We start from the raw sequence: 288358 nt of genomic DNA, 5'->3' as shown, positions 1-288358 counted from the left end.
ATTTGCAGTAACAACAGACTTCATGGGGACCCTGACGTGGCAATGCTGCAGGGGACCAAGTCACGTTACCAGCTTGTCCTTACAGTTGATAATTATTCATCTATAACTTACATTGGTTCTGTGGCTTAACTGATTTTTGAAATGTCTGTCAAGTGGGCTAGTTAGTGAAATTTTTTAAAAGTAAACTGCAATTCACTGTTTTGTTTGTTTGTTTGTTTTGTTTTGTTTTAAAGACGGGGTCTTGCCTCAAATGTATAATGGAATCCTCCTGCCTCTGTCTCTGCCTCCCCCCAGAGCTGGAATTACAGTTGTGACTATCATACCCATCTTTGTTTTCGTATTTCAGAGTCTAGGTTACATGTTTACCTTGTTAGATGAATTGTCGTTGTCTCGTTAATATTCAGATCTGGATCTGGCATAATTGTTTCATCTCTGCTGTCCCCTGGTCCTCAAAAGAACTGATAGTGATCATTGATATTTGTCTTAGGATAGCTTACCTGCTCCTTCCCCAGTGTGGTGTATAGCAAGCACACAACTGAGCAACTTGTTCATTTAGTTGATGCTGCTAACAGGGATCTTCATAGAGCAATGGGATTTACACAGTGTACTGGGCGGGGGGGGGGGGCTGGTTCAGGTCTCAGGAAGGACTGAATTAATCTAGCAGTTCTGCAGGGCCCACAAGTCAAAGTGTGCGCTATATCCTGTGAGACTCTGTGAATTAGTCATTCCACCCGAAGAATATAACAGCAGCAGGCCTAAGATCTACAAGTTACCATAACAAGATGAGACTTCAGGTGATGATTTAGCATTAGAATCAGAGAAATGCCATGCAAACCTGGCATTATGACAGATTTGGAACTTCATGAAAGTGCACTCACTGAGTCAGGATTAGTTGAAATTTTGTTTTGGAATTCTTTGAGTCCCTGAATTCCTTTTTCAGGACCAAAATGTGTATGATTATTACTGATGTTTTAAAATAACTTCTGGATTTACTATGGCTGAAAATTTTAAAGTATAAACTATATATTCTCAAATAGCACATACTACTTGCTCACTTACATCAACTCAAATATGGATGTAAATGAGAGGCATTTTATCACTGAGTAATCCAGGAGCATAAGGTCCTGTGAGAAACTAGAACAACATAGAAACCTGGTAGCTAGACAATGTCATCCATCTCTGTTAATGGGAGGCTCACAGGGAAATTACCATCAATACTCAAGAGAGCAAACAACATCCATCATGGCTGTCGCACTCAAGAAATATTCAAATATCACAATTGCCAGGATAAAATATTTGAACTGAATAAAGCAACAGTAAAATTGAAAACTAATATGCTACTTTGTTGGTGTGTGAGTAGCCACTGCCAATTCTTTCACTGTTGGACACCCAGAATCTAGCAGGATCCAAACATCTTTAATTTTAATCAAGATTTGTAGGAATGCAGAGCTTGATTCAATGAAAGAAGAGTTTCTTCTGACAGCGACCGTTTGAGGAATAGGGAGGCTGCTGATAAGGAAATGTGGGGCTTTCATCTGTGAGAGCTTATCATTTCCTCCAGGACTTGAGTATCTGATATTTAGGTTTCACCCCAAATGTAGATAGGAAAATGCTTTGTAAAAAAATCTCTGTGACTATATGAGGTAGTGAGCAATGGTGTTGTTTGTAGGAAAGCAATATATAGGGTCAACAATAGTCCTAGTTGATTCAACAACAGAAATAGTACCAAAAGCAGCAGTAGAAGTCATAAAATTAATAATAATGGCAAACAACACTTCCTGTGACCGCCACTTAGCTGCAAAGCTGAACAGGCTCCTTAGAGGTATGCTCAGCACCTCCTTCCAATTATACACAGAAGCTTGAAGGTAAGAGGGAACAAAGGGTTTCTAGAAGGTGCCAGAGAAACCAAAGAACATGAATCAAGAATACAAAGAGTATCATTTTCTGTCTTACAAAATGAAACTTAAATCTAGAAATCTGTATTTGCCAAAGCTGTTCACAAGCCAGTGACTCTGGAGTTCGTGGAAGGCTTTGCAGTATACTGAGACATGTTATCATAGTTCTGTTCTCATATAAATATATAAGAATAGTTCCAGAAGGGAAAAACAAAAGCAAAAACAATTATACACTTTGCCTGAACTGTATCTTTAATACGAGCAATGCACTTACTGAAAGAAAAGAGAGAGAGAGAAGTTGCTAAAGCCAGCCTAATTAACAGCTTCTGAATGCTTTTCACATTGTATTTGATTTTTAAATGTGCATTTTAGGGGTGTTTTACAGCAGCCTATAGAAGCAGCAGTTTGCAGAATATTAAAGCACAAGTCATTTCAATGCCAAAAGTAATGTCATATGTGCAGACAGTTACCCAAGAGGAGAATGATGTTTGGCATAGATCCACACTTAAAATTAATCTGTGCAATGAAGTTTTAAAGATTTGAATCTGGCAGTGGGAAGACACAGAGACGAATCTACAGTTCTTATTTTTTAAAAATGGGGCTCAGGCTTCCCCGAGGTGGCTAGATGGTGACTGAAGTCTGCAGGACATGGCAGCCAGAGACAAGACGTCCCCAGTGTCACTGAAAAGGAAGTTGCTGGTATCATTGTTTGTCTTTACTGTTTTTTGTCCTGATTCCTTGGGTCGAGATTGATCTCAAACTTTCAACTATCCCGCCTAAGTCTCTCCAGTTCTGAGATAAAAGATATGCACCACCATAGCCATCACAAGGGCATATTTTATTATAAATGAGCCATGAAACGGGTATTAACAATTAGAATGACAGGTAGAAGCCACCTGTTGCTGCACCGATTAGCTCAGGGAAGGATCCACTCAGCGTATGCAGAAGGGAATCCTCACAGAGAGACGGATTAGCAATTAGTAACAGGAACCCTCAGGATGCTGCCTGCAGAGGGCTGTACATAATTATGCTTCTATTAAGTATATTAAATAGTGCCTGGTTCTCATTCCCCTGTAGTTCAATTATTCTCAGATATCCCCAGTCTCCTTAAGTCTTGCACTAAAGGCTTCCTTCACGTATCACCATAGACAAGCAGGTGAGCAGAGTGGACCTCACCTGATCATGAATGCCAAGAACGCTAGTGCAACCTTGTCATTAAAACTCGGTGCTTAATAGTAGATAAATAGCTGCAGATGAAACATGAGAATGAAAACAAAGGAGCCAGTAAAAATAATCCATTCTTCTCTCTTGTAATTTTTCCCAGGGAAAAATTCTCTGTCACTCTGTATTAGCTTCTGCATTCAAGGACCATGGCCATTCATGACAGGACCATTGGAAGACAGTTTTCTGTTTTGAAAGCATCCCCACTTCCTGCTGTGACACTCACCATGTCCTATCTATCTTATCTTCCACTTGCCCAGAGCCCCATGACTTTACCCTGGCTTGCTTTCCCAAACATCGTGGCCTCCAGATGAACCCGACTCTGCTGGGACCAAATCCCTCTATGCTTCTGAAACTAGGACACCTATTACGTCTGTAGGTAACTCCTGTACAAACAGTTGAATGAGGAGAAGCTCTGAGGCCACGCTAGACGAGGAAGAGTCACTTTTTGCCTTGCTGTAATGAGAGGGGCATATGAAGAAGAGAAGATCAGGATCGTAAAGTGTGCTAAGGTTGACTACAAAGATCGTGTCAGTGACCTTTAATAGCTGACAATGATATCTGGAGCCAATTTTGGTACTATAATTTTGCCCCAGGCTCTGTAGGAAGCTTCCCTGGAAGCCTCATACCCCGAATGTCACTATCTGGCCTCAGGAAAAGTTTTCCCAGCCAAGTTGAAACCCCTGGAGACTAGGGGTGTATAATTTAAGCACTAATATAAGCTAAGAGGGAAAGTAACAATACTAGCACTCCTGTAATGGAAAGATCATTATTTTTAGTTTGTATAGAAAGCAGAGCTGGCAGCTGTGAAGAAAAATGTGCCCTTTGAAAAGAACCTACCATTGTTATCTTTAAGCTGTTGGGATACAGCCTTTGACTCTGAGGCAATTGTCATTTGCTCAAAATTACCCCTTGAACAGTCTCTGGCTTAATGATTTTGAAAGTAGCAAATACAAGTAAAGAAAGCAAGGGACTGGGACCGAGAAGTGTTTTATGACCTGTTATTTCCTTTGCCTGCTGAAGAATTTGTGACCATATTAGGGGATATTAGGAGGTTAATAATGACACCCTTTCTCTCTTTCTCTCTCTCTCTCCTTTCTTCCTTATGCCTTTGTTTTTTTTGGTAAATATGTACCCATATTCATTTAGGTAGGAAAACAAAGAAGTTAAGGACTTGATTGAATGGGTTTAATTCAAAAAGTTGTTTTTCTAGATAACTTGCAGACATGATTAAATTACTAGCTACTCTTGTTTTTAGTTATTTGCAAAATAGATAAAATTGAGGCGAGGGTAGCCTTGGTCTCAGAAGGACAATGTGCCATGTTTCAGCCATGTTTCATTCATTTTGCACGTATTTACTCTTCCAATTTCATGGGTAACTACCCTGGATCTGTTAATGTGTCGAGTTGCGGGAATACAACAGAGAATGAGCCACACAGAGATCACTGGCCTGTGGGAACTTGATGTCTCATATCACAGAAGATAAAGCAAATGTGCATCTTAGCACAAAAATAAGTAGAAAGCAGGCACTTTTTAAATATTTGCCTTTATTTGGTAGCAAACCCCTACTGCATAGGCAACTAGATTAAGGCGACAGGCTGATCAGATTTGATCCCACTTCTACAAAAGAGGATAATTTAGACAGGGTAGGTAATTTAACCTACTGAGTTTGTATCTTTGCCCATGAATGGAGATTTGTAACAGTATTTACTTCCTATGGTTGTGGTATGGGTGAGTGGCTGCTGGCATTTGGGGAGGGTTGTGAATCAGGAAACTTCTAGACAGGAATATTGACAAATTGGCATTGACAAATACTGACTCTAAAGCTGAATGAACCCGAAAGCCAGGGAAAACAGCTGGCTGATATATCTGGCCTTAGTTTGCCTTAATGGTCCCTTATTAGCATGAGACATATTCCAGGGACAATTCTGGAAACTGCAAGGGATGTAAAGGTGGAAAGTGCCTTTCTAAAGTCTTGGGGTTTGGTCATTTCATCAGAAAGACCAGGTTGGGACTAACTCTAGGAATGGGGGACTCAGTAGGAGGTCTGCAGGCATCAATGGGGGCCACTAGGAATCCGCCCTCACCAGACTTCATCTTTGCATCAGTCCTGTGAAGGAGATGCTATTGTGCTCCAATTTTAAGATGAGGAAGCTGGGCTGAGGAGGTCCAATTCATTGGAACAAGATCGCGTCATTAGTAAAAGGCAATGCTTTGTTTACTAATGTTTATGCTGCCCGTTCCCACAATGCCACATTATTTCCTGATAGTCACATACACATTCCAATTTTCCTAGAGGGGAACAAGTAAGTCAGGGAAAGCATAAACAATTCAATAAATCGATTCCAAGTGCCATCCAAGTGCAATGCACTATTATTGTCAAAGGTCAGGTAGAAACACTGCATTTATCCCGGCAGAGTAATTTACCAAGGAAAGCGAGGTCACCTTTAGGTCTAGTACTGAAGTCATTTTTGTCTGTTGATACTGCCAAGTCCCTTTAAAGGACATAATCGAGTGTGACCATTAAGCTAGATTTCAAAAGCCAGGAATACAAACCTCGGAGTATGTACCCAGGATGTAATCTTGATATCAATTTTGTATTTAATGAGCATAATGAAATGTTAATATCATCCAGACACGTCTGTGAATTGTAATATAATTGTGCCAGTTGGTAGATATTTAAGGACATGTGGATCTATTGCAATTTAAATTCAGGAATAAATGTGTGCAGATTTTCAGTCAAGGCTTGGCAGGAAGCAAAAGAATTCTGCAGGTTAGCCAATGACATCATTAAATCTTATGAATGACTATGTTAAGAAAATATAAAGATATGGGTGGAGAGTTCAGCATCCAAGGAGAATAAGGGAAGCACATTATTTCCATTGTTTTTGGCTAAGAGTTAGCTGCAGCACATGCTTTTTTCTGCTTGTCTCTGCTACCTAGAGAATAAGGTGTTTTGATACTGTTCCTTGCTCTTTAACCTATTTAATGCTCATATTGGAATAATTAAAAATTCAAATGTAGATTATTTGGAATTACATATATACAGAAGTGCACAATCATATGCATCTCTTGATAGCTAAAAGACATAACCTGTAATTATTTAATTATAAAATAATGTATTAGTCCTGGATTTTATTCACACTTTTAGCTCTTGTGATTTTGGTCACTGTGACTCAGTTCTAAGTGGTTGCTGACCACTGAAGGCCTGAGGGCCTGACATTTTTTTTCTGATCCCTTGACACCCAGGTGAGGTCCATCATCCTGAAGGTAGAAGTAAGACAGTAGTCTTGAGGTACCTAGACATCTGCCAGCATCTTCTGCTGATATACAGTTACAACAGTCATATATTTGGAACCACTTGTCTTGTAGAATTTTTTTTTTTTGGTTTTTTGAGACATGGTTTCTCTGTGAATTTGGAGCCTGTCCTGGAACTAGCTCTTGTAAACCAGGCTGGTCTCAAACTCACAAAGATCTGCGTGCCTCTGCCTCCCAAGTGCTGGGATTAAGGTGTGTGCCACCACCTCCTGGCTCGAAATTTTCCCAGAATATTTTCTCATAATCTGCTCAAGACTTTCTCCCCCTAGCTTAACTTATTTCATTAAGATAGATGCATGTAAAATATTGACTTTAGTGAATGTGTCAAGCTGTCAGGGGCTGGAATGGCTAAAACCATCAGGAGCTGGGAAGAGGCAAAGGTAAAAGACCTAAATAGTCCTGACTGCAGGAGGAATGTGCTGTTAGAGTGAACTGGGCATGGAGTGACTGAAGAGCACCAGAGAAGACTCAATTTACAAACATGGAACAGCTGAACCCGGAAGCCTAGAGAGGAGGAAGAGGCTAGTAGAGGAAACATGTGGAATGAGAGGGCTTTACAACTCTCTCTCTCTTTAAAAGCTACTTTCACTTGAGTTTATAATATACTTGCAACATTTCTTCCTAACTATCCTCCAAACCCTCTTATATGCCTCTAATAGTGGTCTGAATGGAATTGACCCCTATTATTTTTTAGTGAGTGGCACTATTAGGAGGTATGGTTTTGTTGGAGTAGGTATGGCCTTGTTGAAGGAGGTGTGCCACTGTGGGGATGGGGTTTTGTGGTTACCTATGCTCAGGATACTGCCCAGTGTCTCAGTAAATTTCCTGTTGCCTAAAAGATGTAGGACTATCTGCTACTGCTCCAGCACCACATCTGCCTGCTTGCTGCCATGATCAGTATCATGATGATAATGGACTGAACCTCTGGAACTGTAAGAGAGCCATCCCAATTAAAAGTTTCCTTTTATATAAAAATTGCCATTGTAATGGTGTCTCCTCACAACAACTGAAACTCTAACAATCCCCTTCTTGCTCTCTTTCAAATTCATTCCTACTTTTTACATTAATTTTGTTACATTCATATATATATATATATATATATATATTCCTAAATATAATTATATATATATAATTTCTAAATATAACCTGTTCAGTCTGTGCAATGTTACTTCTGCATGTTTGCAAAGATGACCATTTGATAGTGAATAACCAATTGTTATATTCTTCTCTAAAGACTGTTTCTCCTGCTCTCAGCATTTCTTTGTTGCCTATGTTTTTTGTGTGGAACTGAGGCCCTGTGGTCTTTCCTCTGTCCGTTTTGGTGTTTTGCATGTCTTTGCTGTTATTTTTGGTCAGTTCGCATTGAAGAAGTCATGTTGGTGAGACTATGAATGTAGCTTCTGCCATTGCTAAGAGACACCATCTTATAGCAAACGCTATAGTTCTCTGGGTTTTGAAGTCTTTCTGTCCCTGCTTTGGCAAGGTTCTCTGAGCTTTAGGTATAGAAGTGTTTCGTAGATATATCGATTCAGACTGGGCTCTACAACCCTGCATTTTGATTGGTTGTGATTATCTGTAATGGTTTCTCTTTGTTGTAAAGGGAAGTCTCTGTGATGGAAGTATATCAGCAGTCATAAGAACAAATATTTAGAATGAAGTTAGAGATTGCGCTGATTTAGTAAATAGGTACTCTTATAAAATCCGTAACTTTAGTAGCCTGGTTGGTTGGTTTGATTTTCAGTATCAGATGTGATTTTCCTCTTGTTGAGCTGGTTTTAAGTCCCCTTCGAGAGCTGTTAGTTACACCCAGGTGTTCATGATACTACTGAACCTTTAGAGCTGTCATGCCATACTGGCCTTTGTTAGGGTTCATAGATGTCATAACTGGTGAGGAGCATTGGTTACCTTTCTCTTTTGGAAGCTTGCATGGTACCATTTGGTACCATAAAAGCAAGCTCTCGAGAGGATGCATACTGATCAGTCCTAATTCAAGGACTTATGGATCATGTTTCTGAAACATACGGTGTTTTAGCAATAGAGATTTGCCTTTCACCTCTGAGGTGCAACCAAGGGCAATAGAAATAGTATATAATGTTTGGGGAGTCTCTTGGACAGACATAAGCAACAACTCAAAAGGAGGAGGGGTTTCTCATGTCTGGTATTAGGGATTTTTTTTTTTTTTTGCTTTTAAAAGACATGGTTTCTCTGTAGCTTTGGTACCTATCCTGGAACTGGCTCTTTTAGACCAGGCTGGTCTTGAACTCACAGAGATCTGCCTGCCTCTGCCTCCCAAGTGCTGAGATTAAAGGCATGTTCTACCACTGCCAGCGGTCTTTGAATTTTAGATAGGGCATTGCTAGCTCAGACAAGAAAGTTTCATTTAAACTATATATGCATATTTATACCCAGTCGTGGATAGTATTCCAATTGTTTGTGTTTTTAGGTAGATAGTTTATAGGATAATTACTTATGACTGCTTCAGAAGTCCTTACTGTCATTTTCCCTCCTCCCTGCTTCTTGAATTACCTCTCTCCCCACTCCCTAATTAGAAGCCCTCTTCTTCTCATTTCCCCAATCAGATCACATGGACCCTGCTATTCCCTCTATATTGCTTTCTACATTCCCTACCCCACGAATGATTCCTTTTTATTTTCTTGGTTTCTGCAGTTACTCTGGGGTATGTACTCACATCTGAAGATTTGGAATTAGGGGCCTCCGATTCAAGAGAACATTTGACATTTGTCTTCCTGGGTTTGTTATCTCACTTGGGCTATTGGGAGTTAGGCGGTAGCACCTTTAACGGAGAGGTTAGTGGCTGTATTGGGTCAAAGTGGATGGTAGGATTGTAGCTCCTTCCCAACTCCCTCTTTCCTTTCTCAGCTGTGAGCTGAGTAGTTTTCCTCTACCATGTTCTTCCTTCCCTGATGTCATCACAGACACAAAGCAACAGGGCCACCCAATAAATCATAGATTTAAGTCTCTGAAATTGTGAGGCAAAAGGAGTCTGTTATCTTCTTAAGTTGATTTATCGCAGGTACTTTGATATCATAGTCAAAAGCTGACATACACTAATATATATTTCTTTTACATTTAAAAGTGTAACATAATACATAGGGCAAAATATTTTAATTTAAGGTCAATCAAAATGTATAACTGATTCTAAGATTAGGAAGGGAGGAAGTAAGAAGAGGGATATAATAAAATTGAATAACAAGTACCCAAATATAGTTAGTTATAAATAGTAAGTTCTAGCACTCTGCAGTATATGTAACTACAATTCACAGAGATCTATTATGTATATGAATAAAGTGATGAGAAGAACTGGAGGGTCAGAATAAAGTAATTCATGACACCATGGAAACATTAATTACATTTGTTGTTCTTTCTGGTTCTTAGGAGAGTGTGGAAAAAATCTACAGGGATCCTGTAAACTGAGACTGCATCTTGTTTTCCCGGCTGCCTAGACCTGAATAATCACACAGAAACTATATTAATTACGACACTATTTGACCAATAGCTTAGGCATATTCCTAGCTAGCTCTTACCATCTTTAGTTAATCCATTTGTATTAATCTGTGAATCACCACACGACTGTGGCATACTGGTAAGTTTCCCATGTTCTTCTTTTTCAGGAGCTACATGGCATCTCTTTGTCTCCTCCTACTCTCTCTATGTGTCTCTGTTCAGATTTCCTGCCTGGTTATATCTGCCCTGTCATAGACCAAAAGAGCTTCTTTATTAACCAATGTTAATAAAAGATATTCATAGCACACACAGGGGAATCTCACATCAGGATCCTGTCAGGAGTGGCCACTGCAGGTTCTGAGTATTAGGTGTTTCTAGGTATTTGGAGATGACATTTTGAAACAGAAATATTGTTGGTGGGTTAAGTGGTTCACAGAAAGGAGAAAAGTAGGATGTTTCACCATAATCTGCTTAATTCTCTGAGAATGGAGGCAGAGAGTAAGGAGCAGTCACGACAAAATAGTCTGCTAGAGTGCTGGTGATGAGACTGGGGGATTGGTGTGGGATGAGAGGAGAAAACAGAGAAGATATTTGCAGCTACTCTAACTGCTTCCCTGCAGTAACACCACTCTTTACGACATATTCCTGCAGACTGTTTTTTCTTGCACACTGTTTATATAAGCAGAGCTCTCGCTCTCTCTCTCTTTCTGTCTCTCTGTCTCTGTCTCTGTCTCTCTCTCTCTCTCTCTCTCTCTCTCTCTCTCTCTCTCTCTCTCTCTCACACACACACACACACACACACACACACACACACACACACACACAGCTTATCCCTGGGTAATCCTTTCCCTCTCTCAACAGTCTTTAGCTGCCAGTAGTTCTTGATTTAGGGATGTTATTGCCTCATGACTCTCCCTTCTGCATAAGCATGTCTATTGGTGTTGTCCTTGCTTTTTCTTTTTTTGTTTATGCAACAGCAATGATGTTGAGGTAATATGGGTGTAGCTGGTAGAATATTTTTGAGGAGCTCCCCCTTTGTTTTCCACAGTGTCTATACAAGTTTATACTCCCTGCATTAGTGAATAGAGGTCCATTTTCCTCTGTATCAGCACTTATTGTCATGTGTATTCTTGATGATCACAATTGTTACTGGGGTCAGATGAAATCGCAATCAAAATTTAGTTCTCCATTACTCTGATGGCTAATGCTCTTGAGCTCTTTTAAAAAACATGTATTGCATGTATTGACTGTTTTATTATTATTATTAAGAGTGCCTGTTCATCGGATCATTTAGTGATTAGTAGTTTTGTTTAAGTAATCTATCTTTATTGAAAGGCATATACGCATTGAAAAGCCCACGTACAATATTTCTCTCAAAACTGGCAATAATCAATGTGTTATTAATAGACAAATGGATAAATTTGAGGCATCTGAATATCCTAATGCTATAATATTGTCAGCACTAATAGAGAGTTATGAGAGAGAAACTAAGACAGAGAGAAAATTTGTGAACAAAAACTAAGTTCACATTAAATTTAAAAATGCTAGTCTGAAGTATATACCTACTGTAAGAATCCAATATATAAAAATATCCTAAAAAATGCAAAACTACAGGCACATCAAAAAGGTGACTGGTATTTAGGTATGGTGCTGTAGCCAATTTTCTGGAAGAAGACGCAAGGACATCTCTGAGTTCAAGGTTCTTCTGGTCTACAAGAGCACATTTCAGGCTAGCCAGAATGATGAAGTGAAATATTTCCTCAGAACAAAAACAAAAGCTCTTCTGTATGACACCAAGGAAGTACATGTATGATACCACACATTTAGTATACTTTACAGAGCCAACTTTGACGTATTACATGTGAGTTTAAGAAATCTCTGAAGTGGGGTAGTGGTGGTGCACTCCTTTAATCCCAACATTTGTGAGGCTGATCTCTATGAGTTCAAGGCCAGCCTGGTCTATGAGCATTAATTCCAGGATATGCTTCAAAGCTTCAGAGAAACCCTGTCCTGAGAAACAAAAAGTAGAATAAAAATAAAATCTCTGAATGGAATAAAGATCAAGAGTTGGCAAACACGTGAAATGACCTCACTGAAGAGGTCAAGGATGAACACGATGAGAGACGTGAAAAGATGTCCCTAAGCACCGCAGCCTAGTCAACAGCATCTCCCATGGGGGTGGACCATGGATTCTGATGCCAATGTTCATGAGAATTGAATAATTAAGTAAATGGTTGCATGTGTGGCACTAGATTTACTCTCTATTGGGGTGCTGAGGTGGAAAAAAAATCACAGTGAGATAAACAGGAGAAGAGAATGTAGGCAGAGACAATAGTAAGAACAAATGTGTAACTTAGCAGAGATGAACATCACGATTTCTAAACCCGTGTGTCACAGTCATGCATGAGGCTACATAGTGGAGTGAAGAAGTCAGGAAAATCAGCAAAGTATACCTTCCTGAATTTGCAGCAACCAAAAAGTAATTCATAATTAGACACATGATAAATGTATGATGGTTCCAGAAGTTCCCACCTGTATTCTATTGTGTGACTTCATTGAAGCTTTGGTTTTAAATACACACCATGCCCAGTTTGTTCTGCACACTGCCTGATGTGCTTCAGCTCAAATGTAAGACAAAGCTATGACGCCGTGCTTTTATGATACGTACAGTTTTCTACTTTTGGGGAAACAAACTTTTATTCATTTATTTTTTATTTTCAATACATCCTGACCACAGTTTCCCCTCCCACCACTCCTCTCAGTCCTCTCCCCACACCTCCTCTCTCACCCAGATCCACTCTTCCTCTGTTCCCTTCAGAAAAAAAAAGAAAGAAAATAAAAACAAAATTCCAGGCTTATCTACTGAATACAGCATAACAAGATACAAAAAGACTAGGCACAAACCCTCATATTGAGTTTGGGAGAGACAACCCAGTAGGAGGAAAAGAGTCCCAAGAGCAGGAGAGAGAGTCAGAGACAACTCCTACTCCTACTGACTTTGAATGTTTTCTACCACCATTCATTAGCATGTATCAAATTATCTTTGGGTTGTATTGTATTGGAATAGGCTATTTTAAAAATTTCTACTTGAACTGACTTGTATTTAGATTTTTAAAAATAAGTCAAAAGATAGAGATGGCTCAGGAGATAAAGATGCTTGACACCAAACCTGAAGATCTGAGTTCACTTCCTGGAATCCAAATTGAGGAAGGATAAAACTGAGCCTGTAAATTCTCCTCTGATCTGAACACCACACAACAGTATGTGCATACATAAATGCACACGTGTGCAAAAACACACACACACACGTGCATACACACAGTATAAATAAAGGTTAAAATGTCATTAAATAATATTTGGCTTAGAATTCAAGCAAAAATTCTAACAATCTCTGAAATAGTCCTGAACATACTTTTGCCATTCTGTGCTACATTGTTGTATGAAACAACTTTCTCGGCGTTGACATTTATAAAATAAAAATATCAACAGTCCATATCAACTCTGAAAAATGTTGAAGATTCTCAAATCCTGCAGCATCAACTATTCAGCTTTAAAAAGGTTTAATTACTTTTTAAAAAATTCTTTCTCCTTTGTGGCATATGTATGTATATGTGTGGATGAATGCAGGAACAACATGGGTGTAGAAGTCAGAGGAGAACTTTAAGATCTATTTCTCTCCTATCTTGTAAGTCCAGGCACCTACAGCAAGACCTCAGGGTTGGTGTCCAATACCTTTACTTGCTGACCCATCTCCACAGCCTATGATTCAACCCTTTGAGTAAAATCAAATAAACATCTCTTTAATATGCAAGTTTACTTTTGTCTCTAAGAAATAGTAAAATTATATGCAGTCCAAAGAATTAAGGCTTTTTATGTTTTAAAAAAATAAAAATATAAAATGGATAACCCAGACACAGGAAGACAATTACCATATGTACTCACTCATAGGTGGTTTTTAAACCATAAAACAAAGAAAACCAGCCTACAAACCACAATCCCAGAGAACTTAGACAACAGTTAGGACACTAAGAGAGACTTACATTGGTCTAATCTACAGGGGAATTAGAAAAAGAAAAGATCTCCTGAGTAAATTGGGAACATGGGGACTGTGGGGGAGGGTTTAAGTTGAGAGGGGAATGGCAGGGAGGAGAGCAGAGAAAAATGTAGAGCTCAATGAAAATCAATTAAAAAAAGAAGAAAAAAGAAAACTTAAAAGTATAAAAAGGCAAAAAATAAATAATAAATAAAAGTGTGTATTTTTGTTGAGAATTTTAGACACTGTATTTTAATAATATTCACCTCCCTTATTCCTTCCATCTGTTACCAGATATCCTCCCTCCCCCTTTTATGTCCTCTCTCTCTCTCTCTCTCTCTCTCTCTCTCTCTCTCTCTCTCTCTCTCTAAAATAACCCATCAGGTTCCCATTTGTGCTGCATGTATATCACCATGAGAACAAGCACTTTTGCTATGATGTAAGGACCATGGTGCCTTGCCTCTATAGGCTTCCTTCCCAAATCTGAGACAAGGGAAACCCACTCAATAACAAGGGAATCTTGCCTGGTTCTGAAGCCTAGACAACTGTCTGTGGCTGGCGAGGTCGTAGACATCAGTGCAGAACCTGCTGCGGCCAGTTTCCTAAATCAGTATAATTTCTAACTACACAAATACTTAAAACCCCAGATAGTTATAATGCTCACATCTCATCAAAGAAGCTTCTTTTTGCAGCATGTGAAGACCATCACAGGGATCCACAACGGGTCAAAATGCAGAGACTAACTGATTGTGAGGTGCCCAGACCCAACTGACACATCTACGACAAAATCCCTATGCCTAGAGCTCAAAGAATATTGCAGAAGAGAGGGTAGAAAGATTGTAAGAGGCACAGGACAAGGATACCTGCTGTGAGGTTGTCGTGCAGTCTAAAAAGTATGGTCCCCTACATAAGAGCTACACAGTGATTAAAAACAGTTGGCATGCCGATTTGGAAGGAGGATGTATCACAAGACCCTCTCTCTACATGAAGAGGTACAGGCTATTAATGCCTCAGTAGATAATCCAACTTGAAGCAGTCAACTCTAAACACATAGACATTTGTGCAATACCAAGTGAACTCAGCAATATCTATGAAAGAGATGTGTGAGACAATAATTACAATAATTAAAGAAGAGAACAATTTTTCATACCTCTTTAACTCTTTGAACCCTTTTATTCACAATAAGTCTTGCTACTTTTATGTCTTCTTTCTTAATGGCGCACTGCTTTTGAGTTTAATTAAGGTTGCTTGAAAGAACACGAATGTGGGTTTGCTTACTAGCACATGGGAAACTTACCAGCGACTACACTACTGAACACTTCCCCAGCAGCCTTTGACTGCCAGTGCTTCCTTAGGTAGGTGTTGGGCCTCTGGTCCAATCTTGTCCATGATGAAATGCTGGTAGGCTTGGTCTTAAGCTTTCCTGCTGGTCACAATAGCTGTTTTAAGAATGGTCACTTCATGTCTTTTAAGTCTGAATATTTATTTACAAAATAATGTCTGAAGTTCTTTTATATTTCCTTCAAGCTTGCTTTCCAATTTTTATACAGGCATATAGTTCTCATTTTTTTGTTCTTATTTTTTTAAATTATTATTAAACATGAATTTCTTATTTAAAATGCCTGTTATTTTTAATTATTTTATAATATGCATTTTCTTATTTTAATTTTTTTTAGAAAATAAATATTTCTTGAATAATTATTATCTATAGAATAAGTAATATATAGAGAGATGGCATAATTTACTCAGTTTTTTTAAAAAAAAACTCTGTTCACAACATATCTTTTTAATAAAAGTGTTTCTTGGGGAAGGGATTGTTTTTAGATTTTTGTTTGTTTGTTTCTCATGTAAATTTCAAGTATACATACAGAGATGTGGCCGTGTGAAGGGCAGAAAATGAGAAACAGGAGTAGGAGCCAGAGGCAATGTTTTTCACAAATGAAACTTCAGTTCTTGTTAGTTAAAATGTAGATTCTCATTCAGTGGCTCTGGGGTGCTGCTTGAGACTTTGCATTTCTATCAGTTTCCAAATGCTGCTGCTGCTGCTGCTCTCATCACAGCTGCTGATGGACTGCTACCAGGTCCTGGGTATCCAGGCTGCGGAAACCACGATGCTTGAACACACGTGAGCTTGATTCACCTACTATGATCATTTCTGGCACTATGTGACGAACAAAGTCATATGCTGTCCAAGAAACATACACCCATTTGACTTTCCTTGGCTAATGTGAACTATGCCGTGAACATACATATTTTCTCTGAATAAGGATAACTATTGATATGTCTGTCTACCTATTCTGCTGTTCTGTCTCTCCTTTCCGGACAGTTCACAACAGCAAAGCCCCCAACACTGTGTCTTTCTCCTTTTGCAAACGTGTCTCAGTCACAGAAATGGCAACATTACCAAGACATGCGTGAGATGGCTACAGAACCATTAAGGTCCCTACAGTCCTCATTGCTAGGAGTCAGACTATTTAATTCTCCTTCGGACCAATACCATTAACAGGACGAGTTAGGAGACATTAGTGGCAATAAAAGCAGTACCTTGTTTTCAAGAAACTTGACATTCTTTTCAGAGCTGGGCAGGATATAGCTCATTTGGAATGGAGGAATCTTCCTTAAGCAAGAACTAGTCAATCAGAGGAAGATGGCAGACAAACCTGTGTTTTCTCAGAAAGTGATGCTCTCAGCAACATGCTTCCATGAGTCCCATGAAAATATTCTCCCCCGAACAATCAAGCATGTTAGGGTTCCATTGCCGCATCTGTCATCCAATCAGCAGTTGCAGTGTGACAGTGATCTCAGAGTTGTACTTTCTATCCAGACAGATCCAGCTAGCCTTGCCTGCCGGAAGGAATCCACAGAGTCATTTCATTTATGTAACTGACTTGAATTCAAACATATAAAGTGTATTCCATTATTACACAGCCTTTGTCAGCCCTGATAAATGAGGCTATATGGATAAATGGATGGATGAACGCATTAAAACGTGAACAAACAAGTGAATTAATGGAGTGTGAATGAACAATGATTTAGTAAGCCCTGTTCCTTGAGAGCCTATGAATTAATATGCCAGAAACGTCATCAAATCTGCCCTCTAACTAGTATATGAAGATTGCAGTGTCTAAAGGAAAGCATGCTGATCAAATTTACCTTCACATAAATTAAATTCTGAAATAGAGAAAATGAGGAAAAATGCTAAATGACTATCTAGCGACCCTACTGGAGCCCCGTCTAGCATGTCCATTACTAGGTATCTAGCAGCTAGCATGGTTTCTCCATGCAATAGAGGCACAATAAACATAATTGGAAGAATGAACATGCAGATGCTTTTGACAGCTGTACTAACAGTGCACAAGGTTTGAGAAACATAGATGGGGTGTGTACCAAAACTCAATATCCAAAGTGCCTGATTCCATCTAAAATCCACTTCTCATTTGGATATAGGTGGGACTTACCAAGTAACCTCAGCCAGTCTTTGACAAGGAGTTATATCAAGGTAGTCCCTAAAGAGGATACTTTTAAAAACATCCCCGTATGGTCAAAAACTCAATACTGAAACCAGATCTTTGCTTCTGCGTTCAGGACCTTGCCTCTGGAATGAGGAGCTAGGCAGCTGTTGTGTCTGTCAGTTGGTAATTCCGTTAAAAAGTCACAGCGCAAAACTACATTAGGTTTTCATGGATTGTTTTTTTTTTTTTTCATGTTCCACCTCTTTCTGAAATACCGGTTAGAATGCTTGTCCTCAACTCTCGTTCACCATCGATTTACAGGCTGAAAAAGAGGAGCCCTGAGGCACATGGTAAGGAAGCCACATACATCACGAATCGGGCGCTAGGACTGAGCGATCAATGTGTAGAGCAGCTGTCCTTAATGTGACCAGCTGAAGGGCCTGCCTCCTTCTCCACCTGCACTGCTGGTAAATTCCACACACACGTGCGTCTTTCTCCGCTACTTTCCAACCATTGGCTGGTTTATTTCCAAAAATCTGCTGGACTCCAAAAAAAAAAAATTATCCCATGAATTCTAGTGAAAAACTAGGAGAGCATTCTCCATGCACTAAAATGAACCAGTGCAGAAATAAACTGGGAAAGAATCCACATTTGAAAGCATCGCTTTATGTCATTTGCTGTTATTTAATATTTTAGTTGGACAAGGTTCGCAAGCCAGGGGGATGTTCCATTGTCATGGAGCATGGATTGAGGAGGTGGGAGAAAAAGGCCTGCAAATCTACTTTATTCCCCCAAAAAGCTCTCACCCCCTTACTAGTGTGATCTCTAAGGGGCCCGGTGCCTGGACTGCTTCAGATGAGAGAGGATGTTTTACAAATCGATGGCCTCCATCTATTAATTAATATGTGTGTGTGCTTTATATATCTTCCACCTTTTTCCAAACTAAATTTAAGGAAATTTAAAAACCCAATATGTAAAAGAAACCTATATTGGAAGTAGATACAGACACAAATAAAGCAAAGGGGAAACAAGGACACGACCAGAAAATGAAGCAAAATATGAGGCCATCCCCATCTGTTCTCTTCTCTATAGAACTCTCTGCAGATCTCAGAACCCCATGAATCTGCCCTCCCTCGCCCCCGCCAAATCACCCTCTCTCATTTCCTTGTGATGCTGATTTCATTCTGATGAATGTGCCTGGCCCCTGTTACTGACACAGAACCTCTAGTTCTCTGCCCTGGCTCTGATTCTATCACAGCTTCCCCATTCACCAGAATCACCAAGGAAACTTGTTATCACACAGGTTGATTGACATTCCCAGCTGATCTGGCCTGACTAAATTTGGTATGAGCACCGTGTGAGTGCTGCACGTCTGCCGCAGAGTACTCTCAAGAGGTCATTTATTTTATTGTTTTCTACTATAGCACACTCATTAGACAAAGCTACACTTTCTGTGAACTGGAATTTTGATGATCATCAGCAAACTCATCATAAAAACATCATAAAAAGCATCATAACTGTGCTTAACATTTTATTTGTCCAGTTAACTTAACCAATATATAACTTCCACAGGATTGCTGTTAACTTAAATAATGGCTCCCTTGTTTATACTCTCATAGTGCCACACCCTTTACTTTCATAACTTGCATCTTTATTGTAATTATAGAGAAGTGTGTCCGTGTGTGTGTGTGTGTGTGTGTATGTGTGAAAGAGAGAGAAAGAGAAAGAGAGAGAGAGAGAGAGAGGAGAGAGAGAGAGAGAGAGAGAGAGAGAGAGAGAGAGAGAGAGAGAGAGAGAGAGGTCCTTCTCCTCCCCTGAATTCAGCACCATGAGGATAGGGACTATTTTGACTATTATATGTCACTTTGCTTACGCTGCTCATATTGCTAGCAGCTAAAGGAAACTATTGCTGTTAATAAAATAAGGACAGATATATTTGCAAAGATAGGATCTCATATTAATGAAATCATAATTTTGAAAGGAACGAGGAAAGAAGAAATGATGAGAAGGAATGTGTGAGAAAGGGTTAAAAAACATGATGAAATTTAGTCTTTACGTTAACCTCAAGTTGTAATAAAATGAATTGTTCAGATTTGGATTCTGAGACAAAGTCTCACATGTATCCTTACACTGACCATAAATTTGTGACCACCTTGACTCACCGACGGAGTGCTAAGATTATAGGCACACACAATGATGTCTGAAGCCAATTGGTCAAGGGCTTTACGGCTTTCTCTGATTCTTGATTTGGGCTTAAAGTTGCGTGTGAATAAAGCACACTGATCAGGGACATTTCACAAAACCAACATCAATGTCACTTCAACTGGAAACCTGAAAAGCAGACTTCAGGATTGTACTCCATTCCCAACATAGGTCGAGAGAAGAGCTTAAGCGGAGAATTTGAGGGTGAGGACTGGAGAGCAGAATGCATTCATTGGTCTACAGGCACAGAGCTGATGGCTCGAGACCTGGCTTAATCCAGTGTCGATGTCGAGTCCTCATGGAAATAGATCGCCAGTACTCCAGGATATATTCCAAGAATATTGCCTCTCTTCGCCAAACTTTTAGGAGATACTGGATATTAACAATGGATTTAAACTTTTTCTCTCTGGCAAGGGACATAGTGCAGTTCCAGTGGGTTCCATTGAATAAAGAGACAATATTATTTTATCAGCTAGTTTAGAGGGACAAACCAAACCTCAGTCAAGCTATCCTGAGTTAGGAAGGTTTTTGTTTATGAATATTGTTATTTATCAATTTTGCAATGGTTAATATTGTCAGCTTAACAAAGTCTAGAACATCCTGAGTGACACTCTTCCAGCACAGCTATGGGGGGTTATTTAACATCCGGGCATGCCTCTGAGGATGATCTTGACTGGGTTAATTGTGGTGGAAATACTCACCAGGAGTGACACCATTCACCAGTTTGGAATTCTGGCGTAAATCAAGTTGAGAAAATGTGCTGAGGGCCAGTATTCATCATTCTCTGCTTCTCAACTAGGAATATATTGTGAGCAGCTAGCTCAAATTCTTGCCCTTGGACTTTCTGCCAGGATGGGCTCCACCCTAGTACTATGAAACAAACTGCACCTTTTCTCCTTTAAGTTGCTTTGGCCAGTTTTCTCCACAGCTATAGGGAAAATAATGAAGACATTATCATTTTGAGGATTGAACCCAGGACATTGTGTGCCTTATACCAGTGTTCTGGGGAGCTCTATCTCCAGCCCTATGACCATGTACAATGCTCATATTCTGACTTACCCAATTTTCAGGCCCAGAAGCATTGCAGGAAGCTCCCGTGGGGGAACAAAGATAAGAATAGTGGGGAAAGTAGGCTAAATGGGAAGCAGAGTAGTTTGGAGCCAAATTCTGCTTCTGTACCCTTGATTTATTATTTTTATTTTTTCTTATATTGTTACTATCTGTTGATACAGAATCTCCCATATTCCATTCTGGCCACAAACTTGCCATGCTGCCAGGGATTACCTCAAACTTCTGCTCCCTCTGTATCCACCTGTTGACTGCCAGGAATACAGGCAAACACTACATGCCCTGGCCCCTTGAGTACATTATATAACTGCTCCATCTGCACACCTGAGTAAATTATGTAACCCGTTCAACCACCTATTTCATCAACGGAAAATGTGAAAGATGTCTTTTTTTTTTCTTCAAAAGTCAGAGACAAAAACGTCACTGCATGCAAAGTACCCAGGATTGTCAAGTATAGTAAATACCGTTTTTGTGTCTTTCCTCACTAGTGGTTTTAATCAGATGTTATTTTAGGAAACCCAAACCTTGCCATAATAGCAAAAGTGATGTAACAAGGACTTTAATTTGTGAAGCAAAGCAGTTTTGAGGCCAAGCTAAGCCTGGCTGTTGGTCTTTGTTCTCGTTCCCCTGTATGCCTTGGGAAAGACCCAGTGGATGCTTTTTATGAGCAACTAAAATAGAAAAAAGTGATTCCCCAGGGTCTGGTGGATAGATGACAGGGTCTTACAGAATCAGGCAGCATACTGCTCTCAGTTGGGTGGTGGCAGGGCAGGCACCTGGGCCTGGCTCACAGGCTTTTGTTCAGAGTGGAGTCCTGCAGCTGAAGGTGTTCCTGAACATTCTGTAATTCAGGTATTAACCCGGCTGGCTGAGCTGCCAGATTCTCTCCCCAGTGGTTTCTGCAGAGTTTGAAGTTTGTCAGCTCATTTTTCACTTCAGCATCTAACTCTAGATATGGCAAACGGTCTTGGGCTGGCCCCAACACTGATGAGCACACTGAGCGTCTTTTAACAGAATCTTCTACTTTTAACATTGCCGGGCAAACTGCAAGCAAAAAGCAGCTCCTGGCATCAGGAGATAGAATTGGATCTGACTCTGCCCCGAAAGAGTATTTGAGGAGAGGGGATGGTGCATTCAGAAACACGGAGGAAAGCAGGAAACGTGAAGACATTCAGTGTACTTGAGGCTTTGAAACACACAGCAGTATGGGATGGGGAAAGTCATGTGAGGGGGTTTGGATGACACTGAAGAACCACTATTGCTCCAGGGCTCTTCTTCACGTCATAAGATAAAAATTAACACATGGAGGCACTGGTATGATGGGATTATAATAACAAAATGTCACGCTCACACTGGGAGACTTTGTAAACAATGAAGAGAAAAACGTGAATTGGCACAAAAACAAACAAACAAAATAACCACTATTTAGGAGAATCAGTTAAGTCCACCTATGTTTAAAATATTTTTTCACATATTTTTCCTTATGGGTACATCTTATTGGTTCCCCAGCATGCATGTACATACCTCAGCTGTCATATACATGTGCAAACACACTCATGTACTCCTACATACACAGTTTATACAGAATCAGTTGAGTGATTATGGATAATAGGCATGCATTCTGAGGAAATGCATCCTGTGGGAAAAAATCAGATGGCAAGAGAGAAAAAAGAACTCAGAGCACAGCGTATGGTCAGGTAGGTGAAGAATTTATCGGGAATTGATCATGAAGGAAGCTTTGCCCAATGCTTTTTCCTCTAGGGTTTTGGGCATTCCATTTGAAAGGTTGGAATAGTGATAGACAACTCTCTTAGAGTAGACGGGCTTGACCATTTGTACAATTGGTAAATAAGGGGATAGAGTCATGTTGTGGCCATGTTATAGCAATAAGCTCATTAAAGCAGTCTTCAAATCACCAGGCAGAAGCTATATTTAGGGAGAAATGGATGATTTTTAGACCCAGTGTTAGTGCTTCAAGGCACCGTGTATCTTAACTACAAAGGTAAGAATGTCCTCCTGAATAATCCCATAGTCCATGACGGATAATTTTGGCCTGCCACTGTTCTGGGGCTATTAAATGGAGGTTATCAGACACCATCTCACAAAACATGGAGATCTCTGATGCTGGCATGCACCCATGAGATTGTTTGAAGTCCTGAGGCAGTCCACCTAGATTATGCAGACTTCATGTCCTTAGACATAAAAATCATTATAGATCTCTTCAGAAGTCATGATCAAATGAGAGAAAGTAGATCACATGGTAATTAACCACAGAGTTTGAATATCTTAGGGTTCAATTACAATTCCCCCTCATTTTTTTTTAACTTGGAGTATGCAGTTCCCATAACAGGAAAGGAACAGCTAATGTTTTCAATTCCTACGAACCTGATGGCTCTGTTGTGAGCACGTATGCTTTCTGTCTCCATGAGCTGCCATCTTCTTGTCTGTAAAGTGGAGGTGGGAGTAACTCTGTACATAATATGTGGTGTGTAGGTGACGATCTGCTTCACTTGCCTTTGTTCACCTTGTGATCACAGTAAGTAGGGGAGTCATCTATTAAATGTATTTCAACCTGTAACCATGCATGGCTGTGAAAGATTTACTCAACAAAACATTGAAAAAGAAGACCTTTGAAAAAGCCCATATTTAGCTTAGCTGAACTAGGGAGGAATATCCAAGAAGGAATGGTAATCTAAGCCACAAAGAACAGGGGAAGACTACAATGCTTTCTTTTTGTATAATTATATGAATAATATATGTTATAGAAATTTAAATGATAGCCAAAATGCTTTAGCATTGATTGATTAACTACTTTGTTACATGCATAGTGCTAGCTTTTAGAAAGAAGAGAACACATTTTGTCACTCAAGCCTTTGTGGAATAAGAATCTCATAGCCCAATAAGAAGAGTAATAGGGGTAATAGTAATTTCCTAGGTAATGTGTGGTTCACACAGAATGCTCGTCTTTCGTTGCTTTCTCCATGCGGCTAATACTTGCCTTAACAAGGAGTTAGCTCCTCAATTCAGAAATACTAAACAGGAGTTAATTTCTGAAATCAGAATGTACCCAATCTTTTTGCTTACTTGGCAAGAGAAGGACTAAATGATAGAAGTAACACAATATGGTGTTTGTCAACAGAGGTTCAGAGAAGGCCACAGAGAGTACTGGAAAAATCTATGAACATAGGGTCCCCATTAAGGGCAGAAGAATGCAATTTCTATTTCTAAACAAACTTTAATATTTTTCATCTGGAGATACTTCTATAGTGTCAGCAGAAAAATAGTCTTTGCATGTGGCTGTGTATTTATGAGTGAATTTTATCTTTAAAACAGATTTGCAACTAAAAACAGAAATGTCTTTTTATGGGAGACAGCTGGTTGGGAGATTAAAGATACACATGGAGAGGAAGGGGTCTCAAATTAACAAACATTCCTAGACAGGGAATGTCTGCAAGTATTAGAAATCTTTCGACTTGTGACCTAAAAACCTGTAATCTTAATCAGTTTCCCAAGAAAGATTTCAGTCTATTGGGTATGAAGATGAAGAGGAAAATCTTGGAAAGTTTAGTACAATGAAAAACTCCACACTATCTCAAAGAATGGTAGATAACTATAAATACCATGTGAACCAGAAATTACAGTTACGATGTAATTCCATTTACGGAATTCAGACAAAGAAAAATTAAACAGCCAAAACAGGACAATTATGGGTTCACTTTTTCTTTCTCTGAGTACAAAGAGATGCATGCCTGGAATTTGGGGTTTGATTTCTACATTTCAAGCATCTGCCATATGTTTTGGTTGAGAGTTTGGAGAAGTTGAAATTAAATTAGTTGTGTTTATTTTTCTAAAACATGCTTTTAAGTGTGAGTTCATAAGATTCTTTGTTTAAACTGGGTTTAATCTTTCAACTGTTAAATTAACCCCAAACAGGATTTAGAATACCAATGGTCAAAACATCTTTAGTTATGTTCTTCCCGGTTCATGGGAAGGTTGTTTTTAGTTTGTTTGTTTGTTCATTTCAGTAAATTGTGATCACTGTCATGAGAACTTGGGTGGACACTATGTGAGGGTTATCACCTTAACACAGACACACACACCCATTATCCGAAAGTGAACCATACAGTCATTGAGCTGATTTGATTTCTAGAATCATCTGACGAGATCAAGGTGGAGTTGATGCCATCCACCAATCCTGCTAGAAAAAGCACGATTAAAAATCATTACTGTTGCATGATCCTGGGGGAAATTAATAATACTATTATCCGTACTTTCCCCTTCATCAACTTGAGTATTTTTCAGAATTAATAGTGTCGATTTAAATTTTAAAATATAGTATTAAGAAGATGTTTGTCTCTCTTATAAATGAATAATTTTTAATTTACACGAGTAGAAGTTATTTAAACATAACTACAATGAAAAAAATATAAAAATGGTTGCTTCATAAAGATGCTAAGCCAAATGCCTACTCTCTATAGAAAAGAAAAAGATGCTGTTTAAGAGCAAGTCAGAAAGCAATAGCCAAATAGAAAAGAGAAATTATTAACAAAATAATTGACTGGAATGAAAAAGTAATGCCTTTATATTTAACATTATTTAATGGCATGTGTACATACAAACCTAAACACCCATCCTTAAGGCCATTAGTGCTTTGTATTCTGTCAACAAGAAATCCCCATTTAATGAATCAGCTATCATATCGTACTGGAGTCATTTTAGTTAATGAAGCTGCTTTCTGGAGCAAGCAACTCATACCCAGGTGTAAAGAGTAAAGTTGAATTGGTCAGTGATTGCAAGAATATCCAGTGCCGATGCTTTCTTTTCTTTTCTGTGGGTGACCGTTGTTTGCTTTTACGTCCATTAACTTGGAAGTAGACACACCTTCCCTTCTTTCCTGCCCATTAACAGTCGCACCTCACCGTTCTCATTCTAGAGCTCAGATATAGTGAAGGCAAATACACTTTTATGTTTATTATTTCCTACCACCTGGAAGACTCTCCTCCTCCAGTTATGCTTTCCTCCCACAGTATACTCTGAACAACTCAGATGCCTCCCAATCACCCACAAAGAGCCAAAGGGCACTTGATGGTAGACACTGGGATCTTATATCCTTTGAAGAGTATACCATTGAAAATACATCCCTTGTGATAAGTACAAAACTGATTAATTTAGCATTCTTTGCCAAAGCAAAGTAATATATATGTATATATATACATACATATATATGTGTGTGTGTGTATATATATATAAAGAGAGAGAGAGAGAGAGAGAGAGAGAGAGAGAGAGAGAGAGAGAGAGAGAGAGAGAGAGGGATAAGTAAGGATAACTGCATGGTTGTGCTTCCTTTATAAAACACAATATTCTCAAGTGGCACACAGTCTGGAGAGATGGTTCAGTCACTGCAGCAATTTGATGCTTTTATAGTGGATGTGTATTTAGTCACCAGTAACCACATGATGACTCACAACAATCTGTAACTCCAATTGAAGGATATCTTACCACTTCTGACCTCCATGGGCACCATAGAGGCAAGTGGTGCATCTAAATACATGTGTAAAACACTTATATACATAAAATAAATAAATAATAAAAATGAATACAAATCCACAATAGTGTCATACTCTATGCATGGAAAGGTAACCACATTATTTATATGACTGAATGCCTCCTTGTTCTTTACTTTATTAATTAATCCCTGAAACCACCTTCACAAGGTCAGTGAATAGTGACAGTACTAGCCCATGTTACAGATGAAGGACTTACTACATATGAAAGTGGGCTAGTTAGCCAAAGCTCCCCTATTTGTGATAGAATTAATTGTGATTTCTTAGTTGTTTCTTTCAATTGTTCAAACAAGCATCAGATTCTTTTTTAATATTTTGATTTGATTTATTTATTTGAGACATATGCCATAGCTCATGTGTAGAATTCACAGGACAACTTGTGAGGGCTGATTCTCTCCTCCCATTAAGTGGTTTAGGGGACCTTGAACTTAGGCTTAGTGGCAAGTGCTTTTACCCATTGAGACATCTCGTTTACCCTACACCAAATTATTAACTCCATGAACCTTTAAAGGAAGTAGAAGCCTGACGAGGGGAAGGACTTTACAACTTTAAGAGGGGCCAAAGTATTTAATACACTGACAACTTCTATTAAGAATAACCCATTGATATCATAAGTCCTAAGAGGGAGTAAAGTCATTAAGACACATAGCTGTTATGATCTGGGTTCAGTGCCAGGTTCAGGTGAGACAGAGAGCCCTGATACCAAATGTAAAGACCTTTCTAAAGGAGGCTCTCCTACAGGACTGGGTTTTCACAGTCCTACTCCGCTGGTCTCTTTGTGGATCACTAACTGCAAGAGTTGACTGATTCCCATTTCCTGACCTCAACCTGCTGGTCTTTGTTCCAAGCTCACCTTTGTTCTGTCTGATTTTTAATTTCTCTAAAATTTAGGATTCTTCCAGAAACACCCAATATTGGGACTCAGATTATGTATCTTGCTTCAATGGTATGTCTATGCCTGTGTTTTTCCCCAAGTTGGACTGGGACGCCAAAGGTGACTATATACTCTGAGATCATTCTGACTCTCATCTGTGAATTCAATGGCAGAAAGCTACTGTAGGAAACTGTTGACGAAATGCCAAAGCAGGTAAACTGTTTGTTTATAATTGCATTATAATAATGATCACCAATGTGTTGCTATGACCTCTTCTCGAAAATGAAAACTTTGGTGGTGTGACAAATACATTGATACATCACTGTCATACTGACAACAGCATAATTATTATTATAGTTGTTATCATTCCACAGAGCTTTGTTTATAAACTTTAAATGAAAAATATTTTTAATTGGATTTTCTGCCAGATACCAGGTATCCCTTCTCTGTATTCATCAGCAGTGCCTCTAAGCACCATCAATAAATGTGTCTGATTTGTCCTAAACATCTATGTGCCACAAGGAAACAAAAGATGAATAAATGTGAAAGACCGAACTGCGTGAATATGATTGGTCTTACTTCTGCTAACAGTGTTCTTGATAGAGCTGATACGGAGCTAAATATTATTGATTTATTTATGTTTAGCATCTCATCTTCTTTAGAGACTATTAAGGTTAATACTATGCCCCCATCTTAGAGATTGTGCTATTGATGACCTATGAGATTATATGATGTGAAAAAGGTAAAGTTTTTAGATATGCACTTTAATGACTTCAATCCCCAATATATTATTTAATTAGGGCTTCTGTGGGCAAGCACACAATTTGAAGGTGTGGCTTTTAAACACTCAGTGTCAAGGATGCTAAGCAAATGTTCGGGAAAGTTTCCTCAGACTTCTGCCGTGCCAGGGCCATCATGGGGGCGGGTGAAAGGATAACATCTACTTTTCTCTCTCTGAACCACAGCTATGCATGTTGAGGAACATGCTGTGTCAACACACAGCTGTACCATGTTTTCCAAAGATGTTTATTTCTACTGACCCTTCCTCTCCAAGGATTTTGCTTTATTTTTTTTTTATTTATGGGTCTAAGTGTGAACAATCATCATTCACATGAAATCTTCCAGCTGCTTCCAGAGTCTTTGAAGGATAAGGCCTTAAAGCCATTGTCAACAATGGCCTGCTAAAAGGTCTTTGAGGGAAAGGCCTTGGGGACAAAGACAGAACTGGAAGGGAACAGAAGACAGGAGAAATTCAAGCCAAAGAATACTCTGAAACCTCATATTCTGAGGGATACAGGCTGTTGGGATACTTGGCAGACAAGGAAAAAAGTTTGCTTCCACCAGTGTTTATTTCTCAAGTAATCCTCTCTGTGGATTCTGGGATTTGCCTCCTAGAGACTGTCACTTATCCAAGCTTTATGGTAGAAGCCTCAACTTCTCACCTGAGGAGGAGGAGATGACTTTCATCAAATACATTCCTGGTCTGACATGCTATGCTCAACATTACCTTTAAAAAAATTAACAGTATAACTTTGAGGATTTTTCATTGCTATTTTACAGGCAAAATTCCCACAACATGAAATTCATCATAATAACCAATTAAAAATAAAATTGTGTGGACTTCAGAATGTTGCCAGTGTTGTACAACTCTCAACATTTTTTAATCTAAAAAATTTATCATTGCATTATCTCACTAAATACCATCAAGATTACTTTAAGTTCAAAATTCTCATCTGCACTGAGGAAAGGAATTACCAAAGAACTGAAGTGGAATATGTCACAGAGGTATGGATCAGTGGACTGGTGTTCAATGCCCATGCTCCATTATAAGACTCATCTGAGATTGCCCACAGCCCCTGTTTACAATAAGGCTTCCTGATAGGCAGACAGGGTGAGGTGCATTCAAACTGTGCTTTACTCCTCATGAGACAAAGCAGATAGAGCAGAAACAATTGGTAGGATCATGGATTAATATCTCCCAAGGAAAAATGAGAGGTCTAGCAGATTACACTCGTGGATTGGAGAGGCGGGGTTTAGCTTTGATGAAAATGAAGAAGCAATGGACATGAACTTAAAACTAAGCAAAACATAATATGAGTTCCCTCAGAAAGCATACACACGTGTTCATATTGTAGCAGCATCCTGCCATATCTGTTTTGTTTATTTCACTATAGAACTGTTAAGTGTTTATAAGATGGTGGAAGATAATTTGTGCCCTTATACAAGAATCAAAACTGGAGTCAACAAACCAATCATCTTGTTTAGGATAAGTTCAGGGTTCAAAGATATAGGGACTACTAGGATTAACTAGAAGCCTCCTCCGACAAATTGGCACTCATGTAGCCAACTAAAATCTATTTAAAATCTTGAGAGAGCTTAATTTTAGACACAAAAATACAGGGTTTAAGACTGGTTCTTGCTGTTTACTGGCAACATGCCTTTAAGAGTGATTTTCCTGACTCAGCAGCAGAAAAAAAGCCAAGCCCTTTTGAATTGCTGGCTTTCTGAGCCATACTGCTAGAACAAACTGCCTCTTTCTGGAGGTCCAGCTACAGAGCATTTTCTGTCTCTAGGATAAATTTCCTTCTAGCCACTGATCAGTTAGTTCCCTAGGGTTCTCTTTCTCCTTGTTATAATGGTTCTGTAGTTTTGACTTCATAGATGTGCTCTTTCATCTGAGCCTTCAGTTGTCAACTATTTGTTGGCTTATTTAATTTTTAATGGAACTACTTATAATCCCTCATTATTAAAAACTATTGAGATTTTCCTGTTAAAAAGAAATATTTGAATTTTTTTCTGACCACCCATCAAAATAACGATACCAATTTCCTATAAGTGGGTGCATGAATTGAAATAATTTCTATTCAACAACTTAGCAAGGGGTTTAATAGACACAGAAAATATAATTTTAAATCAAATATAGAGAGACAAAAGACTTAGAATATATAAAGCAATTTTGGAAAAAAAAGTGTAAGGAATTTGCTGTACCTGGTGCTAAAGCCTTGTGTAGTAGCAGCAGCTGGGAGGCCTGGTTTGACAGAAAGAGTCAGAGCAAAAATGTAGAATGCAAAACAGAGTTTTGAGCAAGGCATAGAAGTATAGCCCTAAAACATAATTATTATAGTATTTGAAAAAACACAGATCAAATTTCAATAGAAAACCATTGTATCTTGATCTGAACGCCATAACATTCAGAAAACACAAAATAGATGAAATATTGAAAAAACATATCTAAGATTATCAAACATTCCAGAAAGAAAAGAGAAAAATCATTAGATTTCATAAGACTAGACAAAGAGATTCTAGACTTCACCATAAGATACAAAATAAAAATTTAAATGGGCCCTCATCAAATATTTAAAATTCCTGCATGTAATACAAAAAGGAAGCTACATACTATAAGAAAATATGGTGGCGTCTGATAAAGGCTCAGTTTAATGGTTTCCCTTGGGTTCCAGGAGTTCTCTGTATATTTTACATACTAGTCATTGTCTTTCTGAAATAAAATTTTGTAGGGATAAGTCCCGCCCCTTAGGGGGCGTGTTCGCCTCGGGCTAATGCTCCTATGCCCCCCATGTCGCTTGCTTGTTATTTCATTTGATCTTACCATCTATCCATCTATCCCAGTTGAATTCTTGTGGTTGTTCACACTGCTCTGGTTTCTTCTCAGTTTTCCAGAGGGATTTAGGGTAAATACTCATGAGATGCTATCCTGAAGAACACTAATTTAATGAAAGGGAATTGGATAGGAAAACGAGCAGCAATTTCTAAAACAGTTTCCAGAATTGTGTTATGTGTCTTGCTATTCCTAAACTTCTGAGAGCCTTTGTTAAGGTGGTTACTCTATGAATCTCTCAGAATCTGTCAGAGCTTAAAGCAATGCCTAAAGTGTCTTTCTTTCCAGACAAGTTTTTCTCACAAGAGCTGATTCATGGTCAATTCATAGTTTACCAATAAGAGCAATTTCTTTGTGGCTGTATAGACCCCACACCCTCACACCAATATGTTCATACTTGTCATTCTGTTTTCACATTCTTCTCTGAAGCTAGTTTTTCGGGGTTCACATTTCTCTTCTACTGATACTTCCCGAAATGCTCACTAGCAAGCTCCAAACCCACTTCCCAGCTCTAATCCATATTGTTCCACAAAATACATTTTCAGAATTTACATCTTTTATTCTTTGTTTTTTCTCTTGGTATCCATTTTATTCAACTCTATAATACTTCTCCCAGGTTAATCATATTAGCCATTTATTACCTATTTGTTTCATAATCATACCCTGGATTAACTCCTAAATATCTCAAGTTATCTTTCTCAAAGTTGAACTCCAACTGCAAACAATTCTGGTCTTATTAGTTTTGTCATTTCCGTAAAACTAACTTCTGATGACATTTTCAGCTAAGCGACACAGTGGGGGACTCTTTGTGCTTTACCTCGTCCCTCTGCATAAGATAGCATTAGAACTAACATTTATAGAGGACCAATATCTTATGTGCAAATTAAACCTTAAACACTCATTTCATTAGGGAACAAAAGAGTCATGTATTCCCAGCATGGCACTATAATAGACCTACGTTTAGTAGATACCAAAGAGAAGACTCTTTAAATTTAATTTTCCTTTAAATTATATCTTTTATATCCATGTGAGAGTTCTTTCATTTCCAATTTCTCTACAAAGCCCCTTTACATTACTTCTATTCCAAACACTTGTAGTTGTCTATGAGATGATCTATCATTTCCAACTTTTGTCGCACACCGGCTCCTGTTCCACACCACTGGAAGATTTTTATGATCATTAGAAGCATTCATTGACCCCCAGTGGACAATAAATTAAGTTTACAAATTTCAGCTTGCTTTTAGAATTGAAATATGTCTTGGTTTCAATTTCCAGTGAAATATTTTAACTTGGCTATTTATTTATTTTAAGAATAATTATTTATATATGTATGTTTGGTTAAAATCTATTTGCTGAAATCAGTATTTTGCCTTGAAGGTGTTGGGTTTCCTTCCTTCCTTCCTTCCTTCCTTCCTTCCTTCCTTCCTTCCTTCCTTTCTTTCTTTCTTTCTTTCTTTCTTTCTTTCTTTCTTTCTTTCTTTCTTTCTTTCTTTCTTTCTTCTGTGTCGTTTACATTATGTGCTTGATCCCATTCATTTCCCTGTCCCTCTATATTTTCACACCATGAACTTTGTTACCAAATATTTTCACTTCCATGAGTTTGTTGCAAAGAGCTGTTGGTCTGGTTTGATGCCTCTGGTTTCTACTTCAGTATCAACACTGGGTCCTCACTAGAACTCTTTCTTGATATCTTGTTGTTGCTCTGTGCTGTGGAGATCCTGTAGATTTGGAGCCACATGCTCTAACAGGTCATAATGGGCAGATGTTGGGGTGGGTCAAGTCATAACCCTGGGTCTGGGCCTGGGCAGCTGTAGGATTTGTCCATCAGATGAGAAATGAGGACAGCTCTCCCAGGTTTACAATTTCAGGCTGTCTCACTCACACATGTGCTGATAAGTTTGACCCTTCTGCTCTTATAACCAGATGGCCAGCACTCCAACTGCCCCAGGTATTGATGTGTAGGAGGGGCAGAGCAACTCTCCCCTACCCTTGCCACCCCAAGATGGAGGGTAATGCATACAGCTCTCTCGTGCACACAACTTTGGGGCTGGCCCACCCACATCTGCACTAATAGGGTGACTCTATTGTACTGCCCTGGCAAGATGTAGGGCCTGCTCTTCCGAGTGTTTTAGCTGGTGGAAGTCTCCCGCTCTCATGACATTCTATTTCAAAGTAAAGTTGGGTAACTGGAAATCAGCCTGACAAGGAAATAAGAAACATTCTACTGGTAGAGGTGACTTGAGTAATGCTTCAGACTTTGCTGTTTTTTGTTTTGTTTTAGTGGTTTTTTTCCCCCTTGTGTGGAAAGTGATCAGCCACTGGTTAAAGCTCTCTGTGATTCCTTCCACGTGTTATCATCAATATTGGCAAAATCATTTACAGCTTGGATTTTTTACCTCTTTTTCCTTCACTTCTCAGTTCTTCTCATAGTGACCATAATGTTGTTCTCTTTTTCCTCAGCTGAATTGCTATTGTTCTTTTGCATGAGAAATTCTTGAATCAGATGAAGTCGACCTGGTGTATACTGGGTATGTCAAAATTGAAGACATCAGTAGATTTATGATGAGTATTCGATGAAAAGCAATACCAACTGGTCAGTTATGTTGAAATCCTTCTTCTAGTTCTTCTGTTGAAATGCTAAGCAGAAAACAATACTGAACCTAGAGCTTGGGTTGGGAAGAAAACAATAGATCATTTTAAAATCCATGTGTATCATACTCTGGTCCATTTCTCTTTTTCCTAATTTGATTTAGTTTCTTTTAGATCCCACCCATCTTCCATTACTTAGTGGACTACTCATGGGCTTTTGTTTCCATGTTAGTAAAACTTCTCCCCTGTTACTATTGCTTCTTTCCCTGCTCCTTTTCCTCTTCCACTCCTTTTGCCTCCACATTTGTTCCTTTTTAGTAATAAGGAACAAACCAAGAGCCTTGCATAATATTAGGCTCTACATGGATGTACAGCCCCAGCTTCCCATTCTTGATCCAAAAGGACTATCCTAGTAAGATTTGTTTTAAATAATCTGTCTGGATCTCTGAGCTAAATAAACACTCAGCGTCTGGATAATAGGTATCAGGGTAAGAAAAAAATGATCTGTAGCTACAAATATTCTCTGTCTGTGGGTCCCCCTGTACCAGGTTTTCTCCACCCACCTGTTCCCAAAGCTGTTTATAAAATAACCCCTTTCAGGCTTCGTATTAATTATGCACTCTTTGGCCTATTAGCTCACGATTCTCATTAATTAACTCTTACATCTTAAATTAACCCATTTTTATTACTTTTTATTTTACCACAAGGCTCATGGTTCGTTATCTCTTGCTTCTTGAGCAGCTACAAGGCATCTGCCAGACTCCACTTTCTATCCTCCTCTATCTCTGCTTGGATTTCCTGTCTTGCTATATTCTGCCATGCCATGGGCGAAAACAGGTCCTTTATTAATCAATGATAATAAAACATATTCACAGCATACAGGGGGGAATCCCACATCAATAATCATGTAGCTATATTACAGATCATAGAATATGTTACTGATTCAGAATTTAAAAAGAACTCACAAGAGACTCAAAATTAATGTCTTCCTTAAGGTGATTATCTTTATGTATTTCATAGTAGCATATTATGATTATCATTATTACAAAAGTAAAAGTGATACTAATGGAACTCATATAGTAAATATTTTATTTAGAACAATTCTTTTATTGATTCTTTGAGAATTTTGCATCACGCACCCCAATTCCACCCATTTCCTAGTCCCTTCATATCTGGCATTTATCTTGTACATCCCCCCACAAAAGGAAACTTCAAAAGAAATAATAGAAATAAAATAAAAATAAGAAGTAAGTAATACAAATAATAAGAATATTAATTTAAGAAGCAAAAAACAAAAATGAGGAAATAAAACCAAAGCATCAAACAGAAAATACCTCAGTCCTTGGTCTTTCCTGCCCCTCCGTCTCTTCTTCATTCATCTTAGTGACTGGCAATGGGAGCAGCTGGGTATCATGCATTATACCTCTCTGTCCAAACAGCTTTATCTGCAAATATTTATTGTGTAAGGTGTTGTTCATGAGGTTCAAAGCCTCTGGAGTCTGGTATATCATCAATACAGTAAATGTTTTTGACAAAATAAAAACATGAGTATTCATCAATGCAAACCTTTAGGTATGGAGGACTAAACCAATGATATTTGAAGACCAGCTGGTAAATGTGGCTTGACTGAAAATAGGAATCAGGAGTGGTAACGAGGAAATCAGAAGGAACTGGACAGTGAGAAAATCCATGTCCTTGACAGGAACGCACATACACATCCCCATTTTCAGTTTCTGCCATCAAAGCATGTTGAGTCATAGAGAACAGGCAAGGACAAGAGTTACACTGTGTCATGCCCAAAATAATGCATTCTTAAATTTAAGGGGAGTTTCTTCTTTTCATTTTCTTACCCTTTTCTATTTTAAGGCTTTCTCTTGAATCCTGACCCTACTCAATGTTTTTCTAGTTTACAGAAAATGCTCCTTTCATATGACTTAAATAATGAAGCATTTTGCTTGGGAATTCTGCATTTTCAAACCACCACACCATTGTTTTTCACAAACAGATTTGTATTAAGAAGTTTAAGAACAAATTTGTGTCAACTTTCAAACATTTCCAAAGTACTTTAGACACTCAGAAAACAAACATACATTGAAGCTGAATTTTAGCAATTTATCAGTGAAACCAAGCAGGATAAATTTGACTTGTCAGTTCTTTATGTTAGGAGCAGGCATGGAAAACGGAAGGTGCACAGCCTTCTCTTAAACTCCATGCTGCCATGTTAGACTCCTCACTGACTGCAAATTCACGTAATATATAAAGTTCTAAATAAGACAATTCTTACCACCTCCTGCTAGAAAAGTAGATTCCCATGAGGCTCAATCTATGAGATCTATGAAGCACAATTCGTTTTCCCACAAACATGCGGTTTCCTCTCTCTCTCTCTCTCTCTCTCTCTCTCTCTCTCTCTCTCTCTCTTATTTTGTTGTTGTTGTTGATGTGTTCTTTTGATGGTAAATGCTCTCTGTAACAACTTCTCTATAAGAATTAACCATTTTCTTCTCAGTATATCCTATGTCTTTTCAATGTGTCATCATTAAAGTTTAGCATGGGTATGTATAGTATAAACTATATCAAGTTAAATAGCTACATAGATTCAAGAAAAAACAAAAGACAAGGAAGGCAATGCTTTCCAAAAGCCTGATGGCCTGAAAGTTTGGAATTTTGCATTTCTATCTTCTGTGGAAACTGGACATAAATATTTGTGCACAAAATTTTGTATAAAAGGAAGCACTGTAAATTTTCAAAGCTGTGTATGCTGAAGCAGTGAGGGAGTGTATACAATCACCTACAGTTTACATTGGAACATTAAGAACAAAGAAAGAACAGATTGCTTGCTCGGGAGAGGGACAGATATGTGAATTTAAAATGAAAATAGTAAAATATTAATAATAGAAGGTAGGTGGGAGGCATGTGCTCGCTCACTGTAAAATGCTCAAAATGCTTTCAAGTTGGCAAGATGCTTAAAAATTTGTATAATGAAATGTTTGGTAGGAGTAAAACAGGTGAAAAGTAAAAGTGAACCACAGAGAAAATAGATGTAAACAAAGAAACAGTATGGTCTCTTTTAATTCACGTGTTAAGTACAAGCTCCATTCTTTTCATTCATTTATTTTTATGCATCTGCTATGGCTCAGCACTATGAGTTGAACATTGCTGACCCCATTTACACATATGGAAGTGAAATGCCATACAGTCTCAATGAAGTGCTGAGGAGGAGGCTAAAATACCTGTGCTTGCATCTACTTGTACCTGCGTTGTCATATTGGACTCTAAAAGCTCTTAAACGAGGGGGAAGCTGTCTTTGTGTTAGAAAGAATATAGAAAGGCCGAAAAGAATGTTGCTGAATATTTCTGTGGAAGAAGAAACTACTGAAGTTCTCTCTGTATTCTCATTATGACCTAAGTATCCCTGCATACATCAAAGATGAGAACAGAGTTCATGAGTAGGGAGTTTAATGTTGATCTTCGTGTATTTTTAAAAAGTGTGAGCAGGGACATTAAATGGAGACAACAACCCACGTGTTTTTATCATCCCTAAGCCATTACTTCATTCACATCTGAATTTTAAATTATTTAGATTGCAGCGAACTGACTTGAGAATATATTGAAGATTTAAGCATGATTCTGAGGAAGTCACAAACATTTTTCTTCAGATTTTGGAGATTAAGAAAGACATAAACATAGGTTGACTTTGTTTAAGGGCCTGGAATGATGACTCAATGGTTAAGAACATTTATTGCTCTTGCAGAAGACCTGGATTCTGTTCTCAGTACCACACGATAACTTGCTCCTAACCATCTGCAACTCCAGTTTCAGGGTATCAGACATCCTCTTCTAGATTCTATGAGCACCAGTATTCACTTGATGTACTTGCATATAGGCAGGAAAACACTCATACACATAAATTAATAAGAAATATATCTAAAAAGAAAATGCACTAAAGTATCACCATCTTGGGGTCCAGTCTCCCAGCAGCACAGGGCTTGAAATAAAAATTCATAGCATAAACGTGTACTGGACATTTTCATGTGAGGGGTTAGGGAAAAAGACACACACTCTCTTGATGGTTTCCTTCAGACCTGATCTTTATTCTTTTTCTGCATCCTCTATTTTTTATTTTCATGGTAGTTTGCTACTCTCATTTTTGATGGTTTCCTTCTAATTCTATCTTAATTTTTGTTGTTTACCTTCTAATTCTCTCATTCTTGATATTTTCCTTCTAACTCATTTTAACACCCTCATTTTCTATGTTTTCCTTCTAACTCTCATCCTTGATTTTTCCTTTAAGCCCACTTTAAATCTATCTAACTCTATCTCTATTTTTTCCCTTACAGCTTATATACCCCAGTAAAATTTTTGGGCCATATAAAAACTACAATGTGGTTATATTCTCTTTTTTAAGTGAATGATTACAATGAATACTGAACAGTAAAAAAAAACACATCATGTTTCCATATGCTTTACATAATTAAATATTTTATGTATTATGGGTGAAAAACAAATTATCCCAAGAACGCATGTACATCCATACTGAAGCAACCAGTTATAGATTAACGGTGTGGGCAAGCAGGGTATTCTTGTTGGGTTTTTGTACTGGCAGGCTCCATTTTGTAATTACAAAGAAAGGGCCAATTGTTTTATCACTTATCTTGAAAGATAATTTTATAAGGAATCTTAATGGAGTTATAAACCTACACTTTTATATATGAAAAACAATCAGTCAGCTCTGCTTTAAATATTTAGGGTATATACCTACTCGTCAATAGTTTCTTATATCAGGAGATTGGGTGCAGAAATGGGCATAAGGAACTAATCATCACCTTTGGTCATCAAATAATTCTAGCAAGTGGAGTGCACCAGTTAGTAATAATTGGGCTGCTTTGTTCTTGTTCCCTGACCTTAAAGAGTTGCACATTCTACTCTGTGCCTCTCTGAAACTTTCGATTGTCCTCCTGGGTCTTTCACCTCAAAATTATTAATCTAACATTAACTTACTTTCAAAGCTTTGTTTCAGCTGTGATGCACTCAAAAAACCTGTGAACACATCTCCCAACATTACAGTTAAAAGAATTTAAGCTAGCTGGGTAACTAGAACTCAGATGTTATTTTTAATCATTAACCTAAGCAGCAGTCTATATGGCTACTCAACAGAAACTCATGTGTTCTAGCTATATGACTCTTTCTTGTATTTATTTTTATTCATCAAAACTCTGTATAAACTAACATTATGATTATCAATTAGACAGTACGGCTTAGGAAGAAATCATGTTGATGACAATCCACAGATATAAATTTGCAGTAGAACCGGATGTCTCCATGAGATAAACATACTACATACAGGTAGTCAGGATCTCTGTACATCAGTAACAGCAGCAAGCATGTAAAGGCACAGTAGAAGCAAAAGACATCCAGGGTCTGAGGTCCTGTTGACTTACATAAAATGAGATCCACCCATCAGAGATTTTCCTTCTGGTCCGTTGACACCTTGAACTTCAATTGTTCCTCTGACATGGCCACCAGTACTATGGTAAAAAGGATTCAAGTTTACAAGCAGTAAAGAATATCAGTACTTAGGAAAAGCAGCTAATTCATCAGTCTACTAGTTCAAGACCATGAATACTGGTTTTCTATGTCATAGTTAATTTCTCTCATAACTTGTAAATTGTTACTAAAAATTAGTGATTGAGCATGTCTTTATCTCCAATCCACTTACAAATTCTCTAACACCACAGTTAAACACTGAAGGAACCAAATGTTTTAATACAAGGCAGTAGCAGAATGTAGGTAATAAATTCCTAAATGTGAGGAACAGTCAATGACTATCAACAGTTCCAAAACCTTACCAGTAATTGCAGAGGACAGATACATATGTGTTCCATATCAAGAGGTACATTGAGGGCCTAGTAGTAGAGACAGGAGAAAAATACAAATGTCAAATACAGGTGGGGTATACAAAAAGAAGATGAAATAACAAAGCAGTATGATGTGACTTTGCTGACAGAGAGCTAGTCTCTCGTCCAGAGGACCAGAGTTCAGTTCTCTGGTCTGGCAGATCACAAATGCCTCAACTCCAGCTCCAGAGAATCCTACATTAATTCTGGACTCTGCAGGCACCTGCATGCAAGCATGCACAAACATGCACACACACACACACACACATACACACCATGTACACAATTAAAAATGGCTATAACTCCCCCTTAAATCACTACTCACCATCAGTTATAATTTGAAGTAAAAAGAAGTGCTTTCTAATGTTGCAGGGTGAAGTGATGTCCAACCCAATTTTCTATTTCTATATAAACCAACAACTACATGTGACAGGGTGAGAAGATATTCTTAGGCACAGTCTGAAAATATTATCTGCAGGTCCCCTGTCTGAGGAACCTACTAGGAAATGTACAGAATAGAATAAGACAGTAAAGATGAAGACTGAAGATACAGGTGCCTTCCTCTTCAGACAGAGGCAAGGGTAGTGTCTGGTATAGTGTGACGATATATATCAAATACATTAGGAGACAGGAAAGAGAGCAGCAGATCTTTGACTAAAAGAGACAGGTAACTGCAGAGAGGTAGATGTGAGCTTAGTCATAGTTTTGGGAAATACATTATTAGTAAGGAGGCTAAAAACAATTAGACCAAAATTCTCTCAAAATTATATTAGGTGATGATTAATTCAGATATGTGATATTTTTTCAAGAAAGGAAACATAATTGTCAAACTTGTTTTAAGAAATTAAGGACAATTATCACAATGATCATTTACGTATAATAGCCTCTTACATGACTAAACATAATAAATCATATCAATTTACAAATATAAAGTATTACGTGCATTTTAGGAATATGGATAGACATAGAAGGAGACAGAGAAAGATGGAAGGAGAAACCAGATGAGGGAGAGAGAAAGAGAGACAGAGAAAAGCAGAATGATCCACAGAGAGAAAAGCATAAAAGAAAGAGAAGACAAGAGAAGAGAGGAAAAGCAGAGAAAAGTGATTGGCATGGGCTGTTAGATAGCAAATAAATAAATCATGTTTTAATAGTACCAAGTCAGTACAGGTTATATATAATGAAAAATAAGGAGTGCGTTATTTAAACAAATGAAGGCAAGTATTTTAAACACCTTGTGAAAAATCATCAACGGATTTAAAAGAAGGTTTCAGGGTTGAGAAGTGTGTATTGATTTCTGCTCTCCTAATTGAAGAATTATGTGATATTTGTCAAACTATTTGTTTTTCATCATGAAACACTACTCAATGTCAGTATACATTATGGCTTACCAGTTCAGAGACTGTAGATAGGATTAACTCTTTGGTTTCACGGCCACTGGCCCCACAAACTGCCCAAGCTCACACACATTCAGCCCTCCTAGTTCGGTCCAATGCAGGTTCCCTACCAGTCAGTCCAGAGTCAATGAGCATGCACTATTTCAGTTTAGCTATTTTTGTGGATATCTCCATCGCAGTCTTGATCCCTTTGCTCAAATTATCTCTATGACAGGACACCAATAGCTTCACCCAGTGCTGAGCTGTGGATCTCTGCATCTGCTTCCATCAGTTTCTGGCTGAAGGTTCTATGATGACAATTATGGTAGTCATCAATCTGCTTACAGGAGAAGGACAGTTAAGGCACCCTCTCTACTATTGCGTAGATTCTTAGCTGGGTCATCCTTGTGAGTTCCTGGGAATTTCCCTAGTGCCAGGGTTCTTGCTAACTCCATAATGGCTCCTTCTATCAACATATCTCTTTCTTTGTTCTCACTCTCTGTCCTTCTCCCAGTTCGAACTTCCCAGTCCCTCATGTTCTCCTCCCTCGCTTTCCCCTCCCCACTTCCCTTTCATCCACTCCCCTCCCCTCCGCACTCCCAATTTACTCACGAGAACTTATCTATTTTCTTTCCCCAGGGGGATCCATGTATGTCTCCCTCAGTGTCCTCTTTGTTTCCTGACTTCTATGGGGTTGTAAGCTGTAGGCTGGTTATTCTTTACTTTACAACTAATATCCACTTATGAGTGAGTGCATGCTGTGTTTGTCATTCTGTGTCTGGGTTATCTCACTCAGGATGTTTTGTTTCTAGTTTCATACACTTGAATGTAAATTTCAAGATGTCATTTTTTTTTCTTCTGAGTAGCACTCCATTGTTAAATGTATCACATTTTCTTTATCCATTCTTCAGTTGAGGGGCATCTAGGTTGTTGCCAGGTTCTGGCTATCACAAATAATACTGCTATAAACATACTTGGCCAAATGTCCTTGTGGTATGAGTGAGTGTCCACCCCTTGGGTATATGCCTAAGAGTGGTATTGTTAGGTCTTGAGGTAGGTTAATTCCCAGTTTTCTGAGAAACCACCATACTGACTTCCAAAGCTGCTGTACAAGTTTGCTCTCCCACCAGCAATGGAGGAGTGTTACACAGGGAATTTCTTTTTATCTTTGTTGATTTGATTATCTCATCTGTAAAATGAAGATAATTTCATAACAAGAATGACCCCATTCTGTAGGTTTGATTGCTTAGAATATCTTTCTGGCAAATTAGAGATGATGTGGATATTATCATTGTTGTATAGAGTCATTTTAAATCATGTGCATATATATATATATATATATATATATATATATATGCTATTTACTCTATGCCAATTAGCAAATTTTAGTTACTCTGCCATGTACATATACTTTAAAATGATAATTTGTACCTAATAAATAAATATTATTTTATTTTCAGAAAATAAAAAAAATTACTCACCAGATTTTAATTATTTATTTATTTTACATCTGGACCACAGTTCTTCCCTCCTCTTCTTCCAGTCACTTTCCTGACCTATTCTGTTTCCTGCAGATCCACTCCATCTCCATTTCTGTTCAGAAAACAGCACACCTCCAATGAATATCAATAAAAACATGACATATCAAAGAGTAGTAATTCTAAGCATTTTGTATTAATGCTGGATGAAGGAAACACAGTATGAGGAATAGGATCCCAAAAGCAAGTAAAGGAGTTGGAGACAACCCCTGCTCCCAATGTTAGGAGTTTCCTAAGAAGAGCAAGCTTCACAACTGTCACATACATGCAGAGGGCCTAGGTCAGCTCCATGAAAGCTCCCTGCTTGTCTTTTCAGTCTCTGTGAGCCCCTTGCAGTCCAGGTTAATTGAGTTTTGGTTTTTCTTGTGATGTCCTTGACACATATGTCTTCTAGAATCCTTTCTTTCTCTTCAGCAGGATTCCCTGAGCTTCACCTAATATTTGACTGTGTGTCTCTGCATCTGTTTCCATCAGCTACTGGATGAAGCCTCTCTAATCACAGTTGGGCTAGGCACCAATCTATGAGTATAGCAGAACATCATTGGCTATCATTACACTCATATTTTTCTTTCCAGTCCTGTTTGGTTCTATCCTAGGTCTTTGGGTGATCCATCCTCTGGGTCCTGGTGCTACAGTGTCAGAAGTGGGTTCATTCTTCTGGCTTAGCTCTTAGGCTGGATCAGTCATTGGTTGGCCACTCCCACAATTTCTATGCCACCCTTACCCCCAGCACATCCTATAGAGAGGGCAAACTGTATGTTGAAAATTATGTGACTGGGTTGGTGTCCCAATCCCTCTACTGAAATTTTTGCCGGGTCATAGGAGATGGTCGGTTCAGGCTACATATCCATAACTTCCAGGAGTATTAGCCGGAGTCATCCCTGTTCCTGGGAGTTTTCCTTGTACCAGATCTCTATCTGACCCTGAAATGACCCCTTTTCCAGTCATCTGTTATACTACTCCCCACCACACACACACACACACACACACACACACACACACACACACCTGATCCTTTACATTTCGGTTCCCACCTACCCCCAGTCCACCCATGAAATCTTTTCTATTTCTCCTTCCCAGGGAGATCCAAGTGTCCCCTTTAGATCTCCAAGTGTCCTCCTTGTCCCCTAGCCTCTCAGGTCTGTGGGCTGTAGCATGTTTATCCTTTACTTTACAGCTAATATCTACTTGAAAGTGAATACAAACCATGTTTGTCTTTCTAGGTCTGGGTTACCTCATTCAAGATGATTTTTTTTTCTAGTTCTGTCCCTCTGGTTTCAGTTTTCATGATATCATTATTTTTAACTGCTGAGTAATACTTCATTGTGTAAATATACCACATTTTCTTTATCCATTCTTCCCAACTAGATATTTATAGGACAAAATTAGAAACTGAAAGAATAATACTTATAGTATATGACTACAGTACATTAGCAAGTCTGTTATGTTTTTAAACACAAACCAAACCTGCTCAGACCTAGAAAGAGGAAAATACATTTTTTTCTTAGCTCTGAAATTTCTGTAATTTCTTATTTTCCATAATGGACATATCTTATTTTTATAATTGTAAATAAAACTTGGATTTTTAAATGCAAATGAGCTTTGGAAGATAAATCTGGCTGTCATAGAGAGAAATGATGTGAAGATTAAATGAGGAATAGAAACATCTGGCGTTGTCATACAAAACACTGATTTTTTTCCAAAGTTAGCTCTGGAAAGCAAGGTGACTTAACTAGCTTTTCCTAATCGGGACTCCTGTAATGGGCTAACATTGAGTTACTTGTTCTTGTCTACAATACTGGGAGAGACTGTTTTTTTCAAGATATACCCAACAACAGAAAATATATCCCCCAAAACATTGATCATAAATATCACTATAAGCCAATGTTGAAGATGTAGTAATTTTTAAATTTGATAATAAAATGAATGAAGATTATTGGAATAATAGCTCCATGCAGCTTACCATCTTTTTACTTCAGGCATCATATGTAAGACAACCCTAGGAAATCATGATTTTATTCCAGTTACAAACTTTCAACCCCATACTTACCTGGGAACTGTTGAAACCCGCTACCTAGCTCCACCGAGGGACACTATTATCTACAGGTGTTTTCTCTGGACCTCCATAGTATTCTGATTTGTTTCTTTTTGTTATTCCTAGTCTTTCCCACTCTGATCTTTCAGTAGGTCACTCTTTATTAGAGCCTTTCTTTTTTTTTTTTTTTTTTTTTTTTTACTCCATGCATGAAGTTTCCTCATGAGGATGCCTTGCCATTCGTCTGAATTATAAAGTGATACTGGTCCAGTGTCTCAGCCCTCAGCTAATAGCACGGCTTACTTCATTGAAGAAGTCCCAAGTTTAAGACAAATCAGGGCATTTCAATATAACTTTATCCCCTCCAATCACTCTAAGAAAAAACATTAAATTCAATGAACATGTACAAGCACATCTATCTTATTTAGTGTTTTTAATAGCTATGCTCCACTGTGTCTCATACAGTGGGTGTTTCATGAATATAAGTTAGATGACAAAGTTAAAGAATGGATGGTAGAAGACCCTCAGTGGATGGTTTTATTCGTTCATTATTCAAAACAGCATTAGATAATATGGCTGCTAAGTATGGATTTAGTTCACAAATGCTTTAGTTATATGGCACTTGCTTCGTTTTTCTTTTTGGTTTTTCAAGACTGCGTTTCTCTCTGTGTAGCTTTGACGTCTATCTTGGAACTAGCTCTTGTAGACCATGCTGGCCTCTAACTCACAAAGGAGCGAATGGGAGGAGGGAGTGGAAACTTGGGGAAAATGGGAGGAGGGGGGAAGGACTGGGAACTTGGACTGGTATGTATAATGAAAACAGATTGTTTTCTTTTTAAAATAAAAGAAAATCAAAAACTATAAAACATTAATGAAACTGCTTTCACAGTGAAACATGGAATCTGGAGTCACCTAACCTATGTTCTCTGGGCCATGGTCACTCAAAATAGTTCCAGAATAAATTATTTCTCTTGAAGACAAGAGCTACAGTTTTTATGTTGGCAATACAGACCAAAAGGTGTCACAGAACAGACTTGGTTTCTGATTCAGGTGCTACCAGTTGCTAAATGAGAAGCTCAAAAGTGACTTTCTGGACTTCATCCTCTATCATATTTAAAATAACAGCAAAGTGTGCCCAACGTACTGCAGGTATCCACTCAGTTCATATTTATTCAGTGAATGAACTCAGCAGATGACTAAATGAAATCGCCTATCTATTTCACATGGCAGGGGTGCTCAGGTGTTCACGTCCCAGCTCTATACCTTTGACAATTTAACCCCAAGATGAGTCCACTGACTTGGCAAGAAGGTGTACATGTTGTCACGATTTTACAAGAATAAAACCAGATGACTTTCCTATGTTCCAGCAGAATTCAAATAGAAAGAACCAAGTGAAATGAGACGAGCAATTTATTAATCCATTTCACAATGGGCCCATATTACATTATCTTTGAAGTCCTTTAACAAACAAAAATTAATTTCTAAACCCACAAGTTGTTGGCACATTGATAGACTCCTTAATTACAGGGTCTTTGGTTCAGAAAATAATGATTGATTATTTTAGTCTTTGTTTTACTTAGTTATGGATGGGACCCTGAATATTTGCACAGACAAATTATTTCAAAGTTATTATGATTAATAAGTGTAAGAGACAGGAAGTCTGAGCTATTGTAAAATCTGAGACATTGAAAATAATTCTCCAGGGTGTCTGGAAGAGTTGTTTTGAGACAGATGACAGGAAATTGGGAAAATGAAATACACTTCTGTTCATCTATTTCACAAATATTCATACTTGATACTTACTAATCACCAAACCTGGAAGTGGGCATTAAAGACACAAAGCTGGATATGTTTCCGAGATGATCAGTGCCAAGGAGAAAACCAATTCTTTTCTTTTTTTTTATAACTTGTTTTCTGTATTTGAGTGCTATATTTGCATGTATGCCTACATGACAGAAAAGGTCATCAGATTCCATTATAGATGGTTGTGATCCACCATGTGAAATGTAGAATTGAACTCAGGACCTCTGGAAGAGCAGTCAGTTTTCTTAACCACTGAGCCATCACGCTAGCCCTTGAGAAAACCAATTCTGCAATAAACAAATCCAGGGTGATGACAGAGGAAGAAAGAGCCTGGATAGGACTCAGAAGGGTGTCACATATGGCAATTTTATCAGATGTGCTCCAAAGCAAACAAACACAGGCTGCCTTACAGAGAGTAGGACTTGAGAGGAGGCTACAGAAAAGCACTGGTGGGGAAGGCAGGGAAGACACATCACTCTAGGAAATACAGCAAGCCAAACAGGAAGACAGAGAACCTGCACTGTGCTAAATGGCGACGTCCAGGGTCTTGGTCCTAGAGAAAAAAAAATAGCAATGGATGAATAGCAAGGTAAATGCTGGGCTATGAACTTCCCTCTTGATGTTTGTAAAGAAGCAAGGAAAATAGTCATGGCTACATTTTTATTTTTTTTAATTCCTTGACAATTTTTTATAAAGATATAAAGAATTTTATTTCATCAGTTTCAGTCCCATTATCCCCCCCCTTTCTGAAACTCTTCTTCCCAACAAGGCCTCTTGGATGTCTTTTTATTTTCGTACTCTCTTTTCATGACCCACTGACTTTAATTATGTGGTTTATGAGCATAGGTGTGAGGTTTTCCACTGGAGATGGGCAATGCACCAATAAAGAAAATGACATCTTCTCCCTCAAGCAACCATTAAAAACCCATAGCCCTTAGGAAATGTTGAGTCTTTGTGAAGACCTCTCCCATGCACGATGTAATATTGATAGATCCAATCTCATACGTTTCTAATACAGGTAACCACAGCTGTAGTGAGTTCATGGAGTTCAAGCCGTGTCATGTCCTGAAGACACTGCTCCAAAGCAGTGACTCTTACATTCTTTCTACTTTCTATGTCTTGATGTTCTCTGAACCTCTTGACCATTCTGGTAGCAGCATGATGACCTGAAGATGGCTTAAGCTGTATCCATAATGCTATTGTGCAAATGCAAGATAAATAGTGTGCTGAGGTAGACTCTGAACTCTAAAGATGCAATGGAAAGAAGCAAAGCAAAGATGGTGCTAAGGATTCTATCTGAGGAGACTGGACACAGGTGAAACTTGAGGATATCCACAAGCTATAGAATTCAGTAGGAGAAATTATATTGATGGGCTGGTTAGATTTCCCATTAAATAGGATCAGGATTTATGCCAAACTAATATTGTTTCCTATCATGAATAATAAATTCTTTACTAGGCAGCACACAACAAATTATTTGACAAAGAAACTCTTCATTTTCAAAAGTAGAGACTGAGATTTCTTCTCAAAACTGTTCCTATTATAGATCTAAAAAAAGTAAGATGGAGATGGAGAAATTGATTAGTGGTTCAGAACACTCAGTGAACTTGCAGAACTCCCAAGATGGTTCCCTGCACACATGATCAGTAGGGCACAAATGTCTAAAACTGTAGTTCTGGGGGATGTAACCCCTTCTTCTGACCACAGTAGGTCATATATAATGCAAAGTCATATTTATACACATAAACTTAAAAAATACATAATTTTGAAAAGACATGATATTTTAAACTTTTTCTTAACAATAGGGGAAAACACAGTCCATAATAATTTCTATAATGGTTGTTCCTTATTTTAATTTCTCATTTATTAAGAAGGAACGAGGACAGCCCTTTCACTCACAAAATGAAGCTATCAGGAGAAAGTTTAGTCAGAGAATAGAAAGTTGTGGGAACACAGCTTCTCCTGAATTGGGGAGCACACTCAAATTTGTATTTTAAGTAAACACAAAATGTTATTTTTTTAGTTTATTAAATTTTTAAAAGCTACCAATCCAAGTCCCCACTCCCTCTCCTTCTCACATTCCCTCCACACCCCTCCCACCCCATCCCTCCAATCCTCAGAGAGGGTAAGACACATTGTTCTGTGGAAGGTCCAAGGACCTCCCCACTATATCTGGGCTGAGCAGGGTATATATCCAAAGTGAATAGGTTCCCCAAAAGCCAGTAGATGCAGTAGAAATAAATCCTGGTGCCACTGCCACTGGCCCCTTGGTCTGCCACAGCCATGCAACTGTCAACCACATTCGGAGGGACTAGTTTGGTCCTTTGCTTTTTCCTTTCCATTCCGGCTGTAGTTGGTGAGCTCCTATTAGCTGATAGAGGGTTTCAGTGGGTGAATCCATCATGGTCTTGACCTCTTTGCTCATATTTTCATTCATCCCCCTTGTTGGGACTAATGAGTCCTGGCCTTCAGCTGCTCTTCCCTCCTAGAACCTCCTAAATAAAGTTACTAGAAGCTGTGCCTAGCTTAGAGGATCAGAGGATGGGATTTTCACCTTTTGGCCATTGACTGCAATGTATTTAAGCCTACATGGTGCTAATAAAGGGGGCTTTTGGTACCAGTGATAAAAAGGTCTGTCTCTGCGTGTGTATTCTCAACCTCCAGCCCCTTGCCCGAAGCTGGCAAACGGGGGTCTAGAGCATAGTGCACAGACCAGGGCCGCGGTGCGAGGCACCTCCTCTTCAACAGTACTTTGGGAGCCTAGTCCACTGCTCCAATACAGGTCTCTGACTCTGTTTCCATCAGTTGCTGGATTAAGGTTCTATGGTGATATTTAAAATATTCATCAGTCTGACTACAGGGCAAATCAAGATTGGGCCCCCTCTCCTCTTGCTTAAGGTCTTAGCTAGAGTCAGCCACAAAATATTATTTTATTTTTCATAAATTTATATTTTCTTTTATGTAAATATGAGTCAATAAGAATTATAGGAAAATGAGGTGGTAGCTTCAGCATAACTTGGTGTGACTTCCGTATTCTCTCAATGGCCAATCCTTGACATGTGGCTCGCCTTCTCTTGTATCAGATCTTTGGTAGGGAAGTTAAAAGAAGCAGCAATGGCAACAGATAGATTACTGGATATGTAGTGAAAGGGAGCTCAGGATAAATAATGGGGAAAAATCACTGGAAAAACGTTTACTACAAGGTGTTGCAGGTACTACGTATTAAGAAGTATTCCACAAATTGAAAAAAAGCAAACTCCATGCCCCGAAAAAGCAGAGATCTTCTTTTAGCTTCCTGCTGTAATACTCTCATTATTAGTTTCTGCAGAGAAGCTTTTTTAAAAAAAATAACTTTTTATTGATTCTTTGTGGATTTCACATCATGCATCTCAATCCTGCTCATCTCACAGTCCCTTCACATCTGCCTGATGTGGGGATTCCCCTCTGTATGTTCTGAATGTTTAATTACTATTGATTAATAAAGAAGCTGCTTCGGCCTATATAGCAGGGCAGAATATAGTTAGGCTGAAAGAGATGTATAGAGAGAGTAGGCAGGCTCAGGGAGACACCATGTAGCTGCCAAAGGAGAAAGATGCCTCTGCTGGAACCTTTCCAGTAACCCACAGCCTTGTGACAATACATAGATTAATAAAAATAGACTAATTTAAGATATAAGAGATGGATAGCAGCTGGGCAGTGGTGGCCACGCCTTTAATCCCAGCACTCAGAAGGCAAAGGCAGGCAGATCTCTGTGAGTTCGAGGCCAGCCTGGTCTACAAGAGCTAGTTCCAGGACAGGCTCCAGAGAAACCCTGTCTTGAAAAACCGAGAGAGAGAGAGAGAGAGAGAGAGAGAGAGAGAGAGAGAGAGAGAGAGAGAACAGAGATAGCAATATACCTAAACTATTGGCCAAACTGTGTTCTATAATTAATGGAGTTTCTGCATGATTATTTGGGTCTGAGCATTCGTGGAAACAAACAAACAAACAAACAAACAAAACAGTCTCCATTTACATCTGCCCTCTACTGTTGGAGTGAGAGAATTTGTTGGAAGAGTGGATGCTTGTTTGTTCCTGGCAGCTTAACCTGCAACAATCACACAGAAACTGTATTAATTAAATCATTGCTTGACCCATTAACACTAGCTTCTTATTGGCTAACTCTTACATAATTTAACCCATGTCCATTCATCTGTGTATCACCACGAGGTTATGGCCTACCAGCAAGGTTTCAGTGTGCCCCTCTGCAGCGGACAGCTCCATGGCTTGTCTCTGACTCTGCCCTCCTTTCTCCCACCGTTCAGTTTAGTTTCCCCCCCCCCTCGCTCTGTTCCAGTATAGCTCTGTTATAGGCCCAAAGCAGTTCCTTTATTAACCAGTGATATTCACAGCATACAGAGGGGAATCCTACATCACTCTACCCTTGCAACCCCCTGCCAATAAAACAAAATAAAATTTAAAAGCAAGAAAAATCTTGGTAAGAAAGCTATAATGTGACACAGCTGAGTCATACAGTATGCCCTTCAGTTCAAACAACTTTTTTAATTATTTAATTTATCTTTTAAAACAAGTTTCTTTCATTTTACATACCAATCCCAGTTCCCACTCCCTCCCTTCTCCTGTTCCCCCAATTTTCCTCTAGCCCACCACCTATCCACTCCTCAGAGAGAATAAGTCTTTCCATGGGGAGTTGTAGTGAGCCGGACAGGATCGCCATTACAAGATGGCGCCGACATCCTGTCTTGTTGGTTATAAACAACTCCATATTTGGCTATGCCTTTGAGAGCTGCGCGTCCCCCGCTTCCCGCATGCGCGGTGGATGAGGATCCTTGAGCCTATCCCGATGTGGTCTGGTGTCAGCTGTTGGTGGCAGCCAATCACAGGGCGACCCGTGTGCCAATTCCCTATTTAAGCAGCTGCCTAAGTGCCCTTTTCCCCTTCGCTTCATGCTGTCTCTCCCCTTAGCTTCCTGCCCTTCCCTTCCTGCCCCTCGTTTCCTGCCCCCTCCTTTCCTGCTCCCCATCAATCAAGGCCACTCCAGTAAAGCGTGATCTGAGTGGAATCCTGATGTGGTGGTCGTTCTTCCTCGCTGGTCGAGAGGTCCGCCACAGGGAGTCAGTAGAATCCACATATCACTTTGAGACAGGACCAACACTCTCCCCACTGGATCTAGGCTGAGTAAGGTCTCCAAAGAGAATGGTTTCCAAAAAGCCAACTCAAGCACTAAGGATAAACTCTGTGCTCACTGTCAGTGGTTCCAGAGACTGCCCTAGCCATACTTGTTAGTTTTCATTGCAATGAGTCATTGGTTTTGTTGGAAGGCTCTGGTTTCATCTATGCTATTGATACTGGCCCCTTACCTGGACTCCTCTGGGATAACCTGTTGTTGAACTGTGTGATGGAGATTCTGCAACTTTGGATATGCAGGTGTAGCCCCTTTACATGCTCCTGAAGACCATAGATGGGGTGAATGTTGGGGTGGGTCAATTCATAACCCTGGTTCTGAACCTGTGTTGGCAAGACAATTTTATGTACTGTGACCTTCAAAGAAGGATGGAATTTGATTCAGCCACTTTATGCCTCTGACCTAGGGATAAGTTGCCTCTGATCTTGATTTGCTTATAAATTCATTCATTCACGAAGGTGAAATAACATAATTGGCACTTTTTGACAGTGCTCCAATGAAACAATGAATATACATTTTACAGGCAAGGAAATTCGGGTACCACAAGGGAACTGAAACTATGAATTTGGATTGTATTCCACAAAATTAAATCTGCATTTTATCTTTTTCCTCAGACTTTTGTCCTGAAGGTTGTGGGCCTTTGGGAATAATGTAGATAATAACATCTAAGTAATTTGTCAGTTCTCCACTTTATTTATGCTGCCTGGCTCTGGTCTGAGTGGATGTGAAACCAAGAACCTCACTCGTCACTGAAGCCCATCAATCATTCAATCCAGCCTTGTCCTCGATCCGCAGTCAAGAGCTAGCTGGAGCAGCTCCAGAAATGTGTATTGTCATTCTCAGAAGACACAGTATGTAAATATGGCTGTCCAAGATGCACGCCTTTAAACAAAAAAAGAAATTGTTTTGTAATAAAGAGAAGTAATGATTATCAGGGTAAGGACCATGAAATAGTAGATTGAAAATAAAATATGCTTTTATTAAGTCTCCATTTCTATGTTGCAGTAAAAGGAAATGAATAGCAAACCACAGAGCTAGGGGCTGGGAAAATATTGCCAGGGGTGAGTTCTAATGACTTGACTATGAAACAAAACCCCAGCTTTGTAGATGGCTTCATATATTGGTGAAATCAGAATAAACGTTTAGGTTTTCCATTGACCTGACAAGTAGTGCTTATTTATTCCCTGATTTTAAGCTCCAGATGGACCTTTATAGTTTTCTCTTTTGTCCTAATCTCTCTTGATTTCATTTTAAGAAGTACTTAGCTATTGTTAGGCTCAAATAAATCCTTGGATTCATTAGGATTCATTGAGATTCTTTAATATGGTTTTAAATAATACCACAATTAACATTCTTTGTGCCTATGCTTTTATTCTCTGCTAATCTCTTTTGTTTCACCTTCATGTGCTGCCTGGAAGCTATCATAGTCAATTTCAAAGGTTATATACACATACATATATATATATTTATTTATTTATATGGTATATTATAATTCTGGGCAAGATTCGGATGATTTTTGTTTTGTAGGTCACTGCAATGTCATATCCATTCTGAAGTGTTTCAGAAACCATGCTTTGTGCTAGATGCAGAATGTTAATTTTCCTTCTCTACTATCCTTTAAAAAAATCTCATTTCTAGTGTCTTGATGAATTTATAAATCAGGCTTTAAGGTTTTATTAAGTTTCAGGTAATAGCAAATTAAAATCTCATTCACAGATGCTCCATTAATTTCATTTGCTATCAATAGATGCAGCTACATGTCTCAATACATTTGAATGTGTCCTATAAATACACATTAATAATGAATTCCCAGCAAGAAGTATAACACATTGTTGTGTAAAGCATATTATAATGAGGAATATTTTTAATTCATGTGTTTAATACATAATCTAAATTATCAAAATGTGGATATATAAATCATAGCAAATTTAGATATGAACTTTCAAATTTGTATATGTAAAGTTTTCATAAGAATCATTCTATTTTTCTTGTAAAAATGTGTGGGTTTGAATAGTTACTTGATAGGCATTCACACATATTATTGGTTTCTAACTATGTCATAATTAGTTTGTCCTGAATGTAGTACAAACGTGTTCTTTTATTTTTTTCCCCTTAAATAACTAAAGCTGTTACAGTAGTATGGTAAATCACATCTACCTGATAAGAATTTCATCGGGACTGAATGAATATTCCAAATATTCTCCATGGTAGACTATTACTTTTTTTTCCCTTTTGTATGCTTTAGACTCAAAATTGAAGGATATAAGCATTCCCATGTAAAATAAAAAGCCAGGAAAATCCAAGTGTTCGAAACTAAGGTTGTCAAAATGAAGGTTAACAGCTAGGAAAGGTAACTGACGTTACTCCTGAGTAGGTGATGCTACTCAGACTGTCCTAGAAGTTGAGATAACAGTCTCTGACTGAGAAGAGCTCAGAAGGTGTGATCAGACCTGATGTGGGAGTGTCATATCAATCTGTTGATTTCATTGTTTAAGCAATAAAGAAACTGCTAGGCCCATTTGATAGGCCCACCCTTAGGTGGGTGGAGTAAACAGAAGGGAAGGCTGGGAGGAAGAGGAAGTGAGGTCAGACTCCACAGCTCCGCTCTCCGGAGCAGACGCAGGAGAGACGCCATGCTACCTGCTCCAGGGAAGACGCACACCATGCCCCAGCACACCATGCCCCAGCTCCGACCCAGGATGGACTTAGGCTAGAATCTTCCCGGTAAGCGCACCTAGGGGCGCTACATAGATTATTAGAAATGGGCCAGAGCAGTGTTTAAAAGAATACAGTGTCCGTGTAATTATTTCGGGGCATAAGCTAGCCGGAGCCGGGCGGCTGGGGTATTGGGGACGCAGCCCAGCCGCCGCTCCATATTACTATAAATGACGCCCAGACGTGTGGCTAACTAAACCTACTTAAAAAACCTGAGAAGGCTTAAAAATAAGGAAGAGAGCGTTTAACACAGATTTTTGCTGTTTGTTGGTGGCGTGCTGTAGAGAGATTTCCTGATTCAGCGACAGCAGCGGAAAAAAAGCTGCGTTATTTTAAAGTGTGGCTTCCTGGGGCTTTGCCGCCAGTGCAAACTCTGGCTTTATGTTTGTGTTCCCGCTTGGGATCGGAAGGAGAGTGCTCTGAGACGGTGCGATGACTCAGAGCTTCCCGCCTGCTCCTGGGCAGAAGGCAGAATCAGGCTTAGGCAGGCGGAAGAGCATGGCGGATTCCTGCCGCCATACAGAGACGTGTTTTCAGACTGCGCAGTGCTCTGCATGTCAGATTTGGATGTAACTTGGATGAAAAGAATTTCTGTGCTGCACGCTCAGTCTCAGAATTAAAGTGCTAAGTGCCGCTCCTACCTGGTAGCCCCAAGAGGCTTCCTGACTCAGCTTCAGCTGCAAAACCCTGCAGCTCATTAAGAGGTCCTGCCACGAAACACTTAAACAGTGTTGATGAAAAGCTGAACACATGCTTTTCGGTTTTCAGCCGTAGCAGGAAAAAAGCTGCGCCGTTTAAAAATGCTGGTTTTCTGGGCCATCCTGCAAGGGCAAACTCTGACTGTTTGAGGCAGGAGAGCCGGCTACCGAGAGAGGACTTGAGTGTCGTCTGTTGTACCTTGCTGGCTGGCAGGGACCTTGAAATGCTATAAACATGATATCTGCCATGAGGCTGGAAAGTTAAGGAGTGGACTGGATCTAGCTGGCAAAGCCACGCCTTTAGTCCTACTGATATTGCTCAGTAATTTAAAGGCTCTTGTGGTCAGAAAAAGAGAGATATACAGTAAAGAGAGATTCAAAGACAAAGAAAATTTCTGAATGGTTTAAAGTGTGTTAAAAATATATGCAAGCTGAAAGTTAAAGTTCTTAAAGCAAAAAACAAAAAAGGAAGAGAGTTGTTGTGTGTCTTAGTACACACCTTTAATCCCAACACTTGGGAGGCAGAGGGAGATAGACCTCTGTGACTTCAAGGTGTGGTAGCACACACCTTTAATCCCAGTGCCTAGAAGGCAGAGACGAACAGATCTCTGTGAGTTCAAGGTGTGGTAGCACACGCCTTTAATCCCAATGCCTGGGAGGCAGAGACAGGCGGATCTCTGAGAGTTCAAAGACAGCCTGGTCTACAGATATATGCTCAAAAAGCAAAAAGTTAACTTAGGAATGTCACAGCTTAGACTCTTAAGTGCCTAGTGATTTAAAGGCGCAAATCAAAAGTGCTCCTGGATAGTAAAAAATTGCAGATTCACAATAGGACAGATTCAGACCGCTAAACGAGTCACACTGTTGCATGGATGTACGTAGGCTTGGGAGAGAGAAGAAAAAGAATATAGAAAATAAAGATAATGGTTTAAAAAAAAAAGGTAAAGTCTTTAAAGAGACAGAGTACAGATAGTTAAGAGATTAAAAGAAATAAAGAAAAATAAGCCGCGTAAAGATGAAAAATTCACAGAGAGTCTGGATTCTTTGTATTATTGTGTTTTCTTTAAAATTTTTGACTGTGAAGGAGCTAAGTACAGAGAGACATTTCATTATATGGGCTGCCAAGTGGAACCAGAAAGGATATCATGAGGGTATGATTTCAGAATTTGGATCTAAGGATATGATACTTTGGAAAAGAGATTCTTCTTTTGTTTTCACAGAGGATGAGACTCTATGGATTTCTTCTATTCCGATTTGGTATGATGGACCACGTCCTCCTGAAGGGTTGCTGTGAACATCTTCAGAAAATTGCTTTGCTCAACTGCCAACTGAGATAAACCTGGCACACAGGTTACACCCTAAATAATCTGATTAACGACGCCCCCATTCAGCAGGAAGCAGTTTGGAGAGAAAAAACTGCGCCCATGTTCCCAAATATAGTTTATAAATGTTCTTTTACATTTAAAGGGGGATATGATATAGACATGAATAATTTGCATTAGTATAGATTTTGCTTTATTGATAGAGATTTACGGTCAATTTTGTTATATGTATAAATGTTTCTGATGTAACTTTTACTTGATAACTGTTTTGTTATATGTAATTTTGCTAGGTTGAAGTTAAAGCCTTTCTTTTTTGTTTAAACAGAAAAAGGGGAAGTGATGTGGGAGTGTCATATCAATCTGTTGATTTCATTGTTTAAGCAATAAAGAAACTGCTAGGCCCATTTGATAGGCCCACCCTTAGGTGGGTGGAGTAAACAGAAGGGAAGGCTGGGAGGAAGAGGAAGTGAGGTCAGACTCCACAGTTCCGCTCTCCGGAGCAGACGCAGGAGAGACGCCATGCTACCTGCTCCAGGGAAGACGCACACCATGCCCCAGCACACCATGCCCCAGCTCCGACCCAGGATGGACTTAGGCTAGAATCTTCCCGGTAAGCGCACCTAGGGGCGCTACATAGATTATTAGAAATGGGCCAGAGCAGTGTTTAAAAGAATACAGTGTCCGTGTAATTATTTCGGGGCATAAGCTAGCCGGAGCCGGGCGGCTGGGGTATTGGGGACGCAGCCCAGCCGCCGCTCCATATTACTACACAGACCAAGCGATTCGAAAACAGGAAGAACGTACCCTGAGAAGGGAGGCATTTCTGTGAAGACACAAAGACTACCTGGCAAGGAAGGCTGCTTGCTTCCTTTATCTGCTTCTGCAAGTTTGGTTCAATATGGTCAATAGGGTCATTTTCTTGTTCTTTCCCTAGATCACAGCTGTAATTCTCTGGAATTCTTAAGCTAGAAGACCATATCATTTTATCCCCCTAGAAAGGTTTGTAATCCTACATGAAATTAACCTAGGGGTTAGTGATTCAAGGTCATAGAATTCTGAACTGAACTACTTCTGGCAGATTTGTTTGTTTGGCAACTAGATGCCAAGTCAAGGAAATTAGCCTTGAAATAAAGAGAGCAAAAATTAACCAAAAATTAGATAATGAAGAAATTTAGGCCTTGTTATAGGTTGAAATATATCTCCAGAAAATTTTGTGTTGATTGTAATCTCTGCTGCCTCCGAACGTGAACTTGCTTATAACAGGATAATTTCAGGGACAATTAGTTCCCACCTCTGTGAGTGGTGCAATTTATAGAGGGAGAGAAATTTAAGACAGAAAGGTGCTCAGGGAAAACACCATGCGAAGACAGGGCATACAGTAACGTGACCTAAAGAAATTCCTAATGTAGGAAAAGGCTCTCTTCTTCCCACTGCTTCCATGGAGAAAACAGTTTAGTGAATACTGCAATAAGATATATCACTGCAAAAACAATGATTAATTTTTTTCCTTACTTGTTTTCTTGAAACTCAAAATGTAGTTCAATTCATGAAATTCTTCTTGCCTCAGTCTCTCAACAGGTAGGATTACAGGTGTGAAACTATGAGACACTACATCCGGCAAACTTTTGGATTTTACTGGCTTGCATTTTGATTTTTGAGTATTGAGACAGGGTCTGATGTAGGCCAGTTCTGATTTTCATCCTTCTGCCCCCTAAATGCTGGGGTTATAGGCATGGAACATCAAATGTAGCTGAAAGTTTCATTTTCTAATCTGTGTAGTTTAGTCATTGTATGACTACATTGCCTTTTCTGATTAATACAGGCCTGAAATGCAGGAATCCTGATTACTGGCCATTTGTTATGTGCCATTTCATTTAAGAAAGAGACCTAGAAAAACTCTTATATTAGGAAAAGATTTTTCATTTTAATTTAATATGGGTGCATTAAACTTTGGGGACAGAGAGTATCTAAGGATACATTATCAACAGCAATAGAAAATTATTTCTTCTACATATGTCAGTGTAATGGTCCTACTGGAGCCTGTATAGTGTTTCCAGTTGAGACTAATCCTGTAGAGCCAACTGGACATAAGCTCCTTTCTTCTAAAATAATATACCTTTTCCATACTTACACATATCTTGAAAGCAATATTGTAAATTATAAATTAGAACATTTTAGGATAATGAGAAATGAGAAGGCAAACTTTTGATTCTTTTTCTCTTCCATAAGAAGAGCTTCTGAGATCTTCTGTGTTTACAAAAAGAACCTTAGGACATATTTTTGCAGTTAATGTGTGCATTATTTGAAACAGAAAAACAACAAAAGTGAATGTCGAGCATTTACTCTTTAGGTATGTGGATAGATAAAAAGGGAAGTTAGTTAGAATAGGAAGTATAGACCGGAGAACAAAGAGGAACAGCAAAATACAGGGCAATCCCTTGATGGTAAAGAGGACAAGCATAACATTTCCCTCTAACGGTCTCTTTATGTGAAAGTAAGCAGTGAGAGTACTCGGCATCCAGAGATTAGACTGGTTCCCTTCAACTCTTAAGAGAGATGGTCCCATCCTGCACCATGGACCTAGGATAGCTGGCTTTGTCCCTTAGCACCCAGACCCATGTCCTGGGATTCGGGTTGGGCCACCCTAACAGCTGCCTGGAGTGTGCAAATGGACTGGTCCTACAGAACATTAACGACAGAGCCTCAATGACTCTGGGCAACAGCAGGATATCTGAGAGGAGTTTGGATGAAGGCACAGCCCGGTGATAAGGGTATGCCAGAGGCCTTGAATCATTGAAATGAACATTTTGTGGCCTTGTTGATTGGACAACATGGGTATACCACAGCTCTTGATTCCACTAGGATGAATGGAGAGGACTTGGAAAGATGGAGGACTGAGTTGGGTTTTTCTTTCTTTTTGCTTTGTGTTATTTTGTTTTGTTTTTAATTTATTTGCGGGGCATTAATTTGATGGGGTGCTATGGAAGGACTGGGAGATGAGTGGGATTGTGGGGCATGTATGATGTGAAACATCCAAGAAATCAGTATAGAATTATGTAATAGAAACTGAACAAACACATTGAGTATAAGCATTAATTTCTCTGGGCTTCTTTATTGGTATTGCCATACAACCAGCTTCTTCTTGTTCCTGTCACCATGCCTTTTCCATCCGCATGGACTGTATCCCTCAACTGGGAGTCAGAATAAGCCCTTCCTTCTTTAGGTTCTTTCTCTTAGGTGTTTTATCACTGGGAGTGGAGTGGAAGTAGAAACCTTCCAAACTGGTGAATAAAACTACATAAGAGGGTGTGTGCTGTCTAGAGGTTAGAGACGGGATGGCATAGTAAGGCACAGGCTCCCCAATTAGATCACTTGCCTCTGCATTCTTTCCTGGTAAAAATCACATCTAAGAAAACATACATGTAAGGAACATTATGGACTCAATGGGTTATATTTAGGAAAGTATATGTATATGCAAATACACATATGCTTGCAATAATATTGGTATAAAAGGTGTTAATGAATTTGAAAAAATGGGAGGGGCTAATGGGAAGGGTTTGATAGAGGAAAAGAAAGAGGGGAAGATTGTAATTAAAATACAGTTTCAAAAATAAGCAAAAAAAAGTTAAAAAAAATCAGAAGGGCCAACTGGAATAACTAAAAAAGATATATTAAGCTAATTCGAATTCTTTGATATGTTAAATTATAAAGAAGTATTGTCACTTAAGCAATGATAAATCTTTGGGTTCTATTTCTATAAATATGTCATTCATGTGTTTGAAAAATTTTGGCAGATTCACTGAACATAATATCACAGCTCTCCTAGATAACCTGCTAGGGGAGAAGTGGAAAGTGCAATATGTGGAGAAAGGCATCCGTGGGAATCTTTTCTGTCCCCTGTGTTTTGCATTCTAATGAAGCTCACCCACATTCCCAAAGTGGAATCCTAATGAAGGAGGCTTTTCCCTCTCTCTTTGAACATGTTCAAGCCTTACTGAACTGTTTGAGAATTCATTATATTTTATTTAACACCCCCCCCACACACACACACCTTTTTGTAAGAAATAAGAAATCCCTGATGGAAGACTAGAATCGGCGTTTCGGGAATTGCACTCAGCAACATGAAGGAGAAGTTTTAAAACAATATATTTTTAAAAAATTAATGGACAACCAAACCAAACAAGAAGATGCTGTGAGGAACAGGCCAGCATCCCATGCACACACATGTCCAAGTATTCCGCATCCATGTGTTGATGTGTGTGCCAATCATGTCACGGCTGCCTACTCCCAGGGAAGCATATACCTTGAAATAAGGTTCATCTGCTTTTATTAATAAAGAATGCATGCGGCGAATTACACAAGGAAATTTTTAGAAGCAGAAAAAGTAAAAAAGTAAGCAATTCAGAAGGGCAACAGAACAGAAAGTTGCAGTTAATTATGATTTATCAACTTATTAACTTGCTAAGCATTGTAACGAAGCAAAGAACAAATTTAATTTTAAAAAACATTAGAGTAGCAAAGTTGTCTAGATGAAAACATGAGCTTAGGAAACGTATTAAAGCCAGGGAAATCACACAATTTTTACAGAAATAGCTTAAATGTCACCTTTTAATTCAGTAGTCATTCATTTAACATGGATGTAAGTAGAGACGATACAAAATAATAATATCATTTTCAAGATAGTTGTTATTAAGAAAAGTGTATTTTTTTTGACAAACTTTGTATTCTATTTGCAAAACAAAAGGAGGAGGAGGAGGAAGGAAGCAAGGAAGAAAGAAAAGAAGAAAGAGGAAAAAGCATCCATGGCCATAATTTTGACTCTATTGTTCTCTGCCTACCAACTCTGTGCAAATTATGGTCTTCTTGTATATTATGCAAGTACAATTAAGCTACAAAAATGTATCATATTCTCTACTTTGAAATTTACAAAACAAAATCATATAGAAAAGTTGTTTCGTAATCATCTATATAATATGTGCCAGCACAGCTAAGTTAGTTAAGTCTGATTGTATCATGTGCTCAAATTGAATTACAACCTCAAACTTCCCTGGCATTGCTCACAGTCATGTGGGACGTGAATAAGAACACACTTCATCGGTCACATTCACTCTGATAGGCTGTTAGCTCTCAGGTAGTAGTTCCCCTCATGCACCAGCCATCCGATTTCAGAATGGATTGAGCAATGGTTGTCTCCCTGGAAATGTATGTTTTAAGGACTAAAACTTTTAAACAACTCCTCGCCCATTTCTTGGTGAGGAATACATTTCCACAGGCCCTCTTGGTTTTAGACCTAAGTCTTGTCCAGTGTTCCCACGGCAGAGTCATCTGTGTTCCCATCAGACCTCACATTTTCTTAATATAATAAAATCACACATGCATTGCTACATATGTTTGCCATTGTGACAATAGTTTTTCAGAAATTAGCATATAATTCCTTTGATGTAGCATTAATTCCTCTCACTTATGGAAGGCCTGAGGAGCAGGGAGTTTAAGAAGTCTTCCTAAACTCATCACGTTGAATTAGTGATACCTGGATTGGGTCTCTATAAATCTGATTGTGTAGGTGTATTCAATCTTATCGGTGTGATCCAGTGGGCTCTACTTACCCATTGTGAAGGGTGGATGGCCATTGAGTTGGTAAATGGGAACGTTGTTGATTGGTTTGTTTGCATGACTCTCTCATTAGATCAGGAGCTTTTTGAATGTGAGGACTATATTTTTCCTGTTTACTTTAGAAACTTTGATTGCATAGTAGATCGTCGATACTACTCAGGGTAATTGGGATGTAACAGGGAGCAAAATAGGAAATAAAGGCTACTGTCTCGGAGCTTATTTTCTTGTAAGAAGAAAAGACAAATGTAACTAAGTATAAAGTCTGCATGGTTCCACAAAGTACTGTTCAGAAAACTAACACAGGAAGTAGGGTGGGGAGGCCTAGTGGTCAAGAAACAGAGAAGTTATTTCATAAGTTACAAGAGAAGACTTCAAAGGTTATGCTAATTCCATGCTAATATGCAGTGGCTCCAAAAGCCAGGAAGCACAGACACATTCCGTGTTTGAAAGGAAGCATCAACAAGAGAAGAGTAGCCTAAGCTGAGAGTCTGCCCAGTGGTTCAGGAATGTTCAGAGAACAGACTGAAGAGGGGTTCCTCAGCCTAGGACCATTTTGATGCTTTTGCTTTCTTTGTGAAGTGCCTGGAATGATTCTCATCCAAGAGGATTTTATCTCCCTTTAAAAAGACACCTGACTTTGACCATGAATGGTCATGTCATCTACTTCTCATCTCCTTGACACAGAATCCATCAGCAGGTAAACGATAGGGCTAGTGATGGATTTCTTAGCCTCTTCATATCTTATTTTAAATTTTGGAAGCAAATCAAAAGTACTATAAAATATATCCCTTAATGGCTTGATGCATTAATTAATTGTCAACCAAGATCAATTAAAGCTTTGAAAAAGAAATGAGTCCAGACTTATTCTATATAACTGTGATGAAGAATCGTGTCCTTTAAGGGCTAAGGAGTTATTCTATAAAGAATTAAGTTTCATCTAGTAGGCATTGGCTCACATATACTGAAAGAGAAGCAAGGGTAGAAAGAGAGAAAGCAAAGAAGAGAAAAATTATAAAAACAACTTTTGCAATAAGAGAAACTGAACATGGATATCATAATTAGTCACATATGAATTATAGTTGCAGCCTCTCTACTTGGACAGAGAGGAAATTGGTTTCTTCTCTCTCTCTCTCTCTCTCTCTCTCTCTCTCTCTCTCTCTCTCTCTCTCTCTTTCATTTTTCAAGATAGGGTTTCTCTGTGTAGCCTTCATTGTCCTGGAACTCACTCTGTACATCAGGCAGGCCTTGAACTCACAGAGATCCACCTGCCTCTGCCTCGCAAGTGCTGGGATTAAAAATACGTACCACCACTGCCCGGCATAGGAAATTGGTTTCCTAACTTTGGACATCTTCCTTCCCTTTCTTCCTGCATTCCTTGACAATTAAATATTCTCTGGATTATTGTTTACCAAGGGAGATACAGCCCATCCTGGCTTCGTGGTCTGAATCTTCTTGTGTCTAAGGAAAGTCTCCTCTATCTCACCAGCTGTAGAGGCAGGAGTGAATCAGTTAGAACACAATTTACCTGAATCTATAGCCAGAACCTTGAGTAATTTATGTGAAGATTTTCCTCACTTCAAAGGACACAAGCAAGAAAATGCACTCAGTTCTGCCTTTGAACAGAGCTGGCTGCCATTTCCAGAAAAGCTGTATGTTAAAGGTGGAGAGATGTAAATCTGTAAGATATAGTCCCCAGGCACAGTGTTGCACCATTAAATAAACCAACCCTGAATTTGAAATAGAAATACAATAGATGAAATCATGTTTGATAGATTTTTTCTATCTGTTGCAACTGAAAGTCAGCTAAGTAATGAAATTCGTAAGCGAGGTGATATCTCTCCACTCACCAATTACTCAGTGAGCCCTATGAACCATGCTGGGAGAGGGGTAAACAATAGAGATGAAGTGTCATAATCCTACTGATCTTGACTTTACTTATTTGTAAAGAAGTGCTACCACTTCTGACCCCGGATTCTTGCCATAGAGATTGTTATCACTGTTAATTTTGAGCTTAGTGAAACTGGTTAAGGGATTGCTATTTCTAAGTGGAAACGTTGAATGGCTGCCTCTGGACCATAAAAACGATTCTAGCAAGACAGCTAATAAATGGAAACTCATCATTCTTCTGAATATTAAGATTAAGCAAGGATGCCTAATGCGTAGATGGGGGTTAGAATTTTTGCTGTGAAGGTCAGACAGAGACATTGCACGGTCACAGAAAGAATACATTTTAAAACTCAGAAATCAGAGGGCTCTGTGATTTATTCCCACCTGGCTTAGGGAAGAAACTATAATTTCTCTTAATTTACCCAGTAAATAGAAGGTATAAGCAAAGAGACATTCCACCTGTGTCCATCCCCAAATATAACCAATTCCTGCACATGTGTCCACCTGCTGTGTCTTTGCTTACACTCGTGATAAATGAAGTAACTTCTTCAAAGCCTACATCTTTTTTAAAACATTTTTTATTTTATATACCAACCTGTTTCCCCTTCCTCCTTTCTTCCTGTCCCTTCCCATCCCCATCTACCTCCTCCCTATCCACTCCTCCTCCTTGCTGTGCTGTGAGCCCTCCTGTCTCCTCTCTTCAAAGACATCTTTTCCACTTTTCTCTACATCTTTCCTAAATGCTCTTTTCCCTTTTTTCCTGTGCCATTCCTTTCCCACACAAAAGGACTGATGTATTTATCACCCATCTTACTGAAGTTCTCTGTTTACTCCAGACTTTTGGTGCTGACATCGCCTCCAAAGGGCCATGCTTGGTTTATGTTGATGCAGTAATTTCTCTCCCCTTTGTTCTCTCTTCCACTTATTGTACTTGGGCTTTCAATGTGACTTTTCCCCTGAGCTTCTCTGTTAGTAGTCTGTCACCCTACACTGTGGTCTTTTATTAGTCCTCTTCACACAGACTGCATCAGAGGTTACTGATATAGATTCCCTCTATCTTTATATTCCGTGCTTTTCCTGGGGACACTCAGTTTTCATCCTACCTCGTTGATTATCACTTTTCACTTCCATTCTTTCTCTCTAGCTCTAAATATGGATGTGACCCCAGCTGAATCCTGGAATGATTCTCTGCTTGGCTCTACTTGATCCCTAGGTTATCTCATTCTGTCACACCCCAAACTAAAATCCTAGGTTTTTCTCCTGTAAATACCAAGTCTACTCTTTGTACCATCTTTACTTGATAAGTGATGACATCATAGTTTTTGGTTTCTCAGTCACAAAACTTAAATTGCTGATACAAGTCCAAAAGTAAACCCTACCAGATCCAGTTCTCAAATATTTAAAATCTAAACATCCCCTGTTTTTGTTTTTGCTTTTTTTCTCTATTTTCCAGTCCAAGCTACTTCTGCTTCCCAAAAATTCTTGCCTTCCCTACTCTGTTCCCTGTCTCTTTTCCTCACACTTAACAGAAAGACTCTTTGAAGTGGACTATGCTACACCTTAGCTCAGGGTCTTCCTTCTGTCTCTTTTAGTTAGAACAAAATTAACCAAAAAAAGAAAAAAACAACAAATCAAAAACAAAAATCAAAATCAACAACAACCACAAACTCCCTGTGGGGCCACATGATTTTCCCAACCACTAATCACTTTCTCTCTGACTGTTTATAAAGTGATTCTACCCTTCTCGAGTTCTCTGAATCAGGTTTTCTGTCTTCATCCCCTAAAGCATCCAAGCACTCCACTGGCTTTGCATCTGTGCTCTCTTCCTGAATGTGTGTCCAGAATTGATACCCTGGACAACTCCTTTGATTCTTTAGGCCTTCGCTCCTAAAGACACTCCCCTGTTCCCAACCATCGCTCTTCCACAGCATTCTCTTCCCAATTCATATCAGCCTTTCTGCAAAGCAGCTGTTTTTAATGTTTTAAAATATTTGTGATTATAATATCATTAAGACATTTCTTTCCAAAGCCTGGGTACATGGAGGACAGCTATACCCCAGGCCACTAGTAGGCAGAGATCATCTCCAAGTCTATGGTGCTGGGCGGTCATCCGCCATTATGGGGTTATACGGTGGTGAAGTGGGAGAGAGAAAAACTGAAAGTTTTGTATGTTGGGGAAAGAGGCAGATCTCCAGAGTCCATGGCTGTGAGGAAACCACTGATGTGGGTGGCTTGCTTGCAACCCAGGGCCATGGTAATGTTGGATCTGGCTGTTGCCAAGGGTCTTGTCTGGATTTGCGGTCCTAATGTAGTTGTGGTAATCTGTGTTAATGTCTGAGGATCTTGTTACCATTGAAGGCCCTGAGGATGCCCTGAAACTGGGTCACTAACTGTGACCATGTCAGTGTCCTAGGGATTTATTCCCACAGGGGCCATGCCATTTTCAGAGACCTATGTTGCTATCAGGATCCAAGGTAATGTCTGGCTCAGACTATGTCTGGGTCCATTGCCCTGCTAAACCTGGACTCTGTGTTAATGTCGGTGGCTCCTGTCACCACTGAGGACTGTGCAGAGACCCATAGTCTAGGCTGACACCTGAGGCCATGTTGGTGTTTGAGGGTCATGCTGCCTCCTCTCCCTCCTCTCCCAGGACCATACAGATCTGAGTGGCCTGCGCTGCCACCTAGGGTCATGATGTCCTCTGGGCTGGGGATACTGTAAAGGGCCATTTCTGGGTCTGTGGCCCTGCCACAGCTTGGGTCTGTGTTGATGTCCATGACTCTTGTTATCACTGAAGACAGAGATGATGGCTGTACAGAGATGTCCCTGAAACCACCCCACACTTGGCTTCAGCTGTAGGCAGAACTGACTCTATCCATCACTAACTGCAGCACTCTGGAGACCAGGCCCTGTACCTCACCTGGGCAGCACAGTCAAGCTGACTTTGTTTGCAGGGGTGCAGGTGAGCTGGTCCTGCAGGTGGGTGTGAGAGCCGAAGACCCAACCTTATGACCCTACCCCTTTCCCTGTACCCTGCCTTCTTTTCTGTGGTAGCTTGGGTGAGAGAAAGATGCACTCCCTGATTGCTGCCTGCTGAGGGTGGGAGAGCTGACCTAGAGTGCTAATGAGCTGAAGATCTGGCCCTATACCTCATCAACTGCAGCATTCAGAACAATGGGCCCTGGGCCTCACCTGGGCAAAACAGTAGAGTTGGCCCTGGGGGCTTGGAAGCAGGAGAACTGGTTCCTCTCCTTGCTGCCTGCTGTAGATGAGCTAGCCAGGACAAGGCTGGAGAGCTGGCCCTTGTGGTGTAGATGAAGGAAAGCTGGCAGGGTGACCACCCCTATGCAATAATCAGGGCTACAAGTTGGCTCACCCCAACATTCACCTCATATATGAACTTCTGGAGCGTGTGGAGGGGCCAGATCTGCACATCCAGAACTGCAGGCTCTCCATGACACAGGGCAACAACAAGATGAGGGCCCAGTAACAAAGGTGGAACAGAAGCCAGAGGCCAATGACTCTGCAACGAACACTAAAAAGCAGCGTTATTTGGGTCAAAGTGTGTACTGTGTGGTCCACCACGTCACACCACAACTTCCACATTGATACTTTTTTCTCTCTCTTTCTCATTTTTCATATTTTCAGTTTGTTTTGCTTTTAAATTTTATTTTATTGGGAGGGAGAGATTGCAAGGTCACAGGATAGATATGAAGGGAGTATTAAATGAGATAAGGATGTATGATGTAAAATTCACAAAGAATCAATAAAAAAGTATGAAATAAAAGCAAATTCTTACATATAAAAATATTTAATTAATGGAAATATAACAAAAAATGATAGATTAGTAATTAGGAAAAAAGACATTTCTTCCCTGTCTACAGACCCTCTTTTCTCTCTTGCAAGTTCATGGCCTCTTTTACATTGTTATTGTATGAATATATATATACATATATATGTGTGTGTGTGTGTGTGTGTGTATTTTTAGATGAATGTAACCTGCTCAGTCTGTGTAATTAATGTTACTAGTATGTGTGTATTCAGGGCTGAACATTTGGTGTTGGATAACTAGTTGGTTTGATCTTCCCTGGGGACTATTATTTCTCCCGCTCTCAGCATTAGCTGCCTGCAGTTCTTTGTGTAGGGCATGATCAGTTCTCAGGTTTTGATTGTATAGGATCCCAGAAGGTGGTTTGCCTCCATCTTTTTTGACTTAGATATGAATGCATTGCCTTGGTAAGATCTTTTTGAATTATTGGTGAGATTATTATTGCTAATTATATAATCACAGCCAATTATAGAAATAGACATTTTATTCCTACATGTGATATTCCAAAAAATACTTTCCTCTTCCTTCTATTGATTTTAAAAACTATTTATTCTGAGAAGGGTTCAGAACTCAGTAGGATTACATGAATTAGCATATGTGTGTGAAGGCCACACACACAAATCAGATGTCTGCCTCAATTACTCTCTACCTGATTTTTACGCTCAGAGTCTCTCACTGAATTTAAATTTCACTGCTTTGGCTATATTGGCTAGCCAGCAAGGCTCAGGATCCGCCTGCTTTCACTACTTCAGCATTGAGATGACAGACATATATTACCACCCTAGGCTCTTTCTATGTGGTTACTGGAGATCAAACTCAGGCTCTCATGCTTGCACGGCAGGTACTTTTCTGATTAAGACATCCTACGAGCTGTCTTCTATTTAATAAAAATTTTCCTTACCTTGTTGTCTAGCCTTGTCTCAAAATAACAATCTTTTCAGAACTGCCTCTTGTACCACCAGGCTTGTATAGAAAAATACTTTCCTTGACTTGAAGAGGTTGAATCACGTACATATTGAAGATTAATGGGGTTCACAAGCTTTCTATGTAGAAATGCCTGATATCAACTTACTTTTCCAGTACCACTCCATTCCCGAATATAACCAGTTCTAGTCACCTTCCCATGCTGGGTTTATTCAGTGCCTCCTTGCTTCACATGGCTGTCTATGATGGGCTCCATCATTTGAAGCAGTTTGCCTAATAGATGTCCATACATGAGTCTGGGAATTGCTGTGCTATCCTGGGGAAGGCAATGAATTAATAGCTCATGGACTCTGGCATCAGCTCTTCCACATACTCTGTGACTTTAGGCAGCTTCTTAAGTCAGCCTAGACTCAGTTCCTTCATTCATAAGACAAATAGATAGAGTAACGTGGGTCAAGATCAAATGATGGATGGGAACAAACAGTCTATAAAATTTTTGAAAACTTTCAGAGATCACACCTTACTTTTCTTTTCTTAAACCACACACCAATTACACTCCTTCTTGCTCACTCTTTCAGGTCATTGTTGCAGGAGTATTCCCTGAAGGATAACCTTTCCTGTTTAACTTTAGAGGCCAAGGAAATGAGGACAAAGAAATAAGTTAATGAATGGAAAAAAGCTGGTTTATCATATCATTCTGAACCAAGGGGTCATGGCAACCAAAGGAAGTGCCTATTATCATTGATTCCAGAGCAAAAACTACACAGAGCAGACTACAGCTGACCCACGAAGGGCATGCACTATGAGAGAACAATGTGCTTCCAGTTTTTAGGTCACAGGGGCTTGGGGGATGTTTATTATCACAGCTTGATCTCACATACTTTGACTGATATTCACCATCTACCCTCTTCCACTTACCAACAGAAAAGAACCATCTAGCCTATTTCAGTGAAAGAAAAGATTAAAACACCATGCTTACTTAGAACCTATTACGGAAAAGGCTCTTTGTGAGTTATTAAAATTATTTATAGATGCTATCTGCCCTAGAAGAGATCACAGTCCATTATCTCAGCATATGTTGTGATAAATTATCTTTGTCCTACTCACACAAGGGAAGCTGTTCTCTGACCCGGAACCATGCAGGAGATGTCACAAAATGTCCTTGTGCCTAAAGGGTGGAGAGGGAAGAGGAAATTTCTCACTGCTTCCCCACCATATTCTGCATATGTCCCAGAGTGACTAGCTCACAGCAGTGTCTGTTATTGTGGAAGGAAAAAAGCAATCCCACAGCTATTTTAGTTTTCCTAATGGAAAAAACTATATGTGCAGATGAAAGAGTCATTAGAGAAATAAGTCTTAGCTTTTCTATAAAAGCATCCAAAATGGGCCGCATGTCTTGGCCAGTCCATCAGCCTGTGAAGGTGTACATTAACCCACAGCATCTCTAATGAAAATATACCTTATGTTCAAAGGCTTTTCCCTAGGAAGTGGCCAAAGCAAAAGATGGTGAGCCAGAAAAGACTCCTGAACTTGAGTGAATGTTTTGGCTCCATTTCTACTGTAGTTGGTTCCAATGACAGGTAAAGGTCCTGAGGCTAAAGGTCCCTGGGTACTTTATACAACCTCTGTTTTCTCACCTCCTTGTCTCAGTAATCTAGTTCCAGCCCAGTCTCGGGTTCTCCCCCACTACTCTCTCTTTCATTTCTGATATTATATTATAATTGCACCGTTTCTTCCTCCAAACCCTCCTATGGACACTTCCTTGTTCTCTTGCAAATTTGTGGCCTTTTTGTCATTGTTACATGCATATACATATGAATTCCTGGTTCTGTTTTTTTTTTATGTACCTTTCTGTCTCAAATCCTTCCCACTTAACATTTTTTTCCAAATAAAAATTTAAATAACAGCAATACATATACATATGTATGTAAGTATACACACACATATAATAGAACTTACCATGATAATAATTTTTAAATTTATAGGTCAGGGTTATCATATTTGTGAAAAGTTTTCCAACCCTTTTTCATATTGAGAAACAAGAACTCTATATCTCTTAATCAATAATATTCCATCTACTCCCTCCCACAGTTCCTGAAAACTGCCATTTTTACTGTTTGTTTCTATAAGTTAGACTGAACCCAATACATCATAGATGTGAACATATGCAGTATTTGACCTTTGGTGGCAGGATTATTCCTCTGTACCACATGTCTTCAAAGACTGTGTCCCCTTGTAGTGTCTGGCTGAATTTCCCTTTTGGCTGAATGCTATTCCAGTGTACAAACATACAATGCCTTGAACCTCCAGTTATGGGCTTGGATATCTTCTACCTTCCAGTTTAAGAGCATACTGACACTATAGAAATGAATATGCTATTTCTTCTCAATCTTGCCTATGTGTAAAATCTCAACCCAAGATCAAATGGTGTCATTTTCCTTCCGAGTTGCAACTGGGCTAGAATCCAGCTGCGAGAATAAGAGAAGGCTGAAACAGTTGCTCAGTCCTAGAATTTAGGTGGGTCTCCCAAATTCAGAACTCAAATAAAAAACATTTTAATAACTGTTTAAAATGCCATAAACATATACAAAAATTTAATCATATGTAAAATATTAAAAATTTTAAAGATATAGTGCATAGTATCATTGTGAAGAGGTATATTTGAAATGAATGGAAAATAAATGAAATCAGAGATACTAATCCTGCCTTTATATAAAATTTGCCATTTTTTGCTTTTGAAAACGATTTCAAAACAATAAACTGAAAAGTTATTATTTTTTTTGATAACTGAGCCTGTTTGTCTTCCTAGGGATTGAACTCAAGATTTAGAAATAGCCACCACTGCTCTAAGCTCAAAATCCCATGGTTCTCGAGCTTCCGGATAACTCACCAAATGATGCAACACTTGAGTTTAGTTCTTTGTTTCCCTCTCTCCAGTACCTCCTCTGTCAACAGGATCCCTGTTTTGTGTTTGCACTCCCCACTGGCTTTTTAAAATCAGATCAGACCAAGTTGTACTTCTACTAGTATCATCTTTCTAAAGAGGGAGCAAAACAACTTCAACCCCAACTCTCATCAACACATCCCGCAACTCAGCCAAATATATCAGTCATTCTTTGGAATGCCCCCTCCCAACTTTTGTGCAAATAAACATTTGGCCAAATTAGTTTTGTAGGTGTTCAGCAGAACGCAGCTAAAAAGACATGACTTGAGAATGCCTAGGGAAATGAACAGCGTGGACTGTTGTATACTGAAATTACAATATATAGCATGGATGTCTGAAGTAGATAGAGCATGCATTATTTCCATATTTGAGAAAGAAATCATCTTTTCACATAAGTGTGCCAGGGTAGCATCTTACGCAGTGCATCCAGGGAAATGCCTAGACAGTGTTGGGGGAAGAGGTCTCGATAAAGGCTGTTACAGAAGATGCACACAGTTTGTGAAGAGGTAAATTGATAATAGGCATGCTGACACAACCTAAAAAAATGGTGTCACAACAGCAAGTTGAAAATAGCTCACTTGCCACTCTAAAGGAGGAAAGTTTATGTTGCATGGTTTAATATTCCCCTGTTGTTTCATGCTAACATGAAGCTTCACGTAGGAAAAATGGGAGCTCTTGTTCACTACTTTAATATAGTTGCTAGACTGCTATTGACAGAAAAAATAGCATTTTGCTAATTTCATTTTAACTTTCATGAAATCATCATTCTGAGCTGAAAGGCAGGGTCAAAGTTGGCTTAACAAGAAGGTGGGGTAAATGAATTGGAATTGATTAACTCGAAGACAAGGGAAAAGGCTTCTCTCTTAGAATATAATGGTGAAATCCATTTCTCTGGCTGAGGCAAAGCAGGAGTTTCTTTTTATTAGATATTGACAGCTCAGCAGTCTTAAAGACATCCCATTACGCAAAGTAGACAACGTTTATTGGTTGCTTTCTGTCTGCCAGAGTCTGTGCTAAGCACTTATGTGGATTATCATTTGTAATACTTATGCCAGGTTCATGAGACAGAAACTATAATTACTTCTGTTTTCTACAAAAGGAAACTAGGTTCAGAGAGGTTAAGTCACTTACCAACTAACAGATAGAGTTGAGGTCTAACGTCAGGCAACCTGGATTCAGGGTCAACTCATAAGTACCAGTGGCTCAACTTGAAGAGAAAGAAGGGAAGAAAGGAAGATAAGAACCTAGGGAAGGATAGGAGAGGGAGGAGTGAATGATAGCCGGAACATAGGAAGTAAGATTAATCTGCTTGTTAGTTATTTTATGTTATAAGATAAGCCTTCCCTGGATAGCCCGGGCTGGATATAAGATTAAGATTTTCTAGGTTCAGTTTTCAGAAAGTTCTAGACTTAGATGCCTGCACCCAGACTCAGCAAAGTCTTTGTTTTATAATCACCTAGAAAGTACTGTAGTTGGCCTTGAGTTGACATCAGAGTCAGATAGGAATTCTAGGCATGCTGGCTGTGACTGTCTTGCATCACTCCAACTCCAAGGGATGAAATATCAACCCAGAAATGTTTGCATCCACAAGTCTCTTTGTGCTTCCCATGCCAGCGTTGTATCTTATTAATCAAAAGGAAGACTAAGAAAGGCAGCAAGATGGAAAATATTTCAGTGTCTAAGCCAAAGAAGAATATCTCAGATTGCTCCTGCAAAGGAGACACCTTCTATGAGACTGATCTACCAGAGATATAAGACAGAAGAAAGTTTGATGGGTTTAGTTTCTGATATTTCACAGCTAGTTTGTGACCCTGCATGGCAAAACCTATTGTGATACTATGTAGTAACTATCAGAGTGACTAAGGAACAGGCAAAAATATTGAGTTGATGAAGTTTCACACCAGTCTGCTATGTTAAAATAGGAGTATGAACCCCAACTCTAACCCAGTTAGTATACTTTAATGATGGGAAGTTCTGAAAATCATGTTGGATGTCAGCTTTATTTCATCAGCCTTTTAATCAGCTTCACCCCTTCGTGTGTGTGTATGTGTGTGTGTCTTCATTCATGTGTCTGTATATGTATCTCTGTGTGTACATATCTCCTTGTGTGTATGTATGCGTGTATGATCATGTGTGTGTATGTATGCATCCTAGCATGTGTGTGTATACCCATACATGTGTATATGTATGTATATGTGTCAGTATATGTAGTTCACAGGTGTTTTTAAAAGACTTTTTATTGCTGGTACAGTGTAGCTATGAAGTGAGTTTTGAGTTCTAGCTCTGTTATGTATTACTGGAGAACCATTAATAAAATTATCTAGCTCTTCTGGAATCTACTTGAAACTTCTTTTCCTGTATGCTAACCATCATTTCATATGTATAATTACAAGAATACTATATGAAGTTACAAACATATGAATCGAGATTGGAAAAGCTTGGGGAACTCAGATTACTCTAAATTGCTTTTTAGATGCATTTCTTTTTATCTTAAGTGCATAGAATCTCATTGTCAAAGGCATTTCAAAAATAAATTTATATTTATTCCAAGGGATTCTCATAAAATATTTGGGTTGATACTCCAGCTTACCCACGAATCATATTTTTACATTTTACAAATAGTGCATGCTCCAATACACACTTTTATGCCAATGCTGTAATTAATCAGGCAAAAAATGAGTATTCTATTTCCTAATGATGAATTTCTGCCTGGAAAAAAAAAACCTTGCCAAGATTTTAGCATATCTATACGGTTGATTTTGTCAAAATGTACAATCCTCAACTCTAACTTTAAGCTTTATTTGCTATGAAAAATAATAGTAAAATGTTTAAGTTTTTATTTTAATTTGCTTTAGGAAGTTTTATTTTTAAGTAGGCACCATGGAATAATGATGTGCAACCCAGAAACAAAAGGGCAAGGAATGCCAAGCATTGCAAATGTGTTTGGGAAAGACAGGTTAAGCTGCTACGAATTTTAATTTACTATAATCTGAGAAATGCATTTAACTTAAGGCTTTAGAAGAAGGTAAATGTTTTTGTTATGTGAAATGTGTGAAATAAAGTACAGACCTCATGCAATAATCAAATGCTTATGAAGTCTGTGTTGTGTGTGCTTTGTTCTGTGCCCGAAATTTGCAGAATGTATACATTAAGAAACACACAGTTTTTTCTTGATTTTGTGTTTGCTCTGTTGGGATTTTAAGAAGTTGTTATTGTTTTGCCTTTGGAACTAAGAATAAGAACAACAATCTGTGAAACTAAAGACCATAAAATTAGTGACAGGTACCAAACATCAGCTGAAAGGGAAGGTCAGCTTTTCTGCAAAGAACAGGTTTGGCTATAGCAAATTTGCATCTCTTCAGATATTTGAAGAACATGTGGCTATGAAAATAGAGAGGAAGACACTGAGAGATCCAACTGTATGACACGGCTTATGTAGAGCATCCCCCCTCTAGCAGAACGGAATCTTAGGGGGAGATGTTCCAAAGACTGCATAGCTGAGGCCTTGAAACCTCAGAACTAGAAGCCTCTGCATCATAGCTGGTTTTTCCCTAATGTGAAGCTTCTCAAACCTGTCATTAGAAGAAGTATTGTCATGGAATTACCAACACATAAGCACACACCAGCTACCATACACACGCATACATATGCATACACATGCACCCATACAGCATGCATACACACAGACACACAGACAGATGGACAGACTGACACACACACACATACACACACACACACACACACACACACACACACACACACACACACACACTCATACTTGGGTATCTCACTGTCATTAAATCCACACAGTAAGCTCCTTATGAGTAGTCATTATGTTTGTTTTAATATAAGCAGATAATAAATACACGTGGAATACCGTGGTGTTTCTACAGCTTCCTTTTGTTTAATTGCTTCAACAGTTCTAATAGTTTTGACCTCTTCCTCCTCATCATCACATAAATATATACAGCCCAAATCTCTTCCCTTCCTTACAATTTTTTTTGGTTTTAGGAAAACAACTCCACCTTTGACAATTTAGGTTCACAATTCAGCCCATCTGTAAATATCTCATCCCCTCAAACCCAAGGAACATTATGAAACTTGACAAAGTTTAATTACACTAGTCAGCAGGAAAATAGAAGAGCAGCTTGACACTCGGTCTTTATGGAAGTGTTCCGTCTTAGACAGCATTCCTTTTCTAATCACTTTCCAGACAGCATATTAATAGACTCTCTCTGAAGTTGTTCTGCAGAACATTCTAGCTCCTAGAGCTTGGACCTTCCACAACACTGTCTACCTAGGGCCCATTCTCACTGTACTCAACCAAAGCAGACAGAACTTTTAGAGCTATGATTTGCTTGAGATGATAGTTTAGAAGAATCCATCTTTCTCTCCATGAGCATTTTCTTAAAACTTTTAATAATTTAATACCTATTGTGCATATTACTTATTTCTTCACATAATAAAATGGGGTTTTCTTAGACTGTCTGGTGAGAGAATGTCTTCATTCCCATTCAGTTAATTAGATAGTGAGTATCTGTGTTGTCCAGATCACTTTTTTTCGTTATTAGGAGAACTCAAGGAGTAGAAAAATGCAGTCACTGAGCAAGGTAATCATCACTTCAACTTAAGCAAGACTGAGTTATTGGATATGTAAAATTGAAGTATAGGTATTAAAATTCACTGTATTTTCCCAGAAGTATAGTTAAGCTACACTGGAAAGACCATTGAAGGCCTCTAGTGGACACTTCCATAGGAACTGCAACCCATTGCATGCACTTCTTCCCACCTATATGGGCTGTAGGGTGGAAATCCAACAGCACTTGATTCAGTTTCTAAATGAATTTCCATGGATAACTTCCCCAAGAGCTTGAGCAAGAAGCAGGGGAAGCAGAGAAATAAGAAAGAGCTTCGCAATGATGTTAGATCTTGAGGGAAAATGGGCAGAGGATATGCCATGTAAAGGGGATATATTTCATGGAAAGTTAGGCACAGGCACTTTTGACATGCTTCCTAGACATTTTCTCAATTGTCTAAATGAGCTTACCTAACTTGGATTTTTAAATCTTTGTGTTCTGGCATTTTCTTTCTTCCATATTTCCTTCCTCCTTCCTCCCTCCTTCTCCTTTTCTTCCTTCCTCCTTTCCTTTCTTCCTTCTTCCCTTCCTTCCTTTCTTTTATATTTTCTTTTACATTTTAATTTTGAGGATAGCAAATTTCGTTATTTTTGTATACTGATGCTATCTCCAAATTGTTTTTCTATGTTTTCATAACCAATTATTTCACAAGTCCTACAATTTATCCGACTTAAGCCTCTCCTGATTTCTCATGGGGAAAATTATATTGCCATACAAAAAATTGATCTGGTACCATGTATTTGTAAAATTCTTTCTTTGAGGATGAAATGGTTCTATCAGAGAAAGACTCAAATGAATAAATCTCTCATTAATTAATATCTATCCAATTATTTATCTATTAGTGTGATAAGCAAGAAACTGGCTCATTTTGCTAGCCAAATTCTATCTTTTCTCAGATTCTTATTTCTTGTCTCTCCCCTTTCTTTCCCTCCCATCTCCTCCTCTTTTCCTTTTCTAGTATTTCCCATTGCCCTTTCTAAAACAAAAACTAGAACTTATGCTTTCATTAAACACATGTGTGTTTTGAAGCAGGTGACTTCTCCTCCAACAGCCTCGGTTCCCTACAGTAACAGAATGAGATTTGTACCATCAGCTGCGCAAGTTGTGGTGCCGGTTACAGTACAAGGCCTTTACAAAATAAAAATCATCAAAAAGATAGTATAAACATTTGCTACATAGTCACTACTCTGAAAGCTTTCTATTCCATGGTTTTTAAGTGCTTAACTATAGTAGTGGTGGTCATATAGGAACATTAAGTAGGAAAGGAAAAGATCTTTTGTGCAAGCCTATATTCTCAAGGTATACTTGCTACAATTCCCAATAAAATCTATACATAGAAGGCATGGCCGTCCTTTAGTGCTTTCTCTGCTTTAAAGCAGATGTCCACTGTGAAGTATGACATACCTATCAAGTGGACATGCTGTCTGAGTCCAAATAATGAAAGCAAAACTAAACAGCGCATTCCCAAGAGCAGATTCCCTGCAGCAGAGACACAACTTCTCAGGCTCTTGCCTTAGCTTGTGCAGAGTGCTCCCTCTCTGAAGATTCTACCCATAAATCCCAGCGTTTTCCCCCCTGGGATGGAGAAAAATGAATAGAATCACTCTTGTTCAGCCTTTAGGCATTTGAACAAAGTGAGCTTATCTCCCTAGTGCAATCACTTCTGCAAACTCTACCACCTAAAACAATTTTCCATGTGATTCACATTCTAGAAACTTCTCTATTAACACATACCATGGAAAATGAAAAGAGCATTGAGTAAAGACCCGAATTGTGTATTTATCAATGAGTCAAACCATCTAATAATTTGTCTTGAAAGTAACCAGGTCACTTGGTATATGAGTTAGTAAAATATCAAGAAATATAATGAGTCTGTGTAAATTATCCATGCCTCTTTCTCCCTCTCTTCCTCTTTATGTGTGTTTGTGTCTGTCAGTATCCCTGTCTCTTCCTATTCCTCCTTTCCTCTCTCCTGCAATTTGACTATAGTTCCTGATTTATATTTTTGTTCGGGAAATAAAATTAACCTACATATAACCTGATTTATGCCATGCCTGGCCAGTGTAGGAATTAAAAATATTAGCTATTATTATTTTATCATCACACATCTTGTTTCATGGCTATGATAGGTATCATAGATAAATCAATATATACATATCAATAAATAGCCCTCACTCTTCTTGAAGTAAGAATTTGGGAAGAAAAAGATATTGAAAACAATGGCTCAGGGTCTCTATCTCTAAAGTATAGGGTGCTTAAAGCACATAGAACAGACTTTAAATCTGTACTGGTACCCTAAGAAGGGGAACAGAAAAGAATAACGGGTCAATATTTCTTGAGGCTAAGACACATGAACCCATGTTTAGAGAATACATGGGAGTGAGTTAGAAAACAATGGGGAAACATGTTCTAAGCTAGAAGAATAGGGTGTACAAGGGTAACAGTGCTACAGCTGGTGAGTCTTTGTAGAAAGATACAACTTAGTAGATTCCCTTGCATCTGGATTTAGAATTATGACATCATAAGATAAGATGTTTTCATTTTACAAAACATTACCAACTCATCAAATTAGATACTGCTCAGTTTGCTTTTAAGAAAGATCAAGCAATGCAGGAGTAAGACAGTCCAGCATGGTTACCCAAGTTCCACAGTACCTGGACTCTAAGCACACAACTTCTCACCTGGAGTTGTAGCTCCTCCATCAGCATCATGAATGTGAAAATGTTCTGCTTTTCCCTTACAGGACCTGATTAGGATGCTGCTGCCCCTTCTGCAGAGGATGCTTTCTACTTATAATGTAATATTTAAGACAGACTTTGGCCCAGAAAAACATAAATGTTCCTGAAGCCATCTTGTTAAAAAAGCAAAGTAAAGATGTTTATCATGAGCAAGCAATTACTGGAAGCTGGGCCTGGGGATGGGCAACAGCGTTGGCTGTGGACTGGCTGCTATTTCTGGCTCCACTTCTGCTTTGAAACCTGAACTCTTTTTACTCAATAGTCTAGTTAACTTGTTTTTATTATTACCGGACCTTTGGCAAATACTTGAACTTTTAACTTAAAATATGTCTCACTTCATTTTATACATCTTCCATATCCAAACAGTTTTATCTGATGATTGGTTATTTTGTAGGACATATTCCAACTTTTGCTTCCATGAGTCATCTGACTTAAGGAAATTAGGCATCCTGGGCTGCCGTTCCTCCTTCCTTAGTTGACATAAGCAAAGCTAAAGGAACATAGTGTTTCAGACTACACATACACATGGCGAATGTTGCTTCACTTGATAAACATTTCTTACTCAATCAAGGATTGTTGTCACTTAGTGTACCTGATGACTGCATGCTTCACAAGAAAGAACTAGGACTATATTTTGGAACAGCTAGTGAATTCTGCCTTTACTATTTGCCCTGTGTATTCTACACCAAAACTTCATTTAAAGAGCTGACATGACAAATGAGATTTTACGTTCCCCCTTTTATCTCTTTTCATTCATTTTTTATAATTTATATTTTCAATAACTTTTTGGTAATATTCATAAAAATATATTCATTCAATAAGTCCTATATACCTGCATGTTTGAGAGAAACTAATAAAGTACTATTATTAACAATTACTGGCTTTTAGATGTGTTGTAGGAAGCCACTTGTTCATTTCCCGGCCACACAGACTCCTGAAAAAACTACACAGAAGCTGTATTAATTAAATCACTGCTTGGCCCATTAGCTCTAGCTTCTTATTTTCTAACTCTTGCATATTAATTTAACCCATCACATGGCAGTGGCTTACTGGCAAACTTTCAACATATCTGTCTCAAGCAGTGGCTCCATGGCTTCTCTCTAACTCTTTTCTCCCAGCATTCAGTTGAGTTTTCCTGCTTAACTCTATTCCCTGCACAGGACCAAGACAGTTTCTTTATTAACCAATGGTAATCACAGCATAGAAAGGCAAATCTCACATCACCTCCTTGTTTCTGTTTAAATAAAAATGAAGGTTTTAACCTTAACATAGTAAAATTGCATATAACAAAACAGGTATCAAGCAAGAATTATAGTTACTATATTTATATCTACTTTGTATTTTATCATAACTAAGGAAAACTATAAGTTTAACTATTCTTCAACTCCATCAAAGACTCCAGAAGTAAACAGAAAGTACATTGTAAACAACTTCCAAAACTCTAGAATTGACAGAAAATTGACATCTCACTGCCTGGATGGTCACCCAAAGTTCTTTTGTACCATTGAGGCATCCATCTTCAGTTAACCAGGTTCATAGTATCCAGCAGACTTTTCCATGAAGAAGGAAATTTCAAAGACAGTTTTTCCCATATTGGCAGTTTGTCAGTCACGTTCTTCTGTGTTCTGCAGAATGCCTGGCAGACTCTTTCATGAAGCAGGAACCTTGAAGGATTTTCTCTCCTTTAGGCAAGTTCAGCAATCACTTCTCTGTGGGTCCTGCATGTCCAGTTCACACAGCATAACATCAAGAAGTCAAGGCAAGAGCAGATTTTCTGAGCAAATGGCTAACCAATGCCATAAGAAGCATCTTTGGTGCCCATCTTGCTCTTGAAGTAGATTGGTGCTGCCAGGTACATATGAGTCTCACTGTTATGAACAGTCACAGATTCTTAAAACACTTTAAATGCCATATTCTGTAGTCTTTGAAAGATTTGAAGAATCCTTACCCATCTGAAATACACCTCTGTGCAACTAGAAAATCTAACTAACATGACTACAAGCTTGACTATTATAGATGATTATCTATTAACCTCGATTTCTTAATTATACATTACATTTTAAAACAATAATTTAGGGAATTTAGGTGTACTTCTCTCCAAACTGCTTCCTGCTTTTTGTTGAATGAAGTAATTTTGTGAGGGGTATTCAAAGTGACCTTTCAGGGAGTCTTGGTCCATCAAACCACATTAGTCTGGAAGGATTCCACAGGTTCTCATCCTCTGTGGAAACAAAAAAAGAACCTCTTTTCCAAAGAAACATATCCTTAGACCCATATTTTGAAATCAAGATGCCTTTAGAGTATATATTCTGGCTTACTTTAACAGTCTGTACAATGAAATGTCTCTCCATACTTAGTTCATTCACAGTCAAAAAATTCAAAGAAAACACAATAATATACATAATCCAGACTCTTTGTGTATATTCCATCTTTACATGGCTTATTTTTTTTTGCTCCTTTTAATCTATGTACTCTGTCTCTTTAAAAAACTTTGCCTTTTTAAAAAACCATTTGCTTGTTTTTATAAATGTTTATATTCTTTATCTTTTTCTCTCCCAAGCCTATGTACAGTTATCTAACACTGTGACACATTTAGAGGTCTTTTTTCATTGAATCTGTCTTTATTGTGTATCCGTAATTATTTTCTGATCAGAAGTGCTTCTCAAAATGCTAAATGTTTCTTAAGAATCTAAACAGTCGCATTGCTAGGGCAAACAAGGTCCTGCCTGCTTGCTCCGCCCAGTCCAACATGGCAGAACTGTTCATTGCCTCTGGAAAGCCATGCTCATAGTCCCATTTTTAGGCACACTGCCAGTCTATGTTGTCATTAAGCAAGTTGTAGTACTCTGTCACAAACCCCATTTAAATGCTCTATAGCTGGACCTCCCAAAAGAGACACAGCCATTCATGCTGCCGAACCAGGAAGTTGCTGTTTTGAAACTGTGTGGTTTATTGTTTGTTTTTGCTTTTTGTCTTGTTACCACTGAATCAGAAAGACCTCTCTTAAAAGAGCTGTAGCAAGCCACCAGCTAAAAAAAATGCAGCTAAACTTTGTCTTGCTGTGTGTGTGTGTGTGTGTCTAGAATTCCTTTCCAAGCTTTCTTAGGCTTTACTTGGATGTAGTTGACCACACTGGAGCACGAACAAGTGGTCTTCTTATAATATAGATGTCTTTCCATAGGCATACATGAGACCTTCAGCATAAAGGATGATGATATGCATATAAAAGAATGAATTATCAGAGAAGTGAGAGTCTTCGTGGAGAAGGGGATATTTTTCCAAACTGCCTCACCTCATGTCTCCATGCTGTATTAGGGTAGGGACAGAAAGGCAGCAAGAAAGAATAGAGAGAGAGAAAGGAGTAAGGAAAAACATTCATTGAGAACTTAGAATATTTAAACCACAGCCAATTTATTTTTTTAAGTAACAACAATTCTCAGAAGCAGATATGGAAGACATTATCAACTAAGAGCTGCAAAAGTCATAGGTTCCCGGTCAGTTAAGTAAGGAGCACAACTGAGCTCAAGCCTGAGCTTGTTTGATTTTCAAGTCCATGTTCTATGTCAGTGAAGTCTGCCCTACAATTAACCGGAGCAGAGAGAGCAAAATGTGACTGAGCATTGCATGGACATATTAAGTAAGAAATATCACAGGTGATGAACCTTGGATGCTGTGACTATCAACAAGCTAGTGATAAAAGGCTGGTATTGTGACAATATAAGACCCAGGTGACTTCTGCACAGAGCTCTAGGATACCTGAATATCTCTGGTATTTTTCCATCATAATAACTGCCTCATAGACTTCTTTGACTGTGTCCCAGAATAGTTCCAACAGATATGAAATCAATATTTATATCCTTTGGAGATAGCTTTCAGAAATCATCCTTGGGTTGGTCATAATCAGTAATCATGGATTTTTAGAAGTAAGCTGACACATTTAAATCTTTGGGGCAAATCTTCTCATTTTAGGAAAAAAAAATCAGAGAGAAAAAGGGGTCATACAAATTCCAGAATCTATATCTCTTGTGTCAGATATAAAGACTCTGAATTTTTAGCTAGTTAAATATGAGGAAACTCTCTGTCACCAGAAGGTCTCTGAGCACCCTCTTGTCCAAAATACTCTCATACAGCCCCAAGCTTTAGAAATTTATGCCAAATTCTTATTCCCATATTCACACAACTGGTTATCATCCATATTTCTGCTAGTCAGAAAAGTGCACCTTTTTCAATTATTTAGTTAGTCCTAGGAAAATGAGTCACAGGATATATTTTGCTCTTGATGCTACAACTACTACAATATGAACACTTGACTCCATTTCAAAAACTCATCCAAAATCATCTTCTCTCTTCTGAGTCTTTAGTCTAAATTGTAGGCCCTCATCTGCTTAAGTGACAAGTCCTGAGCTCTGTATCAACAGAAGAACAATGAAAACATCAAAACCGATCCAATGAGGGCTACTACATGTGTATACACGTTGGTAATCTTTTCATAATATAAAGAACTCTGGGTTGTGGATCTCTGCATTCTATACTGAAGCTTATTAAGCAGAAGTTTTATTGATCACTTTTTATGTTACTAAATACTTATCAAATCTCATTTTACCCAAAAGGTTTTGTACAACCGATTGCTAGCATATGAAATATTCTTTTCTACATGCATCCCCGGTCTTCTGGACACTATAATGTTTTCCTACATCAACTTCCCTTCCCCATGTCAATTAGATTCACAGTCACATTGCCTTTAGGACCTGAGCAACTGAACATTATTTCATAATTCACCAACTGACCAGCTGTTGGCTGACTTTGAGTGAAAATTTCCAGTGCTGTGAAATTTCCTCTTACCTACAAAGTGTCCACAATACTATGTAAGCTAATAGGAAGCACATGAATAAAAATGTTTATGCATTAAATAATAATACCAACGTGTTTTTCTTGGTCGGGACATAACTTTCCAGTAAAGTACTTGCTGAGCATGTCTGGAGCTTTGGAGTTCTTTCGGTGCTCTTTAATTTTACAAGGGGACCAGAAGCCTATGCAATGAGGACCAATCATGTTTTACATCTTATAAGTAAAGAGACTGTCAATCAGAATAGACAGGCTGTTCCAGAATATTGTTTCTTGGAAGAAAGCCCTCAAGGCATCTTTGATCTCAAACTACTCCGGTTTTTGGTACATCTTGTGTTACAAGGAAACACCACTATTATTAGCCCTTGAGCCAGAGATGCTGGAAGAGGGAAATGTGTTCAGCAACTAGATCAAATATGGAAATAGTCACCTGGTATCCTAAGCAGATTCACCCGCCTTAAGTTTAGAACATTAAGGAAGATTAAGGATGATTTCTGCCTTTCCTTTTCCAGTCCTGAGTGAAAGGTCATGAAAATTGGAGCTCAGATCTCTATGGAGCCCTGTTGTCCAAATTGTAGGCTATTTGCAAAGCAAGCCAGTCCCAAAGTTGAATACATTTCCAGTAGTTCTCCTGAAGAGCAAACACATTTAAATTCTTCTATTCAGGAGTTTTTAAAGGGATGTAAATGAATGCACATATGAACATGGAAATAGTCTTCTGTGAGGTGTTTCAATAAACCACTTTCCCAGTCCATACAGCAAACAAAGTGAAGTCAGAAAGCAGCAGCAGTTGCAATTATGTGTCCTGTATACTTAATGTTAGGAAATTCATACACCCTAGGAAAGTCGTCTGCATCCCATCATTTTGTAAATTGGATTATCTTTGAGAAAGCGCCGAAGGAGGTAGCTATTTTAACTATCTTCTGAAAGAAACCTTTGGTAAATTGAAGGCTCAGGTTTTTTTGTAATGCGAATAATTGGCATCATTAAATTCACTTTGTAAACAAGGGACACTTGCACCGTGTTTAGATTCAAGCAGATGATCCATCTGCTTTAGGGTTGGGGACTCATTCATTCAGCTAGCATTATTCATATATTTCCTATTCATGAATTCAGTCTACAAATATTTACAGAATGCCTACCATATGCCCAGTACTGTGTTAGATGCTCAAGTTATAGGATTGAACAAGGGAGAATATGTATTTTGTCCTCCTGAAGCTTGTATCTTAGTAGGGTGAGACAACCAAAAAAAATGATTCAATAAAATACACAACGTTATTTCTAGCAGATATATTCATTACGGACAGGGATACATTTGTCAGAAGGGATAGGAAATGATGGTCAGTGGTGATGGGAGTCATGAGTGAGTGCTGATGCTGATGAGAGTCAGAGGAATCCCTATTAAGAGGGAAAAGTGACAAGGTAAGCACAGAGAAAGTAATCTAGACAAGAGATTCTAGATAGATAAAATATAAGCAATGGATACACATGCCTTGTATTTGGCTTACTGTTCCTTAGATAATAGCAAAGAGATACATAGATCCTCAATGTTCAAGGGGTCTCTATAAGGTAAACAAGAGTTGCTCATTTACACCTAAAAGAAAAAGGATGCTCTCGTGATACTGTTATTCGTAGCATTTTGTGGAGGTCAGGTAATTCAGTGCTTCCATACCCCAAGATTCAAACAAAACATGGAAAGGAACCATTTCCACATACACCTCCATGCCCTTCCTTACAGCTTTCTTCTTCTTGTTACAATTTCACTGTTTCTTTTTCGAAAAATTTTCAAAATTATCTGCGTGGGTGATGTGGGATTCCCTCTGTATGCTGTGAATACCATTGGTTAATAAAGGACTGCCAGGGCAGAACTTAGATAAGTAGGGAAAACTAAGCTGAATGCTGGGAGAAAGGAGGCAGAGCCAGAGAGAAGCCAGGGAGCTGCCATGGGAGACAGACGCCCTGAGACTTTGTTGGTAGGCCACGACCTCATGGCAATACACAGATGAATAGAAATGGGTTAAATTAATATGTAAGATTTAGCCAATAAGAAGCTAGGGCTAATGGGCCAACAAGCAGTGATTTAATTAACACAGTTTTTGTGTGGTTATTTCGGGTCTGAGCTGCAGAGCAGCTGGGAATCAACAAGCGGCCTCCACATGTGTGTGTGTGGGGGGGGGGTCAAAGGACAGCCTGAAGAAGTAGAAGTCAGGGTTCTAGGCTGATTCCATGTGAATCTGGGGGAACAAAACTTGGGTTCACAGGCTTGGTGGAAAACTCCATTCCATATGAGCCATCTCAATGCCTCTCTTCTGTTTCTTCTCCTCTTTCTTCTCTGCTTTTTTTCCCCATCTGGTTATCATCTACCCTTCAGTTAATTTATTTATGTATGAGGCAATGTGCCTCGGAATCTGAAAGATGGCCTCCACCTTGAGAATATGCAACAAAGTTAATTTTTCTTCCTTCTTCTTCTTTATTATATCAAGATTGAAGTTCATCACAGCTTTCTCCACGGAAAGGTCACACATCTGAAGACAGGAGTGCCAGCTCTTCTGTTTGTCAACTATATAGGCTTTGAAAGAGTGTCTGGGGGATTGTTAGTTTTATACATAAATGTTTCTGGAATATAAAACAGGCTGAATAAACTTAGTGGTTATCATTATTACTTTATTAAAATGCTTGACTTCTTCATTTCGATCTTGAGCCATTCAGAAATAGTAGCTCATTCAAAAATATTCTCTGGTTTGTTTTCTTTTGTATGTGTCAGACACCGAGAGAGCTGTTAGAAATGGCTGTAGATAATAGTCATAAGGGTATCATCAGTTCCCTTAGGGAAATTTGCAGTCTAGGTGAGAAGGGAGTGATTAAAATATTACTGATAGACTCTTGAAGGAGTTTCCTATGAGGAGTTGCCTGCAGTCTGAGTTAGCATGAGGTAGTGAGCCTCTTGCTCCTAGTGGCAGAAACGGGAACTGCATCTCTGAGATGCTTCTCTCTCTCTCTCTCTCTCTCTCTCTCTCTCTCTCTCTCTCTCTCTCTCTCTCTGTCTCTCTCTGTCTCTGTCTCTCTCTCTCTCTCTGTCTCTCTCTCTCCATATATATATATGTGTGTGTGTGTGTGTGTGTGTGTGTGTGTGTGTGTGTGTGTTTCGACTGCATATATATGTGTGAAAGTGTCAGATCTTGGAGATAAAGATATTTGTAAGCAACCATGCAGGTGCTGGGGGTTGAACCTGGGTCCCTTGGAAGAACAACCATGATCTTAACCACTGAGCAATCTCTCCAGCCTGATGCTTTGCTTTTAATGAGGAGGAAGAAAATTTTAATTCCAAAACTTCAGCTTTATAAAATTCCCCATCATTATCTCAAAGTTCAACTTGGACAAATTTTTCATCTACAACTATGAGGCCTGAAGGTTGGAGAATGGGGATGGCTCATCCAATTGTGATTTGAAGAATTTGTGTCAGGCATAGGATGGACCCAGACCCTTTTTGCTCCTGATATTGTCACTGCAAACTGTAGTTCGACTACAGCTTTTAACAGTCATAATATTCTAGGATGAGATTCATATTTCTAATCCTAACAATTAAAATCTATAATTACAACAGGACTTCTTATTCAGATTAATGAAGATATGGTAAACAAATCTAATAATTAATAATAATATCCTATAGTTCCCATTTGTTGAGTCTCTGTTCCAGGCACAACACTTATTGTTTTGAAATGGGAAGATACTGAATCGCCACAGTAGTTGAGGTATAGGCAATTATCCCATTTGACAGATCTAGAAACTGCATTTGGGAGCAGATAAACACTTGCTAAAAACTATACAGCCACCGAGTGATTGCTGTGGAGTTGTTTGTTATTGTTCTCTGGCAGAAGATCTTAAAGACTTAGGGGGAAACATCTTATCCTCCTGGCAATTTCATTAAATTCAGGAAGGAAACAATTCAATAGCTTCTGGAAGGCCCTGAAACTGGCCAGATTCACTCAGCTCCTCCTTTGCCAAGTTTATATGATCAGCCTTGACTGCTGAGAGACCCTCCCAGACAAACCAGGCAGCCTGGAAGTGACACTTGGATCTAATCGTGAGTCCTGCAGTGTGCCTCAGAGTTTTTTAACAAGCCATGCCAGGGTGGTCTTTTGGTAGTAGAGATATTTCTAAGCTACTTCCTCTCCTGTAAGTAAACTCAATAAACTCTCACTATTTAGCCAAGTTGGACTTTGCCTTACTTTGGTCTTGAAGGACCTGATGCTATTCAAGTGTTTCCAGGAAAAATGAGACACAACAGGGCAGAAAAGGGATCCAAACAGAGATCAAAGATACATGACTTTCTTTCTTTCTTTTTTTGTTTGTTTGTTCCTTTCTTCTTTCATTCCTTCTTTTCATCCTCCCTCCCTCCCTTCATCTTCCTTCCTCCCCCCTCCCACTCCTCTCTTTATTTCTTTAGAATTGACTCATAATGGTTTTCTCATTTGATATTTCTCTGTGTGTCCTCTCTGCTTGGGGAAGGCATATCTGAAAGCTAAATCAGTTTGAGGAAATCTGGCCCTTGCTTAAATTTTGCCTCACTTTTAAGGCCATTTACCAACAGGTCTCTTGAGAGCAAGAGGTTTCTAGAAGGTCTGGGAAGCCTGAGGCTTCTGACTGGAAATAAAGACTAGCAATGCAGGCCCTGGCTATCTTCAGAGTCTGAGGAGAGACACATCAAAGGGACCTGGTCTCTTTGATGAAGAGAAGGCAGGAAATTATCCATCCTGCTCCAAGGAGGGACAGAGACTAGAAAAGGTTCATTTGGGCTTCCATGGGGGTCTGGAGTGGAAGGCACAGGCAACCTTGATCCCGAATTTCCTCTCTTGAAAAGCAAGGTAAAAGCAAGGATAAGCAACTGAACTCGGTTACTGCTCACAGAACTTAGTGACGCCCTTCTCTTTTTTCTTCTTATTCTTTTCCTTTTGCAATCTCAACTGAAATCACACATTACTCCACCCAAGTGCTTAATATGGATTTCTATGACAGATCCTAACATAGTCACCAAAAAAAGAGAAAAGTTTCCCTCCCTGAAATGCAAACTCTGAGCTGTGTAGGTGTGCCTAACAGACAAGGAGCTAGAGTGAGCTAGAGTGCCTGTGTCTAGGTCCTAGGAATTAATCACTTAGGAGACTTAAGGGGGAGAACTAGCTTGCTTTGACATTTGTAAGACTCTCCAGTGCAGCTGCCAAGACAAAACTTGCCAAATAGATAGACCTATGACGATCTTCCATAAGAACCAAACTTGAAAAATCAGGTTTCCATTTGATTTTCTCTCTCCAAATGCCTTGCAAGATGTCTACTCTAAGGATTTAGTTGCAGGTCACAGAATGCCCTGAAAATCTCCCTGAAAGAAATACCTACTGACTTTTTATTATCATTTGAGGTGTTTTATTATTTTTTTTAACAAATTTGTACAGCCATCACTTTGCTATTTCATTTACAGCATTTAAACAAACTGCTTTCATCCTCACTCCACAGTAGCGGACTCTGGTTTGTAACCTCACACTCAGGTAACCACTGATCTGTAGTCTGTAAACTTGCCTTGCATGAGACATTGCATATCAGTGGAATCATGCCGTTTGTGGTATTGTTTTTGGCTTTTACCATATTTTTAAAAATTCCTTCACGAGGCAGCAAGCATTGTTTTCCCTTTCCTCTCCCCTGCTGAATAATATTCCATTGAATGGATACATCACTTTTATGTGTTCAACTCATTTCTCCATGGCCATTTGCTTTGTTTCCCATATGCAGGCCATTGTAGCTAAGGCTGCTGTGAACATTCATTCACATGCCAGTCTTGGTATGACACGTTTCCTCTGATTTTGAGTAGAAAGAATCCTTGGCATAGAATTATGCAAAGAGGGTTCACTTCTACTATCCACTATATAACTTGGTTTTTAAATCTCGATGATGCTATCATTCGTGAAGCAGATAGCCTAAAGAACAATTGTTACTTGATGAATTCTGAGCAGAGGGCAATTTTCGGCTAGCCGGAGATGTGCATACCTCCAACTCTAGTCCCTGAGACTTTCCTTATTGGTGCCCTACTCATTACTGGCTCTGAGTCTCTCTCTAGCAAGTGGTTACACTGGTGCCAGCGGTAGGTTTCTTTTGTTCCCTTCATGCCTTCTTGGAAAGGATGCAAAAATCCAGGCAAAGGTTTGTAGCTATTCAGAGCCATATTGAAGGAAGTATTAGGGCGAGTCGGACACTTTTCGCTCTGCCCGCCCAGTAACATCACTCATACATGGAAATGATTAGATACCAGCCTCTGTGTTCTTTTGTTGTGGGGACTTCCGGGGGCGGTTTGGAACCTGCCCAAAGTTTTAGGGCGTAGTGCAGACTTCAGATGAAAAGACAGTGCCAAAGAGACAAGAAGAAAGCAAAACCTAGCCTAAAAGCCGAAAGAGCTTAGGTCCCTGAGCCAACAGGAGCAGGCAGAAGCTTGCTCTCTCCAGAGAAGCACTTGAAGGCCGCCTGTGCAGCAACTGCTATCAGCCCGGTGTTGTGGAAGCAGCGGTGGGAGGCCTGGCCTTTTGGGCATGATCGAGGGAAGTGGAGGAATCAGTGAAGTGGGAGCTGGAAGCTTAGCGCCCCCTTTCCCCAAAGGAAGAGTGGGCAGTTTTAAGGCCACTTCCACACGGAGTGACAGATGCTTCCTTTCCCAGCAGGTTGGTGACTGGGGTAGTGGGGTGACCACATCCAGTGTTACGGGGACCCCGAGATGCTGGGGAAAACGCAAGCATAGGGCAGATATTGCTGCAGTCTTGCCCGCCCCTTGGTTCCTGGTCACGTTTCCGGGAGCCCAAGGGAAACCAATGAATCTGTGAGAGTTCTGGGTCCTCAGGGCTGGTGACTAAGAGCTGGGGTTCATCTACCATCTACTCTCCCTAGGTCCTCAAGAGTCCTCCTCCCCTTGCGCTTTGGATATAAGCATTCTCTTCTTTCGTTGGTCTCTTTCCTTCTAACTTCTGGTTCCTTTTACTCCCCTCTAGGCGTTGTTGTTTGTGCTGCGTTTTCCAGCTTTTCCCTTGTGTCTTTATTTTATTGTTCTTTTCCCGGGGTCTTTACTGCCACGCCACCACGACCCTCTTTATAAGATTCCTTTTCAACCTCCACCCACTGGGAACTTCACCTCTGCTCTTTCCATCACCTTCCAGACTGGAAACTTGTCCTAACCCAAGGTCCACAATGAGGCAGGGATCCTTATACCACATTCACAGCGCGCGTCTCCACACAGCTCTAGAAATGACGAGCGCCCCCCCCCCCCCTTCTAGTCCCTGCCGTTTTTTCGGAAGATGCATACCTCCAGAATGGGCTGGAAGTGGGTTGGGGTCTCTCTCGCTGTAGTGTGTCCTTGTGGTAAAGGGATACACAGGAGTCTGAGTCTGGGCGCCTGCAGGGCAATTCTTTACATAGGCCCATCCGCTAGCGGAATGGCATTATCTCTGGGGATTTTGGGGGGATTCTGCGGTGACCAGTGGGGGAGGCAACAAGTGAAACTAAGGGGCGGGGGTTGGGGTAGGGACGTTGCTTGTACCTGGCTGGGCAGAAACCAAGGAACACTCCCGGCAGGACTGACCCTAAGGAAGCTCTCCACGCGTACAAGCCAAGGCTTTCCATGTAGGGTAGAATAAAATTGAGGAAAAAGAAAAAACAGAGATTGAGTTTTTCCGAATGCTTCTTTGCAGTGTCTTCACTGCTCTCCCGGAAAACCGACTTCGCAAAGGATAGGTGCTGGGGTTCTGAAGGCACGCAAGGGGGTGGCTGGGCAGGAGCGGTTAATGTGGAGAGATTTTCAGAGGGCGGAGTGCTAACAGATAAAGAGTAGAATGCACTCCCTAAATCCCGATTGCCTTCCCTACTCGGGCAATGCCTTCCATCCAATCCACCCTCCAGTCGGCCGGTCGAGGCACTAGCTAGCCCATCTGGAGCGGATTTCAGGAAAAGAGGAAAATGGGGGCTCCCAAGCCCTCTCCAGCTTCCCTCCGTCGCCCTTTCTGATTGGCTGTGTATCCCTGGAGCCCAACTTCAGTCGCTTCAGACTCTGTCTGAGCCCCCAAAGGAGACCAAGCTCTGCGACCCGGGGCCGGAGGAGCGGCCACCTATCCCGGGGTTTGGCATCTCACGGGCCCACGGAGGGAGGGGCCCGGACAGGGTCGGCCCCGTCGCCTGCTCCAGGCCCAATTCTCCACGTCTAGCAGTCTCGGTTCCTCTCCGCCCCCTCCCTCTCCTTCCCTCCCAACGGCGGCCTCCCTCCTCCCTCCCCCCCCGCACCCGCCCGCCTGTCCGCCACCTCCCCCCCCCCCCCCCCCGGTTTCTCATTCCTGCCACTAGCGCGCTCCGCGGCTCATTCCGCGGCCGCCGCCAGCTGAGGGTAGCGTCGCGGGCCGAGGAGCAGATGCCGCGGGGGCCGCTCACAGCCGCCGCCGACTTGTGAATGGGACTCGGACTGGGGCTGACACCACTGCGCTCACCCAGTGCCAGGGACCGCCGGCCGGGAGGTCGCGTTCGCCCGCAAGGGCCCCAGGTGAGGCGCTCTGCGAGTCTCTAGCCCGTGTCTAGATGGGGCTTCTCGGAGTAGGCAGAAAGAGGAAATAATCGCTACGGAAGGGGGAGGCTGATGGTTGATGGAGATCACTAATGCAAAGAGGGAGGGCTTGGGGGGGGGTGTTAAAAGAATATTTGTTTTTAAAATCAGAAAAGAAAAAAAAAGAGAAGGCAGCCAGCTGTGGGCGCGGGCAGAGCAGGGGTTTGAGGCGACAGATGTGCACTCCCCCGCTCTTTCATGTGTTCCCCCTCCGGGGGGTGTTGCACCAAGGCTTTGGCATAGGGGATTTGCTCTGGGTTGGGGCAAGGGACTGCAGAGCTGAGCTCTGGACACGCAGACTGCTCTGGTCATGTCTCTAGGGAAAGTCGACCCCTGTGCGGTGCCGCCCGCCAGCGCAGTGCCTGTTCCCCAGACTGGATCGCTCACTGTAGGGTTCCTAAGGGGTCCTCCAGCACCTCCGTAGAGACCTACCCAGGACGCAGTCCTGGTAAAGAGAGCGCGGGGGAAGCCCAGAAGAAAGCAAGCGGCCGGGAGGGGAGTGCACTTTGATAGCGTGGGTCCGGGTCTTCCGACTGCGGCTCCGAGGCCGGCGGCTGCGGAGCGCATCAACCCTCGAGTCAGCGCCTCCTCGGGGGCTCCGCTCGCCCTCCTAAGCTCCTAGCGGTTTAGTGGGTGGTCTGTGGGCAGCTCAGACTCTAGCTGGGCTCCGACTTGGGCTAGAGGAAGCTTTCCAGGGTCAACGTTAACTTTGAGAGTCAAACCTTCCCCGAAAGCCTGCGCCTCCTCTCGGAGCGCTTCAAGCCTCCCTAGCTTCCGCACGCTCGCCTCCCTCCCAGCGCTTGGCCTCCGAGCCGCCCTGCAGGGAGGGCCAGGAGTGGTGGGAAGGGGGTGGCCGCGGGGGCATCCTTCCTTTTCGCTCCCACCCAGGCTATCCTCGGCAGGGTCTTCTCGATCTGGGATGCAAAGAGTCCCTGAAGAAAGTGGGACCCAGGAGGCCTTGGGTCCAGCTCCCTGTTCTCTTTCTTGCCAAAACCGGGTTTTCGCCAGGGCTCCTCGCTCCTGCCTTCCGCGCGGTGAAAGGTTCCCTAGATGTTCGAAGAAGCCCTGTTGCTTTTGGTGATAAATGCAGCAGGAATTTCACAGGCTATCGCACGCTATGAAGAAATTGCATCTTCTAATTATTTAACGGTGCCTTTTCTGCACTAAGAAGGGTCGTCCCTAAGGACTGGGAGTGGGTTGGTTAATGAAAGCCTGTTAATGCAGGAGGGTAGAGATTTGTCTAAAGTCTCCCCTTCGGTTTCTTCTCCAAGAAGTCTTTTACGATGGCTCCTAAATCTTCTCCTATTTTCCTCCGATCATTCTTAGCTGTGTACTAGGAAGCAGTAAGTTTTCGGTTTAAGCTCAGACAGCAGTGATAATCAATCTGGCCAGAGGATAAATCAATTTCCTTATCGCTAAGGGCTTGCAGCGAGGGTTTTGCGAGGTGTCTGGATTTTCCGGGAGACCCGCATACAGATGTTCTCAGGACCGAGGATCCCTTGGAGGCACGTCAGAATATTAGCCAGGTTCAGCCCAGTGCCAGGGCCTCTAAGGCTAGCAGAGGAAAAAAGAAGGGACTGACCTTGATTTCAATAATGTTGGAATTGTGTTTTCCTAAGAACAAGGAGACAGAAGTCCTCCCCGAACCAAGACAGAGATGCTCAACCCTGGCTTCAGGCAGCCCGCTTCTCTTCTAGTAGAACAAAGGAATAAAAGTTACAAAACAAAGGGACATAGCTGTGGCCATTACTAGAGTGACTCTGGAGCCACAGGCATGCTAAGTTCCTTAAACAATCTCTAGCTCTTAAGTTTTAGGGTTGGCTAGTCAGGCCCTGGAATTCGAACCCTCTGTGCAAAAACATCTATCCTGCCTAGTACAGAGGAATGCAAGCTGTTCTCAGTGGAGGGAGATCGGGCACGGGCGTCCAAAGACCAGAAAACTTTGCTGGATGAAAATGGGCTTTGCATCTTGCTTTCAGAGGCGTTAAATCTTAACATGTTGAAGTACTTGGAGTCTATACTTTTATTTTTAGTAATAACCAATGGTTACTGTCATTACTCACTATTTTAATTGTTAGTTCAAAGTCTGCCTATACTTATCAGGTTCTCAGAGAGAGAGAGAGAGAGAGAGAGAGAGAGAGAGAGAGAGAGAGAGAGAGAGAGAGAGAGAGAGAGAGAGAGAGAGAGAACATTCTCCACTCCTGCCGGTAGGGGATGAACAAATGAACAAATAAATGTTTAGGGAGAATGGAAATGGGATAATCTGGTGAGGCTGGACTTGCAGATTTGTTCAAGGTAGGTTTGTTGCATGCTAGGAAAAAAAGAAGAAAGAAAAGAAAAGAAAGAAAGCTTTTGAGAAAGGGTTCCTGTGGAAGCATTGGGCCATCTTGATAACACCCGGGGAACTTCCATTATATTCAGAACGCTTATCAGTGCACTACAGCAAATTACTTGAAACTTAAATTCTATTTTCAATTAAGATGCAATCTTTTGTTAATTTGAAAAAAAATTAAGTTACAGCTCTATTTTACTTTTATGGCACAGAACTCATATTTCCCCATTTACTTTGGTGGCCTCAGAATGTTTATTTGCGGGAGGAGGGTGCAGAATCGGAGAGCTGTGTCATCATTTGGGGGAATATGGGTCAATTTCATGCCCCTTTAATGCACAACCCTTCGTAATTCATGGCTTTTCTTTCACTTTGAATAAAATTACATGGCTGCTTTGTCAGGATTCAGGTTTGGGCGACCCTCATATGGGAATCACCATGACATTGACGTCATGGCTTGATTTACAATGCCAAAACCATACTTCCATGAGCTTTGTGTGTCTTGAAACCTTATCCATGAATGCCAATAGCAGAGGAAAAGCACTCGGTTCATGTAAACTTTGATCTGTTGTATGTAAATCTGTTTTTTTTCTTCTGAATCATCCCAAAAGAGGCCCACAAATCTGATTTTAATCTGCATCCCCAATCCTTTTGTGTTGAAAGTTCAAAATGCATGCTAAGTTTATTTGAGCTTATTTTCAACATTGACTTTTATTTTACTTTGATTATAGGCCTACCTATTTATTGGCTAATAACAAAACACACTCCATGTAGTCGAGAGAAGGCAGTGGACATTTCTGTTTCACAATCAGGTCTGCAGAACTGCTACAAATTTCCAAGTATTCCTGTAGAAATATACGTTCACTTTATGTGTTCACTATGATTTTAACGCATTAAAATATATTTGCAAAGAGTTTCTCTTTTATCAAACAGGTCGTTATTCAATCAGAAGTTGGTTAATTTGTCAAGAACTTTTGTTCTTTATTTAGAATTCGAAGTGGTCAACATTCCTATTTCAAAGTGGATGTTTCAGAAATACATCAAGTTATCTAGCTTTTAAAATATTGGAAGGTAAATTTTAATGGAAAAGGGAATAAAATCCACAGGTTTGTTGGGGAAAAAAAAGGGAAAGAAAAGCAGGAGGAAGTTGGAAATGGTGTGGTTTCCCCGTATGAATTTACTGGTCCATCAGAGTTCCTGTGATGGTCATCTAATGTTTCCTTTCTGACCAAGAAATACTAAAGAAAACAGTGAAGGAGGATAATTAAACATCTTTGTGCTATAATTTTACACTGACATTGTGAGCCTTCTACATCTCTGGAAATGGACTCTTTTGCGGAAGATTACACTTTTGGCCACTAGAGGGCAATGGTGACCTTCTCCAACTTTTTGCTTTGGGCCTCTGCTTTTGAGGGGCACCATGAAAAGCAGTTTTGTTGCTAACCTAGTCTGCACCTCTGCAGAGAGGCCAGATTCCCATTTCTGTGGCTCAGGCTCCTGAGCTGTGCAGGAGCATCTTCCGAGGTGGAGGATCTGTTTCGTGCAGTCTCTTCTTTTCACTTTACACAGTGTTAGGAAGTTGGGGAATTATGTGATTTGAGATTGTCTGAGTCAAACCCGAGTGGGGGTTGGGCAGAGGATAAATAAGGTTAGCTCTTAGTGAGGCAGCTATCTGCCAGATAGATGGGTGGAATGATAGGTGATAGATGATGCTTTTAGTTTAGTTTGTTTGTTTGTTTTATTTTGTGATAGGAGGATAGTTTTGATTTGGGGAGGGGGGAGAATGAATTAGAGATGGGGGAGGGGGAAGGAGAGAAGTATCCTGAGACCTCTGCAATAACATTTCCTCTCTTTCAAGAGGTCTGAATGATATTTGCAAGGCATTTGTAGTTTGCAAAAAAAAAAATTATAAAGAACTGCAGTTTAATTTTCAGTAAACACTTTGGAGTGTTGAGTTTTAATATAGCAGCAATAGTTTACGCCTACCTTTAAATGATTTCTGATATTGCTGTATAAAACCTAACTTTAGCATGGAGTAAAATTTAATTCAAGTATGGTCCTCAGTCATTGGAATTTTAATCACTGAGGGTTTTTTTGTCTTTCCTCAGTGATATGGAAATTGTGGTTTATGATTAAATGGCATATTTCAGACAGCATAAATTTATGTTTGTTACTCTTTGATGGTGTCATTAAGAAAGTTCAGAAGAACTGAAAGAACAAATGCTATGTTATAATTAAGAGGAAAGCTCTATTAAAAGTAAGTACTGTCTTAAGTGGATACTTGTCTATTTTTTTAAAAACTGAATAGAGCTGCCTCCCTGGTGGCTCAGCAGTAGAGTTCCGTGCAGCTCTGAGCTGGGCTGGAATCTGTGGACATTTGATGAAGCAGGAATCAATGCTAATGGATTATGGGAGGGACGATTAAGTCACTCAGTGGAAAGTAAGATGAAGTGTTTTGTAAACTGCTGTTCACTCACGACCAGAGTGTGGATTTAACTTTTCTTAAAAGGCACTCTGACACTCGAAGGCCTTGTAAGCAGTGCACACTAGAACTGTAGACGAAACTTTATTGTCATTTAGTTTGGTTTGAGGACATTTGTGGAGATCCGGGATACTCTCAGGGAGCAAGTGTTGGTCCCCTCGGTTCACGGTTTCAGATCAGGTGGAGAATCTGATATCTTGGGATGTTAAACGAGAAAGGAATCTGAGAGAGAAGAGAAGGGGAAGCAAACTGAGAGAGTGTGAGAGAGAGAAATGGTGCCGTTTCTCACGGCAGGCCAGGCACAGGTCTCTATAGTGCTGTCTCCTGTTTTCTCAATCTCCCCAGGTCCCCAGGTTGGACATCTTGAGGGCTGAGCTTGGAAGTTGCTGCAAATGGCTCTACTGGCTGCAGTGAGCAGCAAATAGAGACTTACTCTAGCTTCTGTAACTCTGCACTTCTTAAACAATATTTGTGAATGGAAACAATATTTGTGAATGGAAACAATATTTGTGAATGTCCATGCTGCAGCAGATGGTGAAAGCCTTTACTCCCTCACCTGGTCCATTCCACTGGAATGATTATTTTTTTTAAATGAGAGATGATATTAAATTCACCTCTTCCTGTTCAGTTCCTTTATATGGAATGGCTTTAGGCCCAGTAACAACCTCAGTGTAATGGTGACCTAATTGTCAGAGCAGGCTGAGTGATAGGAGGCTCCTCCCTAGTCCTAATATTAGACACATAGGGATATTTTCCCGGCTCTCATTGGGTTCCACCAGTGAAGCAAGACTCTGAATAGAGGTCCGCTTATCAACACTGGATTCTCCTTCTCTATATGAGTAAGTTTGGTGTGATCAGAACTGATGCTCAAACTGCTGTGGACTTTGGGAACATTTTACCCACGGGCATGGTTGTGGATCAGTTAGGCTGGGTTTTATTGTCACTGAGGCTCGGACCACTTATTTAAACCTGGTGGTAGCCTTGCTCTGCAGCAGGGCTCTGAGGAGGACAAAGGATATGAGCTTAGGCATGTCAGTGCAAGGTTAAGCCTGACCTTATTGAAGATACTGTCTTCTATTCATCATGGAGTTTTCCAGTCATCTCTTAAAGCGCATGTATTCGTGTATTTTATGCGTATTAATCTTTCCCCTGCGTGCGTGCATGTGTACCATGCGCGTGCCTGGCACTCACTGGGGGGGGGGGCAGAAGAAGGCAGGGGGTATGCGGAATTGGAGTTGCAGATAGTTGTGAGCTGCTGTGGGGGGTTCTGGAAACTGAGCCCTGGTTCTCTGCAAAGCAGCAATTGTTGTTAACCGCTTTACCATCTCTCCACGCCTTTTCCAATAATTTTGACTTTAAAATATAGCATTAAATATTGTTTTTTTGATTAATTGTTTTTTTTTCATCTCCATGTATGCCCTTTATGGAGAGTACATTACCTGATGCTGGTCTCACCCACTGTGGTCAGCACTTCCAGTACTCTGTATTTAAAGCTCCTTCGCATATGGAAAACTGGAGAAGACTAACCAAAAATTATGCTAAGATTCAGCTACCTCTTCTGTAAAAACAGACCTCGTAATAATACCTGTGTCCTGGGATTGCTATAAACGTAAAATCAAGTTGAGCCTGGTGACTCACCAATAAACTCTGAAGCTATTGAGTGCAAAAAAAAATAGACCTGGGGACTCTGGAGACTTCAGCCAGTTAAGGAGTGCTTGCTGGATAGAGAGAAGGACCTGAGTTCAATCCCTGGAACAACTTTAAAAGCCAGAGGCATGCACTTTTAATCCCAGTGCTCGGGAGGTAGAAACAGGCCAATCTTTGGGACTCACTGGTCAGCCAGGCGAGCTTATTAGTGAGCTCCAGATTCAAGGAGAAAACTCATCTCAAAAGCCAAGATAGATGACCGCTGAGGAAAAGTATCTAAAGCTTTCTGTGGCCTTCACAGGCATGCGCAAATGCATGCTCACACCCTTTGCATTGAGTCTTATAGACTAACTATGTCAGCCAGCAGCTCCTCCTTCAAATAATGTAAATCTTTGTTCTAGACTGGGGCATTTCTCTGTAAGTGATGGAGTGTTCATTAGGGCCTTCCTCTCTTTGAATAATTTCATGTGCTTAGCTGATCCATCCTTCTTCATCCATTTAGAATTTCCAGGAGGCCGTGGAGATTTTCGAGATGGTTAGCGCTTCCGGGAAGCACCCGCCTCCTTGGTACATTTGTGAATTTTGCTCCCACTGTTCATCTCACATATGGGTGGCTGTGGGAAGTTACCCCGAAGTAACGTCTTCCTGGGAAAGCCGCCCGCGTTTGTGATGGGGAGATATCCATCAGGGGTCTGCTTTCGTGTAAAAACGGCTCATTACTATTCCAGACAGGCTTAAAAGATAATTAGTCTCTTGATAAACTGTCTCAATTTCAAGACTGTTAGTGTTTGTTTTTCAGGTAAATGTAGTTTGGGATTTCAAGGGGTTTGAGCAGTGACAATTTTAACTCCTGAAGACACAGCAGCTGAAGAAGCCCGTGCCCCACCCAGTAGTTTATGTCTCTTATGGTCCCAGACAAAAACAGTGAAAAAAAAATCCATTGTCTCACTCTCCTCACAACCCTTATTGGTTTCCCACCTGTTTTTACACCCTTTATCGCAGCCAGCTTGGGCATCGCAAGCTCCTGGGCCCTCCGTTTTCCATCTGCAGCCTACTTGAGGCACCTGTTCTTGCCCCAAGCTCGTATTTTTTCTTGCTTTTTTCTTTTTCCTGCCAAAGAACAGGAATAGATATTGTATTCACCTGGTACCATGGATAGAAGAGAAAGCCAACGTTCTGAGATCCTACTATGTGCCCTGTGCTGACCCTATCCCTCTATCCTTCTATACAGCCTCTGGAGGAGCAGGGATGCTAATCAAACAGCGAGCTAGATAGATTGCTCTCGGGGAAAGTCAAGATGCTTGAGGGTGAGTTTGCCAACCTACTCTGAGTCAGTGCTCAGCAGTTTCCTACTATGTGGGATGTGTGTCATATGCCTGGGCCTTCCTAGCAATTAGGGGCAGAGTGTTATGACGGAAAATATGAGCTAATCATGTGACTCTAGCGCCCTGCACCGCCATCCCAAATCTTATTCCCAAGAGGAGCTCCTTAGAGCGACTGCTCAAACTCTTCTCAGTAGGGTTTCTTTTTGTCAATGATCCCACAAACACCTTAAATGGCTCAATGGACGGCAGCCTGTTAACCACCTCTCAGGGAACCTGGGAAGCAGCAGATGATTTGTTAGCTTTGTCCATTCAAATGCTCTGTCTAATGCAAGGCGAACTAAGTGCTTCCTTGTGTAACTTCCTCCAAAGACTTACACTTTGTGTCCCAGGGTATTTTTCATCTTTCTTGACAGCCCTACAGATATCAGAAACCGACTTTTCATAACTTTGGATGTCCAGGATTTATTGACCACTAAGCCATTATGGCATTATGCTAAAAGGATTCCAAGTACTCTCGGACTTTCTACTCATAAACACGCTAGGAATGATGGTCAGCCTCTCACAAGGAGTGAACACGTTTCTGTTAGACGTTCTATAGCAGATAACAAACAAAGCTGGGATACAGGTCCAGACAGCAGGCACCAAAGCTTGGCTATCATGCTGGAATCTTCCTACCACCCAGTGTCTAACCAAACTGATGAAAATAGGTTCTGCCACGTTCATTTCTCATCTTCCACCACCTCACTCCTGAAATTTGACAAAAGGGATGCAGCAAACTGCATTCTGACCACTGCGGCGGAGTGGGTGGATTATCTATTGTAATGTGGGCTGAAGATTTGGTTTTATTAATTACAACTCTTGAAAATCAGATGGATGAAATCAGCACAGGAATCATACACTATTTCAGTGAGCCTTCCTGTAGACATGAGGTTCTAGCATCAGTAGGAGAATCCAAAATCGCATAGTTACCCCTGAGAACATAGTAGTACCCCTACTGACATTGAACTGAGCTGTCTTTGCTCTTAAAATAATCTCTTTTCATTATCTACTAGCAAATGTCAAGTTCATTTAGACAAAACCACATGCATAAGCACACGTACGTGTGCACATACACACACACACAGAGTGCAAGAGTGTGTATTTTTAATTTAAAAATAAGTTTAGTACAGGTATGTGTGATATGTTACTTTAAAACATTATTTAATTCAAGGCTGTGTTAAGATACAGCATGTCACATCCTTGGACAGTTAAGATGTGAGACTTTTATGACTCTTAAGTGGGAGTTTATAGTCAGTTTGATATGCTATTTGATAATTTTTTGTACTTGGTTTTGGCCTTCAGCTCTTTCCTGCTGTGTAGTGATTTTCCCAGGATTTATCCTTTCCACGTTTCTACTGAGGACAAACTGAGAATGCTGCTGCTTGTGTCGCTCAGCTTTGTAGCACTAACACGTTGTATCAAGGGTGATTTGTTTATAAAGAGAAACTGTGACCACAATTTTAATCCATGATGAATTGGTTCTTTTGGTTTGTCCGTTATCAAGACAGCCTAGGATGATGGGAGTGAATCATGATGTTGTGTGTGTGTGTGTGTGTGTGTGTGTGTGTGTGTGTGTGTGTGTGTGTGTGTGAAATCTCTTACTTTATTATCAGGAAGCAAAAATAATGAAAAAAGAGATCTGGGTCAGACAGTCCCTTCAAGGGTACAGCCCCAGTGATAGTAAGACCTCTCATTAGGCCCCACCACCCCAAGTTTAAGTTTCCTTTATCTCCCGATAGCACCCATACTAGGGACAGTCTTTAACACTTGTGCATTGAGGGTATATTCAAGATCCAAACTGTGACAGTGCTCTTAATTTACATACCACAAGCCCAGCAATGCCCTTTGTAAGGAGCTGTCTTGAGAAGAATTCTGTTATCAGAGGTTGTGAGTTGAACATAGAGCTGTGGTAAAGTCACCAAAGGACTTTTCTTAGTGAGTTGACATTATCTGTACTGCAGAGAGTACTCAGTCTCTTATAAAAGTGGAGGTTGAAGCAGTTAGTGATGCAGAAGACGGGGAGACACTAGCCCAGTGGGCTGAAGGGAGGAGAAGGCATTTCCACCTCCATAAGCAAAGAAGGCTTTCAGAAGTTAAGATGGAATTCAATTCCTGCATGTCAGATAGGGACCTCCGAGAGGCCATCTAGACTAAAGAACTGTGCCAGTAGGTGGTCCTGTTTCTGGTATCACACCACAGTGATGATGTGGGACCCCTGCTGATGTACAGCTCTTTGTTCCTTTAAGAATACCATTGGCACATTGACATACACAACTCTTAGAAACACTTACTTAGGTTGAGCCAAACTCACTCCTCGAAGGTTATGTTATTTGAATTTTGGTGTCATAGAATAAAAGTAATTCTCTCTCCCCACTGTGACTATTTCTTTTTTATCTTCCAGGATGGCTTCTTCCACTCGCCACACGTCCAGATTACACACCCCATTCATTTTTCCCTCCAAACCTCTTCACAGAGAAGGCCTGTAGACTGAAATTCGGGCAGCTAGAGTGTAGATTATCAACTCCCTTCTATACACTTTTTTATTGCAGCCCGAGGCTACATTACATTAGCTTTTATTGCCAGTCACATCACCCAGAGGACTTATGCTCCACACTTATTTGTTTATTTGTTTTTCCTTATGTGTTGCTGTTAAGTCACATATCCCTACCTGTCCCTGTGCACAGAAGACATGACAAGGCACCTTCTGCATATTATAGGCACTAAAACCAAGCTGCCTTGCTTCAAATCCTGGCCCTGAGACCTACCAGCTGCACAAGTGTCTTATTCTCTTTCCTTTCTTCCTCTGACTGTCTGTCTTTCTTTCTTTCTTTCTTTCTTTCTTTCTTTCTTTCTTTCTTTCTTTCTCTATCTTTCTTTCTTTCTCTCTCTCTCTTTATCTTTCTTTCTTTCTCTCTTTCGTTTTCATCTCAGTTTCTCTAACACGTAGCGATATTCACTATCAGGTGTCTCTGACATGAAGTTATATTAATATGAAAAATATGCAGTGCGTGGAGTAAGAGTATATTACAGTCTTTTTGTATTCCGTATTGCTACATATTTTCCACTGAAGTGTTGCACCAAATATTTTTAAATTTAAATCATTATTCTGTTATACAGACTATCTGTCATCCCTGTTAATCTCATTCTCTGGGTTGGTTTACCAACATCTCTTGGCAAAAACAGGCTAAAGGGACAAAATTAGCAATACCCAGATGCAAACAGGATTAGAGTCATGTTCAATCATTCACAGTTTCAGTGTGAGTGATCCAGCATCCCCGAAGAACACCTCCTGTCTGTAACTCATTCCTCGTATGGACATTTATCTCTTTGTTTCCTTGATCTTCTATTCGGTCACGGAATCACTCCTCTGTGTTTGGAAAATAGACTCCTGTAAAAAGGTCCTAGAAAAAGAAATTTCCTTCTAGGAAGAGTCTTAAAGGACCAGAAAGTGCTTTTACTAATTTCCGTGGAAGCCAGAGCAACAACTCAGCCCCAGATTCTCAGTGTTTTAAATTTGTGTTCCATATATTGTGTGTGTACAAATACAGAGAAAGAGAGGTAGAGAGAAGAAGAGGAGATGGAGGGGAGGGAGAAGAGGGGAGGGAGGGTAAGAGAGGAGAGGACAGCCATTGATATGGACAGCAAGGGATCATTTTACTCATAACATCAGTGACATAGCAGAGGTTGTGCCTCTGCAGCGGTGGCCCTCCATGTATGGAGAAGATAGCCATGGTGCCTCCACCTTTCTGAATCTATGGCAGGATCTGGCCATAGTTCTAATTCTCCACTATCCTCAAGTACCTGATGACTTCCTGAACCTGTCTCTCTAGCCTTCCTGTAGGAACTGCGCTACCTACAGGTTGTTAGTGTTTTTATTGCTTTCAACTGAGCAATACGAAATGCTTCGTTTCTCCACTTTTTTTTTTTTTTTTGCAAGACTCTTGTTAGGAAGGAGTCCACTGCAATACCTAGGTGGGGTGTTTGGAGTTTGTCTTCTTCATAAAGGCTGCATAGAATGTTAGGGTACAGATTGGAACCCAAAGAAACTTTGTTAAACGTTAGCTTGATTTAGGTTGAGTGTCGGTGTGGTAGGCAGTATCAAATATTAGGACTTTCTCAGAGCCGCTTGATACAGTTCAGTGTAAAAAATTTATTTCCAGGGATCACCACAGGAGGCAGTGTGACACACTGCCCTTTGTATGGCAAATGTTTTCCTGTATAGGAGGAGGAAATTATGAGGAAAAGAATGGTCCACAGATTTGAGTACCGTAAGCCATTGCAAAAATCCTCAAAGTTAGAATAGATGAGGATTCTGTGGTATATGAAAGTAGCCCATCATCTGAATGGACGAGTTACTCTAATCCATCTCAGCTCCTGGGCCGAGCAGTCTGCATACCTCTTGGTAGTATGACAGCCTCTAGTTTGGCCCTAAAATGCTGACAGTTTTGAGTGCATGAAACTAGATTCGTATGAGAGACAGGGCACACAGTTCTTGAATGTGCTCCGTACTATTGGCACTCAGTCATATTTTTTTTTTTTTAGAAACTGAAGCCTCTGTAGTATATCAAATGAGTTAAATGATTGAACTATATAAGGGTTATTTTTTTTTAAAGAAAAGTAATAGCATTCTTTGTCTGAAGCTAACCCCTTTGCAACTAAACTTCCTAGGCTCAGACTCTTGGAGCCATACATTTCATTTCCTGTGCACTATTTCTGTCTAGTCATGGGGAACACAGATCTGGACCATGGACTAAGGAGGCCTAGGCAATTCTAAGTGAGGCTACATGGGAAGCCAGACAAGGTCAGCAGTTACTAGTTTTTCATGGTCTATGGATATTTAAAAAAAGCATAGTTTGGGACTGGAGAGATGTATAAGCCTTCCAGAGTATGTGATGCTTTTGCAAAGGATTAAGATTAGTTCCCAGAACCCACACAACAGCTCCCAACTATCTGTCCACAGGATCCAATGTCCTCTTTTGGCTATTGTGTACTTACATATAGAAGGCAAAACACTCATATGGGATAAAAGTGATAAAAGCTTAGATAGTTAAAGCTTTTAAAATGAGGCATCTTTGACTATAGTGGCAGAGCTAGTTTTAGGCTTCAATGCCAAAAATAAAACAAAACAAAAACAAGTTAAGGTCCATTTATGGGAAGAATTTTAATTCACAATGTTTTTCCCTAAAATACATGAATAGTAAACAGATTTGTCTTACGTCACTCTACTATATATACAGTGTTAATAGACACAGTTGTGGTATAAGACATAGGTTTTATTTTCACTATTCTTTTTTAGCGTCCTGAACGGCACTCTGTAAATCAAGCATCACTTTTAGAATTATCTTAGAGAAAAAAAATAACAGTTTAGCTCTTAGCACCAGGCACACTTTCCTTCAAAGTAATGCACTGTTGATTCTTGGGAGTGTCAGTCAGGACTATGTCCTGTCAGAGAGACCGTGTGTTTGAAACAAATGATGGATCATATCACAAGGAATCATTTCTGAAGCCCTCTCCCAATCACCCCACTTCCTTCCATACCTGCATTGCAAGCCTAGGATGTAATTTACACTTGTGGAAAAATAAGCCTCATGTTCTTTTCTTACTAGATGCACACCTTCTGTCCCATGTCTCACAAATGGACAAACATCACCTGTCAGCAAGTTCGTGGCCAATTGCTGACAAATATTTTTCCTAATAGGCTGCCCTCAGGCTCAGTCCCTTCAGGCAAACAGCAAAGGATTTGCTGAAAAATAGCTGTGTGACCATGGAAAGCCAACTGACCTCAACTTTTTCATCCATAAAGTGGCATTTTGGGGACTTTTCAGCTGTAAAATAACGTGGATCTCAAGTCTTTGTCCAGAAATCATTTGACATCGTGCTTGCCGATTCTCCCATCTTAGGGTTCTAGAGGAGGAGACATGCAGAGGAGAACAGCAGAAAATTAATGCTCAGGTGTGGTTAGTCCGAGCAGAGTCGATGTCCCCAGGGAGTCATGGTGCCCAAGCTTAGTACCCTTTGTGCAAGCTGTCCTTGAAATAACAGCTCCGAGGCTTTGGGCATTGTTCCCCAAATCTTGGGAGAGTTTCACAGGTTGTGAGGCAGAAGAGTGTCCAGTGTTTTTTTTTTTTAATATGATTTCTCGACCAGAATGGACAAAAACAAATAGGAAGAATGGAAACTCTAGGAGTTTGAAGGAGGTGAAGTCTGCATAAGGAGGAGGTGGTGCAGACGCTGCACCTTGACTGAGGCCTCATTGTAACAGCTAAAATGAACACACCGTGCTCAGCACTTTCCACGAATTATCTCCATCCATCTTTAGCACAACAGCAATGAGGTGGAAACTCTAATTACCTCCATTTATAAAAGGTGGAGAGTGAGATTGGGAACGGCCAAATCACTTTTCTCAGCGTTATGCCGTTGAAAAGTGGAGAGACACAACTTTGAGGACCGCGCTCCTGTGTTTTCTGTTGTTCTGTTCTAGCCAGCGGATTTAAGATGCTTCCAATGGTTGATTCATGAGATGAACTAATGAACTAATTGTTCAAGGGTAGATATGGAGGTCTTGACTGAGTACCTGAAACTGGGCCTCCTGTAATTAATCTCGCTTTGTCTTGTTAGGCCTATTACAAAAGCCTGCGATGGCACACAGACAGTCTCCGAGGATTTGAATTCAGGACAGAAATTATCTGGGAAACGTTTCCTGTGATATTCCTACTCTGTCTAGGATTGACGGATTCTTGGCTCCATCCCCACCCAGGGTGATTTAAAGATGACACAGAGTGTTATGTTTTCTGAGATGTGTTCACACAACCTAAATATTTTAAAAAGAAGTGTTAGACAGTAAGAAGTTGTGTTTCCAAGATTCATACTCTCTCCTGAAGTTGGGCTACTGTCCAGCCTTTTCGTAATGAAGGGAGGATGCCACCAAGCGTGTTACATCACAGTATGCATTTCATACTCAGCGTTTACAGAGTGCATTTATGAGCTGTTGAAGGAAGACACATGCGCCATCAGTCGCTGCTCTCTACTTCTTGTGATAGGATGCATGTGAAAGATGAGAAGAAATTCACACTCCAGGGGTTGTGGTACATTTTACCACAGACAAAACTCATCAATGGATTCAAATACATAATCTAAATTGGATTTCAGGAGTACATCATGAAGTACCCAAACTGACATTTCAATAAATCATCTCAAAACAAATGTAATTGCCAACACACGGTAGCGAGCTGCATCAGTAAACAAAGTTCGTCAGGTGTCTATGCTTTGTGCTTTGATCTACCATAATCTTATGTTCTTGGGTCTTTTCTGTTTATATACCACTGGTTGTATCTTTTAGCAAGCTCTTTATTTTCAGATAACTCACTGTGCACAAGGAGTTTCTCAGCTTGCCTCGGTCCACATTTCTTTTATAAAAGACTAGATTGGAAAGACCGAGGAAAAACCTGAAAATTAGTAGCCCAACTCTGATGAAAATGTATAGACAGACAGAAGTTTTTATGACTTCCTTGACCAGATACTCTGTTCCTAATCTAGCTTGTGGGCATCATATTTTCATTTGGTCAAAAAAGCTAAGTGAATGGCAGGTCATTGAACACTCGAGAATTTAATTCTCAGCCCTGCATGGAGCCTCCAAAATGTGTTGCCAAATTCACTTAAGTGAATAGTGTTTGAAATAAAGAAAAGACAAGATTTATGGGTAAGAATATGAGCTTATTAAATACATGGAAATGGTATTAGTCCTGTAGAAAAGCTTGTATTTGCTTGTTGCTGAGACTGTCCATACTTTTTAGGTATTGGTCTTCCTGATTTTACACTTGCACAGGAAACCACTTAAACCATATTATTTTTTTAAGAAGATGGTTTCAGAAGATTGCTCCCCTTGGTTTACACTTTCTTGCATAGGGCTGATTCAAATTTAGAACCAAATCGTTTTGGGAACAGTGGAGGCTCTTCCTTTCAAGGCTCAGCTGTTATTACTACCAGGGAACAGAGAGGATGCCATTCATATGACCTCAAATGTGAGAAAATATGCTAATCTGTCTTTAATTTCTGCATCAAACTGAATAGAAACTAATTTGTCAAAATAATTATGTCATCAGAGGTGCCAGGTTGGATTGCTATGGATATTTGACTGTTGCCCTGTGAGGGGCCCTGGAGTTGTAGGGTATACAGATGGAGGTCTTCTAGGCTGCTGATTCCCATTATACCCTCTATGACACTCTTAGGGAGTATTTCTGGCTGCAGGCTTATTGCAGCTGAGAGATTTCCTTAAATATCCCTCTGTATCTAGTTCTCTCTCTGCTTAATCCCCAGTGACTGCAGTGCTCTTTAGAAGAGAAAACAAAATGAAACCCACCAACCTTTAGAAAAATCTCAGAATTCTTAGGGCACGTATGCTTTTCTTCATACAAAAATATTGTGATTGCATTCTGGGGCTATAAAGGTAAATCTAGAAATCTAAAGTGATTTGGAAGGGAGACCTGGGAAGACCCAATACACTTGTTATAGTGAACACGCAGGAACCAGGGCCAGTAGCCACAGCTAATGGTTCTTTATAGGTTAATTGGGAATGTCTCGTCTCTAACATATTGATCCCTATCAAGATCACTATTAACACATCAAAGTTTACAAAGTTGATTTTTGTCCCTTCTCATATTTTGGGGCTGCCTTTTTTGTGTGGGTTTCTGGATCAGAACAGTTTAAATTTCATATCCCTTTGGGACAATAACAGCGACAGAACACACATTCTTCTTTGATCTTGGCTTTATGCTCCATCATCTCATTCAGTTTTTTGGAATGTGAGAGTCTCATCTACATTTACGGCAATGATCAAAGGTTCAAGTGACAAAGGGGATTTTGATGAATTGTAGTCAGTTTCATTATTCCCATCTTTATCTATGGTATTATCTCTGAGTACATACAGTTCAGGTTACAGCTGGGTAACAGAGTTCCCTCATCTATACAACTAGACGGTAGCAACGACCAAGGGTCAAGTGTGCAGTGAATACTTGTGTTGATTTTCTGTGGTTATGACAAAATATTTGAGAAATACATATGAAAGAGGTTCCTTTGGGCTAATTGTTTTGAAGGTTTTAGCTTGTAGTCATATTGTTACTAGGTTGGCGGTGCTACAGAACGGTCAAGGAGAACATCGTGAGCAGCTTTGCTCATCTAATTGCGGCTGGGAGGCATAGAGAATGCAGAAGAGGGTTGAAGGATAAGGCATAGATAGCCAGGATTCACTTCCTGCAGCTAGATCCCAACCTGTAAGTTTCCATCGCTTGCCTATAGCCCATCTAATTGTGAAACAATTAGTGGATTCAGCCAATGATAAGATCAAAGCCCTCATAATTCACTCAGTTCCCCCAAGTCCCTTCTCAGAACAGTGATGCACTGGGGATCAAGGTTTCAATATATGACTTTTCTGAAGCATTTCAGATTCAAACAGTACTTGTTGCAATACTGTGTAACTATATAATATTTCCGTCCAATGGAGAAATAGAGTAACAACAGATTTCTGTTTCCACCCTGACGTGCGTGGTTGGAGTGGCTCTATGGAATTGGTACTGAGTTCCAGGGTGGCAGCATATTTGCCCCTTGCCTTGAGCTTCACTGACGTTCACTAAGGAGCTGCTCCTTCCACATCACACTGTCTCTTAGATTTAGGAGAAGCTTCTTGTCACCTCTGACCCTTTGATGCTTTACATCAGAAAGACGTTGACATCTATAATGCTTCCTTCTCTGCATGAAGCACATTTGCACAATGTTGAGGATGTGAAGAACTCAATTTTCTCTACCAGTTCCTTTGTTTTTGAGCTTTTATGAGATTGTAATTGAAATTTCAGGAGGAATCTTCAACTCAGTGCTTTCGACAGAACTGTAATGCAAGACATTAATGGAAATCACATAATTTAAGATTTTCTAGCAACCAGATTTAAAACAAGGTAAAGAGTTGTGTTTGTTTGTACATATGTATATATATTTAATTTACAGATATGTACATATGTTAATTTTTACATATGTTTATATGTACATAGTCATCTTAATTTGTATATCTGTGGCATTGATAAAATGTTATACCACAACATATAACAAAATACATTTTGTGCATTTAGTGTTAAGAACATGATTATTTCTTACTGCAGCTTAGACATAGGGCATGTTCTTGAAATTTATAACTCATCTCAGTTTGGACTATACACATTTTAAATGCTCTATAGCTACATGCATTTTGTGGAAACTGTGCAAGTGTGTGCAGAACTCGGCTCTTCAAAGAACAACACTATTGGTGAAGGAGATACTCTGTTGAACACCTTGTCACGTTATCTTAACTTCACAGTCAAAGCATCTCTATACGCCCACCCATATCTTTCAGATAAGGTAATAAAAACCTCAGACACCTTAAATAAGCTTCTCTGGTGTGCTCATTATTATAAGTGAGTAAGATGCAGTACTTGAATCTATGCTGAAATATTTTGTTTCTCTGTCATAGTTTCTACACCACTACAGCCATTCAAGAAAAAAGAGGAAGAAAATGATGACATGGTGACAACAGTACTAACATTAACATAGCAACTCATCTAGCATAGGATATTAATAAATAACATCTTCTTAGACATTTATCATCAAATACTATAGTTTATTCATATTTCCTATACCATTATGACTGAAATGAATCTCGGTTTGCCAATTTCATAGCTAGCTAGGAAGGAAGAAAATGAAATAACCCAATAAAATAAGCTACTCCCAATGGTGCCAAGTTTGTCTAAGAAATCAGAGTCTCAGGAAGAGAGCATTGCCATGGAACATCGCAGCTGCCACCAGTAGTGGGGGATGCTGTAGTACGTTGACCATGTAAATAACTACCATTTATTCATTTTGGTTCTATAACTGAAACATAGATTCATGTCATGGAGGCACAGTATATCTATTCTGTTTGTCCTGGACATGAGGCAGCCGGATTTGGAGTTTAGACTCTACTTCCAAAATGCCTCAGGCGTGGGACACATGTTAGCATTTACTGGCAGATGAGAGCCTGCATGGGGCTTTACTACTGTCTCAAAATTTCAAGCAAACAGCTTCTTGATGATTTAAATCATGGTGGTTGACTTTGAAGAAGAAATAAGTCAAAAACGTGTTTCAAAGGACAGTCTTGCTGTACCTGTGTTCATGGCTCCATTGTCTCATACTTGTTTATGGCACGTTGACCAAGGGGTAGTAATTTTGCTCAGCCCAGAGTTAGTGTATACAGATCTTTACTAAAATGCATAGATAAAATAAAATTCTCATGTTCATTTTGAGGGAACAAACAAGTACAAAAGACACCGACAAGTGGAGATAACAATATCTAGTGGTACGAAGAGTGGAGTAAAGCATGGCCGGGGTGTGCAGCGGTGAGTGCCCAGCATGTGCAAATGAGAGCTACCATTCTCACGAGGCTTAGAACCAAGGGGAAGACAGCAGGGATGTTCCTTACCATTGTCGGAACATGCTAAAAGATAAGTGGAGAAGGGAGAAGTTGGGGAAGAAAGAAGGAAAGTTAAAATCTGGGAAAAAAGATTAAAAGTAAGAACAGGAAAGGAGGGGAAGATATTAGTATCATGGGCACCATTTTCATGAATTCTATCCCCCACAATTGACCTGGGAGGTGGAAAGGACCATGAGAAGCATCACATTCATAGGGATGTCAAGGTCATGCTTGATTTCCTTTTAGTTGCTTCAATCCATCCTGGCAGGGAAGGCCTATCTTTGCACCCATGTATCAGGAGAGAGACAGACATCTGTCTCTTCAGGTTAAAAAGGTCAAAGATGATGGGAACCAGGCTTGTGTAAAGAAATGTTTGAAATGAAGAAAATATTAGACTGTAGCTCCATTGAATAATGAATATCAGTTCTGAGGCAATGCCTGAAAGCAAACACCTCATACATATATGAGGGATTTCTTTGAGGAAGGATGTTATCAGATTTTAACCTCTGATTCTCTCTCATAGATATGTGTCTATGTCTATATCTATATCTGTGGACTAAATGTGAGTCTCTGGATGAGAAATTTATAGTAAATCTGCACTGTTCTCTTGAAAAGAGATATGAGCTCTAAGAAGGCCATGGAATTGTTTTCAGAGGGCATTAAGCATAGCAGTCATTCCTTCATCTTGGGCATCACAAATAAATGCCATTTTGGTGGGGCATGACTCTGACTGTTCTTTGACTCCAATTTCCTTAAATTAATAGATTGTCAATTTTTCCCTTTCTCAGGATGATAAATGTTTTCTTAGCATGTTAGTCAGCCTCACATTATCACAATGAAGTGACTGCCACTGGATGCTTCTAAAATTGAGTTTTCTTTCGGCTCAAAATATAGGTGATCAAATGCAACTCAATGATCTCATACTTTAGGCTTCCATCAAACACAGCGTGTCTTGTGATAGTGGGTGTTGACGTGTGTTGACTGAGTTTTCTGTCCTGCCCAGTTCCTGCAGTCTTTAAGTCCCAAAGAAATTACACAGAGGTCTACATTAACTATAAACTGATTGGCCCGTTAGCTCAGTCTTTTTATTAATTCTTATAATGTATATTAGCCCATTATTTTTGTCTATGTTAACCACATGGCTCAGTACCTTTTTCAGCGAGGTAGTCACATCTTGCTTCTTCTGAGGCTGGGGTCACACTGTCAACCAGGAATTCCTTCTTCCCAGAATTCTCCTGTTCTCATTGACCCACCTCTACTTCCTGACTGGTTGTCCCGCCTATACTTCCTGCCTGGCTACTGGCCAATTAGCATTTATTTAAAATATAATTGATAGAATATAAACCATCGTTCCACACCAGACATGTCTACTCAGGAAGAGGGAGAAGGGGAGAAGAAAGAAAGGGAGAAAGAGAGAGAAGCAGCCATGTCCCAGTCTCTTTTAATGGCAGGTTTACAATGACCTAAGGATCTATAGCAGGTCTCTCCTCCTAGGGACCACAATTTCAAATATATAAACATGCTAAGTACCCAGATTTTAGATGCAAACCTTTGGGCAATGTCTATGTCTGCCTTAACATTTATATTTTCTAAACCGTCTTGTCTCTTATTCTATTATTCACTGTTACTTTATTTAAGTAGAGTTTCTTAGTGCCTTTTTCTTAGTGTTTTCTCCAGGAATCCTTTCATCCCATATGACAACTTTTCCATTTCTGGTACTGTCAGTTATGCTACTGTCTAATGCTCTGGCTATCAACCTTTACGTATGATCATTTCTTGTCTTCTGTATCCTAATAACGTCAATATCATCTACCCAGTTATTCACTCAGAAAAAATGCACAAGCTGAAATTCCATCTTTGAAACCTCATTTTGCATCTATTACAAGCTACTATTAATTTTTGTTTCTAAAAATATTTTCAGAGTTTATGCACGTTACTAATTCTAGTGCCATCCTAAAGCTTCAGTCCACCATTTTCCCTCTGAGATTCTCACTTATTCTTCCAGTTGCTCTCCTTGTCTTTGACACTCAATTCTACTCCACCCTCCTCTAGGTGAGTGTCATGTGATGGCAGGTCACATCACCAGTTTATCCATGTTTAGTACAAGGCAGACTATACTGGTCATGAGTTACATAATCATAATGCATAAAAATGTATATTTGGACTTATAATTGAATATTTAAAACTTGGTCCAGCCTCAGGGAGGAGTGGATACAGGATTGAAGCTTAAATTGTTTTGAGCTCTGTCTTCTCAAACCTCTGACTTTGTACATGCCCATCATTTGCAGACATAGACATCTTCTTACTTCTGCTTCCTGTCAGATATTGACTCCAAACATTATTACTAATGGGAGGTCATCTCTATGTGACAAAACAATGACACAATGGTTACTGAACATCTTCCAACAAACATTTTGTGCCCATTGATGATCAAAGCCAGCAAAGACTATCCATGTGTCTCTTCCAATAAACTCCAAAGATGTGAGATTGCCTTATTGGGTTCCATCTTTGAGACTATTTTCTCTGTGTTGTGAAGGTCTCAGCTTCAGTTGTGTATTCTGCCTTACAGTGAATAGTGGGGTTTGGACAGAAAACAAATCTCACTAACCACACAGCTGCTCTTATATTGTTGGGTGGGCAGATAGATGAGTGGATATATTAATTAATTTTTGTCTTCTCCACATGTTCCTTGCATCTTAACTACCCTGTAGAATTAATTATAATACAGCTTTCTGGGTGTCAAACCTCCATATTTTGGATGCTATAAATTCTGTATTAGCATACATACTCATAATCTATAATATCAATTTTAGAAAGTGGATGAAATGTGTTCTTGGTTGATTGAAAGAATGATAAATATGCACATGGATAAGTCACTGAGAAAATACGTAATCATAAGATATTTTTGCATTGATGTCCAATATATTGACTATTAGTATATCAAAGATCTAAAAGTGACATTGAGGGCCATTTTAATTTTTATGTTTCATTTTTATACTGATTTAGGAGGGACTGTTTAGAGGAATACATGCTACTAACCTCTAGTCTCACGGCATCATCATGGCAGAGTCAAGCATACAACTTTCGCAGTTTGGGCTCCCTTTTGTAGACTAGAGTCTCTCAATGCCATCCAGTCATGAGTGCTAGAACGGCAGTTTGCTCCGCTATGCACAGTTTTACTAACAGTTTTAAGTCTTTGTGAGCCACAACCTCCTTTACACCTCTTCTTGTCTCAACAAATGTCCATGGGATAAGTAATGACTATAATCCAGACCCAACAGGAAATGCCATAAGAGATGCTAAATCTCTGACTCCTCATAACACAGACAAATGAAGAGATATTGACAATGGCCATACTACACAAGCATAAGATACAAGAGGGGTATCTCTCTTGCTATAGATCCAACACTTGCTTTATAGTCTTTGGTTTTGTTTTCTGGTTTTTTTCTTTGTTTCTATTTTTATAGATATCTACTAGACTTAATTTACAAAGACACCTGAAGCCTTCTTTGTGTTGGTCTTTTATGTCCCAGTACTCAGGGGACTTAAGGACAAAAGGGAGAGGGCTATGGTGGCAGTAGCTGCAGGCTGTTTATTGTTAAACCTCCACTAGTTGTAGTCTCTGACATACCATATGGGGAGTGTTGGTCCTTCCTGTCATCACTCTACCGAGTCTCATGGATAACCTTTCCTAGTTAGTGTCTAGGGGTAATCTCTATACTACTTTAAGTTGAGCAATTAAGCTGTTGTTCAAGAATATGGGAAAACAACTGTTTTGTGATAGTTTAAAAATCACAAGAAATCAGAATCCCATACACTAGTTATCTTAACTCACAGCTTGACACAGGCTAAAATCACCTGGCAATGGAGTCTCAATTGAGGGATTTCTTATATCAGATTTTGGGGTATCTTAAAGTTGGATACCTACTGTGGATGGCACCATTTCCTGGGCAGGTGTCCTGGGCTGTATAAGAAATTTAGCCAAGTATGAGAATGCAAACAGCATTCCCCTCTAGGCTCTGCTTGAAGTTTCTACCCGAGTCTGTATCCCTGACTTCTTCCAATGGACAACTGCAATATCAAAGCTGAAATAGACCATTTAATCCCTTAAGTTGATTTTTGTTAGACTCTTTTATCATAGAAGAAAGAAAACTAAAATGCATCTGCAGTGCAGGCAGCCTGTACAGTCTCTACTTGCAGGGTTCATTACTATAACAAAATACATGAGTCAGACTACATTTTAAAAATTATAGATAATTTGGGCTTATATTTGTGGATGGATATGTCAAAATAACAATATATAGGCTATGCATAGGGCTTTCTTTGCTTGTATCTCAACATCGTGAGGGCACTTTTGTTTCTCTAGGGCAATATGATAACTCCCCTTTTTACAATGCTGCCAGATATCAGTCATGAGGATTTAACCTAAACGCTAGTCTTTTTAAACCACTTTCTAGAGACCCTTCTCTAGAGTATATAGTTGGGTTAATCTTCTGCTTAATATTGGACTGAATTTGCATGGTTCTCTCTCTCTCTCTCTCTCTCTCTCTCTCTCTCTCTCTCTCTCTCTCTCTCTCTGTCTCTGTCTCTCTCTGTGTCTCTCTCTCTCATTTGTTTGCTCACTTACTTTTGCTCTCTTATTTGGTTATGCTATTATTTTTGTAGGGTTCTGTTACCTCGATTAAGTCACATGGGAATCTAGTTTCCAAACCCGTATTCTGATTTCTTGTGATTTTTAAAATATGTATATTTTTTTTTCTGAAAATCTCACTTGTGACTGAGAGAGGGAACTGTCAGAGATTTTCATATGGGGAGGGGGTGATGATACAGCTCTGTTTTTTGTTATAGAGCTGACGACATGGTACTCCTTAGGAAAATACATATACCAGTTCTGGAGCTTTGGTTTTCTGTACGCATGTTATATTTTCAATTTTCAGAACAACAGAAAGCAAATACTACTCAAAATAATTCCACCTGTAGAGTAGTGAAAGTTTTTCCATTAGAAGATGTTTATTTTTAAATATTAAAATTTGGGAAAGGAAGCCAGGGGTTCTGCTAAATGTTCACTGCATAGGATATTCCTCCCTCTGAAATAGTTTAGCTGAAAGTATCCACACCGCCGAGGTTGGGAACCACTGCTTAAAGTATGAGAATTAATCTTGAAAATTCATTGCAAAGAAACCATGACAACCTACATTGACGGAGTCAGATATATATCTGTATCTACAATTGAGTAATTTGAGGCTAATATATCACACAGGTAAGAGTGCAGGTTCTTATGAGGCCCAAGCCATTAGTATTTACAATAAATATCTTATTTTGTTTATTATTACTTCTGCAGTACAAAATAATACTTTGAAATCTCATGATGATGTTTTTCTCATAGCTGAGTGTATGTGTCTGTCTATCTGTCTCTGTATGTGTGAGAAAGAGAAAGAGAAAAGGAGAGAGAAAGAGAGAGAGACAGAGAGATAGAGAAAGAAAGAGAGAGAGAGAGAGTAAAACAACCAGAAAATGGTTGTAACCAGAAACTTTATAAAGATATTATTCACATGGTCTCCTTCAATAATGCCTTTATTGAAACATAATAATAGACCACCGTGTATTACTTTTTGCCCAGAGCTTGTCAAAAAAATATTGCAACCTGGAAGCATTGCATTCTAGTTATTGAACTAGCTGAAATTTGACCTTTGGATACAGGTAAGGAAACAGCCGTCATTCATGGCAGTTAAAATGTGCTCCTGGATGCTGACAGGAGACTGGAAATCCTCTTTTTATTTTATTGAGTTGGAAATCTGATGATATTTCCATTCGAAAACAATCCCTCCACACTGTATTAGTAATAATTCTAATAAGAAACAAACTAATAGTGTGTGCATAATATACATATATTTACACAGACTTAATCAACTGTATGTCTAACCAAGTCCAAGTGAAGCTGCTGTAAAAAAATGCTAAGACTAGATTACTTATAACAGAAACTTGATGATCGCAGTAAATTCTAGTAGCAGGGTGGTGAGGGTTTGGTGTTCACTAAAGGCCTGTTATTCAAAGTGATGCCTCATATAGTGGAAGATAGATAAGATTCCCACAGGTCTCTTGGAAGTACACTAACCAGAGGCCAGACCCTTTAGAAACTCACTCCTTTTCCAGTGGTCTTGTGTTGAATATTGTCAAGGTCCAGTCTCAATGGGTTTCAAAGTTCCAGGTTAGAGGTGTGTGGATTAGAAATGTCAGGAGACATAATAGAGATACAGAGATACGGAATAGAAACAGAAGGGCAATCCGGTGAATACTGAATTCACTTGATTTTATTTTCCACATGCTTATATACCCCAATCCAAAAGGGGAGTAAGCAAAAGATTACTTTAACATATACAAAGAATAAACAAGACAATTGACTCTTCAATATCTGAAGCGTCAAACAGCTATTTCCTGAGTTAAATACTCTGTTGTTTAGGCAGGACATGGAGCTACAGCACCTTACGACAAATATTCTGTAGAAATCCATTCCCTGGGTCAAACCTTCCTGTCATATTTTTTGAAGGGGCAGGAATATGCCTGAACTCTCTGACCTTTGTTTAAGGTGGAACGGCCCCACTTCTGTGGCTCCCATGGAATAACACTGCATTGCAGAACATGTTTCGACCTAAGAAGTGGTACATGACATTTGTTAGATTAGTTTCAAATCTGAAGTGGAGGTATACAGGCATGACAGAGGAGACAATGGAAGACAATAGAAGCATGACATTACGCTGTACCCCACAGGAAGACCTTCATTGTCTCAAGGGAGGGCTCAGTTCTGCTCATGCTATTAATTAATTAATTAATTAATTAATTAATTTGTCGGGATCAGAACCATCCAGATCCCTAAAGTAATTTTGCTTAAAGTAGATTGGGACTGAATGCTATTTATAATACTTAACTTGGTGTTCAATTATAATATTGGGATTGATAACCTAGGCAAGTTAAAAAAATAAGCTGGGCCGTGCCTCCAGGTGGAGATATAGATCAGTGAAGAGTGTTCGCCTAGCATACACAGTATCTCAGGTTCAATTCTCAGCACTAAATAGTTGACCATTTCACACATTTAACCACCTATTTCTGACATCAATTTGTTTCAGATGGTAAGGCTGGGGTATCAAAATCTATAAGAAGAAAGGAATTCAAAACACACCGTTTCCATATTCATCCCTGATTGATTTTTTTCCTGTTTGGAGAAGGCTTCCGGTACCGGATACATGATTCTGTTTTCAACCACTCTTTGGTGTCACTCAGAGCCCCAATGAGGCAAAATGGAAAGCGGGAGGTATGAGGAAGGTATAAGGACACAGTAAAGGACTAGAGCTATTGAAAAGGAAGCAATAATATTAGTTCACTGAGTTGTAGGTTTTGGTAGTTTATCAAACCTGAGAGTTGCTAGGGCAGTGTGTTGTCAAGTTAGATATAGACATGTGTACATGGAGTTATGAGAACACACATTTCTACTTTTTTGAGCATCTATTCATCCATCAATGTATGTAATATGTAATAGTCACAGTGCTTAGTCCTGGATACACAGACAGAAACAATCGTAGCCCAACTTTCAAGTGTTAATAGTTGGAAATGCAATACCCTTCACTGGGTGATTTTGTTCTGATGTGTGCCATAATTAAGACATTTGAAAACATATAAAAGCCTCATGGAAGGTTAAATAATTGAATTCACAATTATTTAGCTCTAAATTTATCTTCCAGATGTGTATTTATTGGATAGACTTTCAGCTAAGTCTGGCTGAGCAAGGAGTTGCTATTGGACTTTCACTAAATTTGTGCTGGCCTCCCAGGAGAAAGGAGATTGGATTTCCAGCAGCTGGGATGTGAAAAGTCCAGCCACGGAGGTCTATGTACTTGTCTGTTTATTTACAGTCTTCTCTGCTCTGAAAAGGACTTGAAGGAGCTTTCATAAATAGCTGCAATGAGCTGAGACTTCAACAAATGGACATTTTACAGAAGTCAGCATGGGGGTAAAGGAAGTAAAAGTGAAGTTGAAAGATGAACCGAAGACCTCCACTGGAAAGCGCACCTTTATTTATGATACAGAACAGTATTTCCTAGTATCCAGAGCAACGGAAAAAGCCGCAATAGGAAAAGTGCTACCACCAAGTAAAAATGCATTCTTTTTCAGGTGAACGCTTGATTGCTTAAGGGCTGAGGCCAGGGAGCTTTCCCAAAGAGCCTCACAAAGAGATCAGCACCGACGGTGAGGACTGAAGGATAATCAGAAACCTCCATATGAGTTTATTTAATTCACACAGAGACCGGCATAGCAGTCCACTTCCTTCTCAGAAACCATATGCGAGTGTCTCTGATTGCGGTTTGAAAGAACTTGTGCAGTTCCATCCTCTCATCCTCTCCCATCTTCTTCTTCATGTTCCTTTAACCCACTGCCTTGTAGCCCCCTCTCAGGAGAGAAGGAGCTGACTACACATAGAGGAGCAGAAGGGGGGAGCAGAGGTAGACATCCCCAAGGGAACTTCCACAGCATTCTGAGTCTGATGATCTCAAATCTGCCTTGACCTTTTGCACGCCTGTTGCCCATCTCTTCTTGTAATTATAGACAAGGCATTTCCAGTTGTGCCCCCACAGGAGTAGATCTCCATGCAGCTAAGAATCTCTGGGTCTCAGACATACATAGTGAGGAGAGGCAGTGTCTGTATTCAGGTGGGTTTTGATGTGTGGAGCCTTCCCCTGAATTCGTCAAACAAAGAAAAATTTCCAAAAATAATATTGAACTCTTTGTGACTTTTTGACAAAAAACACATCACATTCCCATGTAAATACCTTGAACAAAATGTTCTTTTCATTTTATTATTTTTTTCTTTCTTCTGTAAAGCGTAAAGGCTATTCTCCTAGGAAATGTTTCTCAAGTGAAAGAGAAGCCTTGGCCTCCCAGGGTAGAATCATAGTTAAGGAACCTGGGTATGAGTGTGGGAAAAAAACCTGCAGTGTGTGCTGAGTTACAACAGGAGATATATTCCTAAACTGAGTAAGTGGACACCTGAGCTTGCACTTGTCTGTGGCATCCTCTGAGATGTTTCCAGCAATGATAGAAAGGAACAGTGGGTTTCCCGTCTTGTTCATTTTGCTATGAAAAGAGTGTATCGATACAATGTCAGACTTGATCGGGGTTGGATAGTGCCCCTTGCAGCCTGGACGAGAGTTTCTCTCTGTTGGCTCAGATCACTTTATTACTGGGTTCTGTGGCTCAGAAATGGTCACGAGTTGATGGGTAATGGGAGAACTCTATTCTTGGATCCTAGAGATTTTTAAATTATTATTTAGATTTTGTCATTTTCACCTGAACATTAGCAAGCACTTTCCCCTTCTGGGACACCTGATTATGCATATTTTTAGGTGATGACCTCTCTTTAAAGTGTGACCTTGAAGCCCTTGCATTTCTGAGGGGCTTCCACCAACCATGGGGTGGAGGTAAGCCAGTGGACAGCACAAATACCATCTGTGACCCCTGCATTCTGTGGAAAAAAAGAATTCCACAAAAGAATTAGCTAGGGGAGGACTATCTTAGATGGTGACATTTGTCCTGAAGGGGAAGAATAGAGTCAGCAAACAAAATGCAAGCGTAGTGACTCCGTCTAAATAACAGACTCTAGGAAGATTCTGCTACAGGATGCTATGGTTTGAGCTGCCTGTGCATCATTGCCAAACCATAGGAACCTGCATCTAAAAGAGGAAGTTTTTTCCCTATGTAAATAAGTCCTAGCAGTAGCAGACAGAATTGATTTAGCAAGCAATTCCTCTGCCCTAAATTCTTTATGGAATGTGTCAAGGCATAAATAAAGGAAAATAAATAGTGGAGAACCTTAGCAACTTCAGCAAAAACCTAATTTCTGTAGTTAAAACTTAAGATGGAGTTTGATACACAATTTTCAAGATTTGTTAATCAGTGTAGTGAATATTTGTTGAGCATCTACTATGCACCAGAATTGACTTCAATGTGCTTAACAAGGTTTAATTGTTATTAATATATAAAAATAATATAATATATTATACATATATATCATTAACCTCTAAATTAATTATATTTATCAATTATATATATTATACTATATATATATATATAATATATTTCTCTCCCTATTGTTGTAACAATGGTGATCTGAAGGGATGCATGTACTCAGAGACATTGTCAGACCATGAAGCGTTCAAAATAAAACACAGAAATACTAAGGATAAAATGTTTAGGTAATAAAAAGCTACCAATATTAATGTGTAATAATGACATTTCTACAGGCATTTTATTACAACCTTGTCACAATAATCTGAAATTAACACTAAATAAATGGCTTCAAAAATATTTTAAAAGTAGGTTATGTGGTGGTGAGAGGGTTCAGTGGGTATATATGCGTTCATTCCAACTGTGCAAACCAGCCACCTAAATTTCATCTTTAGAATTTACATAAATTTGGGAGAACTGTCTCCACAATGCTGTGCTCTGATTTGCTCATATGGGCCAGGGAATGTGTCTGTATGTGTTCACTTGTTCCCCCACCCCCTGCAACACACACACGCACATACACAAATGACAATGACGATGATGATAATGATGTTGACCCTAATAAACTTTTAAAAAATGAAGTGCTCCACCTGGTGGTGGTGGCTCACGCCTTTTATTCCAGCACTGGGGAGGCAGAGGCAGGTGGATCTCTGTGAGTTTGAGGCCAGAATGGTTTACAAAGCTAGTTCCAGTACGGTTAGGGCTGTTACACAGAGAAACCCTGTCTCCAAAAACCAAAACTAAACAAAAATCAATGAATTACCTGTCTTAGCTTGAGTTCTGTTGCTGTGGTAAAGACTACAGCCAAAGCAACTTGGGGAAGATGGGATTTATTTGGCTTATTCGTCCATATCACTCACATTCCATCATTGAGGGAAGCCGGGACAGGAAACCTGGAGGCAGGAACTGATACAGAGTCCAACTTTCTGGCTTTCTTTCCTTGCCATGCTCAGTCAGCTTTTCCATACAACACCAGACCACCTGTACATAGATCGCTCCTCCCCACTGTGGCCTGGACTTTTTCACATCAGCCCCCAGTTGTTAATCAAGAAAATTCCCCACAGACTTGCCCACAGGCCAATCTGAGGGAGGTATTTTCTCCAACAAGTTTCCCTCTTTCAAGATTACCCTAGTTTGTGTCAATTTGACAAAAAGTTAATCAGCACAGTGTCTGAAGTATGTCTGTGTCCTTAAAAGGGAAAGAAAGAAATAAAAATAAAGCTGAGATATCAAGGGGGAAGTTAGGCAAATTACATGTATTATTATAATCAATGATTCATTTACTAGGTTTAATAAAAATCTAAATGGGGACATGATTAAATAAAATTGTAAATGTTTGCTGGGCAATGGTGGCACATGCCTTTAATTCCAACACTTGGGAGGCAGAGGCAGGCAGATCTCTGTGAGTTCGAGGCCAACTTGGTCTACAAAAGTTAGTTTTAGGACAGGCTCCAAAGCTACAGAAAATCCTGTCTCAACCACCACCCCCTGCTACAAAAATATCTTAAGTGTTATCTTAAGAGTAGGTGATTGAATTATCTATACAATCTGACTCTATTCACACATGGCCAAATGCCATCAGAACAGTATAGTGATGATATGCCTGGTTTCTGTTTTTGTTTTATATTTTAATTTACTTTCTAAGCCGCTTGTCTATTCATTGCTGCATATTAGTGTTCATATCAGTGTTCAAACATAATTGAAATCTCCCCAATACTAGGGTAACCAGAAAGGAAGAGGAAATCATTCTTTTACGCTTCCAGTTATTTCGATACTTGAGACTAGTCAGTCATAAGACCACAGAAAAATAAGCTAGGACTTGGATTATAAAAAGATTTTAACTTGAGGCATTTGTGATACTGCCTCCATTTTTTATTCATATTAAATAGGAAACAAGAATCAAAAGCATACATGAATTTAGAAAATCTAGTTTTATTGTGTTTCCATATGCATCCCTAAGAAAGCTGGGGAGAAGATGGCAGAATAATCATAAGTGAAAAGAACGTTAGTTATGAACATGAGGATAAGCGTCCCAAAGCTGTTCAGAGCGCATAGTCGAACGGTTGGCTTATAGGTCCATGAGGTGCAATCCAGATACACATATGGAAAATAAGGCTAAAATAAAAAGAGTTTGGTCAAACCAAATCTTACCTTATGATCATTAGTGATGATCAAGACAGAATAAGGAACCGGTCTTTCTGCTCAGTTGGGATATACAGCATACTTTCGTGATTTCAAGTGTAGAACCTTCAAATAATTTTTTTTTTTTGCAAACAGAAACATGATGTCATCAAGGGAGTAATGAACCCACTGTCAGTCATGCGAAACTCACGATCTAGGTTTAAGCTTTGCTTTTTCATGAAATCCCAGAACATGTCAGGCTTCAGAATAGAAATGTTTATCTCCATATCTGAATTTTAAAATTCGTTGTGCATATGTTCTGTGATTTAAAAGTCACAGTCTTTTCCTTTTTTCTCATTCGATTGCAAATTGCAATCGCACCATGTCATCAAAAAGTTATTGAGTGACAACTTATGGGGAGCCAAAAAGTTTCCTGTAATTTGCATCTATTTTCCACATTCAGAATGTTGGCGATTAAGTTTTTTTCCCCTGTGTTCACTTAAAATAATATATTATTATTGAAAATAAATATAATAATAAATGTGAACTGTTGGCTGTAACGGCATATGCTAAACATTTTCACAGTGCGACACAGCATATGCTGAGTTCTTCATTAAGAGATTTTTAAAATAACTCGTATTTAGCAAGAATACATTATCTTTTATTCAGAATTAATTATATGCTGTTTTGTGTACCATAATTTAAAGTGCTACCCACTTCTAATATGTAATACCCAGAAGAAACTATGGTTACAATTCATTAGAATTGGCTTCTTTCCTTGGCAATTTTAGTAGCATAATGAACACATAGTACTGAAATGCTATTTGTTACTTGAATCAAAAGTTACATGAAGTGCTGATAGCTAAGAGTTACAAATCCTTTATTATTTTTTGAAACACAGCATGCCTCGGGAGAATGGGAGAAGTCATGAGAGTAATTCTTGCATAATTAGTCACTTTCCCATTCTTTGACGGTTTTTAGAGTGTGTTTTCACAGGCCCTATTGGAATTTGTGGGGAGAACATTGAAAAGACATTTTATATTATTCAACCACGAAATGGCTTCAAATTATTTGCTGAGTTGAGACATATACTTTTGTCTTGTTTTGCTTTTGTTTGTCTTGTGGGAGCTTGTTTTGCAGGCAAACTCCTACTTTTGATATGACTTTGAGTTTAAATATTTAGTAAATCTGGCTTTCACCTTCTTCAGAGAGCAACCTGGACTATCTCTGTTGTTTGCTTGGAATTTTATCACATTGGACTTGAATTATTATTTTTATTTTTACCATGAAAAAAAGCAATACCCATTGAAGTCATAGAGATGTACCTCTTGACTAAGAACCTGTGGTTTGGAGTCCAGGATTTTGACTGCTGTTTGAGCTCTGTGAAATGGCCTCAGTTCTCCATTTTAATGGAAGATCAACACTTTTGTTAAGAGGGGGATAAAGTGTGTCCCCAACAACACAGGGTGAACATGGTTATTGGAATAGAAGCAGATAATAAGGAAAAACAAAATTTATAAATATAGTTTCCATGTTTTGAATTCTATGTTGACATCTTGAATATTTTTTGAATGAGAAATGACAGAATTTGCTAATAGTACTGAGCTGATCTGGCTGGAAGCAAAAGGAAAGTGCTAAGTCTCATTGGAGAGGAAAAGGATCAGCGTTAGGGGGCTTTTGACTGTTTGTCTTGACTCTAAGGGCACACAGACCATTTATCTTATTTGGTATCCAGCCTTTCTGTACTCGAGGGAACACCTAAAGATGGAGATGGGACTGTAAAGTTTATGCCTCATAGATTTTACTCTGATAAAGCTGACAAAATTATTCACTATATTTTTATTTATTAAACATAAATATAAAGGTATTTCTTCTTTCAAAGAAATCTTTAAATAGTAATAGTTCACTTATACAACTTCACCCTGAGAAGATACTGTATATAATCGATGAAATATTTTTAACAATCTAGTTTGTTTTGACCCCTACGTGTTCAACATATCGGTTAATGATTACTATTTCAATCTAAGGCAAGTTCAGTGAAGAGTCATCATGTATACACATCTTTTCTATGCTTAAAATGACCACTCCTAGGGCCCCTTTTTAAAGGATTCAACAACAGTTAAATGATACCCTTTTTTCTAGCTAGGAGAACCAAGTTAAGTAGTATTGATAAAATTTATTAACATTGAATATTCACAATTAAAATAATGAGGATCAGCTCTGTTGCAATGCAAAATGATTGGCTAGCAATTCATTTAATGTAATTCAATAGTTTGAATAACTCTTCCACTTTACATCAAGTCAATCATGGTTTTATAATTTAGATTATTTTTTAGCAACATTCATTTATTTGACAAGAGCAGGATTTGCTTACCATAGAAGCACAAGGTTGGCAACTTAAATCAGAAGCTTGTACTTCCTGCTTCTTCCCTTCTTAGGGTTTGAACCTGAGTTCAGGCCCAGGAAGTGAATATATTCCCTCTAACCCATTTACTCAATTGTATATTCCTTTGAGCAGTACCAAACATTTCTCATACAAAGTCACTTGCATATCTGCCACAGCTGCTTACACTTCATTATTCCTGAGCAAAAGCAAAAAGAACAAAACTAATTTTTTTTTGAATTCAGAAAGAAAGGGAAAGTGATTATGACGTTGAAATTCTTTGGACTTTGTTACTTCCATTGCTGAAAGCAGCAATACCTCTGTCAAGTGCAAAACTTAATAGTTCTGATTACCCAGCACCCATCTTTTGGGACATTTACCATTCACACCTTTCTCTGAAACCTTTCCTAAATCAAAAGATTCAGAATGTGTGGGTCTGGCTTCTCTTTCATCGCAAATGCTATCATTTTTTTTCTAATCTAAAATTCACTCTGAAGGTCCTAAAGTAAAATTTTTGATTTAGATTTCCCATGAAAGAAAATGGAGTGTATTTGTTGTTTTTTTTTTTTTTTTTTCCTCACTGCTGTGGACTAAGAACACGTAATAGCATTGGGTCTTCAATCTCTAGATGTCACTTTCTGAAGCTTTCTGAGTGAGGGCTGCAGACCTTTTGTCTTCTGGATATTAGAGCTTGTCTTTGTTTTATTGGAGGTGTCTGTGGACCACCTGATTTAACCGTGTTTGGGACAATGATTCAAAGGAAGTTTATAGGATATAGATCTTTGTACTTAGGGATAGTCTTTGAGAAACTACCTTTCTGCCATGATTTCGCATGATTATGAGGGTACCTACCTTAAGAAGTGGTGGGCTTGGTCCTTTTCATCTACAGAAGAAAGCTTTCCCCTGGTATTTAATTCTTCATTTCATAGGAAATAGCTTTCTTTAGACACTGGCATATTCATACATGATAATCAGAACATTTCAGCTCAGTAATGAAGTATCTGAGAAAATAATGGTTTACAGAAGGAAGGTTTAAAGATGAGAAAACATCTTAGCTTATGGTGGGTAAAACAGGACCATCATTGTGGAAGGGTGTGGCAGAGGAATGCTGTTTTTCTCGTGGCAGCCAGGAAGCAAAGATACAACAAGGAATGAGGTGACCAACGTGAGATATTTCCCTAAGAAAATGTCCCCCATTTTGCATCCCCACATCTACTACTTCACATGAGTTCATTCAGTTTTCATTCCACCAGTTAATCTGTTGCCTAAAGCAGAGACCTTATGATTGCAATGCTTTCCTCTGAGGGGATCTGCTATCAACAGACACACCTTTGAGGGATACATCATATTCAAGACACAGCACAAAAGGTGGATATGCATTCTAATTTCACGGCACCAGTAGAATGGGCTTAGATGGGATTGTTTGACGATGCACTTCCTGGATCAACAGCAACCATGTTCTCTGGGAGTAGGGTTTTGGGATACTTTTAGAGTTTATGAATGTGGAGATATCTGGCGCTTAATAAAAGGAATCCCACACTAGCTCAGGACTAAGAAATAGACAGGTATTAATAGATAAAACTTACAAATCAGGGTTCTCTACATGAACGATGGATAAAGATGAGATCCAAACAAACAGAACCAGCAAAACCGGGGACCAGGGGAAAAGGCAGAGAGGAAGGGGGCTGGCTGTGCTTCCGCATCCAGGTAAATAGTCTATTAGGCCACACCCTAGTAGGTGGGTAGTTGTTAGCTATACACCTTCCGGCAGCAAGTTCATCTTCTGATTTTGGAAGTCATGAACACTTGGTGTTATCATTAAATTTTAGGAAGAAGTGCAGCTCAGTGGCAGAGAACTTGCCTAGCGTATGGAGAGATTTGGGTGTAATCTCTAACATCACGAAAAGAATATAAATCAGACAACTGAAGAGTTTTGATGTTTGGAAACCACTGGTCTAAAGTATAATTGTGAGGCCGTCAGAGCTAGCAGCAAGCCTCCGTTTGTTAAGTTGTCTACCTCATCAGTGTCTGTCAAAGATGAGGCGGCACCTTCTTCCATGCCACAATTTCTTTTAGAGAATCTCCCTGAATTTATACCCTTGTGAGAAATTTTAGAATCAATGTTGCAAGCAAATACTGCCTTTAAAAACAGGCAATGGCTCTTCTCAGAGGAGGTAATGGCTTGTTCTCCTAAAAGCAGCATCAAAATAGCATGACAAGATCTGTTGGACCTTAAATTAGATGACAGGTTTCTACACTAAACCTAATAGAGTTGAATCTTGGTTTTGACATTTACCAGCTGTGTAGCTTTTAGGAAAGTTAAAGAATATCCAGGCACCTTATTTTTTTTTATCCCTGAGAAGGAATAATGATGGTACCTTTCTCTCACACGGCAATTTTGAGCATCCTACAAGACAACAAATGGAAATGCTTTTAAGGACCCGGTAATCAGCAAAGCCTAAAAGAATTTTATAAGACATGCAACCATAGATAGACCTTGCCATAGGATCACCCTGGCTTTTCTCATTCTAAATGGGAAGGACATGGGCTATCTAAAAGACCATGAATTTCAACAACGAAATGGAACAGAGTGTATCTCAGGAAGACCAGAGCCTAAGACATTTCTATGAAGGTTAGAGGGTTTGCTGCCAACAGCCTCTTGCAGAAAATACAGCCACTCAGATGACTCATATAGGAGGCACACTGAATTAGTATAGGGGCTTAGGCTTTCTGACTTCAGGGACCCTGTTTTTATAATTCTATTATGCAACTCAGACTCAGGTGACTTTGTCTCCTGATCTCTAAACATAAGCAACACTGGTGGAAAAGCTTAAGACTGATTTCTTCAGTATCATTAGAAAAATAGGGAAGAAAAATGATGTATTTATATGAATTATTTATAAGGATTTTGTAATTCTGTACCAATATGTCAATTAATATTTAGCCAAAGAGAAAAGAGAAAGCTTTATATTTTTTAGAATTTTAGCTATGCTTCATTATATAGTAGTATCTTTAAACTATTGTTGCAGTTTGTTTCTCTGTTACTGGGATAAACATCATGGCCAAAAGCCATGTGACAAGAAAACAGTTTAAAGTCCATGGAAAGAAGACAAAAGCTCAAGGCAGGAACCCAGAGGCAGTAATTGAAGCAGAAATCACGTATGATTGCTGCTTACAGGGTTTGTTTCCCAACTCATGTTGGCTTCCTTTCTATGTATTCCAGACCCACATGCCTAAGGATGGAACCAGCCACAGTAGGCTGGTTCCTTCCACATTAATTTGCAAACTAGAGAATTCCTACAGACATGCACAAAGGCTGGTTAGATGGAGGTGATTTTTCAGCTGAGAGCCCCTTCTTCCAGGTATGTACGGTTGACAACAAAGAGTAGCAATTGTAACTATCATTTTGTTAGATACAGATTATGGAAGGCACTTAGAAAATTCTTTAAATAGATGACTTACTACCAGGCAGACAGCTTCAAGACATTATCACCTTGCCTGTCCATCAGGGCCACCTTTTCTGATAACTTCTATCTGTACAAAAGTTCCTGTTCTCTTTAAATATGCTGATGTAGGAGTGTCATATATCAATATGCAGTGATCATCTTTTCATTGTCCATGAAGTTTTTCTCGATGCTATAGCTCAGAATGTCCATTTTCATCTTCAAGTAGATATTTTCAATTTAGCTTAATCTACAGGTACTCTCATTTCCCCCTCTCAATGAAGAAATACTATTGCGTATCCTGTCATCCAAGGTTCCTCACATTCAGTGTTAGAGACATTTTGAGCAGGTCATCTCTACAGCCTGAAGGACTATCCTGTATATTGTGAAATAATCACTGGCTTCTCTGTTCTCTGCCCATTTGACTCCAGTATTGCTTCTTCCCTAGTTGTGACTATCTAAAGCAGCTGTAGACACTTTAAGGTATCTCCTAAGAAAGAAAATTGGTTCCACTTATGAACATTCATGACCTATTGTCCCTCTTGTCCTCTTAATTTTCAGAAAGTTGAATCACAAAACTGAGTCTTAGTTTATATCCATTTATTTAGTTAATATTTATTCATTGATACAACTAATTCTTAGGTGGCTTTGGGGAATTTGGCATAAAATACTGGTTCTTTCTCTTGTTGTCATATAGCCACACGATATGCCTGCCACTTAGAGCCTTTGTTAGGAGATCTTTCCAATTTTATCCTTCCCCTGTCCCTCATTTGTCAGAAAATGTTTGTCAGCAAAACATTTGATCTGTCAACTAGTAATCAGGATGGTTTGAATAGCAAACCTAAGAGTTCTTGAAGCTTAAGAGCAACTCCTAAGGCTCTCATGGGGAAGAATGCAGAACGCTGGGGCTTCTCACTTGAATTATCCACTGCCCACTTTTCAGAATTTACCTTGGAGCCCACGTTTGTTTTACTACCAAGCCTCTGTTTTCTCTAAGACAATACACCGGTAGTTCAAATTTAGCTAGTATAGATGCAAGGCATAGAGAGACAGAGAACTTTGTTATCCTTTATTAGTCAGTGTAAGGGAAAGGGCTGGATGCAGACTATATTGTTGACTATGGTGAATGTCACACTGAGCCTGGTGAGTGTAGAAGGAGTATTGACTTGATGGAGAGATAGAACATGACAGACAGACTTGTCCCCACTCCTCTGATAAGGCGGTTCTTCCTTCAGAGCTGAGAAAAGTATGTTCATATGGCAAAGTTGGGGAGAGCTGACTACTAGGTTTAAGATATCCAAAGGAAATGGTTTCTGTTATTAGCTTGTGGTACAATCTTCTTACTCCCTGGTAGTGCTCAGATACTACATGGCATTGATCCCTTCAACTCTTCCCACTTCTGTACTATGAAGCTTATAGTTTACCCAGGCTTTCCAGATTCCTGTTTAGCACCTAGGAAGGAATGACCTGAGGTGAGCTGCACATTTGGTCAGATATCACATTGCCGCAGGCAAGAATTCAACCATTTCCAAACCTGAAACCAAATCTGTAGAAAAGATGCGGTTGGGCAAGGGGCTCTGTGGTTCATTCTTGGGTTGGTGAACTCCTGACAATAGCCTCTGGGTGGAACTTCACCAGGAGGGAGGGGAGAGTATGTGTAGCGTGAACCTTGACTGACATAGGGAGTAGAGACCCTAGAGCGGCATAGAAAGCAATAGGACCAGTCCTATTCAGGAACTCCTCTCTATGCAGGCGTGTGATATAGAGTCTGCACAGTATTTTCTTGAAGGCATTCTCTGCTGACATCACAAGTTTACAGCACAGGTTGATTTCAGGACACATCAATATGTGGTCCTGTACAGCTACTTGAAAGCTTTATTTTATTTCCCAAAGGAAAAGCTTTTGAGTGACATGATGTCACTATTGTTTGCCCAAGACAGAAAAATAATCCTCATGTTTCCTCTGGGTTGTTGGAAGCTTTGCTATGGACAGCTAGCAATGCTGTTTCAGAGACAGGTAAAGTAAGTTAGATTTTAATGGACACAATCACATAGACATGGGTACCAGATGCTACCTACTTACTCTATGTAAGTTAGCATTTACTTGCAATTGCACTGGTTGACTTGTCTGGTGAATACCTTTAATTTTTTTATACCAATCTCTGAAACAAATGTTGTAATTATGAAAGAGAAATTTTTAAATGCTAAATATAATCTACATACACATATATGCAATATTCTGTCATGATACTAATCAAAAATGAACGTTTGAGCAATACTTTCTATCCTCTTTTATTTCACATGATGAATTATACTAAGTGAAAATTAGAATATAATTGTAATACTTGGCCCTTTCCCTTTTCTCTTCCAAGATGTCCCTCCCTCCAACCCTCACGCGTCTTTTTCTTTCTCTCTCTTTTTTCCTTCCTTCCTTCCTTCCTTCCTTCCTTCCTTCCTTCCTTCCTTCCTTCCTTCCTTTCTTTCTCTCTTTCTTTTTCTCTCCCTCTTTCCTTTCTTCTTTCCTTTCTTTCTCCTTCCTCCTCCCCTCCTCCTTTTCTTCTTCTTATTTTTTTCTGTGCTTATTACATTGACAAGAAAAGGGTTGTAAAACTGCAAAGTGCATTTCATTATACTTCTGGAGATACAATAATTAAAACATCATTTCTGGGAAATATTCTTCAATGCGTGCACAGAATTTTAAAGCCCTACCTCTTTTGACCCAGCAATTTCTCTTCTTAGCATCTGTTCCGAAAGAATGAGCAGGAACGAGGACAGAGATTAATGTACAAAACATTTGCCGCATTGTTACTTATAATAGCAAAATTTAAAACTATCCATAGCCCAATAGTAAGGAGTTGAGTGGTTTTATCGTTTGTTGTTCATCCTGAAAGGCAATTAAACAACCATTAGAAGCAGGGTTCCAAAAGATTGCTAAGTACTGGTTCATGAAAATGCCCAGGGTACATATTCAGTCAGGTACAATAGGACGAGAAAAATCTCAATTGTGTGTGTGGTTTTTTTAAGTAAGTAAAAAGCAGTGGAAAGAAATGTGTGTTTTCTCATTTATTCATTTTATTTTCTAAAATTTTGACACTAAGTATGCATTAATAGGTAATGAGAGCAATATGGATAAATAAAATCTAAAAATCTTGTCGACACAAAAAGCACAATGTTAGATGAGTGATGTAAACTGAGAAAAGAGAAGTTTCCAGGCATTCAATCTATTAATTCTTTACAAGAAAAAGAAACAGGGTGAAGAGATGGGTAAGGGTTAAGAATCCGCATGTGATTTTTCCAAAAGACAAGGAAGAGAGTTGTTTCAAGACTCTTGGGAGAATAGGCTCTACAGGTGACGTCAGCAGAAACACACCTGAATGCCTCAAGCAATGGGGTTTATCAGCTGTGTCTGTGGCATGGAATTTGCAGTGCCTAGGCCTCAATCGAATCAAGGCAGGCAGAGAAGTACCAGGTTGTGAGACGTTTTGTTTTCCAGCCCTGCTAAGGGGTTTCAGGGAAAAAAAAATGTAATAAAAAAGACTAGAAGACTCATAATAGAACGATGATTAGAAAACCCATACTCAGACATATACTTATCTGGGCACACATTGCATAAGAGTACAGGCAAGGTACAGGAGAATTTTATTATTAAATTCAAAGGGACACCATACATAAAATATATATGCTGATACCATCCTTAAAAACATCTTGATAAGGTGACAAAGTTGTTTAGTAGTTTCATACTTGCCTAGTGTGCTCAAGGCAACAAGAATAAGCACACAGAGAGAGAGGGGGCGGGGAGGATGGGAGAGAAAACATCAAAGGCTTTTCTGATCAGAAAAATCCAAAGACAATAATGTTCTAAAAAAATAATATACTTAAAATACTATTTCCTCATGCATATGAGCTTTTATTTCTACCCTTGAAGGCTTTCTTTGGTTAAACGCTCAGGTTGGAGAGATTTCCTGACCAAATATGCATTGGTAAGTATTCTCTTCCACTGGCATTTTGTTGGGATTCACACTTCAATCCAATGCCATGCAACTAGAGATCTTTTACTGCATCCTTTGTATCCCAGCCCCTGGGATACAGTTAATTACTAACTGTTTCCTGAGTGGAATATGCAGTATTTCATCATGTAAAAGGTTTTGTCAAAATTCCTTAGTTGACTTTCTAATTTTTGGGGTGACCCAGGCAACTTCCCCCTAGTGTAAGAATCAGCCCATGCATATTTGGCAGGGATCACACCACTTCTCATACCCAAACTGAAGTGGATTTTGACAGTGTTGCTCAGCTCAAAGACAACAGCAGCTGGGTCACACCTTGTTTAAAGTCAGGCAGCCCACAGTCCTGGGCTGTAGCTTAGCCTCTGTTTCCGTTCTCTACACAACACTACTCCTGCTTCCCACCCCGTTTCTTTTTCTCCCTCATAAAATGAGGATATGGTGCACTCAGGGATGCTGGTTCCAGGAACCTATACCAGGGATCTTTCTTTTCACCCTGTCTCTTAAATTTTACTGTAAAATTGATTGGCAAGCCTTGCTTGATCGATACTCGATGACTTATGCATCAAAATCTCTCCTAGAATATGATCCTTATAGTGTGAGCTGGAATATATGTCACTCTGTAACATTTCTGGAAAGTTCAGAGGAAAATTCATAATAGAAAAGAGTTGCACTATATATTAAAGCAAAAGCCTCTCTAGTCTATAGTGGGAATGGCGTGTCACTAAGTCTCTTCTTTGATGCTGCCATCAGTGTAATAGGAATTAAGCCACAAGGAACATACATATTAGACTTCAGGCAGAATGGGATGTGAGAGGTTTAAGTGCAGTCAATTCATAGACATTTATTCACTAGTATCGGAACTGTTTTTCTCTACATGGAAACAGCAATGTGAGAAACTATAAAATCTTACAAACAAACACAGTCACATGTTTAGTTTTCTGTTTTATTCGCAGTACCAGAGAAAATTCTTTGGTATTTCTGTGTTGTCAAAATATAAGTAATCTCCAATAGAATGAAGAAATAGTGCCATCTTGAATTAATGAATGCCATTGGATGGAGTGAATAGGTGCTAGCGAATTTGACTCTAGCCCAAGAAACAGAGCAAGGACCCAGTTGCTACCTTCTGTTTCTGATATGCAGACTACATGTCAGTGTTTCCACATCCATGTGGTGTCAGCCACACAGGTAACATGCAGATGTATCTGTGGATCACAGAGAGAAGAGTGTGGGTCATCATTAATATGAACAGGCAGGGAAGATACTGCTGTATCTTTTTAGGTGAACAGAACAGCATACTCTAGACAGATCCCCTGAAATAATTGTGAAATTGGTTGTTGCTGAGTTCTGTAGATGTGCAATAACTTAATAGCTGATTTTTTTTTATTCTTTCCTTTAACCATACTGTGCTGGAGTATCTGAACCCCATATGAGGTTCTGTTTTTATAAAATCGCATAATTCAAAAAATTAATCCATTGACTATGAGCAACATGCTAGGACATTAGGTAGATGAGATGAAGCATTTTTTAATTTAAATTTTCCTTTTCCTTTTTCTTGGTTGCCACTGTGTTGTTCATTAGTATCACCTTTGTAGTTAGATGAGGCAATATTATTTCCATTGGTTTTAACTATTCTCTTCATGTTAAAATATCATTTTTCTGCCACATGTACCTTACAACAGACTATTTTTTTTAGGAGTTACGAAAAGAAGTTACATGCATTGTAGGTTTCTGAAAAGAGAGCTCTGCTCGATCATCTCATTTTATCCATGTGTAATCATCTATAAAAAAAAACCCGTATCATTTTTTGTCCTTCGATAAGGAAACTGACATTTAGGGAGATGAAGTGGTTTTCAGGTGCTCCTATGTTGGCGCGGTAGAGCCGGAACTTAAATGTGCTGGTGTCTCTGTATGATTCTGCAACCTTCGCTTGAAGGATTTACAGAAGGGTGAAAGCCTTAAAATAACTCCATGCAATGGAGAGTGTAGAAAGGGTAGGTGCCCAGGCAAACCTCAGCTCTGTTTATTGTCAGATGATGTCTTACATAGCTTTGAGGAAGTCATCCTGTCTTAGATCCCCATCACCCCTCAGCCCAGAACTCTCCTTCCAAGTGTTTATAGGATGAGAAATTTTATGGCCTCAGAATTACCTGAATTGGGGAAGGGTGTTATTCCATCTCCTGTCTCTTTCTCCAGTCTCTATTTTCCTAGACTGGGCTGTGAGGTTATGTTAACTGGAGTTTCCTCTCAGAGAGCTTCTGAGGAGAGACTTTCTCTCTGTCTTATCTGCATCCTTGGGAAACAGAAAATAAAGTAAGAAGACCACCATGCTTTTTAAAGTGGGAATGCAGGAACTGGGAGAGGAGTTTGTCAGAGACAAATCAAAGATAATTGTCTTGAATTGGTATAAATGAAACCTGGGTTTAACAAATGCTAGGGCAGGGAGGTAAGATTTGTGATTCTCATACTAAAATGCAATTACCACACGCTAAAGGGGTCTACCACTCCTTGGCAAACTCCAGGGAGCTACAGGTGTAAAGATCTGTTTCAGTGTGGGGCCGAGGACTTACAGCTTCTGCTCCTCTGTAAAAGCAAAGCACGAGGGTGTCTGTTAATGTTGCTGTTTGCAGGCCATACATCATTTGCCAAAAATAACTGGTTCCCTGTTTCAGGCCATACCCCCAAATCAAGACTTATTGTATTCTAGCTAGCATGCATGACAGACCATATAAAAGCCACTTTTCTGTCTTACAGCTGAGATGGTTGTTCAGAAAAGGTGGTCAGTTCCTTAGGATCACCCTTTGGGAGAGGGCTGGTGGCCCTGACACTGTCTTGTGTGTTTACTGCCTTTACAGACTGCTTGCAGCCTCCTGGAAGCATCAGGCAATGCCTGTTTCGTCCAAGGAGATAAATCTTCAGGGTTGGATTGCCTGTCAGAGGTAGAGTCTCCTGAAACACTCTTTTGGCTGTCCTGTGAAAGCCAGTGATTCACGGCTTCTTGCCAAGGGATCATCATAAATCCTGTTTAGACAGAGAAATCCCTAATGAAAGAAGGGGTCTTTGCAGTGGCCCACAGCCTTGAACAACCACATCAAGGAGAGGACTGTTTGTAACAATGCTTGAGTGGAGGCTGGGGACTTGATTGCATGGGCAGGGACACAGATGGTCTTATAAGTAGGGTTTGATGAGGAGAGCCCCCTCACACCACAGGGCGGGTAGAAAGAGCTTTAGCACGGGATCATCCAAGAAGCCACTGTCTCACGTGGGTTTTTCTAATCCTCCCTCCTTTTTTCTTTTGAAATGAAAAATATCAACTCTTGTTCTGTCCTGAGTTGTGAAAATTAAAGGTGTGCTGCCAGTCATTTCTTTCCATCCTTATTTTTCTGTCTCTTTCTTTTATTCTGGCCAGCAGGCCATGCTGGGAATGATCACAACAAGATGGAGTGTGGAGGCACAGGGGTTTTTCTTTTTAGGAAGTCAGCCAGGTCAGATCTTCCTAGATCGAATCCATCATGTGTAGTAGGATTCACCTATGGGCTGGAGGGAGTTCGATTTCACGGGGAAGGCAACATATGTTTGCCTGTGTGTGCTAAGGACGACTCCCTTTCCTTTGTAGTGTATTTTCAGATATACAGATTTTAATATAAAATATTAGCCACTTCTACTTTAGGTTGGAAAATTGCTAAATGTTACCATGTTCTGACGATGTTTGCAGAACTTTGTACAAAAATTAGGAAGCATTAGTCAGGCGTTTCATTTCTGTGAAAGTCATTCCGTTTGCTTTTCTCGACTCTGCTTGCCCTTTCTCTTATGACCATCTTTCCTCTTTCTGCTTCTGTGTTTCTTTCCCATGCAAATATCACCATCTGGGAAAGAGCTAGGACTTGGGAAAGGCTTCCCTGAATGTTACAGAATGCAACTCCTGGGTGCCTTTTGAGGGATTTTGGAGGAACTAATGTCATGCTCTTACATATGAGCTATTTCGCAGCAATAATTTTACAGAGTAGACAGTACTGGGGTCACATTCTAGGCTGGAGAAGTGAAACCAAGCACTAAGTTTTAGGGAGGCTTAGCCACTTGTCTGGTATTGTGCAGCAAACATGTAATGGAGCCTCATCTGCACTTCAGCTCTTGTTCTTCCTGCAGCTTTCCAGAAGGGCAGGGAAAGGCTTTTAGTTCAGGGGTAGGGAATGAGCATGTTTCATTGTTTCCTTTCTCTTCCCAGCTACTCCTTCCCTTTAGAGACTCCCTGCTCTGATAATGTAAACTGATACACAGCGCCTCCTCTGTGGCCTTCCTACCTCTGATTCTGCTGCCAGGAGAAGAGAAAAGGGGGGGGGGAGTTAAAGAAACTTCCCAAAGGGCATTCGCCAGGCATCAGTGGGCATTTGCTTTATTCTATTTGCTTGATTTAGAACAAGACAAAACAGTAAACGCTCCCACCTCTGGGTCTAAGTACTTAAGCCCAGATTTAACAACAGTGGTTCTATGAATAATGAAAGAGTTTGCACCTTGTCAGGAAACAGCCTTGACATCAAAGAGGCACCAGAAGTTCCAGGGAAAACTTCCTCCCAGCCCTGAAGTTTCCTGCAAGGCCTTACTCTCCTGGACCAGGAGCTTGCTTACTGTCTCCTGGGGAGTTATCAGCTAGGCAGGACTTCTGATTCTTTCCTAGACCTCCTAGGGTAGAATTGGTTTAATATGTTCCTCCAGTGAACTGCACAATAAAGTAACAGAAGCATCTCTCAGCAGAAAGAGGGGTTATGAAGCACATTCATCAGCATAAACAATATCTGAAAACTTTGCACATACATATTTAGTAGACATACATACACATACCCTTAATCATCTCCCATCTTCTCCCATCAGAGCCCTTACGGGAGAAGGCAAGAGAAGCTGGCAGGGTTGTGGGAGCATTTCCGTTCTTGCTTTCTTTAAATCCTCTTCATTGTCAGCCAGTGGTAATGTGCCTCGTCACACTCATTTTAAGCTGCATATCTACCCATGGTTGGAATTTCAGTAACTGGGTAGACCCAAAGAACTTAGTATGCTAACCTAAATTTGAAGGCCCAAGGTCAGCTCAGTCACACAAGGATGGGACAGTAATCAAAGAAGGTTGAACCATCATGGAGCTTTACATGAGTACACCTCATCAGCCAACTGAGTTTCACAGGACAGCCTAAGGGATGGAGAACTACTTAGTCTCTGTTTCCTAGATAGGGATACGGAGGTGTTTCTGTGGTTATCCAGTGAGCAATCTAAGGAGGGATTCAAACTCCTGCAACTTACTCCAAAGCTCATCCTTCCTCTAGAGTTCTTAATGATCTACAATCTACAACAGAATTCTGTCAAATGAACTTAATCATATTCAAAATTCTAAAACAAACATACTGTTTTTTTTCCTTTCTGATTTAGAAGCCAACTACCTCACTATTCTGAATATTGCCTTCTGATATTTTTAAGTTAAAATGTTCTTCAAAAATAATAAAAGGAGAGCAATGCTTAATGGGATCTCTGTAATTTTGGCATCCACTCTCCCCATCACTGAGTCGAGGGTGGGGAAAGATGGGACTTTCTTTAGTGTGAGGAATATAGCTATTTCCAATCCTGGCTCCTGAGGCCCTATGACTTCCATGAGCTGGAGTCCTGTGCGCCAGGTGGGACCCACACGCTGTCACCCTAGTGTCTGCTTCTCATCTGCCTCTTCTGCAGCGGGCTACTGCTCTGCCCTCTCTGGCTTGTGTCTGTGCGGGACTCATTAGCAGTGGGTATGTGTCTCACACAGTGGTTCATTCACAAGACTGCTAGCCAGTGCCAGGAGCTGGGACTGCCTCTTAAGCCATTCTGGGAGGCTGCTATACAGAACAAAGCTAGGCTGAGTCCTCTCACAGCCTTATGGCCCTCCATTTCCCCATGTGAGCTCCCTGAGAAGCAAGCTTCTGGAATACTCATCCCCGTAGCTGGAGCCTGCCTGACCCTCTAGGATGACTGTAAGTGGCCAACTTCTGTTTGTGACCTCGTGATGGTAGAGGGAGTAGGCACTGGATTTATCAGGCCTGGCCTTCCCATCTGCTAGCCGATGTGCAGGTGCCAGTCACCCTGCCCAGCACAGGCAGTTCTGATATGGAACAGTGGCTTGTAGATCCTGGCAGAAGGGACCGGCTTTTGCAAGCTTTAGCTTGGCATTGCTGTTTTATTTCTGCCCCGTTTGGTGTCATTGCAGCTGCCGGCTCAGGCTCAGCATCATTTTTTTCACTACTTCTGTCCCTTCTACTTGGGTCATGATTGTCTTTTGATTCAGTTTGTTTTAATTCTCCCCTGGTCACCGCCGCCAGAGCTGTGACTGGGCTGGCCAGGATGGTGGATCTGTGTCTTAGGAACTTCACAAAGTTTGTTCTGGCCTGTCTGTGAGAGAGATGGTGCGGACTGGGTGCCATTGCCAGATTGCAGAGTCTGGGACACGTGCTCGGGGCACTGTTTCCACCTTCTGTCTTTGGTTGCCTCCTCATTAAATCTTTCTGGGCCTGTGGAGTTGACTAGCAATTGGTTTCTGACCTAGTTACAGGGAGCCGCTCTGTAACCCCTTGCTCATCGAGTCAAATGGATCTTAGTGTTTTGTTCTTTGTGATTCAAAGGGGGCTTTGCCATTTAATTGTCACGTTAGGCCCCCTGTGAGTATGTGTAGGTGGATGTGTATATATGTATAATGTGAGCATGGAAGAATATGCCTGCGCTTATACAACGGGGTGGGGCTTGGGATCCAGCTTCCTAAATGAAGCTGGCATTTTATGGTGCTGTGTCTCTGTGCAGAACAGTTGACAGGCACTCTGGTTTCTGAGTCCCCCCCAGCATTTTCCACAGAGAGCACTTTCCCTCGAGCACTGGTTCTCAAAGGCCCCCCATCCCCGCAACCCCTCCCCCAACCCTTGATTTCAACTCTGTTTGCCGGTCTTCTGCCAAAGGGCACTAGGGAGTTCCTCAAAGGATCTTTCGGGATTTCTGTTTAATGAATGGAGATTTCAGTGGGGAAGGTTGCAGAGGACTGCCTGCCCCTCTACTTGGGTCCCTTTCTTGGCACCGCTGATCTGTGTGTGACTCACCTATTTGGCTTTTGTTTATGCTGAGCTCACCAAGCAAATATGAGGTTGGTTTGTTCAGCATATCCCAGCATCTGGGACCCTTCGTCATCATTTTTGTCATGTATTGTGAAAACTGCTCTCTCCAAACAAGCTGGATAAAGCAACAACCGAATTGTCTTTTTCCGTATTAAGTTAATCATATATCTAATTGGCAGTTAACGTCCTAATTAGTATGAGTTTATCAGAATTAGTGTTTATTTTCCTTTAAGCGTGACCTAAAACAAGAACTGGGAGGAGGAAAGTGAAGGATATTCAGCCTCAGCAGGTGTTGATAATTGTAATAACTTTCTTTTTTCCATGTCTTAGTTAAAAAGCTATCAAGAGTCCATTGTGTGTTTAGGGCGGAACTCTGTGCCTTTAGTTTTACGTTATTATATACCATGCATCTTGAATAATGCGCCAAACAACTCTGTGAGTTAGACTGTGGAGAAGAAGACTCACATGGGGATGCTAAGGTGAGGATTCAACTGATTTGAAATGATGCCCGCACACACCTCCAAGACCAGCACATGTTCTAATAAAAACAGGCAGTGGTTTCAGCCTAGACTGACTCCCCAGCATCCCCATGGCTATATTTCACCGACTAATACTCTCTCTATCCTCCCTCTTCTATGTTGCTGTACCACTATTGGCTTTTAAGTATAGTCACCGTGTCTCAAGGTCTTTCTATGTTCCATAGCTTCTGGTTTAGTCTAGTTTATTCTTGGGTAAAAATGAGTTTGTTGCCCCACAGAATAACAGAGCTTCACATTTTGAAAGAATTTCATCTTACTCACCTACTAATTGTGAAACATGAGAGACCTGAGGCTCCAACTGGTAAACTGTTTGCACCTGGACTTGAATTCAGCCACCCCTGTCTATTCACTGATTGGATGAGTTACTATGCATTACCTAGTTTATTCTGAGACTAGGTTGTTCTTATGTGTTTCCTTTGGCAATGCTATCCAGGCTGCAGATAGTGCAGCTAAAATTAGGTACAATACAAGCTCATTAGGGATACGGGTCTAGTATTATCCATCAATGTGTTCTTCACCCTCAGTACCGCCTCACCCACACCAGAGGTGGTCAGGTAGATGGACGAATGTCTTGGATGAAATGATGGGCCCTTCAGAAACATTCTTTTCATGCTCTCATCATTAGTTTCATACTTGCTGACCTCCCTTCCTGGATTCTCCAAACACCAGAGAGTATTTTAGACTCAAATTGATGCTATCAATATTTAATTTGACACTTCGATGATTCAGGCATTTAGTGTTGTAAACTATTTTCCTGTTTCTATTTTGGAATAAATTGGCTTGCTCTTTTGGCAGCTGTAGGTGGAACGTTTCTTTCTGGCCGTTGGAGAAAGTGGTAGGAAGAGTTTAAGTCCCCAGCGACCTAGTTCACTCTGGCTGTGGCCAATTTAAGGATCCACCCTGAAAGAGAAGTAGGCCATGTTGCACACCGAGGTTGAGATCATGTAAGCTTACATCACTGCACACCAATTCCTTTGACAGATAGTAACTTTTGCATTGAGGAAGAGGAAGAACAAGCAAAATCACATCACATTTTACTCATGGCGACTCAAAAAATAGCTTTTCCTTCTGGTATAAATCTTAGGGATTGCTTTAAGTGAGTGTCATCTGAATAGAGAGTTTTATGTCATAGTGAACTATATCAAAGTAGACCAGGGTATTTTCTATTTTGCTTTCCAATTCACAGGATTTCCAAGGTGGGAAAGGCTTGTTATTTCATGCAGTGTGTGGGCAGCACTTTACTTATATGCTCTTTTATTGGAAAAAGGAACTTCTAATATTATGAGGATATGACAATATAATTCTCTTGGCCGTTTGGGTGGAGTAGAATGGGACTATTAAAGAACCACTTCATTTATGGAGTGCTTAACATCACATCAGTTACTTCACTCTGACTCACACTGCCAAAGCTTTGAAGCTTCATTTCTGTAACAAAAAAAAATTCTTGAAATATGCATAGGGAAAATTTAGAAATAGCCAGTATCAGGATGTTATTGTTCTTTACCCCATATTTTATAATTCAAATAATTGTGATAACTTTGTACCCAAGAAGCTTCCATGGTTGATAGAAGGATTTCCTGTTCCTGAATGTGAATGACAATTCATGCAATGCAGAATAAAACTATTAAAAAATACCCTTGCCTTCAAAGTCTCTTTCCCAAAAACAAGCTGGAAAGAAGATCACTGATTACATTAAGTGCATTTGCTTACTACCAGGTCAGATCTGTAAAGATTAGTCTTTTAATGAGGTGGCAGGGTGTTAGGCTAAGAGTCTGAGAGAGGGTATGGTAATGAGCTGGCTTCTATGTCAGGGTGGAGAAACTGTTATTAACTAAGTTTGCATCATAATTTGGCATGGATCTGAAGAGTCTTCTTAGACCACTAAAAATTGACAGTCTTTTAAATCCACTCACGCCATTATTTTCTCCTTGCCTTTTCTTTAGTGATTTTATTTTAGCAGCCTTTTTCTTTTAAATCTTGAAGATCTTATCTGAGACCATCTACAGAAAAAGCAACATCTAGGTGGTCACCTAGATATGTGTGTTTTTCATGTACTTCTTATAAGAGTCCAACATGCAGGGAGGCTTAACAAGTAGAGATGCTCACTTCCAACCTTCATGGTCAGTGCTCAGTCCCCAGGACTCACTTAATGGGAGGGAAGAAGTGACTTGCAAACGTTGTTCTCTGATTTCCACATACACAGTGCATGCTGTGGAATGTGTATGCTCACTCCCTGACCTCCCACACCCACACACTAATATAGAAGATTCTATCATGCACAACGGTTATGAATGGCTGTCCACCAAAAGACATAATAAAAACACAGCCAACAAAGGCAAGCAACATGGAGCCTTCGCACAATGTGCTCAAGATTGACATGATTGCCAATGAAAGCCAACCATGACAAAGCATGCTGAGTTAAACAAAACCAAAAGCCCAGCTAAAAGTGAAAAACAAACAAGATTACAGTAATAGAAAAAGATTTTAACCCAAAATGCCAACATCTAAAAGCCATAATTTAATGTATGGATTAAACAGGAGGACAAAGAGATAGGAACCCCTGCTGTCTCTACCCCACCACTGCCTTGCAATAACCTCTGGCATATCTCTGGTTTACCCAGGCTTTTCCAGGATCCATTTTAAAATCACTGTATTATATCAGTGAGTTGCCATTTGGCTCAGATTTATGACATCTCTCAAGCTTAAAGTCTGGGTCTCTGTGTGTCTGTTTTGAAGCAAACACAGAGAGTTATACAATATATGTTGCAGGAGCAAGAAGTAACATAGAGGACAGATCCCCTCCTCATCATAACTCCAAAGGGATAAGGTGACTTGCAAGTGGTTGGGTTCAAAAGTGCATATTCAAGGACAGAAGGTCTTATTGGCTGAGAGTAGTTACTGTGGGTAGGGGCTGTTGACTCTCACAGAAGCATAGTCACTGTGTAACACGTGCTTGCTGGGCATGTGTGTCTTGGTGTAAATGGGTCTTCGAAAGGAAATCACAATCCACTCTCTTTCAAAAAGCTTTCACAGGTCCTATGTGTCCATGATCACCTTCTAATTCTTGTCTGTCCACATGTTTGAAGAAGACTCCAGAGGAAAAGTAACCTTCTGTGATTCCTCCGGGAAACAATTAGTGTCTGGCACTAATGAGCAAGAAAGGCCCATGGGCAGAATGAATGGTCTACATGGATGATGCCTTTGTGTGGGGCTTGTGCATGTGAGTTTGTGTGTGATCACATAAATTATGAGGGTGTTGTACTGAGTCGGTGTCTTAAAGAACTAAGATTTCATGAAGAAGGGAAGGCTTCCTATACCTAGTAAAAGCAATGGAAGAACTCAGGAAACAAGTGGATTTCTGGAAGAGTCTGGCCCAGGCTAAGTGCAAGGTCAGCTGAGACAAACTTGGGAAGAGTCTCTCTGAGAGCAGTGCGCACTGGGTGTCAACAACAGGAGCCCTGGAGGAAGACTCCCCAGGTGTGAGTTCCTGTAAATATGTACCTGGATTAAATCACCTTGTGTATCTTAGATCTCTCCACTTTCAAATAAGGACAATTATTGTGGCAATCTATTAAAAATGACATTTTCCTCAAAGCAGGGTGGATGAAATGGAAGACTTAAAATAGGGCGTAGGACATAAGAGACTTTGGTGTTTTGAAATTAGGAATAGTGTGTGAAAGCCTATAGCTCATGTGAGCATGTAGCAGCTATATCAGGATGAACTTTGTTCCTGAGTCTTTCTGGCAGCAATATCATGTTCTGTGTTCTTCTCATCTCCCCTCACCTGAGATCAACTCCATGTCCTTGTGTGCCAATAATGTGCAAGGTGCCATGATTGTGTCTTTGAGGATGAGCTTGCTTTCATACTACTTGAAGAGCAATGGCATAAACAAAACAGTGACACCAGCAACTGGAATCGCTGTAATCGGACAACTGGAACTGGTTGTGTATGGTGTTGTCCCCTTGAGTGAGTGACAAAGCTCTTGAAACTGCATGGTGTTAGCTGAGAACAAGCTATGCATTAAAACCTGATTCCAAATGATTTAATACTTCTATTTCTCCCTTTATAGCATACTATTTTATAAAACACAGCCATTTTTTGTAGCAAAGGTGGAAGATAGGTAGTCTTAAATTCATTTTAAAATAAAACAGTAAATGAATAAATGAGCAAGATTAGTGTTAAGGAAAGGAAAGCATGGGGCTAATTCTGGGCTCTGTAGTTTCCAATTTCTAGTTTCTTCTTCATGAAGACCTACTTTTCGGGAGTTCTTAGACTATGCTTTCCCTCTGTCACTAGGTCAGGAATGACATTGTCTCTGCTTATGTAGAATTTTTTTTTCTTCCTGTCCTTAGAAGAGGACTGCCATTCTTCCCAGTGGTCCCTTTAGACACCTCACCTGGCTTGTGATGCTAATGTGGCTAAGGTACAGAGATTTGGGATGCAAGAAGCACAATCAATAATCACTGAGCTAGTTGCAGGCTCTGCCCCTCATACACTCGCTTTCCATCCCTCAGTTTCTATCCCTCCAAAATAAACAGAGAATGGTAGACAGATCATTGTTCCCCAACTCTGCAATCATTCTGTTTTCCTTATTATTTACTCAATATGTATTTTCATTTACTTTCCTTTTTAAAAATATTTTTTGGAGATAATTATATTGCTCTCATTTATGGGAAACTAGTAACTCTTGTGATAAAAATGAGGCAACCAAAAAAATGAGATATAATTAAAGAAGAACAACGTAGCTGAATCCATTTGAGCCCCAGGCTACCCTCTCTCTTTGCCACAAAAGAGAAGTCTTTAGGAACCACTGCAAATAGATTCTTTCTTCAGACATCAGAATTCAAAGAAGAGTGAAGGTAACTCTGGAAGTCTTGGTTAGCTGTCACTTAATGCTAGCCATAACTGCTATTTGTTGAACCCCTACTGAATAAGAAATTGCGCTAGTTTATTTTATAGACTCTGTATCAGAACAATTATTTGTGATAAAATCAATTAATATTTAGTAAGTAATGTTTCCCTCCAAACAAGAATAATTTACAGACCTCATCTCCTTTGCCTCAGCATAGGTCTATGAAGCTTATAATACCTGTTTGGCTCTTAAAGAGAGTGATGACAAAGTCTCAGGATTGGTGAGCCATAGAGTCCCAAATGAGAACCTTTCTGTGTTTCTTGTTGAGATCTGTCTGTCACTATCAAAGCTTGGTCCCTTCATTGTTTCTTACTTACTTGAAACATAACTACCTACCACCTTGCCCTCACGGTCTTTGCATATGCCATATCTCTTATAGATCATCTCATTTGTATTATTGGGAATGGATCATGAACCCCCATGACTCATATTGAATCCTAGTGAAACACAACTTGTAAGAACACTTATACTGCTGGTGAAAATGAATTACTTTCAGCCAGGACAGATGAAGGTAATTGAGTAGGAGGGATTCTTGCTTTCTATATTGTTTGCTGTGGTATCTAGTGTCCAATTAACGTGATAATTTACTGGATAAGGGAACCGGTTTAAGTGTTTCCAAATATTAGATATCAAATTAGGAGTAGCATTTCACTGTGTATGTACACATTTACATATAAATTATCCATCAATCTAACATCTATATATCAAACATCCATCTCAAGACAAGATCGCATTAAGGAAAACTGACTGAAATCCAGCCTAACTCTTTCAGCTAAAGATGTAAGATAGAACGCAACGTGAGCGTTGTAGTAGAAGGATTTTGAGAAGCTTCCAGCCTCTGTCATGAGCAGAGCTCCTTCATGTATGAGCAGGATTTTTTTCTCTGTCATTCTTACCAAGAGGAGAATCCCAACCCTGTTTGATGACAGAAAACAGTTCTACACAACTGCTGAGTGTTTTTTTCCTTCTTTCTTCTCAATTTTTGACATTATTCATAATAGTAGGTACCACTTTTAACCAAACAAGAGTTATAAAAGAAGAAAATGTCCTGTGAATTTTTGAGAATGCCTTGGCATATATGCAAGTACCTCGGAAGTAACTCTTGGGGTACCAGCCTAGGTAATAGATCCTATGAGAATAGCAGACACTTGACATTGTCAAGTGGCTCTTCCAGGCACTTTCAAGTGCAGCAAATGTATTCATACCAGTGAAGGATGCTGTTCCACTAGTACAGTACAGGAGACCACAGCTGAAACACTGTAGCATCCCTGTGAAGCAGCCCATCCTGAGTAAATCTAGTGTGCTTAATGAGCTAAAAGGAAGACCGAGAGCCCCCTCTAAATTCCTTCCCTGACTCATATTACCCTTCAGTGGAAAATTCATATTTGTGTCTAAAGAAAATGGCATGCCTTTATTCACTAAAACCCCTTCAGAAGTATAGGTGCCTTCATAGGAACATGGAGTCAGGAATTCTCTGCCCCTTCATCAGATATTTTGTTCAGATTCTCTTCACTATCATTTAGATTGGGTCTTTGTCAACCTGATAAACAATATCCAGGAAAACAAACAAGCTTTTTTTTTTTTATTAACCGCTGTGAATTTATAGACAGTTGGGGTTCTCAAAGCATTTATCTTTGCACCATCTTAGAAAGGTTGACTAACAAGATAGCTTTTTGTTTTTTACAATTTATTCATTTTTATTTAAGAGGGAGTGAAGGCTAGAAGGCAACTTTGGAATTTGGTTCTTTCTTGTTACCATGTGGATTCGGGGGAACGAGCTCAGATCACGAGGCTTAGCAGCAAGCAGTTTTACTTGCTGAGCAAGTTCTCATCAGCCGCTGTCCAGTTTCTCAGTGTGAAAGGATAGTCCCACTTCATTCTGAGAATCTTTATTGTATTTCTTTCTGAGCATCGTGTCTCCAAGGGGGACCTCCCTCCTGATTTAAGTTGGTCACATTGCTATAGATGTCACAATCTCCCTGTCCTCTGATAAGAAAATCGTAACAGTCTGTGATAGGGAGAAAACACTGCAGCGGGAATGTGCCACAATGAATCTGTGACCGTAATCGTTGGCATCTACCCGATGAAAAGTTTGCAGATAATTTTATATCCTGATTGTGTGGAGGTTGCCTATATCTGATCAAATGTTAGAGACATTGCCTCTGCTCTTGGGTGTGGTTAAAAGCTGGTTCTTTACTGTACTTTGTAGGGTTGCTTGTCAGGCCACTTTCTCAGTGTTTTACAGCTGCCTGGCAAACTAATAGAGTTCTTCCTCACTTTTCAAAATAACATCAGTAGACTACTTCCCCGAATAATAGCTCTCATTTATGTATAAAGAATAAAGTTGGTTTGAGCAGTTAAATGAGTAGAATGAAACAGTCTGTGTCTGAATCCTAGATTCACTGTGTTTTGGCACTGTGATTGATGGGAACTTCATACATCCTCTTTGTACTTCAATTTCCTAGCCATGAAATAAAGGAAACATAGTACCTGACTACAAGAATATTATAAGAAAACACACACAAATATATCACAGACAATCACATATCACACACACACACACAAACACACACACACACACACTCTCGCATGCAGTGAAGAACTTAGTACTTAGCCCAGCATTCAAGGAATTGAAACTGCTTAATGAATGTTCTCAATGTTCAATGCTTGTTTGGATTAAGCTGAGTCTAAGCAACTCATACCTAAAATTTCTGAGAGATTTTATGCCACCTATTTATGACTGTGGTCATATAATAAATCCCCACAGATGCTGAGAAGCTTCACTTGGCAAATGAAGCACTTGGGAGATATCACTCACACTTTTCCAAAACTCAATATTGGCACAAATATATGCATCTAATGCCAATCAGAAATTACCTGTTATCTGTGCCACTTTTTTGATAATAACCACATTTTGACAAATGATAACCTCTGTATATGATTTTAATTATTTTAGGAGACAGTCCAAAGAGTGCAATGTTCCATCATCAAGGCTGAGTAATTTGAGCTACGTGAACACATCATTATAGCCCTTGAAGACTATTCAAAATCCCTGTCATCAAATACATAAGTGGGCAATACTTTTAGTCACATACACATGTGTACATGCATGTGAACACATTTTTTACTCTCTCACTCTCTTTTTCTCTACTGTCATTCATCGACTAGTGCAGTAAGTGAGCCTTAAAGAAGAGAGAAGCCTACTGACCCCAGAAAATAAAAAAAAATGACTATAAGATCAATTGCAATCTTTAGGTAGCTCATAGCTTCTTTGGGTACAAAGTTATAAAGGGCAGATAGCCTCAATTATGAAGTTTTCCCTTGAGAAAACCCAAAAGCCATAGGGTATAGTATGGGTTTCCAAAGGGTATACTAAATGGAATCTGGAGCTCTCTGAGTTAACACGAGGAAGCAAGATGAAGATCTAGGGATGTTCTACCAACAGTGAACAGAGTTTAGATGAAAGAATGACATGCTCAGAAAGGCACAGAGGCTATCAGCTGCCAAGTCATTGAACACCAGGACTGCCCATGCAGGAAGTGCTGTGGGCAGGTGAGGCTGAGACAGACACAGGAATGAATAGGCTGTGTTAATGAATGTGAACACCTCCCAATCTGATAAGAAACCACTGAACCTCTGAACCACTGAATGGAAGGAAGCTTCCGAGATGGCTAAGAGTACTTGCTGCTCTTGTAGTGGACCCTCGTTTTGTTTCCAGTATATCAGAAAGCTCACAGCTGTCTGTAACTCAAGTCCCAAGAGAATTAAAACCCCTCTGACTTCTTCAGGCGCCTGCATACATGTAGAACACATATAGACAAGTAGGCATATACACATGCACAGAAAATAAAAAATTCTCAACAAAAGCAATCACTGGGTATTTTAACATTTTCACGTACACATATATGTATTTTTTAGATTTAGTGTGTGTGTGTGTATGTGGATTCTTTTAAGAAGGAAGTGTCTGTTTTGCTGTTTGTATTTTCAAGATATTTCCTTTATTAAAGAGCAACAAATTAGCAAAGTAAAATAAAACAAACTATAGGAAAAAAAGTAAGTGAAGTTGCAGAAGACATGATCACGTACATGTGTTTGCCTTGTTCACATGGGTAATTCCCCCATTCAGTCTTATTAATAAGCTGTATGGGTGACTTAAACACTTTCCTTAAGTTTGATTATTTTACTTGTTGGCTTTTTGCATGTGAAAAAAAATACTAGCTTATTAGCGTAATAATAAAATATTAGCCAAAGTAAACCTTAGACAAAGGGTTTTACTTTTATTATATTGAAAGTTCCTCAGGTTATATAACTACAGGAATAGTTTCAGTCTTTGTATACAGCTTTACAGTGGTTATCCTTAAATTGAACATGCTTATGCTTACTTATTGTGACTGCAGTTTCTTCTTCTTCTTCTTCTTCTTCTTCTTCTTCTTCTTCTTCTTCTTCTTCTTCTTCTTCTTCTTCTTCTTCTTCTTCTTCTTCTTCTCCTTCTCCTTCTCCTTCTCCTTCTCCTTCTCCTTCTCCTTCTCCTTCTCCTTCATCCTCCTCCTCCTCCCTCCACCCCAATTTCAAGGTTATCAGGATGGAGTAAAACGGGCAGGGCCTTTGGAGTCCAGGAAACCTAGATTGGACTTCTCATTGAGCTAATTTGTCTGGTTATCTTGGGCAAGTTATTGGCCTCTCTGAACTCTGTCTCATTTCTCTCTTGCAAAGTTGGTGTGAGATTAGCTAAATCCCTCTGTGGCTTGTTGGAAGTATTAATTAAAAATAAATGCATGCACAAAACCCACTTGTCCATGGCAATAATATCAGGAATCTGTAGTGGTTGGAGAATGATACAGGATTGTTGATATGCAATTGTTAATATGCTAAAGAGAGAAAGTGAAATTGTAATTTGGGCAAGAAACTGTAATAATATGCAGAGGAGCAGGAGACTACCTCCTTTGCTCGAATACTATTTGTTGATTCATTTCTCAAAGATATCACAAAGTCTGCGAATATTTATTTTGTCCTGCTCCCAATAGCCCTTGTAATAGGGAATTATTTGGGTACAACGAAAGACATTTGTAAATGCGGCTGATAAGACTGCCATTGGACAAGGAGTGTTTTGTTGGACACAAGAATTCTATTATCCCTGGCTTCAGTTGTCAAGTGCCCGGGGAACCCAGAATTTATGGTAGCCGCACAATGGGCCTTTCAGGACCCAGCAAAAGAGCTGTGAGATCCTGCTCCATGGCTTTTCAGGGCTTCTAATCTTTTTATCGGGCCAGGACAATGCCGGATTCAGCTGCTGCCTGAGCCTCCTGACTGTCCATTGGCCATCAGGTATTGTGCGGTAATTACCATGGCGACAATGGACTTTCTTCTATGCCCGTCCATCAGACCTTTAGAAAACAGCAAAGGTTGTCACTCTGTATTAGGTGCGTCTAAAGGCATGGCTTACTTAGGAAAATGACTAAAGGGACATAAAGATAATCGTGTTAAAAGATTCATTTAAAAGAGTGCTGTGTCAAATCCATTTGGAGCCCAGGAACTTTGTGTGTTTGGCTTCTTGTAGTCGCAATTACTTTGGGGGCATCATCCCATGATTCTATAGGAGAGGAACAAGCGTAGGGTACATCAGGGGGACATAAACCATGGATTTCTGGAAGTCCCTATACACACATGGTAGCAGAGGTCCAAGCTCAGCCAATGAACATCACGGCACATATTTAAGAGTCTTTGATTCTTAGTTTTCTCATGTAAAAAAAAATGGCAATGCTGATGTTCACAGATGGATGTTAGTTGCATGCTGTATCATTGCAAATGTTCTATATGATTGCAAATGTTATGATTGCTGACATGTATATGGATAAGCTTCATGAGAAAGCAAACAAACAATGAAATTTCAAACAACCATAACCACTGTAAAACCAAAATGCATATCTATCTTTTATATAATCACAGCTCATGATTATTAGCTGAGCTTTTCAATTTATTTTTACTCACTACTCTTCATGATAATCCTCCAAAATTGTTATTATCTACATTTTATCTAGAGAATAGGGCCCCAGACAGTTATTACTTACCCAAACTCAATCTAGTTTTGCACAGGCAAAACCTGAACTTTAAGTCATATTTTCTCACAGTGCTTTTCCTTTCTTCTAAAAATTCATAATTGACTGGCTTATCTTATAAAATATGCTTCACCATATGGTTTGGGGACTTTGGCAATAACAGGAAAAGAAAACTACCCAGTGGTGATTATTAATGGCGCTTAATCATCACTTTGACAACGTTGAGAACATGTAACACTCTAGAAAGCCGTAAGTTCCAATCTGTAGATGCCCAGAGTGTGCTGCACTTATTGAGCTCCTTCTGCTGCTTGCTGAGCAAGAAAATCACAGAGCAGGATCGGCCACGTGCCTCTACTCATTGCTTCTAGACCATAGTAAAGCATAGTCCCAGCAGCTGCTTCACAAATCTGTGTTTTAACCACTTTAGAGTGATGACATACAAAAGCTTACTCATCTTTTGTTTTGATTGACTCTGCTCCGAACCATCTTCAGTGCGTTGCTGCGTGCATACAGCAAATGTAGAAAGTATCTTTGCACACACAACAGAAGCAGACATTGTTTGTTCTGCAAAGTGACTCTGATGCTGGGGCTCTTAGAACTTGGGAGGAGTTAATTTCTGGCAACTATTTCCGTGCTGCATGGACCTGAGGATCCATTACCAAGTCACAGTTTCTACATCTGTAAAATGGGGTTGCACTACAATTGTCCTTGTCTGTATTGCTCCCCTCTGTTGTTTTTCTGTCAGCACAGAGGCTGTGCTTTATCTGTTATTGCAGTTCCCACAGGATGAGCTATGTCACTGTCATCAAATGTAGCTTTTAATTAAATCTCAATTGTTCTATTTATCAATAAGACTCGGGGGTCAAAGGCTGGGTTGAAAACCTGCTAGCTCAAAGAGGTAGGGTAATAACTAGCTGGCCTTATCTCTTTGTCAGCATTTCCAAAAGAGTGTCCTTCTGCTCTGCCAAAACAAAAACAACCCATGCTACACAAAGTCCCTTTTTAGGATTTCCTGCGTGTCTCTCCATCACCTTACAGACATCCTCTGACTCTCTATGATTACTTTCTATCAATGAGTTTGAGATGGAGGAAGGAGAGAGATGAGAGCAAAGGAAGAGATATTTTGATTGAGGGAACCACTATGGGGTTAGCAAGAAAGCTGGCACCAGAGAAATTCCCAAGAACTCACAAGTATGACCCCAGCTAAGACCCTAAGTGACAGAAGAGAGGTTGTCCAAACTGTCATTGCCCTGTTGTCAGACTGATGAATATCTTAAATATCACCATAGAACCTTCATCCAGCAAGTGATAAAAACAGAGGAAGAGACCTGCACTGGAGCGCTGGACTGAGCTCCCAACATCCAGATGAATAGTGGGAAGAGTGAGAATAAGAGCAAAGAGGTCAAGACCATGATGGGTAAACCTACTGAAACAGCTTACATAAGTCAATGGGAGCTCACCAACTCCAGCTGAACAGGAAAGGAAACAGCATAGGACCAAACTAGTCCCTCTGAATGTGGGTGACAGTTGTATGACTGGGGCAGACTATGGGGCCACTGGCAGTGGCACCAGGATTTATCCCTACTGTTTGTAATGGCTTTTGGGGGAACCTATTCTCCTTGGATGTATACCTTGCTCAGCCTAGATACAGCATGAAGGAACTTCAACTTTCTCCAAAGAAATGTGCCTTACCCTCTCTGAGGAGTGGATGGGGGTGGCATGAGAGAGAAGCAAACACTATTTCATTGACTTGAGGATGGAGTCACACACTTTCGCCCTACAGGATTTTACTCTGTCTTCCAATTCATGTCCTTTTCACATGCAAATATAATCATTCCGTTCGAGCAGCTCCTTATATCTGATTTGTATTAACACTAATTATATATTTTTTTATCAAAAATAGTTTTTTTATACAATATATTCTGATTATCATTTCTTTTCCCTCACCTCTTCCCAGATCCTTTCTATTTACCCACCCACCCAAATCTACATCCTTTCCTTCTCTCTCATCAGAATTTAAAGAAGCATTAAAAAAAAACATAAATGAAACCAGATGAACCAGAATAGGAAAATACAAAGAAAAACAGGAGTAAAAAAGCCTAAAGAAAAGCTCAAGGAACACATACGGATACAGTAACACAGAAACTGAGATATGTTTTCATACCCACACCCAGAAATCCCATAAAAAACACAAAACCAGAAACCAAAATATATACTCAAAGAGCATATGAGGCAAAACAACAACAATAACAACAAAAGCTTTGATATATAGCATTACAGAAAAGAACCTCCCAAAATGCTGTTGTGTTCCTTTTTCCTTGGCCATCTACTGCTAGGCACAGAGCCTAGCCTCAGAAATGGCTTGTTTCTCAATAAGAATTTGTAGAGAAAGCTATTATTTCATTTGTGACTGGCTATCAATTGGAGATAACTTCTGGGTTGAAGATAGGGACTAATGTCCACTTCCACTTTCAGAGAGGGGACCCATCTGTCGCAGACCAGGGCAATTGCTATTCATGTTGTCACAGTCTCTGTGAGTTCAATGTGTGTTGGTCCATCTGTATTTTGAAGGCCTTTTTTTCTTGGCATCCTCATGCTCTCTGGCTCTTATAATGTTTCTAACTTACCTTCCTCAGGGTTCCCTGAATCGTAAGTAGTGACAGGAGTGATGTAGCATTAGTTTTAAAGTTTCATTTCTCATCTAAATTTTGTCTATTTCAAACATGAATGAATCAAATTACAGTTCATCTTGAAGCCAAACCCTGTGTAACTATAATTTGTAGACCCAAATAAATTATGTGCTTCCATGATATGATGTTGGGAGGCATAGGACGGATGAAGTAAGAGTGATGAGTCCCAAGCAAGTCTATGCCTAAGAGGGTAAACCATTACTTATGGAGGGTCAAAAAAGAAAAAAACTGGCTTCAGTTTGAAAGCTCTGTTTTTTTTAGATCAGCAGAGACCTCTCCCCTGGGGTTCACTTAATGTCAGTTAATTGGTTATATAAGTCTGGTTGAGATCCAGATCCTGAGATCTAAAGATGTGATTTGCTGGTGGCAACATATTTGCTGCCTGGCTAATATGGGTCTCCTGGCGGCGTCATCAGCTCCATGTTGTATGAATGCCTCCATGTATGTTCAGGATAAATCCAGGGCTGCCTGTTCTTGGCACCCTGAGAATCTTACACAGTATGACCATTTTACTGTTCTTGTTGATATCTTCTCTGAAGCAATGTGCTAGAAGCACATTTTTGAAGATTTACAATTCATCTGCCTTCTTTCCGTGAGGATTTTTCTTTGTTTTGTCTGTTATATTTTGTTTGAATGTGTTGTACTAAGGAGATATTATATAGAGAAAGGAAAAGTAGACTTTGGAATAAGCATAGTACAACAAATAGCTAATAAAGATTTTGATTGAGGGCCTCATGCAAACTGAGTTGGTCACAGATCGCTGACATCCTGGAGCTGAAGGTCGTTCAAGAACATCTGTAGGCTGCAGTCTGAGGGATGCTCTGCCAGTCAGCATCTTCGTGTGCTCAGTGCCTCAGTTTTTAAAGACGACAGCTGTTTAAACACTCCATATACTTGTCTCCATTCATTCAACTAATATGTGAACAGCTGCTCTGGGATAGGGAAAGTGTTGAACACTTCAGTAGATACAAAGTTCAATCAGACCAACATCTAGGCAGAACACAGCTCCTCCCACACAGGAAATCCAGATTTTGGTTGCAGTGAAGAGGAAACGCAAGCCTGATAAGGACTGAATGCATGCTCAGCCCTGTGCTCTCATCTTCTTGAAGGGGAACGGCTATCTCCAACACCCGCTGTTCCTTGTTGTTCTTGAGTAGACCATCCCACGAGGACCAGTCTCCTCCAGAAAGCTGTTTTTCACTTTAGGAGCAGAGTACACATTAATTAGAAAATTGTCCCTGAATGCTTTCAATCTCTCCTGCAAGGGTTATTGCTATTTCTAGAGCAAGTGGGTGTGACAGTCACAGCACAAGCGCTTGGGCAGTCCCCCAGAGTCACCTTGTTATCAAAGTACTAAACACAGATGCAGTTAATCACACTGTCCTGGTAGTTCTAAATCCACAAGTTTCCCCAGTTTTCCCTACAACTGGAATAGCTTACTTATACTTTCTTTGTATGCCTAGGCTATTTTCTCTGAAGAGAAAAGTCTAACCTATGCCACTGTCTATGCCCAATATAAAGGCTTGGGGCATTTTAGTCATTTCTACTGCATCTATATTACTAATGCTGCTTCTCTTCTGTATCTTTTCTTTCAGAAATCACTGTGCTTTTGGCTTTGTGGACCTGTGAAGACATTCATTTCTCTTGTTATCTGTTGAATGACCAATCAGATGGGTGGAGTATGTTATAGGAACTGGCAGCAAGTGTCCAATGGGTGAAGAAGGTAAGATGGGTCAGCAGTACCGAGGGAGCCTCAGATTACTATGTCTGTGAAGGCGGAAGTTATATGTGTACCAGTTACAGTGCTTATGTCTGGCTCGAGCTGGAATTTCACTAACCCTGAAGTGGAATTTTAGAGGGAGAGAAATTTGTCTCTTTGGCTTTAAGAAGGCAACTTTTCAATATTGTTTTGGTTGGCTTCTCTTTCTTGTGTACCTGTTAGGTGCCAATCTGCAGAGGACAAACTTTTTGATTGAATCTGGTATGGAAGAAAGGAGAAAAACTGAAGCGTAATTCTGTAAAGAGGACATGTCCGGACAGACTGATTAAGATGATTGTTGTACTGCATTTATGTCCTTTTTGTCTTTTGAGAAGAATTTTTAAGATAAAAACAAGGTGGCTTGCATTCTGCAAAAAAAGAAAAATAAATAGAGTAGAAATGAGGGAAGAGAAAGAAAGAGAGAGAGAGAGAGAGAGAGAGAGAGAGAGAGAGAGAGAGAGAGAGAGAGAAAGAAAGGAAGAAAGAAAGAAAGAAAGAAAGAATTAGTTAGGAGACTGCAATGTTTATACCTCAAAAGCTCAAAATCCAGGGCAGCTCAGTCATGAGCCAGGAGGTCTGATTTTAATGCTAGGCCCAGCTCTGCTGTTCTCCGACTGAATGTGGATACCTACATATGAATTAATTAACAGCTTCTTAAGAGACTTCCAGAATTCTTTAATAAGAAAGCCACCCTTTCACTGGCCAGAGCACATCTCTGCTACCCTTTCTGCACACCCACTCTTTGTTATAAGCCTCCCCCCATCCAGGAGCTATCCATTAGGAAACAGACTCATTTCCCCCAAACAATAACATTGCTCTTCTTTTGATTATATCTTAGCGTTGACCTTATTTTCCCTAAAAACGATTGGTTGCTTGTTTGCTTTCATTATTTATTCCCTAAGATCAAATCATCGTTGTTTCTCAGACAATCCTGCAGTGGCCAGGGATTACACCATCCGCAGTAATCTCACTTCAGGTCACAGTTGTCAGTATACAAAACACTTTTCTAGTCATCGAGATCAAACAGAAACACCTCACAGGAGGAAAGACTTCTTTGGACTGGCTCATTGTTTTGGGAAACTGAGTTCACTGTGGTTGGGAGGGTGGAGTGTAGAACAGGTCCTTCACAGCACAGATGGATGAGATGTATTCATAGAGGAACTGGGGATTACTGAAATCAGCTAACTGGCATTGCATGCTTACACTGTGTCAGAAGCATGCTGTCTTTAGAGGTATCACTCCCTTAATCCTTCCTTTGTGCACCAGCTATTATTATTATTTAAAATTTTTAAATGAGAAACCCCGACCTTCCAGAGGATAAGCTGCCTGTGGCAATACGCTGCACCTCTTTATCTTTTTAGTTCGCATCAATGGAACGTCTGACTTTCTCTATAGCTGTGCCTTTGGCCAGCCTCCGTCTGCCTTTCCTCTAAATGATCTGCTGGATTATAGGCAAAAACATTTCCTCCACATAAGGCTCCTTCCTAGTTTGGTCCTCCGAAACTATTGTTTAAAACACAGTCATCTAGCCACTATGTGTGCAATGTATAAGTCTTTGGAGATTTTCAGGATTTTTTTTTTGTCTCATCTATTAATGAGAGTCTGTTTTAGGAGAGAATTTCCATTTGAGAAATGTTCAAACTCCCCCCCTCCCCCATGCTCTGGTTAACAGTTGATAGGGAAACAAAAACACAAACAAAACCACAGTGTGTGAAAGACTCAGCAGAGGAACCTAAGTTGCACCTCCTTGCCAAGCACCAACCTGACTGGGAAACTGCAAGGATGGCATGGGCTTCCCTGGTGCTGGCATCTTCCATGTTTCTTTGCTCTGATGCCTGGTTCGGCAGGTGGCCTGCATTTCTCTGTGGTCACACCTGTGAATGCTGATTATTTTGCTTTTGCCAAGGCTGATGGGCCTCTTCATTTCATCAGCCCTCTGAATTCTTCACTATATGACATTTCCTATTTTTCCAGATAGTGGGTGTAGCAGTAGGCCGCTTGTTTGTCTCGGCCACCCAGAACCAAAATAAGCAAACAGAAACTATATTGTTGAAAACACCGCTTGGCCCATTAGGTCTAACTTTTTATTGGCTAACGCTTACAACTTAATTTAACCAATTTCTAATAATTTGTGTAAGGTTACGTAGCTGTTTACTGGCAAGATTCCAACTGGCATCTGTCTTTGATGGAGTTACAAAGCTTGTCTCTGACTCCGCCTCCTTTCTCCCAGCATTCAGTTCCAACTTCCCCACCTACCTAAGTTCTGGCCTACTACAGGTCCAAAGCAGTTTCTTTATTCATTAATGGTAATCACAGCATGTAGAGGGAAACCCCACATTAAGTGGGGACAGGTAGCCTGAGGTACTAATGAAGCAGTCAAAAGTGAAAATCTGCTAGGTTGTTTTTCCTCCTAGAGGTTAAACACAGCCTTTTCTTTGGGACTTTCCATGGCTCTTTTAATCCAAGGAGAGGAAACAAAATATTCTTATGCTTCCAGAAAAACCACTGAAACCAAGGAGCCTGCTACTCACAATTTCCTAAAAAATTAAAAACCACCACCAACACCACCACCACAAAAAGCCATGACACAAATGGCATAGACTCTTGGACTTTTCAGGGCAGAGTTCTGATTTTAAGAAAAGGACTTTTACGTCCCAGGGGAGAAAACAGCTTGTCAAAGCTCATCTTCTAGGAAGAACAAAACAAGACAAATAACAAGCTGGACTTGACTTAATGTCTTAACTTTGGTGGCTCAAAAGAATCTAGAAGTGTGTCCATTGCTTTTCTACTGATTGCTAGTACGTGAGGATTTTAGCGTTTCTTGATCAGGACCCTGTGATTTGCCACAAACACAGGTAGAGATGAAAATGACATTTTCCCTCTTGAAATGATGCTTGCGTCCAAGGAGATCTGTGTGATGTACTCAGATCCGAGTGGCAAGGAAAGAGGAGAGACTTTCAGCACGCAGTAGAGATGGGGGCAGAGGAACAACTCTTAGATCAACCTCTTGGGAAATTTCCTGGAGCTTTCACTTCCATCCCAGCCTATGTGTAACTCAGGTAGTCATGGCAGCTCACCAGAGGAATTCCCAAGGCAGCTGCAGGATAGATGTCAGCCCTGCAACCCTGCTGGGTATTTAATAGAGCACTGGGGCCTGCAAATGAATGTTTAGGAGGAGCAAAAGGGAAATACCCTCTCCGGAAGAGGAGTACAAGAACACGGACACCCTGCTGAGCAACGATCAGCAGGGACTTCAGGTCACAGGTCACCCAATTATTTCTCATCTGCATAGAAGTCAATTCCAGTAAGCTGATTGGAGGGCAGCTCACTTGCACTGCCAGACCCACGGGCTCTGAATTGTCGGTGACAGCTCTAAGTGCAGGCAGCCCGCTCCTGTGTCCTATGTGCCTGCTGGGGCTGTTGGTGAATGCACATTTCCTATTTCAGGATGTAGGCTACCGTGGAGAAGGAGGCCAGGTTTCTGTCTGGAGTCAGTGTCACTGGGATCATAAACAGACACTTCATTCACTCGTGGACCACATACTGCAGCTCTTTGCTATGTGTAATGTGACAGCCACTCCCCGATTCAAGGATCGATTGCACAACGCTCTTACGGGCTTGGTGAAGTGAATATCGAATATCTCATCCCTCGTTGAATGCCAGTCTGAAGGATGAGCTTACACCAAAGTGCAGGTGCTTTGTCTTGCTTTATTTAACTCACAACACACAAAAGGACCATTTTTAACAATAACTGGGTGGTGTTTATTGACCATCGTTATAAGGCAGGATCAGTCTTACATCAGTCTTTGCAGTTATTATCTTGCTTGATGTCACCAAAACTTTGACAGATGTCTTGGGGGCTCTGATAAATGAGGATATTGAAGTCCAGAGTGGCTAAAGCACTTGCAGAGGGCCTCATAACTGACCTTGGATCGGTTGTATTGTTGCCCCTGTGCATGTCAGTATGGTATTTCAAAGTTATCAGTATGGCTCTTCTAAGTCAATTGCACCTTGCTTCTCAGTCTCAATCAACTTGTGTGGGAGGAAGTTTGAGGGTAATATTTATTGCAATTATTTTGGTAGAGTCATGTTTCAAAACTCCATAGTGGCACAGTGGGTTTTAGCACCAATGTGGTTCTTGGGAGGGGGAGTTGTTATTCATCAACCAAATCACAGATGAGACATATTTTTTTTTAATCTCGAACTAGGTATTAAGCCTGACATAAAAAAAAAAATCAGTGTTTACACAATGAAGCTGAAATTGTACCTGTAAAGAACCTTGCCCTGCATTCTGTTGATGAAGTAGGGGTGGTAGGCATGGAACCAAGACACAGTCACATCTCTAAATGCTTCACACAGAAGGGCTATCTCTGCTAGACAAACTCAGGAGAGGCTTCACTGGATATAGAGTTGAGCATGGGTAGGTTTGACTATGAGGAGATGAAGAATTGCTTGCCAGGTAAAGGGACTGCTGCTATAGATGCTCAGTTAGCCTTGGTCATCAGTAAAACATGCCATAAATTGCTTATGTGTAAACAAATAAGATGATTGAATAAAGGTGATTTAAAATCAAAATAGAAAACTTGATGTTCAGAAAAAAACTTGTCCATTATGTGTGTTTTAATTTCCATCCCGCGTACACTACCACTATATTTAGTTTGATACATGACTGTCCAGAGACTTTCTAAGCAGTTACAGGGACATACATTAAAATAATCTTTTATGTTCATGGAGGCACCCAACTGCTGTCTCCTGCATACTGTTCTAAATCACAGTTAAAATAAAAACAATTCTTTCTTCTTTTAATTGTACTTGTTTGGGTTAAAGCATTTCTGTCTGCTTTTATTTTTTATTTTATTTTATTTTTGAGGCAGGGTTTCTCTGTATATCTCTGACTGTCCAGGAACTTGCTTTGTAGAACAAACATCTGTTTGCTTTTAAAACATTTCAAACCCAAGGAAGAATTAAAAAAAAAACAAAAACAATATAAGAAACCATCATTTACCTAGAGTCACTGACTTATGAAAGTCATTTGGTTGTATTCTATGTAGTGGTTTTATGAACTATCACTCTAAATCAGGATCCCGATTGTGTGCCTTATGTAGTCAACAAGTGAATGAAGTGTCTGTTTATGATCCCAGTGACATTAACTTCAAGAAGCCTGGCATCCTTCTCCATGGTGGCCTACATCCTGTTTCCTTGCTCTTGCGGAGAGAAATACTCTGATGCACTGGCAAATAAGAGCATATTTCTTGACCTGTTAAAAGTAGCTTATCCACCCTGAGAATACAGATGGACAGAGAAGATGATGGTTTGGTACCTTGATCTTTGGGGAAGAATTTGACCCTGACTTAATTGATCATCAAGAACAACCACTTGGGGAAGGAGGGTATGTTCCCTGTTCATTGTGCTTGTATTGTGTGCTCACTGGTCCAGAGAAGCATCAGACAGTTCAATTGAAACCCAATCTCTTGCATTTCCGACAAGCAGTCATTTAGATAGCATTATCTTTTCTGTTCTGCTTGTCAGAGTCAACACGGCATTTTCAAAACTGGTGTAGGTTTCTCTCCTTTGAAAGATCAAAGCATCTGAGCTTTGCTCAAGTTATCTGTGTACTTCCTTTCTGTGTTACATAGCAAGGGGTAGTGTGCATGTAAAGTAAGAGAAACTCTGAATACAGGGGCAGGCAGGAAGCAGTCTCAAAAGCCAATGTGACAGGGTTTTGTAGCCATGCGATCTAGATATGAAAGGATTGTTCTCAGGTCCTCATTCATTCTTTCTCTCAGCCAACAAGTCTTGAAAGCCTTCAGGTCACACTCTTTCATGATCTTTGCCAAGATATAGTTTTGTGTGTGTGTGTGTATGTGTGTGTTTTCCAAGCGGCATCCTCTCAGGAGATGAAAGTGAGACAAAAAGAAATATCTCAGTTGAAAAAGCAATTGAATCTGAGCACAGTAGGGTGGGATTTCAAAGAAGAATTTCCTAGACATTCATTAACTAACTCATTTATACATTAGGCACACATGTATTGGCTACTTACTCAAGCTATTTATGTGAGCGAGCACCTGCCAATAAACTCATGATGCTTCCTATGATAACGGAACTCATAAACCTAAGCAGGCATCCTTTGTTACCTTCTTGTTCTAACTGTTCCCTTAGGGTGGGACCTATATGACATTTCAGCTGTCCCTAGATAGTTTCAGAAGGAAATCAAGCCTTTGATCATCTGTCCTCCCTGGTATCACATGGTTCCTAAACCACAAGATTATCTGTCCCTCTAGAGGCTGCTAACCCAGATTACCCTATGCCCTTCAGAGAACTCAGAGCTCAAGGCAACGAGAGAAGAAAGGACAGGGAAAGAAAGGTAACAAGCCATATTAAATCTGCCACCAATATTTTGTGTCTGTGGAGGATTCAGAAGGTTACAGTAAGACACCTGGCAGATGCCTCCATTTGGAAGCTTTAGAGAAATTTTGAAGGGGCCAGTGAGTTCACCCTTTTGAGAGGTTCTGAATTTTAGTCTCTGAGAACCATGCCAAATGCTGTTAGGTTGCCATAGTAACAGTTCCTATACTTTTTATTTCACAGAAAAAGCATTTAAATAATACTGGTTGCATACATGCAAAGCCTCTCCAAATCAGTCTGGCAGATTTCCCTGGCATCATACTTCTACCCACTACAGATATCATGCTGGATCTCTTGACACTCCTAACCACATTTCCTAATTTGTACTTAGTAAACAGACCTATGATGTGGGATTCCCTTCTGTATGCTGTGAATACCATTGGTGAACAAAGGACTGCTTTGAGCCTATAGCAGAGCAGGGCAGAGAGAGCTAGGCAGGGAAAACTAAACTGAATGTTGGGAGGAATAAAAAGAAGCTAGGGAGAAGCCATGAGATGAAGGGCGGAACTTTAGCCGGTAAGCCACAGTCACATGGTGATAAACAGATGAATAGCAATGGGTTAAGTTAATATATAAGAGTTAGCCAATAAGAAGCTAGAGCTAATGGGCCAAGCAGTGATTTAAATAATATGGTTTCTGTGTGATTATTCCAGGTCTAAGCAGACAGGAACAAGCGAGTGGTCTCTTTCTCCAACAGACCTAGGCATGTACCTATGTAGTAGATTGCTTTTCTAGCATGCACAAAGCCCTGGATTTAATCTCCAGAATTATAATTTCCCCCCAAAAGATTAGAAAAGATCTAAGCAGACTCGTATTCCTTGGCCTAAGTCAGGTGTCTTATTCTTGAACAATGAAAGACAAAACATGTGGCTTGAACAGTTTAACTCTCTGCAGTGCTTGAGGCTGTACCACTTTCCTGGCATGAGCCTGCACACCACTGAAACACAGGGCTAGCCAGAATGGCTGGTAGCTCAGGATCTGATAACATTAATACATTTTTTTTCTTTTTGATATATATCCACTGAATTGCAATGTGGTTTTTGTAGTGTTCTATGCCTCTTAGCAAGTGTTTTGGCTGCCTTGTCCTTTGAAGGAAGGTTAATAGAAGCCTCCTATTTCCTGGGTTCTTCACATTGTATAATAGGATAAATGTTGCACCCAAGAGATCAGTAGCAGTGTTGGGATGACCTTGCCTTACTCTAGCCCTATATGAAGGTGCACACTGGAGTCTGGGTTAAGGGTATCATGGAGCAGAAGAACAGAATATGAGATATTCAGAAGGGTTTGGATATGTGGGACTGACCTGCCAATGGAAATAATTGCCAGGTTTAGAAATTGAAAAGATATTACGGAAACAGATTTTAATTTCAAGTCCAGAAATATTGAATAAGGGTAGGGAGTAGTTTTCCTCGTAATTCTTATAGTAACTATGTAAAACCATGTAATGGGATTATAGCTGAATGGGAATCAAGTCAGATGCTAACTGTGCTGCTCATTTCCCCCTTTCTGTCATTACTTTTTGCCCCATCCATTAGATATAGGGCCCATTGCTGTTCATCGGCACATCCACTTCTTTACTCAGGGACTCTGCTGTTAGCAGCCTTGAAAGTCTCCTTGTATAAGTAGCGCTTCCTAATTGTTTCAGTATTGACTTAAATGCCCCAACTTGAGAGGATCTCTCTGACTTCACAAAAAAGCCACAGCCTATACTCGTTATACTACTCTTCCATATTTTATCATTTCATCTAATCATTCAAAGATTATCATCATTGATAAATATGTTTGTTTCCTGTCACGTTAATAACTCTGTTGTTCAAGTCACTTATCCCATTGACATCCCTCAAAGTTTTACATGCCTGACCTACTCAGTGCTCTGAGGGCCAAGAGCAACGTGATCCACACCAGTTAGCTTTCTAAATACTTCTAGATTGAATGACAGAGCAAACATAATTTTTTGAATGTTTCATGTATAGGTATATAAAATTGAATGGCTGTATTGGTTCAGTAAAGAAGGAACTAGAGCTTGGACTCATCTGCATTTCTGGGTTGAGCAGAATCTTGGGACATTTCTGAATTCCTCCTGGATCATCAGTCAGATGCAAGTGGCAGCCAGACCTGGAACACTCCACGCCTGGGATGCCGAGGGTTGCATAATTGTTTCCCTCTGTGTGTATTTGTGCATTAACACTGGCCTTTTGGACTTTCCTGACCTATCTCCCTGCAGGAAAGATTGCATCTGTAATACTGTGGGAAATTGGGGCTGACATGTAGTATGGGACCCAAAGTGGTTTCACTTGAACAAACAGAGAATAATAACCATGCACTTAAATGCTGGAGTAGGTATCAATCAGAAGAATGTTCCTATAATCCATGTTTATAAAGCCTGTTAGCGTGAATTTTTGAAATAGCACTTATACCACTTTATTCTTGACAAATGGTGTTTGTAGCCATTGAGATATTTTATTTCAATTACGTGCCAGTGTTACAGAGAGAATTCTAATAATAGCCAGGCATAAGCCATTTTTATTGTATTCCTATCACTATTCCGGTTGTTAAACTCAACTGGACAGTTCATTAAGATGAAAAATTAACAACACATGTTAGGGGAAAATAATCGTGGACCATGACAGCTTGTGGAGGCTTGCCTGTTCAGGGATGCAGACAGATGACAAACATGCCGGTCTTTGGGAGAAATGGCATGGACCTATTTCTCCTAACTCATGTGTTTACCAAGTTAGTGTTCAAGGCTATGGGGAAAAATAGATATGATCATTGCCAATCAAGAACATTAAAAAGTTAGAGGGACTTTTATTGTCAACTGCTGGGTATCCAAGAAAGGTATATGACTGCTTCAATATTTTTATTATTATTTATGCTTTTCATGTACAGGAGCCTTCATGTGTGAGAAGAAGGGGATCAGATACCCTGCAGCTAGCATTGCAGGGAGTTGTGTTCCGTCTGACATGAGTATTGGGATAGCAACTTGGATTTTCTGGAGCAGGGATTTCTCTTAACCACTGAGCACTTGTACTGGCATTTCAATTGTATTTTAATAAATAGAGCTTGTCTGGGGATTGGGAGACTAAAATAGCCACACCAGTCATCCTTACAGCCAGGCAGTGGTAGTACACACCTTTAATCCCAGTAGTCACGCCAGTTGCCATAGAAACCAGGCGGAGCATGCCTTTAGTCCCAAATTTGCATTCCTTTATCCCAGAACTAGAGAGATTATAAAATGGGAGGATACAGCTCTCGGACACAGTCTCATTCTGAGATTCCTAGAGGTAAGATTGCCCTTTCAGGCTGAAGTGGAGGTAAGAGCCAGTGGCTGGCTGCTTTGCTTTTTGGACCTTCAAGGATGAACCCCAGTTTCTCTGCCAGAGTTTTTATTAATTGTACATCAACTGAGCACTGTTTGTAACGCACATGTATACACACCCCATTGTTGGAAGAAGGACCGCTGATTCGGTCCCAGCTAGCTTAGACCTAAAATAATCACACAGACGCTATATTATTTAAAACACTGTTTGGTCCCTTAGCTCTAGCTTTTTATTGGCTAACTCTTACATATTAATTTAACCCATTTCTATTCGTCTGTGTACCTCTACATGGCGGTGGCTTACCGGCAAAGTTTCAGCATGTCTGTGTCTGGCTCTATAGCTTTTCTCTAACTCTGCCCGCCTTCCTCCTTCCATGCAATAGGCCAAGCCAGTTCTTTATTCATTAACGAATAAAAGCAACACATAGAGAAGGACTTCCCACACCATTCTGTCACTTCAGAATAATTTCCTGTGGACTTTAGAGAAGATTCTTAGGCCTAGAAGCATAAAGCGATGCTGATTAGCAATATATGTTCCTAAAACAGAAGCCTATATGTTTCTAAAACTGCTAATGGCTATGATGCCTTGCTTCTGAGGGACAGAGACAAATTATAGAATTACATGGTGAGGGATTCATGCATTATTTTGTGAGTACTAGCCAAAGACTTTACTTTCAAAAGGCAAATTTTGTGACATTTGAATATTATTTTAATCTGCAATTTTAAAGTAGGTTATACACCATACATATAAATTATGGCAAATTTTGTGACATATTCAGAGAGTTGGGCTAAGTTAATAGAGCCTGAAAGAATACAGAAGTTTAACAGAGGATTTCAAATCCTTCATGTTGTAAAATGGGAAAACATATATCCATTCTGTAGGTAAGGAGCCTAGTGTAAGATCACAGCAACCTGCCCAAAATGCTTCAAATCTAGGACCTCATCTCTGACCATTTACTACAATGTTCAAATTCTTCATACTTTATCCCATTGGTTCCAAGAAAAATACACCCTGGAATGTAGGAGTAAGATAGATGGTGTTGTTCCTTTTGGAGACTACAGTTCCCAGCATTCCCCTGGACTACAGATACCAGCTCAATGAGAAGCCGCACATGCGCAGGACATTTCTCCCAGATGCCTCTGCGTTCCCCGTTAAAAACGAGGGTCACCACAAGCCGCTCCCTCTCTCTCTCCCTCTCTCTCTCTCTGTCTCTCTCTCTCTCTCTCTCTCTCTCTCTCTCTCTCTCTCTCTCTCTCTCTCTCCTCTCCCTCTCCATACCTCCCTCCCTCCCTCTCCCCCTCCCTCCCTCCCTCCCTCCCTCCCTCCCTCCCTCCCTCCCTCTCTCTCTCTCTCTCTCTCTCTCTCTCTCTCTCTCTCTCTCTCTCTCTCTCCCTCTCTTCCCTTTCATCTCTCCACACCCGTCCTTCACCTGTTGTTATCCCCCCCTCCATAAAAGTGCACCCACGTGGGACCTAACCCCGCACCGCCTTGTGTCTCATGTTTCATCTCCACCCTCCAACCCCGCAGAAAGAATAACATTTGCGTCTACTCGGGGACCTTTTCGTCCCCGTGCCCTCAGATGGGATCAACAACCATTAAAATTTATTCCTGCAGGAAGTTCTAAGCTTTGGAAAGCCCCATCTCTTCATTTTGCTTGTCTTTTCTTAGAGTACCACTTTCATTTTATGTACCCCTTGTATATGAACCTGCAGAGTTAAGGCATTACCAAGCTGCAAAGGGATAAAGAGGAAGAGATTTTATCTGCTTTGTTTTAGCCTGTGTAGTGGATACTGGGTTGTCTTTCTTAGGTATCAGGTATCTCCTCTGCACTTCCGCCTCCCTTTTCAGCACCATCTCTCTCTAAAGTGTTCTATGCTTCGTATGTCCCTGATGCAAGAGAAATTTTTATGTGAAACCCTAGAGATGTGGGACTCATAGACCTTTAGAAACAAGGGTTAGCATGAGAGGGCCTGTCTGTTAACTGTCGAAGCGAGTGGCTGCCTGTTTTCTCTTTTGTAGAAATTGAAGACACTTGCTTTCATTGTAACACGCATGTCTAGATTAAAGCCACTTAAGTCATTATCTCCCCTGCATTCATGAGAGAGCTTTGATGTCATTCCCACTCTCCTAACTTCAATAAGGGTCAGGTTCTCATCCTGCCAAACAGGATGAGGATCTGACTCATGATTTGTAAACAGTGCTGTGGATCTTTTTCTTTAAAAGGGGCATTTTCTTCCCCTGCACACAGAGGAACAGCAGCATCACCAGGTTTCAGCTGAGAAGTCAGGATGCATTAACCTAAGCAGTAAGATCAGAACAAAAGCTCAGTTTGTGATCTGCTAGAGCTCAGTTGAGGCAGTCCCTTGCTGGTTAGCTGCATTCAAGAAACATAAATATAATTAGGTCTTCCAGAATGAAAAGATACTGGGACTTAGCAAATGGAAATTTTAAGGAGTAAACCGCCTCTTTTCCCCGTTTCTCTGCAGTTTGGTTAGCTTTGAAGGAACTACTGAAATAGCTATCTACCTACGGATCCGTTGTTTCTTCATCACTGGTTAAAGAATTGGGATTTCCTGCAATAGGTCCTGATAATCTTGAAACATTTTCCCACCACTGATGGGCTCTTACCTGGAGTAATGACACCTGGATTCCCATCTTTATCTCAATGGGCTACTGATTGGATAATACTAATACTTAAGTCATTGGGGTTTTGTAACTGTTAGAGGGAGCTTATCTCTGATATACCTAGATCAATGCGTGCCAAAGGGAAGCTTCCCTGAACTGGAACAGAGGGATAGTTATGGCAATATTTAGGTGTCAAAACCATATGAGATCCAGGGGTTTACAACTTTGGGATTATGTAGTCAATGGTTGGAGTGACATATGTAATCTAGGTCACATCTGGGTTTTGGAGCATGTGTAGGAGCTTTCGCAGTTCATGCTGGTGGTGTAAGCCAGGTTCCCCCATGGATTTCTGACTGTAATTGCTGGATGCCATGGGCTAAAAGCTTTACTTTTACATAGAAGCAAGGTCTATGAAAATGTTCCACAGTCTTCAGAAGCAGTAGGATGTGTGGCACTGAAGGTGAGTCAGGAAAAGAGATGGTGCACCTTCACTGGAATTTTACACATGCTTCTTACTTTATGACTTTGAATCGATCTCTAGGAGCCATACTTTCTTTTTGCATAAAGAGAAAGGAATGGAAAGCAGTGATGACTTTCACCAGTTGGCAGGACTGAGGACAGAACTGCAGGTTTGGCACCATGAAAGAAACTGTATTGCTTTCTCCTTCCCCAAAGTAATAGAGTACTAGGCATAAGAGAAGGAGCTGTGGAAACATTTCATATTCATTAAGTCAATTAATTTGTGACTTCAGCCAAGTAATATCACCCCATGGGGACTCTTGTTTTGTTTTCCAAAAGATTGTCTTTCTGCATCCGAGACTGTAGGGAAATACCACATGTTAGGGCTCAATACACTAAAAATTTTATCTTACTGTTTGAAAAATTCATATATAATGTGTTCTCAGGGCTAAGACCAAACTGCAGGCAGGTCTAGGGGGATTTGTGCCATCTGAAGACCATAGAGAAGAATCCATCATCTCGATCTTGTCCTTTGTATATCTCAGATGTTTCCTTTCTCCTTTGGATCATGGTCTCTTTCTTCCTCTACCTTCAGAGAGAACACTATTACCCCCCCATAATTTCTTTTTGACCTCAAACCTCCTACTTCCCTCCTCTAAGTATTTGTTTGACGGCACTGAATACACCAGATCAATCTAGATTAATTCCCCTTCTCAAGATTTATTACTTATTTTCTGAGGCAATATTTTACAATGTGGCTCAGGCTGGCTTCAAACTCACTATCCCCTAGTCTCAGCCACCAAGTGCTGAGATTACAGGAATGAACTACCATCAAAACCCTCAAGTCAACTCTATTGGTAAAATACCCTTTGCTATATAAGAGCACATTTTCAAAAATTCTTATACTATATTATGAGGTATCCTAGGGGTAGTACTATTATTTCTATCATGGGAACACAAATCGCACCAACTTGTTGGACAGTTGCAAGGATCAGAGGAGATATTGTAAGGAAAACATCCATCCAGGTTGTCCAGCACATAGAAACAAGTCAGAAAAGAATTTGGGATTATTGATGACAACACCCGCTTATACATATCTTGTGGTCAGACAGATCTCTACACCTTTTTGCTCTGACATCACTTACTGTTCAGTAATGGCTGGAAGTCATTTTAATCCGGAAGGGAAGCTGGCTTGCAGAAAGGGTATTGTTTGATGGAAACGCCTCTCGCAGATTATCTTGGCCAAACATTGCCTCTTGTTTGAGCCTTGGCTTTTATTTGTAAACTCAGACAAGTGAATGGGGGATGGGGGTTGCCTCTGAGGTTTTGTGTTCCCCTGAAAAAAGATCTATGTACTATAGTAAGTCGTACCTAGGGGATCAATGGATGTGTGGTTGTTGTTATGGTAGGTCAACTGGCTTCTATTACAAAATAATGACTGTAGCTCAGCAGAAGAAAGGAAAAAAACTTTTATTCTTTGCAGCCACTGGTAGAGTTACTAATAAGGCTTCTCAATCATGAGTATTTCTTTTTCAAGAGTAAGCAATGCCATGTAAGACAGGCTAGCTTTGGTCCTTTTTCTTTTTTTCTTTTCTTTTCTTTTTTTCTTTTTGTTGGATGGAATGGGTCAGTAGTACAGCTGAGGATATGAATTTAGGTTTCTAAGGCTAAGGTTTAAGCTGAATTTTTTATTAGACAAAAATATATTCTCAATAGATAAATGATTGAATAGGCAAAAAGAGGAAGAAACTCAGTGAGATTTCAAAGACATGCTGCATACATGCCTTTTATTTAATTCCTACCACTTTGGTCATTGTTGGGATAGGGAACAGAAAGAAATATTGAATTAGTTGCCTAGTACTCTGAAGCTGGTGACAAAAGCAGAGCTTGGCCTGATACTTCATATCCAAATAGGGATGTTTTTTTAGATCTCCAGTAGGGAACCTGACTTCACCACGTTGTCATGTTGCTGTCCAATAGGATGACACACGTGGCAGGTCCTAGGATGAGACTCAGTTGGCCACTTCATGTCTCTATTTTCTCCCTGACCAATGCCCAAGGTCACAGTGTATTTTGTTTCAGTGTTTTCTTTTTAAAACATCTTCATCTATGCTGTAATCTTAGCTCTGCTGCCATCTTACTTGCTTCAAGCCCTTTCTTTCTAGTTGCTTTAAATCAAGAGATTCTTGATTTACAGAGCAATTGATCAAACAAAGTCAAAGTAGCATGGCGATCAAAGAGGCTGAACAGACTAGGCCATTGGTGGGAGTCCAGTCATTGAAAACAAAACCTTTGCAAAGAAAACCAGCCCACAAATCACAATTCCAGAAAACCCAGACAACAGTGAGGAGCCTAAGAGACATACATGGATCTAGTCTGCATGGTAGTAGAAAAAGATAAGATCTCCTGAGTAAATTGGGAGCATGGGGACCTTGGAAGGGGGTTGGAGGGGAGGGAAGAAGCAGGGAGGGGAGTAGCGAAAAATGTAGAGCTCAACAAAATCAAAAAAGAAAGAAAAGAAAGAAAAACAAAACCTTTAAGATCAGTTGATCAGGGCCACAGTGACACGGCTTTGGGTGAGTTATAAAAACTTTTGAAGTTTCAATGTCTAGATGTGAAAAACATGAGTAAACCCCATAAAACAGTGAGCACATTGATGAAAGGAGTGTGTTGAGCACTCTGCAGAACTCTGAGCTTCATGTAAGAACTTCATGTCTGCCAGTCAGTCTCATCGCTGGCTTTGTCATTCTGCACATGAAGGACACTGAGAGCTAGTCTCTGTGGGAGGTGCCTTTACTTCCCTGAGAAGGGATTTCCAGCATCAGCTCTATTATCAAATAACAACTATCTACTTACTAGAATCTGAGCACTAAAGACTAGATCTGGCTTATTCTTCGCTCCATTGATTAAACGAGGAGAAACACAATCCTTACCTTTGTCATTCAGTTCATCTATAAAATGGTCAAATGTTCATAATTACCAAGTACACTAGAACATGTTATATTGTCTTAATTGTTCTGCTAAAAGTATTCCATAAATAGTGCGGATACTACTGGCATTCCTAAAGCATTTGTATCTTGTTATGCATGTACGTATAAACCCTCAGCAGATGGGCTGGTAATGCAGCCTTCTATTTTCAGCATTAGAACCTCTCATTATGATCTGCTTCTAACAATGGCTTTCAAGTGGATGCTAGCAGGCCATAGGTCACAATAGTTAGTTATGACATCCTGTAGTTCTGTTGTGTTTGGACTCCAACTACTGATCTACTTTGTGACTTAGCCTAATTGCCAACCATCTTCTGGATTTCATTTCCTCATTTTCAAAAATAAAGGTAGAAATACCAACCTCATTGAGAACCTGAGGAGAGTAAACAAGACAGCAACCACGGAGCCAGAGGATATTCCTTAGTGTAAGGGACTGGAAAACCTCCCAACTGCAGCCGAATGCTTTGCTGTGACTGACAGATAATCTCTCCTGTCTTGTCAGGCCACTCAGTAAAGCACTAATTAGAGTTTGTGCTCTCACCTTTAGTTGGGTTCCCAGGAGCCCAAGGTCACAGCCATCTGAGTTCTGCTTCTCCACTTGCTGTCCTTCACTGGCTTTTTGAATGTCAGGCTCTCCAAGTCAGTTCCACTGTAGTGAGATTTCTACAGATTCCAATGCCTCTTCTTGGCAAATTGAGAAATGGGAAGAGAATGAGAGCAGAAGAAATGGAGAAAACAGATCAACTATTTCATTCAGTATGCACATTCATTCCCCATAAATGACAAAGGACCAGCCAGCTCCCTGTAGCCTAGCTAAATCCTAATCCAAGCAGCTAGGATAATAATGAAAAGTACTGAACATCATTAAATTTGGAGGCTAAGACACTGATGCAGAGAATTACAGAAGATGGTTATTTGTTGAGCGTTTATTATATGCAATAGCTACTATCATGTTGTAAAACCGCTTCATTTCATAATTATAATAAAATCATAATTTCAGTTTCCAAACGGAGGACTCATGATAAGGAATAACAAAGTAGGCTCCTGGTCAGTCTGCAGGGAGCTGGTGGTCGCTGCGCAGGATAACTGGGAGATGAGGTATCCCTCCTCAGAGCACTAGGCTCTCCTCCAGTCTTACTCAGCGCAGGATAACTGGGAGATGAGGTATCCCTCCTCAGAGCACTAGGCTCTCCTCCAGTCTGACTCGGCCTGCAATTTGTTCTTCACTGTTTGTATTAGCATCTTGGGGTTGCCATAGTAACAAAATACCACATAGTCATGGCTTAAATAACCAAAACTTACTGTCCCTCAGTTCTGCTGGAAGTATCAGGTCAAAGTATAGGCAGAATTGGTTTCTTCTGTGGGCTATGAGGAAGAATGGGTTCATGCCTTCCCCTTCATTTCCAGAATCTTCTCACTTGTCTTTGTTTGTAAATAATTATTTCCTGGTGACTGTTCCTTCTTTCTTTTTTCTTTTTTGCCCATTTTTTAACAAAAACTATCTTTTCTCATTTTACATGTTAAATGCATTTCCCACTCCCTCCCCTCCTCCTGTTCTTCCCACATTCCCCCCCCCACCTGCCATCCCACCCCCACCCACTCCTCAGAGAGTATAAGGCTTCCCATGGGACTCAACAAAGTATAGCACATTGCTTTAAGGCAGGACCAAGGCCCTCCTCACTATACCTAGACTGAGCAAGGTATCCCTCCAGAAAGAATGGGTTCCAAAAAGTCAGAACAAGCAATAGGAATAAATCCTGGTCTCACTGTCAGTAGTCACAGAGTCTGCCCCAGCCAAATAACTGTCAGCCACATTCAGAGGGCCTCAGTTGGTCCTACGTTGGTTCCCTCGCTGTCTGGCTAGAGTTGGAAGACTTCTATTTAATCAGGCAAGTTGTTCAGTGGGTGTCCCCATCATGGCCTTGACCTCTTTGCTCACATTCTCACTGCCCCCACTCTTCAACTGGACTTTGAGAGCTCAGCCCAATGATCTGCTGTGGTTCTCTGCCTCTGCTTCCATCAGTTGCTGCATGTAGGTTCTATGATGACACTGAAGATAGCCATCAATCTAGGCAAATTCAGGCATTCTCTCCACAAGTGCTTAAGGTCTTAGCTGGGGTCATCCTTGTGGATTCCTGGGAATTTCTCTAGTGCTAGGTTTCTTGTTAGGTCTATAATGGCTCCCTTAATCAAGATATTCCTTTCCTTGTTCATTGTCTCTGTCCTTCCCCCACCTTGACCAGCTTGTTCCCTCCAGTTCCTCTCCCCATCCTCTTCTCCTTTTGCCTTTCCTTCTCTCCCCATCCCACATTCCCGATTTTCTCAGGAGATCTAGTCTATTTTCCCTTCCCCAGTGGATCTATGTATGTTTCTCTTAGGGTTCTCCTTGTTACTTAGCTTCTCTGGGGTTGTGGACTATAGGGTCCTTATCCTTTACTTTACAGCTAATATTCACCTATGAGTGTGTACATACCATGCTCATCTATTTGAGTCTGGGTTACCTCACTCAGGATGGGTTTTGTCCAGTTCCATCCATTTGTATGCAAATTTCAAGAAGTCATTGTTTTTTACTGCTGAGTAGTACCCAATTGTGTAAAAGTATCACATATTCATTATTTTCATTTTTCAGTTGAGAGGGATCAAGGTTATTTTCAGGTTCTGGCTATTATGAATAATGCTGCTATAAACACAGTTGAACACATATACATGTAGTATGGTTGAACATCCTTTGGGTATATGTCCAAGAGTGGTATTGCTGCGTCTTGCATTAGGTTGATACCCAATTTTCTGAGAAAACACCATACTGATATCCAGAGTAATTATACAATTTTGCATTCTCACCAGCAATGGAGGAGTGTCCCCCTTATTCTGCATCCACTCCAACATAAGCTGTTATTGGAGGTTTTTGAACATAGCCATTCTGACAGGTGTAAGATGGTATCTCAGAGTTGTTTTGATTTGCAGTTCACCAAGGGCTAATGCCATGCACAGCACCCCTGTCTGCGCTCTATGCGCTAGAATCCAGTTTGCAAGCTTCAGGCAAGGGGCTGGAGGTTGAGAACACAAACACACACAGAGATAGACAGACACACGGACCTCCAATCACTGGTACAAAAGCCCTCTTTAATATTACCATGGAGGCTTAAATACACAGCCTTCAATGGTCAACAGGTGAAAATCCTATTCGCTGATACTCTAGGTAAGGCACAGGTAATCACTAGTACAAAAGCCCTCTTTAATAGCACCATGGAGGCTTAAATACACAGCCTTCAATGGTCAACAGATGAAAATCCCATCCTCTGATCCTCTAGGTAAGGCACAGCTTTTAGTAACTTCAATTAGAAGGCTCTAGACAGAGAAGAGCAGCTGAAGTCCAGGACTCAATTGGTTCCAACAGGCTAAGGATGTTAGACATTTCCTTAAGTGTTTTTCATTCGTTTGAGGTTCTTCTGTTGGGAATTCTCTGTTTGGATTTGTACTCCATTTTTTGTAATCTTTGATTATTTGATATTTTGATGTCTAATTTCTTGAGTCTTTATTGGAGATCAGCCCTCTGTCTGATGTGGGGTTGATGAAGATCTTTGCTGATATGAGATTATCTGTTGCCTGTGGTTTTTTTTTTGTGGGGGGGGGTCTAGTTAGCTTCCTTGGGTTGGAGTTTTCCTTCTAGTACTTTCTATAAGGCTGGATTTGTGAATAGGTGTTGTTTAAATTTAGTTTTGTCATGGAATATATTTTCTCCATTGATGGTAATTGAAATCTTTGCTGGGTTTGCCCTTTCCTCCATTTCCTTAAGGGAATTTTTCATTTCCTCTTTAAGGGTCTCTATCATTTTCATAAAATTCTATTTAAGATCATTTTCTGTTTCTTCTTCTGGCTTAGGATGATCGGGTCTTCCTATTGTATCAACACTGGGTTCTGATGTTACCATGTTGATTTTCAGGTTGTTGAATGAATTTCTGCATTAGCGCCTTCCTATCTCTTCCTCCAGTTGGTGCCTGCAGTGTCCTTTCCTCTTGGTTCAATCCCTGCAGCTGCTGTCTGTGTCTTATGAAGCTGTTCTTAGTCTACTCTGTGCAGATGCTGTTTGTGTCCCAGGGAGTTGCTGAGGTATGTCTTGGCTCGCTCTCTTGATTCACTCTTTTGTTCTGTTCTGTGTAGTTGCACCCTCTTGGTCAATTGTGTGCAGTTGCAGCTTCTGCTTCATTGTTTTTCTGAGATCACAGAGATGGGTGCGTTTGAGGTGGAGTGGGCCTTGTAGCTTACAAGGTCCAATTGATGGGGGGTGCTGTTGGAGCAGGCTACTTGCAGGAAGCTTGCCTGCTGGCTGGCTAGTGAAGCTGAGGCAGGCAGGGGAGGGGCCTGGGGTTTTGCCCTGGTATGGAAGGCCTAGAGAGTAGGGTGCCCAGATGGCTGACTGATCACTCCCTTTTTGGTCAAGTCTGTGAAGTTGCAGCCTGTGGTTCAGAGTTCCTCTGAGGTCTAAGAGGATCCAGTTCCTCCTTTCTATTTGCCATTAGTCATATTAGATTCTTTTACTGACAAAGTTAATAGTTAATCTTATCTCAACCATGTGCAAAGACCCTTTGTTCAAATAAATTCATATTTATGGTATCAGGAGTTAGGACATCAAAGTGTTTTGGAATGACAAAACTGACATTGTAATATCATTCAGTCTTATTTCTATACATTCCTTTCAGGCACTAATGTGTACGGATTTATATCTTTTGTTTTGCTGCACGATCATTCATCAAACCCCCACTGAAGTGTGCTTCCATGTATCCTACTATGCTCTTGGTAGACGTAAGGTGACAAACCCAGTACCTCTGACGTCATCTTTATGAAGATTCTCATGTTGATCATAGTACCAGGGCCAGACTTTTCATCACTCACGCCAAATGGCTTATCTAAGGAGAAAAGGGGGTCCACCTTAAGTTTTCTGAATAAATCTCAAGAGAACACCCCGGAGCCCAATATTAATATTTGACAGCTCTTCTTTGCATGCTCATTGTTGTGAATTCTGTGTGGCTTTGCAAAGTTCTTGTCACTGTACATGTGGCTTTGGGAGTTTCCAGGCAAGGTGTCATTCCAGGCCTCTCCGACCACGCCTCCCGAGCGGGATGGGCTTAACCAGGGCGTTATCGCTTATTAGACGGAAGAGTGATTAGCCTCTGCTCTGCTTCATTAAGCCTTACTTAATGGGCAAGCGTTTCTTTTAACAGGCTCGCTGTCACTTCAACAGTTATTTAATGCAGTTCATTTCACAGCAGGGGGAAAAGAAAGAGAGGAGGAAAAAAAATCCTCATTTGCTCCAACTCGATTGGTTTGAGGAAAAGCGTGGCTGTCTCGAAGGTGCCTAATTGCTGCTGTGATCATCTGCTTATTCTCTATTTAGTCCCAGCATCCTTATTGAAACGCTAATCAGGCTCAGGTCTCACCCCTTGATGAATGATTTTGGAAAAACTTGATATTCGTCATCTTAGCTGGGAACGTCGGCATGCAAGTCTAATGCCGCTGAGACTGAAACGGAGGATAACTAATGCCCTTAATTTTGCAAAGAGGCCCATGATTTGATACATACAGCACAGATCAGGGGGAATCAGAATGAAATTAATTTCCTTCTTTGCATAGGCATCACCTCTGTTATATCAAGAGACACTTTTCTTTGGATGTTTTTGCTAGAGATTTCGAGAATGAACGCTTGGCATAGGTGTGTGGGCTTATTTCTGTCATTGGGGTCAAATTCAGGTCAGAAGTTGGGGAACTTAAAGTTTTCTAATTCTATGTGTCAAGGAAGGAATAACAATTGCTCTCTTACAAGACGGCAATGATTAAATATAACTCATGCTTCTGTCTCAAGGTCTAACATGGCTGATGTACAATATAATGCTCATTCTTCCAAAGTGTTCTCTGCTCCTGCACTAACTCTTAAAAGGTAAGACACAGATATTTTGCTGACTTCAAACAGTCAAAGACACATCCTTAGTTGAAGATGCTGATGCTGTCCAAATGGACGTTGGATAACTGAAATAGGGCATCAGATTAATTTGACCTAGGGACCTAAACATGATGGACATTTGCCTTTTTTTTCTGCATGCTTATCCAATTTACTTCATCTTTGCCAGCTCCAGAATAGTCATTTCTTCACTTATACTGAACAAACAGATAGAGTTGTTATTATCATTTCATTTATCACTCATTCTACCTGTGTGTTTTTCACTGCCTGTCCACCTACATTGCCTTACCCCTTTCCTGTTGCTTGAATATTCAGTACTTATAGCTTATAGGCCTGAATTCTGGTGGTCACCCAGACACAGGATCTATTTTCAGTGTTTTATGTATTTGATCATGTTGTTTCCTCTGCCCGGAGAACTATCCCTTACAATATTTGATTCCTTCACATATGTCAGAATTCAAACATCCTTGTTTGCCCACTAAGCCCTCTCTGATTAGCTGCCTGTTTGTCTGACCCTCCTCTGATCCCTGCATCAGCCTCATCGGAGTACTTCCCATACTGCATTTGCAGTTATCTAAGTTCTGGTCTGCTTCCCAGCCTACACCACCAAGTCATCTTCTACTTTTCTAGTTCCCATCATGAGAGCGACCCCTCTGCTCTTCTCTCCATCCCTCTATTCCCCCCTTCTCTCATGTTACAATACCAGGTCCCCAAACCAACAGCCCAAACTTTAGGGATGAATACATTTCTGCCACTTTGAAGTACCTGTGAATAGATATCTATGAGTGCTATTTCCCAAAAGGACCTCAGGAGTTGCTCTCCAATCCAGTACGGGCAATGCTCCTAATGTGATATAAATGATCTCGGCTCCGGGATTACAGCGTCAGTTGTTTTCTGAAAACTGGTGTCAAATGAAAGGATGAAAGAAAGCCCCTAATTCCTCTGCCAATTAGCATCAAAGATAATCCTTCCATCCTCTGGTCTTTTACATCACAGGTCACCTGTCAATAGGAAGGGCTTTTCTGCTTTCTCTAGGGAAATCAGGGTCCAAAAGAAGTTCTCTGTCCTCAGATTGATGAATGCAAAAAGTTCCCAGACTGTTAGCTTTTCTTTAAATGTGATCTCATCTGTATTGTGTGGCAGCCTCTTTGGGGATGGCACAGAGCATCTTCAGTTCACAGAGATGAGAGTTGGAAAGAAACTGACTTGGAGATTTAGAATTATTTTAATTTGGAGCTTGAAAGTTGGTTTACCTGGCTCCATTCATTGTTTTAATTTCCAATAGGGTTACTAGAAAAAACATAGAATACCAGTTAAGATTGAATTTCATGTTGACGGCAGTGATAATTTTTCAGTATAAATCCCAAAAACTGTATGGATATCAAGGAACAAAAACATAAAGGAAACATTTCTAGTGCAGGAATTAAATTGGACTACCTGCGTTAAATTTTCTATATCCGAGTCTCTGTTTCCCATGCATGTCGATAACTTGAGCTTTATTATTGGAGACTCTTGAAATAGCAGATACGATATAGTGTTTGAACCATTGTATAGCTGGGCTTTCTGAGTCCACTGCCACTATTTGTTGTTAACGTATTGTGATCAAAAGCAGGAGTTTTTCAAACCCATGACAAAATGCTTTTTGCAAATTGGTGATGATTATTGCTAGAATATCTAGAAGTCTTTTTATTATTATCATTTTAGTAAAGTTAGTCAACACTTAACACTTGACATTTTAACATGGTCCCCAACTCTAGAGAAATGAGTCATGTTCAATGTAGCTGGATCGAGAATATTTGTGACAGTTTTCTCAATTATTCATGCTGCAAAGGTCAGGGGAATTTTCTTTGAGCATAATACATTTTTATGTGTAATACTTGAAATTTTGTTGTGTAGACACTGAACAAGATACAAAGAAGGTCTACTGTGCAGATCCAAAACCACACTGTAGAACAATGAGAAATATTATTGGGGATGTTTGTCATTGGACCCATATGTGGTGGACAATCTCACCATAAAATCTTTGAGTTCCTCAGGCTCACCAACTAGCTGATTCAAATTCTTTAGTAATTGGTAAGGGGAAGAATTATTATTACTCTTCTACAACGGCGATTTCTCCGCTTGGAGCTCTCCTTGTTGCAGCATGGCTTTAGGGGAGAAAGAAAATCACAGCCTCATAGTAAGGCATTTATTATTCTTTGTAGAACTTGATTTTCATCTTTTCTCATTTGTAGTCACAAACTTCAATGCCAGTGCCACTTTTTTATTTATATTTGATTGAAGAAGACTTTTCTTCTTTAAAATATGCTTAACAGCCTTTCTGCTGTGTTTTCTCCTCATCCCAGGAACACTTATTTCCTTTGACTCTTGGTTAGATGTTGCCATACTTCACTGAGAGTTTTCTCAGAGTGACACCTCTGGCCCTCTATGTCAAGAAGCCTATGCTCTGCTCACTATATGGCAATTTGTGTAACACTTAAACCTTACTTATGCAGGAGAAAGGCTTTATGTAAGTATATTTTGCTTGCATAGAATTGTTTTATTATGATAGAAACTCCAGTAGGCTTACCTTATGTTTTTAAGCTGTATTTTTAGGATTGCTTACTATAGATGTGTGTTGTACAACAGATCTCCAGAAATAAGCTCATTTTGCTCAACTGACATTTATATCTGTTGATTAATGAATTAGAGAGTTCCTCTTTCCCCCTCCTATCTCCAAACAACAGTTATGGTTAATATTATTAATTTCAGTCTTTTAGATTCCTCATACTAATGTGACCACGTGGAATATGTCTTCTTTGATTGTACTATTTCATTCTATGCCATGGCTTGATGATTTTTTTTCCCATGTTGTTGCATATTATACAAAAAGATCTCAAAACTTAACCAAGCATTTGTTAATTTGGCTGGGCATTTGTTGCAGTGGTTATATGAACTAGAAAATACTAACAGAAGAAATACACTTATATTGAACAGCAGGGGAAATCTCAGTTCATCCTGTACCATACAAAGTGTCATCCAATAGCATCTTAAAATGATTCAGCCATAGAGCCAGCTGCAGAGTGTAGGAAATGGAAAAGTCAGTGAGGCATGGGCATATGCATCTTCGAAGGGTGGTGGCGGTACTCTATGTGTTATAGTAACTATAAAACTATAAACACTCTTAATATCCTTAGAATCTTTAATCTGGTTCATCTATAGAATGCCAATTAGGGATGGTGCACTGACATAGCAGAGATATATAGACACAAGCAAGACACAACTTTTCTCTTCTCAATCTAGATACATGTGGGGCCCCAAGCACAGGCAGATTCTCGGTATTACTCAAGCAGACCTCAAGCTCACTCAGTATTTAAACTGGGTTCTCAGAAGAGCAGGAGTCACTGAGATGACCAGATAATTGGTTTCCAATGAAACATGGCCTGAATTTGTGACATACAAAGAAATTGTAGAAGAGAGATGGGGTAAAAAAATAGCAGTATATCATCCTTCCATTCCACCTTGAAAGCTTCTACCTATGTTTTCTGTATATAGGTCCTTTGTGATGTTTCATCCTGTTTGTTCACATCCTGTGATGTTTCAAACTGTGATGTTTCATCACAGTTAATCCTGACTGTCTTCACTTGTCTTAGTAATAATATGTGATACTAATTTGATCAGCTAACTTTCTCTGGACATCATTTTATTTGTTTGGATGAATGCTAATTGATACAACTAACTTTCAGGTACTGATGTCCTCTTCTCGCTGAGAGAACAATCTAGATTAGTCTATGGTAGAGGCATTTAAACCCTAGAGACATTTTACAGCTATCTAGGAATAGAAAAGATGAAGGATACCTTGATATTACACAAAGTCAGCACGTTTTAAATGTTTAGATTGAGAAGGAGTGGGAGCCTACAAACCACGAGACCAAGCTAGATTTTAGTGGTTTCCGTTTTAGACAGGCTTCATTTGCAAGGGTGCACGTTTCTATCATGGATACTTTGCCAGGAACGCAGCCGGTCCAGATAGGCAATTCATGATTTATTGATCTTAGGCAATCTGCTTCTTGCTTGATTGGGATCACTATGACTTGGCGGAGCTTTCCCTTAGGAAGTATTGTCAAAGGACATTTTCTAACCAGTGGTGTGATAGATTGTAAATTTATCCTTTCAGAAAAATATCTTTAGAAGATGCAATTGGTAAGTAGGCTGTAATACCTCTAAACCGAAGGCCAAATCCACATCTGGCCACATATGCTCCTTCTTGGGAGACATTTGGCTGCTAACACCACTCAACTCTTTTGTGAACAACAAGCCCAATCTCTAGGATAATGTCATCTCACAGAACTGTTTCCTGTTAGGTGGGCTCCATTTGCTAAAAGGCACTTACCATCTGGCTGACTTCCTACAGTTTCTTGCACTGCTTGGAGCTGTTACTTATTAGCACATTCTTAGGAGACTTAGGCAGTGCGGGATGCACAGCAAGATTTTATTCTAATGTGAAAATGGTCCAGGAAAAGAGTTTTTTAAAAAGTCATGCTTTATTCATTTGAAACTGTTGCAAGGATTGGATTAAGAGGGAATGTGGTATAATGGAGGATTCTTCTAAGCCACTATGGGCACTGCTTAGGGTGGAGAATACAAAGTTCTGTAGGAGAACATCTATTAGCTAAGAATTCCAGGAACCCATGAGGTCTTTGGACACAAAGAATATGTTTCATCACAATTTTGTACTTTACTATTTCAGAAATTCCATTCTCCGCCAATATTTCTTAAAATGGTTATAATGTACCTACTGGAGGGAAACTTAAGGAGTATTGCAATAGAATATATCCTTGCAAAATACCAAAGGATAGATGAGCAAGGTGTTCTGAGTGGGTCATGTATAGCTTCAAATCCATTTGGGGTACTAGGTAACCAACTGAAAACAAATTAAAGTGTGCTATGCCCTTGTTTCTTTATCTGGACGATAGAGAATGACACTATCATGATAGAGATGCTGTAGAGAAACTGAGGATTCAGAATGGAAGCAAAGCACATGGCACATTCCCTGTTTCTTAGAAGAAATGCAGCAAAAAGAAACTGATTGGGAGATAATGCTCTAGCAGGTTCTTCTATAAGGTCAAGAAAATGATCTGCAATGGCCATACCTTGGGTTTTGAATGTATAGAAATCAAAAGTAACAGAACAGATAGCAGGTAGATAGAGTAGATTGCTAGGAAAACATTAACGGAACTGATAGAGTATCTTTCAGAGACTGGGCTATTTTGATTGGAAGAGCAAGTAATTAACACTATCAAATTGGTGACTTACAGACAGAAAAATACATTAATATAAAAAACTACACAAGATCCACCATAGCTGAATTAATGAAAATCAGAATGAAATGTCATATCCAGAGAAAAAGAGGTTAAATGATGTCCAGTGTCTCATGAGAAAAATTTGAGGCCAGAGACAGCAGAATAATATCCTTAGAGACTTGAAAGAGTAAAAGAGCTGCCAATTCTGAATTTTTTATTCAGGGAAAATATCCTTCTCAAATAAAGATGTTTTCGGTTAATGGAAATTAAGAAAGTACCTTGGCAGCCAACTTTTAATATGAGGAGTGAGAAGAGAATTCAGGCTGAAGGACATAAAGCCAGCTGGAAATGTGGAAGCTTCAGAAGAAAGGGCTGCATGAGCAGGGGGCTGGGTGGACAAATGACAAGACCACATTGGCGCCTTAATTTCTTTAAGACAGACAGACCATTTATCACAAAAGTCGTAACCGTAGCGAGATGGTTCTATAAAGACAGCTCCAGTGATACCTATTGTAAGAAAATAAAAAGGTATCAAACATTTATACAAATCAATGCTCTTATAAGGCTTCTAAACTTTCATGTAAAGTTGGGGAAGATGGTGTATTTTCTAATAAACTTCTGGGTGTAGGTTAAAGAAAAAGAAAGCAGATTCACAGTGTTGTTATACAATGGTCCTTTCTTAAAAAAATAGTTGAGTCTGGCCAGTGACTATTCTGTGGGAATTTGCATGAAAAAGACCTGGGGTGGGGGAAGGAGACAGGTAGAAGGTAAATGTTGCATAATGTTTATATTATATTTATTAAAATGTTTTGTGTTAGATAAAAAAATAAAACAACAATTAAAACAGAAGTATTATAAAGAAGGAACACACACATGCACCTGCACACACACACACACACAGCACTCTGGACAAGATACCTTTCGTCAACTTCCCATCAGCTTTGCTTCTTCCCATGATAGCTTCATTCTTACCTCCTATCACAGAAATCTTGAACGGTCCAGATTTTCTGCAGAGAGCCTTGTGATTTGGGTCTCCGTAGAGCCTGTGACTCATATGCGACAGTTTTCCTATTGGAATCATACCTCCACCCTGTGGCCACCACACAACATCTCACCAGGAGGAACTGAGGTCAGCGTCCTAGACCTCTGATGGGAGCCCAATAGTATCCATGGATTCTGGGACAAAGAGAAAGGAAGTGTGTAGCTATAATAGGGACCTCTATGCAGTATCTCGATTTTATATTTTTATCGGAAAAAAAAAGAAAAACACACATCTGTCCTGGAATAATAACAGATAATTTACATTTATCCACAATCCAAATTGCTGAAGATTAGAAGTCAAGGCCTTTAAAATTAGCTGAAGATGTCCAAGGTGTCACAGCTATCAGCTTTTTTTACCCTCGTTCACACCTACATAACCCACATTATGCTTTTCTAAAAGCTTCTTCACCCATTACCTTACTCGAATGTGAAATTAACCAGAGAGCGAGGGAGGTCAGACAACTTTCATCTTGCTCTTCATCTGAAAAAACAGGCTGGCTGGAGGCAAGTGAGTTGTCAGTTGTCAGGGCTGCTACCCTCTCCGGAGTGGAGGCCTCCTGCTTATGCCAGGAGATTATGGGTACTGAAGCAGAAATTTCTTAACCTGCTGAGACACGGAACCCACTAGGTATCAAGATATCACAAATGCTTTCGCTTTCCTTTATATTTTTTTATAATAAAGCAGAGATGGTTTTCAATAAGAAATTTTATTGAATCTAGCCTTCCACACTCTGAGGAATGTGCAGAGAGTCAGCTCAGGCATCCCCACATATTGGAGCCTTTCCTACCTAGCTTTTTCTGATGATTCGCTTTGGTGAGTCCCCCAAGCAACAAAGCCCTTTATTTCACATACATAAAGACTGGTGTTTGGGGACATGACAGTGAGTTAGTGGCGTATCTTAGTGGCCTAATAAAGCTTTGTTTGTGTACCTTCATCCACCAAACAAACATTACCTGTTTCAGAGGGTAATTTTCACATCTAAGACAAAGATCGACTAATAAGACTGTTTGCAGGGACTTAGTACCTATATAAAATGACTGAACACTGATTTAAATGGAACTAGTATATTAAGACATAATACTAAGGCTTGGATTAAAATTCAAGATCTATAGACAATGAAATCCCCTTGCCTTGCATCTTCAAAAATACTATATTCTGTATTTAATTTATTTTTTGTTTGACTTAGGTTATGGTAAGGAATTTCATTGATTACTCAGGCAATTCTAGTGTTCAGTCAGGGTTGAGAGTAAAATGCCTAGATATTCAGTTCCATGAAAGCAAAATTGGTCAAAATTGGTTTGTTCTATTGTCCTTTGTATAAGTATGAAGGAATACAATGAAGAGCTGGTCATCACCTAACTTTATGAAAAATGTAATGTACCCTACATGTTTTTGTGGGGCCAGAAATCTGTTGAAATATCCAATTTGAATATATTAATGGAAAGTGTGATCCAAAGGAAAGAAAATTGCCACTTCTACCCAGGGTAAAAGTAAGGAAGAATGTTCCTTTGCAATAGTTATTGCAGTAATACATTAAAAAAAAGGCATGCACATTATTTTTTTGCCAGAAATTTATTTAGAACAATAGATTATTCTTCTAGGTAAGTCAAAATTCATATGAGTAATTTTCAGTGGTATTAACCTGGGAACATAGAAAATGTAATTAAATGACCATACCTTTTGAAGACCCACTAAAAACTCTTGACATTGACTCTGAAAGTCCTGTCTGTCCTGTGCTATGCTCACATTTCAGCAAATACTCTATAAACATAGGAGGCACTGGTGAGTTTTGCTGTATCCCATTGCTTTTCTTCTGTCATGACTTAAAAAATTATCCCATATTTTTCCTGATAAACGTCATTAATTTACTGGAAAAAAATGGATTTTAAAGGTTGGATTTGTTGAAACAACAATGAGATATTTATGAAACTTTCTTATAACAAATGGGTGAGACCTCTTTTGTAATATATGTGGGCATATAAAAGAGCCATTTAAGTATGTCCCAGGGTTTATTTAGACTGCTCGGAGCACTATGGGGTGGTCCAGACTGGAACATTAAGAAAGAGACCTCTGAAACAGCCCACCCACACTCTGGCGAAAATCAGGCCTTTGGTAATTGGAAGCAGCTTGACTACATTCCTTGCTCTTTAAGGCCATCCACACACTGGTTCAGCTGGAACTATGCCTGTGATCTCAGTGGGTAGGCTCACGGAATATACTTCCCTGACAGAAGTTCTGGTTCCGGACACTGGTGACTTCAGGAACTCCTTTCTCTGGTTGTAGTGGTCAATTTGCAAGACTTCACCAAGTCCTTGTAAGCGATGAAGCCCAGTTTCACACAATCATTCCTCTCATTGTTTCTCTGTCAGAACACCAACTGTTGGACTGGTATAGGACCGCGAGTATCAAGGAGATTATGTAGATTAATATCTCTTGTTTCTTTTGCCTCTGAAAGGAGTGAGAGGAGCATTCTTAGGTTACTTAGGGGTAGATTTCTCTTTATGAATCCAAGTTTCTTGTTTCCATAGAAATGACTTAAACAAACAGAAAACTACATTTAAGGCAGGAGACATCTATGCTATGAAAACTGTGTTTCATCTCCTGATATTTTCTTTTTCTTTCCTCACGAAGTGGGGAGTCCAGGTTTTGTTCACTTAATCTAGTATTAAATGTTACCTATCACCTCTATAGTTCAGTATCTTCTCTTGTCTAAGGAAATGGGGAAAAAAAGTTAATAGTTGAAAGTCTCTCGCTTATCATCTGATTCTTAAGTTCCGGAAGTTAACAATGTAACAAAATCTCCCAACCTGAAACACAGAAGTTTACATTTGTGATACTTACTCCCTGAATAACTTGGGGAAGTGTAGTGGTTTTACAAGATCAAAGAGTTTAAAATCCTGTGTTCTTGCTCCCAGTCCAGTCCTTCTACTGAGGCTTCCACATCCTCCCCCGTCTACTTCCTTAGTGCCTTTTCTTGGATATGTGAGTTCCAAAGGCCATCTGAATGTTTTTTAGAAAACTTCTCTACCTATTAGGACAGCCTTATGTTTCTGGTTCTTACTTGGCGTATTCTCAACACCAGGAAGTCTTTCATTTACATACCTTATTCTAGCAAGTGTTTCCTTGTACTTGAAGCTACTCAGTTCTTAAAATGTAACTCCTCTCACCTGTGGCTTAAGTATGAAATACACACCAACCCAAAAACAAAACAGTGAAACTAAGCAGAAACCAAATAAAATAGTTTATTGTTTATATTTTGAATACATACTGCAATTATCTCATGGATAATTAAAATAATTATCCATACATACTACAATTATACGTGCTACAATTATCTGATGGATAATTAAAAATCCTGAAAATTCCTGAAAATTCAAATTTACCTATGTGACTTCGGTTACAGTTTCTGTAGCTATTGCTGGTCTGCCTTATCTTAATCATCTCCCACATGTTAATCATTATGCTCAACTATGCCTGTGCTGGCTCCTTGTTTCTGTTCACACACAGAGATGAGGTCTTGGAATCTTTTGGCATAGGTACTCTACTGCATCGGGCTTCTAGATTATATTCTGTTGTTAATTTTCTTTGTTATTTCTCTGGTACTAGATCATGGTCTGCATACAAGCAATGGGGAGCAAAGGTCCCCCTTGCCTTCACAGACTGCATTTTGTGTTTACCAGATGACGAGTGACAAGCACAGCACTCTTGTCAAATCATTTCTTTCTTTCTTTCTTTCTTTCTTTCTTTCTTTCTTTCTTTCTTTCTTTCTTTCTTTTTTTAAGCCTTGCTTTCCCCTGTTGTAACTGGTCTGACAATGTTTACCGTTTTTAATATGCTGGCCTGAAGATCCGCTGGCGCTGATTCACACGGCCCAGGAGTCATAACTCAGCTGTATTGTCTCGCTCCTTCTGACACCTGACGTTATGTTCAGGTTTGCCACACCTGAGGAATGTTAGTTCCACTTCTCCAACATTCCTCTGAGAGGCTGGAAAGCTGATAGCAGTTGCTGATTCCTCTGTGCTTTGTGTATAGGGTTGTCTGTGCTGATCTTCCATTTACTACTTAGACCATAGACTACACTATTTGAAAAAAATATAAGGATCAGAAATATACTGCTGAGTGAGTACTTTCAAGGCCCTATCCCGAATGAACGAAGGGATAAGCAAAGATCACATTCTACAAATTTGCTATTGGAGATAAAGAGGAAAGTTTGCACCTAAGCCTTTCATGTCACAGATGGCAAGACATTAAGCTACGTATCTGCTTATCATTGTCACTTTGCGCCAAAGAAAAGTTGAATGTGAAATCCACTTCTTTCCACACATTAGTAGGTTGCCCTTATTCACAATTGGAGCAGGCACTGCTCAGAGTGTTGCTTCCTGTATGCGTTGGTGTAATTTATTTATATTAATGACTAACATTTAGAAAATACTACACGGAGAACGGCTGTCTTAAAAGTCAGATGGAGCATGAGTAATCCACGTTCTTTGTAGACATTGAACGCAATCATCTTACTGCTAAAGTGTGATTGAATTATTGGGAGACACGAGGTCTTAGCTTAACTTCCCAAGAAACCTCATGACCATGAGATCCCTAAAGTAAGATATATCAAGTTATGCTGAAAATGCAATGGAATGCTGTATAGCAAGGCTTCCCCCACTGTCCAGTATTACTAAAACTAGATGGTTTAGAAGGGTGAAGCTGTTTCCACTACTTCTACTTAATTTCATGGAATCTGTCAGGAATTTAACCAGATTTCAGGCCACCATTTGAATAACTTACAGGTTATCAAATGCCATCCCTGCTTCCAAAACTGTGCTTTCGTAGTTCGTTATGATCTGGAAGGAAAGAGTGAAACATCTTTGAGCCTTGATAGAAATCTCATTCAAGTTTAGATAACGTCTTCATTGTTGTTGATTTGATATTTGATTTTGGCATTGGACAATGACTCCTGTATATCATGTATATCATGATTTTTTTATAGCATCCACTGTATGCTTTGCACCTAAAAAGAAGTGGTTATTCCAAACTTAGACCTTATTGCACATGTGCAAATCTGAGATAGAGAATTATGTTTCAACAATTCTTGTAATACTTCTCTCTCCCTTCTCTATGATTTTCACAGACAAGGCATAATTCCTGTGATTTGATTTGAAAGGAGAGACCAGCTCTGCACTGAGTGATGAGATCTGAGCAGGGAATAAAATATTCTTGAATTAATTTGCATAATAGAATTCGATTGGTTACAAAGCTGTGTTTGTTGAAGGAGAGACCAGAGTCCCTGTGCTCACCCACAAGGGAACACTGCAGATACAAAAATAGGATTTCGAGCTCTAATGGGAACCTTGATAATATTCTTCGCGTAATGATAACCTGTCTTTATCTGTAAATTAGCTAGCTAGAAATAAAAAGGATGGGTCAGTGTGTCTGATCCCTCCAGCTCTGTGGGGGAGGAGAAGGCTGAAAACCAAATTTGCTTGCTTTTTGCTAAGCGTTTTTGTCTTTCATTCTCTACCCAATAACAATTTCCAGCAGGAGTCCAAATATACTTAAACACCCTTATATGTCATTTTCTTTTATGGAGACAAAAGCAGGCACAGCGGGAGTGTTTTATGCTCAAGGCGCAGTCACTTATGACGGACTATCTGCTCTCCAGATAGAGGGGTGAGCCTTCCACTTAGAACTGGCGATTTTGCAAATCCATTTTCCTGTCATGTTATTACTCCTGTGACTTTCAACAACATTTATTTTTCCCTCTAAGCAATGTGCTCCCATCATAAAATAAAGTCTTCTTATGTGTGTTAGTGGAACCCCAAAGCTTATACATCCTGGCCAGCTGCTAAAAAGTACTTTAGTGGAAAGATTGCTCCAGAACTGCCTTTGGGGGTCATTATTAATACTAATTAGAGCATTGATATATTTCCCTAATTATTACCCATGTCAAGGTCACGCTAGGAATGCAGCTTCCCATTAATTTTTGTGTGAGTTTCGTGCTATGTTTCTACTGTATTCATCAATCCGTTCCTGAGATGCTCCAGATCATTCTTAGAAAAATCCCAGAATTAGATAAACCAAACTCCCTAAATACAAAATTTGAGGTCTGTCTTTATAATTTTTGAGATAGAAATTTAAGGATAAGGAAAGAAGATTAGTCACACTGCATTGTAAGACTTGGTGGTGATAATTCATCACCTTGTGTCCATTTTTACTATGGCGACTTTTATGAAGTGCTTTCTCTTTTACTTTCCAGTTTGACTAATTCTTTATTATTATTATTATTATTATTATTATAGTCTATGTACTCCAGGATACCTAATCCTAAATTATTCTCATGATAGGGTAATTTTGAAGATATGGAAGGGTCTTTCTGGGTTTGGTTTTAGATATTCTGTTAAGAGATGCTGAATCAGGTAAGGGGAGGAATCCACATCGACTCTTCTGAGAATCATCATCCCTCAGGGTCCAATCCTTTCTTTCCCTTTGACAGTCTCTGAAACCTTAGAAAAATGACTTCATCTTTGTGTATTCTAGTTCACATGCATATGTAATGGAGATTACAGTACTATTGTCATTTGTAAGGTTCTTGTGCTTAGTTAACTCTTGAAAAGTCCTTCTAGGTTTAGGCTGATAACATTAACAAGTGCTAGATAATTTGTTTATCATAGTCTTGTTATTACCATACAGTCGATTCCAGTCAATGTGAACTTACATCTTGCATTCTGATAAGTCCTAGATTATTCTTTTCATTTTTAAAATCACTTGAAAAACAGAAAAAAGGAAGAGAAGGTTCACTTGTTCAATATAGACATTGAAGGGCTGGGTTCAAATCTTAGTCTGGCTATCATCATAACCCTACAGGAGTACAATTTGTACTTAATTTGTCTGGACCTCAATGTTCATATCCTTTAAAACAGGTTATTTATAGTCCCATTAATAGGATTAACATGTTAATCAATAGGTGACTTAATAATTGTGATTTTTTAGAAAGATGGCTAATGAAAAAATAATTTGTTCAATAGATTTTTATTCTAAAGTGAGTTAATGACTTAAAACCCACCTCATATAATTTAAGAATTAATTATCAAGGAAACTAGTCCATTGTATTTGGTCATATAAATGATTAAAAATTATGAGACCAATTAGTTACTTTTAAAAGATTAGTTTTGCTATTGTTTCCAACTGAGAATTTATAATACTATCCCTTTATAAAAAGAGTAAGGCCAATTGTTTATTGGTCACATCAAACCTCTTACTCATTAGCATGAAACTAGACTTTTTTTTTTTATAAAGTGGAAAAGTTGTCATGTAGTTTCAGCACTTTGGTGTCAGAAATAATTGTGCTTTACAGCAAAATGGCAGCCAAAAAAAAAGGAGGTGCAGAAATATCAACTTTAATTAAACTCTTTCTTTCAAATACACTTCACAGTTTATATGCCGGAATAATTTATCGCCTCGTGAATGAACACTTAATACTTGGCATGGTACAAAACAGGCAGGGACCTTGCGCCATGTGTTCTCTCCTTTCTCTTTCTAGAATCTCCACATGCGCGGCAGTAAGTCTGAAGTTCAAGTGTCTGTTTGAACTCATGCATTGAGCTGTTATGGATGCCCTCTTTGAGCTTAGTTCTGAGACATGTGTAGTAAATATGACCTCTATTATTAAGAGGCTACCAGCCTGTTAAGGATGAAGAATATGAATCAGAAGAAACACCTTCCATAATCTTTCATTAACACCCTAACCATTTACAAGAAGAGGGAAGCCACTGATAGACAATTTCATTCAAGGCTTTCATTTCACCAATTGGAAGGCAAAGCCTTATGGAGGGGAACTGAGGTGGTTCAAGGACAAATTAGTATTGGAACCTTGTTTCTGTAGTTGTTCCCCGGTGTTCTCACTGCTGCTTCTTATTGCCTCACTTTAAGATCTCCTTCCTGCTGATAGAATTTTCTGTGCTTTCCCATGTAGTGCCCTGGGCTCGCTCTAAGCAGCATTCGGTGGATTATTAAAATGATGAGTGTTGGGGCTGGGGAGATGGTTCCGTGGTTAGGAGCACTTGCCATTCTTGCAGAGGACCTTAGTTGGGTTACCAGTACTCATTTCCAGTAGCTCACAGCCAGCCAGAGCTCTAGCTTCAGGGGAACTGAAGGCTTCTGGCCTTTGTGAGCATCAGAACTCATATGCACCATTGCGACACACACACACAAACACACACAGAAAAAAGGATGAAAGAGTTAAAAAACAATATATTTACCTGAAGAATTTTATGCATTCTGATGCATACAATGCAAAACAACAAATGCTAAAGGCTTCAACTCCTATTCTTTAAGAAGAAACTAGAGCAATACTATTGTACAGTTTTATGTGGCTCATGGCAGAAACCTTTAACTTTGTGTCTTCAGCCTTTTTAGTTATTGTCTTGGCATATGACAAAGAAACCAAAAGCTTGGATAGGTCAAGTCAAAGGCTACCAAGGGAAACAGAATTTACTCTGTGAAAAGGTGTTCTACCAGCCCACTTATATCCTAGATGACTAAGCCAAATGGCTACATTGTCCCCTGAAACACTTATTTTTTCTTTCCTTTTGGAGTACCTCACTAGTCTCCTTTTGTCTTCTCCATGAGCAATAAACAGTGACAGGCTTGCATCTTGTTACTATGGGAAAAGAGGAAGAATATTAGGTCCTACTCAGCATTTGTCCCTGGGCAGTGGAGTAATAGAGAATGTAAGTGTTTATGAGAGCTATCTTAAACCTATGCTCTGGATGCCATCAAGAAAGAACAGATAATTTTATATAAGGAAGCACGAGTTTTAAGAAAGGGGATTAAGCATGAATGTTACATAAATAGGAAGTTATTTCTCATACCATAGTACTACAACTCAAAAAAAAAAAAGAAGTCTAGAAACGAGAGATTGTAGGTCAGATATATACAAGGAATTGGAAGGAAAACTTTGCCAATGGCTTCTTCTTACTGCTGATGAATAGTAGCGTGATGGTTGTGTTTTGGTTTGATGATAGGTCCTGTTACAGGTTTCTTGTTCAATTTTTCGTCTTGTGATTGGAGTGAAGTTGGAAAGCATCTTATATAAAACTGTCCAGCAAGAGAGAATGCTTAGCTGATGAGGGAGATTTCAGACCATAAAAAAAGCAAATTGATGCTGTAGCCTTAATTGACTTCTATAGCTTTTATAGATTCCCCCTGTGAGTGAATGAGAATTGACCTATTAGTTGACATTGTAGTGTTAATTGATCGCTATAACTTTAATTAATTGATCCACAATGCTCAATAAAGGCTTGACCTTTTAAATACTTTTCGTTTTAATTATAGCATCTTGCTAGGTAGGGCTGGCCTGGAATTTACTATGGAGCTCAGATTAGAACAAGCTAGCCTCAAACTTTTTTTTTAAATTTATTCTTCTCTTATATATTACATCCCAAATGCACATTCCCTTCCCTATCCTCCTCCCAGTCCTCACCTCCCCTTCTATTTCCCCAGATCCATTCCTCCTCTGCTTCCCCCAAGAAAAGGATAGGACTCCCCTTTTTGGGATATCAACCAAACATGGCATATCAAGTTACACTAAGACTAGGTACATCACCTCATATTAAGTTACTCCAAGGCAACCCAGTATGAAGAGAAGGGTCACAAAAGCATATAAAAGAGTCAGAGACAGCCCCTTCTCTCATAGTTAGTTAGGAATCCCACAAGAACACCAAGTTCTATAGCCATATCATATATGCAGAGAACCAGTCTCAGAATCATGCAGGCTCCCGGATAGTCAGTCCAGTCTCTATGAGATACTATGAGCTGTGTTTAGTTGATTCTGTTGTGTTGTCCTTAATCCCTCTGGCTCCTACAGTCCTTCATCCCACTCTACCGCAGGATTCCCTGAGCTCTGCCTAAGTGGGTGTCAGCAGCTGCTCCCATCAGGGGATGAATGAAGCCTCTCTCATGACTGTCAGGCTAGGTTCTGGTCTACTAGTATAGCAGAGTATTAGGAATCATTTCATTGATTTTTTTTTTTTGGCCAGTCATGTTTGGTTCTATCTTAGGTTTTGGGTTATCCAAAACCTGGTCCCTGGCTCTCCAGGCAGTGTCAGGCATGGACTACCTCTGGTGGCATGAGTCTCAAGCTGGACCAGTCATTGGTTGGTCATTTCCACAAGTTCTGCGCCACCCTTACCCCAACATACCTTGTAAGCAGGACAGATTTTAGGTTAAAGGTTTTGTGGCTAGGTTGGTGTCCCGATCCCTCCAGTGGCAGCCTTACCTGGTTACAGAAGATTGCCAGTTCGGTGTCTTTATCTCCATAATTAAGTGTTTTACTAGGGTCACCCTCATAGATTCCAGGGAGTTTCTACTGCACTGGGTTTCTATCTTACCCCTGAAATACCCACACCAATTCCAGTTGTCTCTCCCAGTATTATCTTCCCCTAACCCTACTCCATCCCTCCTGTTCTGTCTCTACTCAACCCTAGTTCACCAGAGATCTCTATTCCGTTTTCCCTACCTTGGGAGATTAAATGTCCCCACTGGAGACCTACTTGTTATGTAGCTTCTCTGAGTCTGTGAATTGTAGCATGATCTTCATTTACCTTACTACAAATATCCACTTATAAGTGAGTACATATTGTGTTTGTCTTTCTTTAACTTCACTCAGGATGATCTTTTTCCTAGTTCTATCCACTTGCTTGCAAATTTCTTGATGTTATTTTTTTCAACACCTGAGTATTACTCCACTGTACAAATGTACATATTCTTTATCTATTCTTCGGTTGAGGGACCTACAGGTTATTTTTAGTTTCTGGCTGTTATTAATAAAGCTGCTATGAACATAGTTGCACATGTGTCTTTGTGATAGGATGGAGCATTCTTTGGGTATATACCCAGAAGTGACATTGTTGGGTCTTGAGGTAGAAACAAAACATATTTAATTTTCCTTGCCTGCCCACAATTTTCTATTCTTACCTCCATTTCCTAAGTGAGCTAGCTGGGTTCAGAGAAAGCAGTCAGCTTTCCCAGAGCTAACAGGGGATAAACTGATATTCATGCCAACATGTTTGCTAACTGGGAATGAAATGATGAAGGCTGCAGCTAACCCAATATCTCTCTGCTTGCAGAAGCTGACTGGGGAAGTGGGCAGCCCTGACGTGATGTCCTCAGCGAGTGAAGATACTCCATTCCAGAGGAGGTCTACTTGACACATCTGGGAGGCCGCCGTCTGAAAGACTGCCACTCTGGTGGCGTAAGGAGTGATAGCTGCATTCTCCTGTGCCTACCACATAACCAAAAATGAAGGAGAACTACTGTTTACAAGCTGCCCTGGTGTGCCTGAGCATGCTATACCACAGCCAGGCGTTGGCCCTGGAGCGACGAAACCACCTGCGGCCCCCATTCCATGGACACCATGAGAAGGGCAAAGAGGGCCAGGTGCTGCAGCGCTCCAAGAGAGGCTGGGTCTGGAACCAGTTCTTTGTGATAGAAGAGTACACTGGGCCTGACCCTGTGCTTGTGGGCAGGGTAAGGTTGTTTGCATTCGATATTGATGTATCTGTACGTGTTTATTATCAGATCAGTAGGACATCGCCAAGACAAATGCTAAGCAAAAATAAAAAAAATAGGCAACCAGACAAAAGCAAGACATAATAAACCAAAAACAATCTAACAAAAGCCAAGTTAGAAAGCACTAACAACTGGCTACCACTAAAAAAATTAACCATATTGTATAAATATCCTTTCAGCATTTCCCCTTATTCATAGACTTAACCACATTGAGAATGCTTCTAATATTCACTTCTTTCAGCATAAGAACTCAATTTGTAAAAATTGCTTTGTAGTCTGTTGAAAGCAATACTGCCTTAATTTACCGAGCCATTCTTCAGCATGGAGAAATTTCTTTGATTGTATCCTAACCCCAACTTGCCTGACCCCATTTGAATGTTCTCATGTCTCCTTGTGTCTTTTCATCATAACTTTCTTTCCTGTTTTACCTCTGCCTGTCTCTTTAATCAGATTTCATTCTACTTTGTGTAAGGGATTTGATTACCTTTGAACCCTCAGGTCTCGGTACTAAACCCAAACACAAGGATATGAATGAGTGTGTGCCATTACAATAGGAGTGATTTTATCCTCATTGCCTTCGGGTATGGTTACACAACAGCTAGATTTGTACTTCTCCTTAGGTTGTGCATTTGCTGTGCCTCCCCATCAAAAATATAAATGTAGAGAGTCCAAATTACATTTGTCAAACTGACCTTCTACTACTTATTAAGATACAATATGTGGCTCTTTTAGATGATACTGACATAAGTTATTAGGAGACAGACATTTTCACATACACAAATTGAATCTGCACTGTGTGGAGAAGAGGATAAATCAGGTGAAAGCAATAACTGACCTCAAATAATCGAGGGAACGGAGTCATCCATGCATTCAATTAAAGAAGAAAGAAAAACTCCAGGTAGAATGAGAAGCGTCATAAAATTCAATTTAATCATTATGAATTTATGTCCTTAACACTTATGAAAAATAGAGGCAAGTACCTAGTAACTTCTGGCCTGAAAGTTAAGTAGAATTGGCTCAACATAGAGGAAGAAATGTAAGCCCAGATGATAGAGAAACACACCTCCGAACACCAAGGATGCCAATGAAGTTGTCTTACTTGTCCTTTTGTATGAAAACGGCAATCTGATTTTTAGACTCCGTGAAAGTGCATGATAATCTCAACATAATTTAGAACTGGGAATATGGTTTTGAGAAATATACTAAATAATTTTATTCATGTATACATAAGTGAAAAATGCAAAGAGATAGTCTTGATAAAATGGAAATACAGGGAAATAATTGACAAGCAGGCTCCCTAGGCTGATGTGTGGTGCTAGTCTACAGGATGAGAAATGAAAAATACAGCCCAGAAAGTCCAGGCAAAATAGCTTGAACAATGTGTAAAACTGGGTAGGAATTGCTGGGAAAATGACCTGTGCTTAGTCGCTGTCTTAGTGTGGGGCAGCATGTGTTGAGGCTTGAAATTTGCAGAGAAGACAGGACTTAGTGAGTCAGATAAGTTTTCTTTTCTTTGGATCTAGCAAATATTATATTACAAGGGAGAAGCACAGCAAAAAATAAGGGAAAGGAAAACCTGGCATCAAGTCCTGTCTGATCTTGAAAATTTAGCCTCATAAAAGGAGTCTTGGTTAGATAGAGCATGTGTGTGTGTGTGTGTGTGTGTGTGTGTGTGTGTGTGTGTGTGTGTGTGATGAGCAGCTGGATCTGGGAAATCTTTTCTTTTCCTTTTGAAATAGTGTTGAGATGGATCTCCCTTAAGTAGGAGGAATAGTTGACTCTTTCTCTAACAACCTCTGAATGGTGACATTCAAGGTTGAATGCTTTAAAATTCCCTGAAAAGGTAGAATTTGGCAAAGCAAAAAGACCTACAGTTTTCATGTCAGAAATTCAGCCTGTGTCATGCTGCTCTGTGCAAAGAGAGAAGTCATCAGTCTTGGGCGTCAGGAACTGGCTGTGCGTGCCTCGGCAACTGGACCCTTGATAGCTCTTGCTGTGTTCCCAAACCGCTTTTGTGTGGAACCTAATAAATAGTATTGTCAGTATAATAGATTATCTTTGTGAGAGAGTAAAACTAGTGAAGACTTAGCAGACTTTTAAGTGTTGGAGAGCGTGGAGACAAAGTAGAAACATGACGAACAGAATGCACACCAAAATTTCAGGTATTTGTCTAATTATAAAATTCATCTTTTTTTTCTTATGTAATGCATGGAGACCCTGAGAAACTTTCAGTAGTTTGACATTCATATTTATTTCTTTGTTCCTCATTCATGGGGCTGAACCTCTAACTTTTGATATTTGTAAAGCAGAGGAATAAAAAGAAAAGAACAATCGTGGAGAGGTAGCGAAGGGGAGCACAGACCTTGAAGAATACAGCACGAAGGTTGGGCAATTCTACTTGCCCACTAAATTCCATCAGATAACTTCAGATAGTCAACCTCTTATGAGATACATCAGTCACATTCCATTAAAATGGTGGGTTGTTCTGACTAACAAGTTCTGAAGTGAACTCTGTTTGCTCTCCCAGCTCCAGAGGCTGTGGAGTCCACAGCCTAAGTGGTCTTGTGTTCACCTCTGAGCTGAAATGTTTGCTATTTCACTAGAACACTGCAAATAAATTAGATATCTTTTGGGAAATTAAAATGGCGCAAACATTTTAAAAAGTAGGATACTCAGCTTAGTTTTGTTTTTCTTTTGTGAACCTCATGCAAGCTGTGTAAGACATAGTTTGATAATAATAATAGAAATTCTGCTGAAATAAGAAAGTGATATTAGTATTCAAATTAAATAAATTAATATTAAATGATAATTAGTAATAGTTTCTGTTGTTGTGAATGCTAATTTTTTTGCTGAAATTCTATGTGAAACAGCTTTTTAAAATCTCTTAGCTATTTTTCTAATGCTATAAGACAATGTAAAGTAACATATTTTTCCACAAGAGGAGATAATGAAGGCAAAGGAACTCATAAATCATGAGGATTTAAAGGGAATAGAAGGAGTTTATTGCTGTGAGAAAATTAGTGAGGTCTGTTCTGAATCACAGAACAGAATTGAGTAGAGCTGGTAGCAAAGATGACTATCATAACAGTGGATTCTTGACATGCCAGTATAAAAATTGTCTCTAGGCTCTCTGGAAAATGTAAAAAATCCAACCACATTGGAGGTTATTTCAAGGGTCTGAGGGCTTCATGTCTACCCTCCTGTTACACCATCCTTTGTGCTCATAGGAGACTTTTCTAAGAAGATAAGAGACCCAGATGGTAGACCCTGACTATTAGGCAGATGATCTGTAGAAGTCTGATTAGCTGAGTTGCCTGTAGTCGCAAAAACCTGGACAATATAAACATCTTTTGAGGAGGCTCTCTGGAAGAAATGACAGTAATATCAAGTGGAATGTCATGAGGAAATTTTTTGAATCTTTATGGTGAATGAGTTACAGAAGTTGAAGTTAGAGGAAACCACAAGAATAGCATGTAATCTGTGGCCCAGTATTATGTGAAATTAAGCCAGGAACACTTATGAATTTGTGGAGATCAGCTTATATATGTATAGACTTGAATAAATAGCTCATAAGAGAACTGGCAAAAAATGTGATTTCTAGTGAAAGAAAATGAAGGAACAGGAGTAAAATTTGAGAGAAAGATACTCCATAAATCCATGCTTACATCTGCTCAAAGTATATGCATGTATTTCTTTCAAAATGTGTACATATATATTTTGTATGTATGCATATATACACAAAAGAAGAGAGAGTAAGTGCATTAAATTTCAGAATTAAATATTTACTTATATTTTAGCCTCATCATTACCTAACTTGATGTCCTTGGTCATGGTAGTTATCTAAGACTGGATTTTGACATTCAGAAAATGATGGTGAAAATGACTTGCTCTCATGATATATGTATGAGTGTATGTATGTGCACATATATGTGCATGATGTAGCAATCGGCCTGTGAATTTTTATTGTGTTCCTTATGAAATTACAAGTCCTGTTTTCTCTTTCTCTAGCTTCATTCTGATATTGACTCTGGTGATGGGAACATTAAATACATTCTCTCAGGTGAAGGAGCTGGAACCATTTTTGTGATTGATGACAAATCAGGGAACATTCATGCCACGAAGACACTGGACCGAGAAGAGAGAGCCCAGTACACACTGATGGCTCAGGCGGTGGACAGGGACACCAACAGGCCACTGGAACCACCATCAGAATTTATTGTCAAGGTCCAGGACATTAATGACAACCCTCCGGAGTTTCTGCATGAAACCTATCACGCCAATGTGCCTGAGAGGTCCAATGTGGGTATGTAAGTTGGGGTCACTTGCTCCACTTCTAGCTGGTGTCTTTGCAGGTACAGGCTGGTTCCTGTGCTCCCAGCTAAGACCAGAGCCTGTGTTGAATCTTTATTGCATCTTAACAAGGAAAAATTATTTAATTGGATTTTTTCTCTTATTAAAAATAGCTATCTTTCTTACATAATATATCCTGATTATGGTTTCTTCTTCCTCTATTCCTCCTAGTTCATTCCCGCTTTTCCTCCCATCTGGAGCCTCCCTCTTTCCATCTCTCAGTAGAAAACAAACTGCTAAGGGATATTGATTGAAGAAAACATAGAAAGATAAAACAAAAACTAATGCATCAGAATAGGACCAAAGAAACAAACAGAAGGGAAAGTGCCCAAGAAAAAAGAGAGTACATGAAGCAGATATAGATACAGAAACTTGGATTTTCAAATGTTCATAATAGACTTGGAGGTTGTAAAGTCAAGAGATATTAAGAGTCAATGGAGGAAGAATATGATTTAGTTTAGCAAATCCTGACTCAGAGAGTCAACTAAGTCATGTGGCACCACTTAATATTGTTTCTTCCTTTGTAGAATGGGAGTAACGATTTCCTATCTTCAAAGAGTATTGATAAAATGCATCCAGTCACTAGGGCATATTGATGTCCATTAAGTAACAGCAATGACAGTGTTTGCTGCATGTGGGATTTGCCTTAACTGATTGGGTCTGTACCCTATCTTGTTTAACTTGGCCACGATTAAACTTTGCAAAGCAATGGATCTAGTTACCCACGAATAAATGAGAAACAAAAGGAGAAACAGTTTGACCAATTTAACCAAGGTCGTTGTGCTACTTAGTTCATGCAGCATGCGTCATCTCATGCAATACACTTAAAAGACACACTGCTTTTCTCAAAGATGGAATTCTGATTGTTTCTTCAAGACGTTGCCCTCAGGTATCACTTTCACTTGAATTTCCAGAATGTGCACGATTATCAGCATGGTTATCATCTTTTGAGGCAGTCTGATCCGTTAAGCTTGGGTGAATCTAAAGGCAATCAGGGATTTTTATTTTTCACTTTACAAATGACAATAAGAAGCACTAAATATGAGGATTAGCTTACTCAAGAGAGTCAGCTGGAACGTCGGAAGTTTAAGGTTCTTCCAGTCTCTGTGCAGATCCTATTGTGCTCCTTCATCTCTTCCCTCCTTCCCATCACCCATCACCTTTTCTTGTCCTGTCCGCTGTTTATTCTACCCTCACATGCAAATTCTAAGGAGAAGCAGACTTGAGGAAGTGGGGCTAGCTAGGCATCCAAACTGATAACCCATTGGACTTATAGTTCTCTTCAGGGGACACTTTGTGTCTTGGACAGTGCCCAGATTTTCTACTATACCACATGAAGACTATTGTCTTTGTTGTCAGATGAACATGTGATCCTGGCTCCTTTGTATACCTTCATAAATTATCATTTTGTCAACTAGTCAACAATACAATGAGGTTCATGTTTACAATAATGGTTAAGTAAATACATAAAATAGAAAAAGTTGACAATTACTTAGAAAATTATAGAGTTAAATGAAATCACAAAAGCAACTTTTTTATTAATAATAATAAATAAATAAATAGTAACTTCTTTGGGCATGCCATGACATTTTTATGTTAATCTCCATTTTCGAGAATATTTCCTGGCTTGTTAGGAATAGTTCAAAAATGACAGTGGTATAAAAAAACTGATTTTGAAAAGAGAATTTGGAAGATTGATATTTTTCTTGTATTTCTCATGGAAGTCACAGTAAACCCTGTGAAGTAGGGGATGGCTTCCTTTAAGCTGTATATAGGGGTTCTGTACCCTGACAGGAGGAACCCTGCTTCTGCTGACAGAATCAGAGAAGGAACTTGGGTTTTACTATTGCTAGATCTGGATTAGACTCCTGACTCTGACCGTAAATAATTTTGAAAGAGATTTCAAAATGTCGTATCTCTCATACCAAATCTCCCCCAAGTAAAAAAGATGCAAAAATGTCTAGCGGAGGAATGTTGGCACATCACATGGAATTTAGTACAAACACTGCTTGGCAGAGATAAACTGGATAATTGCTTCTTCTGTCTTCCCATCTTCTCTCTCTCTTCTCTGAACCTCAACATGCTATTGCCCCAATTTCTACTGTGACAATGGAGCTTTTAAAAAAAAAAAAAGATACCATCTTCCTATTATACCTGATTTCCCTTTCTTCTGACCTAGGAATTGTCCTTTAGATCTCATTGACTGTTCACTGATGGTTTCTATTGCATAGCTACCAGACCCAACAAAGATGAGAAAATGCAATTTTCGAGTCAGTAAGGAACAGCATTCCATATAATATTTATATCAATAAATTAATTACAATTTAGCATTAGAATTAACTTTATTATAGGCAAAACAACAATAAAATGATGTATTTGTTGTTACAGATGGGAGAGTGCACTCTGTCCTTTCATGAAAAGCAATTAATTGTTAATTATATTTATTACACTCCCTGAGATTTTTATTTAATTATCTGATACACTGAATATTTATATCACATAGTTCTAAAAATGTTTGACAATTATGTTTATATTATTATTTTAACTATCCACCCAGACAGGAGGCACTGTGGTTATAGAAAGTTTAGTTTCAAATGATGATAATTAAAAGAAAAGGAAGAGGAGAATGAGAAAAAAGGAAGAAGAAAGTCAGGGGAGTGTTTTGCTCTTGGGCTGTAGGAAATTAATATCATATTAAGTAATTCTGAGCCTCTCTTCAGGACTTAATATTAAATTAAACCCTGTAAACACTAATGCAATTTGAAGAGTTTAGCGGGTGTTGCTAATTGCTTTGTTTCTCTTTTTAGGAACATCAGTAATCCAAGTGACAGCCTCCGATGCAGACGACCCCACTTATGGAAATAGTGCCAAGTTAGTGTACAGTATTCTTGAAGGACAACCTTACTTCTCAGTGGAGGCCCAGACAGGTAGAGTGGATTGCATTGTCATTGTGAGTCATGACACATTTTAAGTAAGGAGTCCATGCCTGTTCACTTCATTGCTTTGGCTTGAAAATTTCTTAAAGTTGAGAGAAATATAAGGGACATTCTGGGGGGTTAGCATGAGGGCCAAAACACCTATGTACATGTTGGGCATATGACTGAATGAAGCAAAGCCCAATTATTAGTGCCTTAGCTCATAATAATAAATATTTAATAATTCATCTTGTGAGTTGGAAGTGTCTTAAACTGTGGATTTATGAAAAGGACCCCAAAGCTGATTTAAAGAAGTTAGCTTTCAAAGCATCCTTGGAAGACCTCTGGGTAAACTCAATAGTGTCAGGTGTAATGGTTAATGTTCTTGTTGCAGGAAGATTCAGCACATTTCCAATCTCTCTTTTTGTGCAATAGGTTCCCAATAGATGATACAAAATAAAGAGTAAACCAACAAAGTGAACCAGTATACAATACAAACTCAAACTTATGTTGCACTTCATTTATAACAAATGTGATTCTCCACAAGAGTAAACACTATAATTCAACAAAATTGCTCTTCCACAGTATTATAACAAGGGCATTTTCTTTCTCCATAGTATGTTCTGTATTTTTGAAGAGTTTCTCATACAATTTTCAGCTTTTACATATTGTTTTCTAATTTGGTACTTTTTAAAAAAATTGCTTGATTAGTTCCTGCCTATATATGCATAAATTTACTTTTACCACCTTGTTCTAAACAGCAACTTGAGGAGTTAGAGTTTATGATTTCATAAAGTCATTTGCCATTAGTCTTTTAGTAGAGGATAAATAAGGGATTCATCTAGACTTTTGGAGATGCTAAATACTCCAATCTTTGCTTGAGGAAACAAGGGTAGTAACTACTGAATGAAAACCTACAAAACATCTGACAAATGAAGAAAATGAGGTCTCAGGAGCTATTGAGGTCTCAGGAGGCTATTGCAAAGACACATGCTAACACTGGGGCTTGGGATAGCACAACAAAGACCAACACTTTGTCTTTGTTCTTTACATTTATGCTAAAAATACTACCTTATTCACTGAGTATAAACACTTCCATGTGATCCCTAGAGATGTCAGTAAGCATAGTTTTCATGGAAATCATGTTTCAATGTACAGGGTTCATAAATAATTAAACCATTAATTTATTATGTTTGTCAGTACAGGTGCAAGCTTTGTTCATCTAACTCATCAGTTTACTTATTAAAAATTGATATTAGGATTTTAATGTATTGAATAAAATTTATGATTCCTCTTTAAATTGTGCATGGATTGTAGAAATGTTTCTAATGGGCACGGCTTTAGCTTTTGACATAACCAAATGTTCCAGCCTCACTTTTGACTGAAACGGCGATGAAAAAAGCTCTTCAAAGAGCTTCCTATCCTTCTGACTTGCTGAATTCCCATCTCCACTTCAATATTCATTACCGGTTCTTCTGGATCTTTATTCGTAATTTCATGTAGGACTAGATTCCTGAAGGCTTTTGCTAGAAGTCCAGAAGAGTAGATTCAGATATGGAGAGACATACAATAGGCATTTGTTATTTCAGTGTTCAGGAAGAGATTGCTCCTTGCATGCATAATGAAAAACAAAACTAATTAACATTATGTAAGCATTCTTATTATTTGTTTGAAAATACATACATGCTTTGGGCATGACTACTTTCCGTTATAATTGTCATGTTAAACTGACTTTTCTTTGAGCAAACAGATTCATTTATGTATCTTAACTACCCAGAATCTAAAGTATTTTCCTTGTTGAAATTTTGTCATGAATGAAGATCTGTAATTTTGTATTGCTAACCTGGCAGGTATCATCAGAACAGCCCTTCCCAATATGGACAGAGAAGCCAAGGAGGAGTACCATGTGGTGATCCAGGCCAAGGACATGGGTGGACACATGGGCGGGCTCTCAGGGACAACCAAAGTGACGATCACTCTGACTGATGTCAATGACAACCCACCAAAGTTTCCACAGAGTAAGTAGTTGAGGTTGGTCTTTGCACTCCGATTTTACTCAGCTTTCAAAAAGAAAAGCCTAGAAAACCAAGAACGATTTTCATCATTCTTGCAAAAAACTAAAACATGGTAACAATTTAATCACAAACAAAACAAAGTTAAATGGTATAGAGATATTGAGGAGAAAAGAAGGCACTAAAAGATCTGTAACTCTGGAGACAAAAAAAATCTATGTTTTCTGGTATTTTAATTACTACGTTATTAGTCATGTAAGGTGGGAACTAATTAACCGTTCTTTGTCGCGGTGTCCACATTACTATCCTGCATGTTATCTGTACATTGATCTGTTATTTATTGTTCCATAACAAACTGTCCCAAATAATGGTGATTCAAAAGAATAATTTATCAGTGTGCTAACTTTTCAATTTATGCAGAGCTTAGGAGAGATTGCTGCTCTATTTTATTTCCAGGATCCGCTGCTGACATCCCTCTGTGGCTGAAAAGCCCCACTTCTAAGATTACTTACAAGACTGGCACATTGAGATTGACTTTTGCTTCCTCTCCACATGAGCCTTCCTGTGGCTGAGTTCTGATCAGAAGAACTCCAAGACAACAGGAGCCATCTGTTTTGCCTTTTTTGAGCTGACTTCAGAAGTCACGTGGCTTTCTCACTGTACTCATAAACCTGCCAAAATTTCAGTGCAGTTCATCCAGCCCTCAACTTTCAATGGAAGGACCATAAGATAATGTTAAAGAAGAGGCTTGTGGGATGAGAAATATTCATGTCTGTTTTTAGAAGATGACATTTTAGTATATAAGTAAAATATTATTGTTATTGTTTGGATTAACACAGCTAGTGCTGATTCTTGTGGCATCTGAAAAATTGGCAATAATTTTTAGCCATTGTTACTTTGATTATTGCGCAAAACTTATGATATTGTTGAGGAAATATAAAGAATAACAAAGGAATAAAGAGATAGCTCAATAGTTAAGACTATCTGCTGCTTTTTCAGAAGACCAATATTGGTGGGTCCCAGGAGGATCTGTTGCCCTCTTCTGGTCTCTGCCCAACCTGCACTCTTGTGCACAGAGCCACAAGACACAGATATATACATAATTGAAAATAAAAAAAATCTTTAAATTTGTATTTTTATTATTTTAAATTATGCACTCATGAGTATGCATATGAGGGCTAAGAATATCTGTGAAAGTGCCCTCAGAAGCCAGAGCTGTCAGATTTCCATGGAGCCATAATTACAAGTGTGTTTAAGCTACTTGGTTGGGTGCTAGGAACCAAACTCTGGTACACATAATGAGAAGCATAAATTCTTAACCATGAGCCATCTCTCCAGCACTGAATAAGCTAACTCTTTAGATAAAACTATGTTGAAATATTGAAGTTGATAATAGCCTCTAATTTCACCATCATTTAATTACTAGTTGCGGATATTATAAATATCTAACAAAAGCCTATGTTTTAAAGGTTAAAAAGTGACTTCTGTGTAAGTACAATGAGTGGCCAAAGAAATTTCCAAAGCCACACTTTAACACACATTTGTGTGTGTGCAAAGGTGAATACAGAGTTATAACATAATCATAATGACTCTGTGATTTCTAGTAATGGAAAAATAGTCACAATGAGAATCCTTTCCAATGGAGTCTCTTCCTGCAGAGGACTTGAGGTCAGCACCCATATTTGGTAGCTCACAATCACCTGTGGCTCCAGATGCAGAGGACCTGACAGTCACTCTGGCCTGTGCAAGCACATCCCTACACACAAGATGTACACTAAAAGAGACACATGCACATACACATGAACAATCTTAAGAGTATAAATAAACCAAAAGGAAGGCAATGAAGTAGGACAATTAAGTAGGCCCCTTGGTTATTCAAAGGATTCCAAAGATAGCAATCTATAAAATAGAGATATCAAAGGAGTGGATTATGAGACACATTAGCTTTTGAGGATGCCAAAAGAGATGGGGGAAACTTGATCACCCTGGACAGATTGAAATTTATACAACTTTAAAAAGACTGAGGCTCATGCAACATTGTCAAAGTTGCATATTTCATACTATAAAATGGAAATGAAAAGGGGTAAACAGCATTATTCATGGGTAGTCATTAATGTCCCTTCTTATAAGAAATCATTAAATAATTATGCCCCTAAGGTTCCAGTATAAGTGTTTTCACAGCCATGGACTTGAATGGCATTTCGAGGAAATCACACGATAGCAGGTCTTCTAAACCTTTATAAGTTTTTGTAATTTCTACAAAATGATACTCTGATTTTTCCTTTAATGTGAAGGAAATGTAATATTAAGTTGATAAATCAGTAAAATATAAGCACAAAAGAAACACAGCACTGCAACGGATAGATGTAGCCAACACCACTGGGCTGAGCCCTGAATGGTAGGGTCCCACCACTCTGTCACTCATACAGTGGTGCTAGATCTCACTACTCTACTGAATACTGTCTGGTGGTTTCCTTAAGTGAAACAACACCTTGTCTATTTTCTGCAGTGCCTTTTCAAACATCACCTACCCACTTTGCTCCTGTAACAGAGGTCCAGCTCTCACTTTCGTCCTTACTATCTGGTCCACTTTCAGAATCTTCTCACCTGAGGTTCTCTGACATTGGTTTTTCCTGGCCCTGTGGCTTATTTTGCACATATTCATACAAGTGTCTTGCTCAGTTCCTTCAGTGGAGTGCAGATTTCTCCTAAAGGAAGCCTTCAATCCTTACCTGTCCCAAGTTGATCCAGGTCTCCTTTTCACGCATACATACTTAACAGTGATATGTGTTCAGTGACATACATCTGCATAGAAAAAAAATTATCTCACACTTCTGTTGGGACTAATTGAGTGGCTTTCAGCGGCTTTTCCCTATCTAGAGCCTTCTAATTGAAGTTACTAGAAGCTGTGCCTAGCTTAGAGGATCAAAGGATGGGAATTTCACCTGTTGGCCATTGACTACAGGATATTTAAGCCTCCATGGTGCTATTAAAGAAGGGCTTTTGGTACCAGTGATTGAAGGTCTGTGTATCAGTCTGTCTCTGCGTGTGTTTCCTCAACCTCCAGCCCTTTGCCCAAAGCTCGCGAACGGGGTCTAGTGCATAGAGCAAACGCATACCGGGTCCGCAGTGCGCAGCACACTTCTATATGCACACTCACTCATATAGCATGGTCATACACTTAATTTCCTGCACACTTGTGTAACTTAAACCCTCCTTCACACACACACACACACACACACACACAAACCCCCTACACACTTTTTACCCTTTATCACTTACCATACAACATTTCTTAGCCTATAACATCACACTATGTATAGATACATTTTGTTTTCTTTCTCTTATACCTCTGTTAAGGGAAGGATCATGATGCTCTTTTTATTACTGATGTTCAGAACTAAAGGAGTGTGTGATAGCCTTTACATTCTTGATAAATATAAATATGAAATGTGGCATCATTTACATTTCTGATTACTATACATGTAAGTATGGAGAGAGTAGATTATCTAGAAGCTTCTAGAGAATTCCATGCATGACTAACAGGTAGCATGTGGAGTAAGATGAAATAGAAATATAATAGTAAAAAAAGTTTTGCATTTGTCTCTAAAGTAAATGTGAAGTGCTTGAATCCTTTTAAAGATGGGGTCATTTTTTTTCTGTTTCTGATTCCATGAGCAATTAGCAGTGGTACAAGAAAACCTTGGAATTACCATGGGATATCATGAAAAAGCAAAAAGAAGACCCAGCTGTTCACATATGTGGAGTCTTGCATAGTCCTCCATCACTCTTTTCTTTCCTCTATGGATCAGGTGACCCAATCACCTCACCCAGGACCCCAATATTGTTTTATCATCCTGTAAAGAAATACATTCTTCTAGCAAGCAGGTCATCTGGGACCCTCTTCCCATCCATCCACTTCTCTTCTGTGTTCTACCAATAGAAAGTTCAATTTTAAACCCTTGGAGAAATTTACTGAAATTCAATGAAATCTGAAGTCTTACAGCTGCCAAATAAAAAGGAAAATAAAAGTAGATGTCTTCTTCTTTCAGGCGTGTACCAGATGTCTATTTCAGAAGCAGCTGTCCCGGGGGAGGAAGTAGGAAGAGTGAAGGCTAAAGATCCAGACATTGGAGAAAATGGCTTAGTCACGTACAATATTGTTGATGGAGACGGCGCAGAACTGTTTGAAATCACAACGGACTATGAGACACAGGAAGGTGTGGTGAAGCTGAAAAAGGTAGGTTAGAGGAGTCAGACATGCCAGTCAGGTGATCTGTGTTACCCAGGCAATCTGCAGAAGACAGGGGACTGATGGGTAAGAAATGCACTTATGAGAGACTGAGGGATGACCTCACCAATTTGAAGCCGAGGACTGAACTTGAAGGAGATAAGAGAAGTCTTTTTCATACAGATACTGTGGAAGGTGCTGGCAAAATAGCAGATTATACCCATCTGAAATGGCTGACTGTGTTTTGACAAAATTATTGGGTAGGAGAAAAGACGACTTGATGACCCTGGATTTTTGGAAAGCCACTTTTCCTGGAGGTCTGTCTGCCTAAGTCAACTAATTCAGACTGTACAGTGATCTTATTTTAAACATCCCTAGTTCACTGGACCGTGGGATGTCCCATTAAATTTTAATCAATCTCCCTTCCTCTTTTTTTTTCCTGAACTTGAAGTAATAATAACGATTCTTCCTCCTTATGCACTTAAACCACCAACAGAAACAAAACATATCCCTTCTCTGGATTGATTAAACACTAGAGCTTACTGCTTCCTTTGGCTTGGTTTTATATAAATCTCATATCTACTCAATACTGATTATTGGGCAGATATAGCCCACCTCTCATTCATTTTTAACCCAAGCATGTCATATGAAATAGATTGTTCCAATGTTCAATAATCCCTCAACTTAATTTTGAAATTGAGACTCAGACAAGCTCAGTGACAGTCACGTAAATAAACGCAGAATTCAAATATAGACGGCACGGGAGCAGTATCTCTCTTAAGACATTTTTGGAAGTAACTGAGCCTGAAAGTCAGATAAGATTCACTATAAAGTGAAGAAACAATTACAGTGCATTCTAAAGCAGTTCCCTCCTGATTTACCACTTGAGAAATCAACACCTCTCCATCATCGCAGTGCATGGAGCATTAAATGTGAATTGGCTGAGGGTATTACCTTGGTTTTAATAAAGCATTCCTTTGCTACTTGGTTTTATAGCATGAATGTTAAGTTTCTTGGTGAGAAAGAAAAGATTGGATGGTAATGTTGAGAAAAAAAATTAAATTGAAGAGTCAATAAAGAAACTAGTAGCCGGAGAGGAGGAGAAGGGGGCCCTGGGAGACATTTTCAGCAGGGAGAACACGGGTGACTGACCTTTCCCTGGGACACAATGCATATTGCGTAGGTGAAAATACGCAGGGGACAGAAAACTAAGAAAAGACGGTGGCTGTACTGAGACAGCAGTAAACTCTCAGGTGGGAACTAAGGTAGAGCTTAGATATTTGCAACAGTTTCCACTCCTGACCATGAATTGCATGACCAAAGACGTCTATCAGCCATGAGAGGACGGAGAGCTGTTCTTTCTGGTGCTTTTTTTTTGTAAAAAAAAAAAAAAGTAGCTTTGTGAACTGTGTGTAGCTGTCAACTTTCTTCGTTAATTAATATTACTATCGCCCCTGCATGAAACTGACACACGAACGTTGACATCAGCGATTCCTGTCTCCCATCCTTTGCTGTTCAAGTAATTGGATGGTTGGTTATGCGAAGGTTGTCACCTGTTTGGAGTGTATTCAGGGCATAAACACATACTGTTCTCTAAAGTCCTGAAACATTTAAATCACTCCAATGAAACTCATACATGGCAAATGAGCTCTCTGCATATGATTAATCTGTGCACTTTCCCCCAATTCACTGTTTATTATAGGCGGCGGGATAAGCTTTTACAGAGCACTGACATTTAGATTTAAAACAATGTAGGCTGTTATTTAATTTGGGAGAGAAGATTTACCTTAATTGGCACCACAAAATTCCAAATGCCCACCAGGAAAAAGCAATCAAATGTGAAATTAGGAGACTAAAAATATGGGTCCTTTTGGAAGACATATAATATAAGATTATAAAGACACGTGGAAAGATCAAAGAAACAGTTTTGCATTTTAAAGATTTTCTTTAATATGACATTTTCATTCACTTATTGATTCACCTGTTTATTTTCTACTGAGTTAATCAGTTCTAATTATTTGTCCGTCAGGCTTTGGTAAAAGCTGGGAATCGAAAATTTAAGAGATTGACTGCTAGCCACAGGGAGTCATAGATTAACAGGAGAGTTCAGTAAAAATCTGGTTATGATGAAAGGAGTTTCCTCAGCCCTGACAATATTGATATTTTAGAACTGATGAATCTTGGTTGTAGAAGAATGTTCTATACAATGCAGGGTACTTACAGATCCTGGAGCTCTTCATGTATAGGTTAATGGGTATATACTTTCCATCACCACACTGTGTGAATAGTGGTTGAAAATATTGTCCTAGTCCTTACCAAATACCTTTGGAGTGACTGGGAGCAAAATCATTCTTATCTGAAAACTCAGTTATGCTAAAATGTGTGCTTCCATCTCTATGGGTCAGGAATGGCTCCCAGTTGAATGCGTCATGAGCTGATTCCTGGCAGTCGAATGTTGCTTTCCTTGATTGACAAGGAGGAAATAAGGCAGGAACAGAGATCAGGAAAGGCTGGTTTCAAAGAAAATGGGACTGAAAGTCATTTAGTCCTTAGAGTGGAATGACACTGTAGGACCAGTTGAAAATCTGTTGTTGTGATAAAAAGGAGAGATTTCAGACAGCTGAAGACAGCATAAAACTAATGAAGGAGAAGATGCTAGGGACCTTGAGGATTTGGAGAGCTATCTCCAGTCATGTTTGGAAGGAAGGGAATGTATTTTAAGACTACTGCTCATACCATCAAGACCACATGGCAAAATCATTCTTAGGTATCTGACAGACTTCAAAGATTTGTTTTTAAAATTCTTTCCAAAATAATGAAAGATCTCTGATCCAGGTTCTGAGTTTCATGGCAAAGAAGAAAAAACTATTCTGAATATTTAACTCCCTCTTTGTGCAGTTGTATGCAGAACAATGTAAAATACAGATCAGCCTTTAGGTGGCTTGGTGCCGCTAGGAAGAAAAATCCACTCATCTGCCAGGGCCTTTGGTCAGGTGGAAATTCCACCCACTTGAAACAAACGCCTGCACAGCATCTAAACTGTTCATTTAAAACCAAATAAACCTGTGAGGTAGTGTGCGAACAGCAGTAGACAATATTTGAAGCATTACTTGTTCTAATCAATGTTATGTCTGTTTTTAAATTTTTCTTTGGTCTGTGTATTTGTATACATAACTGTGGATATATAACATTTGCTTGCTTCCAGTCACAGGGTGATCTGATTTGTTAACTTAATGTCACGTCGTAAACACTTTACATGCTGTTATATAACACACATAATCATTTTTAATGACAACATTACATCCCATTCTATCTATGGACTGTGATTTCCTTAATAAAATCTCACAGTTGGATTTTCTGTGCTATCTGTGCATTTCTCCAGATTAGATATAACCTTCTATTGTAGCCAACAAATATTATGCATTTTCAATATTGTTTATTTGTATTTTTTGTTGAATAAATCCCTCAGGGAGAATTTTCAGAGGTAAGGATTAGTAAGCTGGGGTGGGCATTAAGGATTTTATGGCTTATGCAGTGTGTTGCCTCATTTAGTTTTATTTCAACCATTCATAGCGTGAGTATAAATGTCCACATGGGGGAACTACCTCAAATCCTGTTTGGAAGGAGAAAGGAAAATTATTGTAAGTAAATGCTTAAATGTTATTTAGTCATTAACCCTGCTGCTCATTGAGAAAAATGATTGACACCTGTGACTATATGGTGCAGCCATTCCTAGTTATAGAGAGACAAAAATCAACAAGGTTCAATAGATTCCTTGAGGCTGCTTCTCCTTCAGTAGGAAAGGGGAGCTATGAGACTATACACCACTATTTGGGATTCTTGAGCAGGACTTCATAAGGCATTGACGCTGGGCTAGCTTCCAGAGTACTTAGCAGGTTCTCACAAGAGTGGAAAAGCTGTTCTAGACAAACTGTTGAAATTCCTGGAGATCAAGGCATAGAATGATCTAGATGAAACCAGTTGGTTAGAGTGCGGCATGACCACATGCTGCTCAAGATAAACAGGGCTTTCTAGTGCTAACCCGTCTCTTGTCTCTCGGTTTTAGGCATATACCTCCATCAAGTTCAAAAAGGTTTTGCTCTAGGAATATTAGCAGACAGAAATTTCACGTTTTCTGATTACACATCACCTGATCTCAGAATGATCATATTCCAATGTGTGATTCAGTCTAGTCATTACAGAGATTTCCGAGCAATTGCAGCAGCTTTGTATTGACAGTCTATAAAGATAATTTATTTCTGCTTCTCAATGCACTTACAATGATCTAGGAGTTGTTGGGTCCCAACTGGGAAGACAGACTGTTGGAGAGTTAGAGGACATGTTAGGCAGTAGGAAAAAAGAGTGGTCCTTGATTGCACGGAGATGGAGGTGGGAGGTAACAGAATCAAGGATGTTTAAGATGCTTAAGTTTTCTGAAATGATGATGGTCTTGGGTCTGGAGCAGTGCAGAACTAGGACAGTCGAAGCTTTGTGATTGTATGTCCATTCAGAATAAGTATTTACTAGACAAATGACAAGGGCATAGAAGGCAGATGCCAGCCTTAAAAGATCAAGCTTATTACAAATATTTGTTAGCTCTGCCTCATTGGCATACTGCTTAGAAAGATGTTTCTCAGAGTCTGTGGCTTATATTTGTGCCATAATTTTATTTTTCACCTTCACCACTCTTTGCATTTCTTATTCAGAAGTAAAGGGCACTCGCCATCAATCTCCCTGTGACTGTGTCTATTCAAATGCTGCCTTCAAGTTCATTTGCTTACTTGTGAAAAAATATGCGCTACTTATACTTGTTGTTCTATAAATGAACCAATTTGTCATTTATGTGTTCTGACCAAAAGGCAGGACTGTCTTCAGTGTCAATTATTTTTTCCCTAAGAAAAGGCAACCTAATACTGAATGGACTCAGAACAAAGCTATGATATTACCTTTTACCTAGAAAACGGTGAACATCTTTTCAAAGGAAGATTGGGGAGTACAACAGACACATTAAAAAAGCTAGCTCTGAGATGTTCAGGAAGACAAAATTATGTCAATATGTATGTAGGACTGGAGACTTTTCTCAGTGGTTAGAGTACTTGCTGCACAAAGACTAGGCATGTAGATATGCATTCAGATGCTCTGAACCAATAAGAAAAATGGGTTAGTGGAATAATCTGCTTGCAATTCTACTGCTATGGAAGAAGAGACAGGGCATCTTGGAGCAGGCTAGCTAGCTACACTAGTGGTGTAGTGTAAGTGAGCTCTGAGTTCAGATGAGCGATCTTTTATGCCTGTCCATGTATAAAGTGGAAGAAGATGGAGGAAGATTTTTCATGTCAGTCTGAAAGCCATGAACACACAATTAAAAATTAAAAAAAGAGAAAAAGTAAATAAGTGTTAATTAACAGTTCCACCTACCAAAATATGTCTATAAACTATGATAAATAATTGAATGTATGTGCTGGTAAGACTGCAGCCTTTGGGAAATGTAATCTAGTCAAAACTTAAGCAAAGAAATGAAGCTATCAGTATGAAGAAGCTAGGATATTGTGTGTTTATGTAAAAGACAGTTTGAGGCAGTTGTTAAACAAGATGTACGTTTGTCTTTGGGCTAAGAAATAATATGTCCTTTTATTACCAGACTTGTAGCACTTCACAGAGTGGTCACCAAATGGCTATTATCTGCCTTTTTGGTGTAGAGAATGAGGTTGACGTTATGTATGTTCCACCTTTGTATTTGCCTTGTTCTTTGCATCATGAACACCGTGCATCATGTTTCAGCAAATGATTGTTCTGAATTTCTGACCATATGGATATTTAATTAGTGTAGATTTTTCCTCTCTTTGAGAAGCTGTTTGCTTCACTCAATGAACCAATCGGGTCTTTATCTTTCAAAGAACTGGTTCTCAATCTTCTCTTCATTCTTACCAGCCTGTAGATTTTGAAACCAAAAGAGCGTATAGCTTGAAGGTAGAGGCCGCCAATGTACATATTGATCCGAAGTTCATCAGCAATGGACCTTTCAAGGACACTGTGACGGTCAAGATTGCAGTAGAAGATGCTGATGAGCCTCCCATGTTCTTGGCCCCAAGTTATATCCATGAAGTACAAGAAAATGCAGCTGCTGGCACTGTGGTTGGGAGAGTACATGCCAAAGACCCGGATGCTGCCAACAGTCCAATAAGGTATACATAGATTTATCTTAAGAACATATACAGGAAACCTTAGAGTCAGAAAGTTTGGGGAGAGTCTTACAGGCACCATAACATTCCATCTCAAAGCCATATCAAGGTTCAATTGATTTCAAATTAAATTATGATTTACCAAATATGAGTCCATTTCATTTCTGCTACTATCTTTTTGACTAAGATTCAAGCTACATTAGTTAGTTCTTTCTGAAATACATTTCTAATGTATACTAGCTGATTTAACCATTAGCCAGGTCTACATGCCTTCTGAAACTGGGATACAGTATCAATAACTACCATGAAATAATTATAGCCCTTATCTTTATTAATTTCTCCTTAAGCATCACTGGCTTTCATAGGTGTGATAAATGCATGATCCAATTTATCTTCTCACTATTGTTATTTAAACTGTAGTCTCTTAAACTGATCAAAAATTGGGTTTCTGCAAGATGAAATGAAAAGAATGGGATAATTTGTGAGCTGTAACAAGTCACAGGGAGGTTCTACTCCCTGCTGAACACCCTTCAAAGGTAACAAACAGAATCACCATCACATGATTGTATTTCTGACACTTAACAAAAATACGCTGCATCTGCATCTCCTTCCCACCATTAACTAGCCTTATTGAGTCATGGGCCTGATGGCCAAGAGGGCATTGTAATGTGGAGACTGAGGGGGGATTTGAACCATGGATGAAAGTCATTCATAGAGAGTGAATGTGAAGTTGTGTGAATTCCAGTTCCACAGAATTGTCCTTTCCATAGCTGCCCCTCTATTTTATTTCTTCCATCTACCTCCTCAGGATCTCTCTGCCTCCAGTCTCCCAGACATCATAGTGTTATTAATCCTGTAGCCAAAATGACTGCTATAAAATGCACATCCAAATATCATATGATTGAAAAACAGCAAAACTCTTCCTTCTCACCCTTACATGCTCTGTCCTCAAACTGAAGTCTCAGCTTTCCAAGTTGCAGTGTTGTGATTATGTCTATTTCAAATGGGGCTGGCTGTGTTAGTCTCATCATCTGAGCTTCAAATCCAGACTCCTTGTCCTCTTATCCTTCCCTTTCTCTCTCTTTACTCAAATCCATTCTTTCCTCCTATCCTTCATTGCTTATTTCCCTATGAAAAATTTCCATTTCATAAAGTATAGTATACATCTTTTCAAAGCATACTAGTATTTAGTTTTGTTCAGGTAATCTAAATGCTACATGGGATAGTTGAGAACTGGATTTTTCCAATTAGTACCTTTTAGATAATCAATACCATTGTAGATTATACTTAAAATTATTTTTTATTTCCAAATAATATTTCACTGTATGAATACACAGAATCTTGTTTATTTACATGTCACTTGTATGGACATTCATGTCATTTTAAGTGTTGGATTTTACAGATACAGCTTCTGATTACACTGGTCCACAGATCTTTGCATACATGTATGGCCGTTCTCTTGGCTATATAACTAGAATTAGAATTGCTTAATCACATAGCAACTGTGTGTTTAAATTTCTGAGCAGCTGCCAACTTTTTTTCCCACACAATACCTGCAACATTTTCCAATAGTGTCAGCAATGTAGCTTACATGTTTTGATTCTAGACACATTAATAAATTCCAAACCACATGTCATATTTGTTTCACTAATAGGTACTAGTAGGAAGTAGTATGTCATAAAGACACTTAGTAGCAGTCTGCATCTTATAGAAGAAATAGAAACACTTGTTTAAATCCTCTTCCCATTATATAATTGCATCAACCATTTTTTTGTTGACATTCCTTTATCCCATGTCCAAAAATGAAAAAGAAAATCACAACAGGAGAGAAGATTATGTATTACATTTTAGAATATTATTACTGATGCGATACCATTTTTGAATGCTTTCTTAGAATCAAAGCAATATGTTTAAGGCAGCTTTTCTGAATCTTCATATATCACGTTGAGAATTGGACTGCTTCAGGAGTATGTTGATGGAAATACTGTGCTCATCGTGATAATATGACTTGCTTAAGCTCACATGACCAGTTTGGATACTGGATTTTAACCCAGATCTAATTTAACTTCCATCTACTCTTTTAGATATAGGCAATTGGTAATAAAGGTGTTTCTTCAGAAACATCTGACTATTCTGTTCTTTTGGTAAAAGAATCTTCCTTTGTAATGACAGGAAACCTTTCCTGTGCCTCTAACTGCTTTAAGATGTCAATAGTTATGACTCTGTACAAGTTATTTTGACCTAGAATACTAAGGCATGTTGGGGACTTTTTAGAAGAACAACAGTATAAAGACACATAGAGCAATTACCTATTTCCCCTGCACTTTATTGCTTCCAGGGATCCAAATCTGCAATCCATTTATTTGGGTCATGTTTTCAGTGGTAGCTGTTCCGTGCACGCAGGCAATTTGCAAGTCTATTAATTACCTACAGATTCCCAATAACCAAGTAGAGCCAAGATCCTACCCTAACCATGTGCATATACAACACACTTTATTGACTGAACCATCTCACAGAAATCACCAAAACTCTGAGCCTCTTTCATATTTAGATCTCTCTTCTCAGATTCTATATAGCATTTAAGACGTTTTTGGTTAGGATTTTGTTTTTGTTTGTCTGTTTTTTCTTTTTTAACTGAAATTTTCTCTCTCTCCTTGCTTTCTCTCACATTCACTCCTTCCTGCCTGCTAATTGGTGTCTTATTTAAGTATTCAATCACCTTTCAAACACTGCAGGTTCCCTAAGGTTCAGTGTTTGACTTTGGATTCTCTCTGTATCCACTCCCCTGTAGGATTTTCACTCATGCGCTATGAATGAATTGTGTTGGTCTCTCACAATCTTTGTGTATAGTCTGATTTTTCTTTTGGTTCTAACTCTGAATTTACGAGAGTCAATGTTGTTAATTTTTATCCTTTATTGGTTTTTCTTCACTGGCTTATTTATTCTTCCTTAAGATAATTGCGGGCAGAGATAGGCATATAGATCAGTGATAGAGAGCTTGCCAAGCATCAACAGTGCCGTGACTTCTGGTTTCAGTGCTGTAAAAACACAACACTGTGTTTGCTGTGCCTTATTTAAAATTAGAAAGAGGGGCACAGGTGCATCTTAGTAAAGTACTTACTTGGGAAGCTTGGTGATTTGAGTCTGATCCCAAGAACCCACACGAAAATGCTGGTTATGGTGGATCACTCTTGTAATTCTGCTACTGTTGAAGAGGAGACAAGTGGATCCTGGGGGATTTCTGGTCACGAGCCTAGCTTACTTGGAGAGCTCAAGCCTGGTGACAGACTCTCCCCTAACGTGTGGCATGCAGTTCTTGAATACCAATAGCTAAGGTTTTTCTGCAGCCCCTAAATGCATATGTACATGTAAGTATCTTCCTCTAGGCACATGTATCTCTATAAACACAAAGGCAACACCAGTACCAGCACTAGCATCAGCCCCCCCATCTCACTCAAACAGCTAAATATCTCTGCCTATCAGAGAATTAAACCTTTACTCTCTTAATATTGCAACCTATTCCTAGTTGAACTTCAACCTCTATTACCTGCTAAATTAACTTAATTTTGTGTCTTCCAACAGCTCCCTCTCAGAGCGTTAGGCCAGAAACTTTGAAAACTCTCCTAAGCATCCCAGATATTTATATCTTGATTGACTCCTACTGCTCTTCCTCTCATCACATAGTTTTCAACCCCTCTGGAAGTTCAGTAACTATTTCTGCTATTTTTTTTTGTTTTTTTTGGTTTTTCAAGACAGGGTTTCTCTGTGGCTTTGGAGCCTGTCCTGGAACTAGCTCTGTAGACCAGGCTGGTCTCGAACTAACAGAGATCCGCCTGCCTCTGCCTCCCGAGTGCTGGGATTAAAGGCGTGCGCCACCACGGCCCAGCTTTCTTTCTTTTTTTTTTTTATTTTTGCTATTTTGAAAACTACGTCAGATTCTGAAATTTTCTCTACTCTCTCTCTCTCTGGATCTTTCTTTTTCTGTACTATCCGAATGATCACTCTGTTCTGATTTCATTTGTTTGCTTTTTTTTTTTTTTTGCTTAAAGGTCTTCCATGGTTTATCATTGGCTTCATGATGGAGGTTACCCTCTGACATTCAAAAACTTTCATATTTTCTCCTCAATAGAGCAGCAGCAGGAGCAAAAACTAAAATAGTAGTTCCTTTTGGTTGCATTGATTAATGTGGGTGAGGTATGAGGATGCTTCTTTTAATTCTCACATATAATATCAAGTTAGGGACAATTGCTATTCTAGTGTAAAGATAAATATGCTGAAGTTAAGTAATTTTGTAAATGTTGACTGCTCATTTGTTTCCCAAATTCTCAGACCCATATAATCACATAAAAACTATATTAATTGCAACACTGTTCAGCCAAAAATTCAGACATATTCCTAGCTAGCTCTTAAATCTTGAATTAACACATTTCTATTAATCTAGGTAACGGCCCAAGGCTGTGCCTACTGGTAAGGATCCAGTGTCTGTCTCCTTAGGCAGCTACATGGCCTCTTACTGACTCTGCCTACTTTCTCTCTATATCTCTGTTTGGATTTCCCACTTGGCTTTGCTCTGCTAAGCCATTGACCTGAAACAGCTTTATTCACTAGCCAATAAAGGCAACCCATACACAGAAGGACTTCCCACATCATAATTTTAAGTGACTTTCTTGAAATATTTTCATTTAGATTATGTGCAGTGGGGCATGACTGGATCTAAGATTTTGCAAAATCCAGATCCGTGGACCATTTTTATGTCTGTAAAATTATGTCTTGCCTGGTCTTCTGCCTTATTGTATATGTGCCATCAGGTTACTTAAATAGGAAGCTGCCTTATTCCAGGAAACAAGTCTTCTGTTATTGTACATCAAATTATCTGCTGAGGGCTCAGTTGTAGAGCTTTAACTGACTTTGATAAAATGCAAGACCAAGTTGAAGTCCACCTCCAGGAAAAAGGAAAGCTACTCATTTTTCATAAGGAGCCATAGAATCAAAGTTCATCAGGCATGACCTCATGTATTGAATATTATAAAGTGCTGGTCCATGAGATAGGAAGATCTGACCGGCAACATTGGCTCCTCAGAGATGAGACATATACCATTTGCAAATCCCTTCCTGTAGAATTTTAGTATAGTAGGCTCTTTGATATCCTGAATCCTTGCTAACTCTGATATTCTTATATTTTTAACCATCACTGATGACTTAAACCACACATATTCTGTATGTCTCACAGCTGATCATACCTGAATAAAGACTTCTTTATAATATTCTGAGACTCCTTTTGTCTTTGTCTGAAAGAGACAAATTCTGAGTGAGTAGGATTTGATAAAACCTTTGTACTTTACTGTGAAGCTCAGCACAACCAGGAAGGTATGAAGAGGATGACTTTATAGGTAACTGCTGAGTCTTGTTTGTGTTTGCACCTTGGAATTCAGAACCGAATGACCTCTTGGTCTCTATAGTTATCTAAACAAAACAAAACAAAAACCATGCAAAATATAACAAACTCCTTAAATATGGAACATACCGATGTATAGAGCTATAAATGATCTTTAATGATGAATTTAGACAAACTTGAAACTATTAAATATTTCATATGCCAAAATGTGGCAAAGGTTTGATACATTTGTGACTTTCTGAGTATTTGGGAGTGATGCAAACTCACTCCCCAAATGCAGTTTCATAAATATTCAGACGGTGGGTGATCATAGTAAATATGGAGAAATATGCAACACATTATTATACTTCTCAATCAAATATGCTAAACAGCATTTTCATTCATTGTACTGAATAAAGAAGTCCAATGTACCAAAATGATTTCTATAAAATATTCATGTGTAAAGTTTGAAAAATAAATTTGATTAAAAAGAAAACATAAGTCATGAAATCAGTTGAAAAAAAGTTGCTTTAATATAAAATGGAGAAAATATGCAAATATTAAGCTGCTCTGAATGTCTTGGTCTAATTGCCTCATTTGCATTCTGCTTAGGTATTCAATTGATCGTCATACTGACCTCGACAGGTTTTTCACGATTAATCCAGAGGATGGTTTTATTAAAACCACAAAACCTCTAGATAGAGAAGAAACTGCCTGGCTCAACATCTCTGTCTTTGCAGCAGAAATTCGTGAGTATTTTCTTGAGGACTTTGATTTGCCATTACTAAATATTAATTCTTCTGACTCTAGTCTATAAAACCAAATTGCTGAGATTTTTTTGCTTGTTTGTTTTGTTTCAGAATTCTTACTCTGTTTATTGAAAATATATTTTATCTCACAGAATAGATCTTGAGTACCTTTCCCCTTCTTTTACTGCTCTCAGTCCTTCACCTCCCCTCCCACTGGGATCTACACCCACTCATTAGAAAACGAAGGGGCATCTAAGGGATAATATTAAAATAAAATATAGTAAGATAAGACAAATACTAGGTCACCTGAATTGAACCAAACAAACAGAACTTTCAACAGAAGAGAAAGAGTCCCAGAGAAGGCAACAGGTATCTACTAGTTCTCACACTCAGTAATCCCATAAAATCACCAAACTGGAAGTCTTAATAAATTCAGACCCCTATAGTGCAGGCCTAATGCAGACCTTGGCGGTCTTTTGGATGTTGTATCAATCTCTTTGAGTTCATGTGAACTTGCAGGTTGATTTAGCGGGCCTCATTGTCTTGGTGCCTTCCAACCCCTCTGCTTCTTACACTCACTTCTGCCTCTTCTTCTGTAGGGTTCCCTGAGCCTTGAAGGGATGGATTTGTTGCAGACATACCTTTTAGGGATCAATATCCCAAGATCTCTCACTCTCTGCACAATGCCTGACTGTGGGTCTCTGTTCCATCTGCTGCAGGAGGAAATTTTCCTCATGACGGTTGAGCAAGGCACTAATCTAGGACATGGCAGAATGTCATTAGGAGTCATTTTGCTGTTACATTTCCTTCCTTCCTTCCTTCCTTCCTTCCTTCCTTCCTTCCTTCCTTCCTTCCTTCCTTCCTTTCTTTTTTTTTCCTTCCTTCCTTCCTCCCTTCCTTCCTTCCTTTTTAGAACAGTAGTATTTGGTTTTATCCTAGCTCACTGGGGTGGTTGTTGTTGTTGTTGTTACTACTATGGTTTGGTCTTTAAATTTTATTTTTAGTTCTCCATGTAGAATGGTTATTGCCAAGTAGAAATGTTTTCATTTCTTTGGAAGATTTGTAGGCACACTCATTAAGATGGTTTATTAGTTAGGGTTCTCTAGAGTAACAGAACTTACAGAATTAATCTCCCTATACATATAGAAAAGGAATTCATTAGGATGACTTATAAGCTGTGATCCCACTAGTCCAGCAATAGCTGCTTATGAGTGGAAGGCTCAAGAACCGGTAGTTGTGAGGTCCACAAAGCTGGGTGTCTCATTTGGTGTACAGTGTATGCTGAAATTCTGAAGATGTAGACTCTAATGCCGGTGAAGGATTGAATTTCCCAGTGAAGGTTGTAGCAGGCAGGCAATGAGAAAGAGCACTTTCTTCTTTCATGCCCTTTATTTAGGCCACCAGCAATCTGTATCTAGATTAAAAATGGTTCTTTCCACTCAGAAGATCTGGATTAAAATGTTTTATTTCACCTTAAGTGCCGTCCCACTTCAAATGATTTATTTAAGAAAAAAAATCTACACAAGTGTGTCCTGTCATTTGGGTTTTAGTTAACTCCAGTCGTAGCCAATTTGACAACTAAGAACTGCCATCGCAGATGTCTTATATCTTCTATCAGTTTAAGACTTATGATCATCATGTTAAACCTCAAACAACAGCCAATCAAAACTTGAGGTACTTTGCATAGGTATTAACCAGTAATTCTTGAATATGACCATTTATCGAGCTCTCTCAACACATCTTATAGCTGGTATTTTATAACAATGATTCTTGGACCCATCTTGGGAGCCTCTGATTCAGTAGATCTGCACTAGAGTCCAATCATTTCTATGAGCAGCAAATGACCAGGTTAGTCTGAAGCAATACCTGGGATTCCACTTTGGGAATCATGATAATAAACTACTTTCTAGCAGTCTCAGGTTCTATTAGCAACCTTTAGAATTATTCTCAGCTGAAGTAGGAAAATGATTTAGTATTTCCTGGTTTAGGCATGACATTTATTCTAGGAATCCTTCCATAGAATTTCACACACTTCTGATCTGAGATAACTTTTGTGCCAAAAATGCATATGTTAGTTTTTTTTCCCCTCCCAGCTCTGTAAGAAGTACTCAGGAGAATAATTTAAAGGAAAGAGTAATTTAGTTGTGCCCAAAGTATCAGAGTTTTATCCCAGGGTTCCCTTGCTGCATCCCTAAGGACCAATAAGGATACAGAGCACTGTGGTGAGCAATATGCTACAGAGCAAAGATGCTCATGTCTTGGTAGACATGAAGCAGGCCCCAAGGGAATCATTTCTCTAGCTTGACCATACTTGTTAATTTTCATAATTTTATCCAAATTACCACAATAGTACAAAACCATTAATAAACAGTTAATTACATCACAACCTTCTAAATTGAATCGCTCTCCAAAACACATGAATTGTATTGTAGACTAACTCCTAAAGATATGAATGTGTCTAAGCATTTCCTAGATAAACCATAGATATATGTTTCTTAGAACTTCATTCATATATAGGTGGAAGAAGCTTTTGCTCACTCTGAGAATTAACATGGGCCATTATATATTCTTACTTCTTAATTTTTTTACTGCCTGAATTCTCTTTTTCCAGACAACAGACATCAGGAAGCCAAAGTCCCAGTGGCCATCCGGATCCTAGATGTCAATGACAATGCTCCTAAATTTGCTGGCCATTATGAAGGCTTTATCTGTGAGAGTGATCAAACCAAGCCACTCTCCAACCAAGTAAGGCTTGCTCCCTGTCTCCTGGCCAGAAGCAATGTATTTGAGAGCTTGTTTTTGTGATCGTCAAAAATTTGTACTCATCCAAAATTTTTTGGTGCATTAATGCTACGTTGACACGATGTTAAAATCAGAGGTTTTAGCCTGTTAGAAAATTTTGCGTAAGTGCTATGCCGATGTCATCATGATTTATTTATGAGCCACCTTTCTCTTTCAGCCAATAGTCACAGTTAGTGCGGATGACCAGGACGACACAGCCAACGGACCAAGATTCATCTTCAGTCTACCCCCTGAGATCATTCACAACCCAAATTTCACAGTCAGAGACAACAGAGGTTTGTACTAAAATGTCTATGCATTCAGAGAAGTAGAAATGGAAAACAAAGGCTTTCCATAACACACAACACAAATATTTTCACTAATCTAATAATGCCTTCCTGTTGAAGAATAAACAAGGAATAATAATGCCACTTCTGTTTTGACACATGGATTCATTTGATACATATGAATAAGTGAGTCTAATTTTATTTTTCTCTGTGTGTGTGTGTTGGCTTTGATATTCATGAAGCAGCAGGAAAACCAAGTGGGAGTGCTTACAGGGTCAATATGCAAACAACTCCATTTATCTAATTTTTAAAAAAGATTGATAAACCCTTCGGGAAAGCATGGCTTTATGAATATTGATATCAAGTAAAGCATTAAAAGAGATTAGTCCAACTATGTAAGGCAGCATAATCTTTCACACACAGGCTTTCCCTCCAAACATAGTTGCAATGCAATAGGACTGGGAGCAACACTCCATATCTAAAAGCGCTGACAGTGGTATTGCCAGAAGGGGTTAAAATGAAGCACTGTTTGTTCATTGCAAAAAAAATGACAATATTCAATGTAATTCTTGATTCTCATTCTGTCAGTCAGAGAGGTCACAGACTTGCAGATTGTCAGGAGATGCTTTGATTGAGGAGACCTGACATGTCACAGTCCCTAGACAAAGTTAGTGGCAGAAGTTGAGAGTAAGAGATCATTTTGATTAACAGACCATACTACTATGCTCTGAGCATTTCTTCTCAGTGGAAATTCTGAATGTAAATCTGTAACAATGTCAGCCTACGAAATGCAGAGACCAATGAAACCATCCAGAACGGGAGACAGGTAGGCCTTCAATACGTGGATGTTTTCATAGCCCCCCTGTTAGGTAAGTCTGTTTCCTTCTTCAAGACTGAAAAAAGACTAAGGACGGGGTCTCAAATTAATTCAAGATCACTGTAACTTCCCCGTCACTCTTATGATTGCCATCAATACCCTCATGGCAGCAGTTAGGATCTGAGCATCATGTTGGGATTCCTCTTCTACTCTGTTCTCTTACTTTTCATTATACCACAAGCTGTAGTCATTCTTACCATTCCCATTTGACAAGTATGAAAGTGAAGCACAAAACCATTAAATAATTTTCCTAAAGTCAACTATGCAAATAGAAAATAGAGTTGAGTTTTAAACCAAATGGTCAAGCCTGATATTACTGTTTTAACTTCGTGGGCTGATAATAAAGTGGAGCAATATTCTTTATGTTATTGGATCTGGAGGGGATGGGATTTGATATATTTTAATATTTCTTGAACTGACTAGAACATTTAATTATGGGACTTATAAATTAAGCATATATCAGAATGAGACTATGAGGGAAAATGCCTGAGGTTTTGTGACAGGGGCTTTTCTCTCCCAATGCATTGCTTTCTCAAAGGCAAATCCTCTGCAGAGATATGTGTTTTAAAGCAACCTTACTGGAAAGCTAGGGTTCATTTTTAAATGGCCCTTATCTTTTCGAAAATAGCAACAACTCTTCTTTTCATCCTTTTATCTTGTCCTTAACCTTCACCTTGTTGGCTTTATGTAAGCTCCTTCAGGAATAATTGAACCAGACCCGGGACACAAGCATATAATCTCCTCTGCTCTGAAGGATGTATCAGGAGGATTGCAAACTCAAGGACTTCCTAAACCCACAGAGTGGGTTCAAGGAAAGCTTGCACAACTTAGCAAGATCCTGTCTCAAAAACAAACTTAAATAAAAGGGCTCAAAATGTAGGTGATAGCTAGAGTGTTTTCTTAGTATGCAAGAACCACTACTACTCAATCAGTAGTATATAAGGGAGGGAAGGAGGGAGGGAAGGAGGGAGGGAGGGAGGGAGGAAGGGAGGGAGGGAGGGAGGGAGGGAGGGAGGGAAGGAGGGAGGAGAGAGAGCAAGTGGGGGTAGGAACTAGGGTAGGCAGAAGTTTTCAGCCAAGGGCACATACCTTCAGTTGGTACAGAGTTTACTATAGTAACTTTCTTTTGAAATGTTTCTCCAGTATAGGAGACCAGGAGTGCGGGTGAGAACTTAATCAAGGTGTACTTAGCTAAGTTCAGAAAGGTCTGCATAAAGAGTCCATAAGGCTTTCTGAGGTATTTGTGTGTCTGTATTTTAGCACGAGGGAATCCTGCCACAATAGTTAGCTGTTTCCATCTTCCCAAGTTAGTTCCCAGTACTAGTTTGGATTGACAGCTTGGCTTTTTTTTTTTTCTTTCACATTTTGCAATGTTAATATTAGTTTAACTTTTACTTGCCTTTGTCAGTAATGAGGAGATTTGATTGGCTGTTGAGAAAACTCTGGTTGTGCTCTTATCTGTGACCCGTGTGTTGGTATAATCACCAAATTACCTTTGAAGTCTAATGCTTTGCTCTTTTCCTATCAAGATCTGTATTACAGCTTGCCTCCTGCAAACAGCAGGCTGTCCTAGGCTTCGCTGAACAGGCCAGCTTCATCTTCATCACCTGCTCAGTTTTTTTTTCAATGTAAAATCATATTTTGTCTCCATTAACCTCTGTAAACACTGCACTGTGGCATATTGTTCTCGGGAGGTTTATAAGTATTTTATTTTACCATGGTACTTTGTGGATGCCATCTATAATATCATGGAGATTATATTACTGCTGATGAGCCAGCCAACTACACAATCCATCTTCCCTACCTTCTCTTTTAGGAGACTAATTCTACTGTTGAGCTATACTTTTGCAGAGAATTGCTACTTCTTAAGAAAAATGACTTTATTAACTATGGCAAACAGTTAATGAAAACTCCCATGTTTAGTGCTATTACAGAAGCTCAAAGCAAACACACTCCTATAATTATCATTTAATAGAGTTACTTTCTGCTGGCTCCTAAAAGTAATTACATATTGAAGTAATCCAAAAGGAATAATCACATTCCACATCCTATTAATAGCCCACTGAGTTACCAAATTTCTCGGCAAAGACTATTTTCTATAGAAAACAGGAGATAATGGTGTAGATCATGCTGAGGAAAAGTATCAAGTCAGTTTCTCCTTGGGTATTTACTTCCATTATGCCATGTAAATAATCACTATTGTGTTTGTCAAAAGCCATCCTAAGCATCTTTAGACAAATAAAAGGAAAACCCTCTGAGCACAAAATCAGCCTTTTATTTTATGCCATCTTACTTCATCACAGAGTCCCAGCTTCAAAGCCGCATCCGTAGCTATAAAGAAAGTAGAACTCTGGGTGGCTCTTCAACATATAAGCCCATCTTGAGCTATTAATATCAGAATGGCAATGTTTGGGCAGATAGAGAGCCAGTCCCCTGAATCCATTGAGATGCATTTACTTTGAAAATACCAGACTTAGGACGTCTCTGAGAACACAAGGAATGAATAATGGATAAGAGAAGTTCAAGGGTGGAAAATGACAGTGAATAATCCTTCTCATTCAGCCAGTTCCACACTGGCTTATAAAAATCTTTGCAGGACCATTGTCACCCAATTCTTCAAGGAGCCCATAAGGATGTGTTTTATGTTTTCACACAATTTTAAATGAGGGAAGAACATGAACTGTCCAAAAGCAGTGATCTGTCCAAGGTCATACTCCCAGTCAGTCATGAAATTGAGTCTATATATTTGGAAGTTATTTCTTAGTGATTGTGGCATGCTGGAAAGCATATAGAAAAGTGTAGTATCTTTAGTTACATCTGTACTATCTTTGTTTACTGCATAGTCAAATAAGAACACTCTATAGAGAGGAAAAATTTGTGGTTCTGTTCATCAGTAGAGGATTCACGGAATGAACAAAGAGAAAATGAAAAATAACTTTGATTTTCATTTCAATCAGAGCAATAATAATTGTTGTAAAATATATTTGCAAAAGATTGTGTGATCTTTTTCTATTGAATAATTAATTTATAGCCCTTGTAGGAAAATTAGAAAACACCAGCAGCAGAAATAAGATTAAAATAATAAAAAATAACATGGTATACCCTAAAAACAAACACTGTTGTTTTTTATTCCCTTCCAGCTGTTTTCTTTTCTTAATTTTTAATGAAAAACAACTTAAACAATGCATCAGTTTTCTACTCAGCATGTGATAAGCATTGATCTGCATAAGAACACTGATGCTTGTGCCTTCTAGCTTGGATTCTTTTCACTAAAGGGCAACACTTGGCTGTTATTTTTGGTTGTTTTTTTTTTTTGTTTTTGTTTTTGTTTTGTTTTTTTTTTTTTTGGTTTTTCGAGACAGGGTTTCTCTGTGGCTTTGGAGCCTGTCCTGGAACTAGCTATGTAGACCAGGCTGGTCTCGAACTCACAGAGATCCACCTGCCTCTGCCTCCCGAGTGCTGGGATTAAAGGCGTGCGCCACCATCGCCCGGCTTGGCTGTTATTTTTAAGTTCATTGCTTTTACACACCTTTTGCCAGTTACGTGATTAACTCTTTTAGGATGAGTTCTTAGAATGGAGTCAGTACACCAAAAGCTTTTTTGTTGTTGTTGTTGTTATCTTTTTCTATTTTCCTTTTATTACAAATGGATTTTTTTCATATAATGTACTTTGATTTCTCTCTAATAGGCCAAGTGTTCACTGGAAGTGTTTCACCGATTTCTGAAAGCCTCAGGAAATTCACTTCATTCTCACATTCTCACACCCCCACTAAGCTCACATAACTTCATCTTAGCCTTCTCATTGACAAACAAAATAGTAATGTCATTTCAGAATTCTAATTTCTTTTATCATCTGCATTTTATGTAAACTTCCATAATTTCTTGTTTTTACTCCTTTTAAAATTTAGTTTATTTTCTTTCTTTTTTCTTTTCTTTTTTTTTCTTTCTTTCTTTTTTTGCTTATGTATGTGGTGGGGTCAAGTAGATGCATGTAAAAGTGCATTTTGCCTGCCAAGGCTGCAGAGGCCAGAGATATGCTATCCTGTTGGCGCTAGAGGTACAGGTGGTTAAAAGCTTCCTGATGTGCTGAGAAACCAACTTCTGTCCTCTCTCTGCAAGAGGAGCACATGCTCTTCCTCTGAGCTGTCTCTCCAGCCCCTTTGCTGAATTCTTAGAAACTGGCCGTTCACAGTATTTTCTCATGTCTTAAATAATCAAGTCATAATTTTACAGTTGAGTTTAAATCTCAACTCTTGGCAATGTTAACCTTTAACCTGACCTTTCTATGCAGACATCCTGATGTCTCAGAATCTTTTTGATTTCGTCATTTTCATTATAAACAGAGTACATTTTCCTCTCATATTATGCCTAGCAATGGTTTTCTCACCAAAATCAATAACGTTATTCACCTATCAATATTTTCTTCTTTTTTGTGTATCAGCTTTAAATTTCAGTCTTTTATCAATGGATATTAGGCAATCTTTCATTTTTTTAGTCTTTTTGTAATTACCACTTATATTGGCCATGTTCACGAACATTTACAACCAGTTATTATCTTTTATATTATATGTGGTAGAAATCTAGTTTTTATTCTTCCTATTTTTTTTATTAACTCCACTGCCAATGTATTGTTTTCCTTAGTGGTTGAATGTACCCACATACCAATGTATATCTTGGACATATTCTTTTTAAGCTTCCTTTGATCACTGTCTTAACTAATTGGCTTAAACTCTTTAAGTGGCTTACATGTGTCTAAATGTTGGTATTCCACTATTCATGGGCTCTATTCTTGTGTTTGTTTATGAAATGTTTTTAGTATATTATTTTATGCACGTTGCACCCATTTAGAGTGGAAAAAATTAAACAGATGTCACAGAAGACTTTAGTACAAAGAATGTAACAAGCTGTGACTATTAATATTCTGTCAATGTGAACATACAATACACACATTGATACCTCATAGGTGGGTGCTTGAATCATATAGCTACACACAGACAATTATTGCTACCATGTTGCCTTTGGTATTCTTTTAAATATTGTAGATTCTCCAACATAATTTCCCCAGAAGTGTACAACATTTTTTTTCCTTCTGGGAGTCATTGCAGCCACCACAGTCCTGAATCATCTTTTACATTAGTAATATAAAGGCCATCTTATTTAGAATTTGCCTCTTTGTACTATTGCCTTCATTACAAAATACTGGTAAGACACAGTATTATGTTTGGCTTTTGTACATTTGTAGAAGGCTGGATGTTCATGTGGACTTCTGACAACACTGTGGGGAGATAAACATTCTGCGTGGACTTTTGATTCCTTTTCTGTCCCTCCACAACAAGGACCTTAGGTTTTTAAGAGCATTTTAATTGTTGGTGTTTGTTTTTGTCTTTGTTTCTTTTTCTCTAGAGCATGATGCCTTCTTATTCTTTAACTATGATGGAGTTCACTTTTTTACCATAGGTGTTGAAAAACCTTCATAAAAGGAAACTGGCTTAACTGACATACAGCTGCATAATGTTCATAGATCAGCTGTGAACAAATGAAATACAGTGAAAGCTAGAAAACTTAAATTCTGTTTCTATTTCTATGTTATTGTGAAACTTGTTTCTTTCTTTGTTTCTCGCTGAAAAATTGTTTGGGAAGTCATATGTAGAAGCAATGAGTTACAGAATTTACCTATATTAGAAGCTAAAAAAAACATTGCCTTGTTGACTCTACCACAGTTTAAGCAACAGTAGAAGAATAATATTAATAAAAGTCAAAACAGTTGCTAAGATAATTATCAACAATCATATGTAACGTTGCATGTTTGTAACTCCAGTCTTTGGGAGCCTGGAGATTGTGAAGCCTTCCTAGGCTACACAGTGAGTTCTAGGCCATCTTGGGCAAGTGAATATGACCTTGTCCCACAATAAAAAGAGAAAAGAAGACAAAAGAGTCATGTGTATAGTGTAGATAAAGGTGGGATAGGTTAGATTAGGTGTGATAGCAAATAATGTAAAGATATAGACTGGAAATTAATGTTGTACTAGTGAGTCAGTAAAGTATGACCATAAAAATGCTACATCAGGCCGGGCGATGGTGGCGCACGCCTTTAATCCCAGCACTCGGGAGGCAGAGGCAGGTGGATCTCTGGGAGTTCGAGGCCAGCCTGGTCTACAAGAGGTAGTTCCGGAACAGGCACCAAAGCTACAGAGAAAGGCTATCTCCAAAAACCAAAAAAACAAAAAAAAAACAAAAAAAAAACAAGCTACATCAGTATGTGGTGTATTGAAAAGGGTGAATGGAGAGGAGCTGGAAAAATGATGAAGTGGGTAAGAAGGCTTTCTGTGTAAGAAAAGCATCTGAGTTTGAATCCTCAGCGTCTACATTAAAAAAAAAAGCCTGGAATGTCCTTATATGCATGTGCCCCCAGTGTTGCGCTACTGAGATGGTCAGATCATGGGAGCTTGTTAGTCAGCCATCCTAGCTAAAATAAAAGTGCTTTGGGTTCAGTGAGGAACTCTGTACCAAGAGAATAATGTGGCAAATGTTAGGGTAAGACAACCTTTCTCTTCTAATGGTCTCTGTAGGCATGTCCACAACTCAACAGCATACAGTTTACACCCACTTCAGAACCTCACCCAATAGTCATATACACAGAGATACATACAGTTATAGCCAAGCACACACAGGTGCACACACCTACAGTTATACATGCACAGATTCACACAATATGCATATACAGGCACATCCACACATACCAAATAATCAAATAAGAAACATGTCATCGTTGGATTTTTTTCCTTTTTGCTCTTTGTTCTTTGGCGGCCCTCCACCCAGCTCCCAAATAAATACATGAAGACTTATTCTTACTTGGGAATGCCCAACCTTAGCTTGGCTACCTTTTCTTAAGTTAAATGGTCTCATCTTGACCTTTTGCCTCTGGGCTTTTACCTTTCTCTATTCTCTGCAACTTTCTTTACTTCTTACTCTGTGTCTGACTGTGTGACTGTGTTGCTGGCTCATGGTGTCATTTCCCCCTTCTTTTTTCACTCCTTTCTTCTCCTTCTATTTATTCTCTTTGCATGTCAGCCATACTATTCCTCTCCTGACTATGTATTGGCCTTTCAGCATTTTATTAGACCAATCAGATGTTTTAAACAGGCAAAGTAACACAATTTTTACAGAGCTTTTAAAAAGCAGCATAAAAGAATGCAACATATCTTAAAATGACATTTCACAATATAGTGTAGAAACACATGAAATCATTTCTTCTACCAACACACAGAATACTACAGACATACAGACATCAACAAAACAGTGAATGAAACGAAGTCCCTGAACTCTGTGTTTTGTGGAGACCACAAGCATTAAACAGTATATTAATTTGTATTTAAACAACAGTGGGTTGTTTAAATACAAATTAATCACAGGTAGAAAAAGAGAGCCTAGTGTATCTAAAAAGGCAAGAAAATAAAAATATATATGGCTAATAACTTCATCTTTGAACACGTGGGTTCTAAGTTGCTTAAATCCATTTATCGAACACTACAGAGCTTGCAAATATTATTTTTCACTTTGAATATTTATGTTACTCAGATTGACATGAGAAGCTACTTAATGCACCAAATTAAAGCAAATTATTAAAAATCTACAAACTTAAATAAGTGTAAAATTAATTATGTTGTAATAGGAGCTGTGGGCTGTATTCCTGCCGCCCCAGCTCCCGGCCGCCTGGCTAGCTTATGCCCTGAAATAACAAGACACAAACTGTATTCATTTAAACACTGCTTGGCCCATTATATGTAGCCTCTACTCGGCTAACTCTCGCACCTGGACTAGCCCATTTCTAATAATGTGTAGAGCACCCCAAGGTGTGCTTACAGGGAAGATTCTAGCCTATGTCCATCCTGGGTCGGAGCTTCATCGTGTCTGCTTCAGAGAGGAGAGCTATCAAGTCTGAGCTCACTTCCTCTTCCTCCCAGCATTCTGTTCTGTTTACTCCACCCACCTATGTTCTAACCAATAAAATGGGCCAAGGCAGTTTCTTTATTAGTCAATGACCTTCCTCCATCATTATGTAAAGCTAAACTTTATAATAATGTTTATATATGATTGTAGATTAATACTGCTTTCTGAAATTATTAAAGCTGAAAACTTCTCAAGGAATGTTTGGTCACATACATCCTCTCCATATGTTAGAACTGTTGCCTGTCCTTGGGAAGCTGGAGCCTAGTAGAAAGAAAATAAATATTTTCCTGTTAGTGACTTGAAAATGAACTTCCTTAATATATGGAAGAGTTTTTACTAAAGTAGATGGATGTTTTTTTGTCTTTTTTGTCCCTAGGGGTGGGATGAATTTGTAAAACATGTAAATTTGAGTAAGAAGGAAGGAAAGTATCTGGCTAAGAGCAAGGCCTACTTTAAACTTTCCCAAATATCTAATGGTCTCATGAACAGATGCTCAGACAAAAGCTTCTAAAGGGACTTATAAATAGCCAGTGCTTCAGCTGGTCATGAAATGAGGTCTCTTTACCTGCAGAGAGGCAGAGAATCAAGAGAGGCAAGGAGAAACTTCCCTCTGATGTCAATATGGACACAGCAGAATATTCTAGCCCCTTTCTGCCATGCTTCCTTTAATCACATTTTCAAATGCAGGAGCTATGCCCATTTCTGGCAATATGTTTTAGGATAATGGAAGATTTGATATACAGTGAAGCCACATATCAAGGGCTATGTCTCCACCAGAATTTTCCATTTTAGTGTCACATTTTATGTATCTCCCATTGGGCTACATCATCATAACATTTTTATAAGCATCCCAACCAGGTGCCGTGGAAACCATCATCATTAGTAAACTTTGAATTTTGTTAGTATAAAATGAAAAACTGTGAATTTAAAAGCAGCATGCAATTAGGAGTCCATGTTTTAGACATAAAACGTTGAAACCTGAATTTACTTCCTCCATTTATAGAAACACTGCAATCTGTGCATGTCATATACCAGTAATTAATGGCAACATTTGCAAAGTTTTGCCTAAGTGGGGAAAAAAGTATAACTGATTACCTACCTGCATCCAGAGTTGGAAATATTGAGATTCAGGATGAAAATCAGAGCTGGAAAAACATTTGTTATCCCGGGGAAATACATAACCTAGACCAGAAGCTTAAACTAGTGCCTTACTTATGGAGTAGAAACACTTCCGTGCAGGCAGTTGCTTTAGAAGCTTTAGTGACATTTCCAAGACTTCACATTCCTATCCTTGCCAACTTGTTTCTCTTTCTCATTAGTCTCCTACTTTAAGGGGAGAATTTCCAGAAAAGAATTAATATTCTCCTAGCATCATCAACAGGCCAACATTGCATGGAGCACTTTTGTGAATGAAAGCAGAGTTACTTCTAAATATATTAATTTCTTGTTTAAATCAAATAACACATATAGAGAAGATTCAAGGTGTAAAGTACTCCTATTTGAACCTTAAGACTTAGTGGTTTTTCTCTTTAAAGACTTTGCATGGGTAGGAAAAGGACCTATGAAGTCTCAAAATAGAACATTTAAAATGAAGCAATATTCAATTTGTATGATTCTTCCTAGCTGCCATGTTGAAATCTATCCTTCTCTGTAAATATGCCCACACTTACCCTCTTCTTTATTTTCATAAATCCAAACTAAGGGAACCCTCAAAGACACAGCATGAGTGGCCAGTGACTTAGAATAATTTAGAGGAAAAGTGGAAATAATTATTTTTTTACAATGAGTCCATGCTCCCAGAAAGGAGTTGTGCTATTTTTTTTTTAATTCATTTATTTTCCCATTAGTGCTTTTTGAACTGATTTTCATTTATCCCTGACCATATTGACTGCTTCTGCCCATGTTCTGAATGAATCACAAGAATCACCATCATAGGGTCTGATGCTAGTGCTCAGAACTATTCATCTGGAAAAAGCTCCTCCTTCTCCTGTGGGAGGTGCGACAATGTGGACTTGGAAAATATATTTAATGGATTTAAAGCAGACTTATATTATTTATGCGTTAGGTCAGATAGGTAGACAAGTCTTATTTCTATAACCTTAACCCCTCATTAAGGCCCATGGATGGACTTGGTTCTGGGTGTTAACTTTTTGGTTGGAAGATACTGTGAGTCCTCTGGAATACCAACCAATCCAGAGCACAATCAGTGGAGTATATTACACCATTTGGTTTCAGTAACTACTCTATGTTTCATGCGGGGTATGAGTAGATTTCCTTGTTTTAAAGATGAGCAAGCTAGTCCATTTCCTTTCTAGCCCTAGAACCGATCCTAATCTCTGTTTGCATAAACATCCTTTACTAGAAGAAATTTTAAAAGAAGTTTCAGATATCCTGCTGCCATGTCACTCAGAGATTGGACCTAATTCAGTCACCGTGGAATTCTGAGGAGATTTTCTGTAATAATTTCAGTGTCTCTGAGAACAGCTGGTTTTCCAGAAGATGACTCATTTGGATTCACATATTGCTGATGTTTACAGAACTAGGTTACACACCAGTGTTTGAATTTCTTCCACTCTTGCGTAGACGGCTGACTGCTGTGATCTGAAAAAGCCAGCTTGCATGGATAACTGGTTGAAAAATAGATCTCAAATTATGGTTTCAAAAAGTTTATGAAAAGAGAAAGAAAAAATTGCTCGGTTCACATTATCTTCAGCCATGAGATCATGGTACCAGAGTAGATCCTGCATAGTTATGCTAAATCAGGGTTCACTGGCGATTTCACCCAGATTATATTTCATTTGGTCAAAGAATTTAATCAATTTGCTTATGTTTAGGAATTTTGAATATTTATTTTATTCATAAATCCATAATGCTATTTCCAGTAGTTAGCATGGAATAAAGAGTTTGAATTTTTGGACACAGAAAAGTAGAAAAGACACAATAACTTTAAATAATTTATTATAGGCACATACATTTAATTATGAAGTAAGGCATAGTAGTGAAACCCTGAACAGAAGAACATCAGGAGACTAATTTTTCTTTGGCTAGTTTACTTTTCACACTATTTTATGTAGCATATATAAATTTTCTCCAATAATAAAAGCACAATATATCAATCACATGAAAGCCAGATAATGAAAAAATGAGAGGCATAGCTGTTCTACCATGGCTTGGTTGAGACTGGCAATGCAAGGTTGAGGAACCATAATCACAAAGATCACCAAAGCCAGTGAGTAAATATAAGCTTACCTTTATCCCTACTCAGACTTGATTGCTCCACCTTATATGAGACCAGATCTACCAAACAGGCCAAGTAAAATAAATTGCATTTTTCTTTTGTCTAAAATGCAGCAATTTATTTCAAGATTTTTGGATTTTTTCCTACTAAAGGAACAGATTTATGATCCTATCAACCTAATATAAGTTTGGCAGCTAGGTGACTTTACTGTTGGCCGGAGCATTCACTTGGCTATAAATTATTGCTTCTTAACCTAAAAAGGGACTGGCCATACCAACATATCGGGTTCTTATGCAATTTTCATGGAGCACATTAAATTTCTACTCTTTTTAAAAACAAAGTAATATTTTCTTCACTTGGGAATACATTCTCTATTGGATTTTTGTCTGTAGAGAGAGCATGACGAGGAAACATTGGGGAATAACAGTTACAAAACATAGAGAAATATGAAGGCCAATATCTGGATTTGGTTAGATTTTTTTCCAGGACCTAGTTGCAGTATTTGCTCAACAAATATTTGTTAAATGTCTGCTGTACATCAGACAGTAAAGAGCCAGGGATGAATCAGAAAATATCCCCCAGTCTCCTGAAATCCCCAGTCTCATTGAGATCAATGTGGTTATGCCAACAAATCAAGAGAGATGTGTAGAATATGTACTTCTGTAGAAACAGGAATATACAGTGTGAAGATTCACACTGGACAGGGGTAATAGAGACATTCAGGAGGCATCCTTAAGAGATGACTTTGAGATATATTTTTGAGCCAGGAGAAGTCTAGCTGTCACGATAGAAAATAATTATTTTATATGAGAATGGATTAGAAGAATACACAAGAAAGGTGCAGTGAGTACTTTGAACAGAAATGAGTTCTCGACGTTGGGCTGAACTGGTTCATTTGGGTCAACAGGATTTCTTAACCTAGAAAACACAATTAAGTCTAGGTAAAGAAAACACAACGTTCTTCTTTGTACTTTTGGGCTGTGTAATGTGGGTAATAGAGAGAATTTTTATTGGGTGATATGTTTAATGACTTAGTTTCTGAGGCTTGTTTGAGTTTGAAAGAATAAGAACAAGCTGCAAGTTTAATCAAGCATTTCCACTTTCTTAAGGATACCTTCCTGTGGTTTATGAGTGGGTTGTGATTTGGGTGTGGAAGGATGTCGAATTTCCTTAATAAATACAAACACAAACTAACAAAGGACAAACCCTAACAAGTCAATTTCTTTAGTTTGTTACAAAATGAAGAGATAATTCCGTCATCCTTTCATGCTCTATCTGTGGCTCCTGAAAATATCTAGACGAATTAACAAGCGAGAAATGTTCTAACTTTTGCTTTGGTAACACACAGCATGTCTTCAAAACTAGAAAGCAGCGAGCGACTGTGATTAGTATGGTTCTATGATGAAAATACACCCTGTCTCTCTTCTTCAAACAGATAACACTGCAGGGGTATATGCCCGACGTGGAGGGTTCAGTCGACAGAAGCAGGACTTCTACCTCCTGCCCATCGTGATCAGCGATGGTGGCATCCCACCCATGAGTAGCACCAATACCCTCACCATCAAGGTCTGTGGGTGTGACGTGAATGGAGCACTGCTGTCCTGTAATGCTGAGGCCTACATCCTGAACGCCGGCCTGAGCACTGGTGCCCTCATCGCCATCCTTGCCTGCATTGTCATTCTTCTGGGTAAGGATTTCCCTGCTATATGGTACAATCAGTGCAGACCCTTCAAATGATGTATCCAGTACAGGATGGCTATAAAGACTGTACCATGTTCATTCACAGAGGTTAAAACAAACCACAAGGTGTGACGACTCTCGTGAATTCTATTGCATAATAGGTAGAACGTGGGAATGGACACATTTTGCAGAAAGAGTCTAAGGAAGGTCATGTTGAGCATTTTAGTTTGTGTCCCAGGACTGTAGGGCAGATTGCATCTCTAAGATGGAGGGGCATGGGAGACAGTTGTTGCAGCTAAAGAGTTTAGGCGGAAATCTGTTCTCTGAGGGAGGCTTTCTCTAAATAAAAAGCAGATAGATGAATAAATAATAAAAATGGATGGAGAAAGACTCGGGGAAATGGAACAGAAAGAATAGTCACTGCAATGATGCACTGATGAAGGAAGAAGAGAAAACTCAGTCAGCAGAAGCTGGGCTTTGACCCAGCTAATTATCCCTAATTATTTGCAATGGCTATCTGCGTTCTTCAGCTTAAGGTGATACCTACCTCCTGCCCATCGTGATCAGGTTTCTCCTGTTGTTCCTGGTAGCCCTCATCAGCTGCTCATGCCCTAACGTTTCAGAACCAATAAGTATTATGATAAAACTTTCAAATTCAGGAAGTTGAACATCATTTTATATGCTTTCCATTAAAAGAATTAATAGGACCACTTCCATAGGAAGTTGGGAGGGAAGTTGGTTCAATAGTTACTGAGTGTTGTCTGGGACTCAGACCCTATGGGAAACCGTGAGAGATAGAAAATATGTGCTCAAAGTCTCTCTGTTGGATGAATTCATAGCCTCTTGAGGAAAGAATTCACAGTCAAATAGAGGCACACCATAGATTTTATGATTGGGACATGAGGTTCTATATACATAGGTTAGAGAATACCTAACATTGCCCCAGAACACCAGGCACATATTCCTAGAGAATGTGCATAAATTCTGCAAGCAGAGTTTTAACAGCTAAGGAAAGAAGCTGAGTTGTATGGGTGTTCCAGACAAGATGAAAGACTTTCTCAGGACTTAATACTGGGTTGAATTAGATGCATAAATGAAAATACAGTAATAAATGCTATGATGTCATGGTGCAGAAGTCTATCTCATGTCTGTTATGGGATACCAAGAAATGTTTCCTAAATGAATGACAAAAACGAAAACAAACACAAATAAACAGCAGCAACAGCAACAACAACAAAAAAATCACTAAACTAAACAAACAAATAACTGTGAAAAGGAGTGTTTCGGGATGATGACTATGCTACAGGAAAGTCAAGGGGCTCTGGCGACATTGTGAAATCTGTGTGACGTGTAGTTTCTCATCCTCAAATCTCAGAACTATGTGAACTCAAAGAAGCCCTCAATCCATTTGCCAAATGCTTCTGCAAACCTTGTTTTCATTCCTGCTGAAAGTGTGGGAGAAGTCTTCCAACAAAAGATTGTTGGAACTTCCTGATAAGAGTGGGAGGACACAGAATCGATAGATAAAGAATTAAGAAGGGTCTAGAGCTTTGTATAAATGATTGCTTGCTCTCACAAGCAAGTGCCCAAGCCTAATGGAATTCTTTTCTTTCCCAAAAATGAAAGGATGGCTTCACCTGTGCTTTTAAAAGACACTGTTTTTGTGTTCAAATAGGTAGTATATTTTTTTTCTTAGAATTTTTATAGCTGTCTTCTTCCCTGTCCTTTATAATAAGGTTTACTCTGTATTAAAGAGTAGAACCTTTGGACAGGAGGCTTTTTTTTTTTAAATCTCAGAAAGTTTAAGTTCTGAGTTCTCTGAGTTCTATTTCTAATCTGGGTGGAAAACAGCTATACTCATTGGCATGAAGAAAAATGTACACATTTGCATGTAGAAAAATGAAACAATAATCCTCACTGATTCTTAAGAGGACAGTCAAATAGCATTGGGACTAATCTGTAAAACATTCAAGATAATTCCAACCTGTCAAGTCACAGGGCATGATACACTCAGGGTAGATAGAGGTCAGTTTGGAGCTCTTGGTGAGTTCTGGAAAAGCAATAATTTTCTCAATATTCCAAGTTCTGAAGCAGAGCCCCTCTGGGAAGAGTAACCAGGGAGGCTGGGCTTAATCTTTGCTGACTTTCTTTTTCTTTCCCTACAGTCATTGTTGTATTATTTGTGACTCTGAGAAGGCAAAAGAAAGAACCACTCATTGTGTTTGAGGAAGAGGATGTCCGTGAGAACATCATAACTTATGACGATGAAGGGGGTGGTGAGGAAGACACGGAAGCCTTCGACATTGCCACCTTGCAGAATCCTGATGGTATCAATGGATTTATTCCTCGCAAAGACATCAAACCTGAGTATCAGTATATGCCTAGACCTGGGTTGCGACCGGCACCCAACAGTGTGGATGTAGATGACTTCATCAACACAAGAATACAGGAGGCAGATAATGACCCCACAGCCCCTCCCTATGACTCCATCCAAATCTATGGTTATGAGGGCAGGGGTTCTGTGGCTGGATCCCTGAGCTCCTTAGAGTCTGCCACTACAGATTCAGACCTGGACTACGACTATCTACAGAACTGGGGACCTCGCTTTAAGAAACTAGCAGACTTGTATGGCTCCAAAGACACTTTTGATGACGACTCTTAACAATAATGATACAAATTTGGCCTTAAGAACTGTGTCTGGCGTTCTCAAGAATCTAGAAGATGTGTAAACAGGTATTTTTTTAAAACAAGGAAAGGCTCATTTAAAACAAGCAGAGTTTTACAGAGAGGAAACATTTAATAAAACTGCAAGGACATTAAAGTGGTAAATACTGTGAAGTACCTTTTCCCACTAAAAAAGCAAATATTGAAGTTGTTTCTCAGCTTCATTAGAGAAAAACCACTTGGCACACACAATATTTAAATGAAGGAAAAGTCTACGGTGAACTTACAACGAAGGGAAATCGTCTATGTGTTCTGAACATCTAAGTCTCTCTTATTTTATTTTTTAATTTGTCAAAGAAGCTTCCACAAAATTAGAAAGGACAACAGTTCTGAGCTGTAATTTCGCCTTAAACTATGGACACTCTATCTGTAGTGCACTTTTAAACTTGAAATATATAATATCCAGCCAGCTTAAACCCATACAATGTATGTACAATACAATGTACAATTATGTCTCTTGAGCATCAATCTTGTTACTGCTGATTCTTGTAAATCTTTTTGCTTCTACTTTCATCCTAAACTAATACGTGCCAGATATAACTGTCTTGTTTCAGTGAGGAGCACCCTATTTCTATGTCATTTTTAATGTATCTATTTGTACAATTTTAAAGTTCTTATTTTAGTATACATACAAATATCAGTATTCTGACATGTACGGAAATGTTACAGCATCACACTTATATTTTATGAACATTGTACTGTTGCTTTAATATGAGCTTCTATATAAGAAGCAACCTTTGAAATAAAAAAAAAGATTCTTTTTTAATTCTGGGTTTGATTCTTAAAAAAAAGGGTTTCTAATGATCCATTTATATTTCTAATTTAATTGTGATCTTTTAATAACCCTATTTATGATCTGTTATAGTCTGCTGCTTTGTTTGTTTATTTAAATCAAATATGTTTGAGTTTTTTAAGATAAGATTCTGTAACTTCATGTAAATTATTTTTTGTACGTTCTGGTTTTACATCCTGGCTTTTCCTCAAGTATAACTTCTGAAGAAGGACATTAGGGATCTAGACTAGCTTATGATTAGCCTATGATTTTTACAAAGTGTTATATAATATGCATTTAACCTGTGAACTCATAGTTATGAGAGACAAATTTAGGAGGATTGTCAGACCTCTTGATGTTCTAGATATAGACTTGATATCCTACCTTGAGCATTGTAGAGTTGGAAGAGTGACTAGTCAAAACCGACACTACTCTGGCTTCCTTTATGTAAATTTTATTAGGATAAAGTAAGATGGCTGGCAGTTGAAAGTGCTCATTTTTCCTCCTGTAATTTTATTTTGTCTTAAGATAATCTGAAATTTCAAGTTTTCATGAGTGAAAGGGCAATTTCCTTAGAGACCTTTATTTTAGAAGATGCTTTGGGCCATGTGCTCACAATGAGATCAGGGACCATGTTGAACATTGAAGGCTGGTGCCATTTGTTCTGTGCTATGTCACAGTCATCTGCAGTCGCCGAGTTTCCTGGGGATTGGAACTTCTGTGAAGGACTTTTCACTTGTACAGTGGACCAAAGGTCCAGACAAAGCAATACTTGGGGAGACAACACTTAGAATCACATTGCAAACACTTTTCCTTTTGTTGAAACACACGGCACACCCTTTTTTTCTTGGATTGTGGACTATTTTGATTATCTTTTTTTTTTAACTTTACTGTGGTTATTTCATGACTCCCTGTTATATACAATATTTAATGGCTCAGTCAAAATACATAGAAAAATAAGTGATTTTTTTTCTGGTGTGTTCACTCCTTGTTTACTTTGCATTGAAATCAAATCAGTTGAATATAATTTAATGGGATAAACTCACTGGACACTGCCACCTTGGAATCTTTTATCCCAGGAAGATATGTGCATTCTCAGTACTTGTGTAATTGCTGGTTGTGTTCATTTTTTTTAGATAGACTTTGTAACCCAAAGAATATTTTGCTAGGTTTCTGAAGATCTCCAATTGAATTTGAAATGACTGAACAACTCAAAAGAAAAACAAACATCACTTACTCAGCTGCAAGTCACCCCATACCCACCATGATCCGTTTTACGTATGTAGGAATGTAGTCAGACCAGAGATGACAACTACATTTTCACATTTTTATGTCAAAGATATTTTTTTCAGGATTGTCTACTTTTCGATAATTTAAAAAAAAAACTTGCTTTTCTTTTTCTTTCCCCCTTTTCTTTTCTTTTTTTGCTTTAAGGCTCTTAATGTTGTAGAACCCTCTTAGAAGCTTGGAAATAAAATGTCTTTCCCAACTCATGGAATCCTTTTTCATTTGGAATACGTTGCCTTGAAAGCAATCTTATCTGAAGCGGCCCTTCCTTATTTGGATATAGAGCAATCACAGCTTTAAGAGATCGGCACACACATACATGGAAAGGAATGCTGCTCTGTTCTACCTGTCCTTGCAAAATGGGTATGGTATTGTTTATATCCGCCATTCATTCATTCATTCATCAATTTGCAGATGCATTCATTCACCCAAATCTAATTTTGGATACTCTGCAGTAGCTAATTCAAGCTGTAAATTAATCCTGGCTACCATCTTTTACATTGTTTATTCTTACAAATTATAGTCCAAAGTACCTTTTTTATTGTCTTCTATTCACCTGTTTAATGCTTTGATCACCCGAGGTGGGTGATCCATTCATTGCTGGGGGGTGCAATGTATGATGGGATATATAGTAAGAGATGATGATGTACGTTCATTATAGCTATTATGGGCAGAAATCCTGAGGATGATGTGGAAATATGAAAGCAGATTATTTACATCTATTGGGGAACATCCTAATGGTATTGATTCGTAATGCCCAGGGAATACAGCTCTCTAAGTCAGGTAGAATCTGGTATGGAGTGTTTGAAATGTCTTGGGTCTTTTTGTTAGACACTTCCCTATTTTATTAGTATCCTTACAGTTTATTCAAAAGAGACATTGGGCTGCTGAAAGAACAGTGCCACACGTTATGGGACAAGCAGGTCAGGACAGATGAGAAGCATACATGTCCTGAAACAGGACATATATCTTTAGGAAGATCAAAATCCTATACAATGGGATTGTGGAATTCTGTTCATTACAGAATGGAAGAGAGGAAAGAGCCTCTTCTGCTCAAGCACTGCTAGGCAGATCTATGCTACTGTTGGCTGTGGCATGTAAGACTTACTTTTCACTCTTGTTTTTTCTTCATAGAGAAGCTACAGTGTCATTTTGTGGAAATAACTCAGATCACTGGGCTCCATAACTTAAATGCTCTTTTTGTTTTCCCAAAAGTTTTAGATAAATTTTGATTCCTTTGCTTTATTGTTTAATGAGGCTGAGACTCTGTAAATCTCTTCCCTTTTGTCTTAGTCCATCATTTTGTCAATACGTGGTGAAGCAACCACACTGGCTACTTTTTAGTTCTCATATAGATAAAATGTGCTCCTCTTTACATGGTCAGTTAATGGTCAGCTTCCTGAGCATCAGTGGCCAATCATTGAAATTACTTTCCTTAAACCCTTTTTTCCTTGGGCTCTCTGACCATCTATGAGAATGTGCGAAGAAGGCAGGGTTCTTGCTTTATTGTCATGAAAGAAAAATAAATATTTGCTATGGATGAGAGCACACCATTATGAGTTTAAAATTCCTTTTCTGAAAAAAATTGGTCTACTCTGACCTTGATACCTGAGACAGTTACAAAAAAAAAATGAGATTGGAGGAAAGAAGTTGAGTTAAATTTAGGGAGTGATTTGAATTACAGATGTTGTGAGAGCTAGGTTAGTAACAAGCAGGAACTTTAAAAGCACACGTGTGTAGCACTAGCTGGAGAAGCAGGGAGTGTGCACAGCTTGAGGAAATATTAAGTGGCCACTCAAACTCAGCATTTTCTTCTAATTGGCTTTTCATAGTCTCTCCCAACTTTAGAAGAGTATTTCAATTAGGATAGGGTCCTCTTGTTTTCATGAGTAATACAGATTTCACTTTTATTAGGATAGTTAATACATACAAAATTGACTTTGCATATAAAAAACCTTGAAAATTAGAAAGGGGTTATGACATAGTGTGTTGCTTTTTCCTTAATATTGGAGAAAGTTTTGAAGTCTCTTATTCTATGGGAGTCATGTACTAACATGTAAACACATACCTTCTTTCTGTAGAACCTGAAAATGCGTGCTAAAATGATGGACATTGCAGTTTAAAGTCTAAATATGTCCCCCAAAGTATAACAGAATTGATGTAAAGTTTGCATAGGAAAGAGTTCAGCTCTCTCACATTAAACAGGAGTCCCATCCAATACATTTAGGCTGAAGAAGTCACTGGAAATGGATGCTCCTAGGGATCGGTAGCTTAACTAATACATTGAGTACAAGAACGTGGAAGGAGATGGAGACTTGCTCTCATTCATTTGCTTCGTTTATTATGTGTAGTTTGAGAATATACTGGCATTGAACCTCAGAGGACTCAGCTGTCTTTCAGGTCCAAAGTGGCTTAGGAGGCAGAATTGTGATTTGTATTGCTAGAAATTCTATCTGTAAGTTTTAAAAATCAAATAGAAAGCAGAGTAGTTAGACAGCCTATAGGTATTCATATTCTGTTTCATAGAGGAGTCGGATGGTTCACATTTTTATGGAATTGAAATATATAAAAGCAAATAAATTTCCTCACCGGAGGTCCTACAAGTTTTGGGTGGAGTAGAGAACACTTGCAGTCCATATCCCTAAGTGGAAAGTCTTCATCTCCTATGGCTGAAGAATTACTCCATTGTTTGTAATAACCTTCAGAAAGTATTGGTCAACACTGGGATTTCTCTGACTGGTTCAGAGGAAAACACATTAAGGCTCAGGATTCACAGAGTTCAATTCTTTAACAAAAGTTTAAATACAGTCTATCCCACAGCAGATGTGATTGGCTTTCAATCCTATCTATTAAAAAAATCATGACATATAATACCTTGGTGACTTCAGGTGTGTATCTTGATCTGTCTGAACTTCATTTCTCCAAATATATGATATAAATAGCAGTATCTAGTTGGTCAGGAGTGGTGAAAAACAAAATTAGCAACCTCCTGTCTCTTGATCCACTAAGAATTCCCAGGAGTCACTAGAATGTGGAAGTTGTTTTACAAATGCCTTTATTATTTTCTCACCTCAGGCTCTTGAACAATGAGAGGGAAGATTCACTCCTCGGGCATTTAGTTTCCCCCTCTCTTTATAAATCAATTCATTCCCACTTTCTTCTTGCTCCTGAATCTAAACAGGTAACAGATGTCTGTCTTGACACAATCATAGACCGGTTTGAACAGAGAACTGACTGACAGTGCTCCTACACCAAAAGATAAGAAGAAAGCAACACAATAATTACTTTTTCAGTGGATACATGGAATTTTGTGTAAACTAAGTAGCGTAATACTGGAAAAGAAATATATAAAATAGCTATTAAGTATTTTTTTAGACTATAGGTTCACATGTCTATGAAATATATATCTATACACACACACACACACACACACACACACACACACACACGTGTGTGTGTGTGCATTGATGCTATCCTTTCTGTGAAGTAACATTATAAAAGATTTGGAGAGGAGATATTTATTTTGCTCAGTTTCAGAGGTCAGTCTATGGCATGGAGAATGTGGTATAACAAAATAATTCATGTCACAGCAGTAAAAAACCATAACAGGAGCCACAACATAAAAGGATCAGGGAAAGACAGAATCCCATAATCTACTTCCTTCATCAATGCTCTACGTGACATAGTCTCACCACTTCTAAGTAGGATACTTTATGTCCATAAAAATGCCAGTAGATGTATCCATCCAGGAAGTCAGAGCCCTCATGTTAGAATGTATAAGAAAATACACACACAGACACATGAATTGGTGAGTTTCCCTATCCCCCTTCATGCATATTTTAATCCACTGAAATTGACAATCACAATTACTCAGGGCAATTGGATGAAAACTATGTATCAACTGATATTTGAAATTTGATTGCACTTGTCAAGAATTGCACATAGTTTGACAACTCCAACATAAGTAATTTCATGTTTGATATATTTTTGCCTCATTGTTCAAGTAATGGTGCTGGCTTTTATTAGACACATAACTCTTCTCTAAATATATTTAGATTTTAAGAATATAATTAAAATACTATTTTCATTACAAGTCTAATGAGTTTAACTATGATACTTCTATCATTTCGGCACTAGGAAATTTCTAATTATTGCAGGCTTTGTCGACATTGTCTCCCTTCCCCTTACTATAAAGTAGTTTTCAACTATGACTAGCAAACTATTTTTCTCATGATTTAGTAAACAGATGGTCAGTTTGATAATGCCACCTAAGGACATACTTAAGGGTATCACAACTGCTAGTGTGCTCTTATGGAATACAATTTAAATTTAAGTTTTTAGATTATTAGCACAGAATAGATATTGAGCAAATATTAGAGACAGGAACTCAGAGATGGGAAAATTAAGGGGAATAAGAAATAAATTAGTCGTTTCATATACTGTGTAGAACAGCATTCAAAGCCACCAGAATGGCACGCACCATAGTTTGTATAGGTGATTGTCCTTTTTCCTAGCATTCACATTTTATTAATACCATAATGGCATCATGGTATTCCATGATACAGAACTGAAGAGTACACACAGAGTCTAACAGTATTCGTTGTACTGAACAGATCTGTGAAATCTGCAGGATTTACAAACCCTTAATGGTTCACAATTTTTGTGAGTCTCCTTATAACTACATGTACAATAGGGTGATGTAATCTGTTTGTGGAATGCTTTCAAGAATTTACAAGAATATTGACCTAGAATAGAAAATGAAAACAAATGTGTAACTCACTGCATAAATGAATGACTGCATTGCTTCATTATTATATGGGAATTCTGCTGCTGTAAACCAGATCTATCTATTATTGGAAAAGAGTTAGAAGAAAGTCTCAGATGCAAAGATGAATTGAGGGGCCTTTGGCATGAAGACTCTGATCCGATAGCCATAAGGAAGGAAGATGGAGCCTGTCATTTGTTGGGAAGGATGGTCACTCCAAGAGTTCTCTTGGCTCAGCAATACTCTCTAAGACCATAGTGTAGAAATCCATCTCCACGAAAGAGTGAACTGTGGCTCCACTGGGCTCCAGTGGTTTTTAAGTCTGAGGTGAATCTGTTGTATCACTGGCTGTTGGAAAGAAGCAGCAGTAAGTGACATTTTAAACAGAAAGCTATAGTTCCCTTATATTATTAAGCATAAGTGGAGATTTTAGAGTGCTCTCCCTCAATGTGCCAGTCACATCTCCCTTCACAAGTTCTTTCTCTGTCCCCTAGACCATGCCAGAGTTGTCTTGTAGATGTAAGTTTCTGTCCTGCCTAGTCACACAGCTGTTTAGTCCCCAAAACACACACAGAGGCTTATATTAGTTATAAACTGTTTGGACTATTGCTCAGACTTATCACTAACTACCTCTTACAATTTAAAATAACCCATAATTCTTATTTATGGTCAGTCATATGGCTTGGTACTTTTTCTCAGTAAGCCATTCTCATCTTTTTCTTCTGTGTTGTCTGTGACTGACTCTCTGCCTTTCCTCTTTCCAGAATTCTCTTAGTCTGGTCTCTCTGCATATACTTCCTTCCCAGCTACTGGCAAGTCAGAAATTTATTAAACCAATACAACTGACAAAATTTTACAGTGTACAAGAGCATTATCTTACAGCATTTCCCCCTTTTTCTTCAAAAAAAGAACTATGACTCTAATCTCATTTGTTTAGCTTTTTTTCCAGACCATTATCCATAAAAACTTGTACCACACTCTAAACAAAGACAACATCCATGATCTATTTTGTGGGTAGGTTAACATAGTTTTCTAGACTACTTCCTGCTGGTTTGGGACACTGAAAATCTTATAGGGACACAAAGAAAATTTAGTATCATCACCAGTTCCTAACTGGAGTATTTTGTGAGATTTGATCATCTCAGCAAAAATCCCTGAAGCTGTTTTGGATGCAGAAATCAGAAGAAAATGTAACAGAGGTGCTCTGAAACATTGGATCATCTGGGGCATCCCTTCCCACTGAAGATTTTTCACAGGGGATCTTCCTTGATCAAACCTTAATTTTATTAACCAAGAATGAAACCACAGCCTTTCATTTCCTGAGGAAACAAAAGAAAACTTCTTCTCCATAGTAACATACATTTTGATTGAAATTTTGAAGTCAAGGCATTTTCAAAATGTATAGGTTAGATTAATCCAGCAGAATTTATAGTCAAATGTCTTTAGTAGCTGTTGCTCCTTCATCAGCAGTCAAACAATTCAAAGACAACACAATAGCATACAGTATCCAGATTCTCTCTGTATTTTCTTTGTGTGGCTTTTTAAAAACAATAATTTTTAATTTTTGGTTTTGTGAGACAGGATTTCTCTGTGTATCTTTTCCTATCTTGGACATCAATCTTTAAACAAGGCTGGTCTCAAACTCACAGAGAACCACCACATCTAGCTACTCTATTTCTTTTTATAAGGACTTTATCTAGTCCTTTTCCTTCTCTCTCCCAAACCTACACATATTTTTAAATGTACTGTAAACCTTCTAGAGGCTTTTCATTCCCCCATTGGAATCTGACTTTTTGTATATATCTATATTTTTCTTAACACATGAGTATTTATTCTGCTAAGCAGCATGGCTATGATTAAAGCTGTGGCTTTGGCACCTGGTTTCATCCCATTCCTTATCTTTCTGAGAGTCTAGCTTCATAGTGGAGGTACAGGTGGGAGTCATATTCATTGACACAACTGTGTGGAGTTTCTAGGCCCATGCCACCACCAAGAAGCATGCTACTAGGTACTTGTAAACACCATTTAAGTGCTTGGTGACAGGGTCTCTTAAAAGAGATGTGACATTTTTGTCACCAATGCTGCATCAGGAAGCCTCTCTTATAGGATCTGTGCTTCAGTTTGCCTCTAGCACACAGAGCCCGACTGAGGAAATGCTGCTATAAAGAAGCCATGCTTAATTCTGTTCTTTTCTGTCTGGAATCCTTTCCCAAGCTCTTTCTGGTTTTATTTGGATGTAGTTGCCAAATCTTGGGTGCCATTTGGTAAATGGAAGTTCTTGTCCCACAGCTGTTCAGTCCCAAAGCAACACACAGAGGCTTAAATTAATTATAAACTGTTTAGCCTCTTGCTCAGGCTTATCACTAACTAGCTCTTGCCTCTTAAATTAATCCATAATTTATATCTATGTTTAGCCATATGGTTTGATACCTTTTCTCATTAAGCCATTATCATCTTACTTTCTCTGCATCTGGCTAGAGAATGTGTCTCTGCCTTTCCTTTTATGAGAATTCTTTTAGTCTGGTAGCCCCACCTATACTCCCTGCCTGGCTACTGACCAATCATCATTTTATTAAACCAATACGAGTGACAAATCTTTACATTGCACAAGAGCATTATGCACATTTTTATCACTTTTCTATCTCTAGATCTTCCTATTGTTAGTATTTTTTCACCATCATTCTTTTGTAGACACAAGACAAGATGATTGAAATCAGGGGCAAAGATCTTGTTTTCAAAATGTATCTCAGGGCCTTGAATGCTGTAACTGCTCATAATTAATCCTTGGTGCTGTGGACATGTTGGTAAAAGTTTTGTATTTCTTCTGACTGGTTAAGTCAAAAATTGGTACTATGTGCATAACCATTATAAAACACTGTTTTCACAAAGAAGTGAAGAATTAACAGCTAAAATCTTCAGCAACAAATGTGTCCAGAAAGATTCCAATATCATTATTTTTCTCTATATTTATAAAAGTTTCCACCCACAAACATAATAGCACATTTTCTTTTAAAGTGTATTTGTTTAGTTACAAACAAACTAAAGATATATAGATCAAGTAAATATTGTGCCCGTTACTTTTTCATGTTATGGGAAAGAAGAATACTAATGAATTCAAGTGGGTTTTTAGAATTTGGACAAACCCAGGCTGCTGGACCAGAATGTATTAGTTACTTTCTTAACACTGTAGTAAGATACTTGAAGGAAAAAAAGTAAGGGAGGAATTACTCATTTTGACATAAAATTTCAAAGGGTTCTGTCCCTAGTTTGATGAATCTGTGTGCCTGAAAAGATGACCATGGCTGCATGAGTCTGCAACAGGGAATGATTGTAAACAAAACAGAGATAGTGTCTCAAAGAGAACAGGTATAATTTGCTCATAATAACACCCTTCCAGTGATCTTCTTTCTCAAGTTAGATACCACTTCCCAAAGTACCCAGAACCTTCTATAATGACATTACCAATTGGGCCCAAGCCCTTAAAACAGGAGTTTCTGGAAGACATTCCATATTTAAGCTGTAACAGTCTGTTGCTGTGGGAGGGAAGTATGATTCTGAAAGGAAAGCAAAGTTGGTTCAGGAGAGTGAAGGAATGGATGGAATCTAGAAAGAAAGTTTGGATGCTCTACTGTGGCCTTGCTGTCAGTTTTAGAAATCTTGAACCATGAAGGGATCTCTCAGTCTTTGAGACAGTTCCTTACAGTAGGGATATTTTATAGCTTCGTGTCCAGAAGCAGGCATGCCTTCCACCTTCTGTCCATTGTTGATGTTGAATGTCACCTTCTTAAAAAGTTGATCATGTCTATTAAATATCAGAGTTTCTCTCTGAGAGTCTTTCTAAAATCTTGCATTTTCTTTAATCATCGTTAACTCAGACTGATCGTATAATTGTTAATTATATATTTTCTTGAATGCATGCACGTGTGCAGCACACACACACACACACACACACACACACACACACACACACACACCATACCACCTCACAGCATACTGAACATTTCACTAGGAGAGCAGTTTGCTTTGTACTTCCCTATACAAAAATGCAAGAATGCAAAAGCATACCCGGTACTTATTGTCATTCTAATAAATAAGTACTTAACAAGTAAATAAATAATAATAAGCATTACCAAAATCTGACTCTTAAGCATTCATTGCATGATTTGAGTATTTTCAGATGACTTTTTATTTTATCCCTCTTAGTACTAATTAATTAATACATTAATATAAAATGTGGATTAAGAAAGAATAGTTGAGTTGTATCCCATTCAAGAGAATCTATAAGAAAGCAGACTGATTAGCTTGTGTTAATCCCTTCCTAGCATTTCTCTTCCAGCTTTTCCAGTGTCCACAGAGAAGTTACCAGAAATAAAGATAGTTCCTGTGCTGCACAAATGTCTGTAGATGAAGGGAAAATAGATATCTGACATGACAAAGAGTTCTCACATACAGATTTGCTCAGGGTCCAAATATTTTTAAACAAAAGAGAATTTCACATGCCTATTATAATTCTAATATTCTAGCAATATTGACTTCTTTGCCATGAAGTTTCTTTGTGTCAATGTGATGGACTTCTGCTTTAATTTTGATGTATTATGGAATCCATAGTTTATATTAATAAAACTAAATCAGTATTAGTCATTATGATAAATATTGAACATCTGCGTTTACCTGTGATGTTGGATGATGTTTATGTGAGTCACACCCTAAACTTTAAAATGGACAATTTACTTACGGCCTACTGTACTCTAAATACTGGGTAATTTTTAAATTCTAAGTGAACTCTCTTTAAATGGCTCATTGCTTTATGTAAAATTCATGATGTTATATATTTTATAGATATTATTTCTTTTGTGGTATTCCCGGCAAGGTAATTTTTAGTTTATTTTATGATTTTTGCAATTATATGTTACTTTGTATACATGCATGTAAGGGCTCATTTGTGGAGGTCAAAAGACAATTTTTGGAAATCACATCTCTTCTACTGTGTGAATTCAAGGTGATTGAACTAAGGTTGTCACATCTTGTGGCAAGCACCCTTATCTTCTGAACCGTCTTGCCAGCTCATGTTTTGGCTATTGAATATGGTCTCATGTATATCAGACTAGTATTATATAGTGGATGATTATTTTGAAACCTTGATCTTTCTGCTTTTGCCTCCCAAGTGCTAAGACTATATGTGTGTGCTACTATGCCCAAAGAAGTTCTGAGGATATAAAAATATCCTAAGAGTGATGTGGGAGTGTCATATCAATCTGTTGATTTCATTGTTTAAGCAATAAAGAAACTGCTAGGCCCATTTGATAGGCCCACCCTTAGGTGGGTGGAGTAAACAGAACAGAATGCAGGGAGGAAGAGGAAGTGAGGTCAGACTCGACAGCTCTCCTCTCGGGAGCAGACGCAAGAGAGAGACGCCATGCTACCTGCTCCAGACGACGCCCCCATTCAGCAGGAAGCAGTTTGGAGAGAAAGTGAAGTCAGACTCCACAGCTCTCCTCTCCTGAGCAGATGTAGGAGAGACGCCATGCTACCTGCTCCAGGGAAGACGCACGCTATGAAGCTCCAACCCAGGATGGACTTAGGCTAGAATCTTCCCGGTAAGATTCTATACAGATGATAAGAAATAGGCTAGTCCAGGTGGGAGAGTTAGCCTAGAAGATGCTAGGTAGAAATGAGCCAGAGCAGTGTTTAAAAGAATACAGTGTCTGTGTAATTATTTCGGGTAAAGCTAGCCGCTGCCCATACTACTACATAAGAGTATCTATTCCTGTTTATTTGTCCACTGGAGATAGGTTGGACCAGGATAATTATTATAAGTGTTGCTAATGTTCATGGTCACCAGTTGTTTTATTTCTCCCTGAGATAATCTCATGTTCATAGTTTTAGAATAACTTTAAATAGTGCTACTTTAATTCTACAAATGGATCCATTACAGTGAATATATAATATAGCTATAACACTATATTGGCGGTCTACTTGATTTCTGATGACCAAAGTAAAGAAGAAAAGGGGACAAAAACTTTGATCTCCTTAATCTTCTAAAAACTTTTCCACTCTTTACCTCTTTAAAGTTAGTGGTGACTTAAAAACATAGCCTTAAGCCTCTTTTCTGGAATCTATAAATATTAGAAATAAGAGGCAAATGTTGTGTTCATATTGTTCATGTAGTTTCATATTCTCTATATTATTTTCAAGATATGTACATACTGAATATTAAAAATTAATATTTTCTGCTCCTATTGAATGGTTATCTAACTACATTATGTGGAAGATTGCTGTATTACAAAATTTCCAAATGTGTTTCTCAAATACTTTGAACTTATGACAAGCTGAATGCTGGTGAGGGCACAAGGAAAATAGCAGTAACAAATTGGACCACATTCCTGCCTTCTGGAGAATTCAGCTCTAGAGGGACTGTCCATATGGAAAATGAAGTACTAACAGAGGAATATAACTAAAACCTGCAATTACAGAGGACACAGCGGTGAGCTATTATAATTAGAATGGAAATCAGTCTGCTCCTTTCCGGTGTTATACATAGCATTTAAATTAATATATATGTACACATTGCAGAGACTTTGTCTTTAATTATTTCCTTGGATTGGTTCCAAGAATTGAGTCTGAGAAGAACTGGGAATCAGTATACAATTCTCATTTTTGGATTTTGAACACTTTTATTTCTTGAATAAAAAAGTTTTTCTTTTTCAATTAGTCTTTGGTGGCAAAGCATCTGTCTTCCAGTGTCAGGGTGATGTCATACACTTGCTGTTTCTATTTTTCAAGTATAATAGTTTATTTATTGGACTTGCAGTGAAATGTCATGTTTCTCATTCTTATTAATGTCCTGCAGTTGTCTTCAAACTGACACTACCTTTCATGTCTTCTGGCACTGTTAGATGTTTTTTTTTTTTAATCCCAGGTTTAAGAGACTTACTTCTTGCATAGTATTGTGAAGACGATGTATTATTTGATGAAGGTGTTTTTCCCGTTTTATGTTTGAGAATAATTCTGTGCTGTTGATAACAGACACCAAAATACTATTCACAAAATATTTGTAGTACTTTCTTTTTATTTCTCCATTATTTTTAAATTAAATATATCAAATTAATATTTTGTACTATGACATAAGAGGTCAGGTCTTCTCATTTGATATTCCAAACAATGCATCTCATTTATTGAAAATATTCAGGGCAGACCACACTGCCAGAGGAACAAATGAGTACCTAGCACAACCATCAGAGAGCCTTCATCCAGCAACTAAGTGGAGCAATGTGGAGACCCATGGACAAACATTAAGTGGAGCTTGGGGAGTCCCATGGAAGTGGGGAAAGAATTGTGGGATCCAGAGGGATCAAAATTGCTTGATTTTCAAAATGTTCACTAACTTCTCATTCCTAAAACCATCCCTCTTGATCATAGCATGTTGCTGCACAACAGTTTGCCCTGAGATTTCAAACTTCCCCCTGGGAGGAAAACTTGGTAAGACACAGAATGTTAAAAGGGAGTTGAAACAACAGGTGTTATACAGAAAGGTGAAATAGTCGATTACAAAGGAAAGCTCATTGACCTTGAGAAAATCAACAACACAACAAATTTAGAAAGTCACTAACACTGACCAGATTCACCAGGATCCTCCCTCTCTGTGTATGTAAGCTCTAAGGGCTGCTGACAGCTAGTGCTGGGCAGGCTGAAGTGACTAGGGGTAAAGAAGCAGAGACCACTCTAACTACCCGGAAGAAGCACAAACCAGCCAAGCTGCCTGGAAGAGGCTCAGGTCAACCGGAAAAGGACACTCTCTACTCTATTGAGCTGCGTGCACTATAGGCTGCCTCTTTCTTGAGTTGTCATCCATGCTAAGGTGGGCTTTAGTGACATAACTGTTTTTAAGTCATTTCTTCTCCAATAATTCCTTACACATATTCTTGTAAGCAACCCCCAAAAATCCACTGGTTAGCTAAGTTGGACTATGCGGTATCTGTATATTTTTCTGCCATCAGTTTCCTATGTGGGGTGAGTAAGCATTTTTTTACAGCTCTTCAGGAATAGTGTCAAATAACACATGTATTAGAGATACATTTCTTTTTTGCAGTTATAATTTAATTTTTATTGGGGTCAGAGAAAGTACTTTGTGTGACTTCAATTTTGTTAATCTTTGCAACTATTTGTAAGGATCAAAAATTGGTCTATGTTCGCAAACCTTGCACAAGTGTGCAGGAATATGCTTACGTCATTGGTTGGATTTTCAACTAATGCCAATTTAACTACTTTAGAAGAAGATATTCAAGTATCTGTATTCTTACTTACCAATTTTCTCTTTAGTAATTTTTAAAAAATCAATTACCTTGAAAAATCTATTGAGATGTCTAATTATAATTCTAGATTTCTCTATTTTTTCTTTTATCTCTATTCATTTTTGCCTCACGTATTTGAAATGCTATTATTGGGTGCATATTTTTAGGATAGTTACCTTGTCTTATCTCTGGTAATTGTCAATGCTCTCCAGTGTAATTTTCCTAATGTTAATGTCATCAGTTCTTTCTTAGTTTGGACTGCATACCAACTTGCAGGGTTTTCCATTCTTTAACTTTTAAATTAGTCCCTTTACACTGCAACAGGCATGAGTATTGTTCTTTTTATGGCAATCTGAAAAACTCACCATTCTAAATTCAGAGAATTATGATCATTAATTCTTGATTTCTTTTGTCTTTGATATTACTCTGCATATACTTAAAATGAAGACTCTGAAAGCTCTTGTATCTATTTGCATATGCATGTGTCTTTAATTTTAATAATTGAAAATTAAGTATGCATTAATCAATTACTTTCATAATAAGAATGAAAATCCTATTACAGTTCATATTGAAATATTTGCATTTAAGAAAGTTCACGAGGTATCTTATGCCATTATTATACTAAGAATGTAACTTGAAGTTCATAGGAAAGGCTGCTACGTATAGATGAAAAAGGAATGCACAGAGAAAACTCTCTTATAATCCAATCAACTCATTCTTCTCCTCTTATAAAAATTTCTTCAGGTCATTCTTGCCAAAATCTAACTTTGGGTCAGTTTCCTCAGCATTGCACCCCTCTATGCCTTAGATGAGGTGAAAGGAGAACATTAAATGTCTTTCCACTCACTCACATTGCCCATTTATTGGATTGAAGACCTTGGAGCACTCCATCCTACATGGGTGTTTCCATCAAGTCACTTCCAGCAGGGCTTAGAGAACCTGTAAAGAAGAGGCAGAAAGAATTTAAGGTCAGAGGAGATGGGAAATACCAAGGAAACAAGACCATTTTAAAACAGCAGGATGCAGGCACAGACGAAATCACAGAGACTGTGGCAGAATTCAGAAAACCTGCGCAGGTCTGGGTCAAATATGATCCGAGCTCTGAGAAAGAAACAGACATTTCTAACCCAGAAACCCTATTTCTAACCCAGAAACTGTCTCCAGTTGATAACTGCCAGCAAAAGAAAATTTATTTTTCTCCAGTGAAGTTTCCCTGGGTATACAAAATGACCCTTAAAAGCAGGCCACAAACCCAGCTGTAGATGGCCAACATAAGATTAACTCAGTGATTTTTTTGGAGGTTCTTGGTATCATGTTTGTCAGGGATTATCTAAGAATTATAGGCCTTTTGTGTATATATTATGTGGAATTTTTGTGTGTGAAACGCATGTCTCTGAATCTATCAGAGTTTCTTGTGCTTTTTTTCTTTGGCTCTTAGTCTTGCTTGGTTTGTTTGTTTTATCATATTCTGGTCTGTTTGTATTTTATATTGTCATGGTTTATTTTAGATGCTTGTTTTATTTTAATGTGTGAAGAGTGAAGGAGGGGATCTGGATAGATGGGGAACTGGGAAGGTTATGGAAGGAACTGGGGAAGGATCTGTAATAAGAATAAACTGAAGCAACAATCATGGAACTACATGGGTCTGTGGAAGACCTCTGAATATATGTGGTGGTTGCTTAGTCTGGAGTTTTTGTGGAACTCTGAACAATGGGATTGGGAGTGTCTCTGCCTCTTTTGCCTGCTCTTAACATTTCTTTCTGCCTACTGGATTGCTTCCTCCAACCTTCTTATGAGGGTGTGTGCCTAGACCCATTGGACCTTGTTATGCGATATTCATTTGAGATCCTTGGAAAGCCTGTTTTTTTCTGAAGGGAAACAAGGAACCAGATCTTGGGGAGAAGGGGTAGGGGTGCTGGGATGAGTGGAAGGAGGGGAAACTATGTTTTGGATTTATTGTATAAGAAAAGAATAAATAAAAATTAATCTATCTTCATGGGAAAAAGTATTGTACTGTATCATCTGGTGGAAGTGAAGGACAGACAGTAAACAGTTCCTGAATAAATTACTAAAAATTGGTCAACATATGTGCTCATATTCAGTTAGAAATAAAATTTTATACAACTATTAAATGGTAGCTATAAGTATGGCAATTAAAAGAGATAGAATGGAAAGAAATTGTCATATTAGAAATACCTATATTTGGAGGGATGTGACTAGCTAATCTCAACAATACCTAGTGAAAAAAATTTCAAGCAGGGGATGTAGTAAGAAAGAAATCAAAGTATGAATACCTTCATAAGAGCTGATAGTTGTTTGTGGGAGATAGTGTAGGAATAGAATTTGAATTTGCAATTGGAACAGTTTCTGTAAATCAGTAAGACACCAGTAGAGAAAGTGAATAACCACAGACATATAAATACAGCCAGCAAGCAGCAACACAGAAGTATCATGTGTATATCACCACTAGTTGTAAAAACATATAAACATTGAACAGAGGTAGAATTTAATCAAAACTAAGATAAACAAATAAAACCCAGGTCATGATAGTAATCTTGGCAATAATCCAGAGAACAAAACACCTTAATGTTTTGATGGCAGGAGTGTAAATTGGTATATTTGTTTAGAAATCAATTTGATAGTAGGTATCAGGAGTCAAATTGTTGCAAGCACCACAATGCTGCTGCTATCTACCTGAAGATGTGATCCAAAAGTGAAAGAATCCCAGCTTTTCCCCATTTTAGAAGAGTGGCCAGTGACATCTCAAGTGAATTAAGGACTCAAGCACATGATGTGATGGAAGTTATTGTGGCATATCCTTATTGTGGATTGATATGCAGTTATTAAAAGGAATTAACCCAAAAGTTTTGCTAACATAGTGACATAGGAAATACTTTCAAAATGTTTGTAAATTGTGTGTTGGGGGGCTTACACATGTGCAGTTGAATTGTAGCTTACTTTTTTTTTTTTTTTTTTGATTTTCGAGACAGGGTTTCTCCATTGCTTTTGGTTCCTGTCCTGGAACTAGCTCTTGTAGATCAGGCTGGCCTCGAACTCACAGAGATCTGCCTGCCTCTGCCTCCTGAATGCTGGGATTAAAGGCGCGTGCCACCACCGCCCGGCTGTAGCTTACATTTTTAAACTTATCTCATGTGTATGTTTGCATGTTCCTGGCTAGAGTGTTTACTTATTGTTACGGGAGGTCCTCCCACTCCTCCAGCCTATCGCCGCTGAGATACCAGCTCCTTGGGGCGTGGTCTCTCTCCCTTTAAAAAAGCGGCCACTTCCCTCTCCTCTCTCTCTTCACTTCCTGCTCCGCCGGCAACTAGACTTCCTTCCTGGTTGCGCAGAGGGCTGACAGTGATCTGTAAGTTTTTCCCCTTTAAATAAATACCACCCTATTAATCACAATTCCAAACTGGTGTGGCATTGTTTATGATTTACGTCTTCAACTTATCATCCATGTGGAGGAGCTTGTGTAGTATATACATAATATGCAGATTTGCATACTCATCTCGTTGGTTATCTATCACCTATGTATCTGTGTACCTACCATCTTTGTGTCTAGCTACCTACCTACTTATCTACCTACTAATAGTCTTCCTGATCGTTATCTATTTATGTTAAGTTATAGAACATAATATTTTGATAGATGTGTAAGGAAATATACATTACATTAATACATTTACAAACTCATAACTATCTTTGTTTCAATATAGTATTAACAGTCAAACTCTATTCTCTTAAATTTTGAAGATGTGAGTCTGATACTGGGGACTGTGATGAGAGGAGAAAGAGAGGATTGCCTCCACAAAGTTGTCTTCCTTAACTCCATGTCCACAATGTGGCACACATATACTCCTTAATAATAAAACAAAAAGCTAACATTGAGCAAAATAGGAAAATTAACCAGATATATATTTGAATATATACAAATCTGAACTACACTTTACTGAGAGATTATTCTAGAAAACTTGCACAAGACTTTTAATATGACATTAAAATTTTCTCTTTATAGTAACTATTTTCTGATCACATTTATAGGCAGAAAAGAATAAAAGGGAACATAATATTTTCCTCTCTTTTCTGGCTACACAATGACTTTAGATTTTCCAAACATTTATCAAAATGTCCAGTTATCAAAAAACAAATATAAAACATTGGCGTCTATATAAGTAATGAAGTTTAAAAATCATAAGAGTTAAATGTCAAGGGCTATAAAATAGACTTCTCTGGAAGTACTGTACTAACTGCAATTCCAAAGTTCATATAAATGGGATAATAGCTGAAGTCCATTGTTTCTTATGACCTTGTTAATAGTACTATTAAAACAAAGAACTTCTCAGTGCAAAGGAAGTCTGTAAGATATGTTTGCAGAAGAAAATAAACTCTCCATGAAAAAGGACATTTCAGTAAATGTTATATAGCCATTGGTTAACAGTGTTACTTATTATAATGTATTCTGTTAGAAAATAGAAATGTATACTTACCCAGATACAGGAAAATTTAGGTTAGATACTAAAAACCCAAGTACTTATTTTCCTCAGTGTATCAAAGAATGCGCCAAACCAAACCCATTTTATGAAAATACCACTTTATCTTGCAAAGAGATTATAATATAAAAGTACTTACTGTTTACGTTCTTTGGCAGAATGTAATTGGTTAATGAGCTTTCATTTTCAGGAGGTATTGTTTATTTTTATTGTTACAAAGGAGAAAATTTGAAACCTAATTTCAAATTGGTTTTGCCTTTAAGATCTTATTTTTACAATGCTTAGTCACCTTGTCTTCTGATGATTTTAAGTCAACAGCAACATATTTATGTTGTTGACCTTAAACTTAGAGATTTAATTCCCACATGTTCCTTAAAACGCCTACAAGTTTTATATTTAATTACTAAAATGATACCAATGGCTGAGAATTAGGACTTTGAGGAAAATATGTAATTGAGGGAGAAAGAAAACAAAAATTAATTTATATAATAAATAGAGAACTGTTAAAAATAAATTTAACAAAAGACCTCTGACCTTAAGGAATTCTGGTTTTGTAGAACAAGAATTCTAAGTATTTTCATATTTAAAATATCATCATCATCATCATCCCTATCAGTTATGTATATACGTATATGTTGTAGGCACCTTACGTACCATACCCTAATTCAGTCTCGTTCATTCTTTTAAAGGATTTGTTAGGCTTACACTTCTACATTACTATTCTTTATCTTTGAAGGAAGTCAAAACAGGAATTAAGACAGGGCATGAACCTGAATGCAGGAACTGATATAGAAGCCATGGAAGAATGCTGCTTACTAGCTTGCTCGACCTGCTTTCCTACAGAACTAGGACCATAAATCCAGGGGTAGCATCCCTTACAATGAACTGGGCCTTTCCACATTAATCAATAATTAAGAAAAGACTTTATAGGCTGTAATACAATCTGATCTTACTGAGACATTGTCCAAGTCAACGCTTTCTTCTCTCAGCTGACAGTTGACATAAAAACAACCAGTCCAACTGATCTCTTATAAAAATAATATACAAACACATCATTGTTAAACCACAATCTTTCCTTTCTTGTTTATAAAGACAATATAAAAATTTACAAATTTAAGAAGTTCCACACTCTTAGAAATAAAAAAAACTTTAATAAATGTGATCTGTTTTAAAATTTCTAAGGATGAACCCAGCTAAGACTCCTAGCAATAGTAGATTTCAACCTGAACTGCATCCTGTGATCAGATTGATGACTAACCCAATTATCATCAGAGAGCTATTGGAAACAGATGCAGAGGGGAATCCTGCTGAAGAAAGTGAGGAAGTATTGTAGGATCTAGGGTGGTTAAGGACATCACAAGGGAATGAGGAGAAATAAGCATGGCTCATAGGAATTCATGGAGTCAGAACCAACAACCAGGGAGCCTACCTGGGACCCATTTAGGCCCTCTCTCTATATATGTGACCGATGTATAGCTTGATCTACTTCTGGAACTTCTAATATGAGAACAGGGGCTGTTCCTAACACTTTGGCTGTCTCTTGGGAACCTATTCCTCATAGTGAGCTGCCTTGGCCAGCTTTAATACAAGAAGAGGTGCTTAGTCTTACTGCAATTTGATGTTTCATGCTTTGTTGAAATCCATGGGAGGCCTGTCCTTTACTGTACAGAAACAGAGAAGAATTGGATTGAGAGGGGTAAAGGCGAATTGGGAGGGGCGACTGGAAGTAGAGGAGGGAGAGGAAACTAAAATTTGTATACAAAATAGTATCTACTCTTTTTTGAAATTGAAAGTCTCCATAGTGATCCAAAATATTTCCTAAAATTTTAAAGTCTCTCAACTTCTGTAAAATAAATAAAAATAATAAATTAAGGATCTTTCTACTTAAATAGGAAACAACCTAAACAAAGCATAACCAAATTCCAACAGTGTAAATAACTCAATATACAATATCTGGGATTTTTTTTATTGAGGTTCTCTCCTCTAAGACAATTATAGCTTGTGTCAAGTTGTAATACAACTAACTGGCCAACACAGACTTGTGTGATCATAGACTATGTCCTTCTATCTTGTGTGTACATTACAGAAGAGGCGTCTAAGGTGCAGTCTCCTTTCCAATGTTCACATTTTTTTTCTGGTAAAAAGTGAAACAGATGAGGACTCTTTTATAATTTCCCATTCCACTTTTCCCTTCAAAGCAGTTCTTCCAAGGCCTGAAGATCCTTTAGTAGCCTCTGCCTCATAGAGTTTCTGCCAGATTTAAATAATACAAATAAATCTGGAGACTAATCTTTAACATAAAGGAGAATCAGTCAAGAGCCAAATTATGTCAGCATGCTTCTCTATATGACTGGTTCTATCCAGACGCCTCTGTGTAATGTCCTGGACACATGCTTCCACAAAAGTGATCTCCAGAATGTATTCCCCATCTTGATGAAATCCATGAGCCCAAACGAGTCTTTTTCTTTAAGTTGCCTCTGTTTAGTATTTTGTGATAGTGATGGGAAAAATAATTAGTGCAGACAATAAACAGAGCAGAGATTATCAAGTATATAAGATATGGAGGGAGCTTATTTGTACAGGGAATTTGCTTAAATATTGATTAAGGTGGTAGCTGCATAATTATTTGTAATTGTTAAGCTCAGACCAATGCAACAAAATGTACGAATATTAAAGTATGTGGCATAGACCTCCATAGAAAACATGGTACTTTTGGCATTAAGAAGCAGGAGCATCATGATCTCCTGCTATTGCCACAGTGGTGTTCTTGGTGCCGATACAGAATTCCAGAAGTTGTGGACTTGGCTACTTGGCAAAGCTATATGTGTTTAACATAGGGTGGGCCTCCTGCCAATGCTAGGCAGCTTTTCAAGCTGCCAAAAAAGTATGTCTCCACTCCTATTAATTCCATTAAGAACAAGCCAATGACTTTAATTTGGATTCCTGATTGAACTATAAACTGTGCTCCATCTGCTTGGTAGTATAAGCACCAGATAGGTCAACAGTTCCTGGAAAGAGTTTGTGCAAATGCTAAAACTAACAAAATGGGAAGTTGAAGATATTGGCATCGAAGCTCTGGCCAGTAGGAAAGTCACCGTCAGGCTGAATGTGAAAGGAAGCCTTTTGCTGATGGGTTCAGTTCTCTGCATCAATGTAGCCCTTGTGGACATTACAAAAATGTGAATTTATTTTGTAACTCCGCTTTAGTAGTTACAGCAGATCATTGTTGAAGAAGCATTCCTGATACAGAAAGTGGAGGAAGCTAATTTTACATGGGAACAGGTATTCCTACATTTTAGTTGCTACCTCACCTATATTTAAACAAGTTTGTCATTCTGATAAAGCTGGAAACATTGGAAGCACTTTCACTAACAGTTCCAGGGTCGTGGTTCCAGCTGTCCAGAGCTGAACTGATGCTGCCTTTGCCTGGTAAAATTCTATGTTGCTATAGTTCAAACAAGAGCATGCATCACCAATGTGGTCCTTTGGGACACATAGGGTATGAAATATATAAAATAAAAGAGAAGAATGTGAGGCTGAAAAGAAATGACATTCTTGGGGAAGATGTCAAGACTTTTTTTTGAGGAGAGTTGAAGAAAGAAGTAATGGAGTGGTTACACAGCGGAAGGAAAAAGGATGGAAAATAATATTCTAAGTATGCACTGCAATCCACACCCATGATAGGTCAGAGAGAACCTGGCTTAGCAGATGACTGGGCTCATTCAAATTTTGTGAAATTGATGTCCTTTTCTTGTTCTGGTTTAGATTTTACCAAAGGTCTGAGCTTGGGTCAGAACACTGATGAATACTGTCAATCATTTTATGTGAAGGGACTTTCAAAAACCCTCCTCCTGCATTTATCTAACTGTCTTCTACCATCACTGACTTTAAAGTCTACTACAGAGACATAGTAATAAAAATAGCTTGGTATTGGCATAAAAACAGACATGTAGACTAATGGAATTGAATAGAAGTCCCCATGACATTAATCCACACACCTATGAACACCTGTTTTATTGACAATAAAGCTAAAATATTGTATGGGAAAAAAGCATTTTCAACAAATGGTGTTGTCATAACTGGATATCAACATGTAGAGCTTGCAGATAGATTCATAACTCTATCCATGCACGAAACCCAACTCCAAGTGGCTCAAAGACCTCAACATACATCCAATTACATTGAACAATTACATAGACATCAAAACACAAAATAATCCAATCAAAAACTGGGGTGGAGAGATAACTATAAAATTCTCATGGAAGATTCTCAAATGGCCAAGAGACATTTACGAAATTGCTCAACATCCTTAATCTTCAAGGAAATGCAAATCAAAACAACACTGTGATACCATCTTACACAGTCAAAAGGGCTAAATACTGAAGACAGTTTATGTTGAGGGGGATATGGAGTAAGAGGATCACTCCGCCACTGCTAGTGGAAGTGCAAACTTGTACAGCTACTTTGGAAATCAGTATAGTGGTTTCTCAGCAAATTGGTAATCAATTTACCTCTAGACCCAGTGGTAACACTCTTAATCAAAAGATGCTCAATCATAGCAAAAGAACATTGGTCAACAATGTTCATAGCAGCATTATTCCTAATAGCCAGAACCTGGAAACAACCTAGATGTCCTTCAACCAAAGAATGGATAAAGAAATGTGGTACATTTACACAATGGAGTATTATTCAACTTTAAAAGAAAACAATGAAATCATGACATTTGCCAGAAAATGGATAGAACTAGAAAATAAAAACATCCTGAGTGAGGTAACCCAGATTCAGAAAGACAAGCATGCTATAGACTCATTCATAAGTAGATATTAGATGTAAAGCAAAGGATCACCAGACTATAATCCATAGTTACAGAAAAGCTAGGTAACAAGGAGGACCCTGGGAAGGGGAATTAGATATGATTTCCTAGGCAATTTGGTAATGACAGAGAGGAGGCATAGAGTGGAGAGATGGGAAATGAGAGCATGAGGGAATGGGATGGACAAGTCTGGGAAGGGACAGAATAGGAGAGCAATGAAAGATGTCTTGTTAGAGGGAACCATTATGGGTTTAGGGAGAAACCTTGTACTAGGGAAATTTCCAGGCATCCACAACAATGATCCGAGCTAAGAATCTTAGCAATAGAGGAGATGGTGCATGCATTGGCCTTTCACTGTAATCAGATTTGTGATTAAACCGACTGTCATCATAGAGCTTTCTTCCAGTAACAGATGGAACCAGATACAGAGCTTCACAACCAAGCACTACATCAAGTTCCAGGAATCTAGTTTAAGAGAGGGAGGTGGTAATACATGAGCAAGAGATGTCAAAATCATGAAGGGGAAATCTACAGAGACAGCTGAACCAAGCTCTTAAACTTAAAACTATTGAGACCTTGCTCAAAATTTGCTCTTGGTCACAACTTTTTTTTTATCTTCTTGTAAAATCAAATTCAGTTGAAGGTGCTGATCAAATTTGAATGACCCCTGACCCTCATACACTGAAGCAGAACCTTGCATGCATAGCATAAAAATTAAAACATGATTATTTCTTTACTTTCACTACATCACCAAATATGCTCTGCCTTTGTTCCCAGTGGTAACAAGCAAGTCCATGTCTGTTGCTTGAGTACCAGCCTCTGAAGGTGAGGGCACTTGTGTTTCTTATAAATTTCCCATGGAGGTGGTAATGTACTTTTCATGTGACAGATGCTCAGTACATGTATACTTATTGATAATTATATGTAGTGAAATTTCCCCTTACAGATTTCTTCTAGAAGGGCATAAAGGGACCAAAAGTAGAAAGAGATGAAGGTTTCTCACCTGTGCAGAAGGATTAAGGTCCATCGTCCTGATTTATGAACTTGTAATCTTATGCTAGGTGGCCAGGGGTATGTGAGATATAGTTATTGAAAGAGTTAGAATATCAATCATCATAAACCATGAGAAAAGGACCACCTAAGGCACACTCACATTTAAATATAGACTCTGGGAGTTTATGAAATCTTACAGAGATGTTTTGCTGGCATAGTTGAATGCAAGTAGAAAGATAAGGTTCTGAGACTGCCACAAAATAGCTCAAATGGTCGTTTGTGTGACACTAAATCATACATGTGCCAAAAGAGCGGTCAGACAAGCTAACAGTGGTGTGGTAGCTATATCAAGAACAAAGTTTTCATTGAACAGTTTTCTTTTTTGTGCTATGCAGCTTGTCGGCACCTGATGAATTATAGAAATCTGCGGGTTTATTGCATATTAAAATAGCCAAACTCTTTGTTCTGTGGGTGGGCTGTTGGAAGTGACCCTGAGAGAGAGGATGGGTCTTTCTGTCTGATGTTTCCTGTGTGGGCAGAAAAGCTCCAATGAGGTGACATTTATGGACTCAATACTGATAATGAAGGAAAATAAATGGAGATAAATGAGCCTTGTGTCTCTGCACATGACAGAAACTGGCATGAAGACAAAGTTGTTGAATGAAGTGTACTTTAGAATTTTAATGCAAATATTGTATTTTAAAGAAAAATGTTCTGATTCAAAGTATCTAGAATATTCATTGAAGTAGAAACAAAAGATGAAAGCAGTTGCTACAACTTTGCTATCAAACATCCCTCTGCCCTTCCTCAGGACACTTCTTTTTCTGTCTAACCTATTTTGTATGCAAGTTCTGCACTGCTATGATCATATTCCATGCACAATTCTGCACCTTGCATCTTTGTACTAATAATATATCATATGCATTTTTTATGTTACCAATTTTCCATAAGCACCATTTTAATGGCTGCATAACAGTTCATCATATGGATGTGTTATCATTTAATAATTTCTTTTATTATCTATTTAGTTTTTTATCATATAAACAAAATGGGAAACTGTGCAGTAATAAACATATTTCTGCAAATATATTTATACATATTTGTTTTCCCCTATGTCTTAGGTTATTTCATTTGGAGAGGTTTCTGGAATGGAATTGCTGAATCATAATAACCCTGTATGAGCAATTTAAAGACTCTTGATCTATTAATGCTAAATTGCTTTGCAAGACTGTTGCATCAATTTACATTCCTATGAAGCATATGTGAGTCCTTAGGAAGATAAATACTAAGGCATAGAGAAAGAGAGGATGCCAGAGCATCCAGGTAAGAATTAATGGAATGAACTGCAGCTTATCTTGCAAGCGATGAATGGAAATAATAAAACTGCTCCAATATTCTACAATTAGCAAGCGTTCCTGGAATACTTCTGGTTAGGATGAAACCTTTAACACAGTTTAGTATGCACCAAAGGCCATGTTTCTGAAATCTCTTCTACAGATCTAAGGAGAATAGATTATCATAGGACTTATAGAAAGGAAGGCTGTTTAGAGCCACCATATTGGCCTAGCTTAGTGTCATTCACTGATAGAAACCGAGCAGATGTCAGCAAAACAAGAAGGCACAGAAAGAACACTGGATCTGCTCCTGAAGTAGAAGTTTGATACCTGTGAGGATACAGTACCTGGAGACATTAGGTGTGGCCAACATCCAACCACATAGTATTGGAAGGGCTGCTGTGTTCCAAAGCACATTATCTGCCACCCAACAGGGACAAGATAGACTACTCTCTTCAGGTTTTCCTTTTCTTCTGCTGGAGGATTTCTGCGTGAATACAGGCTCAGTAATTCTTTATGGACATCTCAAAGATTCTCTGCATAAGCATGCATTTATTATGTGGAGAGAATATTTATATATAAATTACATTAGATGTTGAGTATTAAATCCCAGCCCAGGAAAAAAAGACTTGACTATCTTCATAAAAAGATTTTAAAAAGAAACCTTAAAAAGGGAGAAATTGATCCCAAAATCTTAGAGAGGGAGAAATTGACCCCTTGTTCCTTGTCACACAAAGCAAAATGTGAAACCAATGAACTAAGATGTTAGAAATGAAGAAATCCGCAAGACCTAAACACATTTGCAAATAAAAGTGAGAGCATTTGTCAAACAGTTTACTAAAAAAAACCATTTGGCTGTGAGTTATCTAATCTGATTAATTAAAACAATCTGATTGTTTTAGTTAATAATGATTTTATGTATTAACTGCTAGTTAAATATGTTTAAGACCTACTCAAATTGTCTTGGAATGAAAACACAGAAGACAACTTAGAAAACAAAGATATCTTTTTTTAGAAAGAACAATATTTCTTTAATAATAAAATTTTAAGTTAGTATACAAAGTAATTGATTTTATTTCAACATTTCCCTGCATGTATGTAATTATAATCTGCCATTTTTAATCTTCCAAGTTTTTCCCCATTTCTTTTATTCCCCTCTTTAAATAGTCTCCCCTTCTTAAGAATTCCACGCAAATTTTAAGCATGTGTAGAAAGAGACGCTATAGTTCCTTTAGGGATCAAAATGGACCTATTGGAATAAAGACTAGAAAACTTGAAGGTAAAAGGAAACTGAAATGGTACACCCGGCCACAAAAATCAACAAAGAGAATCATGGCATCATCTACTTTCTAGCTCATGGGGCTGAGGGTTTTAAGTGTAGTACCAAGACTTATTTTAGATAAAATTATCAAATTAAAGTAAATGAGGTAAATATATACAAAAATGTAAGACTCGTTTACAAAATTGTCATTACTGGTGTGATTTCAGCAGTTTATAACCAGATGGACTGTCCTTCTATCAGTAGACTGTCCTCCATCTCTGCATGCATAAAGGTCAACATCCTCTGTTAGGTTCAAAATGAGAGATGCATTATTTCCTGGTTGGCAAAAGCCTTCTATTTCTATCCCATTACATACTTCATTACAACCGTTTCTTCAGGAAAATCAGCATCTCCTCTGGAGGCCCTCAATTTAGTATTTATCTGTATAGTGAGTCTTTAGTAAACAAGGCCAAATGAAAGCAGGGTTTTTTTTTTTTCTGTTTTTTGTAATTTCAAAGCACTCTTCGACATTTCAGTGCAAGTGATGGATTGGGGATGAAAGCGTCATTTGCAGATTTATACCACAGTGGGATTACCTTTGTCCCCTTCAACATGATATTTGGTAGCCCTGTGAATCAAGCTGAAAGTAAATAGCCCCACTGGTGAGCTTTGATTGACATACTCCATCTATTTTGGGCAAAGTTCTGTGCTCAGCATGGGGATGGCTGAATCAATAGAACACGAAAGCCTCAACCCCATCTTGGAGATGTTTGAATGCACAAATGGAAATGTTGACCTTTTCTTGCTGCAAACCCAGTCCTCCATTGAATGAAGTTGCAGCTCAAAGAAAAGCGCATGGTCAGCTGGAGTCAAGAAATGATTTGGTACTGATTGGATGTTGATCATGCCTGACATCAAATCCTCTTCCCAAGTTCTGTTACTCTAATTTCTCCTTAGAGAGCAGAACTTTAGCCTAGACTCTCCTTTCTCTCTCAAGCAGACCCAAGAGAAATGAGATTTTTGCAAGCACTGTTAGGACAAGTCGCTCCCTTGTTCTCACAGAGATTCAAAGGCAGATTTAACCAGACACTGAAAAGCTATAACCTGAGAGGTAGCAGAGGAATGAGAGAATAAGGGTTTTTAAAGTTCCGGCTTCCTGTCATTTACTGAAAAATAGAACACTGACATGTGTCAAGGACACAGAAATGTTAGGAATGGATGTTGAGGGTACAACTCTTGCTTGGTGGTTCAGGCATTTCTCAGTGAAGGGAAAATCAGATTTCCTAGACACTCTTCTTTGTTGAGGATTTGGTCCATTAAATGTGATGCATATGGAGGCTGGGGAGACAGCTCAGCCACTAAGTGTTTGACACATAGACATGAAGACTTGAGCTTAGCTCCCCAGCATCAGCATAGCCAAGTGCAGTGATGGTGCCTTTAATCCCATATTGGGAGAAGCTGGGACAGGGAATTAGCTAATTGCTCTTGCAAGACTGTCTAATTGAACTGGAGAGTTTCAGGTTTGATGAGTTACTATTTCAAAATCTTAAGGTGGGAAGCCAATGAGGAAACCACCCACTGTCAACTTCTGGCACACACCTGGGCAGACATATGCTTGTGTCTACATCCATACCCAAACAGAAGAGAAAACAAAGGAAAGTGGACATCTGAATTTTGCATTCTACTCAATGGGAAGAACTGCCCCTCAGTTTCTCTGAGCTGCAGCTAAGCAAATTTCAGATTACTCACATAGGAGCCTAAAGTCATGGAGGATAGGTTTTGACTAAGTTTTCTGTCCCACCCAGTCCCACAGCCACAGAGCCCCCCCCCCAAAAAAAATACAGAGGTCTACATTAATTATAAACTGGTTGGCCTAGTAATTCAGGCTTCTTATTAACTCTTTGTTACATCTTAAATTAGTCTGTAATTCTTGTCTGTGTTAGCCATATGGCTTAGTACCTTTATCAGTGAGGTATTCTTATCTTGTTGCCTCTGCATCTGGGTGACAACTGCAGACTGACTGTTTCCTCTTCCCAGAATTCTCCTGTTCTCATTGCCCCACCTATATCTCCTGCCTGGTTGCCCCACCTCTACTTTCTGCCTGGTCTTCCTGCCTATACTTCCTGCCTGGCTACTGGCCAATTGGCGTTTTATTAAAATACAAGTGACAAATCTTTACAAAGTATAAGATCATTGTCCCACAGCAGATAGGAAAGTGGAACTTAGCTTGGGGAATACTGGTGGTTTGTTCTGTATATGCCTGGCAGACCAGAGGACTCAAATAACAGAAAGAGACATCTTTAAAGGGATACTCTTTGGTCCATCTTCACAGAGGTCTCAGATGTATCCATCCAGAAATATGTTTCTTTACTATCATAAAGAAATTAAAGAAGCTAAAAATTATTAGTAGCATGAATATAGTTGACTTCAGTTGATGAATATTAATTCTATCACCAGTATGTTAGAGCGTTAGAAGCATTCTTCCCTTAAGGAGAGTGCATGCAGACTGAATGTGGTACCCTGTATACAATGCTTTGCAGAGTCTCTCACACAGGAAATATTTAGCTTTAAATTTAGTTCTCTGCTTAGAAGTAATTCAGCTGTTATCTGAGCACTGCTTCACCTAGAAATCTGATTAAAATTTAAATATGTATCCTGCTCCAAGGTGTCCACCTCAAATGTCTCAGGAAAGAGAACTTTTAATAAGTATGCGTGCTTACACTGGCGATATGCTGACATTTAAAAGCAATAATATTTGAACTGAGCAAGGAGAAAGGCTGGCACCCCAACGTGACTGCCCTGAATAATCACGGCAGCCCTTTACTTGTTCACAAGGCAAGATTATCCACCAAGATCAGCATGGCACCATTTGCTTTGTTTACCGACAAAGTCTAAATCCAGTGCTAGTCATTGATACACAATTGTCCTGCTTCCCCAATGTCACTGGCAGAAAATAGAAGCTAAAAACATGTTTCTCCACGATTCTTACACCTCTGATTGGTAAGAAGTGTCTCTTAAAAAGACAACATTAATAGCTAAGTCCTGAACAAAAATGATAATGCTTATCAATATTGCTTTAATCTCTAAGGAGTTACTATCTCATGAAATTCCCATGTTTAACATTAACAGAAAGGAGTTCTGTATGCATAACACCCCTCTTGTTCACAAATAAGCACACTCATTTTATTTAATTTCATTAAAAGAAAATAACCCTGTAATAGATTAATTTTAGAATATAATATACCCACACATAAAATATAAGGTAATAACTTAAAAAATTAGAAGATACCAGCCCTTTTTGATATAAAAAGTTGTTATGTAGTGGCAGAAATTAAGACAGCATGGTACTTTTGGAGAATTAGACAGGTAGATCAATGAGATCGAAGGAGAAACCTATTTGTGCATTTATTCATATGACTTCAAAGTTTTATTGTGTAATTGGTGGTAGTCATTTTACAGATGGCATTTTAAAAATTAGCTAATCTTTGAGGGAATGAAATTCTCAATAACTTCTCCACATCTACAAAACAATATAAATCCCTGATGGATAAAGAATAGAAACACATGAGTGCATGTATATATTTTAAAAAGAATTAACATTCTGAGATACTTGGAGGCGAATATATTTGCAAGCGTTAAAATCTATTATTTATACAATTTTATGTTTCATAAAATAAAATACCTCTCTACAGTCCAATAAAACATGAACAGCAGCAACAAGCAGGAAAAATAAGCAACTTTTTTGAAATTCTCACAAAGGTAGTCATATGTAAATTTCTTATGACCCAGTGCATCTCAAATAATTCATACATTGAAATGAAAGATGTTTGGGCAAGGAAAAGCAAGTGGCATTCAGAAGAGCAGAAATGGATAATGTTTTTATAGTCACCAAAGACAGAAAAATGTAATATGCTGGTGAAGTTCTTTTGTGATAAACTCTTAAATTCAGGATCATTTTGGAAAGAAATGTGTGAAATATCAAGAGCCAGAAAAATATTCTAGTCCTTTGAAGCAATAATCAAAACCCTAAAGTCAAAGATGATATTCAATGGATTAAAATTCTAAGAATGCTAACAGTCCCTTGGATGTAATCTGAAACTTGAGCGAAAATCAAGGGTAAAATGGGAACGAGAGTGGAATGCTTTCCTGTTTACATGCAGCTCAGTCAAACCCTTAGTGGAACAGCTTCCAAAGAAAGCACTGCAAACGTCTGCACTCAGAAGTGCTCAGGTTAGGGAGAGGCCCTTCGAACCTGAAATGATGTGACCTAAGGATTTTCTGCTCTGTCTACACATCATTACCCACTGGAGAGGCTAAGAAACTATCACAACCTAGGTGGATACATGCCAGGAACATTTGAATCAGTATTTCTTGGTCCAGGCCCAGGCTCCCATAAACTTTAAAATCACTCCAAGAAGGGCAGAAGATGGATCATTTGCTAGAGTCTTCTCCCTGAAATGCTGAGGATCCGAGTTTGGATTCTCAGCACATACACAAAGCCAGGCACCGGTGAGCTGTCTTGAGACCCAGCGTGCTTGGTGTATGAGTAGACGACAGGAGGTCCTTGGAGCTCATTATCTAGATGACCTATCTGCGGCAGTAAACTCCAGGTTCAGTAAGATACTGTTTCAAAAATGAAGGTAGAAAATACTAAAGCAATTTACCTGATACTGACCTTTGTCCCACACACATACAGGCACACACACTAGCCCACAGTGCTACATGAACATGTCCTCTTTCTCACAGAAACATACCAGATAGACACACACCAACACACATGTGCTCCCAAGAAACTCTCATGTGCAGAGAAGGTTGAGGTCTATTGCAGTTTGCTTTGTCTGCGAATTAGTTGCAAACCTGCTGAAGCAAAGTCTAAATGAGATTGTCTGTGACTGCACGTGGGAGGCATGTTCTTAGTAGTCAATTGATATAGGAAGCCTTGCCAACCCTTGGAGCGCCATTCCTAGTCAGATAGATCTAAGATGTTTAAGAAAGCTAATTGACCAGCCTGGTCTACAGAGCTAGTTCCAGGACAGGCTCCAAAGCCACAGAGAAACCCTGTCTCGAAAAACCAAAAAAAAAAAAAAAAAAAAAAAGAAAAGAAAGCTAATTGAGTAAGCTAGAGGGACACCAATAAACATCATTCCTTTGTTGGTTTCTGCTCCAAGGCCTGCCTTTTTTAATTCCTGTATATATGTGTGTGTGTGTGTGTGTGTGTGTGTGTGTGTATACATTTACATATATATATGCTACATATAAGCATTAATAGTAACATTTAGTTGTATATGTCTCCACAGAGGCTATAAAGCCTCAACTAAGATGTTAAACATTCTTAGCACAATACTTATAATATTATTTATGTAATTTAAATAAATAATTATTTGTTATTGATTTGTTTTTAAATATTTTATTCTAAATTAAAAATTTTCTTCATTCTCTTCTTCTTCTATAGTATTTACAACAGCATGTTTCTTAAAATCTTACCAGAACTTGATAACCTGTCTTTATTCATTTAGTAACTAATTAAGTAATTCTCATTTGCTGAGCTGAGATTCTGGCATTCTTTATATTAATTTTGTTAACTGTGATTATCAGGGAAGCTGAGACTAATGCTCAAATCTAATGGTCAATTTGCTTTGCTATTGTGCTCAGAGTTGAATTTTCTCTCAACCATGCCATTTCATTTTACAAATGCTTAATTTCTCACCTTCTCTAGCAAGAATTCAGACTTTGTCTTCACAATAAAAACAAAATCCCGGGGCACTCAGTTGTAACTATAGAAAGAGGGGCAGTTGTCTAAGAATAGTTCTCCTCTCCCCAGCATTAGTTCCCAGAGGTATTGGTGTGGGATTATGACCAGTCAACCAACTGATAAATTATATATAATCAGTCACCGACTCAAGAGACATTGGTCTCTTTGTTGCTACAACTCATTTTTATTGAAAATCACCTCGTCAAATCAATCCTTCCTTTCATTCTTTGAATACTTTATTTGCCATATATAAGAGAATGTTATATGAGGTTCTTTTTAGGAAAGTTCAATTAGTAAAACTTAGTTATCTCCCTAAATATAAAAATTGCCCTGCTTCATTGACATTTGTCTGTGACATTGATGAATTTTTCAATAAGCTTGAAACTCCTTTGTGTAGATACTATACTGTTTTGATTATTCAAAGTACATACTGCATAAGTGAATGTATGAAAAGATGTTACCCATAATCACACTTCTATGACAGCGAAGTTAAAGAGTCAGTATTTCCTTCTACTGAAGAATGAGCAAACTCAATCAAACAGACAAAACTTTGCAATGTAGAAGGACACTTAAAAGAAATCCCACACTAGCTCAGAATTGAGTATAATAAAGGGTTATTTATTTATGCGTAGACTCACAGATCATAGTCCTCTGCTGGAACAGAGAACAACAACCGAATCCTGCAGCTGGAAAAAAGGCCGGATGTATGCTTTACGTCAGCATATATAGTATACGATGTCATGCCCAAGTGGGCAGGTAACTTAAAGGCTACTGGCATTAGGAATTCCTACAGCATTACAAAGTTGATACCTAGGAACTATTAGAATATACCATGATCAAATCCTTATTTGTGCATAAGAGGATCACTATATTTGTGTAGTACACTACAACAGAGATAGGTGGATGGATGGATGAATGAATGAATGAATGAATAGGTGATAGATAAATATTTTGATAGCATATGTATGCATCTGTATCAACATATCCTTATACCCAGACATACTCAATGTGGATTCATACAAGCTTTTGGAAAGACTGGCTCAAATGAACTTTAAGTCGGACTAAGCTTCTACCTTGCCCTACTTTATCCCAACACCCATTTCTTTGACCGCTGAGGTCACCCATATTCCGAGGAGTCTAGGCAGATGTCAAGGATATCCATCCAAGGCCATGTTGATATTTTAAGCTGAAATGGCAAAGTCCAGACTGAAATATGTTGGGGAGAAGGGCTGTGATTGAGACAATGATGTGAGATACTAGAGATGTCTCATTGTTCCCATTTTGCAAGTTTCTCTTCCTATCTGGGCCAATAAGTGCACTGTCGGATGTGAAGAACTCTCTACAACATAGAGAATATTTTTTTTCTAACTTTAGGAAACTTAGAACTTCACCTTCTCCAAAGGACCACTATGCTTATGATCCTTTACTCCGAGTGAATATTCCAAAAGACTGGTGATCCACTGCAGTTCATCCCCTGATAAATAAAGTCATTACATTCCAGAGAAAATTCCCAGGTGTTCTCTGCCTCCCTTATCTGTGGGTAATTTCAGTTGTCTCCTGTCTCCTTCACAACATCTGTCTTGTCTCTTTCTTGTCTACCGTAGACTCTCACTGTCTTCTTGCCCTTTACAGGCTGACACACTGCCCCAGAGGAAACCATGTCTTGTGTTTCTGGGCAGCTTTCCCAATGAGTCTGACCTTGACCTCTTTTCTCTCAAGAACCATTCTCTGGCATCCTCCATTGGGCTCTTATCTCTCCCATCCGTACGTGGGTGTCAGGATGGCCCGGGGCATCATTAATCAAGCCCCCTGTTCTGACATCAGCTCATTAGGATCTCCTGGGTGCCTTGAGTGCTCATGGGCGTCTGGGCAGACCGCACTGGGTGGCTTTTATCCACAGAACCACCCTTTATCAGCAAGTTGATTGATGGAAAAATGGGGAATTAAACATTTATGCATGGAAGACCAGAGAGATACAGGAAGAAGGGAGTTTAAGGGCATGTGTTTGCAAGAGGAGTGTTCTTTTTATCAGCACTGTGGTTTCCCTAATGTCCATCTGTCTCATCTCTGAAAATCGCCTCATTGGAGGAGCAGCTCCAGGGCTAACCAATCCTTTTCTTTGGACTCTGTTACTTCCCCGTTTAAAGAGTTAAAAATACTTATGACCAATTACTCTGCCTTTTAGGTTTGTCATAATGATACTCATCCCAGATCATTTCATGGAACTTTCTCCAACCATCACTCCTGGAAAATCTCCCTTTTTATAGGATAGCTGAGGATCTACTACCTAGATGCATAGAAGATTCATCATGTGAGTAGAATGAGGAGGACAGCCCACTTTGTCTTATTGTTTCCTGTCGTCATTAAGTGGTCAAACTCATTATAGGCTAGATTGGTACTGTAATAGGAATCTGTCATCTCAAAGGAAGTGTGGAATTTCTTACAAAACTGTACCTACCGAAGCACACACACTCTCCAGAACTGGTGGGGTTTCATTGTTTTTTTGGACTGGTTTTAAGTGTGAGAAACATCCATAGTAACAATGAGGGTATGATCAATGATTTTCATATGACCTGCTGCATTCTAAACTTTTGGGAGTGTTTTTAATGCATTCTTGACATCTTCAACCTTTCTCCTGATAATACTTCTGCATTGTTCTTAAGGGGTGTGTTCAGCTTGGATCTCTTACTTAACAGAAGGTCATTTCTTCACAGGATGGGCCAAATGTCCCTATTAAGGAATATATATATATATATATTTTTCTAAAATAAAGAAAAGGTTTTGCTTCTATTTCTCAACTATCTAATATGTGTGGATTTACATTACGTAATTCATCTGCATTCTAAACTGATAGAAAAAACTTATTTGTAAACTTGAGTAGGTGCAATATTATAAATAAAATTATAAATTGCATAGAAATTAAAATGCTTGTTTGGTAATTACTGTGTTGTAAAAGTTTCTAATGAGAGGGCAGTATTTTCAGCATATTGTAATGGGAGGAAACTTGTAGGACTTACTGAAGCAACACTTTGATTTTTATGGTACATGAAAACAGGCTTTGAGTTCTGTTGAAATAAATTTTAAATCTGGTAAAATCTCCAAAGCTCTGGATCTGCTACCTCCTTAAAATATAGAAGATGTTATACTAATTTTTTTTTACTGAAACTAATGCCAATAGATCCTAGAATGATAGAAACGAGCCACTGATAGTGTCTGATAAATTATTGATTGAAGATATTCTGTCTTACTTCTCTTCATGATGCCACAACCAAATATCATGTAATAGGAAGCTTATAAACAGCAGAAATCTATTTCATGTACTTCTGGGGCTGGAAAGTTTAAGTTCAGGACATATTCACTGTTTGCAAGAGTCATGTTCTGGGATGATGCCCGGAATCTTTATATTGTGTTCTTCCATGATGAGAAGAGAAATCAACTCATTCTGGCCTCTGCTATGAAAGCACCAATGTCATTCTTGATAGCTTTACCTTCCCTGCTATACTTCTTACAAAACTAAATTCTTAATGTCTCTATAAAATCCACATCATAAGAATGTACTCATTAATACCACACCTTAAATTTAAATGGGTGTGTGTGCAAACACTTAAGGAACCGATTCAAAGAACAAACAACATAGGCATAGGCCCTATGCTTTCATGAGATACTCTGCTCAAATCTTATCCAGACTTCTTTGTATTTTCACAGCTTCTGGAAGAGAGTTCTATTTTTTATGAATCATTTTGTATTTTCAGGAAGTATCAGATTTTCAAGCACAGGTGTGTGCTTTGTGCCTCATGCCTTCCTTTAATCTGTTGTAAAATAATTCTTTAGAGTATCCTTGGTCTGTCCTAGTAGAATTCATTCTAAAACATAACAACAAACCTCAGTGACCTCAGTAATTCTTCAGTCTGTGAGCTATTTTCTTTTATATCTTGCTTTTTTGAAGAAAAACTTTATTAATCACATATGGGGCAGGTATACACATTATAGAATTAGTTTTGTTGCATTGTAATTGTCAACTTATGAGTCTTTCTACCCACTGAGAAGATAAATCATGCCTTAATCATCTTTGAATACCAAATGCTTGGGATGGTTCGTATATGGAGGGCATAAGCACATAGGTGAATGAATAAATGGGTTAATGAATGAATTAGTTATCACATGGGTTTACAAATAAATTCTAGCTTTTTAATTTAAATCTCAGAGTCATAGTTTGGCTGTAAGTATAGGGAACATTAGACAAAAAAAAAATAGTACAATGGCCAAATCTACCAGTTTACATTAGAAAGAAATATTTTGGCCTATGAAGAAGCAATTATAGGTATGAATGGTAACTTTATTTAATACAATACACATCACAAAGAAAAAGAGCATAATTCAGAAGGTTTCTCCTCAGTGCTAACTCAGTGAAGTGCTAACTTCAGTCACCTAAAGTACAACTAAACAGAGTGTAGGTAATGTGGGACAGCTGTGTTTCTGGAACTCCGGCTCTCTCTAGCAATGAGTATCACCTTTCTCGGAAACTACATCTACAGCATTACCTTAGGTTCCCTAGAGACCTGCCCCTGCTCACACACATGAATTATGAAGGGTATGCTCCATTCTGTTGTCAGATGAGCTAGTAGTTATCCATTTTGGTCTAGCTTTGGTGTGTGATCTCATATACAAATAGCTACTTATATTGGGCTTTCCTCTATCTCAACCTATCAAACCGCATCCCGTAGAGATTTCTACTTGGGTTTTTAATGTATCAGCTAAAGCTGCAGTTATCACGTGGCCTGGGGATTTTATCTCCTTAGTCTGTCTTCAGTCATAATATATTTACTTGTTCTTACTACATATCAGTCTACTCCTATATGCATGACTGCATTGTATTAACAATTCTGTTTTTTGGGGCAGTTCTGAGACTTGTGATACATTTAGAAGTAATCTCTTTAAAGTTCTAAATTCATAGAGGTGGGTACAGATAACAGGAATGAGCAAGAGATTGTTTTCCTTGCATACAATGGAATGTTCTGCTTCAGAATCATAAGTGAGATTCATTTAGGGTCAAATGAGATAGGTTATAATTTTGGTTATCCTCCTCAACTCCAGTATTCAATCTTACCAATGTCTCTAATTATTACATGGCCTGGTACATATATTAAGTACAAAATAAGTATCATCTCAGTTGTCATTGAATGTTGTAACCTAGTCATGAGTCTCAGACATCCTATACACTATGTACATTATAGAATTGCCTCTCAAGATGGTTCCCTCCACTTGCATAGCTCATTCCTTTTAGAATTTGCTACTGTATTGTGATTGCATTCTTTGAATTTATGTTTCATCTCACAGTGCAATACATCCTTTATGTTATATGCTTCTTGCTGATCTCTCCAGTCACAGCTCTGGCTTTCTGGCCTGTGGACTGTAAATTGTCGCAGAAAAGTATTGGCAAGATGATATTACATAACTGAATTAACTCTTGAGGACTCTTGACTGGCAAGATAACAATGGTGATGGTACTAAGCTGAAAGTAGCTGGAAGAGTAATTGAATCCATGTATAAATGTGCTTATAAGTTTGGATGCCTGTCTCAGGTAAGGAGAGAGTAGACAGAGGACAGACCATAAAAGAGGGGCAATGCACACATTGAAAGCTCTGAGCAAAGCAGTGTCACCAGAATATGCCTAAACTATATTGACTGCTTATTATATACTTAATGAAAGATGAAACTCAACATCCGGTCTTTGGCCAAACTTTTGAGTTGTAGTCATTCTTATTTTGGACAGGAGGGAATGAAGCATCAGAGTGATAAGACCAAACCAATATTCCTCTCAGATTGGTAGATCTGATGGTTGAACAAGCTTTGTACAGAGGAAAAGCTCCAGTCTCACTGTGAGTCAAGAAAAGAAGCAACAAGAAGAATTCACATTATATTTGTATCTTTTAAAAATGTTCTTAACCATTTAGTCTAGTTTTCTTCCAAATTGCACAGCAAACTTCACAAAGAGTCACAGTTAAACTGTAATCAAGTAGGATTGTTGTGATTTACAGGGATAAAGAACTTAAGACCAGAAGAATATTCCATTCATGCAATGAAGTACCAGGCAGCTATTTAGAAAATGTTGACAAAAAGATCATTTAACGTTGAAAAATGTGCTCTTTTTGTTGTCGAATGACACAGGCAAGCTAGACAGCAGTATGCATGGTTCAACTGCACATTTGTGAATCAGCAGACATTGCTCCCACAACCAGAAATGATAGTTATGCTTTGTGAGTTTCAAAATTCAAAGTAAACTCTTTTTACACATGGACCTAAAACAAGCCGAGGCATCCAATTATACTAGCTATCTATTGACTGCCTCCCCTCATAGACATCTGGATAGCAATCATTACTTTCTGACATTTTATTCCCACAACTTAGCACAAAGGCTGTCACCCTCTACATCTGCAAAAAAAAAAAAAGCATGTTGTTTAATTATGTGACTACATAATGTGTGGCCGTGTGTGTTTACAAGTGTGTACTGGAGGCCTCACCATTTGTAGCTTTCTTTCCTCAAGTTCCTAGGCTCTGAAGTATCAGAGAAGATCTGTGTACTCTCAAATCTGCAGTTTCTGAAAAATGTGCATATCTGATAATTATTTTCCTTTTTAGTAGGTTCAATAAATTAATTCAAGTGTTTAAAATAGCTGAGAGTACCTATCATCCTTCCACTTCAGAGAGGAAGTCTTGCTACAGCTATGCCAATCTGGACACCAGCAGAGAATATATTCTATGGATTTGAAGATAAGCGACCACCCTCTTCTCTTGCTTCCTGCTTGTAAGGGCTGCATCCCCAGAACTCCCAGCAATTACCACTCAGAGTTGTCTTGCTCCACGGAACCCTGTCGTTGCTTTTTCCTAGCCTATTCCTGAAACATCTATTTTACACATCATCCTCTCCTTTTACTGCTGCTAAGTGAAATATTTTATTCTCCAATAAATAGCCAAGAAAAAACCCCTTAAAGAAATGTATGAAGTTCAAACCATTGAAAGAACTGTAAAGATAGGACAACGTAAAGTAGAGACACAGAAGAGAATAGGGTTGAGAGACCAAAAATAAACTATGGGAGGTTATATATACATTAACTATATATATAGTGTTACAAAGACCACACATGCATGTGATATAGTTGTGATCATTCAGTCTTACACACACACACACACTCACAGAAAAGAGATTGTGTGATGCAAAGAGGATAGAGAAATAGAGAGGGGGGAGAAAGGGAAGGAAGGAGGAAAAGAGGGAAGCAGCAAGAATGTAAGTATGTGTCAACTGATGGTAAGAATTATAAAAGATTTGGGTTAGTTAGGGCAAAAGAAATGATTGAATGTAAACTAAAACAAACAAAAATGAAATTAGCGTCAGATGAAATCTCTGAGGCTATCAAGATCAGTTCTGATGAATCAAAACAATCAAAATAAACAACAAAAGTTAAGGGCAAGCAAAGCCTTTTTTTCCCCTACCAAATTTATTGTGAAAGAGATACCCTTCTCCCGGAATCCATTTTGGGCTTGTAATATCCCTCAAGCAGTCTAAAGAAAAGTAGTCTCAGCAAGCTGAATTTGGGAACAGCGTGTTTCATCCCTTCAATCCACCATCTTGAATCACACACATAATTCTTGTTTTTGATCTCAAACACCATGCACACTGTGTTCTTATTTATTTATTCATTCATTCATTCATTCATTCATTCATTTATTTATTTATTAAATTTATTTATTTATTAAAGATTTCTGTCTCTTCCCCGCCACTGCCTCCCATTTCCCTCCCCCTCCCCCAATTAAGTCCTCCTCCCTCATCAGCCCAAAGAGCAATCAGGGTTCCCTTCCCTGTGGGAAGTTCAAGGAACCCCCACCTCCATCCAGGTTTAGTAAGGTGAGCATCCAAACTGCCTAGGCTCCCACAAAGCCAGTATGTGCAGTACGATCAGAAACCCATTGCCATTGTTCTTGAGTTCTCAGTAGGCCTCATTGTCTGCTATGTTCAGCGAGTCCTGTTTTATCCCAGGCTTTTTCAGATCCAGGCCAGCTGGCCTTGGTGAGTTCCCGATAGAACATCCCCATTGTCTCAGTGTGTGGGTGCACTTCTCGCGGTCCTGAGTTCCTTGCTCGTGCTCTCTCTCCTTCTGCTCCTGATTTGGACCTTGAGATTTCTGTCCGGTGCTCCAATGTGGGTCTCCGTCTCTGTCTCCTTTCATCGCCTGATGAAGGTTAATATTCAGGAGGATGCCTATATGCTTTTCTTTGGTTTCTTCTTATTTAGCTTCTCTAGGATCACTAATTATAGGCTCAATGTCCTTTGTTTATGGCTAGAAACCAAATATGAGTGAGTACATCCCATGTTCCTCTTTTTGGGTCATGAGTTTGTGAGAAAGTAAATAAGAATGCGGACTCTTATTAATACAAAGGAGATATTTAATACTCAACAAATTTTCAAGTTAGCAAACCAACATCAGGCTTTCTTTCAGGGGATCCCCTTCTCTTTAATTGCTGGCTTGCTCCTAAACTAAATCTATGCTCTTCATTGAGGCTGCTGCAGCTGCTTCCGTGTTTGTTTCTTTTAGAGTAAATCATTAGCTTGTCATTTTCCATCTCTAAAAATGCTATGATTGACACAAAAATATTAAATAGTGAAAAATTGAAGGATAATTAGTGCCCAAACCAAGTATTTTTAGAGATACTTATCATTGTGGACTAACAGTGTGATACTCTGATTAATGATATCATAAACAGGTTTTCATAAATATCATGACCCCTTCTGTGTACTTTTTTATTTTATACTTTCTATAAGCTTAACATTATACAATTTCATGTCATTGAGAGGTTTTTTTCCATAGGGGATATTTTGGTTTTGTTCATTTATTAATGCTTTTCTTGAATTGTAGGAAGTTAAGGCCTACCAGGTTGAGGGAAGCCAACCTGGAGTCTTCCTGGTGCTGCCAAAGGACCTGATCATGCCAAGCCCATGAGGACTGACAACATTATGTCAAGGGATTGGAATACCTGGGTGCTGAGATGGTATATGCTTTCCCCCCACACCCTCCCCAGTGTTAAATAAATGAGTCTGCCTTATGCCTTCTAGCTGACTCTTGGTGTCCGAGATGTTGACACTGGGCCTTTTCATCCTCTCCCCCAAGGAAGACCGTAGGGCCTGCAACATTGAATATTGATGATACTATAGATAATGATCATTAAAACCTAGAAGAAAATCATCATCTTTAGCTTTTATTCCTAGATGTTCTCATCACGCCTCTATTTATAAAATCACACGGAACTAAAGTAGTCAATGACTACTTATTTTCCTTGGCTAATACTTATTTTACCTGATCATGATTCACATATAATCATAGATTAATATTGAGTACAATCTGACACATTGTACAGTGCTATAGTCATCATCTTAATGCATAGAAATGATTTGTTAAAAGTGGATGGACATCAAAGCATTGTTTTGTTAGGTTTCTGATCTTTCTTCCCCCAAATGATGGATAAACTCTGTGAAGAAAGCATGTCACTTTAAGTCTTGTAAAGAAACCCAGGATTGAAATCTATACCAAGCAGTCTAAACCAAGCATGGTTAGAAGATGCTACATTTGAAAGAGTCGCTGGGCAAATGAAGAAAATTCAAAGAGGTCTAATAATTTGGGGTAAAATATCATCGACATTTTCCTAGATTGAGAGTTGTGTCTTGCTAACAATTTCATTTTGGTTTTTCTCTCAGTACCCCATGAACCCCGGTCCACGATGCTGGATTCTGAAATAGAATCAACCAGCAGACAGCGCTAGCCTATCATTTGTGTAAACTATGCATTCATTCATATATTCATTTTCATTGTGTCTGGTGCAGTGTAGTTGCTAAATGCTCATAGAAAAGTTAATTAATACAGCTTTTACATATTATATTTTTCAATTAAGAGGCAATCCACTAAGCCAATCAAGTACAGGTTATTATAGCATTTGAAAGGTGACTTAAAAATGTAATAGACTAGAATTAAGGAACTGTAATTTGCTTGAAACGGCCAGCTTCTGTTCAAAGTGTCAACCCACAAGCCGGCACGATCTCTGGGACCTTCACTGTCCCTGTATCTAACTAATGAATTAAAATATATTAAGAAGGCAATTTGGAAATACAACTCTGGAGTTGTCCCACACTATTAAAGCCTGGACGAGTCATAGACGTTATGTAGACTTGCCAGTAATTTGCTCTGCCCTTGATATACATGGAAATTGGGAAGAACTAACATTCCCCTCTTGGGAAGGAAGGATATAGCAATATGAGGCTTTGTCTACCTCCTGCCCCTGCTGGTACACCCCTGGGTATAGCCAGACATGGACACTCATCTTATTTTGGAGTATTCTCCTGACGGAATCTTGCGGTAGGAAAACTTCCATTAGGTAGGAGCTGTGGATGTCATTAAAAAGGAACATGATTAGCATTGACTGTGGGCAACAAAGGTCAGCCAAGAGCCTGCCTTTTCCATTACTGTTCCTTTTTATATCCATCTAATCATTTCAAGTCCCAATGAGTCTTTCGTGTGTGGGATTCCTGCTTTAAATGTTGTAATACATCAAGCCAGGGTTCATCTCCAGAAACGCTCTTTGACGGCTGTTCCAATTGTGCTGCCGTAAATTTATTATTGAAAGAAAATGCTGTGACATACATTATTTTAGTATCTGAAATATGCAGGAGGGCTTTAACTCAGAGGGTATAGAAGAGAAGGGAGGATGAGCAATAGCCTTCATCAACTGCTTGAAGCTGGACTGTCTGACATGGCCACTTCTAAAGTGGAGGATCCCATAATAACAACAGAGTAGGAGAACACATCTTTTTTATGTCATCCCCACTCGCCAGGCTAGTATTGATACAGCAACTTTGTAAACCCCAATAGGTGCGTGCTCATCCATTCTCCTTAACAGCAAAGCCAATGTCAGTTTTATCATCACTGGCATGTTCCCATCTTGCTGTCTAGCAATGAACACCCAGACTCCTCAGGCTCGGTCCAAGACCCAGCTTATCAGACAAACAGAAAATAGCTGGTAATTAGCTGTGTCTTTCATTAGTTTTCCAAGAACTAAAACTAAATTCCATTACGCTTTGGCCCAGGCAGTGAGTTAGGAGAGAGTCAGTGTCTTAGGAAGAAAATTTCAGTCATAAGCAGCTCGGGTTCCATTTTTCTGGTCATGTACTCAGATAATCTTATGTTTTACAGTGACATCATTTATAGGAACAGAGATGTTGCCTCATGATGATTAGACAAATCAGTGCTATAGAATTGCAAGTTGCAGCTTTCTTTTGTCAATCTTCTTTTCTCTAAAGTCCTTGATAATTTGCTGGTTCCATCAAAACAACAACAACAACAACTTCGGAGAAGAGGTTAGGTCCCTCTCTCTGTACTCTTTCCTATGTACAGGATTTTGCACCGTTGTCTGTATCCCACTTTGTGATGCTAGAAACCTGCTTTATGCTCCACAAAGAAAGTTTTTTCTCTTCTCCCTAGAAGCCGCAAAGAATGAAAATGCTTGGTAATTGCTCTGACATTCTACAAGCATACTTTAATTGCAATTATTTGCGTATTTAGTTAACATGTTTTTAGCAACTTCTTTAGCTCAAGTTTAGAAGCAATCTCTTGCTCTCCAAATCCACATCACCAATCTCAGTCAACTCTCGAGAGGGACAGGTATTTTCTCAGATTTCTCCATTCTCCTTTGAAGTCTAGTCAACTTCCTCCTTTTCCAGACATGGTTTTCCTTTCATGCATAACATCTTTTATGGTACCACTAATAATGATAAACCTTGAGCATGACAGAGGTGTTTAAAATGTATAGAATGCCTTTTGTCAAACCATCTCTATGACTATAACCAATTTTAAGAGGCTCAATAGGTCTCCTTTAAAAATATTTCTGTATTCCATATGTTAGAGCTAAAAATTGTGTGTACTCTAGAGTCTTGTTGTGATTTTATAGGCAGGAAACACTTAACAGTTATGTTTTCGGTAAGAGTGAGTGATGAGATTATTATTATTGTCATGTAGTCAATGAAATCTCTGTTTTTCTGAAGGACTAAGCCATCCCTTCCACGGTTTTGACTAGTGACAACTGAATGGAATGAAAATGGACTCTTTCACCATAGAAAAACTGTGTAGGTCTACAACCCAGAAGATATTGGGAGAGTTAGATGGATGTTGAATGTTTTACTGATTAGTATAGGATAAAGACATTTATGCTTTGATTTAGAGGAGGCAGGATTTTGAAATTAACTTCACTGCTCATATAAGAAGAAGGAAGCACCATATTCCCAGGATTATAGCTAGTAGGATGGATCATATATAAATCAGGTAAAGATATAATAAACTATAAAAAAAAACACTGTCAGTAATAAATGGCATTTCCCCCATTTGAAAGTGCAAGCACAACTTTCTATTAAAGGAGTTATTGTGAAATCTCCAGGCATCTCCCAGAGCTCAAACACCTCCCTGACTCATCCATGCTTTGTAGATGAGTCTGAAGGTAAGAGAGAGAGTTGTCTTAATATCAGCCAGAATGACATTTATAAACCCAGGTGGGAGTCTAGGTTACTTGTGTGGATCAGAGAGTGTGTGACCTTTGCTCTTTTGAGATTTCACAGAGTGTGTATAGACTCTGGTGTTCATGACCCATCGTATGTTGTTTTTCATCGTCACAGCCTCTTGTGTGCACACTACCATGCCAAACCCTGTTCCTACCCCAAGGCTCCATCTGCCCATTAGGGAATCATAACTGACATTACTTGCTTTAGGCGACTCCTTTGGCTACTTCGGCAGCCTTTGCAAAACTGTGTTTTACCAGGTTGGGACATGAGTGTTACAGTTTCAATACATTTTACTTGCACTGTTTTCCTTTGGATAATCCCTTTGATAAATAAATTAAACCTTACCCCATTTCTCAGATTAGGATAGCCAGATCATGACAGCTGACAGCTTATAAGGCTTTAGATTCAATAAAGAGGCAAAGAAAAGATTTATCACCCAGCTGTCACGAACAGACACGCTCCTTTTCATTAGCTGGTGGCAGGCCATATATTGAAATTACAACCTGTCATCTCCCCTGATGACCTTTGAGCTATTGATCCTTGTACTTTTCTTAAATGAATATTCCATCTGCAGGACATGGACCTGCCAATTCCAGAGATCAATACCATCCTTTTTGGTGGTCATTACAGGAACTTGTGATGTTACCCTCAAATAGATCCCTGAGTCAGGAGGAAGCAATTCATTCTGTCTAGTACAAACAGACCTCAGCATTCTTGTTGAAAAATGCAGCAATCTCAGAGAGTCACTTT

The 288358-nt window shown here is 39.0% G+C and overlaps 1 protein-coding gene across 3 annotated transcripts; it reads left to right on the top strand.

The window, feature by feature from the left end:
• The first annotated feature begins 91496 nt into the window (after positions 1-91496).
• Cdh11 (cadherin 11) lies at positions 91497-243517 on the top strand. Of its 3 annotated transcripts, none has more exons than XM_075977046.1 (13): positions 91497-91837; positions 156101-156228; positions 195461-195860; positions 199911-200205; positions 203060-203179; positions 205018-205185; positions 209232-209419; positions 215342-215595; positions 221579-221715; positions 224327-224460; positions 224675-224792; positions 238284-238535; positions 240694-243517. In XM_075977046.1, the coding sequence occupies exons 3-13, from the start codon at positions 195633-195635 to the stop codon at positions 241188-241190; spliced, it is 2391 nt and encodes a 796-aa protein (XP_075833161.1). In that variant the 5' UTR covers positions 91497-91837; positions 156101-156228; positions 195461-195632; the 3' UTR covers positions 241191-243517. The 3 variants fall into 3 exon arrangements, with proteins under 3 accessions (XP_075833161.1, XP_075833163.1, XP_075833162.1); XM_075977047.1 differs by lacking the exon at positions 91497-91837 and adding an exon at positions 139034-139182; XM_075977048.1 differs by lacking the exon at positions 156101-156228 and having other exon boundaries at positions 91640-91837.
• The last annotated feature ends 44841 nt before the right edge of the window (positions 243518-288358 follow it).

The sequence above is a fragment of the Microtus pennsylvanicus genome, chromosome 6, assembly GCF_037038515.1.
Source record: "Microtus pennsylvanicus isolate mMicPen1 chromosome 6, mMicPen1.hap1, whole genome shotgun sequence".
NCBI lineage: Eukaryota > Metazoa > Chordata > Mammalia > Rodentia > Cricetidae > Microtus > Microtus pennsylvanicus.
This window is presented reverse-complemented; position numbering and strand designations above follow the sequence as displayed.

What these genes read in the sequence shown, in the direction of transcription:
- Cdh11 (XM_075977046.1), top strand. Translation starts at nt 195,633, where the DNA reads ATGAAGGAGAACTACTGTTTACAAGCTGCCCTGGTGTGCCTGAGCATG. An exon ending in ACCCTGTGCTTGTGGGCAGG is followed by an intron (nt 195,861 to 199,910) that starts GTAAGGTTGTTT and finishes CTCTTTCTCTAG; the next exon opens with CTTCATTCTGATATTGACTC. An exon ending in CCCACCAAAGTTTCCACAGA is followed by an intron (nt 205,186 to 209,231) that starts GTAAGTAGTTGA and finishes TTCTTCTTTCAG; the next exon opens with GCGTGTACCAGATGTCTATT.